The 288,358-nt window shown below is 37.7% G+C and overlaps 19 protein-coding genes and 1 long non-coding RNA gene across 29 annotated transcripts; 12 read left to right on the forward strand and 8 right to left on the reverse strand.

Moving 5' to 3' along the window:
* Nucleotides 1–7,493: 7,493 nt before the first annotated feature.
* LOC6650303 (dystrophin) lies at nt 7,494–149,193 on the forward strand. Of its 5 annotated transcripts, XM_023180896.1 has the most exons (35): nt 7,494–7,552; nt 7,619–7,773; nt 7,839–11,339; nt 11,413–11,727; nt 11,789–12,094; nt 12,155–12,657; nt 12,724–12,811; nt 13,746–14,804; nt 14,900–15,132; nt 15,195–15,356; nt 15,420–15,579; nt 18,734–18,829; nt 18,908–19,031; nt 24,838–25,001; nt 25,084–25,189; nt 37,386–37,454; nt 37,842–37,932; nt 38,029–38,149; nt 38,224–38,357; nt 39,951–40,044; nt 40,113–40,193; nt 103,558–103,730; nt 107,091–107,241; nt 109,042–109,165; nt 112,504–112,661; nt 144,166–144,425; nt 144,509–144,709; nt 144,789–144,922; nt 144,990–145,348; nt 145,417–145,800; nt 145,880–146,000; nt 146,053–146,498; nt 146,570–146,870; nt 147,786–148,088; nt 148,493–149,193. In XM_023180896.1, exons 1-35 carry the CDS (start codon nt 7,510–7,512, stop codon nt 148,702–148,704), a joined length of 10,932 nt encoding a protein of 3,643 aa, XP_023036664.1. In that variant the 5' UTR covers nt 7,494–7,509; the 3' UTR covers nt 148,705–149,193. The 5 variants fall into 5 exon arrangements, with proteins under 5 accessions (XP_023036664.1, XP_023036667.1, XP_002072837.2 ...); XM_023180899.1 differs by lacking the exons at nt 7,494–7,552; nt 7,619–7,773; nt 7,839–11,339; ... (12 more) ...; nt 37,386–37,454; nt 147,786–148,088 and adding exons at nt 35,678–37,250; nt 147,059–147,070 and having other exon boundaries at nt 148,496–149,193; XM_002072801.4 differs by lacking the exons at nt 7,494–7,552; nt 7,619–7,773; nt 7,839–11,339; ... (17 more) ...; nt 40,113–40,193; nt 147,786–148,088 and adding exons at nt 60,612–63,431; nt 147,059–147,070 and having other exon boundaries at nt 148,496–149,193.
* LOC6650264 lies at nt 20,266–21,717 on the reverse strand. Its single transcript, XM_002072800.3, has one exon. It carries the CDS (start codon nt 21,485–21,487, stop codon nt 20,441–20,443), a length of 1,047 nt encoding a protein of 348 aa, XP_002072836.1. The 5' UTR covers nt 21,488–21,717; the 3' UTR covers nt 20,266–20,440.
* Nucleotides 52,472–53,255, reverse strand: LOC124459926. Its single transcript, XR_006953878.1, has 2 exons — nt 53,161–53,255; nt 52,472–52,867 (listed from the first exon to the last, which is right to left on the reverse strand). It is a non-coding gene; the product is annotated as an uncharacterized LOC124459926 (long non-coding RNA).
* A 3,602-nt stretch (nt 149,194–152,795) lies between the features above and the next one.
* On the reverse strand, nt 152,796–153,869 carry LOC6650305 (cuticle protein 7). The gene is made up of 3 exons (XM_002072802.4): nt 153,768–153,869; nt 153,561–153,696; nt 152,796–153,496 (listed from the first exon to the last, which is right to left on the reverse strand). The coding sequence occupies exons 1-3, from the start codon at nt 153,774–153,776 to the stop codon at nt 152,934–152,936; spliced, it is 708 nt and encodes a 235-aa protein (XP_002072838.2). The 5' UTR covers nt 153,777–153,869; the 3' UTR covers nt 152,796–152,933.
* A 2,354-nt stretch (nt 153,870–156,223) lies between these two features.
* On the forward strand, nt 156,224–158,216 carry LOC6650306 (organic cation transporter protein). Its single transcript, XM_002072803.3, has 5 exons — nt 156,224–156,469; nt 156,543–156,988; nt 157,044–157,461; nt 157,517–158,023; nt 158,085–158,216. The coding sequence occupies exons 1-5, from the start codon at nt 156,327–156,329 to the stop codon at nt 158,182–158,184; spliced, it is 1,614 nt and encodes a 537-aa protein (XP_002072839.1). The 5' UTR covers nt 156,224–156,326; the 3' UTR covers nt 158,185–158,216.
* A 951-nt stretch (nt 158,217–159,167) lies between these two features.
* On the forward strand, nt 159,168–161,312 carry LOC6650307 (organic cation transporter-like protein). Its single transcript, XM_002072804.3, has 6 exons — nt 159,168–159,232; nt 159,339–159,510; nt 159,568–159,980; nt 160,040–160,445; nt 160,512–160,753; nt 160,813–161,312. Exons 2-6 carry the CDS (start codon nt 159,365–159,367, stop codon nt 161,226–161,228), a joined length of 1,623 nt encoding a protein of 540 aa, XP_002072840.1. The 5' UTR covers nt 159,168–159,232; nt 159,339–159,364; the 3' UTR covers nt 161,229–161,312.
* A 299-nt stretch (nt 161,313–161,611) lies between these two features.
* Nucleotides 161,612–163,630, forward strand: LOC6650308 (organic cation transporter protein). The gene is made up of 6 exons (XM_002072805.4): nt 161,612–161,810; nt 161,873–162,020; nt 162,081–162,339; nt 162,411–162,819; nt 162,878–163,384; nt 163,441–163,630. The coding sequence occupies exons 1-6, from the start codon at nt 161,668–161,670 to the stop codon at nt 163,565–163,567; spliced, it is 1,593 nt and encodes a 530-aa protein (XP_002072841.1). The 5' UTR covers nt 161,612–161,667; the 3' UTR covers nt 163,568–163,630.
* Nucleotides 163,631–164,885: 1,255 nt separating this feature from the next.
* LOC6650071 (organic cation transporter protein) lies at nt 164,886–167,041 on the forward strand. Its single transcript, XM_002072806.4, has 5 exons — nt 164,886–165,066; nt 165,139–165,584; nt 165,640–166,057; nt 166,118–166,624; nt 166,683–167,041. The coding sequence occupies exons 1-5, from the start codon at nt 164,924–164,926 to the stop codon at nt 166,807–166,809; spliced, it is 1,641 nt and encodes a 546-aa protein (XP_002072842.1). The 5' UTR covers nt 164,886–164,923; the 3' UTR covers nt 166,810–167,041.
* Nucleotides 167,042–167,097: 56 nt separating this feature from the next.
* On the reverse strand, nt 167,098–170,435 carry LOC6650072 (protein unc-45 homolog B). Its single transcript, XM_002072807.4, has 3 exons — nt 170,240–170,435; nt 168,882–170,186; nt 167,098–168,817 (listed from the first exon to the last, which is right to left on the reverse strand). The coding sequence occupies exons 2-3, from the start codon at nt 170,161–170,163 to the stop codon at nt 167,250–167,252; spliced, it is 2,850 nt and encodes a 949-aa protein (XP_002072843.1). The 5' UTR covers nt 170,164–170,186; nt 170,240–170,435; the 3' UTR covers nt 167,098–167,249.
* A 1,088-nt stretch (nt 170,436–171,523) lies between these two features.
* LOC6650073 (dnaJ homolog subfamily C member 30, mitochondrial) lies at nt 171,524–172,477 on the forward strand. The gene is made up of 2 exons (XM_002072808.4): nt 171,524–171,862; nt 171,925–172,477. Exons 1-2 carry the CDS (start codon nt 171,622–171,624, stop codon nt 172,362–172,364), a joined length of 681 nt encoding a protein of 226 aa, XP_002072844.1. The 5' UTR covers nt 171,524–171,621; the 3' UTR covers nt 172,365–172,477.
* LOC6650074 (probable 18S rRNA (guanine-N(7))-methyltransferase) lies at nt 172,394–173,677 on the reverse strand. Of its 2 annotated transcripts, none has more exons than XM_002072809.4 (4): nt 173,621–173,677; nt 173,400–173,477; nt 173,299–173,336; nt 172,394–173,231 (listed from the first exon to the last, which is right to left on the reverse strand). In XM_002072809.4, the coding sequence occupies exons 2-4, from the start codon at nt 173,436–173,438 to the stop codon at nt 172,478–172,480; spliced, it is 831 nt and encodes a 276-aa protein (XP_002072845.1). In that variant the 5' UTR covers nt 173,439–173,477; nt 173,621–173,677; the 3' UTR covers nt 172,394–172,477. The 2 variants fall into 2 exon arrangements, with proteins under 2 accessions (XP_002072845.1, XP_046865719.1); XM_047009763.1 differs by lacking the exon at nt 173,621–173,677 and adding an exon at nt 173,545–173,560.
* Nucleotides 173,678–173,714: 37 nt separating this feature from the next.
* On the forward strand, nt 173,715–175,695 carry LOC111519422. The gene is made up of 4 exons (XM_023180326.2): nt 173,715–173,834; nt 174,719–174,889; nt 174,952–175,047; nt 175,117–175,695. The coding sequence occupies exons 2-4, from the start codon at nt 174,770–174,772 to the stop codon at nt 175,666–175,668; spliced, it is 768 nt and encodes a 255-aa protein (XP_023036094.1). The 5' UTR covers nt 173,715–173,834; nt 174,719–174,769; the 3' UTR covers nt 175,669–175,695.
* Nucleotides 175,696–176,617: 922 nt separating this feature from the next.
* On the forward strand, nt 176,618–191,643 carry LOC6650076 (HEAT repeat-containing protein 5B). 5 transcript variants are annotated; one of them, XM_023180301.2, is made up of 8 exons: nt 176,618–176,724; nt 183,548–183,991; nt 184,055–185,704; nt 185,764–186,037; nt 186,170–186,202; nt 186,509–190,217; nt 190,794–190,814; nt 191,113–191,643. In XM_023180301.2, the coding sequence occupies exons 2-8, from the start codon at nt 183,654–183,656 to the stop codon at nt 191,439–191,441; spliced, it is 6,354 nt and encodes a 2,117-aa protein (XP_023036069.1). In that variant the 5' UTR covers nt 176,618–176,724; nt 183,548–183,653; the 3' UTR covers nt 191,442–191,643. The 5 variants fall into 5 exon arrangements, with proteins under 5 accessions (XP_023036069.1, XP_015032404.1, XP_002072847.1 ...); XM_015176918.3 differs by lacking the exon at nt 176,618–176,724 and adding an exon at nt 181,110–181,213; XM_002072811.4 differs by lacking the exons at nt 176,618–176,724; nt 190,794–190,814 and adding an exon at nt 181,110–181,213.
* Nucleotides 177,378–178,543, forward strand: LOC6650075. Its single transcript, XM_023180626.2, has one exon. It carries the CDS (start codon nt 177,514–177,516, stop codon nt 178,471–178,473), a length of 960 nt encoding a protein of 319 aa, XP_023036394.1. The 5' UTR covers nt 177,378–177,513; the 3' UTR covers nt 178,474–178,543.
* A 194-nt stretch (nt 191,644–191,837) lies between the features above and the next one.
* Nucleotides 191,838–194,598, reverse strand: LOC6650077 (snRNA-activating protein complex subunit 4). Its single transcript, XM_002072812.3, has 3 exons — nt 193,954–194,598; nt 193,300–193,888; nt 191,838–193,239 (listed from the first exon to the last, which is right to left on the reverse strand). The coding sequence occupies exons 1-3, from the start codon at nt 194,410–194,412 to the stop codon at nt 191,954–191,956; spliced, it is 2,334 nt and encodes a 777-aa protein (XP_002072848.1). The 5' UTR covers nt 194,413–194,598; the 3' UTR covers nt 191,838–191,953.
* Nucleotides 194,599–194,963: 365 nt separating this feature from the next.
* Nucleotides 194,964–200,216, forward strand: LOC6650079 (Bloom syndrome protein homolog). The gene is made up of 5 exons (XM_002072814.4): nt 194,964–195,092; nt 195,299–195,444; nt 195,501–197,719; nt 197,775–198,597; nt 198,662–200,216. The coding sequence occupies exons 1-5, from the start codon at nt 195,028–195,030 to the stop codon at nt 199,927–199,929; spliced, it is 4,521 nt and encodes a 1,506-aa protein (XP_002072850.3). The 5' UTR covers nt 194,964–195,027; the 3' UTR covers nt 199,930–200,216.
* A 48-nt stretch (nt 200,217–200,264) lies between these two features.
* On the forward strand, nt 200,265–201,622 carry LOC6650231 (nuclear receptor subfamily 2 group E member 1). The gene is made up of 2 exons (XM_002072815.3): nt 200,265–201,352; nt 201,411–201,622. Exons 1-2 carry the CDS (start codon nt 200,698–200,700, stop codon nt 201,620–201,622), a joined length of 867 nt encoding a protein of 288 aa, XP_002072851.2. The 5' UTR covers nt 200,265–200,697.
* Nucleotides 201,623–203,812: 2,190 nt separating this feature from the next.
* On the forward strand, nt 203,813–206,910 carry LOC6650232 (pre-mRNA 3'-end-processing factor FIP1). The gene is made up of 3 exons (XM_023179989.2): nt 203,813–205,465; nt 205,528–205,811; nt 205,871–206,910. The coding sequence occupies exons 1-3, from the start codon at nt 204,058–204,060 to the stop codon at nt 206,387–206,389; spliced, it is 2,211 nt and encodes a 736-aa protein (XP_023035757.1). The 5' UTR covers nt 203,813–204,057; the 3' UTR covers nt 206,390–206,910.
* A 1,289-nt stretch (nt 206,911–208,199) lies between these two features.
* LOC6650233 lies at nt 208,200–279,320 on the reverse strand. Its single transcript, XM_002072817.4, has 14 exons — nt 278,881–279,320; nt 255,224–256,224; nt 251,496–251,842; nt 233,700–233,799; nt 218,272–218,382; nt 217,402–218,200; nt 212,800–212,890; nt 211,696–212,741; nt 211,459–211,635; nt 211,203–211,395; nt 210,872–211,136; nt 210,640–210,817; nt 210,543–210,554; nt 208,200–210,482 (listed from the first exon to the last, which is right to left on the reverse strand). Exons 2-14 carry the CDS (start codon nt 255,903–255,905, stop codon nt 209,288–209,290), a joined length of 5,196 nt encoding a protein of 1,731 aa, XP_002072853.2. The 5' UTR covers nt 255,906–256,224; nt 278,881–279,320; the 3' UTR covers nt 208,200–209,287.
* LOC26529634 (golgin subfamily A member 6-like protein 22) lies at nt 221,162–222,885 on the reverse strand. The gene has a single exon (XM_015176986.3). The coding sequence runs from the start codon at nt 222,776–222,778 to the stop codon at nt 221,252–221,254; it is 1,527 nt and encodes a 508-aa protein (XP_015032472.1). The 5' UTR covers nt 222,779–222,885; the 3' UTR covers nt 221,162–221,251.
* Nucleotides 279,321–288,358: the final 9,038 nt, after the last annotated feature.

Raw genomic sequence — 288,358 nt, forward strand, 5'->3', positions numbered from 1 at the left:
TTAGAAATTTGTGAACTATTTTTTTTTAAAGAAAACATTATTTATATTGGTCACTCTCCATCTGCAAACACTTTCACATGAATTAAAATAATTTTCTAATTTTTTTACGATAAAAGTCAATATTTTTTATATGTAAATATATTTTAAAATATATATATTTTTTTTTTAATTATTTTAAAAATATCAATGAAATAGACAGCAAAAATATTGTTTAACAATTGAAATACATATTTTAGTTTTAATTGCTGAATTATATAAATAAATGTATACTGTAGTTAGTTTTATTTCTCCATTTCATCTTTCCCATCCCATCCCACTGACAATTGAATAAAACATTTCTCGACAACTCAATTGACTTGATAAATAAATAACAACAAAAACAATTGAAACTAAAAATAAAAAAAGCGAAGAAAAGAAAAATACAAATAAAATATGTACATACTTTCTGTTTGTTCTGTCCTGAACTAAAAATAAAACAATATTAACTGAAACTTGACAAAATGAGCCCAACAAAATACAGAGAAAAAACCTTTTTCGCACTCGAAATGCATGTCACATGCGATGAAATATCAGAAAAAGTCACGTACCAAAAAGCACTACAAAGTGCCGGATAATCGAACATCGAACCAACAATGTGTATCTGATAAAGAAAAACATTAATAAAAATAAGAAACATTTTGCTTGACAAACATTTTAATTTATATTTTTTTCGTTATGCTCTCTTGAAGCTTATGAATGAAATAAAATGTTGGTCACATAGCCGGCTAAATTTCCCACATGGCTTGTTAAAAAAAGAGAAGGCAAGAAAGATAAATAACAACAAAATAATAATAACCAAGAGTCAATCAACCATAAAGGGAGACATGGCATTTATTTATCTACTCTTCGGCAGCAATTAAAATTTTTGCATTTCAAATTTGTAATCAAATATTTCTACTTAACATAGTACTCATGAGATTTATGATCTCGTCTCTTTAACAGTTTATCTACTCCATTTTTGTTCTTCTCTATCAAGTTATTTAAGTTATGCAGAGTGAGCCACTGCATCCATATATAGTAATTCGATTATATGCAAAGTAAGAGGAATTTGATGATCCACGCTCGACAAAAACTTTTCAAAATTTCGCTCGTCTTTCAAATTCTTTTTAATAGTTCAAATATTATCTGAGTATGTCTAGTTTGCTCAATATCCGTCAAAAAGCTTCAAATGTGAACTAATGGCTAATCCAATCTAATCTGCTGGCTTATACTTATGACGTTCTTTAGATGCGCAAGTAAAACTTGTACACTATAGAGTTAAATATTTATAATCCTAACAGATGATGTCTGAAACTTTTTTCTATCTTATTACGCATCATCAATTTAAATCATCAAATTTTTCGTCTTAACTGTATTAGAAAAATACGATTCCTAATTAAAACAGATTATATTTACATTTTAATTAGCTCTTATAATATGATTGACTGATCTTAAGTCTATTTATAGATTGACTGATCTTAAGTCTATTTATAGACACTACAAAAGTGTACGGTTTTTGCTGTAGTTACCTCAATTATAATTAGTCAATCAATTTTATGAAGAACAATTGAGATAATTACTTTGTAGACTTTAGTTTCATTACCCTAATCATTAATAATCACTAATTCATTACCTGATCAATCTTCAATCCTTTCCATTATCTCCGATGGAACTTATTTTCAGTATTGCTTGATCGGGGGAAAGGCAAAATTTACTTTTGTTAGCTCTTATGAATATGTTTGTCTCAAAAACATTGACTAGGTCATCATCTGAAGCATTTGTCTGTTTTAATGGACGATTATATAAATAAGAAATTAGCTTAGTGTGGACTACAAAATGATCCAATTATCCATACGAACAGATTTTAAAGATACTAAGAAGATTCCGCCTATTAAATCAAATTAGTATTTCCAACTTTCTAACTTTCCTGCCTAATGTAATCATTTGAAAGGGTATAACAAATTCGGCCCTCTGAAATTAGACTGCAATAAATTATACAAGTTTATTGTTTTTCTTCGTTGTTAACTAAACAAAATTGTCGTGATACATTTCCCTCGTGTTTTATTTTAACAATTCTTTTAAAATCTTAATTTCATCTTTAATTAATTTGTGTTTAGCTTTTTATGGAAACTCATAGAAAGGGAAAACAAAGTTGACGTCAACGCCCCAAAAAAAAAAAAAAACAAAAAACATGAGTTGTTGTTTTTGTTTGAATCTGTATCTGTGTTTAGCCAAATGGAACCAAATGTAACCCGTGATGCGTGTCGTTTGGCTTCTATGTTTCTCCCCACTCATTAGAATCATATGCGAGCTGATAAGAGTCCGATTGAAACTATTTGAGACTTAAGTGCTTATCAATAAAGTTCCTTCACCTTTTTCCGATTCACTCACACACACACACACAAAACATATACAAAACGCATAAATATTTGCTTATTGGCGTTATTAGTTTGTCTGTTGACCCACAATAAATGAAGGAAAGAGATCAGGCAGAAGGCACAAGCCAAACGAGCTTCCAATAGCAAACAAACAGAGTGAGAGAAATGGAAAGGGGGAAGAGGACCGGAAGAAGAGTGTAACCAACATAGAAGCCTGTGGCAGTGGCGGATGGGGCTAACCACGCCCTCATTTTGGATTCACACTCATTTGTTTATTTATGCTCGATTTTATTTTTGCTTTTTGTTTCTGTCTTCGTCATATGGGGTAAAATGTTGTTGCCTCTTGTTGTTCAAGTTCTATGAATAAAATGAAAATAAATTGAATATTATCAGTTTAGGAAAATATGTATTTGGCCTTAATTTAACTAAAATTCTAATTTTAAATAATTAATTTTCACTAAGATAACTAACAAAAGACGGATACAGAAGCATTTGTAAGCCTTTTATCAACTGAATTTAAGCCTAATTAGAGAATAACTGTTGGAAATAATTTACGGTAGCTCAGACTTATATGTATATGTATTTATCCTTATAAATTTTCCAATATATGTATTTTGAAAGTAAGGAATAATTCTATTCTGTTCAATACTGATAATAAGAAATTTGCTGATTTAATTATCATAGGTAGGCGATATAACTTTGTTCTCAAAGCAAATTGTATGTATTATATAAGGGTTCAAAAATAAGTAAAAAATGTATTTTCTTCTGAGAAACTGGGACATTGACATATAACATTATATACCCTGGGTATTACATACCTGTTGTTCAAACTTATTACAACCGTCAAGTCAAGATCTACTTCAGTTTCAATGGACTACTTCCCTTTATTCCTGTAATCAATAACCATACCTTCACTTTTAAAAACATTTGTGTGTAATTTAATATAATAGAATTTTCTCAACAATCATCAAAACATCAACAAATGCCTAACGATATCTAATAACAGCCTTTCAACAAACTGTCAATAAGTCTACACTGCACAACAAAGAGCAATTGTAGATATATGTATGTACATACATATATACATATATATTGTTACTTGTAATCAATATTGAAGTTTGCAACAAGACAAAAAAAAACTCAAAACGTAAAGCTATTAAAAATAAATCCCACAAACAATTAAATTGCATATGTCATAAAACGGAGAAATGTCAGTCAATCAGTCAGTCGATCAATATCTTTTGCTTTTATGGCTTACAATGTGAAACCAAAGCTGCGAGAGTGAGTGAGAGGGGGAGACTCTCAGATTGAGGGGAAGGGAAACTGCGTGTAAGCCAGCAGTCGAGCGATAAAATATCAATTGATTGTTTTATAATTGAGAGCAATAAAAATTGTAAACTTTTTGTGGGTGGGTGTTGTTTGGGTGTGAATGGCACAGCGAATTGAAATACATAATCGAGAGAAAAGTATCTAACCGACTTCCCGCTCTCGAGCCTCTCTTTTGGATTGTAATGACATCAGTTTATCATTTTAGCTGGCCTGCGAATAGAACTGAACACAATTCTACTGAATTTAGCTTTTGTTGATTTTCAATTTGCAATAAATTTGTTTAACTACTTAGAAAATAAGAAGCATAAACAACAACAACCAAATCAAAAAATATGAATTGCAAATTTCACGCTATTCGTTTCGGTTATTGGCATTACGTATCTCAAGGCTCTTTCAGTTTTTGTGTGAACATAAATTTATTTGTTTGTTTTGAGTGTAGAAGAGAGGAAATTTACGCTTATTTTTTTAGTATTGAAATGACCTTGAAGAGGAGCTTGGATACTTGCAAAACAAACATAGATTGGAGGGAATATAGCTGTATGGAATTTAATATCAAAAGTTGTTAATACATTGTGGAATAACGCTGAAATAAAAAAGTGTACCCCAGAAATAATATAGACTTTTATAATAGGAAATAAGAACACGTTCAATTTGCTATAAATATGCTTTTAGCTAAAGGATGTTATTATTATAGATTTGTGTCATGATCCAAACTCTATCTGAATCTTAACCAAAGCAGTTTTTAGTCCATTGATAAGCCAATTTTAAATTAAAAATGCAATTTCAGGGCAAAGAGTTTCCTGCTGAACTTACATAAACCAAATTAAAATCAACTAAAAAACCTTTTAAATAACATCTAAATAACATTTCATCGTAATTGAAAAAAATTTATGTAAAATCACGTCTAAAATTTAAAGAAAAATAATTATTGCAACAAAAAGTACAGAATTCAATCACAAAAGACTAGGGCAATATTTAATTAAAGAAAAGTTCTGTGCTTAAAAGTTTACCAAGTTGACTTGAATCCATTTAAATATATTTTTCTTGAAGCAGGTTCTATTGAAATTAATTCAAGCTGAAAATTGTAGTAGTAAATCTGTCTCTTCTACTTGCTGCAACTTTCATTAAAAATTAAACTAAGATGGAAAGCCTTATGAAGGTCAACTGTTGTGGAAAATTCAATGTCAATGCAATGTTGTCAAATAGTAAAACATCAGCGTTATAAATAGACTTCAAAATGAACCTCAAGATGCACAGACACACACACACACACACACACACTGATACATGGCCACACAAAGGACATGCCATAGAATGTCAGTCATTCGGTTTCTCATTGAGTAAAGTTTAATTGCCATATAAATGAAGGTCTGACTACGACGACGACTAATTGCTGGGCAGGACCTGCCATGTATGGGCTATGCTGTTTATTAGAGCTCCCTACAACTATACACATTCTCAATATTGATTGACGTGGGACAAACTGTTGCATTTGACCCACAAATGAGGCGAACTGTGAAGCGAGAAGGAGAGAGAGACCTCAAAATACCCTTTGACGTTGCACGTACAAATGCCGTCAGTTAGTCATCCGTTAGTGTATTTTGGTCCAGTTGAGTTGCGGCTACAGACTAATTGAATGAAATTTCATTAATTAAGCTTTTGGAGTTTTTGCATTAATTAAGTCTGGGGGAGAAAGAGAGATGAAGTATGGATGGTAGAGGAGAACGAGCAGTTACAAACTGCCTATGAAGCAATTAAATAAAAATTTTCTTTATGCATACACTCACATACGTAACTGCAGCATCATCGACTGGTTGACTGGTTGACTAGTTGACTGGCTGACTAGTTGACTGACTGCATCATCATTTTCAGTGTCAATTACAGGCAATTTCTTGCCGCCCCCCGATTCGCCCTCGTATCTCTCGTTTAGCTTCTTGCAATTGCAACTTTTCGTATTACCCGGAAATATTTTTTGTTGCTTTGTGTGTGTGTGTGTTTGCTTTGTCTCAACTGCAAACAATCTTTAAGCCAATCTCTGCTATTAGGCAACTGCATCATCATCATCTTAGTTTTCTTTTTGATGATTTTGGTTTACCACTTTTCCCATTTTCCATTGCAAAGTTGTTTTGCAAATTGTTATTCGTGGAAAAACTTAATTTCCATGTTTAGTTTCATTTTAGAGTTGGCTACTGGCAATGTCGGCTCTTACATATTGTTGATGGTTGTTATTGTTTTGGTGTGGTTGTTTTTGCTGCTGCTCTTGGCCCCGTCAAGTTCAATTCAACTTAATTGAATGAATTTGTTATTGTTCCAATGGCTTTGCTTCAACCGTTCGTTGTAGGTGTGGAAAAAGTTTTCTGTTATTGTTTTTCCCACTTGACTTTTCTAAGCGAGTGTCGGGGTTAGAAAAACTTATGGCCAAGAAAAATATTTCATTATTTTAGTTTGCTTTTCCTGCTTAAGAAGTTGTTTTCCCATCGACTTGGAAAGTTTTTGGCGTCAATAGAATTGAGTTGTAATCGCAAAGAAATTGGCGAATTATGGGAATTTTAATATTACTATATGAATGTGAGTGTGAAAATCAAATAGGAGAAAGGAAAGAGGAAAGAGCCGTAATCCTCTTAGACAAATGCAGGAAGGAAGTAAAATGTAAAAGAAAAAGTCAACCAAAGTTATCTAAGTAGAAATTGCCATGTAGTCTATGACTTTAAAAGTCATTTAAGTTGTTCTATGGACCAAGACGGTCCTAAAATTAAAGTCTAACTTATGCCAGATTAGTTTAGAATTAACAAAATACGAAATGGCGGATAAACGAATCATGAATTTTGCCAGGAATTCGTGTTGTTATAGTTTTAACCTTCCCTAACTTATTGAAGATTACGTGGGAATTAAAAAATACGAAACTGGGTCCAAATAAAACATGAATGTTGCTTACTATTGCCTATTACAAATTTGATTGTGTGCCTATTACAAATTTGATTTAAGGGTTATTTAGATATTTTAACCTTCACTTGCTTTAATTTCAACACTAAAAGTATGACCTTTCATTTAAAAATGTTAATTTTAAAGTCAAATAGAATTCAAATAAGATGTCAGAACGATTTGCAGCAAATTACCTCTCAATCTCTCAACAGATTCCGCAATTTAAAAAGACAATTTAATTGTACTAAATTAGAGACGTCGAAATGTAACTCTCATTCCGTGAGTTTAAATGAAAAATCAATTAAAATTCAAAGTTTGATGTAATTACTTACCCACAAAAAAAGGAAAACCACAATTAAATCACAATTTATTTAGAAATACACACACACAGACACTTATTGGCATCGGCCACTCTATTTAATTGTTGGATATTTGGGTTCCAAAAGTTTTCGTTTGCCATCAATCAGAGCTGCTGCTGCTGTTGCTGCAACTAAAAAGTTTACAATTCAAAGTGAAGTAAAGTGCATCATGTAAATTGTTTTGTCGACCACAAGAGAGAGAGAGAGAGGGAGAGAGACTTTATATGTATATTGGAAGCTTCACACAAAACTGACAAATGACGCAGTCAAGAAGGTGTCTGAGAAAAAGCTCTTGGAGTTTTGGCCAAGTTTTCCTTTACCTTTTTTCTATTCGCTAATTGATTTTGAGCCATTTGGCACGTTCACGTTTTGATGTGGTTCATTAGCAGAGACAAGCTGGCAACTAGTTAGTTGGCTGGGCTGGGCTGGGCTTGGGCTCTAAGTCGGACAAGATACCTCTAGATGGACGTGATCAGACTCTTACCAAGTGTGGGGGTAGGGCTATGGCCTACAATATTCAACTAAAGTCTGCCGACTTGGCTAGAGGTTGTTACCAATATACCTTATTTTGGCAAATGATCTAACCATTTCTATTTTTCGGTATCGTTGCAGATGAACGACAGCTAATACAAAAGAAAACATTTACAAAATGGATCAATTCACATTTAATGAATACCCAGTGCACGCCAGTGAACGATTTGTTTTTAGATTTGCGAGATGGCCATCGTCTATTGGCCCTACTTAGTACTTTAACACAAACACAATTGGTAAGAAATCACTTTGGCTAACTCCAAGTCTATTGGTAACCCTTTTTTGTTTTTCACTCTTACAGAAACCCGAAAAGGGACGCATGCGAGTGCATCATATTAATAATTTGAATAAAGTGATTCAGGTGATTCAACAGCATGGTGTCAAGTTAGTCAATATATCCAGTGATGACATTGTTGGAGGCAATGCCAAGTTAACCCTCGGTCTAATATGGCTAATAGCCCTAGAATTCAATGGCCAGCATCTAGTCAAGAGTCATTCGAGCAATGGCGTTGAAAAATCACTGTTAGCATGGGCGAAACAGTTTACTGAGCCGCATGGTGTTGCCCTCAATGATTTCTCTAGTTCGTGGTCGGATGGCAGAGCTTTTCTTATCATTTTGAAAGCCCACATTGATGAAATGGATTTGATTGCAGCTTTGCAGCAGCATTCCCTCCAGCGGCTTCACTTGGCATTTGAACTGGCCTATAGGCATTTTAAAATTGAGAAGCTATTAGACCCGGAGGATGTGCACACACATAAACCGGATAATAAATCCATACAGATGTATGTAATGTGTCTCTATCATGCCATGGAATCAATGAGAGCACGCGAACAGGAGCAAGAACAGGAGCAAGAGCAGAATAGGAATAGAGCACCCTGCACAAGTATTACAGATCTAGATGAAGTTCCTTTGGACAGTAATGATGGTTCGAGCATAGTTGAACTGTACACGTCAGATAGTGCGGGTAGCATGGAACAACATACATCCTCACTGGAATTGAAATCATCGTTGCGTCCTTTGAGTACGGCCACCAACGCCAGTGTAGAGATTAGTGGCTATCAATCAGCTCTTGAGGCTGTCCTTACACTTCTTTTGGAAGACGAACAGTTGCTGTCGCAGGATCTTGCCGAACCGGCAGACTTTAAAAGTGCCAAATTGCAGTTCAATGAGAATGAGAGCTTCATGCTGAAATTAACCGAACACCAGGAATATGTGGGTGAAGCCCTCGAAGAGGGCAGCAATCTAATCAACGAATCACAAAAGGCGGCAGGTGCTGGTCTGGGTTCTGGTCTCAATCAAGAGGATCAGAACGAGGTAAGGCAACAAATGGTGCTCCTGAATGAACGCTGGGAGACTCTACGACTGAGGGCGTTGGATGTTCAGGCGAAGATCTTGATGCGTTTGGCTGAGTTTCAGAAGCAACAACTCGAGCAGCTGCGTCAGTTTCTAACCTCTGTGGAGGATCGTATCTCACACATGAGCGACATTGGCCCCACTCTAGCCGAAGCCGAACAGCAATTGGTGGAGGCGAGAAGACTTAAAACGGATCTAAGTGAACAACAGGAACTGGTAGATAGTCTCGGCAGCATGGTGGTTATTGTGAATGATACCTCGGGAAATTTCAATGACCTCGAAGATCGTTTAAGTGCTTTGGGTGAGCGCTGGTCGCATGTGGTCAAATGGAGTGATTTGCGAACAGAGAAACTTCAGCAATATAAATGCATATCCCGCTGGTTAGATGCTCGTGAGCAGGACCTCAAGCGCATGGAGAGCAGAGATGTTACCGATGTGGGTGGCATAACACAACGCATTAATGACTTGAACTATTGTGCCAAGGATTTACTTGAATTGCAGAGATATCTCATAGATTTACGACAAATGGTGGCTGCCACTCTGCAAGATGGAGACGACAAGGGTGAAAGGGTATTAATGCAGCTGGAAAGCTACGAAGATCGCCTAGATGCTCTTAAGCAAATTGTTGAGGTCCAAACACAGCGGATTGAAACCAAAGGTTTCAACTTTGGACGCGATCGTGCCAGTTATGATGATACCCGTGTCATACGTCCAGATGGCTGGGTAGACTATCAATTGATTATACGTTTTGGAGATGCCGAAGATCAGGATGACGAAGATGATGGTCCTAATGAGCAAGTCTCATCTAGCCATGATTTGGCAAGTAAAAAGCGAAAAATACGAAATGCTGATAATTTCAATGCACTGGAAACACAAATTATGGATCATTTCTCCTATCTGCATGATGTGGAACAGAAGTTACAACAATTGCAACGTCAAAGTTTACGTCAACAATGCGATATATTGAGAGAGCTGCAAACAGAAATCAGTGCAAAAAGTTCTACCATCTCAGAGTTAAAAAAACTATACGAAGTTTGCGAATTGGAGGATCCAACGAGAAATCTGCTACTCGAAGCCACCCATATCCGGCAAATCGAGCATAGATATACGACTTTAAGCCAACGTTTGGTCACCCAACAGAGCGAGAGTAGTGCTTTGTTGGATAAGGAACGGTATTACAATAGTTTAACCGGATTCAAATTGGTTCTTGCCGATTCAAGGGATTGGTATAAGCAACATGCTGGATCTGCCACTTCCCAAGAGCTGGAACAGCGTCTCAGTCATATGGAATCGCTTAGTTCTGAGATTTCTGAGGCTCGGCAAGCCACCGAAGAGTTGGATGATCAGCTCATAGAATGGAAACAAGATTTTGGTCTCTTCTATGACAGTTGGCATGACATGAAGCAGGCCCTACAGGCTCTCATCCAGCAACGAGGAGGTGAAAATCTATCAAAGCAAATACAGCAAGTGCAAAATTTTGTAGAGAAAGTGAGTAAGCAAAAGGTGCGTGTTTCAAGTTTGGCAACTATGCAACAACAACAGCAGCTACTCAATCAATTGGTCGATGAGCTGGAATCCCTGAGACCCACCTATGATCGTCTGCCCAGTAATATCTTGAGTGAAGAACTGCAAACTTCATGGCAACGTCTTCCCGAGCAATTAAGCGAAAGAGTTATCAAACAGACAACAGCTATTGAGAACCTAAATCACTTTATAGCCGAATACAATTCGATTATCTCCACCCTACGGACTGCAGCGGACTCTAAAGAGAGCTCTGGATCCTCTCAAGATCTGCGTAAATTAGAGATTGATGTGATCAGTGCACGTAATTTTAGTGAGATTTTGATTAAAGAGGCGGAACCTGCTCAAAAAGATAGCCTTCAGACTCAAATACGTTCACTTAATTCCCTGTACGAGCAGGTGGAGCGTAACCATCGTGATCAGAACCAACAGGAGGCAAAGCTGCAATCACAAATCGATGTCATACAGCAACGTCTGAAACAAACGGAGAATTGGCTTAACGATCTAGAGACAAACACTCCCAAATCGGGCATCAAACACATTGGCAACTCCAATGAACTTTTCCAGAGTAAGAGTAAATTCCAAACTCTAAAGGAAACCTGCGAGCGTGAGACTTCACAGTTCAGGGAACTCAATGAGCTTGGTGGTGAATTGCTGCTCCAGATGGATGAACTGCAGAATAAAGACAGCAAGAACTCTAAATATGGCTCTTTGGCCAAGCAGTTTACACGCATAAATGCCCGCTGGACGGAGGTTACCGAAAGAGTTTATGATAAAACTGCTTTGCTAGAACATATATCAACCCAGTTGGGAGAGTTTAAAAAGTTTATGGTCAGTGAGACAGGCTATTTGGATCGTTTGGAGAATAAAATACGAAACACACCCGAAAATGCAGCCGATGCAGAAGAAATTATGGAAGAGCTTGATGTGAGTGCATGAAATATTTAAGAATTTTATGATTTATAATTTGTTGAATCATTTATTGTTGTTTTTTATTCAGGACTTGGAAAATGTATTGCGTTCGCATTCAGAAGAGTGGCTTGATAAAATTCAAGAAATTGGCAATGAGCTAATTGATAATGAATTCATGGCCGAATCCATGCGCAAGGATATTGATGGCATTGTTCACCGCTGGACACAGCTGCAACAACAGGCCAAAAAGCGCACAGAACTTCTCGAACAGAAAGTCAGCGAAGCAGAGCAATCAGAAAAGTGCATAGTGCAATTCGAAGCATGGCTTACTCGTGTCGATGAGATACTCAGTGAGCACTTGGAAAATGATGTGACCATTGAGGATTTACCAGATGATTTTCAGGTTGAGACTCAAAGCCAATTTTATTTTCAATTTAAGTTTAATTTGTGTATTCTTATTTTAGCAATTGTCTCGTGAATTCGCTAGCAACGAGCTGAATTTCAAGGAAATCACCGAACTTATAGCCGAGCATACACATAATGGCAAATTGGGTGCTGCGAATCGTCTGCAGGAGCAACTCAATCTCATGGAATTGCGTTTCAAGGCTTGCCAGGCGAAACTTAATAAATGCACAGCTCCCCAGCCTGCATATGAATCGCGTTTGAATAGAGCCTACGGCGATTTGAGGAATGTGGAACGTTCAACCTTAGTGCTAGATGTGGCCTCGGCAGGACCCAGTTTAGTGCAAGCTCAATATCAAAAGTGTTTGGTAAGAGTACAACTATGAGTTCACGCGAAACCTTGACTAACTCATTTGTTTCTTGTGCAGCAAATCTATCGTACTTTGTCTGAAATCAAGGCTGAAATTGAGAGCACCATAAAAACAGGTCGTAAGGTGTGCGAGGACAAATATACCAAGTCACCTAAGCAGCTGAGTCAACGTATTGATGCTCTAAAGCATCTCTATAATGCCTTGGGTGAGAATGTTACCCAATCAAAGGCTTTCCTCGAGGGTCTTCTAACATTGGCAAGCAAATTGGAGGATTGCTTTGATACGGCTGATAAACTTATACGTCGTTTTGAGTCACCACAAGAAGTGCATGATAGAAATTCCATATTGCTTGAATTCGAAGATGTTCTCAGGCGTTGCGAAGAGCATTATATGGAATACAGTAAATCGTGTGATCAAAGCTCAATGTTGGAGACACGCCAACGTATTGATGGCCTTAAGGCCACCTATCATAAGTTGACCAGTGCGGATATAATTAAACGTCTAACCGAAATGAAGGCAACACTGCAAAATTTGGACAACATTTCGCTAGAGACATTAAAGTTAGTTTTGAGTGGGCATATAACTCTTGTGTCTCATTTGTAATTCATGTACATCTTTTTACACAGGGCCATGGAGCATGATTTGAAGGAGATTAATATGCCATCGAATCCGGAAATTGAGAAATTACAGCAACAAGTTATTGCAATAGTTGTGGTATGTATTTATCTTCCTATTGTGTTTAGTCATACTAAGTTGTTGAAGGTTTATTGGATTAACTATCTACATATACATATATATATATTTTCGTTGCCGTATGTCGTTTTGTCTGTCTGTCTTGTGGGTTTAACTTTTAACCCCCTTTCCTGTCATTTCTCATGTGGTCTCTTTCATTATCGTTTTTGCCTTTATTCCGCATATCTCACATTTCATTCGCTTTTTACATTCTGGCTTATATCATGTTAACACCTTTGGGCTCTTTCACATATGTGAGATGCAAATGGAATTGCATTTCCTTTTTTTCTTTACCTTCCCATTTCTTTTTCATATCTTTTCCATTTTCATTCACACTATTTGGTTGGCATTGATGAAACTTTTCTTTTGTGAAAGTTTTCAACTTAAATTTAAGCTTACCAAAAAAAACTGAATTCTTATTTAACCTTTTACTATTTGCTTCATACCTTTTACTGAATTTTGCATAAACCTCACACATTTTAATCTCTCTTTACCAAGCTAATACAGAACCAGATAGATATTTTATAAATATAATCATCAAATTTACCATCACCCAAATCAATCAACCACCACAACCACCAAATAAAAACCACAACCACAAATCACCGTATCACTAGAGTTCTACGGGGTCCTAATTTGGTGTCATTTTCACGCTTCAAATATTTTGTAGAAATATATTTTTTTATTTTTACTTCCTGTGACGTTCCATTTTGGTTGCGGCCGAGTCCAATAAAATGTCTCTTTTCCCTTTTCACCCGTTTCGATTTAAAGATTAAGATTGTACAGCATCAAAAACCGCTTAACTATATAACTCTTGGAGATTTGCTTCTTTTTTGCTCATTTTTGGCTATATAAGTGTGTAAATTCGATGAAAAGAGAGTTTTGATGATTAGTTTTCGTTGTAATCGTTGCTTAGGATCTATTGAAAACACGTTTCAATGAGGCTACAACCCTTGCTGCTGCCGATGAGGATATGGAAATTGTTGTGGTCAGCGATACAGTGCGTCAACGAAGAGCACGTACGCCCCAGCAAACGGGTGATTCCTCTTCCTCTTCGGAATCACCAAAAGTCGCCACCACTCCGGAGAGTAATGTGGCTGTTGTTGGAGCTGCAGTATTACCAGATGTTTTGCCACCACAAACATTCCGTTTGGCCGAATCGAGTAACCTGTTTTCTCAAATATCCCTTAACCCCGATAAAGTAATCTTGAATACTTCTCCAGCGCCTGCCAAACCTTTGAAAAATAAACGAAAAGCTCCTGCCTCACCAGCTCAAGTAGTTGAGATTAAGGTGAAGAATATACAAAACGATAAAATGTCTGTGCAAAATATTGATCTTGAAGCACATCAGGGAGAAATTGTCGATACTGTGAATATATTGGAGAGTGTGGAACCATTTGTGCCCGAGTATGTGGAAACAGTACAAATTGTAGATCTCTCTGAGGACTCGGATTCCTCATTGCGATTCGATGGTGAGGGTAGAGAAGTAAGACGTTCGAAGAGTAAGCACTCGCTGAACGAATCGCCATTGACCAAAGTCACTGACAGGAAGGCAGATGGACAGGAGGATGAGGAGGGGGTCGAGGAAGACCTACTGCGTCCAGGGGCAGGAAATACTAGCACACCATTTTTGCGCGTAGAGAAACAACGCATTTCCTTTGATGAGAAACGTAAGCGCATAGCCAATGAACGGGATATTCTACGTGACTCTGAAGAGGAAGGTTCCCCCCAGACACCGGACACAGCTCCGCAGCTATCTAAACCGAAACGTTGGCGACAATTGAAACCATCTTTAGATGCTGCGTCGACTACAATTGGAGCAGATATTGAACCCGAATCACCGGGTCGTGATAGTTTCTATAGTCCTGATAAAGAATCTGGTTACGATATAGAACCCTTGGTATTTTCCGATGATGAGGAAATACCAAGATTTTCACTGGAAATGACACCAACCATTGATTCCGATAGTGATACGGTAATTTGTTGATGGGTTGATCACACAGCAGATTTGCCATTTTCTGTACTTCAGATTTCTCTATGTTTATTTTCCTTTTATTCTCCTCTCTTCAGAGCCGCATTGAGACGCCTTCAGCTAAAAAACCGAATTCATTTTTAAGCAAAGTAATGAATTCGATGCCATCACCAGCAGATGATTCCAATGTCACTCTTAAAAGTCCATTAAGTGAAGCTGATCCTTTGAGTTTGGAACAACGTGTGGAATACTTTGATAAAAAGGCCAAGCAGATGATACATAAATTGGAATTGACCAAAATTAAAATCGAGCAATGCCATGAAAGTGAAGCGTAAGCTATAAGAAGAGATAATCATTAAGACAATTAATTGAATTTGATATCCTTTTTGTTAGAGAGGATCTACGTCTATTAATAGCTCCCGATGCGGCAACTTTGATATCACAGGGTGATTCTTTGGTCTTGGAAACTCATGGTAAACAGGGTAACTTTTCACGTCTCGTTATGCGAACACAAATCATATTGCGTGAAAAGTTTCACGAGGTCCAACAGGCCAAGTAAGCAGGAAAAACACTTTTCAATGTGTAAACATAATTATCAACTCATTCTATTATTCACAGATCATCAACTACCGGAACTGGTCAAGCGCGTCCTTCGTTGGATAGTGTAAATATTGAGGAACTTGTCACCAAAGGTCTACGTCGCATTAATGTGCTAATTGAGAAACCAGTGGATCTTAAATCTAGCGCCGAACTTGAAAGACGCATGGATGATATCAATGTAAGTGTGAGCGACCCCAAAACAGAATCATTATCCTACTGGCTCAAGTCCAAGAAACATTCATAACATCTGGCAAAGAAATGGACCCAGTCAAAATCATTTTCATTTAATCGTCCACATTATTCAATTATCTGAGGTTTGCATCTATTTTTTTGCGCCTCAGTTTAGACATTCATTGATGGGTATATATTTTTTGTATTGCGACAAGTTAATTGCCCTCTTGAGAATTCCTAACACTAAATGGGTCCATTTAAAGAAACCAAAAATAAATACTAAATAAAAACAAACTGACATACTTACAACACACAAAGGCCAATGCGTTGTCAAATAGCAAAGGCAACAACAACTAAGTCAGATGTTTGTGCATTGCAGTTTTCCGAGACATCAGCACGCAGGAGGCACGGAAAGGGGAAGAGGGCAGGAGCTGGCTGGCTGGCCAACATGTGTGTGTTTGATTTTTAGTGGGTCAAAAGAAAGAACAGCCATAGAACTTAAGAGATTTTTGCCGTTTAAGAGCTTGGCTCCCTCAAACCAATTGAAAATGACTTCTCATAATTTAGCATTTTTCTCACAATTTATCACAATATTCCTGACGTATTAGAAGTATTTATGTTTCTGAAAGACGTCTTTTCGAATTTTCGTCATCATAAAATGCATGAACCTAAAATCTATGTGACTAGACTACTATCAAAAATTTCCTTTCAAAGACCAAATGGAAGATGTGAAAAGGTCAAAACTGTAAAAAACAAAAGCAAATATTAACATGTTTTAGGATCAAAGATATTGAGCAAAATTCCAAATATGAAATATCACTTTGTTAATGTGTTATGAGTATGTAATATATAGGGTCTTGTATATTGAAATGCTGTATAGAATATAAAAATTGAATTTTATAAAGTGTATATAAATATGAGCATCTCAAGATAAAATCTGACGTACGATTTTCCATTGTAGTTTATACTAAGTATAATTATTGGTAAAACATTTTTAATAAGTAACTAAACAAAATTTACATGTAAATAATTGTTCGTAGAAAAAAAAACATATTGTATTGAATAAGTATTGATCAATTCATTGATAATTCTGTAGCATAAAAAACTATTGAAAACACATAAATGTACGAAATCACAAATCGATTTTCCTCTGCTTTTGAGCGAATCGGTCGATAACTTTTTCCACCGTGATATCAATATCTCTGTTAATAGTCATTAGAGCAAGTTGCAGTCGTGGGAGTCGTATATGCAGTGCCAGACGCCCTAGTCTCCAGTCATCGCAAGTCGCAAGTTGCTGTTCCAAGTTGCCAATTATAATTCTGTATCAATCAATATTCATAATTTCACTATATATTTTAATAAACAAGGTTCTATAACTTACATATATTTACTTTGCAACAGAGTACGACAGAGTTTCTGAGTTATAGGTTAGATTCTTCCCAAACTCACCCTATAATGACACCGATTTTTATATTCTTTATGGAAATCTACTTTCGAATTTCCCTTCCCAGTGGCGCCACATGTGCGTGCAGCAGAAGCAGAAACACATACATTCGCAATAATCACGTTTTGTGTGCTTCTATGTATTTTCTGATTTGTCGAAAACCGCGAACTTTCGAAATTTTGAATATCCCCAAAATCCCCCGTTACTACGCCACTGGAATCGACCTATTAATCCAATAACAAATAAATGTTATTTTGGTAACTGCAAAATTTTGACTTTGGTTTAAACTTTCTCGGATATGCCCAAATTCAAATTTCACTAATCCCCAACGAGTTTTTTAGAAAACAAGTTGCTACATTTTGTAAATGTCTTTCGCTGAAAGTTAACCAAATATACTTTGAGTTAAAAAAATCTAAGTTAAGTTCTTAATCCCACGTCTTTAAATTTTCAAGAAGTAAACTATAATGAAATAAGTATCGTGAACCAAAAAAAAAACTTGTCAATTTGGAATTATTATTCGGAGAATGTGCAGTTTGTTTACCTTTCATTCATCATTGAATAAATGTTGGCCAAATTTGTGGAAATTTGAAAAGTTTTCAAATTTTCATTGGATTTGCCATTGTACCCGAGAGATTGTCGTCCAAGCCCCACGACTAAAGAACCGAAACCATTAATCATTCGAATCATTTGTTGTTTATTTTTGTTTATATTTCTACATGGTTCTTCTTGGTCGTTTTTTTTTGGTTTGGTTTATGTTTTTATGGCCCCAGCAACGATGACAAAATTCAGAAAAAGAAAGAAGTGGGCAAATAAAAAAAATTCAAAAATAGAAAAACTAAAGAGAAGAAAAACAAGAAAATGCGTTTTTCATGAGAAAAATTCAATTTTCGAAGAGAAAAACGCAAAATATTCTCTTCCGCCGGCGGGGCGGTCCAATGTTTGTTTCTTTGTTTTTGGTTTCGCTGTTGATTTTATCTGTTTTGTTCTTTTTTTTTGAGTTTGGGTTTGGGTTGTTCCGTGTGTGTTCAGTAGTGCGGCATCTCATCAACGTAACGGTTGCAGGGCGTCGGTGTCGAAATTTTTCGTCATATTTTGTGCATCATCACGTTGATTGATTGTAGATTTGCGGAAAATTCACTTTGGCGCCAAAATAATAAATATTGAAAGAAAAAATAAAATATAAAAACAGAGAGTGAAAATCTTCTCAATGCAATTTTGTTGGTTGGCACAAGCTGTCGGTGTGAGTGGCTGCTGCAGTGACCCTGTGTCCATTGTGACCCTCATTCTTTTGCATTCACTCGCATCATCATCGTCGTCATCATCGTCATCATCAGCATCAGCGTAGTGCATATCGACACAGAAAACGTTTGGCTATCCTTTGGATAGGAGTCCTTGCATGGGAAAATTGTTGCTCGATTGCAGCTCAAATTGAATTCCATTCGCCCTGGGCTCCTGTCATCGCTGTTGCCGTTATCCCAGCGGTGGCCATTTCTGTACGAATTTCCGTAAGGGACACACACTGTTTGTGTGTGTGTGTGTGTGCATGTGTGTGTATGCGTCATGTCCTATGTAGTTTACGTTTCCGTTTTGTCATTCATTGTTCATGTTACTTTGCTTAAATGGCATTTCGTTCAATAATTCTTTTTTTTTTCTTTTGTGGCTATATTTTCAATTTGTTATTATTTTCGTTTTTTTTATTTTTTATTTATTTTTGCAGGAACGTCACGACGATTTACAGGTCATTGTCAGTGCCATTGGTAAAAACGCTCAAATGCCCAAGGTCACGCCCATCATGATGACGGAAATCGAAAAGGTTTTATCCTTCATTTTCTACTCTTTCGTTATCACATGCTTAACTACTTACAAACTCTGTTTGTTCTCCTTTTTACAGACGAAAAACAATTTGATTGCTCATGCGGATTCGATTGAACTATCGTTGACAGAACTGAAAAATGGCGCTAAAATTGCCAATGGATCGGGCGTCAATACTAACAGCATTATCCACAGTCGTTCGGGTAAGTGATTCATTCAATTGTTCTCGCCCTCTCTCTATCTTGTTACATTTAATCCCCAACCTATCCCAAAACTATGCTCAATATGTTGCCCATTTTGGACTAAATTCTGTGTAAGACTCATGCTCGAGTTCACTCGATTGGACCTTCTAGTTGGGCCTGTTGAATGAATTTACTACACACTTTGCATACAAATGCCATGTGGGGGTGTGAGAGTGGAGGGAGCCACCTCCACCACCAACTTTTAGGTCTTGCAAACTATTTAGATGGACATTCAATTAATTTGCAATTAGTTAAATCAATAGAGGAAAATGACTAAATAAATATTTTCCTCATTCTTTTGAAATGGTTTTATTTTAATTTTCTCTTGCCACTGATATTAAGCCAAATGAAATACAATGAACTGGCATAAATTACGCTTAAATATCAAACAAATATGGTAGCAACAAAAAAACAAACAAAAAAAACAACATATATTAAAATTTAAATGCTCTCAGCGAAAAACTCTTGAAAAAGCACGCGCGAATTTTCATTAAATGCTTTGTTGCATTTTATGCTATTTTTGTTTCTTGTTGATACTCTTTCAATACCCTGTAAACATAAAACTGAAAAGAGATGATGAAAGTAAATACGTAGAAATGATTGACTAACAGGTCAAGAAGAGGTTAACCCAGAGAATTGACTGACAATTTTAGATTCTAATCTACATACATAAAACAATTCCTTAGAGGGAATCTCAAATGTCTATATGCTGTACAACTTCTTGCAGACTAGTTTATTTTTATTTCAGTTTTCAATATTTATGCCATAGGCAGACGTTTTTGTTAGTTGTGTTTCTTTCTTTTTTTTATATCCTATAAGGGCCAGCAGCCAAATGTGCCATGTCAATGGCACTTTTGACATTTTATGTGAATGTATTTGGTGTTGGCTTACCAAAGGGATGCAACATTGCTGGCGTGTAACACATATGCCACCAGATGGTTGATAAATCATTCTGTTCTCCCCTTTCAAAACAATAAAATTAAAGCGGTTTATAGGCTAAAAATCATCTGTTAGATGAAGAGATTTGTTTGACCTACAACAAGTAATTAATTATATATTTTACAAATATTTCCGTAGTTATCGAATGAATTTGATCACTGAACGTTCAACTTAATGTGTTTTAGCCAATTTCTCGTCTCAGTTTCTTTTTTATACTGACTATAATTTCTATACGAGTTCATAAAAACACTCTTCATAAGCTTTACAAACGTCTGTATTATACATTGTACTACATTGTTTTTGTTGACTTGAAATTTAAGTCTACATATTAAATGTTATGGCCAAAATGATGTTGAAAATATAAGATCATTCCACCATTGGCGACAATGCAGTCAAGTCTAAAAATGATTTAATCATTGATTGCACTATCGCTAATGAGGCAATTTAATACGTGGACTTTTCAACGATACAATACTCCTCAGTGATGCCTGTGAGGAGCGGGAATAGTGGCTACTTCTGGCATAACCTCGATCGCTATAATGTGATAGTCGGGATTGCTGTCTCCATGTGGTTAACTGATCATTGCGAGTTTTCACGAAACCCTGTTTAATAATGAACTTTTCAATTTCCTCCTTGGCTCGGTTATCGCTAGCGAACCATGATTGTTTTTCCACAATCTGAGCGGTATTGGGTTGCACCGTCATGGACTCTCCTATTCGTTTACCCTTCTTGGCAATTGTGAATTCCGCCTCATAGAATTTACGACGACGTTCCTCAAAGTCTAGCTTGGTGAACGATGTCCTGCTACCGAACAAGCTACTAAATTGAGAAATCTGACAATCATCCTGAAAGTACTTTCCATCCGCACTGTCCAAGTCATCGATAGACTGATGATGTGGATTGATAAGGACACGTTTCTTACATCTCTTTAGTAGATTCGATCTAGCATTTAAAACTTGTTTGCTTCGCTTGGAGGGTCTTTTTGAATACCTCCTACCGAAGGTAGAATCTCTTTCGAGTGAACGTCTTCGGCTTGTTGATGTCGTTGAAAATTTGAGATGTTTTATCAACAGTTTGGGGTCAACTGCGTTACCCTTTTTCGGGTGAGGTGTTCCCATAAGTAGTTTTTCACGCTCCTCCTCTCTTTGCCTATCGACACCAGCAGGATCCAATTTTACCAAATGAATTTTCTCTATTATAACTTCCGATGCTAACGATTCATCGAGTCTACGACTACTGGCCTCGCTATGTCTCCGGTCTTTGAGGCGAGCCTTTAGCATGTCGGGGTCGACACCCTTCTCAACACGTGGATATGGTGTCTGCGATTTATTCGAGCTAATTTTCATCAATCCATAATCTCGTTCGGCCATTGGACCCTTTTCCGTTTCGCCGAATCGCAGAGGATATGACTTTCTATTCACAGAACCCAATATGGAAGCTGTGTGTTCCTTAGTCAGAGAATTTCTTGGAGTACCCATTATTTGCGCCTTCTCCCAAAAAAAAACCTCCAAAGCTGCTGATTAGTGTGTTAGTGGTTAGTGTGTAGTTTTCGATCAGGAGAAATCTGGCATTACCGTGTAAGGAAAATTATTATATAAACGACGGACGGAAACGAACACAAATTAACGCAAAAAAATTGAATATTTTGTATGTGTCAATTTGAGAAAATGTTGTTCTCTGTGTGAAGTATGTGTGGCTACTGAACAATTTGATCTACTTTCAAAAAAATAGGCACAAATTCAAGTATTTCTTTATATTATGAAAATTCTCCAATTAGATCCACTCTAATTGTGGGAAAAAGAAATAGCGAATAAAATAAATTGGGCTTAAAGAGCTTTTAGATTTTCTGGTTCCATGTACATAAGTGTTATCGCTATTTTAGACCTTAAAGCTCAGCTCTCGCACATTTTAAGCTTATGAGCTCTAAAGTTTTAGTCTGAAAACTTTGTTGTTATCCTTTTGCATTGCCATTTTTATGCACCAACTCATAAGCAAAGCTCTTTTGGCTGCTTTAAGTTTATTTTGTCGAAAGCTCTGCTATCCTTACCGCCTTGAACAGCTGTTGATGGACAAGTCCTAGCAACATTTGAAATCAAATCGTTCAGCGGTAAACAAGACAAAATTGATGAGTCTTCCAAAAACATAAAGATAAATATTGAATCGATTGAAACAAACAATAAATATTGCATACGTTCCCCAAGAAAGTGTAGTGAAATTGAATAAAAAGAGTCAAAACTTAATATGAGTGAATACAAAAGTAAATGCTCTTCAAAAAAGCGTTTTAATAAGTAAATATTTGTGAAAATATAAGAATATGAAAGCCTCAAGTGAATCTACGTAATATCAAATAAAAGAGTATAAAACACATAGGTTTGTTTTAACAAACACTCAAAGTTACTTTTTAAATTTTGTCTATATTAAAAAAAAATCCTTCTAGCCGCTGAAATTCATTAAAAAAGTTGCAAATTTTTGCAAGAACATCAAAGTAGATGACATTTTTAACATTTTAAGGTTTACAAAGTAGAAACACACACACACACACACACAAACTCACACTCTTACTTATAAATACCTACTCAAGGTCGCAACATCTATATGAAATTTGGTAAAGTGCTTTCCCCTTCCAGAATTAGTGAACATTTTGACGCCATTATGGACAATATCATCATGAAAATGATATAAAATCACTTTAAATGGAGTTACCACTTGAGAATACCTTAAAGTCCACAATGGTTTTGACCTGATGCTTCACCAGCATCTTAACCTGCCCAGAAACGTTGATGGGGTAGGCTGGTAGGCTCTCTAACGACAAAAAGGAAATTTCACGCTTTCTTTAGCTTTTAATGAATTATGACATTTTCCTTTGGGAGTCTGTGTTGACTGTAGTATATGTTGTGAAGAGGAAAGCGAGTGAGATTGGGTAGCAAACATGGGGAAGTGTTATCAGTGTGTGATTCACGTTTCGCTTTTCTTCGTTTTCTCCGCTTTTTTTTCATTTACCAGGTGCGGGAAGCTGTCGTTGTAAAAGCCATTCAAACAAACACCCACATGATGGCTGTTCAACCAAACAAAACACATTCATCAAAATGAGTGAAAAGGTGGGAAAAAAATTTTACACTTAACTTGTGTGTGTGTGTGTGTGTGTGTTTCTACTCCTTTTGCTACTTCAGTTTATTTTTTTTAAAGTCAGGGCTTGTTGTTATAAACCTTGATGAAATACATATAGGTACATATGCACATATATAACCATGATAAGTATGTGAGAGTTTTTTTTCTATATATTTGTCTAACAGCTTCTTGGGCGCGCTTGTAACTCTCCTTTATTCATTCGTTCACTCAGTCAGTCAGTCATTCATTCTAAATGCTTTCAGACGATGCCTCGACATCCGTTTGTAGACACGGCCAGGGGCTTGTGCAAAATTTGTTTTTCTTTTCTTCACGTAATTTTTTTCCGCTTTTCCTTCTTGGACATGGAATTTGTCGCCTAAATCCCTTGTCCTTGTCGGGCTAAAATGAGAGTCCTAATCCTTGTCCTGCTGAGGGAAGGAAAGAGGCAAAGTGGCCAACTGAAAAATACACACACACATACATACATATACAAATTTCCACATTGGGCATAGTTTTTGCCTTTGCCTTCAGTATTTGGTTTTGTTTTCACGGCTTAAATGCCCGTACTCAAACTTGAGAAACTTTCATAACTTTCAGTTTAGTTCAGTTCAGTTTGGTATGGTTTGGATTCTTTTCGTTTTCTGTCTCTTCGTTGTAACTTTCTTCAGCTTGTCTTTTAATTTTACATTTCTTTTGTAAAAGAATTTCAAGTGTTCTTTGTTTCTATTGCGTTGTGCGATTGCCTTTTCAGTTTCATTCTGTATGTTTTTCGTTTTTTTGTTTTTGGTTTTCAATTGGAAATAGTCTCTCAGCGTGGGCATGGTGAAAAAATATTATTATTACGTGCACACTGTCAAATGTCTGTCTAAGGGATACTTAGTGCTTCAAGTTTTTCTCGTTTTTTTCCATTTCTTTCAAGTTAATGGTCAACGCATGCACATTGGTTTCTAATCAATATATCCTTCCTGAATTATGCAAAGCTCTTAAAAGAGGATTCGATTAAGGACTACATATGGTTTTAATTCGATCTAAGGATTTATTTAAATGAAAGTTGACAGAAGTCAGTCATAAAGTTTGTTCAGTTGGTGGTCTTTTTTCAGGCACTGAATATAGACCATAATTATATCCATTACACATATTAAAAAAGTTCTTTTTCTTTTCTTAATTTTAAACCACTGTCCATCAGCCGACCATCCAGCCAACAATCCAACTGTCGAGTAACACAGTTTAAGCCTTCCAATGAAGCCACTTGAAACTTTTGCTTCATTGAAATAGTTTTTCATTTACTTGGAACATCCTCTCGTCTCTCATCGTTTTAGCTTTCTCTCTCATTATTGTATGCGTTTGATGTTGAAATGTGCAACAAATAGAAGACAGAAAAAAAGAAAACGCCTAGAACATATATAGAGCACGAATACAAATCTATGTCAAGTTACTTTGCCTCTCCCTAGTCCTGACCCCATAAAGTATGCAACAAATTTGTGGTCAAGAGTCGTAGGAAAGACAGAGAGAGGGTGAAAAAAACACAGACTCCACAGCCTACTCAGCAGCGATAATGAGGAACTCTTTGTCATAATATATCACAAGCGACAGTGAAACCGCTGCCCTTACCCCCACCCCCACCCTCACTCTTACTTTGACCACTTGCCATTTCATAAGACGAGGACATCTAATTAACTTGGTTTTCGTGTCATTCTCATTTCTTTCGTTTCGCACACAGAGTACAACAACGAGCCAAGCGGCAGTGGAGTATTGGCCGGCAGTTTTGATAAATCAGTGCTACAGATATCCGACTGGCTAACTTGGGAACAAAACATGATCAAGATACAGAGCGTTGTCGTTGACGATGTGGATGCAGTTCGTTTGGCCATTGAAAAGCAGGAGGTAAGCTAATGGGGATGCACTCTGCCTGATATGCCTATCTCTATTCACTTTCTGTGCGTGTGTTTTCTGTTTCGTTATGCAGAAAGTTTTGCGTGAACTGAAAATGAAAAAACCGCAACTGAATGAACTGGTCCACACAGCGGAAGTACTCAAAGGCGATATTAAACGTCAGCAGTTGCAAGAGAAAGGTAATTTAAAATGAAATGCCACAAAATTCACAATTTAAAGTTCTCCGAGAAGCTTTTCACATTTATCTAACAGTTAGTTAAAATGAAACAAATTGCCCAATTTGGCTTACAAATATGGAAATTTAATTAGAGCTCTCACAACCGGATGTCGTCTGTTCGAATTGAGCTCGTAAATGGGGTGGATAAAATGGTGGGTAGAAGGATTCATCACCTATGTGAATTCCTGCTTGGACATTTTTCCATTTCCTCGACTTGAAAATCACTTCAGTGCAAACAAATTTCCGCTAGACAAGACTCACACAGTAGTACAAACATGTAGAGACTGGCAAACAGACGGGCAAACAGACACATATGAATGAGTTTTTCCAGTAAACCAAAACGATGGCCACTTAAAATTGCTAACTTGGTCCAAAAGAATGGGAATGGTTAAGGGGGATAAGGGCAGAATTTGCATAACGGGGCCGTGAACCTCTATTTCCCTACTCAACTGTCTCTCTGTCTGTCTGGTTTAAAACAATGTCACACACACAATCACACTCACAGCTAGCCCAAAAAGTCAAAGACAATGGCCAAAGTTCAAACAAAACAAACACAAAGACAGAAAGAGAGACAGACAGAGAGAAAGAGTGTGGGAAAGAAAAGGGCCAAAAGAAAGAGATCAAGTGGCCAAGTGCAAATTGAATCAGCCTAAAGTGTGTTGCATACTTCTGAGTGGTGAATAATTTTCATATTTACAGTTTGAAAGTCACTTGTTAAAGAGCGCGGAAAGAGCGCGGAAAGAGCGCGCGATAAATGCGCATGCTCAGCATTTCAACTCTTTCTCTTACCGTGGAATTTTAATCTGACAGACTGAGGCAACATTTATGCCAGTTGACATTTAATTGACAAGCAGCGGGTAAGAGAGAGGCATGTCCCTTCTGTACGTGGCTGTGTGTGTGTCTGTGTGTATATGGGGGGATTGGCCTGCAGTTGCTTGCACTGCTTGTTACATATTATTATGATGTTTGGTTTGTCATAAACATTTGTAACTTGTCCACATCCTCACTGCCTGCATTTTTCTCTCCCTCTGTGTGTGTGTGTGAGTGTGCCTCTGGCTTTGTGTGGTACGTGAGTCCACAATCTAGCAAATGTTACGCTGGATTTCCCTTTAGGTTGTTCTTAAGGCTGCAAGGAACATGCCTTTTGTTACGGCTTCCCTACGACCAAGCATATTAAAAAAAATTCTATAGTTTTTTCTGCTTCTTTTTCTGTTTTTTTCCAAAGAAGCTTGCTAATTTTCCTGGGGGAATACGTTGTATTAAATGCAATTTTCCCTGAACTAAACTAAAGAAATGAAAAACTAAGAATTCCTGTTTAAACTTCTTTTTGTTTTCGTTAAACAAACGCTTTTATAAATAAACTTTATAATTATTTGAAACTAAAGCATAACTTAAGGGTTCCTTGACTGGCCTTTAGTTAAAAGTCATACTTATATTGGGCTAAGAGAGAGTAAAAAAGGAGACCTAATAAATGTTTCGTACCATGTTTATGGTGCTAGTGTGAGCTCCCTAAGGTATGCCATGAAACCTTGAAAACATGTTTGCCATGACTTAAAATTACGCCACAAATTCCCTGTCCCTTTTTGGCAAGTGGCCAAAAATATGTGACCATAAAATTCCACTTATTGTATTTCAATTTGCCAACATGAAATTGAATTCCGATTTGGCCCCCAGGCAAAGTGATGAAGCGCAAAGAAAGGAGTGGAAGCATTTTAGGAATGGGAAAAGGGTCACTTGACACCAGACAACGAACTAAACGAACCGTTTCGAAGACAAAACTGCAAGCAAAATCAATTAATTACGTGTTTTGTAAGCTGACGCTTAATTAAACCATTATTTATTATCTCATACGGCCCAATTGCGTGCCCATAAGGCACAAAAACTTTTACGAGAGCCTCCCAAAAAGCTAGGAACGAGGAGCTCTTATCATAAATAAAATGCCCGGCAAAATTTCGTGTGTGTGGGAGTTGGTGTGAGTTGTTGGTTGGTTGGTTTGCTGGAGCCTTCTCTCGTAAATCTGTCTTTGACATGCAATTTTAGTGCAGCGGCTGTTGCTGCCCATGCTGCTGCAATTCCTGCAATGTCCCTGCCTACCCAAACAACAACAATATCAAAGCACATTATCTGAAAGGACAACGCACTCGGTTTCGGCCAGTTTTCTCTTCACACACCCACACAACAGCCAAATTGCCTCTAATTGCAGTCTTTCTCTGCGACGCCTTCAACTTTCTGGACCCATCCCTGCTCCAAAAACCCACCCAGCCATTTAAACCCTCGGCAGGTCCCCCCGTTTTGGTCTGCCCTCCCACGGATTCTCAGTTATACGCCTGCCATTACACGCTTTAATAGGCCTCTCGCCCCCAACCCTCGGTGGCGGCAGGCTTCCTGGCTTGGCTTGTGTCTGCGCTTTCAAGAAGTTCTTTGATACCCTCTTCCCTAAGGGCTTAACCCGTTCTTAGGAATATCTTATGATTGTATTTAAAAATTCATGAATTTTCCTCATTTTGTATGGTCATTTAAAGCTTTAAGCGATTACAATTTTATTACCCATATGAACTGGATAAAAATATAAATCCTATTAAACCCTTTTTACGGATTACCTTCGATTACTGTCAATAATTGGCTTGAAAATGAATATTTAATGTTATACACAAAGTGAGGCCAAAGTAGAGCATAACCTGTGATTACTTCATTTAAAAGTTTAATTTACTCTTTTGTTTAGTCGAAAAACTATTAATGCGATTTAATTCGAATGGTTTTATTATTTGGCTTGTAAATTCTTTTCTTAACCAACCGATTTTGATGAATTTTGTTATTTAGCTTCTTAAGTTGCAATATGTTTATGGGTTATTTTATGTTGACTTGTTTATTAGCTCGGTTTGGAGCATATATTGTTTTACATTATAAGTGCATTTTAGTGCATTTTTAATAAATTTATTATAATTTAGGACTTATTTGTTTTTCTTTTATGTAGGGTACTGGGTACTGTCTGGTCGACCCTTTTCACATCAACACTTTAAAGAAACTTCTCCCCTCTCCATCAGTTTGCTGTGTTTTTTAATTACTTAAAAAGTGTAGTCAGTTTTCTCTATGGCTGCTTAACCTCAGACCTTCTGCTTAGCCCTATGGCAATTGAGGGATAAGGATGAGGAACAGAAAAAGGTCGCTTTGGCTTTATGAAACTTGAATGCCTCAGCAAGTCACCCTCTGCTCTACACTCTCCCCGTTCAGACTTCTTATTCTGTTCGCTGACATGAAATTAAATAATTGTCATGGCTGAATCTGTCGCTCAAATTTATGTCAGCGTTTCAAAGTTATTTGGCCAAAATAGTTTGTGCTCTAAGAAAGAAAGAAAATGAAAAACCAAAAATTTTGTGCAAAGCAGTGAAATATGTGAAAAATTTTGCAGGTTCAATACTGTCTGTGTGTGTGTGTGTGTGCCAGTCTGTCTGTGCGTGTGTTTGTGTGTTTACTGGTGTCACCAGCATGCCCTTGGGTGTCCTGTTATGTTGTCCTCGCCTGCAGTTTCATACAGCAAAAACTTTACCCACATGGAGGACAAGTGAAGTTCGCCTCCCGTTCTACGTTTTCTTTGCCAACTTTTTTTCTTCCTCTTTTTGCTTTGTATGCATTCAGCTGCGGCCTTTTTGTGTGACTCGTTTACTCGTTGCCCAGCAAACTGCTACGAGAAGCCAACACTCACTCATTACGCAAATTGTCTTGGGTTAGTTAGAGAGGTCCTGGTGCTATCCTGTTATCCTGTTTCTATCCTGATCTTTAGCCATCTCATATGGTCTAAAGCATAATGAATTTTAATTAAATTCATTAAAAAGATTGTCATAGACATGTCAGTGTGCTTTGAGAGTAAATTCTTTACAAGATTTTGTCTAGATTACATTTCACATGAAGTCAGTGTATAAAATTCAACCTTTATGATGTGTGTCAATGAATTATTTAAATTTGAAAGGCTTTAAAGCCAACCTGAATGACAACCTGAGGAGACAACAAGCCGCATACATCTTAGTTAATTGGAAATTCCAATCATTTGTTTAAAGCTCTTTAAATTTATATTAGAGATGTTAAGTTTTTTTTGCTATTTTTGAACCTGCAGGCTTCGTTAAATTCAAGTTTGAAAACTGCAATAATAAAGATAAAGATTAAGAAAGCTCTTTCCTTACATACAGCCATCAAAGTGGAAAAAGGTTTAAGCAAAAAAGGGGAATGTTTGCGAAAGAACGGCCTACAATCTTAACATAGGAAATAACGAAGATATTGATCAAAGTCACTGTTTTCCACCGATCGTTCCTATGGGAGCTATATGATATAGTTACCCGATCTCTATCAAATTCGGCACATTCACTAACAGATATATTAAATTAACAAATGTTTAATTTGAAAGCAGTCGCGTTAAAAGTAACAAAGTTATTGATCAAAGTCACTGTTTTCCACCGATCGATCCTATGGGAGCTATATGATATAGTCACCTGATCTGGATCAAATTAGTCACAGGCGTTTATATGTGTAATAAACTTACCCATATTAAATTTCACAACAATAGCTCGGAAAATAACGAAGTTATTGAGAAAAGTCACTGTTCGTGACTTTGCCATTTGTACGGGAGCTATGTGATATAGTGTTCCGATCCGGCTGAATCCGAGATATACAACCCCTGCAGTATATAGTTTGCGAGTTTGACGGACCGACGGACATGGCTATATGAACTCGTCTTGCTCGTCGTGCTGACCAAGAATATATATACTTTATATGGTCGGAAATGCTTCCTTCTATGGGTTGCACTCTTCTGACCAAAATTAATATACCCTTTTTGCAAGGGTATAACAATGCAAAATTGTCTATTCTGCTTCAAGAATATTCCTTCTATGGTTTTTATTAAATGTGACGGAACACATTTCTAAGAAATACGCATCAAACTTAAAGCTGACTAATGGATCAACTCAGGCCTTTCCAATTATAACTTTTCTTTTCTTCTGTAGATAAAAAGTTGGCTTCAATCAATTTTTCAATACCCTTTTTATTCATGCTTCATTATAATCTTTTTCCCAGAATTAAAACAATTCCACCTCCCTGTCCACAGCTCCATTGAGTTCTTATCGGTTGTCTGTTCTTACGCTCTGTTTATTGTTGCAGCAAGAAAATGAATCCTCTTTCAGCCATTAAGGCCAATGCACACGAAGCAATTTTCTATCCACAACATTTCCCTTCAAAAAGCGCGATGCGAGGGGTGAAAGGGGAGTGGAAAGCTTACAATAACATAAATATAAATTCCATCAATGGCACACATCTCCCTCTCTCTCCATCTCTCTTTCTCTTTTTACAACCCTCTGTGTGTGTGTGTGTGAAAGGCAGAAAAAAAATCCGGGAAAGAAAAATTCTTATCAGTTGTCAAGGTTTGTGGCAGGGACACACACAGACACCCGCAACAACATGTGGCAGGAAGGTTGAGAAGGACTCCCGGCTATAGAGCACATATATAGACATGCGCATGAGCCTGATATCTACCGGAATGCCGGCTATAATCTGTATAAAAAGAGAGAAACACAGAGAGAGATTCTCTTTCCAAAAAGTGACTCCAAAGAGTAAATTTGTCTTGTATGTGTGTTTTTTTGAGGGAGAACTGTAACGAACAAGCCTATTAAGTTGTAATTATATTGGGGTTGCTTTTTGGCTCCCCTTGCATCCACCCGCACACCCCAATCACCAGCACACCTTGCTATCGTGTTTTTTGTTTACCCCCATTTGGGGGTTGCTTTTCCATATTGCGGGAGAGAAGAGCGTGGCGAAAGCATAGTAAAAACGGTTCCGTGTTGAAATTTTTGCGCCGTGTGTACAGCTGGCTCTGGCTCCGGTTCTGGCTCCAGTTCTTTCAGACTCCTCGACTCTTTGTCAGTACTGTGTTCTCAGGCAGTCAGGACATTCGTCGGCTTTAACTGCGTACAAACGGTTGTGAATTTTCCATATCCTTCATTCTGCTGCATCACGCGACGAGTGAAATCCGTAAAGAATTAAACAAAAAAACAAAACCTCCTTAAATTAATGTGAAGAAAAAAAACAAAAAATATAAAGTGAAAAATAAATAATTTTTTTTTTGCAAATAAAAACAAAATATTTGATAAACGTGTGCCGCCTAAAGCCGTGCCCTGACTGTTCCCTCTTTTCCCTTTGCCACCTTTACTCTTTTGCTCTCTTTCTCTTGCTTTTTCTGTGGTTGTTGTTGTTTTTGTTGCCGCCTTTGTAAATCAATAAACGTCGAGGGGTGGCAACATAAAGGAAAAAAAAAACAAACAGAAAAATATACAATAAAAATGCCGCAAATGTTGTTGAACAAAATATAGCAAAAAACACAAAACGTAGAGATGATATAAATATCCCAGCACTATCAAACCCAAATGGAATTTTTATGTGTGTATGTGTTTATGTGGAAATGAATTATAAATGAGAAGTGCTTATGGCGGAATTTCCATTAATAAATACAACCAAATATGGAAAATATTTCCAAAACTCAACTATTATAATTACGAATCGTTTAAATTTAAATTCTCTGAAATATTTCAGAATATATTTTCCAAGCCATTTGTTTTTATTTGTTAGTTATTTACAACTCAAATTGTGTGCAATTAAAAGCTTTTTGGTGGATAAAATAATCTGATTTCAATAACAATAAGAATATTTCTTATTCAGTGTATGATTGAAAGTTGTTTGTCCTTTTCTTGATTGGATTTGCTTGTAGACCGTTTTATGAGTTGGAAGAACTACTGGCTAAGTTTGAGTTAGAAGAATTCTGGGTTATATGTCTGATCTAATTGCCGACTACATAAATAACGTATGTATGTATGATAAATTATTAAGACTTGGTTTTATGTTAAGGTAAAATGGACAACATTAAGCTGCAGCTATCATTATGGCTTAGGCATAGCAAAGCCATTTAATATGCAAATAATTCCAAGCCAAATATTTAAGTACCAGAAATATGTCAAACCCTCTTTGGAAGGATTTTGATATTATACCAATAATATTTAAAACCTAAAGAACTCATTGCGGCTGCTTAGTTGTTCTCATTTTCTTTTTATTTATTATGTCTTCTTATTTAATCTGCAAATCTTACATATTGAGTAACAAATCAGTATAGTTACTTAATTTGTAGAACATCTAATGAGTTTGTAGCATTTATTCTTATTGTAATGGAAAACTTATCTTCTATCAATTCTTATTTCCCTTGTATCAATTATTTGGTTCTTTCTCTTTGCAATATTTTTTATTGTACAATTTTCAATTAAAATATCCCATTTGATTTTCTATTAGTAAATTAAAATAAAAATTGTGCATATAAATATTTTAAATGTGGAAAAAAGGATAATTTAATTTCGTTTCGTTTCGTTAATTAATCAAAACCACATAAAATGCTTATGCTTATTTCGTTTACACAATTTACATATAAATATTCAATAAACCGTAACGAAGAGGCAAATAAAAGCGATGGGCGTGTTGTTTGCGGCTGTTGTTCTTGTTGTTGTTGCTGCTGCTGCTGTTCACATCATAGCGAAATGAATGTGTTTCAATAAATTACATGGAACGAGCACTCGCTTTACTGCTGAATGGAGTGCGGGTGGAACCGTTAGGGAGCGGCAGAAGTAGAAAATAAAAATGCCATGGCATAACTTAAGGGGGGTATGAAAAAGAACGGATAGAATAGGGAGCATGGCTCAGTGTGTCTGGCAAATACATTGGAGTCCACTCCAGCCAAGCACAAAAACAGCAAACGTTGGCGAAAAAAGAAACAACAACAAAAACCGAAAGAATTAACATGGAAAACTTTGAGCTCACTCAAATGGCAACAAGAATAACAATGGCAACAACAACAACAGCAACAATCACTTGAACAAGACGACGCGACGCGGCGTTGAAACACACACTCAAGTTATTTGACTTGATTGCATACTTTTAGGCGGAAAACAACATTTCATTTACTTGCCACAGAGAGAGCGCACCCGAACACAAAGCGAAAACGTGTTGTGTATGAAAATAGTTTTCAACTTGATGATTTTCCCACGCGAAGCCATTGCCAACGCCTCAATGGAGCACACAAAATGAACTTTTTGATAAAACTAAGTGGCATGCTTTTGGCCAATTCCTGTAGATAATATTTTTCCCCGAAATGTTCATTCATCTACTTATTCGATAATTTCCATTCGCTTCTATTCGTTTTCTTGTCAATTAATCTTCGACATATTTATGAGACTCAAGCTTAAGCCAAAATAAATGATTAATGTTAGTCGAAGGAACAAACAATTGTAGTGTCAATTGAGTGTCATAGAAAAATTACCCACATTATTTAGGCCATTATTGGTTCGTTTTCGAGCTACATTTGTAGATTATTGAGCGTTTATGTGCGGACATTTTTGAAACATATGTGTTTAGTCTAAAGGTAAATAACCATATCATGGAGTCTTTTGTTTTGGATATCTTATAAAGGGCTAGGACGAAACATTGAGACGCTTAGAGTCAAAGGAAACTTTAATCATAAAAGCTTTGCTGAAAATATTGAGAAAGTCTTCTTTTAAGCTTATATAAGGACACTGATTTATTAGCCTTGTAGCTCGATGATTTTCTTTTTCCTATCATCATAAATGACTTGATTTATTCCATTAAAATACTGGAAAAGAATTTGGGTCTTGCACTAACAATAAGTCAAAATTAATCAAAAAGCAGTCCAAGATTCCGTTTTTGATACATAAAAAGAAATGTTTCTTCCTAATATTTTTCACTACCTGTCTTAATAATTATTTATATCTAGCTGCATTTTATAATATATTCTTGTGCTAATGAGAGTAACATTTTGACTTACAATTTGTTTGCCAACCAAATTGTTCCATTGCTTTTGCCAGATTGTCCACAATTTAACCTAGACGAGAATGAACAACTTTTTCACAGTGTTTTCTGGCCAATAATAAAGTTAAAACAAGTAAAGTAGATTCAACTTTTGTCATAAATTAAGTTGATGCTGAATAATTAACCAAAAGTGTCAGAAACCCATACAAATCCAAAAACAGGTAACGCAACAAACAAAAACAAAAAAAAGCTATTAAATAAAAGTCGAGCAGAAAGCAGACAACAATTCAGGTATGAGAACAATCCCTGGCAACGATGGCTGAGTATATGCAACACAGGAGGAGAACAATAAAAAAGGAAAGAAATAATGTGCAGCAGTAAGCAAAATGGCCAGCAACATGCCCATCATCTCGACATTGTTTGTCTGCAGTCAAAAGGAGTGTGTGTGTGTGTGTGGGGGGTAGAAGTTAAATGCACCTGCCAACGGCAATTCCTTACGCCTTACGGTTCGGGGTTCAAGTTGAAATTGGTAGCAGGTTTAATGGCATAGCGTGAACGTGGACAGGATCAGTGGCAGCAACATGTCCTCCTTTTAAATGTCTCCTCATCGCATTCACTTGTCGTTTATTGCAGGTGTGGCTGTGTGTGCTATGAAAAGAGTATAAAAGGCAAACTTTTTGGCTATGAAAAGATTGCATTGCATTCCATTGGATGGATGATGCAGCAAATGGTATGCACAGTGCGTCTGCAAGTTAAACAAAAGAATTCTTAGAGTGGAATTGGCAATTAAATAATAGGATTATACAAACAAATTTATTCAACTTTTTTTAGACTACCCAAAAAAGTTAAAAAATTTAATTCACATGAAGTTTCGCAACGCTTCCAAACGAAAAAATAACGATTATTTGATCAAATTGAGAGAAAGAAAGTCAAAATAGTTAAAAATCTGATTATTACTAGATCAATTATGTTATCTATTGATTTTTTGTTTGTTTCCTGATAAAATATCTTATCGAATATTCACTGTATAACGAATGAGACTATAAAGCAAACAGCGCCAAAAAGTATGCAGTGATAATAATTGCCGCCTGTGCATTAGTAGTCAGCCGGCGCAGACTAGTGTACAAAGTGTGGTAGAAAAATGCCAGAGAGTCAACAGGAGAGAGCGAACTCCCCTTGAGAGAGATGGAGACATAGGAAGAGTGAGAAAGTAAAGAGAAGGAGAGAAGAGAGAACTTTCTCTTAAAGTTGTTCTCTTGTGTATATATTTGTTTGTGGGCCCCTCATTCAATGTTGAGCTCCCGGCACGTTTTATAAACAAACCCAGACCACAGCCATGGGGGAACAGAATTCACCCCTGCTCGGTTTCAGCCAATGTGTTTACTATTAATATTTACCATTTAACCGTGTCAACAGTTGCGGCAAAAGTGTTTTTAATTGACCAAGACCCAAAACGAACCCCTAAAATAAAAATCATGTGATAATGCCAATCAATGCAAATGCTAAGTGAAACCCATACAAAGTGATCTCCTTTTAGCAAAAAACCAAACCAAATAATAAAATATCAACGCACAATTCCTCGCACAAAACCCAAAGAGAGTTTTGAGGCTTAATCACAATGACTGCCAAACCGCCGCCGCCTTTGCCACCCACAATACCAGATGGAGACCAGCAACACGCACCTAAACTGGCGCCAGAAATACCACGCATCAACTCCGAACTGGCTGCCCAGGCTGCTCTAAGGGCCCAGCAATTGTTACGCAAGCAATCCATAGAGCAACCAACAAGCAATAATCATGCGCCAGGAGCCTCTTCCACACTGCCAGCACATCGAGCAGCAGCTCCGCCGCCATTGCCACCGCAACAATCACGTCCAGTTCCGGCCATACCAGCCAGAGGAGCTAGCGATAGAGCCGCACCACCAGAAATACCACCCAAGCGTCATAGTCTTAAGAGTATACCCGATGGCCATGCCATGGCGGTGCCTGGTCTACCGCCACCAATGCGTCAGCCGCCACCATTGCCCCGGAAACCAGGAGCTTCGGCATCGGCTCAGGCCTCCGCACAAAACAGTGCACAAAATTCCCCTTTGGCTGGTATGAAATTCAAGGATAAACCTCCGCCACCGCCTGAGAAGCATTCTACACTCTCAGCCGAGGGCATGGCTGCCAGACGTTGTTCCAATCCCTTTGAGATGCCACCACCGCCCCCGCCTCTGGTGCTGCAATCGGCTGTGGCTGCCCTCAGTGAGCAGAGCTCAAAGAATCAATCACTCAATTTGAATCCTGTGCCCTCGCCAGCACCCACACGAGCCAGTGAGGCAAAGAAACTGAATCAACGACCAGCGGCAGCAGCATCTGCAGCTGCAGCCACCTCACCCACTGATGAATTCGGCTCCGAAGATGCACTACGCGGCATCGAGAGTGGTCTAAGGAATATGGAGCGAGCTATGCAGGAGCAAATGAATCTAAGAAATATGGAAATGCAAAACAATTTCGATTTGAGTTTCAAAGCAAGTCTGGCAGCCGGAGCACGGCATATGGGCGGCGGCAGTGTCAATTTGAGAACGGCAAACTATGAAAGAAATCTCTCGCTGGACGAAACTCGTGCGGGAGATTCTCGACAATCTTTGGAGGAACTAAAACAATTGCGTGCTCAGGCCCAGCAGCAACAGCAACAAATGCAGCACAATTCCTCATCATCGTCAGTGTCATCCAATTCACATGTCGAGCAATCGATGCGCTCCACCATTGAGCATCATATGCGTTCACTTGATCGCAATTTACCACTGGAATTGCAATATAGTCGTCATCGTTTTCAAAATAACCTGGCAGCCGCCGCGCAGCAGCAGCAGTCGCAGCAGTCGTCGCAACAGACGCAACAGCAGCCGGCTGCCATGCCATTGACCAGTGAATTTCGGGAGCAGATTCGACAACAACTCTTGGGCAATATACCGCCGCAGGTTGTACATAATATGGGACAGTCACCGGGATCGGCGGCAGCTGCCGCCTTGCTCCAACATCAGGCACAATCGCGGGCTGCTGCTGCCGCTGCCGCCGCTGCTGCAGCTGCTGCTGCCGGCGGCATAACGCGGGAGGAGATGCGTATGCGACGTCGTTCATCACACGATGAAACACAAATGACCCAAACAACAGTGGGAGGCGGTGGTATGCAGGGTAAGGCCTAGGGCGGGAACTCTGACTGCAATAGGATAGGAAATATATAAGTTAATTTCAAATTGAATGCAAATTGTTGTTCTTTATTTTATCAACCAATTTAATTTTTATTGTTTCTTTTTCAAAATTTCATAGAATTGAAACAATTCTCGCTAGCACCGCATTGTTCGGCTGATTTAGATTATATGCGTTGCTGTTTGAAAGGTAACAAACACTATCCGAAACACAAATTTTGAGTTTGTCGTTGTCGATTTGTAACTTAACCCACTTGGATTGAAGGCTAACCAACAAAAAAACGCCCGCCACAACCCTTAAAAAAAGTAGCCTCAAGCCTAAAACCTAAATAACCATAGCCAACAACAATTTACAATAAATAAAAAAAGCACAAAACAAACAAGCAAATCAAAGTCAGACAAAACGTTAAGCTAACGGTTTACTTACTTGCATGATCGTCGGGGTCACCAATCCAAAAAAAAAAAATACATAAACATATTTCCCCAAACCTAATCAGTGTTTATTTTTGTTCAAAATTAACTTAAACCCTCAAATTGAAAACGAAATTGATTGCATTATCTATTGTCTTCTTCATAGTTACACGTCTCCGGGAGCATTGGGATGAGACCTCACAGTGTGTACTCCAAAGAGCTGCCCAACTGAAGAACATGCTAAGTGATTCCCAACGGTAAGCACCAAACCAATCAACTTGAGTTAACTTCCTTTGTATGTGACTAATTAATGCTGAATCAATCTTCCTTGTTTCTCTTTGTCTTGGTGGCAGCTTTGAGGCCAAGCGTTTGGAATTGGAAAAGTGGCTGGGACGTATGGAGCAGCGGGCTGAACGCATGGGTTCAATTGCCACCACAGCTGACATTCTGGAAGCCCAACAGAAGGAGCAAAAGGTGTGTGTGTGTGTGATTTACTTTAAACTTATTTGGGCAATTAATTTTGATTTCAACTCCATTAATTATTACAGTCCTTCCATGCGGAATTGCATCAGAATAAACAGCACTTTGAGCTCTTCAACGACTTGACACAGAAACTAATCGCTGTCTATCCCAATGATGATACAACTAGGATTAAGAAGCTAACTGAAGTCGTTAATCAACGGTGAGTGGCTAAATGCCAGACATCTGAAAGAGTTGCAAATGTCTACCTCTTAATGACATGCAAGAAATGGAAAATCTAATTGTATATCTTTATACTAAAGAGCTTGAAGCAGAAAGTCAAGAGATAAACTAGAAATGAAAATGAAGAAATTTATTTTGTCAATTTTATGTCGCTTATATGTATTTAATTGTCTCCAATCAAAACAGTTTAAATTTGGTTGCTAAGTAGTTTAATTTGTTTGCAAGATTAGATTTAGAGTGAATAAGTAATGTATAGTTATTTATGCTTATTTGAAGCATGTTTTAATTGATTTTATCAACTACTTTTTTTTTTGATAAACTTAAGCTCTAATTGAGCTTGAAGTTTCATTAAAGCTTTAGTGTTTCGTATACCTTTTTCTAAAAGGGTATTTTCTAGAGATTAGAACTTAACCACGTTTTGGGAAACTTGAAAAGTTTAACAAGAAAAATTCCAGCACTTTCAATAAAAATTCAAGATAATCCTCAATTTTAGCAAAGTTATCATGAAGATAATAATTCGATTTCATTATACCCTTGCAAAAAGGGTATATTAATTTTGGTCAAAAGTGTGCAACGCTTAGAAGGAAGCATCTCCGACCATATAAAGTATATATATTCTTGATCAGCACGACGAGACGAGTTCAAATAGCCATGTCCGTCCGTCCGTCCGTCAGTCCGTCCGTCTGTCCGTCCGTCTATCCGTCCGTCTGGATCAACGCAAACTCCTCCTAGACCGAAAGAGCTACAGAGCTGAAAGCATGTAGGCTTGTATATACTGCAGGCGTTGTATATCTCAGATTCAGCCGGATCGGACCACTATATCATTTAGCTCCCATACAAACTGCAAAGTCACGAACAGTGACTTTTCTCAATAACTTCATTATTTTCTGAGCTATTGTCGTGAAATTTAATATTAGTGAGTTAATTACACATTGTAACTACTATGCCAAATTTGATAAAGATCGGGTGACTATATCATATAGCTCCCATAGGTCCGATCGGTGGAAAACAGTTATTTTGATCAATATCTTGGCCGTTCTTTCGGACACATTAGCCTTTTTAGTTTAAACGTTTTTCCACTTTGATGGCTATAGGTAAGGAAAGAGTTACCAAAAAAGTTGCAAGGGTATACAAACTTTGACGCGGTCGAAGTTAGTCCCGGCCCTCTGGTTTATTTATTCACTAAGTTTTTATATGTTTCACATATTTATATATTTAATTTGTTAGATTAAGAATTCACCTTTGTGGCATTTTCTACTCCACATCTAATAAATTATTGTATATTTATGTGGCATTTTGTACTTAAATATACAATAATTTAGATTTTGGTGCTTAACGAAATATAACAGATTTTAGATATTAATTGTCTATAGATGGAACTTCTTGAAGAGGTTTTATTTATATACTGCTAAAACTAAAGTTTTTATCAGAGATTTATTTAGTTTTACTTTTTTTTCCTATATCATTTGGCTGAATATTGTTTAATTCTTAAGACTTTAGTAAATTACCTGCTCAGTTTTAGATAGCATTTTAGCTTGCCCTTTTGATCTTAACTCTGTCTGTATCTCTACAGTTACGCCAATCTGAATAATGGTGTCGTCAATCGTGGAAAACAGCTTCATGCCGCCGTTCATAGCCTTCAATCATTTGATCGTGCCATGGACCAAGTAAGTGTCTATAATACAAATGTCCTAAATTAACTTTACTAATTAATTTTGTTAATTTCCTTTTGCAGTTTCTTGCCTTTCTATCGGAAACGGAGACGTTATGCGAAAATGCTGAATCGGATATTGAACGAAATCCATTAATGTTCAAGGTAAGTAGGAATGAACTTCATTTTACTCTTTTGCCAATTTTGATCACAACCAGCTGACATAAAGAAACGTTTTTGTATATTTGTTCTGAATTCAATTGATAGATTTATATACTGTAAAATGGAATTATTAACGTAAGAAGAAGTTCATTGACCATTGGGCATTTATAAACGATGACCATGGCATTTAAAAAATGAAAATTTATTTTCCCTTTTCTTTTTTTTGGGGAAAAATTGTTTAATTAATTATAAGATTACATGAAAGAGTTTTTTTTTGTCCTAATTGCCACCCTCATATGGCATTGTCTTTTTCTTTTACTTTATGGTATCATCATTAAGATTTTTTCTTTCTAGCGAGGCCAATTTTGTTTATCAGATCAAGGGCTTCTTAAGTATTATTCGAGTTCATCTAGTCGAAAGATACATTTTCAGAGTTCATTTCTAGATGCAAACGTAACAAAGTTATTTCTCTTACATGCACTTAATGTCTCAATTGCATTTGCAACCCAGAATGGCCATGCATATATCCATTGTGGCCAGGCAGTCAAATGAGTTTTACCCACTTAACAATGACACCCAGGGTGGTGTTCCCCTTCTTCCCATACACACTCATTTTTTCCTTCTCTGACTTTGTCTGTTCCACCCACACAAACAAGATACTCAAGAGTGCAACGCGGCGTGCGTTATTCAAGTGCCGTCGTGGCGTCTCTCTGTTTGTTTCTTTGTTTGTTTTCTGTTTGTTTGTTTGGTTGGGGGGCTGTCCGCCAGATCATTGTCATCATCATTATCATCATCATCATAGTCATTATTATCATTTGAATCAGCCTTCGCTTATCCTGTAAATAGACTTTTGCCTATTTAAGATAATTATTGTAAATGCTTTTCCTTTTGACTTAATTTCTTACTTATTTGATTTTCTTACGTTTTGAAGCACTTTCTGAGCTGTTTTCTTTAGTTACCTGCTTTCAGATATTTTCTTACCATTAAATTTTAAACTTTAGCGCCATTTTCTATTCCGAGCTTTGGGTTCTACTAGAGGCTAATCCTTTTTTTCCCACTTGAGTGCAAAAGTTACTTAGCAAAAGCTTAACCTCCAAAAGAAAAGCTTGCTTACAATTGTAAGCTGGCAATGCTCTCACCTGTAGATAGAAGCTTTAAGCAAAAGTCTCCACTTATTTGACTGTCTTTTGGCGGGCTTGCAATAAGTTTGCCATAAAATTTATGCTTAGAAGAAATCTCTCTTAAACAGAAAATCCTACGAAATAAAAAAGTATAAAATGAATGACCAAATTAGTTTTGGTCAATTTTTGAAATTTTTAATAAATAATATAAATAAGTGAATAATTGAATGAATTTTAGACAATTGTATGGTTTTCGTTAACAATTGAATAATTTTAGAGTTTATTAGGGTATCAACCAAGTCGTTGCAGTCTTAACTTGAAATGTGTTTATTTTTGTTATTTTGCCGGCTCAGGCAAGTCATTTTACCGGCTAAATTTTCCGCTCTCTCGCGCTCTATCTCTCTTGTTCTGGTTTTTCCACTCCCTCTCTCACTGTAGAAGTGGAAAATGAGAGGAAAAACTCTCCACTTCTTTGCCGTTCGCTGGCATTCTGTTCTCTGTTTTTGTTATCTCGGCCACTTTTGCCGACTGCCCCCGACTGAAGCTATTTTGGATAACTTTACCAGCTGCTGATGCTGCTGCCACTGTCGCTGCCGCTGCCGCAGTTGCTGCCTCTGCTGGATGCTGCGTTGTCGTCTGGCCAACATTGATTCGTCTCTCAGTTCGTGTTTTGTGATGCGCCCGGACGCGTGTGGTTTACGGACGTGCAACTTGTACGGCGATTTTCGTTGACCGGTTGCCCGGTTAATGGTCAAGCATTAACAATTCATACGAATGTTGCATAAAGTAAACAACAAAAATTTATGACAAATTCAAATGAAAATCCATATTAACGATCAAAGTTTTCAACATACTCACATATGACATGAATCCATATCCTTGTCATGCTAAATTAATTTCGCCATGCAACAATTAAACACAAATCTCAGCTCAAAGCAAATGGCGGAAAAGCAAGCGTCGCCATTTTGCCTATGCTAGTGTGTGCGTGTTAGTGTGTGTGTGAATGTGCGTGTGTGTGCATTTTAAAGTGAAATGTGCATTAATTATGCACACATATTGCTCTCTCCCTCACTGCATATCGTCTCCCTCCCTGTCTATCTTTAGACCAAACGAAATTGAGATTAAAAAAAAGTAAAAATTATTTTGCAAAGTGAATTTGTGATAAAATGTGAAATGAAAGAGTTGAAACCTAACTTTAACTTAATTTTGTGCGTATAAAGTGCATAAACAAAATGTTTTCGCAATAATACTCTAATTAAGTTCAAAAATGTTGATTGCTTTTAAAAGGAAATTCTTGTTTGTCGTAAAATGAAATAGGAAATGCAAAATATGAACTTAGATTGAAAGATGTAAAGGAAAGCAATTTAATCACAATAATAAAAATAAACGAAAAGTCAACTGTTTTAATGTTTATCCATGTGTCTAAAAAAAATTTTGCATTTGTATAAAAAATGAAATTTTTAAAAAGTTTATACCAATTTGAAAGGTTTTTTTCATTGGTAATCTAGGATTCTATTTTAAAACATAAATCTTGTAGTATTAATAAACTTTACCTTTGGCCAAGTTTTAGCAATTTTTTTTAGGAATTCAGCATATATCTAGATTATTGAATAGTTCCCTCCAATTCTTAAAAAACTAACGAAAACAACTTGAATTGTGTCGAAATCAGTTTTCAAAATCTTTTCACATACCTGCAAAAGATTTCCTGGGATTCAAAAACAAAATTTATCTAACACACAGCATTAGTTTCCAAGAATCACATTTTTTAACATTTGATAAGTAATCGGACCAACTAAATAAGAGCGAACATAAATCATGTCAAGTGAGTTCAACCTTCTACTTCTACTTTAGCCAAGTTTTTCTACAACTCTTGATAAACGGTAGCCGTTCAAGCACTTGAAACCAAAACTTTCAACTCAGTGAAGATAGATGCGTTACAGACCCCATGCTAGACCATGACGACCCATTCGATTCAGAAAAACAGTCTCGAAACGTGTTAAAATGATTAAACATGCAAGCATTCAAAAGCCGATTATCTATCAAATGACAACAGACAATCGTCGTCTGTCTCTCTCTCTCTCTCTCTCGTTTTTCTCTGTTAGTGGAAATATGTTCATTCATAAAGAGATTTCCGCACTTTCCCAAGATTCTTCATAAATATGCAAACCCTACAACAAAAACAACAACAATTTGATGGGTGTGGGAGCAACTTTGGTCAACATGGAAAACAAATGTCAACCTAGCTAAAGTCTTTGGCATCTCGAGGGAGTGTGTCAAGTGTGGGGCAAGCTTTATGTTTACCTGTTGACGCTGCGGCGGACAGAAACACAAAAACCAAAACGAAAAATAAGTAGATATATATATAAAAAAAAGTCAGCAACAAGTCAACGAAAATGAGTCTGAACAAAACAACACCAAAACCAAAAAAAAAGAAGTAACAACCAAAAATTATGCGTAGGCTTTTTCGTTGTTGTTTAGAAGCACTTGAAATTGTCTGCCCTGTTGTCCAGTTTGTTAGCATTTGCGTGGGTTCTTCTCGAAACACACCAACGAAAAAGACAACAAAGAAAAAATGTAAGACAAGTTGTTTGATTAGAGCCTAAGTTGGTCTTTACCTCAGCAGTCGGCAGCCATCTAAGCCAGCGCCACTTCAGTATTAATTGTCTGTTAGCTCAAAAATTATAATACTTGAGTTGAGATTTTTTATCTCTTTTTTTTAACCCAAAATGCTGGAACCACTTTGAAATGCAACAATGTTTCATATATAAGTATCATAAATATATATGGTCAAACTATACCGGAAGACAGTAGTCGCATGCCGAATTTTAAATGCTCTTGCGACTCCGGAAGTCCCCCAAAAATGAATTATTTCTTTGCTAATAATAAATCGTCTTCTATATAAACAGAACGATAGACATTGCGGTTTGATTTAAATGTGGTAAAAGAAAGAATAAACAGATTCAGAACCGATAATTTATTATACATTGAATTTAAAGATATTGTATTTTAACTATATAAAGCGCGAAGGAATAATATAATCAGATCCATCTGATATTTACATAAGCATTATTGCAAGTAGTTTTGATGAACTGTTTTTACTTAAGTTAAGTGTACATGATCGATTTTCTATTTTATGATTTAAAAATTATTAAATTTTTAACGTTAAGTTTTCTACAATTGTTTTTCCTTAATTAAATTTAGCAATCATTTTCATTTCGAAAAATGTCAAAAAGTCAACCACAATAACCACAAATTTTCAAATCATCATTTGCCATGCAGGCGGTGGTGGTGCCCAAAAATTTAATAATTGTAACAACAGCAGCAACATCAAGAGTAACAACAACAAGATCAGCCATAATACCAAAAACTATAAAGGAGAAAGGGGAGAGTATAAAAAAAAAACACATGCAACCCGCAGCCGAAACTCAAGTGCACTTTGTTAGACCAATTAATTTACATTTCCGCGCAAAGTGTAGTCCAAAAAACAAAAACTGAAACGAGAACGGCAAAAAAAATAGAAAGAAAGCATGGAATAGTAACAGACAGAGACAGGGAGGAGGAAATAGTAAGAGGAAGTTGCGGAGTGAACAGAATGAGCACTTGACAGGATGGGAATGGCTCTTGACTTGGACGTTGAGCGTTGACGATTGGGCACAAAGTCCACTGTGTGACCAGCGAGTGTGTGTGTCGGTTGTTTTTATCGGTGTGTTGGTTAGTTTGATGACCAATGCCAACGTTGAACCTACAGTAACTCGTTTCGAGTACCTCTTGTCCATTCAGTTAGACCAGTCAGTCACGGGAACCAGGACCAAAACCAGGCGCAAAAAAACACAGAATCTGCATGCTTTTTGCAGTAACAGCGGACTCTAGCAGCATGGCAATGTCCTAGAGAAAAAAAAGAAGTCGAAATAAAATACTTAAGGGTTTTTTTTTTAGCTGATTAATTTATAGAAAAGAAACACTTATTGCCGCACCGACAATTCCTATTATCATAATGTACAAAAAACATTTGCCTACAAAAATTGCCACTTTCCTAATTTTCCGGCGATTTGGACTTTCTGTTTCCATACGTCGTGGCAAATAAGCGCCCAGATTTCCTGTAGTACGTCTGTCCATGAAAGTGACTCGTCTTCTCCCACTAGTTGTAGTTTCCGCATTGTTGTTTTGATTTCGTGGTGGTGCTCTCTCCACGTTCATACTGCATTCTGTTGGAACTGTGACCACAACTGATTTTTGACAGTTTAAACGCATTGCGCTTGTATACCCTATAGATTATTTAACAAACAATTTAATTGTTAGGTAAAAGAGCGTTTAAAATGGCGGAGAAGAGGCGTAGATATCAGCATTTTCTTTTTTTGTTAAAAAATTTTGACAAATACATCAAAGGAATTGTGATTAAGAAAAGAGTCAGAATCCACCCAATACTATTTGGAAACTTTTTTAATAAAAAACATTTTGATAAGTGTATGTGGAACCCTCTGTGATTATTTTCATACCTGATTAAAAGAGGATACGAAAATGACTCTTCCATACGCTCAAATTTTTATAAAGTCCAACAACAAAATTGAAGTCTATCGTCGTTATATATGAAGAGTCGATCGTGCTCGTCAAGGCAAGTCGTGATCCCGGTTGCATTTTCTCCCAACTAAGGGGTCATTTATGATCAGAAAATTAGCGTTAATGATATATTTTAATCACAAAGATGATTCGAAAAAGATTCATCTATTATCAGAGTCTTTATATTGTATAGGGATATAGGCAAAGATAGAGGCGGGCTTTAGATTAAACGGGTTTCGCCACTATAAAGTTGACTAAGTTTAAAGGTTTCTACAGCCCTTTCTAGCAGCCATGTTTTAACATATTTTCAAACTGAGTTTATCATTTCGAAATCTCAAAAGATGTTGCGTATGTACCTATAATCTGGTTTGCATTAAGCAATTTTTCCATCTACACACTGGTTTTTATGCTCATCTTTGTGTCTGTCTGCCTCTCATTCATAATATATCACACATAAAGATATTTGTCATTGCCATCTACATGAAACCCGCACTAAAGATTACATCTTCACTTTGACTATAATTGCTTAAACGTGGCGGTGTTCTGCTGCACTCAGCTCAACAGACACAAATGGAGGGCATGATAAAGGGAGCGAGCCATTGAGAGTCAAAGAGAACCAGAACCGAACAGGACCAAGACCAAGACCAGGACCAGGACCCGGACTCAGACCCAGGACATTTGCCATGCAGTCCAGGAGCATTTCCGCTGCGTCAAGTTCAGACTCCTTTCCTTTCCTACCTCCTTCTTTTCCTCCATTTTTTCCCTTTTTTTTGTTTTTCTCTGTTCTCATGTTATTGCATTTAATTTGTGCCAGTGTGTTGGAAGCGCCTGTGTTTCCTGTAAAAAGGAAAAAAACGCATTGTAGAGGTTTTAGGCAAGCGACCGAGAGAGAAAGAGAATTGCAGACATTGCACAGACACATTGCTGAATGTTTACAACATGAGTTTCTGTGTGTGTGTGTTAGTGTTTGTGTGCTTCACAAATGATAACTCGCGGCCAAACATGCGATAAAAACAACAAGAAGAACAATACACCATCGCGAGAGATATTTGTGAAAAACGAGGCAAGATAGAAAAAACCAACCGAGAGAAAAAAGTAGAAGCAAAGCAAAAGAAAGAAAGATAGAAACGAATGCAACAAAATTAAATGCGAACTTTATGCAGCTGGAAATGCAGAAACCCCACACAAATACAAATACACAGACACAAAGATGTTTCTTTTCACCCCCTCACAGATACACACACAAACCAAGAGACGCTGAGTTTGGCATTGTCTATGCTAGCTGCATTTATTGCTGCATACTTTTCAGCGTATCTAGTCTTGTGTGTTTCAATTGCAACTTCCACTTCATTCGTTACTATTTTGCAATGTTAACTACAATTTTGCATGTTTTTTTTATATATATATTTGTATATATATATATATACATATTTTATTTTCTATATGCTGTCGCCTCTTTTCTTCTCTCACTTTTTATACCATACACCCATAGGGTGAAATGGTATATTAAAGTCGCCAAAAAGGTATGTAACAGGCAGAAGGAAGCATCTCCGACCCCACAAAGTATATATATTCTTGATCAGGATCAACAACCGAGTCGATCTAGCCATGTCCGTCTGTCCGTCCGTCTGTCCGTCCGTCTGTCCGTCCGTCCGTCTGTCCGTATGAACACCTAGATCTCGGAGACTATAAGAGCTAGAGCCACCAATTTTTTTATGTAGACTCGTGTAGTATGTAGAGTGATCAAGTTTATTTCAAATTTTTGCCACGCCCCTTTCCGCCCCCGCAATTTAAAAAAAGCGTTTATCTCAAAAACTATTCTAGCTAGAGACACTATATTTGGTATGTATATTCGATTAGTAAATGCACACATTTTGTATGTATAAAAATTTTGCCACGCCCTTTTCCGCCGCCGTAATTTGAAAAACTTGATTATCTCCCGTATTTTTTTAGCTCATGCAATCAAATTTGGCACTTAAATTTAATACTAATATCTAGCAAAATACCAAATTTGATCAAAATCGGATAAAAAACAGTCGAGTTATGCATATAAATGTTTTTCCATAAGGCCGGAGTTGGCCGTTGGCTGGTGGGGGCGCTAGGGTGCTCGTATGATTAAGTGAGATAAGATAAGATACTAAGATATGCTTGTAAGAAGCATGTGAAAATGCTTGAAATATTTGCTTTACTGGTGTATGGTATACCAAAGTCGGCGAGACGACTTACTTACTTCATTCTTTTTGTTTTTTAATCGTTTTCCGTGTCGTTTTTCTTGCTTTTGCGCTTTCTTTTAGTCAAAATAGAATGGAATTATGTGCATATTAAAAGTGCATTAACATTTCCTTAAGTACACACAGTTTTGAAGGACAGCCGGAGGCGCTCTAAGTGTTGTTTTGCCAACTTTTAGTGTGTTTTTCATATTTTAAGCATGTTATTTGGTATGCAAAATTTAATTGAAGTATGCGGTTTAAAGAGATCTTTGCCAAATGTGCATCAGAAACGAAGTAATTGAAAACTATAATAGCTAAAAGCTTTCAGTACTTAAAACCCACATACCGCTTGCAGTTAATATTCTGCCTATACAATTTTTATTTTATATCTAAATAACTTTGTGTCCGTAAGCAATATTCAATAAATAGTTAATTCTTTTCATCCCCTTTTCCGGTATTATACTTTGGTGAATAATTAAGCCAAGTTAAGCAGAGAATTATTTAGAGCAATGTTTTGGCCGCAATTCGATTGCTGGCTTAGTTATGCTTTAAATGTTTGTTGTACCATATAAATGATTTATTTCTTTAATCCGCCAATGTTCTAAAAACTTTTGTCCGAATCATTGAATTGTTTTATGCCACCTGATGCAGTTTTCTATCATAAAACTATAAATATTTTCCCAAATCAAATCCTATATTTTTTTTCTCAAAAACTCATGGCATAGTTTTGGTCCGTATTTGTTTATGTCATTTCTTCAATCACAGCAGTATTTTGTATTTTTCGTCAATAAGAAGAAAATTTCATCCCCAATAAATCAACACAAGTTCCGACAGTTGCATTCACATTCAAAACAGAAAAACGCAAAAAAAAAAATTACTACAAAAAAAGAGGGAAAAATCACAAACATTTCCACTAGCCATACCAGAAGCAGCAGCTGTGAAAAAAGATAGAAAGAAAATGGCAAAAATAACAAATACAATTATGTGCAATGTCGAGGCTGGACAAGCAAATATTTTTGCCCAAAACGACAAGCAAGACTGTCAATCACAAAGAAAAACATAAACAAAAAAACGCTGGGCAAAATAAAGACCAAAACATAGATAATAAATCTGGATACTAAGAAAAAATTCAATGTCAACCTGAGGCTGTAAACAAATCTTGAAATAGACGACAATTTCCTGCAGTAATTCACAAATTAGCTAAACGTACCTCAATGACAATAACAAACAAGTTGAGATTGTCAAAAGAACCAAATACCTTGTAGATATTAATTGTCTTTATACATATTGATTGCATTAAATCAATATAATTCTTTATTATTGTAAAATGTCTGGCAATTCTTTAAACTCGTTTAAAGTTTGATATTAGCAACGATAAGAGTTACGTCTTGAATTAGTGAATTGTCAGTCACTGGCTTCTCACAACTCAATACTCTGAAAACTGGGTTGTTCTTGGGATATGTTGAATATTATTCGATTTTTTAAGAATGCTCCCTTGGAAATTTGTTTAATTTACAGATTTCGAAAGTGTGCTAGATTTTAAAAAGAAAGAAAGAAAACAGATTATAAGACGTTTTTATGTAAAAAGTAACAGATAAGAACGCCAACTAAGGTTGACTAGAGTACAATTAGTTGTGATTCGATGCGGTCGTAGAGTCATTTAGATGTTTGACCTATTTTAGAAATTAATAACAAATGTCACGTATAATCCAAGTATATCCTAGGATTGCAGTGCTAATTCTTTAAGATTCGAAGGGTATACAGTGAAACCTCGATATAACGAACTTCGTTATAACGAAAAACCCAATATAACGAATTTTTTGTTAAGTCCCTTGAAAGGACTAAGGTTTTACATTTCAGTACCTATAGCGAATCAATAGATATAACGAATAATTTTGCGATCCCCCTCAGATTCGTTATATCGAGGTTTCACTGTATAAGAAATTTGAAAGCAAATTATGAGTGACGTATTCGTCTGTGTGTGTTTGTGTGTGTGTGTGTGTTTGGCTATATGCTGGCACGAAAACCACAAAATTGTAGTTGGCACAGGGCTCATTCTGCTTTTTCCATTCAATGTACATTGTACATATGTTGCCCTTGTTGTTGCGATAAAGTTCACAACTATTTGAAAATGCCAACAGCAGCAACAGCAAGAAAACCCAAAACCATAGAATACACATGTCAGATAAAGCTTATCAAGCTCTAGCCAGTTGGGGCGCACAGCTTAAAGATAATAAAAGTTAAATAAGATAAAACGAACAGAAAAATATATAAATATAATTTCAATTTCAAAAGCAGGACAGAGAATAGACAAAGAGAAAGAGAATGAAAACTTTTTCCTCAAAAGTTTTGTAACAGTTTTCATTTGGTTGTATGTATTTATTTATTTTTCTTTCTGTATTTTTAACCCAATTTTGTTTTCACTTTTCTTTTCTTTCTGGCCACTTTTTTGCGGTTAATTAAATATTCAGTTAGATAAAATGAGCTTAACAAGTAGAAGGTAAAGGGAAAGGTGCTTAAATTAGTAGGCAAAACCCAAGGCATTCACCAGAAAGGGTAAATAAGCTCATAAAAAATATGCTAGCGGCGCCAAGGAATTACTTATATTTGCCTTTACCTTAACGACAACAACAACTCAGATGGGAAGCTGGAAATGGGTAGCAACACGGCGGGGGAGGCCAGAGCCAACAGCGGCAGCAAAAGGCAATTTAAATTCTAATGATAATGCCGCAAAAGTCTCTGGAGGTGCTCGCTCACTCAGTGTGTTTTAAGGGAGTGGTGTGTGTGTGTATGTGTGTAAGCGAGCTTAGCAAATTAGCGAGCCTGGCAACCAACCTGGGCTGTAAAATATCCTTTGGGGTTTTTTATAAGCTCTCTCTTTCTTCCCCTTTCCCTCTCTGTGTCTCCATAAATCGTTTGTTCTATGAAAATTTGTACTTCATTTCCACCTTTTTTGCATAATTTTCAACGCCTACTTCATTTCATTTGCTCCTTTTTAGTCTCCATATTCTTTTTCTCATCCTTTGTTAATTATTCTTTGTTTATGCATCTGCTGCTCACTTTCTAGAGATTTGTTTTTTCTTACATTTTCCTTTTTGGATTTTAGTATAAAGCTAAGTCTAAGAAAAGGCGACATTTAAATAAACTCTTATACTAGCAACTCTCAATTCTATCCATTTTTCTGAAAATGTTTTCAATTTTAAATTGAGCTTTAGCTTTAAAGAAGTGTTGCGATAGTTTTTCTGGTGAAAATTCGTTCAGTATCATTAAAAGATGCATTTTCCAATGCTCATTTTCAATTTGTTTACCATGACAAATTTCTAATGTTCTACATTCACCAAATTATTTTCATCATGCCTTTCAATAAATTCAATCTGAAAATCATTTAAACTGCCATTTAAACTAATCATTGACCAATTGAAATTCATTACAAAGTCGAAATGCCAGCAACTCACTCCACTTGCTGCTTCAGCACTTCGTTTTCGTTTCCCTCTAACAATTAAGCAAGCAATTCAAGGGCCACCCTTAAGCTAAGCAACCGAAAAATAAATCATCATTAGAAGACCTAACCTTAACTAGGGAGGGAAGGCAGTGGGGCAGGGGGAATGGAGTAAGAGGAAAAGCAGTCAAGTAGTTGAAATTTCCATTCAAGCAATTTAGCAAATTGAACGGAACGAAACGGAACGTCAAAAGCTTTCCACAAAATCAAATGCCAAAAGAGCGGCTAACACGATAATAATCCTATCAAATCGTTCAGCAACAAGGATACGATTGAACGACCGCCGGACCAAGTCATTGATCCTTTTTTCCAAAGTTGTTGTTGTTGGTAGACAAGAGTCAATTTTTTAATACTTTGTTTAAGCTGAAAACCAAACTTAAATACTTCTGTTGGGCCTTTTTTCGGCTCCTTCCCTCTTTGTCTTCCTCTCTCTCTCTCTTTCTCTTTTCCTCTTTATCCCTCTCTCTCGCTCTTTGAGTGTGTTTTTGCAACGTGTGGCAACAATTATTGCGTCATTAATCAGGCGGCATTTGCAAAAATATCCTGACATTCAATATATATCTATAGACGGAGGGAATAAAAAAAAGAGAGAAACCAGAGAACGGACCTTACGGCTGGTGGCAGCTGGCCTGACTTTTTGCAACTTGAATTTTATTGATTGTTGAAAAGGCCCAGAACGAAGGGAGGCAAAGGGTAGCCGGATCGGAAAGGGACTGATGTCGCTCCTACGAAATCCCATTCAAAGAAGATGAATGAATAAGCCTGACGCCTGAAATGAGCAAAAACCATGCAAAGGCATTAAATTACATCACAAGTGATGAATGTTAGATACCCTCCCCCGAGTAAAGTTCATAAAGGTCAAATATAATTTTCATAAAAGCAAATATATATATGTATATCTGTATATATGTATTTTTATTTTTTGGAAAAAAGCAAAATGCCCGAACAAGTGTGAAAATTGCCAAGGAACAAAAACTGTAGACCCATGTGAAACTCAAAGGGATTTCCATGTGACTTGTTTGCCATCTTGTTCTTGCTGATCCTGCTGCTACATACATGCTCATATATCCTTTTGGTGTGCTCCTGGCAAAACGCATTAAAAGCCTCGCCAACAACATACAACAATCCCATTTTGACCAAACCAACCAACAACACGGGCCGCATTCGCCCAACGGCGGCAGCACTCACACTTTTACTCAGACTGCCGTATCAATAAAATATCCATACATGCATGCTAAGTAAGTGTCCCTCTCCATGTCTTACCCAAGGGTGTTGCTGCTGCTGTGATTCCTGCACCCAAAAAAAAGAAAAAACGAATTGGGATTTAAGTGTTGTACAAGACATTGTTGTATGGCTTGCGATATAAAAATAAAGTGTGCTCTCCTCCCACCTCTGTCTCTTGCTCGAAACGTGCCTGAGGATATGGAAAAACGGACAAAAGTAAAAGAAAAGCAACGAAAAGGAAAGAAAAAAGCAACTTGTAACTTGTCGTATGCTTATTTGGTATTGGTTTTGATGATATTGCGTATACGCCACATTGAACTTTAGTTTACTTTAACCCCCCCCCCAAAAAAAAAACTTACTACGTATTTTGCATGCCAAATGAAAACTTGAAGAGAAAGCTGGGGAAAAAATGTTGTAACTAAACTGTAAAACAATTGTCATTGAACGGGTCAAAGTTGTTGGCAAACTAACTAACTAACTGAGGAATAAATTTCATGATTCTACCTGACAGATTCGTAGCTTAATTGTTTGCCACAGTTCTGTTGTTGGTCTTCTACTTCATGCTCTTGTTGTTGCAGTTGTCAATTTTGCATAACAAATTCATTAATTTTAAGGCAAGAACAACAACAACAAGGAACAAGTTTCTGCTGCTAAGCCATCAACAGCAGTAGCCAACAAAAGAGAATAGAGAAATGCCATTGCCACTGCCATTTTGTGTGTGTGTGTGTGTGTGATTAAATCTCAGGGACCAGCAAAGTTTTTACGTCAATTGTTTGCTTGTTTTTATTGTGCAAATTATTATTGTTAGCGAATTGAATTAATTTCGCAGCGAAATGCCCCATCCTTATGCTGCCAACTGTTTAACGATTTGTTGAAATTCAATTACCTTATTGTAATTTCGTTTGTAATACGGAAAAACGAAAAAGTTTTCGAGCGTGAAAATTGCATGGCCGACAGAAAAAGGGAAGTAAAGTTTTCCCTGCCTGCCTCAATTAGGTGTTGCTTCGAGTTGAAACTGAAGTTCAGTTCAGTTCTTATAAATAGTTAAAGTTCAATAATGCGGAGTTTATGTTTATATGAAAAATAAAAAGAAAAACTTTTTCCTTTCGACTTTAAGTTGATTTGCCCACCATTTGCTTTCCTGGCACGTTTGCCCTCTGAACTTTTATGAGAGAAATAATCGAGTTTTAATGTCCACAGTCCTTGAAAAAACGAGGCGAAGGCACTTTACAAAAGGTTCATAAATAAATTACATGAATAAAAAAGTAAAAAGAAAAAAGGGTTTCATTGGGCATAAAAAAAATGTTCTAAGGTTTTCCCATAACTAGAAATGATTACGATTATTAAATATTGTTATTGCTATTTCTTAAAGTAATCATTCAAAAATTATATAACTTTTGAATAATGGGGAGAGGTTTTTTCTTAGTCTATCTTGTTTTTAATAGTGCCTTGAGGGCAAATTCCCATAATTTACTGGCAAAAGATATACGAGTATTTTTTGTTGCGTTCTGCTACTCTAATTGCCTTTTAGCAAAATTAAAGAGAAAATCTTTCAACGGATAGCCACAAAAATTTAAGTAGGCAATTTGCTGGCACCATTCTTAACGGTCGTTTCATTTTATATTTATAACCCGCACACCTCTTCATTTTCACACCTTCATCTAATGTTCAGACTCTGTCTCTAGCTCTGTCTGTGTTTCTGGGTAACATGTCATAAAACAAAGCTTTAGAAATGAGATTTGGAATGAGTGAACAAAAAGCATATCAATGACATGTCAAGGGATTAAATGCCATCTTCAAAATTGCTTTTAGCCGGATTAGAAACTTTAAGTTAAAGTCGTCTTTAGCCATATTGTTTATGTTCGGTTTTCGTTTAGTTGTTTCCATCACACTCCTTCTCGCCCAATTACTTTGTTGGCAATGAAATTGTCTCACAAACTGGTATAGGGCGTAAATCTTATTTCGCATTCATTCCGTCCAGATGCTAGGCCAAAGACTCTAGCAGCAGTCTTTTCGTTCTTTTTTTCTCATCCTCTTTTGCTTAGATTCACTTCTAATTGGCTAACTTAAGTACCGTTACGTTTCAGTTTTACTTTGGGGTTATTTTTTCCCATCACAGACGCTTGTCTCCAGTTAGGTCCTCCCTTATGTCCCTCTCTTTTAGTTTGGTAAAGTTTTTTTCGGGTCGCTTACATTTCCCTAGCCATTAATTCTACCTTGCTTTTCAATTAGTGTTTGGTGTCTATCTATCTATCTATCTATGTGTGTGTGTTTGTGAGCTCGGTGTTCGTGATGGCTCACAAAGGGGCTAGGAGTAGGACTCCTTTTTCTCTTCTGGTTTGGTTTTCCATCTCTCTGGCTAGTTTGTCTTTTATCTCTGCTTCTTTACATTCTTTTTTTTTTTTGTATTTCTTCTATTTTTCCACCTTAACCTCCACCCAACCAACTGATTTATGCTGTCGTCCCACACACACAGACACCACATGGCCATTCCTGGCGAAGGGATATTCCTGGGCTAAGAGAGATGTACTAGGGAATGTAAGGGAACAGCAAATTCCTACCTTAACTAACTCGTCTTCATTTCTCACTTGGCTGCGTATTTGCCTTTTGCGCGCATTGGCCATGTTGGTCATGTCTATTGGCCAGACAGGAGTCTCGGCAAAGAGTGGTGGTGTGGTGGGTGGCTAGAAGTCCTTTCTCGTAGGTGCCATGTTGATGTATAGCAAAGTAATAGGGTTGTCAGGTGATTGCAAATTAGCAGTTAAACTGATAGACGACTAATTACTTGCTTGTGGGTGCTGAAAACGCAATCAGAGAATAGAGGATGCGCTTCAGCTTGATTTTTAAAAACCTCCTGAAACATAAACTGTGTTTTCAAAGCATTTTAGGTAAAGTATCCTATCTATTAGGATCCTGAGATCTTGAGTCAACTGGCTTTACCTGAGATTGACAACCCTAAGAAAGCTCACTTTACATTTTCAAAGAAAGAGATAGAGAGAAGAAGAGGTGGAAATGTGACTGAAGGACCTATGCAAATTGCAAATCGCTCGCATTTCAAACGCGCCAACACCTGCTGAAACTCTTAAACAAACATCCCATCTCTCCTTGCCCTTTCTTATACTCTCTCATTGCGTTATCCTACCTTCTTGTGCTCAACATTTCTGCTTTCTATCAGTGTCGTTTTGTTATTTATCCTGCGTGTGCGCCTCTTGACGCCTTTGGGGTATGCCACTTAACACACATCGACCGTTGCCGTCGTTGCCACGCCTACTTTTGCCGTCACTGTGTAATCTTTTCTCTCTTTCCCTCTGTCTGTCTTTCTTCTGGTTCGCGTTATTTGCTTTTCATTCTTTTTGCTTTTTTAATTTATCATGTCTATTTGTTTAGTGTTGCTACTTGTAAAACATGACACGATAAAGGGGCACAAGGATATGCGGTGGGGCCTAGGGGTAAGGAGATTCTTCATTTGTTATACTTGTTTGCTGTTTCTTGCTCTCTTTTTATCCTTTTTTCCAAGTCGATAGAGTCGAAAGAGAATGAAAAACTAGCATTGAGCTTTGGGGATTTGCTTTCGTTTTCATTTTTTTGTTTCTCCTCTCATTTTCTTGTGGTCAGGTTGATATCGTTGTTCGTATCCTTGTTGGTCCTTAGTTCATATTGTAGTTCTTGTTGTAATGGCTGCTGATTGGGTTTTAACATTAATTGAAAATCATTGAATGAGGTTGTGTGCCCGTGTGTGTGTTTATGTGAGTGTGAGTTTGCGCGTGTTTGTTGTGTGTGTGTGTATGTAATTTGTTGTCTTTTAATTAATTTATGGTGTATTTTATTAGCGCAAGATGTGGTTACACAATGTTGAGATTGAATTTTAAATTCCATTGCATATTTAAGTTCAACTGCAACTAACAATGAGACGAGAATCGATTATTTATTTAAGTAGTTGGAAAGAACACGCTTTTAAAGTTTTTGTTAAATAGTTTGCAGAACTAATTTAAATTTAAAAAATATCAACTATTTTTTTTTTATTTAGAATTTCATATACTTAGTGCCTAATAAATGAAAGATATTCCGCTGATCACTATTCTCTACAGGCTACATCTTAAATTGAATTTTTCCTTCTGTATACCATTTCCACTTTTCCTTACAAGTTATTATTTAGAATACGCTTAAGTAAAGCCTTGCTTAAGAGAAGCCATGACTGATTGTCTTCTACACTCTCAGTTTCTGCAAAACGAAATCAAATTTCTAGCCAGTTAGTGAGAGAAAGAGAGAAATTCCTAGAATCATCAAGCACAAACACACCCAAAATGCGACAGGGAGTTGAGCCCCATGACAATGACAGGATATCTTATTTAATTTTCAAACTGGATCTAGAATTCTGGAAATAACATTAATTTTTGTTAATCTATTTTAAAGTTGAGTGGTCAACAGATGCTTTTCTTTCTATTCCTCTTTTGGTTTCCTCTCTCTCGATAGCTATGTTTTGGTCTATATACATATATTTGTGAGTGTGCAGAGAAGAAGTCTCAGCTGCAACCACAAGTAAATATGCTGTCATTAATTTTCAACTTAAACAAAACAAAATCCGTAAAGTTCTGTTTCTCGCTCTCTATCTCTCTTGCTCGCTCTGCCAGTTGTTGGCTGAGTTTTCGCTCTGAGTTATGTTCATTAGGAAAATTCAAAAGCTTTTGCAAATCTTAGCTGGAATTTCTAATGAGTAGAAAGCGAGTGCGAGTGCGAGACGAGAGAAGTATAAAGAGGATGGCTGGGTGCTTGTTGGGTAGACAGAAAAACTGTGAGAAGAAGAATCTAACCTAAATATGCCAAGACATAAGATGGCAAATTTTCGTTGCCTGCTTTTAAGGGGCAATGCTCTGAGGGTCAGCAGGTATAACCAGGTACATAAAGTGGGACTCTTAAGTTCACCCACTCTCATTCTCTCTCTTTTTGCATGTGCTAAAGTGTTGATACAAGTTACTTTTGCCCATCTCCCCACATTCTTCTTCACCCCAAAACACAAACACACAGACACACATATGGACCTCGCCTCATGGCACAGTGACACACTCATCATCATCATCAGAGTCAGCATCTCTCTCCCTCTTACTCTGTTTGAGATGAGTTCCCTAGTCATAAACCACAACAGACAGAGATAGAGCTGGAGACGAAGTCAGTGGCATAGCTAGACAGCTGGGCACGTAGCAGACAGCTGAGCATGACGAGTTGACAAAGTGCACCCAGGCAATGGTCCTTTGCTCCTTTCGGGCTGCATCTCATGTGTACACAGACCAAAATGCTTCTCCATGTTTGCCTTATTCTAAACTATTATGCATAAATTAAGCAAATAAATTCTCATATAACGAATTCCACAAAGACAAATTCCAATTAAGTTGATCAGTGATGATAAGAAATGTTAAATAATTTTCACATCAAATTTACACAAGTATTAAAACTTCTACACATTTGTGCTAAAGCAAAGTAAATATATTAGTTCAAAAATCATTTCAGCAAATTTTACTTTTGCCATGAGTTTAAGCATGATGATATAAGAGAATATTGAAAAAGTCAATGGCAAACCAAAATCGAACTAAGATTAATAATGTTTGATGAAATGAACGAACCAGATCTAGGTTTACGAATCAAAGGAAGGTTAGATTTACACATGGTCTGATCCATGTTTATAATCCAAATCGGTACTTAAATTAAAAAGAAATAAAAATATGTATTCAAGTTTTCGAGAAACAAAGTAAGTTATTACAAACGTTAAACATGTGTAATGATGGAAATACTTATCGGACTTATGCCTGCAAATATATAAATCACTAACCCATCATGGATCAAGTTATTCAGAGTTGAAGGGCCTAACAATGATAACTCTTAAGATATGAACTTTCTAATTCGAAAAGAAATTCAGAAGCCTTTTCTTTAACTAAGTACTTTTACTGTTACTGTTAAATGAAATGAAAATCTTAAAATTGAAAACCCGTTAAAGAAATTTAAAAAGTTGTCGTTTAGAATGAAAAGAACATTTTTTCAGACCAAGGAAGAATACTTAGCGGGTTAATTGTAATAAATTGATTTTGAAATCGATGCACTTTAAATTTTGTTGAGTGTAAAATGCTCTGGGCTCATATCTCATCACAGTCGCCATGTAAATTAATCTGCTCACTCGGCACATGTCGTTCTTTCTCTCTCACTCTCTCTCTCTCTGACTCTGAGTTTCTGTTCACTCTTTATTCCCTTGCCCTCTGCCTAGGTTACTTGATGTCTTTTGCAAGTATTTGTTACATGTTCGCGCGTATTTCCCTCATGGCACATGTAACACACAGATACCCACAAATACAGATACACACACACAGACACTTTCAACTCTTATCCCTCATATCTTATTTCGTGTTTCCCCCATCACCCCCCACTCACTGTCTCTCTCTTTCTCTCTAGCTGCAACATTCATTTGTTTATTTTCATATTTCTCTCCAACTCTGAATTCGTATATTTTATAATTTATGCGCATTTTTTATTAAATATTTATGTTTATACTGGGAGTTGGTGTTGTTGCCGTTTGTTAAGCTAAATCAACCAACCGCAGTGCCTGGAGCCTTGTGCGTGCATGTTACATTGTCCCTTTTAGTTACTTTGGATCGCTCATTTGCCTTTATGGGCAGGAAAATGCCTTGCTTAGATTGCTGTTGTTGTTGTTTCTTTTGTTTTGTTTTCGTTAACACATTCAGTGGAAAACTAACAAACACACACACATACATAGACACACACCCACATCTATTGTAGAGTTTGTCAGAAATAGTTTTGTCAAAGCAAACCATAAACCACGAACAAACTCAAATTAGGGCTTTAACATTTTCTTGACAGAAACTCTCCCTGTCTCTTCCTCGTCTCAAGTCTTGCCCTGGTTTCTGGTTTCCGCTTAAAGGATATATTTTAAGCATTATTCAGGTGATTATTTGTACTCGCTCTCACGTCTCACATCTCACGTTCTTCTTCGAATGGCAATTTGCATTTCTGCATTTGAAGTTGGCAATGAATTGGTCGGGTCACTTTAGATTTTCATCTTCTTGTACAAATTGCTCCGTTATTATTCTCAATGTAAAATATATATGTATATACAAGTATTAGCAAATAAATTCATGTTATGTCTGGATAGAATCTTTGATTCGCTTCTTGCCTTCTACACAAGTTGCTATTAGCATACGAAAATGCAGTATAGGGATACGAATGCGAAGCGAGATGCGAATTTGAAGTGAGCACATGGCGCAATAGATAATGTTTATTTGCTAACGATGGTGATTTGGGCTATAATATAAATTGTCTTTCCAAGAATATTTGAATTTATAAATACTTCGAGAGAAAGAATAGATACAAAGAAATCGGAAATATCAATTTTGGTTAAGATGACGATTTAGAAAAACAGATTAAATAAAATTATTCAACATTTTTGCTAATCGAGATATCCCACTGGATTAGTTCAATGATTTCGATATTCCCAAGAGATATCTTTTTAAACATTTCAATGAACTCAACTTTTGTATAAAGATAGATAAAACCGATTAACCCAATTCGATTAAATCGATAGCTTCAATTTCTTTAAAAGCACTCAACATTTTTTTATAAGTATTTGGTTTTCTTAAATATATCTTCAAAAAAATTGTTTTAAATATTTGACTAATTGCACAAATTGTTGCAATAGAAACAAATAAAAGTAAAACTAAAGAAAAAGTGAATGATAAATTGAGAGAGTGATTGATTGATTAAAAGAGCGAAAGAATTTATTGGTAACCAAAATAAAGAAGCACACGCCATGACCACGACAATAACGGCAAAGAGTGCACAACAACAACAACAAGAACGACAACAACGACAGCAGCAACAACACCAACAATATCAGCAACATCAGATTCAGCCTCATCAACAACCGTTGGCCAGCATGAATGGTTTTCGAATTACCGGTTATCCAGCAGCTGCCACTCCCCCAACACGCACAAACACCATTTACGCTAAGCCGAATGCCAATGAATTGGATCTGCACATTAGCGAATCATTGTTGTATCCAGGCAGTACACAGCACCACCAACAGCAACAGCAACAGCAGTCGCTACAATCCTCACCTGGACCACCGCCGCAGCTGACCAGCATGTTGCCGAGTACTGGAATACCAGGAGCAGCTACACCCATTGCCCTGAAGGGTAACAATCCGTTTCTCAACAGCCCCTCGCCCACAGAAGCAACACCAGTAGCAACGTCAACAGCCTCTGCTGCAACATCAGCAACAATATCTGGCAACTATGAAATGCCCGAATATGCGGAACCCTCACGTTTGCGTGGACTCAAACAGCGACCCCATAGCATAGCTGTGGCCAGCTCTAATCCCTCCTCCACCTTCTCACCAACCAGTGGTATGCGTTCCAGTTTTGTGGACTACAATGCCCAGCAGCAACAGCGTTTATTGCAGTTGTCACGTCAGCAGCAACAACTACGCAATGCCGTCTCGGCAGCAACAGCAACAGCAGCAGCAGCAGGCTCATCGTCCACAGATAAAGAATCAATATATGCGGCATTATTTCAACAATATAGGCAAAGCCCAACCAATGGTCAACCAGCACCACCTATTCCCATGCATCGCAAGCCTTCAGCAGCAACATCAACATCACCAGCGACTGTAGCTCCTCTAGTTCCTCGAAGATCGCAGAGTACACCGAGACCAACACTCCAGCAACAGCAGCAGCAGCAACAACTGCAACAGCAGCAACAGCAATCCCATATAAATGGTCAACTGAATGGCAACGGAGCACCAAGACCACGCAGTTTGGATCGATTTCACAATGGTTCCGAGGCTCCTCCCATACCACTGAGACGTTTTCCAAATGGCAATAACAATGGCAACGGCACATTGAGCCGCCAAAAGAGTCCAAAGAAGAGCAATAGTGCGGATAACATTATATCAGCAGCACCTTCAACTGCAGCAACTACAACAACAGCAACAGGAAATCCCATACAAAACCTAAGACATTCGATTAGTTATCATGGAGCAAGCCAAGGAGACATAATCGATGCGAATGGCAAACTTAACGATCAAGTTAGACCCTTGAGTTATGCAGCTCCTCCTGGTCCCGATCAGGCGTATTTGGAGCATCAATTGCGAGCGTATTCCGAACAACTGAGAACTATAACCGAAAGTGTGAGAAAATATTCCGAACAGGCGAAATTGCTATCAGAATTGAAACGCCAGCAACAACTGGCCAAGCAAAGTCAAACGAATCTAAATTTACTTACACCAACAACAGCTGCCAACATATCTTCTTCGAATAATAATAATAATAATAATAATAATAATAATAATAGTTTCCAGCCCAACATGATATCGCCGGAAATAGTAAGTAAGTCTCTGGCATCACTCTCAACAACTCAGGCGACCGAGGCTCAAACTCCTTCGAATCAATTGCGCTTATTTCTCGACAATATTCGCAGTAGCATGAGGCAGGAATATCAGCAACATATGCCCGATGATGTGATAGTCAAACCATCAACAGCAACTCTTAAACGAAACAGCAATCAAACGGTAGCGGCAGCAGTAGAAAAGCCAACTGTAGAGGAAAGAGCTGAGACGCAAACACCTTCAGATCAATTGAGACAATTTCTAGATGCAATACGATCGAATAAGATCCCTGAAAACGAAACCAAACCAAAGATGACCAATTCCCAGACGCTAGATTCATTTATATCGAAGCCTTTGCAAATGCCAGATGTCACTTCGGGTACACCAGGTGGTGGTGGTAGTGGTGGCGCAGGAGCGAATGGTGGTGCCAGTGGTGCAGGGGTACCTGGTGGTGGTTCGACAAATAATGCTTTACCCACACGAAGAAGACCCAAAAGTAGTGTCCTGCCGCAGGGTACGGCCGGTAAATTAGAGCAACATGAACACTCACTGGTCACCTCAGAAAGTTTTCATCAAATTTCCGATAATTTACGTCTAATGAGTGAAGACCTGCAGGCTCTCAGTCCTAGCAAAGTGACCAGTTCAGCCAGTTCGGGTAGCTTGAAGACTCTGGCAGCCGGTGGGGGAATAAACGGTTCCCTAACAACCGAGCTAAGGGTCATCACAAGTTCTCCGTACAATGGTGGCTCATCACCCAAACTATTGCAACAGCATGGCCAAATGGTAATGAGTAAATCAAATAGTTCCCTCGGTTCGGTGACGACACCTTCGAGTGCCACAACAACACCATCGACTGCCCCGCTGCTGACCGATTTCAATGAGATATTGGATAGTTTTCAAGCCATGGCCGATAAGTACAAATCAAAAGGTTCCTATGATTATTTGCGTAAGTGTTCAGAGGCATTGCGTCAACATTCCTTGCAATTGAAATTGCAACAGCATCAACAGCAGCAACAGCAACAACACCAACAGCAATACCAACAACAACAGCATCACCAGCAATCCTTTCAACAGCAACAAAACGGTTTCAATAGCGACGACAGTAGCTCCTGTAGCACCACTCCAGGAAGCATACGAGAAGCTGTGCAGAATCTATTGCTACAACCTCGAAACGGTTTTCAAATCTTGGACGATCGCATGCGTTTGTTTATCGATATCATTGATAGTCAGGATCGCTTAAGTCAGGTAATTAATTTACCGCTTTAGCTTAAGTCAGATGGTGTGATCAAAAAGAATTATTTACTTTCCCTCCTTATATATAAACTCGTGGTTTTAATACGTATTTCTTTTTATTTTCAATTTCTTTTACAGGTATGTTTCAGAAAATTCTCAACCCAATACTCTCTTTCTATAACCAAAAGTAAGTTTTCTCTTTCTTGAACTACAATGGCAATTTATCTTTAACCACACACACTCCCCCACTATTATACCACACACATATATAGATACATTTAAAGATACAGACACACATCCCAAAGGAACAGATTTCATTAGCCTCACACACTGATTTTGCCAACAAGCACGTTCACACTCCACACAAAGCCAACCCACCAGCCAGCTAAATAGACAGACAGATAGACATAAAGACAAAGGGGCACAAAATTTTAATTATGCCACAGTCATAAAATGAACTGATAAGCCAAAAAGGGAAAGACACATCCCAAACCCCATTCGCAATTCCAATCCTTGGCTTGGGCCAGGCTAACCACAATTAGAATTTGCTCGCTATCGTCATTAACAATATTGTTTTATGCCCAGCTTGACTATGTGCCAGGAGTAAATGGTATATATCCAAGCGAGGTGTGGCCAAAGAGTTGGCCAAGTAGAGAAAATTTTTGATAATGTCGAAAAATCTTTTAATTAGGAATTTAATCTTTTAATGTTATACCTTTGAAGAGAATAATATTTTGTATGTATATTTTTCATGACTCTATTAATTCTCCATAGGCGCTTCATTTCCTATTGAATCGATTTCTGAATTTTGACGAATATGTTTTCTGCACTTTAAGGCCATTATTAGGAGGAATTTTGATTTCGACGTTTATTGGAATGTACTTAAAAACATAATTTTTCCAGCTTGAAGAGTGTTCTGTGGACAATTTTTAAAGAAAGTAAGGATGGGCGTTATTAGTATCATATTTAAATCCTAACAATTCCTAAATATACATACGTCGTTTTTCGAATCTTTCCCTTTTGTTTCAAACTTTATTGTTATGCAAAGGCATTGCCAGGCACGAGCAGAAAAGGGCAGCTGATTTATGTAGGGGCAACAGAAATATACACGCATAATCTTGGAATAAGTACCAAAGGATTTTATCGCTGACGTCTATATTTAATTCTGTTAACAAAACAAAAGAGTTGACCAGCTTCAGAACAGGCTTCCTTAGCTAACTAATAAGTTTTCAAACACCCCTCGTGTATGCATAGCATATATATTATAGTCGTATGTGGTAAAAGGGTTATTACCATGACATGACATTTCCTTTCAGGCTCATAGGCTAGATTGTACAAAATTACCTTTACTGATTTAAATTGCAAGTGAGCAACAATAGAGAAGTAAGAGGAGTAGAAGGAGGAAAGGGACATTGCTAAAATTTCATATGTCAGACAAGTGACAGAAGGAGAACAGTTCGCCAGTTCACCAGTTTTCTCTCTATCTCTGTCTCTCTGGGTTGTCATGATATGCTCACTGATTAGCTACTTTTGGGAATTTTCGTGACTTGCCGCTTGATTGCATCGTCTCTGGCTTCAGTTGTGGCTTGTGTCAAGTTTTATGGCCTTTACACCGCCCAGATTACAGTTCATCCTTAATGTTATCATCATCATCCACTAGGGAAGAAGGCGTGTCATAGTGTGTGTGTGTGTGCGAAATTTGATTAAAATTTCAATTTTTGATCTTATCTGAGAGTGAGTTTAGTTGAGTTGACGTTGTAAAACCACAAAATGAAAATTAATTGCCAATGCTTTTGCCTGGTCCTGCTAATTTTAAGAAAATTGATAGGTTCCCATGTCTTCTGGGTCATTAACTGACTTGATAGCTTTTCAACTAAATTTTCCTCAAAGCTTTCTGAGCCAACATAGATAAGTAAGAAAAATTGTTGACGACCGATGGATGGCCGCTGGATATTGCCTGTGTCCAGTGTCATTTCAGCTCAGTTCATTGATGACTAATGTTGGTCAATAAAATGTGTACCAGAAAATTAATATTTTGCCAAAATTTGATCGTTAGCTAAATTAATTTACACTTTTTATAAAATACCCCCCTAGGGTGAAATGGTATATTAAAGTCGCTAAAATGTATGTAACAGGCAGAAAGAAGCTTTTCCGACCCCAAACAGTATATATATTCTTGATCAGTATCGACAGCCAAGTCGATCTAGCCATGTCCGTCTGTCCATCCGTATGAACGCCTAGATCTCGGAGACTATAAGAGATAGAGCCCCTAAACTCGGTATGTAGGCTCGTGTAGTTTGTAAAGTGATCGAGTTTATTTCAAATTTCTGCCACGCCCTTTTCCGCCCCCGCAATTTAAAATGAAGTAAGTAAGTCGTCTCGCCGACTTGGGTATACCATACACAAGGTGAAACAAATATTTAGAATTTCGAACACCAAATGTATGTCTATTAAATTGTTTTAACATGCCTCATACCATATGCTATCTTTTACTCTACAAACACACGAGCACTCTAGCGCCGCCATTAGCCAACGGCCAATTCTGCCCTTATGGATCGCGTAGCAAAATACGTTCTTACGTATATTTTGCATGTTTCTAGTCCGATTTTAATCAAATTTGGTAGTAGTTTGATATAAATAGATAAGATTAATTAGTCTGCCAAATTTGATCGCGATGGTCAAAAAATTGCAAGAGACAGTCGGTTTTTGCTAAATTATGGAGGCGGAAGTGGGCGTGGCAACATATTAAAATATATGTATTCTGCGCGCATACTAAGCCAATATACATACTAAATTTGGTGACTTTAGCTTTGTTAGTTTTCGAGAAAATCAGTTTTGTTTCATTTGCGGGGGCGGAAATGGGCGTGGCAACATTTTTAAATAGTCAATATCTGCGCATCTATTAGGCTAGCTTACATACCAAATTTTATGTCGGTAGCTTTCATAGTTTTAAAGTAAAAAATCTGTTTTATGTAAATTCCCTGGGCGGAAGGGGGCGTGGCCAAAAGTTGGAACAATTATTTTCTGCGCGCTAACTAAACGAGTATATAAACCAAATTTGATGTCTCTATCTGTTATACTTTTTAAGAAAAACAGTTTTATGTAAATTCTGGTGGCAAAAGGGGGCGTGGCAAAAATTTTAAACAAACTCGATAACTGTACATACTACACGAGACTGCATAATAGCATCTAGCTCTTATAGTCTCCGAGATCTAGGTGTTCATACGGACGGACGGACGGACATGGCTAGATCGACTCGGTTGTTGATCCTGGTCAAGAATATATATACTTTGTGGGGTCGGAGATGCTTCCTTCTGCCTGTTACATATGTTTTGGCGACTTTAATATACCATTTCACCCTATGGGTGTATAGTATAAAAAGCGTACCATATTTGGTATGTATATTTGCTACGTAAATGCGCACACTTTGTATGTGTAAAGATTTTGACACTTGATATAAATATCCAGCTGAATACCAAATTTGATCAAAATCAGACTAAAAATAGGGAAGTTATGCATATAAACGTTTTTCCATACGACCGGAGTTAGCCGTTGGATAGTGGCGGCGCGAGTATGCTTGTGTGAGCGATATTCTGAGATATGCTTGTAAAAAGCATGTGAACAGAATTTTTTAAAAATACGTAAATGCATTTGTTATTATAAATTTTAAATAGTTGTTTTACTGGCGTATGGTATAGCTAAGTCGGAGAGACGACTTACTTACTTCATTTTTATTGCCGACTCGGGTTCACTGACTTAAAAAACATAGTTTTATCCCTTTTCTAGGTTTTTTCAAAATCCTCGATCTCCGTTTTGATATCAATCAAAAAAGTTGCCAAAAGTAATCAAATAATTGGGTTATGCAATTAAAATAAATCTTTAGATTGCATTTGTTTGTTAAGTTTGTTTACGATTTTGATTTTAAAATAAAATTTATTTATGATTAAATGGTGGCTGTTTATGGATATTGCATATATTTAGTTAACAGTCGAATTCTGTTTTATTTGGCTGCTCCCTGAAGTATGCTTCTCATAATGCAATTGTCAACAATTACGCATTGAAATGAGAGGCAGCTAGGCATGTGCAAAGTAAATGCATTTTCGGGGCTGGGCAAACGGAAACGCAGCATTCGCATTACAAAGTAATTATGTAAACAACAGCAACGGCAACTACAACAATGCTGACAAGCTACACCACCCGCCCATAAAAGTAGGCAACAGCAATTCCCTTGTCTCGTCCTGTGGGCAGCAAATGAACTGTAAAATGACCATGGACCCCCAGACCAGAGTCAAACCTATTTGACATTTTGCAGGCCGATGACCATTGACAGCTATTGTCAGATGCCATTTATTTTAATTAGCTCAGGGCCAATAACAAGCAACAAAACTAACACACTATAGCTATGATTATGGGTATGAATATGAGTGTATTCACTTTCCTTGGTGGCAATTCAAATTAATAAATGCAATTTTGTGGTCGTCAGTGTTGTAGGCGTGTGTGTGTGTGTGTGGTTGTATTTATATATGTGTGTGTATATATCAGGTGTAGAGGCGTGAAAACCGAAAAGTAACATTTTAATGACTCGGTTGGACACTGCGGTTAATTACACTAGGCAACAAAATTTCCATCTACCCAAGCATTATTCCTTTAAGATAGTTGTCCGCTACAACCTTAACTTGATTCGTTATTCTGCACAAGAATATCTAGTAAAATATTTCATTTCAGCTTCAATTTCAGGACAATCTGAGTTACACTATTAGAAGAAAGTATTCTAAAACCTTAAAATAGCTCGAAAATGAAACCTCTGTCTGTAACTGCTTATTTGGTATCATATTTTCGCTATCGAAACATTTCTAATCCCATTTTCGTTTCACGATCTCATGATTCGTTTTTCAGAAGTTTCACTTAATAGCACTGTTGATTTCTTATATCCATATTTCCTGTAGTCTAGTGTAAACAGTGTTTGCTGCTTTTGATTAAAAGCCAAAAAAAACAACCAACAAAGTGCGTGCTTAAAATAATTGCAATTTCCCGGCTATTTTAATTTGTGAACAAGGAAAACATTCACATACAAAAGGGAGAATAGTACGAGAGAAAGAGAGAGATAGAAGGACTGAAAGCGAGATAAAAGTGGTGGAAAGAGTGTAAGAGAGACAAGAGATTGTCAACAGATTTCAATTGAAGCTCAACGCTAGCCGTGTCGCTTATTAATTGCATGTCATAAATCATGATTATGCCACTTGCTGACCAACCACTGGGCTAGTCGCAGTTATTATTATTAATCTTTGTCGCCCGCACGCACAGGGCACAGGAACGAGCCATGCAAACGAGAGCAAATGAAGCTGACCAGGTGGAACGAGAAGCCATATGTTTGGTTCATGTAAATTGCCTTGTCCTTCCGTTTTCCATCTGTCTACCCTCTCATTCTCCTCTCTGTGGCACGCTTTGCTCTTTTGCTATCTTGATTAATTGCAAAAGTTTACCAGGGACACGAAGGCTTTTCGACCAGGACTTTTGACCCCATGGAAATGTGTCAGCTGCTGTTGCCGCCTGTCTGTTTGGCTTGCTCTTTTTTTTTGCCTCTGCCAACAGCCACCAATTGTGCCAGAACAATATGAGTGTGGTAACAAGCTTCATAACACGCGTATGTTGTCGCGTAAATTGGTTTTAATATTTTAAGCACTTCATTACTCACAAAAAAAAAAGAAGGAAAAACCCAACGAAACCAACTTTATCCATACGAGAAGCCAACGACAGCATCCGGTATTAAGCCTGGAAAATGAAGCCTGCTGCTTGTGGCATGGTTAATCAATCCACCAGTGCATGTCAAACTATAAGCCCTTTATCAAGAGAAATTCAATTATCTTGTGAAATTCAATTACAGTCCAATCTATGTATGTAGGTATATATTTTTTCTCTCGCCAGTTATCTATTTCTATTCAGTTTGCTATTGTTCTATTTGCTTGGAAAAATCCATTTTGAAATTCCCATCTAAGAAAATACACATTCAACTCACCTTTTGCCAAAGTAAGAGATTCTCACTCCTGTTGCTGTGTGTATCTCTTCTCTGCACATTCTAGCCGAAAAAAAAGAAAATGCATCTGAAGAAAAGAACTTTACGTTAGAGCAAACAATTTCCATTTTTCGCATAAAATGAAAACGAAAATCTGAGCCGACAGGAGGCGAAAAAAAAGAAAGCACACACACACACACTTACATAAAATCGTAACGAAACGAAACTGTTTGCTTACTTTCAGGCGTACTTCAACATCTGACAAGGCGTCAGCAGCAATACAAACTACAATACAAAAGCAAAGTGCATAAGGGCGAGAGTGTGCGTGAGTGTGTGTTTGAGTAGGTGTGCCTGCATGTGTATGTGTGTGTGTGTGTAGATGGGTAAAACCCGTTTTGCATGCTGCAGGCAATCGAACAGAGATTCTGTTAGTTTTTTTCCCCCATCCTCTTTCGTTTGCTGATTTTTGACATATTTTCTGGAGCATGCGGCAAACAGATCGAACAACTTTTTAGGGCGTTTTTTCAGGTGCAACTAGGTTAGCATAAGAAAGCATACTTTTAAAGAAGTGGAGTATGCTATGCAAATGAAGAACTCAACTTACTAAAGGCAATTTGGATAAAACATTTCTGATCCGGTAACTGCATGTCGAAGCAACAGTTCAATTCACTGCCCATTTGAATGACAGGTTCATTAATCAGTCAGTCAGTCAGTGAGACTGTCTGTAACTTTTTTTTACAATGATTTACAATCAAACATTTCATTTTTTTCTTTTTGCTATGAAAGATATTCATATATGTACATTTGTACCTACAAAAATATATATATCAACATATAGTATGGCAGACATGAAATCAAATTGCACGCAATTACTTTAATGTCTTTGCCATCCAGTTAACCAGACAGCCTCCTTTCGAGGCTGCCATTGAAAAATGCAAAAGACCGCAACTCGTTTGCGGTTTACTTGCAAATTTGTGGCAACATTAAGAGTTCGATTGCATTCAATAATAAAAAAAAAAATATACATACATACATACACATGCATATATGACCAAAAAAAAAAAAAACGTTACACATAAATGCATATGGCAAAATTGATCACACATCAATTATGGTTGTCTGATTTCTGTTTCATTGATTGCATGTACTTTCCACCGCAACTCTCTCAAAAGAAAAAGAAGTTTTAATCAGTCTTAATTCGTTTCAAATGTTTTCACAAAAAAAAAGTTTGTTATTATAACTACATTTGTCATAGATTATGTTAATTTATTAGCTTTTAATGCAATCAACTAATTAAACCATATTTTAGCGATTTAAAAACAACGAATGGCTAATGTGATAGCTAATGCTGTCTGAAAGATTGTGGTTAATTATTTGTTATTATTTTAAAATAAATTTGAACATTTTAATATGTTTTTTCTGTTTGACTATAGTTAAAAAATATCTATTTCTATTATAATCAAACTTTGATGACTTTAACATCTTGAATAATTATTATAATTAGATATCAGCCAAATTGTTCAGACCCTATTGATCATTTCCATGTCATTTGGGAGTATGGTTTTGAGGATTGTCGATAACAAAGCATATGAAATTGCTGTATTCCAAATAGTATTTGGCAAATACTAATTGTTAATTAACTTGTTTTGGAAACCTATCACTGACCGCCTTAGCTGCATTTGCTCTAATATTTTTCTATAGAACCAAATAAAATGAACTTTGGATAATCTAGTTATTAGAGAAGGTCACACTTTACCTTATTGCTAGACATAAAGTCATTATATGAAACTTTATTAAAGCTGTCAACCATATAAATAACAAGATTATGTACAGGCATCATGGTTAAAAGCTCAGACTGCATTTTGCTTTCGTATCCCACAACCACAAAACCAACTCAACTAACTTTAAATGCGATTCGCCCCATGTGCATGTACTTAGAGCAGTTTCAATTCTGTTTTTTTCCTTCCTTCCACTCACACATACACAACACTAAACGATGTGGCTATAAACTGTAGCATTGTATGTATTTAGGTGCCACGCCCACACACACACTTAGATCCACTCACACCGACAAAGTCGTACCTATGTTGAACATTGGAAAGACAACTAACAATTTTATATTTTTCCTTTTTTCTATCTATCTCTTTGCCTTCTTTCGTTGCACATCTTAGCATCGATTACATTTTGCCAAATTGAATTGTGCAACGAAAAGCACAAAAAATAAGGAGAAAAAAATGGAATATCATGGCATGTGTGAGCTGTGTATCTGTGTGTGTCTATGGAAGCATCCATGATGACAGGAGGCAATTCGATTGTGAAAACAGAATAGAAAATTTGCATCCTTATGCAATTAGGGCCTAAAAATGTCAATTTCACTTAAAGGCAGAAAACAAACTGTTTGTCTACTTAGTTTAGTTTTGAGTTTTTCAAGCGCCCTGAGGCATGTTGACACTTTAAGTATTATTAGTGAACTTCTCGAGAGGGCGGGTAGAAAAAAGCAAAGCTTGACATTTCTCAAGTGCACTATATCAAAGTCAAAAGCCGGTCGAGTGTGTTTATTTAAAGAAGACCAAACTAAAAAAAAAAAAAACAGACGTTAAAAGAGTGCAAAAGCTGGCTGAAAAGTTGTTTAAGAGCTTCAACTTATTTCTGGAATGCAGTTCAATCTCTCTGTCATATTTCTATTGCCTACTTTCAAGCGCCAGGATATCATTTCGCTAATGTGTTGCCTTTATTTCTTGTTTGCCTGTTTGTTTATTTGCTCTTTCCTCATTTCCTTTTTCTTTTGTTTTTGCTCATCCTCTTTGTCAATTGTTGACATTAGTATTTTAGCCAGACGCTTCGAGTTGTTTATAGGTCTGTCCGTCGTCCGTTTGTCATTCGGTTGCTTTTCTTTGACTTTGTTTTTGGCTTTCGGATTTATTGTGTTTAATGTGTTGAAAAGTCGTCTTATTTATGGCAACTGGATTTGTGTCTTCCCTTTCCATTCCCGTTCTCCCCTCAGGACCCTTTTCTATTTTTTTTTATTTAGAGTGTGAGCCAACTGTGAACTAGTTGGCACATAGTTTCCATGTGTTGTCATTGTGTCTTGTGCTCGATTGTGCGGAAAATTGGAAAAAAAAAATGCGAAACGCTTCGTTTTTTTTCCGTTTTTCTGAAGTGCGTTTGCTGGCTCTCAACGCTGGGACAAAGCTTGTTGTTTTGTCCAGAGAATTGTGTGATTAGAATTGATTTGGGCACGTTGCGAGCTTTAAGGGGCGAAAAACTGCACAGAATCAAATTGAATTGTCACAGGGATATTAAAGGTAAACATTAATGAAAACAGCAGACAAAAAACTAGAAGTGATGCAACTAGGTGGGTAAACTTTAATCAAGAAAAAAGTTTATGTATCAGATGTTTGTTACGCTGAGAAGAAGACTATGTATATATAATCTTGATCAGCGTGAGATGCCAAATGGATTTAGTCCTGTCCGTTTGTGCATATTATTTGCATGCCCTCATTTAATTAGATATTGAAATCAAACTTGGTATGTAAGCTTTTTAATCCGTTATTAAGATGAAGTTTGACAATACATCGGATCGACCCAATATACATACATACGTATAACCGCCATTTGCTTATGCTTGCTTAGATACATGTATGTCTTTTTAAAGTGAAAATTTCTTCCATGAAAAATTTTATAAATATATAATTATAAAAGATTAGGAAACGAAAGTTATTAAACGAAATTTGTCGAAGGAAAGTATCATATTAACGGTTGGGAAAGTGCAAAAAGTATTTGAGTCTCAATTCATAAATTTTTGGAGCATTCGTCTCTAAATAGTTTTAATAGTTTGTATAATTAAATAAACTTTTTGATTATCAATTCGTTTTAATAATTTTTCCCTACGCAGAAGGCTTATAGGCTGCCTATAATTAATAGATAATTAGTTGAATAAGACAGAAGTGTAGCAAAGTATTTTTTCCCTACGATTTGATTTGTTTAAGTTAAATCTTTGCCTTTGTAATATGTATTTGATTATATTTTTCCAACAATGGCAATAGTCTTTTGGGCTGTAGTTATTAAGTTACGAAATACACACAGCTTCATTTCAATTCATTTTTCAACTATCATACAAGAGATCAATCAAACTATTTGCTATGCTTTTATGCATATATCAGAAATCTGTGAAAAAATGTATCATTTATCCATCAAACATCCCATCAAGCAGTCATTTTTAAATATTACTTTTTTTTTGCAGCTCTTTCTCTTGGTTTTTTTTTTGCATTTTGATGGGAAAAAGAAATACTTTGCTCAGCTTCGAAAAAAAAAATGTATAAACATTTTTTATTTGTTGTTGCTGTAGACTGATACCGCAGCTGCAACAAGAGCAAGAGCAAAGGCAACAGCAACAACAACAAGCATAATAAAGTTTTATGACACGAAAAATGTTGCAACTAATATTTCAGTCAGGATACGGTTTTTTTCTCGTTTATTTTTTGTAAATTCCTTTTTTTCGTTTTTTGCCGTTCGTTCGTTCTGTTTTGTTCTGTGAGTTGTTCGTGCTTGCCAACAGAAAGCTAATAGTGTTTGACCATTTTTCAAAATGGCTGTCGTTGGGTAGGATGGGAAACCAGGAAAGTGATGACTTTGGTAAAGACGGGTGGGGGCGGGGAATCTGATGAAGTTTGAGAGTCGAGAGCTCGTTAGATCCCCCTTCCCTTAACCCCCACAAATATACCCCCAGCTGAGTTGTCGTTAACTCAAAGTTTGTTAAAAATTTTTATCAGCATGCCGAGGCAATGACATGACCACATCACACGAACGTGGACAGGAGAACAAGGACAAGAATGCGCGCAGCACACACAGCGTAGCATGGCATGGTATCACACTGAAGAGGGACCACATAGTAGAGGAGTAGCCACAACATGGCACAATGTCGACATCAACACCAACACCAACGCTCTGACATGTGACTGTACATACTAATAAACCGTTAGTTGCCATTTCCCATTCTTCCTCTATCACCATTCAGACAGTCTCCACTCCCACTCTCAGTTGCTCTCTAACTTTCGTTATCTAACATGAGCAAAATATATATCTAATACATAAGCCGAAGACAGATTTCCCTTTAACATTTATCATTGATCAGAGAAAGAGAGCATGTGGATTCCATGTCGTCCTCCTCCAGTATTAGATCATTATAGTTCGTTTACTTTGCCCCTCCTTCCTCACTAGAGATTGCCCTTCTGGTCATGCGGGCTTTGGGGTTTTATTTTACTTCCCTACGTTTTTCATGGGTTGCCATTTTCCCTTTTTTCTTGGTTGTATTTACGCTTGAATTACGTTGCAGACTTTTAGTGCCCACTATGCTAGGGAGCAAGCTCAGTCGTTCACTCAGTCAGTCGAGCAACCGTTTTTATATGGAGTTCATTACTTTTATGTGATTATGTGTCATACGATGAGAGCCTGAATGAGGGTTTTAGCTCTGTTTGGGAAACATGTCACTGTGTCATTGGCAGACCAGGAAAAAGCATCACCTTTAAGTTGTTTTTTTCTCGTGCTTTCCAGAAAATTGCTCTCATTACCGAAATAAACACGAAAAGAAAATATTACACATACGCCGTGAAGTACGACCAACAAAAATTGAAAAACGTATGGTTACGGAAATAAAACTTAAAGTAAAATCAAAGCTTGTGTTTTGTGTCGATAAACGAGACAAGAATGTTGCCAACAACATGTAACATGGGAAATCTCTATACAATTTACCCAAAATACACATTTGTCCAACTATTGGACTGTCTCTCAGTTCGTCAGTCCGTCAGTCAGTCAATCTAACTAACTAACTGTCTACATGCCAGTCTGTGGGTATTTCTCTGTCTGCTTGTGGTTGCCTGCTAGCAAGGCTTGCTTGCTTGCTGCATCAGCCATATGAGTTCCTGCGCGTATGAGTTTTGTTATTTTGCAAAACGAGTTAAAATTAGCATAGTTATGGCAGAAAAAAAAACTGTTGCCAGTTTTCCCCCCACAAGGCAGAACCAAGCACCCGCTCAATCAGTTTGCCATAGCCCTTTTTACTTCTTCCTTTCGTTTTTCCATGCTTGCTACGTTTTTTCCACTACTTTTGCTGACTTGTTAATGATGTGAAAATATATAATGAACTGCTTGCTCTGGTTACGGGTATACCCATCGAATTTCCTCCCAGACATGCATTTTCATTCCGTAATTCTAAAGACTATAAATATTAAAAGCTTTAACATTTATTTAGGTCAGTTTCGTCATGTTTGGCGACAAAAAGAGACGAAGCAAAAAGAAGTACAAGTTTTCGAGTAAATACAATCTTTAGTTTAAAGAACTGAAATCCAAAAGGCCGTGGCTAACTTCAACGGCGCTGATCTTTGTATACCCTTGCAAGTTTTTTTTGACACTCTTCCCTTACCTATAGTCGTCACAGTGAATAAATGTTTTATCTGAAAAGTCTCATGTTTGCGAAAGAACGACCTACAACCTTAGGCTCGAGCAATGCGGCGCATGAAGCATCCATTTCATCATAAGTTTTTATGATATAGTTATCCGCTTTTGATCAAATTGGCAGTCATATTAAACTGACAAATATTAATTTTAACAACAATTACTTACACAACAATTGATTATTTGAGAAGAGTCACTGTTCGTGACTTTTCCGTTTGATTGGGAGCTATATGATATACTGGTCCGATCCTTAGTTCGAGATATACAACAAGTGCAGTACATTTCAGCTCTGTAGCTCTTACGGTCCAGAAGTTTACGTCGATTCAAACCGACAGACAGACAGACGGACATGGCTATATAAACTCGACTCATCGTGCTGATCGAGAATGTATATACTTTATATGGTCGGATAGGCTTTCTTCTATGCGTTGCACATATCTGTTCAATTAACATACCTACTCTTTTGGCAAGTGTATAAAAAGGCTTTATAGATTTTTCATTTCATATTTTGTTACAATATTTTTCAAGTATATTACGAATAACTAATCAAATGAAAAGCTTTGCCTTACAAAATATATTTCTAAAAAACTAAATTCCCATTTCCTGTGAGGTTTTCTATTCACAAGATTGTTTGTCGTTATTGCAAATTAGTTACTTTGAGCTGAGGCTTAAGGAAAACCTATTTTAGTTAATCGATTTACTGTGGATTGTACAAATGAGGCTATTTATAGTATGTAGAATAGAAAAGCTGTAATGATATTATTTTGAGAAATCTTTAAATTCACGTGGCACATTTGGAGTTTTTCCTCTCCTCGTAAAATACTCTTAGGCAAAAACAATTTCATTCACTTGCACAAAATGTTTACCCCCATTGCACTTGATATTATGTGGCCCCAAAATCATTAGTAAACCCCATTTGCCAGGCAGTTTCAGCCACTCTTGGAGCCTCGAAACCAAAATTCAGGTCAGCTGCGTAATGTGGCGCATAAGTGCCTATAAGTATGCAATGCACTTTCACTCAGGTAACCACACACACATACACGAATCCACTCTGTCCACCTACGCAGGAGAAAATCTGGTCTCCATTAAAGCGATACGCACAAGGCAGGGGCCAGGCCATGGACCGCCCGCGGGTAACCAACACAAAAGTGTGGTGTCAGGGGCTTGTCCGTCCTCCCCACCAAGACCCTCGCTCCCACCACCCTGTCATCCCATACATATATTTCCTGTAGCCGTGTGCTTGCGGTATTTATTTAGCCTATAAAGCGGCAGTTGGTTTGCCAGGGAAGCTCGCCACGGCATCAAAGCGTTCAGCCATGGCGAAGGCAAAACAAAACAAGCACAAACAGCAAAAAAAAAAAAAAAGCGTAAAAATGAGCGGAAAGTAAAAACTCGGGCAGAAAGTGACATATAAAAAGAGGTGGCAAGGGGAGAGTGATAGGAGGATGAAGCACTGTGACTCCCAGAAGTGGTGGTTCATATGGTGGACTTTGTTGACCTAAAAATCTCATTTGCTGCATGCTCATTTTTACCATCACTTTTTCTCCGTTTCCTTCTGTTGCTTTCCACTCCATGTTACGCTTCCCATCCGTGCAGAGGTCTTTGTTTATTCTCTCTCTAACGCCTCAAGCTAGGCAACAGAATTCTTTGATATAAAAATATTTCCAACAGCCGCAACATTTTAAAACGACAGCGAAAGAGAGAGACGGAGAGATAGAGAGAATGGAGACAAGAAAAGCCCAAAGGAAGCGTGAGGAAATGAAATCGACCTGACCTACAAGGAATCAAGCAACATATGTCCATATGTCATTCCTAGTTAATTTCCTGCCCATGACGAGAGACTTATCTTTTGCTGACTGGCAGACTCTTCTCTCGCTCTCTCTCTCTCTCTCTCTCTCTCTCTCTCTCTCTCTCTATCTGTACTTGCCGCAGGTCATGATTATGCGGGAACATTGAAAATCAAGATTTCAGAACAATTTTCAAATAAAAACCCGGCGAAACAATAGGCCGCTGACCTTCCAACGAGGTTTTTCCTTTTTTTTTGTTTTGGTTCGCTTTTTATTTTGACCGCAGAGTGTTGATTAATATTTGATGACTCATATATTTGATTTTCCCTTTCCAAATTTTTGTGGATATTCTTGTTTTTGTTCTTTGCTGAGAGTTTATGGTTAAATATTAACGTTATTTTCTTTATGTCTTTCTCTTTGCAGGTGAGTCATTTGAAATGTGATAAAGATGATAAAAATGTTGTAAAAAAGTTACTTTACTTTTTGGATAAGGTAAGATTAAAGTATGCAGAAGAACTTCAGCCAAGATTGTCATCTCAAAATTATACTAAATTTCATGGCAATCACATTTAAACTGTTTCAGATTCATAGTAATTCCTTCAAAAAACAATGAACTTGGAACTTGTATTCAAAAAGAGATAAGTTCTAAATTTATAACGGTCGTATTTTTCTGAAACTTATGTTAAGTTAATCGATGCGGTTTATTGATCACAGACTTTTTATTTACCAAACAAAATTTGAATCATCATATTCATATATCCGTCCATATTATGTAGTTCCTAACTTTTTAACCTACTCAAGGCTTTGTAAATTAAAAAAGGAAACTTTTATTTTTAAGAGGTTAAACTTTCATTTACGAATCAACTTTTTCTGTACTCTCCTTTCGGAATTTATAATTGATTAGAAAGCTTCAATCTAGGAGCTCTCTAATTGAATTTAAATCGGATTTAATGTGATTTCTTACACACACATACACACAGAGACACAAGAAAAGTGGCCAGCTTTTTTAGATTGCTTGCTGTGAATGTCAATCCATAAGAAAAGTGCAAGTAAAACCAAAAACTCAAAATACATTTTCTTGCTGTCACTTAATAATTCAATGACTGAAAAGTAGGCAACATTTTTCATGTACATTTTTTTTTTTTTGGCAAAAAAATTCAAATATAAGCCAAAGAAAAATGGACGAAAATTGTGTTAAGGGAGCTGACAAAATGATAGATGGGCGGAGAGAAAGAGACAGAGAAAAAGACGAGCAAAGGGAAGGAATGTGAAAGGAATTAGCAAAATAGCATAAAAAAAGAAAAAAACAAAAAAAAGACGGAAAGAGAATACAGAATAAAAAGCTTCAAAAGCAATCAAAATGACAACTTAAGTAGGCAAAAGAATCAACCAAAAAAAAGGAAGGCGAAATTTATATATGAAAATCAAATAAGCAAGTGAAAGATAAGAGTATTTCCTTCGTTCTCCCTCTTCCGTATGTGGGGTGTGAAGCGTGAAAGCTTGCTAAGGAAGAAAAAAGGGATCTTGAAAAATGTGGGCTCAATTAGGAGTTTAATTGTTTATTTTTCAACTAACTTGGCCCAAAGTCTCGGCTAATTGAAGCATCAAAAGTTTTCGAAAATAAAAGATGAAAATTAAATTTCACTTTTTATTTGCAGTAAATGAAAATTGATGTGGCCAAAAAGTCCGTCTGTGGAAAAACAATTATGAAAATGTCCTTTCTCTTGTCACGGCACTTGACTTCAGTCCATATCCTTGCCCTTCAGCCCCTCCCCTTGTTTCGCCCACCCCATTCCTAACTAAATCTTGTGCTCTTCTCTTGTGCCTCCCTTTTTGTGTACGCTTTTTCTCCCAAATCGTGCGTAAAATTGTTAAAATTTATAGCCCACACAAAAGAAAAAGTATCTTTTCTTTCTCAGATTTGTGTGAGCGTATAGCGATAGAGGGGTGGTGGTAGGAGACTGATGTCGGAGACACAGCCAAATGTGTACTTAAGTTTCAAGCCGCTGCCGCAGGACCCCAAATGCGCATTTAACTTAATCAAGATTTTAATATTTAAAGAATTTTCAAATTTGTTCAGACCTCCAATAATCCCCCCATACCCCGTATCTCTATCACTTTTCTTTTATATGTATGTATGTGTGTAGACCTTATCTTACTTTCTTTTGATAACCCCCCCTACACTCCTCTCTGTCTTATGTGTGAATGTCTTGTCCTTTGTCTGCCTCGAGGCTACAAAAAAGGGTTTCTTCTTTTTGGTTAAAACTATTCAGCCAAGGACAAACAACATTATCTCTCTAACACTTCAATTGCTTGTAAAAGCCACACAATACATACTCGAACTTTCCTCTTTTGCCACCCTATCCCACACAAACTCTCACTCTCTTCTCCCGCTCTCTCTCTCTCTCTCTCTCTCTGTATGTGTGTGGGTTAAAAAGTTTTCTTGTACTTTTTGAGGTTGTTTGTTGCCCTGTCAACTTGGGTTTTTAGTTTTATGTTGCACTTTTATTCATTTCGACATTTATGCCTTGGCAGAATATACAATATTTTATATACATATAAATACATATTTTTGTGTGCGAAAATCAATAGCAAAGACAACATGGACAACAACTATAAGAAGCAGAAAATTTGTTAAGCTTGTCAAAAATGAGAGAGCATCGAATAAATCCCCTAAAAGGTTTTGTGCAACAACAAAATACAAACAAACTAAGAAAGAGGCAAGCGAATCAATAATGAAATGAGAATCTTTTTGCTAAATATTTAAAAAGGTCTTGGGAATTTTTGCTTAGTCTCAAAAGCAGCAGCAGCAAATCAACTTGTGGTTTTCTTTTCACATTACTTTTAGCCAGTTCAACCATTCCCTTAAGGTTAGAGATTAACGACCATATTATATGGTTGTAGTCTGGCTAATAAACTGATTTATTCAATATGAAAGAGATACATTTTTAACAAAAGCAGTAACTTTAAAATTCTTTTTGAGTCGAACGTTTGTTTCCAAATTTCAAATGTTGGCTAAATGGGCATACAAGTTCGGAACCAGTTTTTCAGTTTTTAAAAAATGTGCTCTTAACTAATGTATAAGAAATTTTTAAACTATTCTTTAATTGTTTGTAAGACTATGAAGTTACCAAAGAAAGGTAAATTGTCTTTAAGATTTTGTTAGCAAGTCCTTGGCGTTAACTATATGTAAATAGGCGTTATCCAAGTGCTCAGATACTTGCCAAGTGGCTTTTCATATAAATAATGCTTCTAGCAATGAGATCTTAATATGATTAATAAGGCTTTATCTATGCATATTGAGTTTGTATAAAACACTTTTAAGTTTTAGTTTCATTCGGCTTGAACTGAAGTTTACTTTATTATTCATATAGCTAGAGATTTCTTGAAGTTGTCTAGTAGTAGGTAATAATTCATATACAAAAATGTACACTTGAATCACATAAGAAACAGATTAAATAGAGCACATCGTATAGAACGAGAGACATAAATTATGAAGGCCGAGTAGGGAAACGCGACAAGGATGAATGAGGATGAGAACTAGAAGTGTCTGTGTGCGTGTCTTAGAAGTGGGCGTTAAAGGAAATCTGACAGCTCATAGAACAACCAACCAGACAATTGAGCTAATATACTCTTACCTACATTCCCCTGTCTTCTCGGCCCAATGCCAACACAATGACAAATTATGTGTAGCCCGAAAAGTATCTCGCAGCATACAACATGTTAACAGCGACAATAACAAAACTTATGAGAGAACCAAACAGACACAACAGACAATAAAATGCAAAGGGGAAAGCAGCAAAAACTATTGTGTAAATAATGAAGAGACCGAAACGTGGCATAAGAAGACACAAGTGTTGGTTGCGTGAGGAGGAGTCACGGGGGGCGGGGCACATAGGCACGGGAAGTAAAACTTATAAGCATAATTCTCTCCAAACAAACGAACACATGTTGGCATGTTGATTGTCATTGCTGTTGCTGTTTTTCGTTTTTTTTTTGTCCCAGCTTATCCCCCGGCTCCTCGTACACACATATACGAGTTTCACACAGTGAGAGCTAAAAGTATTTGCCAACTAGATTTTTGACTTAGCATTTACGACACATAGCAGGCAAGTGTTTGGCGCTTCATCGCCCACACGCCATTCCATACCTTTTAGGCATGCTTCCATTTATCCTCGCCACAAAGTCCTTTGACTTGTAAAAAAAAAAAAAGTTTTACTTCTTTTAGTGTGAACCAGAAACACATATACACACACACATGCACGCACCGAGCACATTAAGCGGCAAAAGTCTTTTGAGTTCATGTGCTAGGGCTTAACTTTGATTTTCAGTGTATGTAACTTTCTCACTTAAATAAGCGTTAGACATGCACAAAGACACAAAAAAAAAGCACAGACAAGGGCAAAAAAGAGCGAAGGATAAGTTGAGACACTTCAGACCAGAAAAGAACGAGCATTAGACGTACTTGCTTCAGGTGTAGGCAAAAGTCTTTAATATGAAAAACAGCTTCTGATCTTGGTTTTAACTGGTCATGAAAGTGCTTGAAATATTTCTTCTCAAATGCCGAAATCTCAAAAGCCAAAAGTTTTTTGTTAAGCATTGAGTTATTGAATATTTAAGATTGAATAATGTTTTTAATGTTTTAACAACATACTTTAAGGCGCAAAATACAGTCTACGTCCCAAAAAAAGCTTTTGCTGCATTCTAAACCAAATCCAAAGTTTTTGTTCAATGTTTACTTATTTCATTCATTATTTCATTCTTAGCAACAAAGTGTCAGGACATCTCTTTGATTTAAATGCTTCTTGTATCCTTCAGTTTATTACGTTTTAAGTTTATATTTTTACATTTAAAGTTCGTTTGCCAATTCATTTTATTATTTGGTTTTGACGTATCAAAAACAAAATGATTGCTTATGACAATAAGTTTTTTCCTACCTGGGGAACAAACTTTGATATCACAACCAATTTTAGGATATTAATAAAAAAAATTGCACAAAAAGAACAAACAATAAACAACCGCCATAAGAACAGGAGAAACAACAAAAAGAAATATGGTTCTCTTACCACAGACAGTCCATAAAAAAGAAAGCAAATGGCACAGAGGGTGAGGCGAGGACCAAAGAAAAGTTAAAACCAGACATTAATAAAGTTGGTAACTTGCAGTTAACTTTACCCGTGAGTGTGCTTAAACATTATAAACAAGTGAAAACAACAACAAAAACAACTGAGGGAACAGCAACAAATGGGCAAACAAACGACTAAATAACATTTCCGACAGGCGCCAAAAAGTATGCAACCACGCACCAAGGCAATAAACAATATTAAAACCACAGCCACAGCGAGAACCAAGCGATGAGTGTGGGCACAGAGGGGAGGGAAAAAGTTCATCCAGCAAATTGCAAACTGATTTAAAATTAAGCAAAATTATTTTACCTACAACAAACAACAAACTCAAACACACGTAACACACAAATGAGCCTCATCAATCACTGGCAACGAACAGAGAGGGGATCGAAGTGAAAAAGAGGCAAACAAACAGGGACAGAAAGACAGGGTGAGAAAAGGAAAAAGAGCCGGAAGAGGAAAAGGAAGTGAACCAGACCAGAGTAAAGGATAAAGAGCTAACTTAGTTCTGCGGTTTGCTCTTGACTCTAGCTTACAGTCAACTTTCTTAATCAGATTTTTGGCTCTCTCTCTCTCTCTTTCTCTCCGTCTCTGTCAGGCAATCAATTATGTTAATAAAAACAGCAACAACAACAAAAAAGGAGAGAAAAACAATAAATAAATAGCATTTGCTGGGTTTCTCCTATTTTAGCTCAGTTTGTCTTTGATTTAATGTTGGCCTATTTTGTGAATTTGTTGTGCACCAACTTTTAAATTTTCTTCTCTAAACGATAAAGTTGTCAACTTTACTGTGGTTCTAAGAGACTGAAAAACAGTGGTTGCTCGTATTTCAAGGAGGAGGATAAATTTAAAACTTTTCTTCTGGCACTTTGTCAACTGCTTCACTAAAAAAAACAATACTGCTATTTGCCTCAAGTAGCCTGTTTATATGGCAATTGCCTGCCAACTTCGGTTTCTCCATCTCTATCTTATTCACATTCACATTCTGTTTATCCTGTCTCTCTCACCCTCTCTTCTCCTACTCTAATATGTTCTCTGGTTCTCAATTGATGCTAATAAGTGTTGTTGCCTGTCTGTCTATCTGTTGGTTTGTCAGTTTCAGTTGAAGCTTTACTTTATTTCTAAGTGAACATTTGCCGCGGAACCCCAGGTATTTGAAATCCTGTCATTTGGTTTCTTCGACCAATAAAATAATTGACAGCAAAAAATATGGATTGTCTCTTCCCCTTTTTTGAAGGAATTTAATAATAATATATAATAATAATAATATTCTAATGTCCATAAAGGTTTTTTGACTTAAAAATTCAAAATTCAAATGAATTATCGATAGCTATAATTGTTTTTGTGAAATGGCATAAAATACGTAATTCAGTTAACTAAAAGGCAATGAATTGAGTGCGAAAGCTTTAAAGACACTCGAATCAATTCTGATAATTCAAACTGTCTCATTTGATTTGGAACATTTTGTAACAAACAATCAAGTAATTTGATCAATACTCTATGGAAAAATAATTGACAAGGATATTACGTGCTGGAAAAATTTAAATATTCAATACACCAAAAGTTCATATGAAAGAAATTTAATTCGCCATAAGAATTGCCTAATTGCCAAAAACTCAGAAATCATTCATAAAACTAATGATATAAAACTCATAAATACAAAAAATTATTATTCGTTGATTCACCACTATATTCCAAATGGAACTCTCTTTCAGAATTGTTTCACCAGTTAGAGAAATAGAGTTTGATTAGGGATCCACCGCCCCACAACAAAAATCAGAATTGGAATTCGAATGCATTTGTCTTACCTTAAAACTCATTCAATTTGTCATTGTTACGATTGAATGTTGTGCCATTAAGTCGAGAAGTCAAATGACAAAATCATTTACTTTGTTTTGAGCATTGTTAACTCAAATTCACTTTTTCTGTTGTTCATGCATTCATTTTGAACTCGATAGATAAATCGTTAAGAATAATAAGTATTGCAAAAGATAATGCAGGTGAATTATATATTTAATCGGATTAAGATTTATGCAAATATACAATATATAACACTTTCCATATGCCTGATCTATTCACACTGAGTGCAAAGTCTTTTTATATCGTACTTTTCATACTTTTTGCATTTTACAACCATTTCCACATGAATAATTAATTTTATTAAACACAATTACCCAATCAAATCACGTATTTTATTTCGCAAATATTCACCTTGAACGCCATTTATTTGCCCACACTTCATTCACTCACTTAACCAGCTGGCCAACGACCTCAACTGACCCAAAATACATAACGAAAAGCGTTGGAAAAATAAAAAAAAAACCCAACTTTTTAACAAATTATCAACGCACAGCAAATGAAACTTTGTTGGAGCACAAAAAATAATACATACGGGGCAAAAACACAGGAAAAACTTTATGCCAGCTCAACTTTTTTAACTCTCGCACACACACACGCACACCCGCGTATAGAAAGAGAGAGGTATATGTAAGTGCAATTATGTAATACAAATAGGTAATGGAAGTTTTGCACAAAAAACGAATAACCTTACCTCACAGGTGGTCAAAAGGTCGGTTTGGGATCAAAAACACACAAAAAAGGCTTGCGGGGCAGTTAGCACACAATTAAAAAGACAAATAACCAATGAGGAGGAATTGAAAGAGAAACGGAGAGAGAAACAGAGACAGAGAGAGGGCAAAGAGCAATGAAAAGTGTTAGAGGAAAAATGAAATGAAGTAACAAACTTAAATGCCCATTTGGGTAATTAAATTTATTGAAATAAATTGTCGATTTGTGGCCAAGGAGGAACAGCCCAACTTAACTTTAATGAGAATATAAATTAAAGTTGAAATGAAAGCAAGTAAAAAAAATATATATATAAAGTTGGGGAGAAACGAAAACCACGCCGCAAACTTTGAGAATTTAAATGCATTATAAATGGCTGGCAAACAATTATAATATACGAGGGATACTCAATCAGTAATAAAAACACTAATAATAAAAACGCACCCGTCAGTGGATTTCTCCTAAACAATTAAGGAAAATATGGTCCTCGATTGAAAAAATTCTGCCGATCTTTAAGTGCGAAAGAAAGTATAGAAATTTGTCTATACACGTTCATGAGTCCTAAGTCTAACCATTCTATTAAGAGCAATTAAAGTATGAATTTAAATGTCTCTCCGTTCTTACCAAGTGACCCTCGAGTGCCAGCATACATATATATGGGTTTTTCTTACATTTTTCCTGCTTTCCGCTCGGTTTTTTCCTCAGTTTCTTAGTTTGTTTAATGGCGTTCAAGTAGAAAAAAAAAGTCGAAAAGAAAAAATATGCGGAAAAATGTGCTTCAACCTTGCGAGTTGGCACTTTAGAAGAAAAATATTATTGCGACGCGAATTTTGTTTGAAGAGTTGGAAGCTGTTGAAAGTGTTGGAAAAGTGTGAGTACAGCACGGCCAAAGGCCTGAAAATATACTTACATTTATATTTGGATTTTCCGTTTTTTCTATTGTAAAAGTTTTAAAGTATTTTATAATGTAAATACAAGAAAAATTGTTTAAATTAACTTTCTATGTCATTTGGATCTCTGTTATGGGTAATTAGTTTCACTTAATATTTGTTCCGCTTTTTATACGCTAAAACTTTGATAGTTGAGCTTCTGTCACTTACCTGTGCTCTACTCTTTATCTAGTTTCGTTTCTTTTTTATTCTTTTGCCAGTTGGCCTCTTAAAATTAAGCTTCTAGCATGATAATAATGCTAACCTATATAGTTAACCGACAGCTGTAGCTTCTAATTAATGTCAGCCAGTCAACCAGTCAGCTCTTTATATACAACCACACCCCCAATTCGGGTTGGCTTTAGGGCTAACGCCTTTTCCGTGTCATAATAATTTCTGTTTTTCATGCTTCTCGTGTCCACATTTTCCTGATGGTGCTGCTGCTGCAGTTCTTCCTCCTGGCTGCTCATACACAAAGCTGAAAAATGGCGCATGAAAAGCGCCCAGCAAAACTTTAATTAGTTATGCAAAGCGAATGCAGCTGCGGCAAAACGAAAATGAAGATGGGCAAAACTTAAATAGAGCGGTCATTTCGTTCATCTTAGCATAAATTGAAATTGAAAAATTTCAAATATTAAAATTACACACACACACACAACAAAAAACCCTCCCAATCCACTTTTAGCATAAATGTTACCTAACCAACTCTACAAAAAAGCGACAAAAAAACGAGAGAATTTATTCAAATTAATTGTGCGCAAAATACCACAGACCAAAACAGAAAAAACTCACTAAATGAATGAATGAATGAATAGCATGTAATTTCATGCGGGTAATTAATAAATTATATCGGCGTATGCAAATTTATATAACAAAACGAGGAAAATAAAAACAAATTAACGTGAATTTAATTTGAAATGTTTTTCCATATTTTTGTTTCTCCCTGACTGCGACGCTGAAAAATATGCTATGAAAATATTATTATGACTCTTAATTGACATTACACAAAAATGGAAATGGAAATAAATATGAAATGAGGTTCAGACTAAATCCGTTTACTACGACTTTTTTATACTCTTAATACTAGTTAAACATTTAATAAACTAGGTCTAATCTTTTCTCTCAAAACTCGAATCTGTTATTTGTATCCACAATGGTGGTAAAATGAGAAAACCCGAAAAGTCAAACATTTATTCAATTCTGAGCACTCTTCTTCAGGGTATTTACTAAAAATTCGAATTAAATGCGAGCTTCTGCTAATTTTCATGTATCTTTGATTGAACTAAATAAATTTTTCGCTTCGCAATTAAAATTATTTTCAGTTTCTGTAAACAATTCATTATGCATTCCAATCACATTTTGTTTACAAACATAGCATCTATTTACTTTCTGGCTTTTCTTTTCCTTTTAATCGGTATGCCTCTTGTTGTTTTCTTTATTTCATTACATGATTTTCATTTAGTCAATTTGCTACTACCACTGGTCAAGAAATTGAAATTTTATTGGCTATTTTGTTTGTTCGTTTTACTTTGCTTTTGCTCAGATGTTGTTGTTGTTTTTTTTTTTTTTTGGCGAGCTGCCCAGAGACCAGTTGCATTTTGGTCTCTGGGGTAAGCTGTCCTGTGAATGTGATTCCTCTTCTACAGTCTGCTGTCGGCTGTAGTTGTCCTTTGTGTCTCTCTTTTCATTCAATATAGCCATTGTCCTTTTGCCTTTGACTGGCTTCTGAACTACTCCGAATGCTGCTGCTGTTTGCATGCTACTTAATGTTGCAGTTGTTGTTGCCACTGCTACTGCCACTACGTGACTTTGAGTTTTGCCATCATCATCATGATGGCCCCTGAAGTGCTTTTCCAACTAGCTAAATTGTGGCCATGACTTCTTCTCTCGTCGCTTTCGTATTCACATTCTGTTGTATTCTTTATTGGGCTGTTTTCCCCTTTTTAAGCTAGCTTCTTGTTTGCACTCATCTTTATACTGAAAGTTAACATGATTAGTTAGTTAATTAAAACATTTTCAATGAAAATTTCATTTAGAAAAATATTTACTTATTGGTGTTTCCTAGACTGCATCAAGATATACATTAACATATATATTATCCCTTTGATTGCTAATTTGTTTACTTAAAAGTTTGTCACATGCAGAAACTTTACTTGCTTCACTCGAGCGCAAATGCAGTTTTCCACACCAAAGACGAGAATTTTTCCCCCAAAGTCATATGATATGTAGAATGCTTAATTATTTATTACGACTAATTTAAAAAGTCACTGGATACAGCAAAACTTGCTGGGTTGCCACAAACACACACATACAGAAGGAGAAAAAGACATATAAAATGTTGCTGTTTATGAGAGTCAAAACAAACTATTTAAATGCTGTACAGATTCTCGGCCAGACAGACACAGACTCAGAGCTCAGACACAGACCTCAATTCCCTCGGTAGACATCATCACATATGAGTTTCGTTTTTACATAGGTCACTGAGAAACAGAGCGCCAGAGAGAGGGAGAGAGATAATGAGGGGAGAGGAACAAGGACAACGACAAGCAGCAGCAAAGTTTAAGTAGTTTAAAAAGTGTCCTCGCCGTCGTCGCTGTCGTCCTGGTGATGATGAGCGGCAACTAACTAAATGAAAGACTCAACAGACACACACACAGACAGAAAGACACAGAGACAGGATAACTCCCTTTTGGCCCAGTGAGCGTAGAAAACTCGTTTAAGTTTAATAAACAAATTAAACTTGCTGCTTGCTGCCTGTGCAAATTTATAATGCTCCGTTTCATGTGAGCGCAGACAGCATAAAACTGTAAAGAGAAAACGAAAAATGGCTTGTGGGTTACACTTTATCCTCTTAATTTGAAGTTAAAGTTGCCACATTCTTCAACTTGATGAAATGGAAACTCTACAACTGTTGCCAGCATTATGTTGCCTCTACTCTAGGCAAGAGTTCTTTGCTCCAAAGGAAGCAAATATAGCAATCTATTTATATAACTGAGCAGATATAAAAAATTTGATTTAATAAACAACTAAAATATCAGAAATAAACTTGTGGATAGATAAAAGTCTAAGAACGGCTTAACAAATTGTTTGCATTAGTTTTGCAATCAATTATTTTTTTACTATTTTTATTTATGGCCGGTTGTTTTATAAAAGTTGTTTCATATAACGCAATTTTCCCAGTTGATTTTAATTAATCGACCGTTTAGTTTTTTTCAATTAGATGTTCCTTTCTGTTAAAATAAATAATTTCCAACTGTGGCTTAAATGCAAATCTCAGCCGAAAAAAACATTCAATTAATTGCTAATTTGCCAGGGATTACCAACTAATTCTTGTCTACACACATGGGGTTTTTTATACCCTTGCAAAAAGGGTATATTAATTTTGGTCAGAAGTGTGCAACGCATAGAAGGAAGCATCTCCGACCATATAAAGTATATATATTCTTGATCAGCACGACGAGACGAGTTCGAATAGCCATGTCCGTCCGTCCGTCCGTCCGTCCGTCCGTCTGGATCAACGCAAACTCCTCCTAGACCGTAAGAGCTACAGAATTGAAATTTTGCATGTAGGCTTGTATATACTGCAGGCGTTGTATATCTCGGATTCAGCCGGATCGGATCACTATATCACATAGCTCCCATACAAATGCCAAAGTCACGAACAGTGACTTTTCTTAATAACTTCGTTATTTTCTGAGCTATTGTCATGAAATTTAATATTGGTGAGTAAATTACACATATAAACGACTATGCCAAATTTGATCAAAATCGGGTGACTATATCATATAGCTCCCATAGGAACGATCTTTCAAAAACAGTGACTTTTGTCAATAACTTCGTTACTTTTGAGGCGATTGCTTTCAAATTAAACATTTGTTGGTTTAATATATCTATTAATGACCTTGCCGAATTTGATAAATATCGGGTGACTATATCATATAGCTCCCATAGGAACGATCAGTAGAAAACAGTGACTTTGATCAATATCTTCGTTATTTCCTATGCTAAGTTTGTAGGCCGTTCTTTCGGACACATTAGCCCTTTCAGCTTAAACATTTTTGGCTATAGGTAAGGAAAAAGTTACCAAAAAAGTTGCAAGGGTATACAAACTTTGACGCGGTCGAAGTTAGCCCCGGCCCTCTGGTTTTTTTTTATTTGTTACCCCATAGACACAAACAAACAGAGGCAAAATAAATTTGCACAAAACAAATTTTTGGCCCAACGCCCACACCAAACATTTATCAATTACTTACATTTCCGTTTATTTTGTTTCTCTCATCCTTGCTCTCTCTATGTATGTGTGTGTGTTGTTTTTTTGTGCCAAGTCATTTCTTTGCTTCGGAATTTTTTATATCCCGGCAAGGATGCGCAATTATAACGCCACAGAGCACAACCACCAGACTCGCAGAACCCAACTCAAAGACCTCGCATAGCACATTTTATTTACGAATATTTTGTATTTCAATTTATTTTCAAGACAAAGTCGCTAAAAAAAAACAACACATGAAACGAAAGGACAATTTCTTTCTTTTTTGGTTTTTTTGAATTTTAATGAGCGCCCTTTTTGCCTCGTTTGCTATGCAAAAGATAAATATATATATACATACATAGAATATATGTATATATATAAATGTTTTTGCAACTGAAACGTTGCACACAAATCTTCAATGCAAATGTCAGCTGACTTGCTTTGCTTCGTACTTCTCCTTTTTGGCATATTTTTCGTCGGTCTCTTTTTGCCGCAGATGGGAAACCTTCTCCATATGCAGTTATTCGTTTGTTTTCCGTTTGCCAACTTGGCCAATGTGGTGCCAAACGGGGTTGGCTTTGTGTTTGCCTTGCTAAATATTCGTTAACGTGGCGCACAATTTCGTTGGCACACATTTTTTGGCGAGATCTAGCGGCTATGAAGTTAGCACACAAGTGCAGAGAGAGAGTGAGAGAGAGAAAGAAAGAGAGTCGAAATAAACTCTTTAGAAATTCAAAATTTAGTTACATATTTGCCCAACTAAACCGGGTTAAATCTGCATTATTTGCTCTGGCTTAAAGCGTACACAAAGAAAGGGATAGGTAACTTGATGAAACATGAAAACAATCTTAGACCTTGACTCAGTTTCCCTTTTTTAGTAAAGAACTTTCTCGAAAATCTATTCTAGCCGCAAGACCTTAACCCATTTTCTATACCCTTCTTGGGCTGAAATATATTGCATATATATATGTATAAAACCTAATCTTCATTCTGTTAACAATCCCATAAGCGGCTTTCATCTTGCACCCTCGACGCAACGTTTTATATTCTATTTTTCTTGACCCAACTGAAAGAAAATTGCTCCCCCAGGGCGCTCAACTACGAAAAAGCCTTCAAGTGAATTTAGGTAAAGACTATACGTTACCCTATAGGTTAAATTTGCTTATTAGACGTACTTCAATTTATAAGTCTTGCTTTTGTAATCGACTTCGTCAAGTCGGTAATCAAGAGCTTGCACTGAGTTTAAGTGAGAAATCCAAAAGAGGTAATTTTCCACTTACCTGATGCGTAGAGAGTATTTAACTGGTATTCTTTTTTTCTTTCTCTTGCGTCTTTAATTAAAAACTACATGAATTATATTTTGTTGCATACTTTTATGCAGTTGAATTTAATAATGAATTTTCTGCAAATTTTCGTATTCATTAAATAAGAACGCATAAATTGCGGAAGACGACATGGAAACCAAAAATAAACTACTTTAAATTAATTAATTTGAGTGAAAAATATTTTCATATTCGTATGCGCCAGTATTGGCAGAGCCAATTGAAATGCGAAGCGGCTAACAGGGCGTATGATTAATATGCATTTTGTAAAAAATATTTATACATGTAGAATATTTTGCGTTTCAGTTGGTGTTCTTCTCTGTTGTGTATTTCTTTTTTATTTATGGCCCTGTGAACGTTGAACTTTCCGCTAAAAGTCAGTCAGCTGGGTGATGGGTGGGTGACCAGGCAGGCAGTCGGGCTCGTAGGCAGAAATACATTGAAAAACATGGTGGCAACAGCAGCAGCTCAACTGCCACTCGGGGGATTTGGGTTAATAGCCAGGACAACATAAAACATCAGAACAATGGGCAAGCAAGCCCTGTAAAGGGAAGGTAGGTACGTGTGCAAGGCTCTCACGAAACGAAATAATGGCAACGTTTGTTTGTTTTTTACGCCTAGAAGGCGGTACCATGTTAAGTTTACTCAAAGGCAAATACACAGGTAACAATATGGAGATCGGATGGATGGTAAGAGGATAAAAGTGTAAGAAAGAGAAAAAGAGAGAAGCCTGGCCAGGCCAGGAGCAGGGCAATTGTTATAGCAGCTTAACAGTCTGACACACTGAGACGACGACGAAGACGAGGACGACACTGACGATGAAACTGAAGAAACCAACTCCCTGAGATGGAGAAAGATGCTGAGAAAACTCAGGAGGAGCTCAGATGCAGTAGACAATAAAAAACAATGACAAAGGATTGTTGTATATATTTTATTTGTGTCTCTGTGTGTGTGTATGTAAGCGAGTATGTGTCTGAAGAAGAGTGATGCAAAAATGGGTAAGGGCAGCAGCTGGTCATAAGCTTAGTTTGCCCCGACAGATGGGAAAATTTCTTTTGAGGATTACCAAGATACTTTTGACAGCAGAATTGAGGAAATGGAATTGAAGGTAACGGGTAGTTTATTACATAAAATTACTTGAAACAATTGTAAAAAACTATTCAAAAAGAAAACACAAAAGATATTAAAATGAATAAGTGATCTATTATTCCATACCTTCGATTATGAATTTGATGCTTAGGGTTTAAACATTTTCACAACTTGTTCTTTGTGTTAGAAGGTCTTTTGAATATTTGCTAGGTATAGAGATAGATAGGTATTGTATTTGGAGATGTTTCTTAATAAGTTGGAAGAGTGTTGAATAATGTTATTTTTCATGGATTTTAATAATGTTCTTTACATAATTTATGAGGAACTACTTCATTTTACTGCAGTTTTCCAATTCGCTCGATATTAAGAGGTTATAATTATTAAAGCTGTCTAAGAAGGGAAATTTATCTAAACACTTCATTATTTTTTGATTAACCACAAAAGTTCTTGAGATATAGAACGAGCAACTTAGAATCAACATTAAATCCAAAACATATTGTATATGCTTATGAACTAAAATTTGGATGTTTGTCTAGATATTCCGACACTCCATGACAATAAAAGGTGACACGAGGACATCCCCAAGCACATAACGAGCTGAAAATGATGCTTTGAATGCCAAAAGGACCAACCATAAAACGAAAGAAAAAAAAAACAAAAGCTACCATATAAAGGGAGAGAAAAAAAAACAATGAACAGGCAGCACACAGGTTAAGAAGAGCAAAAAGAAAGAAGAAGAAAAGGCAAAAATATAATGCTGACTGGGAACAAAACCTGCCCCAAACCCAAAAGTCGTAAACTTGAGCCGCCTGCAGAAATAGAGAAAGGATTATGAACGAAAGGTAGAGACAAAAAGAAAGTTCAGCCCACATGACCAAAAACTATGATATTTCTGTTTCTCCGTCTCCCTCTGCGGTGTGTGTATGTGCAGTTTTTGGGAAGTGTTTCTGTCCAAAAAGTAAATTAAAGCTAGCTAGAAGGCGCAAAGCAGGCAACAGAAGTGAAGGGAGAGGGCACCTAATAATATGGCCAAAAGCAACCACCGAGTTTGGTCAGAGTCGGCACAGTAGACAGGACTATTCTACGACTAAACCATGAACATTTAACTCAACTGACTTCACTTGGGTTGGGGTTTTAGGGTTTCTGGGACTTGAATCTGGACTTGGTTTAGGATTTTACTCCCTTCCGGATACACATTCACATGCAGCCAGCTGTCAGCAACTGCTTCTGCTGTTGCACCACATCGATTTGGCTTTGGACTTGGAATTCAGCCGTTTGCTTTTTACCTAGCAAACCATTTGCTTAACGTTTCAGCTGATTATATGTACATGTGAGAATGCGTGTGTGTGTCTATTTGCTCAGTGCAGCGTAAACTTCTCAGATAAGTCAAAGCCAAGTGCAGCCAAGTTAATATTGCAAACGGATAAGTTGCAGCTCATATTTTTACCCATATACATACCCATATATGTATATGTAAATATATCTACCTGCATTTTGTTTGTCTTTCTCTTTTGGCTTATGGTTTTTAGCTTTTTTGATGTCTATTTGATGTCAAAAAAGGAATGATCAAATATTTAAAATGAACTTAACTCAACTTAAAAGAGAGACTGAGAGCTTTTAAGGATACGCAAAACTTACGCTCAAAGGAATACGTAGAGAATGAAATAAACGGTAGAAATAAACTAACGCTTTCTCTATATTTTTAGGAAAAATATTTGAAAAAGGTTTACATAAAGAATTGATATTTTATATATATTTGCTTGAATAACTCAAATCAAGTGTCTTTAAATTCCTCCTAATTATAAAGAGGAAAAATTGGTTAAGACTCTGTTGTTTCCCCATTAAATCAACTATCTATGTATGTTCTTGTTTTAAGCATTTTATGCATTCTGCTTCCCTTCGGTCTAGTTAACATTTCTATGGCTTAAGCTGACACTTATCGATTGAATATTCCTTTTGCACAACCCTTTCAATGTTCCCATTTTCATTTCTAAGGAAATAAACATAATCAAATAAACCTGACAACGTGCGAATAAACAAACTTGAACTTTACACACTCGCTCACAGGGAAAGGGATCGAAACACACATTGTGTCGTTACGTGGAAATCAAATTTCAGTTTGTTTTTCCCTTTACGTTTATACCCTCTTACCCTTACCCTCATCCTCACCCTTACTCTCTTTGCTGTTACATCAGCCACCCGCTCACCGAAAATTTCATGTCATCAGTTTGAAGCGAAGTGTGGAGAATTTTTGGTCATAAAGGATTTACACGCATGTTAACAGGAGGCTTACTAAAATATGTAAAATGCTACAATCTACATAAGGAGAAGATTCCGCCCCAAACCTGGGCACCCCTGGACAGAATGAGGCCTCTTTAAATTTGCTGTCGTTTGTTGTTGTGTTTTTGGTTCTTTTTTTATTCTGTATTGTTTTGTTTTTAGTCATCGACTCGGAGTCGGAGAGGTTATGCCTGTCAGTTATGCTTGAACGCCCCTGGTGAGGCCCACTTGACAGCTCTACAACTGGATTGGGGGTCCGGGGATATAAGGTTAGCCAGGGCCAACATTCGTCAACATTCGTCTCCCAAGTCGACATCACTTGGTGATGTGTTTATTATGTGCCTCTAATATATTTATGAGGCGCGTTATAAACGCATTTTCATTTTATTTATATTGCCTGCTGCCGGTTTCCTTTTCCCATCTCTTTTCCTTTTGGAGTTTTCTCTCTTTATGACATATCCGTACATATGTATATGTATAAATGTGTCCAAGTATCTGTGCGTATGCCTGGGTGCGTGTGTGTCAGTGTATGTGTGTGCTATTATTTATGATAAAGAACAAATGCCCAAAGGTATTTCTCTTCTTTTCGGCTGGTTTTGCTCCGGCCGCATTCAAAAGTTTGATTTCAAATTCATGCTGACATCTTGAATATAAGAATTTCCTGTTTTTTTTCCTCTGTCCTGTCAGGTCTGATTTAAAAGGGAGTATAGACTTTGTGTGCGTGTGTCTGTGTGTGATGATGCGCATAATTTGAGGCGGTTTTTCTTATGAATTTATGTAGGAAATGATCTAAGGAAGTGTCTCGAGTGGCTTAATAAGATGAATGATTAAGGTTGGAAATGTGAGTGTTAAGGTTCAAGCCACAACCTGCCTTTAAATTATGGCACTTTCCATTCAGACACTCGAACAATCCCCGCCCCAAAAAAAAAAAAATTCAGTTGGAGCCGTTTTGCATTTTTTTTTTTCATATATGTATCTATCTAGGTTAGGTCATTTACTTAATTGGCGCTTAAAACAGCAAAATTTACACACAGACATACACCCGTAAAAACGGGTACATGTCATAACGCCCAGTGTCATAAGGCCCATGGGCTTTATGTCGCAAAAATGTGTGTCTTAGCGCCCATGGGCGCTAAGACACTTTTAAATGTGAACTAGCGCCCACTCCAAAAACGAAATAGCGCCCGAGGGCGCTACGACACAATTGAAGAATATTCAATAAAATATTTAAAAAATGTAATTGTTTGCCCTTTAATCGTGTCATAACGCCCATAAAAAAGTGAAATAAAGTCCGGCGTGCTTTATGTCACATTTAAAAGTGTCATTGCGCCCGTGGGCTTTATGTCGCAAAATGTGTGTCATAAGGCCCAAGGGCCTTATGACACTGGGCGTTATGACATGTACCCGTAAAAACTCATACATACATTAATGGACCTTTGTTCTGCACACTAAGCTTTTTTATGTTGTGGCATAAAGTCGGCAAGGACAAGCAGCTGCAATGGAAATGCTAAAAAAATATCAAAGAAGCGAACTTCGGCTATGCCGAAGTTTATATACCCTTGCAGTCCTTGGCAATAATATTCTTACAAGTTCAAAATTCTTTTCCTGCAACTCAATTCATCAATTCACAAACACAACCTTCAAATGATTACTCTTTTTACTAAAAATTTTTCTTCTTCTTCCCTCATTGCCTAAGCAAACCACTGCACGCATACACATAGAGTTTACGTCTGTGCGTGTACGTGTGTGTGTGTGTGTGTGGTGTGCTGCTTTGCTCATTTCGACCAATGACGTAGTAGGCAGCAAGCAGCCGATTTATAATGACTGTAACTTGTCTTCTATTTACCCGATCAAATTAAAATTTTGGGATCTGATGTTTTATATCCAATACTATCACATTAGTGAATTTCATAGCTATAATGCAACTGCTTCACCTATTTTTTGTATACAACTATATGATATAATGGTCCAATCCTAAAGATTTTCATACTAGATAGGCCCCAGATAAAAACAGGCACAGATATGCAGCTCTTAAGATGGCTGAGTAAAACAGACGGACAGAAGGAAATACGGACATGCGGATCAACAATAGGTATATGTATATACTTTATGGGTTCGGAAACGTCTCCTTCTGTGGAGACCAATCTGACCAATTTTATAACTGGGCAACAAAGCAAAAGCAGTAGCGGCAGGACTGCAACAAACACACTCCTATATAAAATTTGCCCATGTATGCCGAGATATGTCTGTATGTACATATGGATATAGTGGTTTAGAGGTGGCGGACGTATATAACTAAGAGCAGCTTGTTCCCGCATTTGTTATTACCGCAAAGGCAAAAGCCTCTTGGTATGCCTCATGGCTAATGATAGATGAGTTGAACGCGTATTTTACTGTGATTTTTAAATGCGAAATACAAGATAGACTAATTGATACTCACGAATAATTTTGCTCTGTTGAACCAAAATTGTCATCATACTCAATTGCCAGTAAAAATCTATTTCTATTTGAAATTCATAACACATATATTAAGAACATTATAGCAGTAAACATAACAAACCTTACCAAAAAACCAAAGGGGTCACGTATTTTTAAACAATTTTGTAAAGATTTCCCGAGATATCTTAAAATTTGATCAATTCTACTTACTGATTAGATTCTCAACAAAAACAAAACACGCGTTTGTATCAAATTGTAATATTTTTTTAAAATACAAAGGCATGGCCAACATATAATCGCCAGTCGGAAAGGGAAGTCTTAAAAGTTCTGGTCTAATATAAAAGCCTTCCATTATTGCCGGTCCCTTTGAAATGATAATATTTAAAATAGATATGCACACATATCAAAATTAAAAGTGCTCACAATATAAGGGTATATGTGATTGAAATCTGTAAGTTCCAAAAACAAATTTGCAATTAATATTGACAGTGGATCACATCCTTTTTTTAGCAAACGACACACATCAACATTAGACTTTAAAATCCAAGGTTTTACCGATTTGCCTTTTTGTAGAACCGTAAATCGACTGATATAACATTGGCAGGATATCGGAAAGTTTCATTGAAATATGGAGCAATTATCTCTCGTCCTATGACCTATAGTCGGCAATTGTGTATCTTAAACCAGGATTCATTGTAGCTCTCGCAGACATAATTTGTTAGTTTAAACATCCTGAATACGCAGAAAAATTGTTATAAAACAGTACTTGCATGCAGAAAATAGTACTAAAATACCGAAAATGAATATTTGTTTCATATTCGTTTCAAAACCGCTTTACTTTGATTGTAGAGAAATACTAATGCATCGCTTGAACTCATTTCATAATTTAAAACGGAAGGCTGATTGTTCCATGGATATTATTTTAATGGTCAGTGGTTTTAGTTTCGCTTCAATAGATGATCAAATTTCTTAATTTCAATTTTTGTATACTGAACCTATATAAAAACTCTATTATCTTAATTAAAACTATGTTATTTTTATAATAGCTCGGGTTATCGATGGAATTCGGGAATAAAGTGTTCCTGTGCTATGCAGGTTTAAAAACTCAAAAGCACATACTTATGGATGTTAGTTCTGCCCACAAAGGTCAAGCATGTTAACTTGGGCAAGAGTAAGCAGCTGCGATTGAAAGTAGCATCATGAGAAAGGCAACTAGCACACTTCCGAATATAGTTTACTGCATTTGTTGTCACCGCAAAGGCAAAAGCCTCTTGGTAACCCTACAGGCTAATTTTTAAATGCCAAATGAATAAACTTTTTGGTATCTTTGAAACTCGTGGGTACTGTAAACTTCTGGCGGCATTTTATAAGTTTATGTGAAAAAGCATTCTTTTCATTTCAACGACTTGCTTACTTCATGATTTTTTACACTAATTACAAATGGGGGGACCCTCTATTGCATTCTTAGAAGCACCCTTCACCCTTTAAAGGCAGTAAAAATATGTTTCTATATGAAATTCATGGAAACACATATATTCTAGACATTATAAACGTTAACATTATAAATATCTGAATTTGATCGATTCCACTTACTGATCGATGAGATTCTCAGCAAAAGCGAAACTAACGTTTGTATCAAATTGTAATTTTTTATCAAAATTCCAGCCATGGCCAACATGTAATCACCAGTCGGAAAGGTGTGTGGTAATATTTCTGGTCTCAGATAAAAGCCATCCACAATTGCCGGTCCCTTTAAAAAAAATAATATTGAGAATTCAAATGTTATTTAAATTAATAAGATGCTCACAATATATGGACATGTGTGATTGAAATTTGTGAATTCCAAAAACAAATTTGCAATTATTATTGAAAGTGGATCGTAAGGTTTCTTCAGAAAGCGACAGACATCTATTTTAGACTTTACAATCCAGGGTTTGTACCCATTGGCCCTTTTGTAGACATCAAGCTTGACTGATATAACATTGGCAGGATATAGAAAAGTTGCATTGAAATATGCAGCAATTTTTCCGCGTCCCATGACCTTTAGTCGGCAATTGTGAATCATAAACACGGAGTCATTGTAGCTCTGACAGACCAAATTTGTTAGTTTAAAGACGACGGCATCCTGAATACGCAGAAAAATTGTTATAAAACAGTACTTTGTTCGAAAATAAGTATGACTTACATTATATGCCAAAAATAGTACTAAAATACCGAAAATAAGTATTTGTTTCATATCCGTTTCAAAACCAATAATTTTGAATTTGGCGAAAAGCTAACCCCCCGCTTGAACTCGTTGAATAATTGAGACTGAAAGTATGATTGTTACATGGATGTTATTTTTACAGCCAGTGGCTTTAGTTTCGCTTCAATAGATGATAAAATTGCTTAATTGCAATTTTGTTATACTTAATGTACATAGACACTCGGAAGTAATCATGTGGATATATATATATTAAAATTATATAATTATTGTCTTAATTAAAATTATGTTATTTTTCTAATAGCTTGGGTTATCGATGGAATTCGGAAATGACGTGTTCCTGTTCTTATGGATGTTAGTTCTGCCCACAAAGGTCAAGCATGTTAACTTGGGCAAGAGTAAGCAGCTGCGATTGAAAGCAGCATCGTGAGAAAGGCAACTAGCAAACTTACGAATATAGTTTGCTGCATTTGTTGTCACCGCAAAGGCAAAAGCCTCTTGGTAACCCTAGGGGCTAATTTTGAAATGCCAAATGAATAAACTTTTTGGTACCGGCACTTCTGACGGCATTTTATAAGTTTGGGTGAAAAAGCATTCTTTATCTTAGAAATTACTATTTACCAAGCTTCATAGCCTGTAAAAATATGTTTCTATAGGAAATTCATGAACACACATATATTCTAAACATTATAAACGGTAACATTATAAACCTTACAAAACAGATATTTTTTCTTCATTCGATTATTTATTTTTGTGTTTTAGGTTTTTCCTAGACATTCGAAATTTTGGACTGGTAATTTGATCAATTCTACTTACTGATCGATTAGATTCTCAACAAAAACGAAACTCGCGTTTGTATCAAATTGTAATTTTTTATCAAAATACCAAGCCAAGGCCTACATATAATCGCCAGTCGGAAAGGGAAGTGTTAATAATTCTGGTCTTAGATAAAAGCCATCCATAATTCCACCTAGACCGTAAGAGCTACAGAGTTGAAATTTTGCATGTAGGCTTGTATATACTGCAGGCGTTGTATATCTCGGATTCAGCCGGATCGGATCACTATATCATATAGCTCCCATACAAATGGCAAAGTCACGAACAGTGACTTTTCTTAATAACTTCGTTATTTTCTGAGCTATTGTCATGAAATTTAATATTGGTGAGTGAATTATACTTATAAACGACTGTGCCAAATTTGATCAAGATCGGGTGACTATATCATATAGCTCCCATAGGAACGATCTTTCGAAAACAGTGACTTTTGTCAATAACTTCGTTACTTTTGACGCGATTGCTTTCAAACTAAACATTTGTTAGTTTAATATATCTGTTAATGACTGTGCTGAATTTGATAAAGATCGGGTAGCTATATCATATAGCTCCTATAGGAACGATCGGTGGAAAACAGTGACTTTGATCAATATCTTCGTTATTTCCTATGCTAAGATTGTAGGCCGTTCTTTCGGACACATTAGCCCTTTTAGCTTAAACGTTTTTCCACTTTGATGGCTATAAAGGTAAGGAAAGAGTTACCAAAAAAATTGCAAGGGTATACAAACTTTGACGCGGTCGAAGTTAGCCCCGGCCCTCTGGTTTTTTTAATAGCTCTGGTTTTCGATGGAAATAGGAAATAACGAGCTCGTATTATATCGAATATATGCACTTACATTGAAAGGTAAGCTGCGAATCTTTTATAAAGCAAATAGTTTTTAACACTTCGAGTGATTTGCCATATAGAGAGATTGTGAACTCTATCTTCGCCCCTCTCTCTCTCTGTACTTTTGCTCTCTTTTTGAGACACAGGCATATATGCCACGGCAGGGAATTGTGGTCTTTCGTAGCACAAATTAGCAGCATTAAATCAAGGTATATGGGTGGGTGGGGGCGTGTCTCAAAGCCATAATGACCAGAGGATGCAGCGCTATATTTAGGATGGGGCACAGGCGCTACAAACTGCCGTTTATTATGCGATTCGGAGCCGTTTTCAACGCAGTTGCCGTTGGCATTTTCTCATTTTAATTGATTTAATCGGCTTTTGCACATGTCGCAGTACCTCCTACCCTCTCTGCGCAGCTCCCGCCGTTCCTCCATATGGGACTGCTCATTAAAAATGCTTTGCTTTTGTTTTGTTTGCTTTTGGGATTCTCTTCATCGGTGATGATGACGATGCCGCTGCTCCTGGGGCTCGATCACCTACCTCGTCCCCTTTTGCTTTCTTCTTTTCTTGTTTTGTTTCGCTCCATTGACGTATAAACAATTTTTGCGCATTAATTGAATTGCCATGTTTATGTGTATGTGAGTGGGTGTGCGTGTGTGTGTGTGTGTTTGTGGCATGCATAAGCCAAATTAATTGGAGCTTCATTTTCAACGCACACGCATGGCACATCGTAGAATTTTACGCCCTTTCGCTAGCTGAGATTTTACTCTCCATCAAGGGTGGGACACACTGGCGTTCTAATGAAGGTTTAATTAGCAAAAACAAAAAAAAAAAAAGGAAGAAGAGAAAAGAAAATACCCAGACACCTAATAGAATGAGATGAGATTTTGGGGATGTGGAACCAAACTAATTCCACTTTTAATGAGTACATTTTGGTTTATTTTATACATATGTAATTGATTGATCGATTTAATTGCATTAACTTGGATTAGAGAAATAAGAGTTTGGAAACGTATTAAACTTTGTATAACAGTAAATTACAAAACTTGAAGTTGTAACCAAGATTATAAGCTGGACACTGTGATGGCCTAAAGCCACATCAAAGTTAAAACCTTTTGAAATCCCCGCATAAAATCTCTACCTTTAAAATGCACAGGCAAACAAAACCCCAAAAAACCAACCAACCGTATAAACACTTATATATATACATATGTAGATATAAAAAGTGGAAGAGCGAGGCAAACAAGAAGCAGGAGTGTATTTTAGGCCAGGACTTAACCAACAAAACCGCAGCAAATAACTGAGACAAACACACAAAACAACTAAACCAAAAAAGGAGAAAACATTTTTAAGCCTTCTTCGGTTTTTTCCTTTTTTCTGATGACAAATAAAACACCTGACCCAGGACAAAACCCAAACCGTAGCGAAATGTACACAGTGCCGAATAAACCAGGCCCGACAGGACAGTAGAGGTCCGTCCCTAACTGGAAGCTGCCTCAGAATATGTCAAATACGGGGACGACATGGAAACACATGCGGTTAATAATTGGTTAGAGGCCACAGTGGAGCTTATAAACTTGTCACTCATAAACGCAGGATGCCGGCACATCCTGTGCATTCGGTAGAATTTCAAAATTTTCACGGCTTTAGTCTCTCTCTTTCTCTCAATGTATTTGTGTGCATGTGCTTTATTGTTTCTAAATGGCAAACGTTTAATCCGCAAGCCGAAAGACCCCGAATGCATTCACCTGGCAGACTCTGTGAAATATGTTTGCCTACTTTTAGGCTGTCGGCAACAGGACAAGTTATTTGCCTGTTTTAGATTTGCATTTCGTTGTTTTAAATTCAATTTCCTGACACCTGCCGCCACACTTATGAATATCAGCTGTGTGGGCACACAAACACAAACACCCACACACACACGCAGATGAAAAACTAATTTATAAGCATTTCCCTGTTTTCTTTTTGTGCCTATTCATTCACTTAACTTGGTTTCTGTGTGTTTGTTTTTTTTTCTTTCCAGGACCTCCAATCGGAAATTGAAACCCATCGCGTGGTTTACGATCGTCTCGATGGTACCGGCCGCAAACTTTTGGGTTCGCTCACCTCACAAGAGGATGCGGTTATGCTGCAGCGTCGCCTGGATGAGATGAATCAACGTTGGAATAATTTAAAATCGAAAAGTATTGCAATCAGGTAAGTGCTTTTCAGACCGAGTTCTTGTTACTTCCCTTTTTCGTCTCTCTCTCTCTCTCTCTTGTTCTCTTTGGTATGTGTACGTTTTATTTTTTTCGTTTTTGCTGTTAGGTTTTTTTTGAATTGTTGTGGACTAAAAGCATATGAAAAAAGAACATTTCAAATAGACTTTAAATAGCTCGTGTTTTTTGAGAGTTTTGCGCTTTCATGTTCAAATGGGCGCATCCAGTTGAAGAGGCTTGGAATTAGTTTAAAGAGGCCACTGATGTGTAAGAGCGAAAATTATGAATAAAATTGGGTTACTAAATAATACGGAAAAGTTTAAAAAAAAAACATAAAAATTTTGAACAAGAGTTTTTGAAATTAAACTCTTTTAAAAGGCTTTTTAAGGTACAAACGAAAAACGCTTTTTGATTAAATTTACTTCAGTTATTGAGTAGAGAGAGCCACGCTTCGTCCATTTTGATGCGAAACTTCTCGCCCTAGAATCCGAAGCTTATCCCATTACTAAGTGTATAATTTATGCTGTTAAGAAAACTATAACCCCATTATAAAGAGGGTATACACTAACTAAAAAGCCACTTGCCTTGCCTTCCAGTTTTAAGTTAATTCATTTGAGACTGCCAAAGCCTTGTGGTTAATTTTTCAGTTTTAAAGAGTTTGCTTTTGTGTTAAAATTGGCCTCCAACTGATGCGTTAATTAAACCAAATTAAACTCAAGCAGTTTTCATTACACAAAGATGAAAAAGAGGGTGGCTCATGGGATGGGAGATTTTTCTTGATGCTGTGGTTTACGGCTTGTAGGTTAAGAGACATTGTGTTGATGAAAATGCGAAAATAACAGTACAAATAAGCGTTGAACCGAACTGGACCACAACAACAGTTTACGCCTGGCCGGTCAGCGTCAGTGGGCAGGCAGGGAAGCGGGAAGCCGCCAAACGGCTTTGGGATCCATGAATGAAAATCAATAAAAACGAAACGCGTGAAAAATGTCGGAAAATGGGGCCAAAAGTGTGGAAAGAACGGACACAGTGTGTCACTGTGTGATGAAATCGCCATGTTCAAACATGGCCAGACCAAACTCCAACCAGAATTCTGACCAATGTTGGCCAATGCTGTAGTTGTAATTTCCACATTTCATAAATAAAACCAGAAAAAGAGAGGAGGAGAGTGAGCAGAGAATAAACCCGGAGAGTATACAAATATTGTTCGCTTGTTGATATTGATGCGCTGCTGTCTCGTCCGATGATGAAAGTCAGACGCCATGTTTACATTGTCCCCCAAAAAGAGAGTGATGCGAGCCCAAGCCCAAGCCAATGCATTGGCGTGTGGTTGGTGTGCTGTAGTGTAAAATGAATAATGATGATGACATGCAAAAATGCTGGCTGGCGAAAACAAGGCTGGCTGCTCTCGGTTTTCCATAATGAATATAAATGGCAATTATCCATAAAAATGTTGTATACCCAGGCGTATACGCGATATCATGAGACGAAGCTCAAAAATGTAGGCAATCATTTTTTTGGTTTTCACTTTCATAGTCTCGAGCGTTTTTCAATTAGCGTAAGCACAAGACAGTTGACGAATGACACCTTAAGTGCCCACTGTCCCAGCTTGACTTCCCTCCCCCCGCCTTCCTCGGATTGCCCCTCTCCATGAAGTCATTTCTATTGTTCGTGGTTTTCCGTTGACCAAACTTGCCTCGAGTTGACTTATTTGTTTGTTTGTTCGTCTTTTGCTCGTTCGTTCGTTTTGACTGCCAAGATTTGTTAGCTTATAAATTCCTAAGAAATATTTTCGACAGCAGTTGAAAAGTTTTCCCAGTTTGCTCTCACCCTCTCCCCTTTTCTCTCTCTTCCATGCTCATGCCCTTGGATTTGCTCTTTCTTTGTTCGCTGTTCGTTTGTATTAGCCGCAGCACTTTTGGCTTTAGCTTTGGGGTCATTTATGTAGAAAGTTCTGTTGGCTTTGAACTTTCTCCTTTCGTTGCTGTTTTTTTTATATTGTTGTTTTCTGGGCAAAAAAATAAAACTCTAACTGAAGCTGGCAATCTCTACAGGTGTTCCGGTCTCAGATTGCCAGTTATATTGTTGTGCTGTGCTGGGTGAGATGCCTCAGAAGATTGATGAATCTGTAGCATGGTTGAAAATTTTTCTTTGGAATTACAATCGGGTGGTCGTGGTCGAGAGAGAGAGAGAGAGAGAAAAAAAAGTGGGAAAATGATGAGGTTCATTTTGTGAGTAAAATGATGGATAGGTGAGTGTTGACCCAGCTCAATCAAGGTAGCAATAAAGAGAGAGGGAGAGAAAAAAAGCAGCAAACCAGGGGACGAAATATGACTAGAAATATCTAAGATAAGCAGAATCACTTGAGCGAATTAGAAATGGTTGGGTGAGAGGAATGTGTTTCGATTCCAGAAATCAATTTTCCACTTCCTAACTAATTGCACTTAAACTTATTTTCCGCCTATACAATTACCTATAGCCCGAGCTTTTGGGCTCTAACAAAAGCATTTCATTTCTTTTTCTAACACAATCTACCCATATCAATTTGTCTGCCAAAGTCAGTCAGCAAAAGAATCCGACAAGCTGATAGCTCTATACGTAGATATATGTATATGTATGTATTTGAATACAACTTATTTTTGTTGGCATATTTTCGACCCTGTAGATATTTCCCTTATTATTTCGCTTGAGAGAGAAAAATGAAAGAGGAAGTGGAGGTGGTTGAGTAACCCAAGCATAGGTCTGGCCGTTTCCGCTTCTTTTTTTTTCTTGCCTTAATTATAAGAAAAAATAATAAAGAAAACGAGAAAAGCGAAAGAAATTCGCCAAAAGATAAACAGACAAAGACAGACAGAAAAAAAAAGAACAACGACAACTACAGATGAAAATGAGATGACTATGAGATGAAGCCGCCTCTCTGTGGCTATTGTTATTATGGCCAGGCAGACGGAGATTTTTCAGATTTTTCTTCTCCCTCAGTAAACATAATGGACAGAAATATGCCAACGACAAGTGGCCCGCAGGAGGAAAAGAAAAAAAAGGCAAAAAATAAAATGAGGAATAAAATGTCAGGACATTTCACAATTACAGCGCGACAGCTGAAATTCAAGCGTAGACGACGAAGTTTAATAAAGCCCAAACCACTCCAAAGTGAGAGTGAGAGAGAGAGTGAAATTATGAGAAGTGCGAGATCGCGGGAGGAGATGAAAGCTAGCCAAAAAAAAAATAGACAAATTATCGCTGACATTTTGTGGCTCCTTGCGCCATTCTCCATTTTGTTGGCTAAAGTGCAAATTAAATTTTCATATTATTAGCACAATCATTTGTATACATCTTTTTTCTTGTCTTCTTCTTACAGAAATCGTTTGGAATCAAATTCAGAACATTGGAATGCTTTGCTTTTATCCTTACGCGAGCTAACCGAATGGGTTATACGCAAGGAAACGGAACTGAGCACCTTGGGATTGGGACCTGTGCGCGGTGATGCGGCCAGTTTGCAAAAGCAGTTGGTAAGTTGGTTGTTTCTTTTTTTATTTGATAAACTAGGTTAGACAGACATTTCTGTGGTGCTTCATACCCTGTAAGAAGGAAAATAAAATGTAAAATGTAGCTAACACAACTGGCAAATTCTATAAACTTTGTCTTCACACAAAGTCCACAGTAAACTTTCGCTTAAATCTAAAAAGAAATTTAGAAATATAGCCTGCCTTTTTTGTTCTACCACAAAGCTAAATAGTATATTGATTAGAAACTTTTGAAGTAGGGTATGCGCAAGTCGTAGTCTTAACAAATCAAAGTAACCCTTTTGCCACTTGTTTTCTTTGCTTCATTTTCTGTGTTATGTCAACGACCCAGTTTTAACCTTTCTCAAAAGCTCCGACTGCACCTCAATTTGTTGTTGCCTTTAGCCCCAACTAATTGTCTGGAAGGCAGTTGGGTCCTATATCTCACCCTCCGACTCTCACTATGTCTCTGTCTCTCGCTTATTTCTTTTTGGGGTTGTGGCCTAATTTTTGTTTCAATTTCACCCTCTGCGTTCTCATTTGTTAATTTAATGGTGCATAGACAAGCGCATGTTTGTTGAATATTTGAAACAGAAAAACACTTTTTGTTTTTTTGTTGTCATCGTTGTTGTGTAAATATTTATGAAATTTTATATTTTAGTTTTAATTAAATCAGTTATCTGGCAGAATTTTGGGCTCGCTTTTTGGCAATCACATTAATTGCTCGGCAAATACAATTAGAAACTAGTTGAAATAATTGCAATAATTTTGTTGATTTTTGGCCAGAGTGGCAAGAAGTGGGCATAAATTCCATTTCATTAGTGGAAAATGCAAACACAAAACACAGTCGAATAAGAAAATCTACACAAATTGAAGGAATACCCAGATCAATGTATTTAATAGCCTCTCTCTATATATGTTGCTGGTTTAAGTGAAGATTTCCAATTCTGAACTACTACTAAGTGGCCATAAGTCTTCGTTTTTAGCACTCACCCAATAGTAGGAAAGAATAAGGCGACGAATATATTTCCCTGGAATTCTTAAATAATTGTTAAATGATGCTTGTTATGTCAAAAACATGCTTATACGCACACCTACACACTCAAGCACACGCACACTCACACACACACATCCTACACATATCACTTAAGGCCTTGGGTCAAGGAGTGGGGTAAGACGAAGCTTAAGAAGAAGCGAAAAAAAATGGAAAGCGAAACCCAAACGAGCCAGTTTGAAAATAGGGGGAAAGAAAAACACTGTCTAACACAGCATGAGCCACTTGGAAATTCACTTAACCCGCCTAGCCCCACTCCACATACTCCCCGAGAAATAAAGTAGAAGGCGGGGAAAAAAATGAGCGAACTTTCACCCCATTCGAAAGGCAGCAGCAAAGTAGCAGAAGGAAACAGCAGCGGCCATGGAACCATGGAGGCATCCTGTAAATCTATTGCCTGCCACTAAGTTACGGTCTGCCGGACATTTACATTTCGGCTTGTATTTTTTCCCCCTTTCTCTTTCTGCCTCCCTTCCCCTAGTTTCCATTGCTATTTTTATATATTCTCGTATTGTTGCATTTTTATTTCCACAACTAAATGCATTAAACACGAGAATTTATTGTGTATTGTAGGGGAGCGAAGTTTTTGCCATTCTTTGATAGTTTATGGGCCTTGACCACTGGAAATTCTGTAGTTATTTCTTTATACTTGCTTGTAGAGTATTTTTTTTCTCATAGCATTTCTTATTCATGAAAGTAAATCTTTCCTTTTTTAACGTATTTTCGTTTCTTTTTCTTCTTTTCTTTTAAAGGACGATCATAAAGCCTTTCGTCGTCAATTGGAGGATAAACGGCCAATTGTGGAGAGCAATTTAACGAGCGGTCGTCAGTATATTGCCAACGAAGCAGCCGTCTCAGATACTAGCGATACGGAGGGTAAGTTTTATATTCCCATTATCTACTTTTACTACTAAAAAGGTCTTGCTACTAAATGTTTAAGCTTACCCCCAACCCTACTTCAAAAAACTTCACTAAAGTGAAGGAAAAGTCGATAATGTTCTTTGGGCCATAACAAGTATTTAAAATATTAAAGTTAAAATTGCGAAAATATCTATAAAAATTTCGAGTCATAAGTTTATGACCAGATTGGAATGATGTGTCCTTTTCAAAGAGTTAACATGCCATTTATGCTGACCATGTCTTTCTAAGCCATATTTGTTACAAGTAGCCCTATGTGACATAGTGTTTTGTTGAACTAGGACTAAACATCGGTTTTCGAACTTTCGAATTTCGAATAGCCTAGTTAAGCATACAAACATTTACATATTAAGCACCCATATAGTGAAATGGTATATTAAAGTCCCCAAAATGTATGTAACAGGCAAAAGGAAGTAAATACATATAAGTATTCTTGATCAGCAACAGCCCAGTCGATTTAGCCATCGATTTAGCCATCGATTTAGTCCGTCCGTCCGTCTGTATTACCAGCCAGATTTTGGAGCAAACATGCCATTTAGATCCTTGTATTATGGGAATAGAATTTATTTAAAATTTTTGCCACTCAACCGCAACTTAAACAAAACTGATTTTCTTTAAAGCTATAGAAATAAGAACAAATCTATTTAAATTTTAGATTGGGATATTAAGGAAAAGTGCCCTAACAGAGCGATGTCTGGATGATCCATTTTTTTTATCGATCCTTTGTGTTCAGGGTATAGAAAGTACATATTATATATCAAAACCAACAAAGCTTTTTTTGAAAATTATGACTGAAGATAACCTCAAAAATTGATTTTTTGTTGCAAGTGTTTCAAACGTTTTTTTAAACAAAAATATAGTTTCCATGAAAAGTGAATAGAATGTTGATTCAAAAAAAAAGTTTTCCTTGAAATTTCAACAATTTGCACTTACTCAAACCTAACATGGAAGTAACTAAAATCAACATGCACAATTGTTGCTTTAACTACTCTCCAACTGCTTGGCAAGCTGTAAAAACCGCAAACTCACACACACGCACCCCACACACATACTAAACAAGAGAGAGAGTCACACAGAGGACTTTCGAACGTGAGCGCCTAAAAGTAGACAACTGTTGTTGCGGCCAGACTGCAGAATTGCCAATTGATTTTCACTTCTTTTAGCCCAACGAGCAAAGTTCAACTAAGCTTCCACAGCACCCTCTCTTTTTTGTTTAAACTCTAGTTAACAATTTAACAAATGGCTGTGTGAGTGTGTGTGTGTGTGTGTGTGTGTATGGGTGGGAATTGAGGATTTTGTTTTGGGGTTTTAACGTTTTTTTTACCCACATTGAGCGGGCGTCAACGATAATTGCGACCAGAGCAATTAGTGCGATTAGTACGCTATTAGAGCAAGAGAGCGAACCCACTGAACTTTGAGCTGTCTCCGGTTTAGCAGTTGGTTTCTATTTTATATGCCATTTGATTTTAGCCATTTTGATGTTTATTTTGTGGTATACCAGTTTACCTCTTCTTTCTGTCTTCTCTTCTCTGTCTCTCTCTCTCACTCTGTCTCTGTTTTGTGTGCTTAAAAGATAAACAGAATTGTATTCATTCAAATGATTACTGAAATCGAATAGTTAATAGTTTTTTGGTTCAAAAAAGGCCAAATTAAATTTTCAAAAATTTTTTTGTTTCGTGTTTATCTGTTATCTGTTTCTTTCATTTCAATTCAAATCCCAGAGAAGTTTTCGTTTTAAACAAGAGAATTTTATTCAAGCACCATGAAAATTGAAATTGAAGGCAATGGCAAGAAAGTTTTTCCTTTTAGCAGCTGTCCATCAGAGAGTTTTCCGACTTGAATGTGACAGTACGCGACAGAGAGAAAGAGATAGAGAGAGAGAGAGAGAGAGATAGAGAGAGAAAGAGAGAGCGAGAGAGAAAGAGAGAGCAGAACACATTCAACACGATAAAACTCAATCTTTAAATTGAATTTGAATATTACAACAACAACAATAACAACAAGAAGAACAGCGGCACGGAAGGAAGGAAGTTTCAACTCAACTCTCGATATTTGCTTAGCATCATATTACCAACAACTGGTTGGTTTCTGCTTGGGCCTGGCCTGCTTGGCTTGGCCATAAAACTTGTACGCCATCTCCTCATCTCTTGGCAGTTCCTCCATCTGTGTCTCCGTCCGTGCATTAAATTAAATTCGGATTTAGACCAAGTTTTCATCGATGGCTCTGTCGCTGTTGTCGTCTTTGTACGTACGTTTCGCACACTGTGTCACTGTGTCTGCGTTTCCATGGCTTTTCCAGCTGCCACTTGTCAGTCTCGCTATGCTGCCCTCTCCCTCCACATTTTCTCTATTGCATTTTAAGCCCGTTTTTTTTTCCGCCCCATCTTTTTCTGCCACATTTCATGTCATCTTGTCTTTCAAATTTCATGACACTCTTTCCCAATGTGGAAAATTAGAAATGTCTTAAGTGGTTTTCGATTATTTTAATCGCATCGAATCGATAAGTTTTCCACCACGAATAACTTATAAATAGATGTTGATTATTCACTTTACAATGTGAACTTTAACTTGTCTTAAATACTGTTGCAAAGTTAAGCTTACTCTGTTTGGCAAAGTAATCAAATTTCTATGGGAAAGTTGCACCTTTGATTCATTGATTTTGATTATCATTCAACATCAATTGCAAGTCAAATTTGTTGTAATTGGATTTTAGTCTTTGCCTGTCCCTCTTCTACTGTGCCTCTCCCTTTTTGTTTCCCAATTGGATTTCTAATTCCCTAAAAGATATTTCACTTAACTTTTACCTGACCATTTCACTGTCTGTCTGTCTGTTTGTCTCTCTGTCTATCCGTGTGCGCGCCAATTTAACGTTTTCTACCCAAAGGGCACCACTCCTCCACTGGCACGCCTCATACCTTTACCTCCAAACAATTTCCACCTTGATTTTGATTCAAACATTTGCTTGAGGTACTTGAATGTAAGATTATTTTATTGCAAATTTAATCACCAAGCACCATCAGCATAATCAAAGTTTCACTTGCTGCTGCTGCTCCTCCTTCTCTGTCTCTCTCTGTCTCTTCATCTCTCCCTTTCTATCTCAGCATTATAATCATCGACATTGGCAGGCATTAAGAGTCATAACATCATCTCTAATTCATAAACTCCTCTCTGTACGTGCCAAAGATTTCTTGTGCTCCTTTTTGCCTTTTGAATTTCCACCATAATTTGACTTTCTCTGTGGCACTTATATCATTTTGTTCATGTTTTTTCCACTTATATTCTTTTGCTGATTGCAGCCGCCCATGATTCGGATTCGCGTTACATGTCCGCCGAGGAGCAAAGCCGTGAGCTGACACGCAGCATACGCCGTGAAGTTGGCAAACTTTCTGAGCAATGGAACAATCTAATCGATAAATCTGACAATTGGAAGCATCGCCTAGATGAATATATGACGGTAAGTTACATAAAAAAACCAAAATCATACGAAAATTTCTTAATTTACTTAAATCTGTTTGGATTTCTTTATTTTGTCTTTTTTTTTATTAATATCTTTGTCTAAATTTGTTTGTCTGGTTTTGTGTTTGTGTGGAAAAATGTGGATAAAATTTTATTCAATTGCTACTATAAAAACCACATGTATAGCCAAAAAACAACAAATGGCTAATAAATGCAAGTGTGTTTTTTATGACATTTCATATTTTTGGCCACAAATGTCTGATGGTTGATGTCGGTCGGTTGGTTGGTTGCTGAAACTGTTGATGTTTCTGTTGTTGTCGTTACTCATACGCACCGTAAATTTTTCGTTGCAACAAAGTTCTGGCTTGGCAAGGCATAAAAATGTCACATTACACGCAGTATACACACATGTGTATGTCTTTCAATGTGTGTGTGTTCAAACAATGGACATATGTGTTTGTGTGTAACTCGTTGAATGTATAAAATATCAAAGCGCATAAAATGCACATATTTTGTATGCGATATGTGTAGCAGACGCATACTTTTAGCAGTAACAAAAATCAATATACAACATGGTCATAAAATGGAGGTAAAAGGGGCAAAGGATGAGGAATATTTGCCATAAAGTGAGAATAAATATATATACATACATATATCCGAGAGAAAACAAAAGTTAAGGACTATGAATCCAACTTCTCCATACATTCCATTCATTCACTTTTTGTTTCTATTTAGGCATTTACCCGAGTTGCTTATCTTTTAGTCGATATGTATTATGTAGGTTGCTCTACTTTTGATTTATATGACATTGGGGACAAACCTTTGACAATTTCCAATATTTATTGGCACACATTTTTTATGGTATGCAGATTAACTCTGTTCTTTGCCATATTAAAGCATTTTTTTAAAAATGTTAGCTAAGCTTTTTATTCCGGAAATTCCCATAAAATAGTTAGTTAGTGAAAGAGAGAACTTTCTCGGCCTCGGTTACATAGTTAATTGACCACAAAACCAAAACTAAAAAGAGCAAGCAGTAGGAGCAAGAAATTTTTATTAATTGTAGAAAAGTTATAAACTAAAAAAAGCGAAAAATTTGTGCAAAAAAAACTTTTGTGCAATTTCAGTTCAAAAACCAACCTGAGAAACTTTTTAGCTCCTTTCCTCTTCGTCTTTTTTTTTTTGAATAGTTGGCAAACTGTTTGCATTGCCTGACATAATGTTAATGAAATTAAAGTGCACTCTTGCATACATATAACCGAAAAAGAGAAGAAGCAAACAGAAAAAGAGTTGACCGACCACGACAAATGTCGTGGGCAGATTCTAAATGGCGGAAAATTCTATAAACGGAAACTGTATTCAAATTCTAAACTTTAATTTATCTACTGCAATGGAATTCCATCTTCAATTAGTCCAAATTCAGCTTAACCGAAGCGTTCATTCCATCATTACTGTCAAGACGAAATGCCATCGACTCTCTTCTCATCTTAGCCTACATACTCAGACAGAATGAATCCACAAAATGCATTCACAGTGAACACATGAAAAGGGTTCACTGGCAATTACCGGGAAGGCATGCATGCATGCAGGCAGGCAGGCAAACTAGACACTCTATGATGGACATGCCAATAATGGTAGAATGTTGGACTGAAGCTCACATGTGTCCAACGGCCAAAGCCACAAAACTACTTCTGCCTCATTTAGCAAATAATGCAGACAGGCGAAGAGAGTCGACGGAGAACACTGAATTTTATGGACTTGACTCGACAACAGATCGAAAAATGGGATAGCTGGGAAGAGGGGGGAGAAATGTTCATTCAATTGCCCAAAGCAGAAACCATTCAATTGGTTTTGCTTGCACAAATCAGCAGTTGTGGCAACATAAGCATGAAGGGGCAGCAGCCGCAGAGAATGGCCGCTAAAAAGCAATTGCTTAACGCTTTGAAATATGTTTCATTGATTTCCTGTAAAACTGTTGGAAAAATAGCAAAATAAATGTAGGAAAATAACAAAAAACAACCTCAACAAGAAAAGGGAAAGAAAACAAGCACATGAATGGCCGGAAAAGTCCTTGCAGTGACCATAATTTAACCGCACATGTGGTCGATATTGACGCACACACCACACACTAGACACACACACACACACGCTGACACACACTCATTTAGCCCCTTATGACCAACGATTGGACACAGCTGGTTGGTGTCGTTCTGTTGGCTGCAGGAACTCCTGCTTAAGTTCTTCTTTGGTCTTTGGCCATTTAAGCCAATATGTGTGAAAAATGTGTGTGTGAACAGCTTTATATGTAGGTATATGTGGGTGTGTGTGTAAAGAGTTTTCGTTGCATTTTTAGCTTGGTTTATTATTATGCAGTCCAGCTTCGACACAAAGAAATCAATTTTAGTTTTTTTTTCAAGAGAGACATAGAGAGAGAGAGCGAGAAACACACATAAATCACTCATACGCAGTGGGTGGCCGATCGAAAAAACACGGCTAAACTTGTGATTTATGGCTGACTCTTTATGATGCTGGTCGCCAAACACAAAATGTCCCATGAAAAATAATAACATCAACAAAACTGAAAATACTCACAACTGTGTGACATAAGTAAGGAAAAAGTAGACAAAAATTCCTAACAACCCTAAAAGTAGGCAACACATTAAGCCAGTATTTGGTTAGTAAAGACACGAACCAAATCACATCTAATGTAAATTATAAAATCGATTAATTAAGATTTTCAATAGGAGTAAAAAAAAATTTCAAAACTCTAAGGATTACCTACAATGATTTATTCAGTGCAAAAAATGTTGTAAATAATATTTGTTTACTTTTTTTGTATAGACCCCAACGACAAAAAGGTGATTTATATTCTCATTTTGTAACGACAATTTGTCTTGTTGCGGCCCATTAAATGTTTAAAGATTGATTAAAAAACCCGAAAAACCCTTTGCCACAAAAAAAGGCAGACGAAAATATACAAGAAGATATATATACATATATACATCATCTGTCGTTTTGGCACGCTGGGGAAATCAATTGATTGTCACGCTAAAATGGTTTGGCTTTGGCTTTGCTTTTGATGGTTTCACTTCAATCTTTACCTCTCTCCCTTTGTATCAGTGTGATTACTTTGTCTATCAAGAAAGCACCTACCGACCACCTACCAACCTACCTACATATATATAAAGGGATATACATCCTTACCAGCCTTACCATCTATTGGGCGACGCCCCACAATCAATTTTATGTGATACCGCAATATGGCGGTGGCTCTCGTTTGTTTTTTCTCTGTTTGAGGTCCTTTTATTTGCACAAAAACTGCACAAATATGCCACGAAATGTAACCAATGTATAATTGTCAAACGTGTTGGTGTGGCGCACACACACACACACACAAACACAGAGAGAGTTACCTATAGAACATATAGAAATTGCCGTTGTTGCCCCAGCCATGTGGCCAATTCATTTGCACTGTCAGTTTTTTCCTCGAATGGTTTTTGTTAGTTTCCCTTCTATGTATTGCTGGCAGCGCCATTTTGTGTGCGTTTTGCCAATTTCACCCACTTTGGAGTTGAGTGGCTTGTATTTGATGATGCGGGAATCGGCGGGTGGTTGGGAGTGTCAAGGGTTTCATTTCATAAATATTTTTGTTTGCTCTTTTCCGTTGTATATATATGTTATTGAAGCAAAAATATATTTTGGCCTGAGGATCCAATGAAATGAAATTTGCTAACATGAAATAGTTCTTTAATTGGCATTGGCTTTTTTCGAATGTAATTGAATGGAAAACTAAATAAATATTCTCTTTCTTTTCTCAAATATATTTTATGATAACCAATGGCAAAAGTTTAACATTGAAATTCCAACTATACCGGAAATCTATTCGAAACCCAAGCCTAACTGTAAAGACCAAGATTTAGTTTTTTTTGTCTTTTGGTTTTGTTTCCTTCATTTTTCTTGGGACGACAAATCGCCTCTGCGAAGAGATAAATATGCATATGAAGTGAGACGAGGAGTAAAAAAAATTGCTTGCCCCCGCCACAGCTGCCCCAAAAGGTGGCAGAGTGAAAAATTATGCGCTTAAAAATAGATTTTTCCGGCGACACTCCAAAAAAGAAAAAAACAAAACCGAAAACAAACCAAAAAGTGGCGACAAAAAGGAAAACCAACTATGTCTGGAGTTTGTCTCTGTCTGCAGTTCATAAATTTTATTTGCTCGAGGCAAGTGTAGGCTTCACACCAAAAAAAAAAAAAGGAAAAACAATAAAGAAAATCCACAAGGAAAATTAAAAGAAAAATCTCCTCGCTTATGATAAACTCGTTCGAAATATTTTTCACACTTTGTCAGTCGGGCAGACATGGCAAGGCAAAGGCCTCATGATTGTGGCTGAGCCTCAATGAAGTTATTAAACATTCAGACCAGGATGAATGAGAGGAGAGATTAGGTAGCGAGGCAAGGACAGGACTACTGATATCACTGACGTAGTTTAACAAGGGGCAACAACATCTTTTGTAATCAATTACACACCTAATTAAAAAGTAGTTTGCTTTAGTGTTTCTTCAGTTACAATTAACTTAATACTAAATTTAGATTTCTTTTATATTTATATTTTTGGTTCCAGTCAAGTTTTAATGATTTTACCATCTTGATTTACACTATACTATTGTTTAGTTAAGCAGTTTGGTTTACGTGCAAAAAGGATAAAAACTCCAGTCTCTATTTTTTCTTGTTTTGTTTAAACTCATTCTCAAGTTTAAGGTTTAACTAATTTCACTTAATCTAAATCTTAAATCTTACACTTCGAATGTCTTTAAAAGAAAGTATATCTAGCATATTATCGTTTCGACTGCGTCTGATGAGGAATTGAAAACAATTCCTCAATTTATATAATTAAAGTAATTGTCAATGTAAAATCAGTTTAGACACAGACATGCAAATGTATAGTCAAACTCATCAGTTTAGTTAATTATAGGTAATTGCTAGAGTAAGTCAAAAGAGAAGCTACTTAAGTGCCAAACTAAATGGAAATTAACTTCGGTTTAAGCATGTATTAAGTAATTCAAGTTTGCTGATATACTAAAGACTTTAATAAGATTATTTGAGATATAATAAACCGGAGTACTTTGTGGTTTGTATCGTACAACCCCCTTTGCACACACACCCCTGTCCTGTATGTCTGTAGTTAGCTGTTAATAATGTTTTCTGTTTATTAGTTTTTGCAAAAAGTTGAAGTAAGGAGTAAGGAAAAGTAAAGGCAACATATTTTGTAATTGTTCAATACTTTGGCCTTTGCTGTCGGACTCTTTTTTTTTACCAAAATGACTCATATGTCAGATTTTAACTCATTCAAAACGCTTTAGCCTCAAGAAAAGGAATACAAAGGGTTGATAAACATTTGTAAATTGTCATAAAATAGACATGAACATCATCCGAAAACAAAAATGCGGGAGTAATAAAGTCAAATGGCAAATGGTTTTAAATTATATAGCAAAAGAGCGGAGGGAAATGTGAGAGAGACAAAGCGGCAACTAACAGATTGAAAAATTATAACAACACTCAAAAGTGGCACTCAAAACCACTCAAAAGTGACAACCACTTAATGAGCCACTAGCCACAGATAAAGACAGAAAGAGAGAGAGAGAGAGACAAAGCGGCAAACAAAGAATCAGTGGGAGAGTGGTAGATATTTCATAGAGTATCAACAACATGTGTAAACAAATCTCAAAAAATGCGAGCAACAAGTGAGAAGAGAGATAGCGAGAGAGAACTAAGTGTGAGAGAGCTAGCGAGAGGAGAACAACAAGTTTCGTTACGTACTGCCAAGTTGAGTGCAAAGTGGTGGCCCCACAGTGGTGCAGTGCCGCAACCGCTCAGCACTCAACACTTAACGCACTGGAGACGACTGCCACCGACTGCTTTGTTGTTGCGTCCAGTTCAGTTCAGTTTAGTTAACGAAACGTTGGCGCGTAAGTTGGTCGCATGTGGTCGAAGTCGTCGCCAAAGAAAAAACACAAGCCGGTAAACTCAAAGATTGAGGTACATTCTATAAAGTTCGCAAACATTTGCCAGGATCGACGCTTTAGAAAATGTCAACCCAAAAGTGATTTGTGCCTTTATGTGTGTGTGTGTGCGATGGAAAAGCAAATCTTTTCTCATTAATCTTCAGTTTCAGAAGACGTGTAAAACAAAAAAAAAATAAATAAATAAATAAAAATAAAAGCAAATCTCTTTGCGACCCAAAACAAACGAAAGTAACAAGAGTAATAAGGTCGAAATTTATAATCATAATTTTATGTCAACGTCAACGAAGTGAGAAATGAAATTGAAATGAAATGAAATTCTTTGTAACAGTCACGTTTAAAATTGTGCTCCCTTTTTTTTGCCGCGAATCGTGTTCAATATAACATTGTTATTTTGTCTACAGCCATCCCAAAAAATAATCAGACAACAAAAAACGAAAAAAAAAAAACTTAAAATAAGTTGTTGGTTGTTCTTTTTTTTTTGTGAAAATATGACGATGGCGTTAAGCAAATTTTTGCTAAATAAGCTACTCAAATTAAGCTGAAATTAAGTTTATCATAAGCAAGTGGGATGGGGGAGGTGGGAAACGCTTCTTAAACTAAAAAGAATTTTAGATTTTCACGTGTCTTGAATTGAAAATGTGGTAAAAATTCAAACTGATAATAACTTAATTGAATATTATTTTAGCAGTTTTCAAAATCTATATAAATTCATTTGTGTTTGAAACTAGTTGACTGTTTTCAGTACCCTTTTTTTTTTTGTCTTTTACAAAGTTTAAACTTTTACAATTGGACTCTTTCAAAATTATTTAAAAGTTCAGTTTTTAAAATGCAATAACAGTTCTAAAGATATTTTGCAAGATCTAATCTAAACTAAACACTAAGTTTTGCTAATGTGCAATTGAAAGTCATCTTAGACATATTGAAAGTGTTAAGTTTAGTTAAATATTTTTAAAGAATTTGTTGCGGTTCTAGTTGGGGTTTTAGAATCATTTGCTTGAAATTATAGTCCATTGGTTAGTTCAACAGCTAATTAGTTTTCTGATTCGATTCCTTTATAAAACAAAGACCACTGCTAATGTTTTCGATTTTCTACTAGTTCTTAGAGCCAAAAGTAGCTCTTGCATAATTTACAAGATTTCTTTTTTATATCACTAAGTAATCATTTGCATTCTTTGTCATAAATGCAAAACATTTTCTCAGAAATCTTGTCTATATACATTAACTCTGAAAGCATTTGCTATCTAAGCATACTGATCATTTACGTTTCTTTTTTTTGTCTTCATGTACAAATGACTTATCATTTAATTGCATGCAAAAGATGCTTTAATTCTCGGCCATATCTTTAATAGATAAACTCTTGCACTTTATAAGTTAACAACAAATAAATCTCAATTTCCAACTAGATCTCCATCCCATGGCCAAGTCAATCACCAACCTCACCAACTTCATCTTCAACCCACCACAATTTTTAATATCCCACGCTAAACTTGTCAAATTTTGCTGTTTGGGAGCCTCCGGCAGATAAAGGTCGTTTTGCATTTTATTGAAATTCCTTCCTTTAGCTCCTGCCTGTTGATGATGATGCTGAATCTCTTTCTCTCTCTCTCTTGGATGTTCATTTTATGTGTTAAAGTTGTCGCTTTATTTGCCCGCTGCCACCGCCTTGCCAGAGGGGAGAAGCTCTTCGGCTCTTTTTTGGAGCCCCAGCTAGCAGCAACTTGCTTCCCCACTTTATCTTTGTCATCAGTTTGAGTGTATGTGTTTGTGTCTGTAACTGCAACGCCTCACATTTCCACATGTAAAGTATATATGTATATACATACATACATATACATATTAAACATTATGTATCTCAACTGGATTTTTGTATATTTCACATTTGTGTTCATTGTTGTTCATTCTTTACTCTTTATCTTGTCTGGATGCGAGGCCTTTGACGCTGTCAGTTGAGGTTAATTAGGATAAATATGACTCAAAACAATTTAATGATTATTTCTGTCTCACTGGCGCCATCTGGCGTGTGTATGTATATTTCAAGGTTATAATGAACATGTTAGTATTTGAGGTGAAAGAAAGTTGTATGTTATAAATTCCATCATCGTCTTCTTTCTTTCATCTTTTCGATCATTAGCTTTTGCCTGCTGTGCCCCAATTCACGACTGTTATTCACATTTAATTCCTGTGAAACGAATCAAAGATACTGAAACTCCGAGGTTGACGATCACGAATTCGTTCGTTCGATGATGTCACTCATTGATTTATCTTTCATTGAACTCTTATTGGGGAAGTTGCACAAACAGAAACGAAGTGAGAAGCAATTCTGTCATTTATTCATTTAAAGGCAGCAGATGTTTTTTGGTATTTGAAATTCAAACATGGAAATTTCTGTACTTAAAAACAATTGCAACGCTAAAAATTAAAAATCTTTAATTATTAACAAAAAGCTGCATTCTAAAATATTAAAAACAAAAAAAAAAAATTAAAAAAAAAAAACTATGTTTTAGTCTGAGCGCATGGGAAATTTCACAAATTAAAATTCTGCAAATCTGTATAAAAAGAAGGAATCTTCCAGAAGAATTCCTATACATTGAGTTACAAAACAGAAATAAGAACTCATGGTTTTCCATAGCTCTATAAAGTGAAAAATATTTATTTTTATTTTAATCAGCTTAAACAAGATTTCCTTTTAATTTTGAATAAAACTTTAATAAATAATGAATATTTTAAGCCCAGCAATTTATAAGAGCAACATTCTCCATACTTTATTTCTAATTGTAAGACAAAACTCATTTAGAAAATCCAATTTATTTATAAAATTGCAAAGTCTTAAAGAAAACAGTTAACACCAAAAACTTGTTAAACAATTTTCTCATGTTTTCCGTTGTTGTTTTTTCATACATTTTCTTTTAGTTTATTTTTTTTTTGTATAATTTTGTAATTTATTGCTGACTTGATTTTTTCTTTTCTTCTCTTTGTCTTTTTTCATTTTTTGGACAATTCTCTTTTGCAGACAAAATCAGATTCAGTTGTATCTGATATTCTGAAAACCAACACTCTCAAAGTAAATATGTTTTACAATTTTTGTACATTTTTTATTTCTTGTTTATTTGTCGGTTATTAACATAAAAACTCAGAACCAAATGATATTGGTGGGGCGGGTGCAAGTCATAAAACTCATTTTGTTGTTGTTATTGATGTTCTTGTTAACAAATGACACATTTATCTAACATTCAGATAACATTCGATATATAGAAGTATGTATGTGCATATGTACATATGTCCCTTGATCATCTCAAACTGATGGCAAAAACATATAATTAATGCCCCAATGAAACGAAATGTTGGCTTTTTTATTGTCTCACATTTGAACACACACACACACATGTTGGTTATGGATTGTTGGGGGAAGTGAAATTTATGAATTGCTTTCGGGATTGCTTTAACCCCTTCAGACACTTTGACCCAATTCAAATGGGTGGCTGCCGAGATAAGAGTCATTGAATGAGCAATTGACAAAGATGACGATGAAGATGATGAATTCAAAAGCATATGAACTACAATTCAATTGAAGAATCGTTCAGAACTCACATTTTGATTTAAATATTGCTGAATTTCACTGCTTATTTTTGTTTCTTAATATTTTAAATTGTAAGCCATTGTTAAGTAAACTTAAAAAATTATTCAGCTGTCAGCTGCGTTGTCCTCAATCAATCAACTCTCTGTCATATGCATGCATACAATGTGCCTAGTTAGCCCTCATTAACGAAATTGATATTCCTAACCTTCACTTAACATATATGGATGTGTGTACATAAATATAATGTTACATAAGTGATAAGAAACTATATTATATATTAAATATATAAAATATATATTTTTTCCATTCCATTTCCCACACAAAGCCTTGCCTTTCATTAATATTTTCATATGAAAAACATTGCCCATTTTGATTGCTGACTGTTGAAATTTTTGTGTCTTACACTTACTTATTAAAAGTCTCCACGTTCTGGTCAAGCATTTACAAAACAAAAACTGTTTACAAATTATATTTATATATATATATATTTCAACTGCATGATAAAAAAATGTAATGCTTTTATTTAAAAAGTCTTATGGTGTAATGCAGACTATACTAGAACTAACTAATGATCAGTTTGGAATCTAACCTTCTTCATACCTTTAATATGAATTGACTTTAAATTAATATAAGTTCAAACCAAATATATATTTAAATCAAAATCAGAAAGGGTCTTTGCAAGGGCGTATAAAAAAACGAAACAGGTCGTCCCCTCTGTTTTTTATGATGGTTTTCTCATGCGCGTTGCTATCTCTTTTTACATTACATACATACAAAAAGAGAAAAAATGGGAAAAAATGTGCGAAATTAAATTTCTTTTAATATTTATTTATTTACGTATTTACCTTATTTACTTACCTCACAGTCTGCAATTGCGATTCCATGTGCTTATTTACCTCACATTTCATACGTTACACGTTCATACTAAACGGTATTTAAATACCATAAATACTTGTACTACATACAGAAAGTGAGAGAGAAAGAGAGAGATGGACGTAACTTCCCTTATTGTGGGCACTGTACAAAATGTACAAATAAAACCAAAATGGATGTAAGCAAACACCGCTCATGTGCGATGTATGTATGGTGGCTATGGATGGATCCTACTCCCAAAAGATTTCGTCTTCCTCCCTTGTGCCTGCTCGCTGTCTCTTTTGTGGAATTTACCCTTCATTTGAGTAAACTCAATATGTGTAGTCTGTTTGCATTTCGGTTTTCTTGAAGAGCTACTTATGATTATGGAAAGTTCTTAAAAGAAACTGTTTTGTCACATGAAACTGTCTGCAGCTGTGGCATAAAATCATCAATTGCCTTTGAGTTTAGGTTAAAGGGGAGGAAAATTCATGTTAAAAACTTAAACCTAATTGAAAAAAGCCTTTATGGTAAAAACTTTAGTAACTTTTGTCATAAACCGTTTTCAGTGCGAAGTGCGAAGCTTTAGTTTATGATACTTCGAAAGTTTAGTCGTAAAACAATTGCAGTTGGCATAGAGAAATTAACATTTTTTGATAACAAAAACAATTTTTTAATTATAAACAATTTAAGTTGAAAATTAACAGAATTGCTTTGTTACAGTATACCGTTAAAGAAAGTCATTTTCTTTAAGATGCCATGTTTATAAGAAAAAGTTAAGGGACCAACAAAAGTAATGTTCTGTAAATTTCACATCTAGGTGCGAAATAGATATAGGATTTCACTTTATTGCCCCCATCATGTTTAGAAAATCTTAGAAATTGTTCTTTTATAATGTTGATTTTCTGAACGTGTTCCTTTAGAAGCATAGAGCTTACTTAATGAACATGGTTTATAGAGGAATATGTATTTGGTGTTACATAAACACTTCGATCCTTATTCACCAAATCATGCCAAATTTGGGATTGTCTATGCGTTGGTGTTTATGAGCCGCAGCCGAAAATAAGTTGGCTTAGCCATATATGCAAAGATGTCTAGTGGCCACACATCTATGCAGCATTTGTGCAGCATTATTCCTGCCATGTGACTTTGTGAGATAGGTAAAAGGAGAAGGAAAAGGATAAGGCGGAGGTTCTCTATGGAGCATGTGTTCGACATCCAACCCATCCCCCCTCTCAACAAGCACTTCCTACTACGACTACTACTACAACGACTAGATACAGCCACATGTTTCCCCTGCAGCTGGAAATTTCTGCATTTGGAGGAGGCCCCTGCGAAATGTTCCTCAAACTTGATTACAGCTACATACGATGCATGCCGCACAGTTAAAAGCTGAAAATTGTTTATGCTAATTGCATTTAATTTATGCATGCGTAGAGTTTGTTGATGCATGCAAGTATGTATGTGTGTGTGTGTGTGTATTTGTGTATCTGTGTGTACTTAAATGTATCTACAAGTTGTAAGAACAGTAAAAAGAAATGCACAGAAATGAAAGAAAACACACACGCACACAAACAAACTGAGTCAAGACAACATGTTGCCATTGCCCGTCGGCTGACGGTTGTTTCTGTTGGTATTTAATGATATTTATTAGTACGCAAAAAATTTTAAAAGGCCACGCCCCCCTTTAGACAACACGAAATGCGAGAAATGTCAACGCCGTAAAAAATGTCGTGCTTCTAATCCTGCCAGCCTACCTACCTATCTTTGGTGAGGTTTCTATTTCTGGCCAATTAATATGCAGTTAATGGTGTTAACTATTTGACACGCTTATTTATAGACCCGCAGATGCTACAGCCAAATGCAACTGCAATTGCAACTCTATTGCCACAAAAGAAATACATATATCTATATAAATGGCAGACAGTCAAGTTAAGACTGAGTTTGAGTTAGGCATCAGGCAGACAGGCGCCATACACACAACATTTTGCATGTCAAGTGACAGCAGTGAAAAAGTATCTCATGGATTGCATAAGGAAAGCAAAATAATGAAGGCACAATACAAAGCTTCTTGCACTTTCAGGGTGTGTGAACACTACGTGAATTCAACTTATATGCCAAATGATATAAAATCAATAGAAAGTATTTTCGTTTGGATTATTTCTTTCGTTAAATAAATAGAAGATTTATCCTAAGAATTTTTGTTTGACTTCAACTTAAGAGTTATTATTGTGATCGATTATAAGAGAAAAAGCCTTCGAAAAGCGAGTTTAATTAATTGTTATTAACGGCAAATAATTGTGTTTTAGAAAAGTTATTTCTGTTGTCTTCATCATAAGGCATACCAAGTAAAGCTCAGGCAACATAAACTGCATAAAAAGACCTCTAAAACTTGAACATAACAGTAGATTGAGATACTTTATTAAGTGACAAATTGGACTTATTAGCTTAGACAAAATTTCACCAATTTGTCAAACGGGAAAAGCAAATCTACTATAAATTTATACAAATTGAAATTGGAGAGGAGCAGCAGCCCTTATAACAATTGGTGACTTTCAGATAAATGTGTGCAGAGAAAACTGCATATGACAGTTGAATAATAAATACATACATTTTATCTTTTGCCAGACTATCAATGACAAAATTTAAAAAAGAAATAAAATAATGTGTATGTCAGATCTCTTTGTTTATTTTTGCCATTGTGTGTGTGTGTGTACGGGGATATTTGAGGTTTTTGTGCTACGAAGGCTAAGACACTTGCAATGAATTGCATGCAGAAATTGCAGAATGAACACGTAGCCCAAAGGCCTGATTATCAGAAAAAAGAAAGAATGAAATAGTGGATAAGTAGCTACTCTTTCTCTTGATAGTTTTCTTTTTTTGTCATGCACGCACGTTTGATTGGTAGGTGGGTGGTTGGGTGGTATGGGGAGGCGTAGTAATTGTTGTTGTTATTGATGTTTCAATCAATTAAAAAATTGCTGCACTAATTGTGGAAGGTTTATCTCCTGCTGGTGGCATCTGTTCTTGTTGTTACAGTTACAGATACCAGCCATGGACACAGTCATTTCAATTGAACAATTATGCTGTTGATTATTTTTAACAGTTGCACTCAATTAAATTTACGCCAAAGGGCAGCCAGACAACATGTTCCCATTTGCCAGCGCAGAAGGATGAGTGGATGGTTGGATGATTGACTGAATAATGGTAACACGAATTATCGCTTCATTGAACTGTTAAGCGGAAAATCAAGACAAACATTTGTATAGATAAATAAAATTTAGGCCCTTTAGGCAAATCACTTCAGAATTTCGTTAGATTTGATTAATTCAATCAGCTTTGAATGTTGTTTTTTCTTGTTTTTGACTGAAAAATGTTGACAATCTAATTGAGTAGAACAAAAGTCAAATATTTCCAAAAATTCAGGTTTACATTTATCAATGTCAGTTTTAGTCTTTTTGCCCTAGACAATAAAGTTTGAAGAAAAAGGTGAAATTTAAAAATCCATTTCTCTAACTCTCTCACTCTCTAACATATGCCTCTATCCCACTCTCGGTCTAATGCAAGTTTAATGAGTGTTTGCCCAGCTGCATGTATTTAGTTTTTGAAAGTATGGCAAATTGTTAAGAGTTTAAGCTGATTTTAATAAGCCTCAACCTCAACTGCTAATGAAATATATTTTGTTGGTCTAATTTAGCCAAGCCAAAGGCATTCTCCTAGTCAGGTATTGCAGCATTCACACACACACACACTCACTAGTTTTCAGTGGCATTTAGCTTACCTTTTTTTTTCATATGTATTTCTCATTCTTTTTGTGTATTTTAATTAAATAGAAGCAATTTCATCGGCTTAATCTTTTGTTGTTGCTTCAATTTTCATTTTCATTTATTCAATCAATAAATATTTTTTAACTTAAGTTTTAAGGTGCTTCTAAAGACCAGTTTAGCTAACAAAAGTTCTTTTGTAAATATTTTAAGCAAATATTCCTAATTGGCAACGAAATAAAAGATTCTTATTTTGACTTATAAAGTTACTTGAAATTTTTGCATATTTGTGGCTTTTTTTCTTTCCTTTGCTAAAGGATTTATGAAATCTTAGCAATAAAAGAAAAGACTCTAAAATTGTAAGGAAAATTTGCATACATTTTATTCATACAACCAATCATTTTATTTGCTTATATTTAATGGTGGAGTTTTCTTCAAATATTTATGTTTTTCCTTTATCAAAATAAATATCTGCGTAGGCATAGGCTAAGCCAAACTTGTTTCTCTAAAAAGTAATATGTTTCCTTCTTATAAACAATTAGCCATTAGAGTTTGAACCATTTCCTATATTTTTCAATGAGTTTCCATCAGCTATGCTCACATTTTCCCACCGTTTTCGTTTAATGATTGACCATCTAATATTTAATAGCTTGTATAATGAAAATTTCACAAAATTCATTGAGCAACATCTGCAAACCATTTTGCCAGTGATTCAGTATTTTTTTTGCATTTTATGTTAGAAAAACAAAACATTTAGATAAATACGTTGTCCATCGAAATTTGTGTTCATTTCGGTGTTTACATTTTTCACTTTTTTGCAATGTTGTTTATTTAAAATGAATTTTCTTCGATGGTTTTTTTTTCTTCTGTTTGATTTTGTTTACCTGTTAATTTTGAAATTGCTTTCAACTTGAACCATGCACTTTAGAGGTAATTAGCCAGAATTGTTTGACCCTGAATGATTTTGGTAGAGATCTACTCGTAGGTAGAGATTATTTGGTGGTTACCCGCAAAGTAAATTGATAAACAAAATCAATAATCATTTAAAATTCAAATGCCGCAACGCATGAACCGGAAAATGGCTAAAGAAAACAGAAAACAGAGACATACACAGAGCGAGAGTAAGTGAGAAAGAAAGGGAGAGAGGGGAGGATATATACACACAGAAAAACAGAACAGAAACCGGCAAATGCAAATTGGAAAAACAGATAATGAAAAAGCCAGAGAGTGCCAGTGAGTGAGAAAAGCCATAGGGATGGGAGAATGGGGGAGGGTAGCTGGGGTCGAGCCAGTGCCCTCAATGCTAATGAAATTAAAAATTGATGCTTTGGGGCCAGAAACACAAAATCTAGGCAAAAATATGCTAAACAAATCTCATTTAATAAATTGAAAAAAGTGGGTAAAGTGAGTATAGTGGGTGGCTAACAAAAAAAAGGCGTGGTTCCAGCAAAAATGGCGTTTTCCTTTTTTTTTTGTCGGTTCTCAGTTTTCATTTTCTCATAGCTGATTGATTTTGCGGCGTTGGCGTAATAAGATATACAGAGACCCAACTCTTAGGCAAACAACCACAAGAAAGATAAATGCCGCTCTGCCAACTTTTGACGCTTCATTTGATGAAGTTGCCAAAGACCCAACTTTTGACTCGGGGTTTTTGTGGTCTCTTGCTCAATCTTCCTGGTCTGCTGTTGCAGCAGTTGCAGCGGCAGCAGCAATACGAAAGCCAAAGCCGTTGACATCAATTAACTGCCTGGAACCGAAACGAAAAGAGCCAAGGCCACAATCAGCCACTATTGATTAACTAGAAAATTATTGCATACAGGAAGAAACTTCTTCTCAATCGGGTTGTGGGCGTTAACGGCGCCGTCTCTATAGCCATCACCATCACCATCGCCTTCTTTCAGTTCCATTTCAAGTATCTCTCTCTCCCTCTCTTTCTATTCTATCTATCTTGGGATACGCTCTATTTGCCACTCTGCATCGCAGTCTCTTCATTAGCCCGCTCAATTTATTTCTCCTTTACACGCCAATTAATCAGATTATGTCAAAATGTGTCACTGGGTTAATGCAAATATATTACGCCTGGCGGGTAGCAAAATCTCCACCACCCCTCGAACTCCTCCACCAACATGAAGTGAAGTGTGGCATCTACTTCTGGTATATAGTTAGTTGCAGTTCTAGCCATTGGTTTAAAGCTTTGCATTCGGTTTGGTTTGGTTTTGTTTTGAAAAGTGCTTAGAGCCACTTAATTAGTCAACTGCAAACAGTTTTTAAATCTTTTTTAAGCCGCTTTAAAGCTCAATCAAAGAAAATTACAAAAATACATTTTCCTTCATTTCTTAATTCCAATAGAAATGGTATAAATTTAAATGCAAATAAACTATAACTTGCAATTAACAGATGAAAGATTTAGTCCTATGAAAAATTATGTTGGCTTGGCTTTATATTTTAGTAGAATGTTTAATAGAATTCTTTATGGTTGAGAATGGACTAAATTTTACAGGATATAGTGGCGGATCTTGAAGAAAGTTAAAGATTAAATAGGATCTTTAAACTTTTATAAGTTCTAACCACTTAGTCGTTCTCCTTCCTAGTTCCGCCACTGAAAATTTATCTAGAGTTTGACTGAATTTTAATGCTAAATTTCATTTTTTTTTTTTTTTTTTGATAAATTAAATTATTAATTTTGAAACTTTTTTAAGCGCAACAACCTTGCCCCACCCTTAACAATAGTTTGTTTGTTTGTCGGGGATCAGACACCATGTAAATAATATCGCAACTTCATCGGCAATTGATTGGTTCCCCGGCCGCCTGAATGTGCCATTATCTGTGATCGTTTTTATTGCCATTCAACAGCAACAACAGAACAAAAAAAGCCATTAAATGACACACCCGACAACAAACCCCCCGTTCCTTCCCGCCAGCATAGATTTTCAGCATATTTATCATTTTTCACAAAACTCACACAAAAAAAGTCGAAAAAAGCGTCAGTCAGTCAGAGTCATGTAAACCTGGGCTTGGTGCAAATAACAGAGAGAGAGAGAGAGAGACAGGGACCCCTTCTACACCAAATGCTTAATCACGCATAGCCAACCAACCAGATCCACAGCCACCTTCAGATACAATTCCATACCCAAACCAGACCTGCTTTAACACATTTTGGTAGCATTTTTGTTGTTGTGTTTGTTTGTTTGCCGCCTCATTGAAGATAAAAAAAAAACTCTGAAATGTGCGGAAGTTGGTGGCACAAAACGGAAATTGAGCCATCATCCATACACAGAAAAACACACACACACACATATATGTTAATCAACATTGACTAAGAAGGGGGGGAAAGTTAGGTGGGTGAAAAAGGAAATGCAACTTTCAAATTCAGAGACTTTTCTTTGGCTTCACTTATGCCAAACTTAATGTTTTCTTCTCTTTTTTATAACTCATCAAAATTATTATTATTATTATTATTATTGTTGAGGACGAGGAGCAGTTGGTGGAAAAACAGATTGGGGGGGTTGGGTGATAAAACTCAACTGAACTTTGTGTGGGTGTGAAGCCCTCAAAGGTTATGCTTCTGCCTTTGAGCAATTTCTTCTTTAAGTTTTTAATAAAACATAAATTTGTGTGGTAAGAAAATTTACCCAGAAAATTTTGCTCATCCTTTTTAGCTTATTAAACCGTGCTAGAGATACGGGAGTACTGTACGGGGGAACAAGGGCAAAGGTTACGCAGAGTTTTCGCCAAAAGTTTTGCCTAAAGGTTTCACTTTTGAGTGGGTGTAAATGGATATACAAAAATGTTTAACATTAAGTGGTTGGTTAGCATTTAATTCAATTTATCCCAACAGGTTCCAAAAAAAAAAGAGAAAGAATCTCGTAAGACAAATTGTAGTTGGAAGGCAAATTCATTTTTTCTCTACCAAAACCTAAAAGCCCAAGCTATTGAAATGCACTTTATTAATGGCACTTTCATTGAAAGTGGAGACGATAACTTTATCTCCTGTGTCCTCTATGCTCATGTCTCCTGCAGTTCACTTAATTTTATCTATTATCCTTTATTTTCGTCATTGTCTAAAGAGAAATGAAGATTCAATGCCATAATCTAGAGCGTGTGTGTGTGTGAGAGAGAGAGAGTGTGTGCCATCAATATGGTAAAGGCAAAAGTTGGCTCCATTGTTGTGTCCTCCAATATTCCCCTCGCCCAAATATCCTTGTGGCCTTCTCTCTTTCTCTTCGCTTCTCTTTCGTCTCGGCAGCAGGTGTGCCATTTTCAAACTTTTTGCTGTTGGCAGTTTGAGTTTGAAAATGTGATAAAATGATTATAAAATAAATTTTCACAACAACAACAATGGCAGTATAAACTACAACAAAACAAAGACCGACAAGAATTATCTCATATATGTATGAGAGAAAAATACTGGGCGGATAAGAGAGGTGTAGAGAAAAAGTTCCCACACGTAAATCTTCTTTGATACGTGCATCCATTTTTTTTACTCTTTCCTCTGACCAAACTTCTTCGTTTCCTAGACAAGGAGCTTGGTCTTGGTCGTTTGGTAGTTTTATAATTAAATGGATTAGATGTTGGTCATAGCAGTTTGAAGATAAAATTTTCAGGCATCAAAAATGTAGAAAATGCTACCTAACATATATTTATTATTCAAGCAAATGTAAAGTCATAAAAACGATTGTGCGAATTAGTCGAAATTCTTGGGTTTAGATTGCAGCAATTATGTGAGGCCATAAAAATAGCTTCGAATTGCCAAGTCTAAAGACATTTAATCAAAATACTAATAAAAATATAATGTCAAATAAGAGAGACTTCCCACAGAGGAAGAAAATGTTTTTATCTTTCAATTTGATTTGATGTCTTACCCAACTATTATTTAGTTGATTGAAACACAAATTTATATAAAGAAAAATTATGGCAGAAAGTTATCTAAACGATTGCAGACTGATATATTTGCTTCTAACTTATGCCAGTGCTTATATTGGCCATTTACTTCATGAGGAAACAAGAGTTATTTATGCAGTTACAGCAGTTAAAATATGCAATTCGATTCGCTCCACGACTTAGATATAATTACAGTAGAATCCGGCTATAACGACGCACAAGGGACCGACAATTTTCGTCGTTATATCCGGAAGACCTACTAACCGAAGGCCCTTTCGTATAAGTTTGTATTGGGACCAACCAATCACTCATCGAACTTTAGTCGCTATAACCGGACAGACGTTATAAGCGGAGTCTTATTAACCGGAATCTACTGTATATCATTTTCATATTCGAGTTACACATTACATAAATATGTAAAGGTTTATCATTACTTCTTGATGCATTGGAATTTAATTCAACTGCATTCAAATGTCAATCCAAACAGAAATAATTACAGCTCGAAAAGGGATTGAAGAGACCCCACAGAGTTGCGTGGAGTCCAGACTGAAGGGCCAAGCAGCTGCTCCACCCACTTGAAGACAGAGTAACATTTAAATCTCGGACTACAACTTAAAATAACATGAACACATGACCACCAGCTTCCGACTCTTCTAGACACTCCCCAAGCTATACAATAAACATGTCTTTAAGAAGGGGAAGGGAGAGCGAAACCAACTTGAACCAGTTTGTTTTTTTTTGTTTGGTGTAGACCCTCACAGACCGAGACCTTCAATTTGTAGAAAATGCGTAGCGACTCCAGCAAATTTCAACTTCAATGCTGAAGTAGGAGGTAGAGGGCTAACACTCGTAGTTAGAGAGATGCAGCATACATTTGCAACTTTATTTATCGCCAACGAAAACATCTTGTACTCTTTTGTGCCTCAAGCCCCACAGCCAGATCAGTTCAGTTTAGTGAGCAAAATTCAACAATTGAAAGCATTTTCCAGCATTTCCACCCACAAAAAATTTATATGTAGAGAAAAAAGTCGGCAATGAAAAGAAATTGATATGAAAATTCGTTTAAGCTAAGAAACCACGCCCCAGCTTGAGGCTGCCTTCTTCTATTTGAGCTTTAGCCACCACATCCTTTTCTTTAGCTGTTGTTTTGATCATTTGCTTGTGATAAATTGTGGCATGTCGCTTGCCACTCTTGACTTTTATTGCTGGCCATGGGCAAGTCCATAGTCTGGCCATCAAAAAGTCTTTGGCCGCCTTTTCTATTTTTTTTATTCTGCTATTTTGTTTCTGCATTTCAGAGAAACTGGGTAACTCTTGGCCCAAATGCAATGACTGCGATGCCGTCGAGTTTTCGTTCTCGTTCTCTATTTCAGACAGTTTATTTGCGCGCGACAAGTTTTTTAGCCAAATACAAATTTGATATCATTTTTCAACGCCATTTTGTGGACAAGACAAGAGGTGGGGGTTGGGAGTAGAAGAACCTGGGTAGTCATTCGTCTGGGGAGGCCTTCTATGCTTTTTTCTCTTCTTTTTCTATCTCTATAGAAAAGAAAAATTTCGCATATGTTTGAATGCAATTCTTGTTGTCTCCACACACACACATACTGGTGGGGGTGGTGGTGGTTGAAGTATGGGCGTGGCAAAATGACTTTTGTGGTTTCAATTTTGCCGCATGACGCATGAATTTGTGCCTCGTTTCTCCCACTCTTCCCGCAAAAAGTTGTGAGTTATGCTTGGAGAAAAATGCAACCAAAAAATTGATTTGATATTGCTTAGTGAGTGAGTTAAGCACAATTTTGCAATAAAATGCAAGAGAATTTGACATTTTTTTCGTTCAGTGATTTATTGAGCCAGTGGAAGCGGCAACGTTTTTGAGAATTTCGGTATGTTTTTATTCTTTGACTTCAATGGAATACATCCAAATTGGAGATAAAGAAAGCCAATCGATTTGATTAAAAGTTTCCATACAGACAATATATATAGTGGTATTCAATCTGTGAAGCAAGTTCTTTATCAGACACTAGTCTAAGGTCTTTTATACTAATAAATTGCTATTGTTGTTTACATTTATCCATCGAATCAATGTTGTGTATGTAAATTCTTTGTTTGGGCATTATCTCGTCTCACGCATTCTCTACAAAATCAAAGTTCATTAAATAACGCATATTATCATTTAGTCGATCTTTGTTTTACACAAAATCTGAGCCAATACCATTAAAACAATAAACAAAATACTATCTAACTTGTTACGCCCACATTTGACAATAGAGAGAGATGAAAAAGTAGTAGAAAGAGGTGGAGGAAGAGGAGGAGGTTGCAGCTCTGGCTAGAAATTTATTCATGGTCGAGCAGCTAGAGACCTTTTGGACAAAAGGGCAAAAGCAAACAGAGCGCAACACAAGAACAGACACAAAACAAACGAGAGTCAAACAAAAAGCAGGCCACATTATGCACTTTTATTTTAAATTCCATGGAAATACTGTTGAAATTTCAGTTTCCAACTGTTTCCGGCGTAATCCGCAACAAGACAACATTCTGCATGATTCTTATTATTCTCATTGTGTGTCATTTTTTTTTTAGTTTTTTTTTTTACTTTCCTGAATTAATTTTCGAGTTGAATGCCCCACAACGGGGCGGCGCTCATACTCAACATATAACTTTACAAATTTTGTCAGAAATACGAAAAAAAAAAAAAAAAAGAAAATGAAATGAAACGAATTATCAAAAATAATTTAATTTAATTTCTGCATGCAGAACGCATAAAATTTTTGTTATTTTTAAACGTTGATTGAGTCGTTTCATTACACACACACACACACACACTTCTCTCCATTAAGAATTAAGTCAACTTGACTTGACTTGGATTGAGTTGCAATTATCTAAAGGCACGTGCCTCTGGGCCAGGCCTAAAGTGTAAGCCAAAAGAAGCCTTATCTCTGGCAAGTAAAGGGGTGGGGGAATTACAGTAAACCCCTCGAAATGCAGCTGCAGAAAGTGTTTTTACTATGATCTCTTTTTCTCTTCGTCTCTCTTTTTATCTCTCTTTGCTCTACGAAAATAAGAAAGAAAAGTTCGATGTGTCACTTTGATTTATGTTACAATTTCATTGCGGTCCATGAATCAGCATTTACTACCAATTACTCGTATTCTTGTCACGCTTCTCGATCTGTCTCCCCATTCCCCTCTCTATCTCTCTCTCTCTTCTTCGCTCCATCTCTTTCTCTCGAAAACCAAACCATTTCAATTCATTTCTTTACAACTTTCAAGAGTATTACTGCTGCCCTTTTATCTGTGAAGATCACCAGATCACCAGAGACGAGTCAAAGACTCGAATTATGAACTGGGTAACCGCAAGCTTTCTATTCTCAGCTTAATTAGTTTTCATTTTTTTTTTCTTTTGGGTAGAAAAAAATTTAATATCGGCAGGTAAACGGATTTAATTTTTTGGGTTTTTTACTCCTAGGCTTTTGCATTTGTTGTTATTTTTTGTTGTGTTTAGTTGACTGCCTGTGGTTTCCCATAAATAAGCACATTAAGACGATTTATTTTTTTGCGCTCTTTTATTTTACTTCCATTGATTGTGTGTGAGGCATTTCGAATTAGTTTTCGAATTGAAAGTGAAAATGTTGTTAAAGCATAAAAATTGCCAAAAAAAAAAAAACATAAAGATTATAGATAACATGTAGTCGGATGTGATGGGAATTATAAAGCAATTCACAGTTTAAGCCAGTAAACGAGAGTCTATCAATAAGTTGCAACAAGTTACAACTTTTGTACAATTATTTTTCATTCATTATATTTCAAGAGGTCTTATCGCAATCACGTGTAGATTTAGTTGACATACTACCTCTTTATTAAACAATAACCATAAAGATATATCAAGTTCTATTTCTGATATTTTGGTTTAAGCAGGAGTTTATGCCCAAAAAATCGATGAAAACTCAATTGGTTAGCAATCTCTGTAGCCTTTTCTCACTATCTCTCTCTATCTCTCTGTGTCTGACAAAACTTTCTACCCACTGTAAATCAACGCATATGGCCCTATCAAATCACTTTTAAATCATATAAATACTACTGTCAGCTTTTGCATTTCAATTACCTAACCACAATATGCTAGATCGGAAAATCATCCTCCTCTTGGCCAATGCCCATGAATTTGGTTTTCATATTCGCCTCTTTTACTTTTTTTGCTGCATAAATATTTGCATTTCAAAAGAAATAACAACAAATATGTACATATAAGAAACAACAACAACAGTAAATGCATAACCATCAATCCATCATTGTATCAATCTCTGATATATATATTCATATATATATATATAGCGATTTTCGTATGCCAGTCAACTTTTTTCACTGTCTCTTCCCCGATATGGAGAATGAATTTATAGAAGACAACAAAACAAACAGCAACAACAAAGACAGAGATAAAAGCGAGATGATATTGAATGGAAAGAAGAGAGGGACTATATTCATTCGTGGGTTAGGGAGGGGGAAGTGGAAAAAAAAGTGAAAATTATAATGAAATTCATTGGAGATTTCCCTCACGTACTAACAAAGTACATCAATCAAATTGAAATGCGTTTTTGTCCCATTCTCTATCACCTCTCTCTCTCTCTATCTCTCTCTCTGTTGTTTTTCAATATATTCCGCCAAAAAATCTCCTCACCTGGTCTTAAGAGAAAATTTATATTTTGTAATGCAAAATAACAGAATTAAATTTGGAGAATAATATTAAAAAAAATCGTGACATCATCATATGCAGTTAGAAGAAAAAGAGTGGAATAGTGAAAGAGTTAGGAAATGTTGACTCAACTAATTAGACACTTGTCAGTTCGTTGTAATGTTGTAATAAATACCGTTACAATGTCATTACCACCGGCATTAGTTGACGGTATTTGTTTCTTTTCTACCTGTGTTTCTCCCTCTTTTGCATCTCTTTTATTCTGTCTGTCAATGGCTTGTTAGTTTTCGTGTCTCCTCCGCGCCTTACCCCGTCATCATCTTGTCCGCCCCCCTCTTGACTTTATTTAAAACTTTGTTTTGCTTTACGGCTTAGAATTTTAATGAGCTTTCGTCTTGTGTCTCTACCTTAGTCATTTTTTCTTGTTTCACCTCAATGTAGTTTCGTTTTCGCTTACTTCTTACTGAAATGTCATCTTTTTTCCGTCCCTTCCCTTTATCGTTTGTTTCTTTAGAGTACTTAGAGTCGGTACCTAACTACAGTGGTTTTTTTCCGGTTATTCTTTTTTTTTCTTTTTTTTTTGCTGCGGGGTCATTGCTGCCTAGTTATATGCCTTTGAGACTTTTTTGGTTTTGACATATTTCTTGTGTGTGTTTTTTGTTTTTAGCTTATTTTAAAGATAAAGTAAAATTTTGTTTTTTAGGTGTTTCTTTTAAGAAGGGAATGCGAAAATTTATTGGAAATTCAAAGGGGAATGATTTATCGTTGTCAAAAGTTACAAATTAAAATAAAATCTATCTAAAACTCTTTATTTTTATTTGGTGACCCCGTCATTTCATGTGAAATTTGTTATTCAACCAAGGAAAACGCAGAATAACTAAAATTTTTGACGTCGTATTGTAAAATATTCTGAAATAAAGTTCAGAAACTTTTGCAACTCTTTAAATATTTTGTTTCAAGGTCTTTTTCCAAGTGGTTTCCTTTATCTGCATTAATGACTTTATCTGCTCTTCTCGCATTAAACACTTATCAGCGTTCCACTAACCTATCCCACCTTTTTGTTGGCTTTTCCCAACACCCAAAGACAATCCCATGCCTTTTCCTTCCTTTTTGATATCTTTAAACAATGTCATGGCTCATGTAGCAAGTACAAGAACTAAATAAAATGTCTTAAGCGAAGTGACTTTATCTATAAGTCAATATTGCCCAACATAATTCACACACACACACACACAGACAGCGTCGCATAATAGCAACAACAATTGAGCAAACAGAATGCAGTCAACCTTTTACTTGGCAAACAATACAAAATGTCTGGGATAATTAACGCTAGGCGAAATATTTACTTATGGATTGAAGTAATGGAGTGGGATAGAGTGGAGCATAGCGAGTCGGGAAAATTTCGGCGTAATTGAGTGGCTTATTTGCTTAAGTGAAATATTTGTTTAGTTTGCCTAATGCCATCACCTATTTGAGTAAATGTATGTACATACATATGTACATATATATTCTTAAATTATAATCGTTTTTTCATTCACATTATGTTCGGGAATATAGAAATACATAGTTTAAGAATCGATCAGTGAGCTTCAGTAAGAATCCTGTTGAACCGGTTTCTAAAAATAGATAAATAAGCAACCTTCCATTACGCAAGAATGTGCCCTAAAACGATGTTGAATAGTGCTTGAACACTAACAACAACAACAACAACAACAACAACAACAACCGAACTAAACGAACAACCGAACAAATATACAACAACAACGAAACCTGAAATCTGCATAAAGAAAGATTAATTAACTAACTGCACGGCGCAAAGAGAACCAACCCACAGTCAGAGATGCGTCTCTTCTCTAGTGGGGCTGGTAGCCAGCATTTGGCCAGCAACAACAATCATCACCATCATCATCACAGTTCCAGTGATGAGGCTGGTGAGATTATAGAGAATTCTCCCAGTCGTGGGGCCATCATCTATGGCAAGAGCAATGGCAAACAGAATCCGGCCAAGTCAAGGTCGTTGGAACGTTACAACGGAGCGCCGGCCATCCAACAGCTGGAACAATTGCCTCCCTATGCCACGCCCACCAGTGCAACACGACGCCGCTTTCTCTCGCCCTTTCGTTCACTATCAAAGCGTCGCAGTCGCAGCAGCAGCAGCAGCGGCGATTCACAGAATTATAATAATCTAAATCTAGTTGTTGTCAATGTAGCAGCAGCTACCAATGGAACAGCAGGAGTAAGAGTCGGAGTTGGAGCTAAGACTAAGGCCAGCTCACAGAGTGGTGATAGTGGCACTGGCGGCACTGAGCTAGAACACGATCGCGATGATGAGGATGAGGATGGAGATGAGGATGCTGATGAGGAAGAGGAACACGACGAGAGTAGCCAATTGAGTTTAAGTTACTCTCAGTTGAGTAGCAGTGGCTGCGATGAAGCCGACGCAGATGCAGAGGATGAGCAGCCACAAACGAATAAACAACATGTGCCGGTTATTAATGTTGCACATGTAGATGTTGCAAATGATACTGATCAACATGTTGCCAATGAAAGGCGTCGCAACTTGTTGTCCTTGTATTCATCATCATCCGATGAGCAATTGCATTATCGTATCGGCGACATCACTCTAGTGGATGACAACTATTCCAACTATGATCCACAAAACGATGCCGAACGCATGTTTCTACAAATTGTCGGCAAATTGCGTGATGAAAATGAGGTTTGTGTCACAAAAGACTAACAACATCAAAATATTATTCTTTTAGCAAATTGTTTATTGTGTATTGTTTGTTGTCTTGAGGCAAGTCTAAATGAAATGAATTTGGTTTACTTTGATTCTATAAGGCAGCAACTTTTTATAGTCTCCTTCTTGCTTTAAGTTATTTAAATTGTATCTGAAGTAATATAATCAAGTAAAACCGAAATGAAATATCCATTCAAATTTCATACTCAAACAAAATATATTTTTAATTTAATGAAATTTTACTATCAATCTCTGTTAGTCTCCGATTTACCTCTGTTTCTGTTTCTGTATCTCTCTCTCACTCTCTCTCTCTCTCTGTCTGTCTGCTTTTCTCTTTGACGTTGAGAAAATCTTGATTAATGCTGGCTCACAGTCATAAAGGATTTCTCATTTGTGTTGTTGCCTGTGATTTATACATATATTTAATTGAAACATGTCCCACCCAATGCATTTTTTTTTCTTGTTGATGAAACAGTTTCAATTTCATTTAATTGATGCTGGCAAAGATTCCAGGATTTTCACGGTGCAGTAAACCTCCCAGAGAGAGAGAGAGAGAGAAAGAGAGAGGCGGTTGGTGTAGGGGTAGGGGATTGAATTTTAATGCAAATGGAAACTGCATTTAATCTGCAAACAGAAAAAAACACAAAAAAACAAATTAAGTGTGACCAGAATTCACTAGAATGCCAAGAACAGCTATAGTCACACATTAAGAAAGTGCTCTAATTTATTGCATCCTTTATGTTGGCCGGAACTGATTTAATCAGCCAACCACAATGGCCGATAGTTTCTTTTATCCGTATGTATGTCAGCCAGAAGGACTTCTGGCAAGTGAGTGCAGGTGAAACCAGTGAGTGTCATAAAATGCCAACGCCAGTAGCACTTGGCCATCATTGCCAGAGCAAATAAAGACATTTTTAATAAGCTCGAAGGAAGCTCGACAGGAGCAGTTGCAACCGGAAGTGGAGCAAGAGCAGCCATAGAAAATATAACGACAGCTGGGCTTATTTATTTTTACCCAACAACTCCCCACCGCCTACACAAAGAGATGGCGGAGCAGAGAAATTGTAGTCAAGGTATTAAGTTGCACAGTGTTGCAGTTTTTTAAGCAGAGAGACGCCACGGACAAACGGCCCACAAGAAAACTGTTGCATTCAGCCATATTGACTTTACAAGGATTCATACTGATGGAAAGCAGTCGTTTTTGTTCTCCTGTAAAAGTTGATTAAAACTGCCGTAGAACAAGCAATTGAAGCAGCTTTAAAAGTGCATCGCCCCCTTATCAGAAAGCCCTTGATGTTGTCCCCAGAGACAGTGACAAGCTGCCTTCCCTTCAACTTCTTCTTATCTTCTGCTCCATCGATGCCACCTTCATTCTCGTTGTTTGTTGGCTTATTGCTGCCACTAATTAATGAAGGTGCCAGCTACAAAGGAGTTGCAATTGCAGCCCGCCGTAGTGTGGGTAACTTGAAGGCATATTTATTGTAAACATCAAATTATTGATGGAAAGCCTACCTACCTAGCTATCCATATCACGACCTCAGCTACCTGCCGTTCCACTAATTAAAAACGAATACAAAAAAAAAAACACAAACACAAAGCTCTTTGTTGTTTGCTCTTGTCGAGCAAATTGAAACTGAAAATTATTTTGTACGCTTAATTAGCCAGGCTTTGAGCAGGAAAAACTTTGTGCCAACCACCACAAAGAATGTTGTAAAGTCAAATGCGAGTCGCGGTGAAACGGGATGAAAATTACCCAACACTGACTGTGAAGGCAAAGCGCAGTGTTTTTATGAGCTCTCCATGGGGTTCGGTTCTGACAAGACCAAAGCAAATACAAATTGAAATCATTGAAATTTATTAATAATGTATATTTAAAAAGAACTTTCCCAGAACTCTTTGAAAAAGCGACTCGAAATATTTGAATTTAGACACAAATGACAAAGAAATTATATAATTTTCGTCATTGAAGTAAAAACTTTAATAACTAGGCTATACTTATCAATTTACCTTAATTATAAATAAATGACAAAACAAAAAAAAAAACAAATATTCATTTAAAATTCAGCTTAATCTGGTTACGAAACGTTTGCTGAAAGTTTCATCTCATTGCATAACTAATTAGTTTTCAGGAAAATTTGTTGTTATATGTGAAAGATTTTCTATGAGCGCTTCATAAATATTTATAAATATGCCAACTTTCTAAATGGCCTTAACAAGTTTGCAAGCAATGTAGAGAATCCTAGTTACGAAAAGGATTCGAAAAGACTGGCCAAAGCAAAAACACAAAAAAAACACGAACAACAAATGCAACATTTACCATGATTGCTTGTTCCTGTGGTCGTTCGCACACACACACACACACATATCGCTTATATATATATATATGTATGGATGTACAGCCACTAGTGTAGTAAACTTGTCCTCTATGCCTGCATTATGAAGCATAAACTTGCTCTAGGGACTCAAAATGGCTGGAAAAGCTGCAAAAAGTTTCAAATCAAAAACACAAACTCGAAGAAAACTAAATTAAAAAACTACACAGAAGCCAAACGAGCAACAACAAAAGCAAAGCAAAGCAGAGAGAAATGAAGAAAAGAAGGGAGGGAGTAAAAAATAACAAGGCGTGGAGTGGTATGAAGTAGTGGGCGGGGAGAAAACTATAACTACACAAATGAAATAATAAAGTAAACGAGGAGCCAGTCAGCAGGCAAGGGGCAGAACCTTCATCTTCTAGCTAGATGACATGGAGGGAGGGAGGTGAAGGGAGGTTTTGAAAGTTTTGCTTGCAGGTAAATGCATTTTGCTTGTTGCATGCAAAACGCGCAAAGCGAATGAAAGTCTTTTTGGAGTAAATGGGGTGCCAAGAGGTAAAAATTGAAAAGCGAAAATTTTTTAGCTCCTTTGGAAAATGGGCTAAATGAAACGTGAGCAGATGCTGCTGATGCTGATGCAGCTTCTGTTGCTTCTGCTGCCAGTTGCCAGTTTAGAGTTACAAAGCGCCAAATTGGCACAGCGGAAAAGCACGAAACAACAACAACAAGAACAAAAAGAACAGAGAAGGAGATCAAAGAGGTGACCGGGTTTTACGCGAGGGGAACAGCATCCTGGTAGCATCTGATGTCCTGTGTATGGCATGCATGCAAAGCAGCATTAAAGTTAAAAGTCTCTCTTAACTGCTTTTTCTTCTTTCCTCTCTCTTTCTCTCTATCGTCCCCTTTTTCTCTATCGCTTTTGTATCCCTTTTCTGACTGCTAATGAAGTGCCTGACAGAATGCAGAACCTTTTTTCGTACCTTTGATTTATTTCAAATTATTTAATTAATCCAAATGAACCACAACAAGAAAAACTAAGACTAAAGAAGAAATGCTCTCGTCGGGGCAACTCTGTTGCAAGTGCCACAGCCCATAAGTATGCTACACACAATAGTGTGTAGGAAACCTGCACACAAAGCAAGGACCTGCATTTTCCTACAGACAGGAAAATTAAATGCATTTTCCTTTCGAGCAAATTAAGTTTTATGCTTATAAAACAGAAGCGCCAACAAAATGTTAACCAAGAAATAAAACAATGAAAAACCCAGCAAAACAGAAGCATGGCGCTTCAGGCAATGAGCAAGTAGTGGCAAGAACTAATTGTAATAGATGTACTTAGATAAAGCTAATAAGCTTAGTTATGCCACTGGTACAACATGCTTACGATATTAATTTTTAGTCATTCATATTCCCTCAACTCTATTTAGTTAGCGCTCTGAACCAGCCGCAAATTTATGTGGAACATTCTCTTTAGTCTTTAAACTAAAAGATTAGAATTGGAAAACTATTGGAAACATTTATATATTGGGTAGAATTTTATAGTTTTAACAACAATATTTAGTTTTCCATTTAGGTTAAAAGTAATGTATTGGTTAGTATTGGTAAACCAAAATGGTTATCCAAATTTTCTAGGTTGTGATCAACATTTTATAGATTCAGAACTCAATTTAGCTTTAATAGCGTTTATATTTCGGAGTCTTTCGCGGATATAAACAACCAATTTTTTATTCAAAACATCTAAATATTCAGAGGGGGTAAGGTATTTTAAAATACTTTTCCCTCTCACCTTTGACTAATTCCCAACAATCTATTGTCATCTCTAGCACTATCATTTTTATTTGTTTATCATTTTTATACCCTTGCAGAGGGTATTATAAAATTGGTCAGATGTTTGTAACGCACAGAAGGAGACGTTTCCGACCCCATAAAGTATATATATTCTTGATCAGCATGAGAAGCTAAGTCGATATAGCCATGTCCGTCTGTCCGTCTGACCGTCTGTCCGTCTGTCCGTCGGTGCGTACGCGTTTTACTCAGCCATCTTAAAAGCTATCGGGATGAAATTTTTTTTGGGAGCTTTTTTTTACCCGGGTGAGATAAAGTATGAAAATCTTTGGGATGGACCACTATATCATATAGCTCTAGAAGAAACATTTTTGCAAAAATTGGAGTATCCCCATGAAATTTACCAATATGATAGTAATAGATATAAAATCTCAGATCCCAAAATTTGAATCTGATCCGATAAATAGAACACAAGTTACAGTCAATATAAATCGGTTCAAACGCTGCCGGCAGCGCTGCTTGCTGCCTACTACTGCCATCATCAAATCAACAGAGCACACGCATACACACACAGACGCAACGCTACATGAACTGTATGTGAAAATGATGGAAGAAGAAAAACTTGTGGTAAAAAGAGAAATAATATTTTGTTTGTGTATTGATGAATTGAGTTGCAGGGAAAGAAATTTCAAAAAGGAAAAATATTATTGCCAAGTATACTGCAAGGGTATATAAACTTCGGCATAGCCGAAGTTAGCTTCTTTGATATTTCTTTTTAATAAATGTTTTTAATCATACAGTCAAACAAATAAGAAAGAAGAAACCATTTTGAAGTCATCCATATCTTTATTAATAAATAATTGGTATTTCTTCATTTTTTTTACAGAAAATGCGTCAATTCCAAAAGATACTCGAAGATCTAAGCTCACGTGTGGCATTGGCCGAGCAAACACAGAATTCCTGGGTCACTCCCTCATCAACTGGCGAGGCCAATGATCAAATGCAACAATTGCAACGATTGCGTGATAAAATGACAACGGCCAGTGCCCTTTTGGATGATTGCAATGAACAGCAATCCTTCTTTACCGCCAATCAGGTGTTGGTGCCAACACCTTGTCTATCCAAACTGGAGGATTTGAATACGCGGTAAGTGGATTGGCAGCTTTCGGTTGTAACAATTTTGATGCTAATCTTCTTTGCTTTGCGGTCTCTCTCCCTCTCTTACTTAGTATGAAACTCCTGCAAATTGCCATGGATGAACGACAAAAGATTCTATGCCAGGCGGGGGCCCAGCACACACATGAGAATGGCGATGATGGACGTAATACATCGAACAGCGGCACAATCGGGCCATTACCCAATTTGGGACAGAGCGTTAAGCCGCCCTGGGAAAGAGCTACAACAGCATCCAATGTGCCTTATTATATTGAGTATGTTTCATTCATTTACCATAGCATACTTATTTGGGCGAGGTAACTTGAATTTAATTTTCCAATTGTTCAATTGCAGTCATGAACGCGAAACCACACATTGGGATCATCCGGAAATGATTGAGCTAATGAAGGGATTGGCTGATCTAAATGAGATCCGTTTCTCGGCTTATCGCACGGCCATGAAATTGCGTTCCGTTCAAAAGCGTTTGGGTAAGGTTAACTTAAATAACTTTACCCATTTCTCTCTCTCATTTACTTTTTTATTTTTGCAATTTAGCTCTTGATAGGATTTCCATGGCCACTGCCTGCGAGTCCTTTGATCGTCATGGTCTGCGTGCTCAGAATGATAAGCTCATCGATATACCCGATATGACTACGGTTTTGCATTCGCTCTATGTGACAATCGATAAAATTGATTTGACGCTTATGCTGGACCTGGCCATCAATTGGATACTAAATGTCTATGACTCACAACGTACTGGACAAATACGAGTCCTGAGCTTTAAAGTGGGCCTTGTTCTGCTATGTCGCGGTCATTTGGAGGAAAAGTATCGATATCTATTCCGTTTGGTTGCCGACACCGAGAGACGAGCAGATCAACGTCGTTTGGGTTTACTTTTACACGATTGCATACAGGTGAGAGATGCAACTTTTTTTTACATAATAGCAAAGCTTATCCTTGTTTGCTTTGTTTACTGGCTTAGGTACCTCGACAATTGGGCGAAGTCGCTGCCTTTGGTGGTTCGAATATTGAACCCTCTGTACGCTCTTGCCTGGAACAGGCTGGCATTTCGCAAGAGGCCATCGATGGCAATCAGGATATATCCATAGAGTTGCAGCATTTCCTAGGCTGGCTGCAGCACGAACCACAAAGTTTGGTCTGGCTGCCGGTTCTACATCGTTTGGCTGCCGCCGAAGCGGCTAAGCATCAGGCCAAATGCAACATTTGCAAAGAGTATCCCATTGTGGGCTTCCGTTATCGTTGCCTCAAGTGCTTCAATTTTGATATGTGCCAAAAGTGTTTCTTCTTTGGACGAAACGCCAAGAATCATAAACTTACCCATCCCATGCATGAATATTGTACAACGGTAAGATTAATGAAGATTTATTTTAAACTCAAGTCAAGGCTAATTTCTTTAACCCACACCCACACACACACACACACAGACCACATCCACCGAGGACGTGCGCGATTTTACGCGTGCTCTTAAAAATAAATTCAAGAGTCGCAAATACTTTAAGAAGCATCCACGTGTTGGCTATCTGCCCGTTCAAAGTGTCCTAGAGGGTAAGTTTCTCTTTTTCACAGTCATTTTTAATACAATTTTCATTAATTCTAGGTGATGCCTTGGAAAGTCCTGCGCCTAGTCCACAGCATACAACGCATCAATTGCAAAATGACATGCACTCACGCCTTGAAATGTATGCTTCACGATTGGCTCAAGTTGAGTACGGTGGCACTGGTTCGAATTCGACCCCAGACAGCGATGATGAGCATCAGTTGATAGCCCAATATTGCCAGGCTTTGCCCGCTAACGGTGCAACCAATGGAGCCAGTGCACCCAAATCCCCCGTTCAGGTAATGGCTGCCATGGACGCCGAACAGCGAGAAGAACTGGAAGCCATTATACGTGATCTGGAAGAGGAGAATGCCAATTTGCAGGCCGAATATCAGCAATTGTGTAGCAAACAGCAGAGTGGCACACCCGATGATTCCAGCGGTGGCATGCAACACTCTGGTTCCAGCAGCATGACCGGCCTGTCCAACCAAGGTGAACATGGACAGGTAAGTCCATAAATAATAATAGGTTGTCGATCAATTTCGTCTTACCTAAATCCTGTCTCTCTATTTAATAGGACATGATGGCTGAAGCGAAACTCTTGCGACAGCACAAGGGTCGTCTGGAGGCGCGTATGCAGATACTCGAGGATCACAATAGACAATTGGAAGCTCAATTGCAGCGACTACGTCAGCTATTGGATGAACCAAATGGTGGTGGTAGCAGTGCCACAAGCAGTGGACTGCCAAGTGCTCCTGGTTCCGCATTAAACTCAAAGCCAAATACATTGCAAACACGTTCGGTGACTGCCTCCCAACTAAATACAGACTCTCCAGCCAAAATGAATCAACAGAATGGCCACTACGACCACAATTCAAGTGAGTAACAATTTCAAAATTTCCCTCTAAATCAGGTGAATTGTGTGGGTTTGTGATTGACTAACTAATCATTGATTTATTATCGGAATTTATACAACATATAAAGGGTATATAGTCTATCAATGAGTGTTCGCAAGTCTCTAACATTAGACAGTAAAGATCTTTGCAGGTAATATGCAAATTATGAGAAAAAACTAGCAGTCAAAGGCCCTCTACGAATATGAATTAAACACTTAAAAGTAATTAAATATGAAATTATTTAAAAATGGTAGCTCAGTTCGAAATAAATAAACTTAATTGTCAGCCAAGAAATATATTATAAATTTAAAGGATTCCTAGATCTGGCTTTTCCATTTCAGTAAAACAGAAGCCAACTTTACCTGTGTCGTATTCAGATAGAAAAAGGGATACATGACGTGTTCTTCCTCTTACTTGCATTGACTGAAGAAAGCTTAAATACAACGTTTTATTGAAATAGCCTAGAAATGAAAAGATAATTGTGCATAAAAAGGGACTGATAGATACGCAAGGATTATTAGACTCATTGCTTTTTTTTTATGAATAAGAAGAACATTAATTTGATGATCTTGTTTTTTGTGAATTATATTTTAGGAGCTAATTCAACAGGAATTCGTAAAATAATTTCTATAAATATTTAGTATCATAAAAAACATATACATAGAAGAATCTTTAGTGAGTATAGCAACGTTTGTAGATTTCTCATAGAGATTTCAAAGTTTATAAATTCTTGCAACTAACCATTAAATTGATAAATTGAGTAATTATTTTGCCACAGACAATTAACCCATTAACCCCTTAACGTGCCATCTCTGTTCTATCTGCCACTGCTCCTCCTCACTCTCTCTCTCTCTATAAAAACATATGCTTTTGCCTTCAATATTGAAACAAAATCAGAGGGCATAATGTTGCCTGGTCTAAACAATGAATTGCAACAGCAACAGCATGCCCAGTTAGCTAGCCTGGCGGCCAAACATCATCAGCATCAGTTAAGTGGAGCCTTGAATGCTCTCCATCAGCAGCAGCAACAACAACAACAGCAGCAGCAGCAACAACAACAACAACACCGAGGAGGCATTCTAACTGGAAATGGAGCCATTGGGAGCGACATGTCCGGCAGCTTTTTGGGTGATGACGGACGTCCGCCGCCGCCACCACATTCGAGTCTCTTGCTACAGCAACAGCAGCAACATTTGAATGGTGCGGAAATTGTTTTGAGAGTAGTGAATGTAGAATTATGAAAATGCCATTTTGTTTTCAAACGATTTTTCTTATTATATTCCTTATTTGGGCTATGCTTCTTTTGCTGTTGTTTTTTTCTGTTGTTGTTGTGTTTGAATGTAGACAAAAATTTGAAATTTAAACTAATACGAAAATTTCTCTTCTCCCTGTTCATGCGGCTACCAAAACAAAAATAAAAATCACAGATCATGCCTAGAATGATTTTGGATAATACTAGATACTAAATCGGTAAAGCGAAACAATTATATTTTATAGATGTGTGTGATTTTATTTCCTTTTTTCTTTTGAAATGTTTGAAATAGATTTAACTTTAAAGATGTTTACTAACGTTTTATTTTTGTGTCTTGTTTCTTAATTGGCAGAAGCTTTGGTGACTGTCATAACCGAACAGGAAATTGAGCCGATTAATGTTAAACGTAATGGTAATGATAATGACAATGATGATGATGAGGATGATGATGATCTGGAAGATGCAACATCGAGTAGCAGCACCAATACGAACACAAATACAACAACGACGACTACGACAACAGCAACAACAACAGACAAGACCTGTGTCGAGCTAAACAAATGAGTTTGAGTTTGATGTGAAGAGGAAATTCTAAACAGTATAGACATAGATATGCATATACTTATATACCTATACATATATACATATAAATATACACACATATAAATATACATACATATATCTATATAAATATCGGGACATAAAGCTGAGCGTAACATTTTTAGTAGTTATATTGTATATCAATCAAGTATAAGTAAAGTGAAACATATTGAAAGCTGGAAATAATGCAGAAAAAATGTTAGTTAAGATAAAATTACATATAAACCTATATACTATTACCTACCAACTGCACACACACACACATCTAAAACATATATATCATACAAAAAAGATTAATGCATAATCATTGTTATTATATCAAGCACCCAAGCAAACCCTCCTTCTATCCCTCAAATCGAAAACCCAAACCATATCATTTCTGTTTCCAAAATGCCTATTTGATAGGCGACAAACAAACAAAACGAAACAACAAAAAATAACGAAAACGTAAACGTTTCGATTTTTTTCTTTTTTAATTGTAAATTTAAAAAAAAAATTTTAATCTTAATTTATTATTGCGCCTACACTTAAATTTCGTTTGAGTTCTTGTGTATTATGTACCTATATAATAATTGATATTTGTGCTAACTGAAAGTGTGCTCTAAGATTTTAAAAATATAAAAAAACAAACTTTTATTCATAAAATTCTATAGTTTGTCTTATTTTTTCATAATTTTTCTTCTTTATTTATTCTTTCACATCTCTCTCCTCTTTTTTATGTGTTTCCTTTTGATAGTGTAGATAATAAACTGGACTTACTGGAAATTTAATCATATGCTGACGAACACGATCACTAAATGGACCACCTTTTTCTAAATAACTTAACCTACTCTCAAGAATCTGAATCATCCAATATATTAATTGCTTAGCATTACAATGATCCAACCAAAAATTAAATGAACAACAAAATAACTAGTCAAATTACAGTCGATTAAACTCTATGAAAGAAAAAAAACAAAAACAAACAAAAATCAATTTAAATGTATACCAAAATTCCATTTACATAATCAAACAATTTTAGATGTCTATAAATTGTATAACCGAAATAAGAGCATAAGCTACCTAAAGTTTTTTAAATCCATAATCAAACTAACATGCATAATACAAGTACATTCACATATACATATATCAAAATGATATCAAATGGACTTAAAATAATTGTATAAAACAGGAATTATGAATTATCACCCAAACCTCGTTGAATTACAAGATTTTCATTTTTAAATTTTGAACCGTTTCAGTAGAGTTGTTTGTTTAAATAAGGATAAAACAGTTTTTCTTACGGTTTCACTACGATTATATATGTAGTAACAGTAAAATATCAAAAAACTTAAACTATCTTCATATAATTTGACAATTTATTTTAATTAAACAAACAAAATTAAGTACGAAAATATGGACAATATAGGATATATGTATCTTTAATGAGTTTTGAAATGTAAAAGTTAAGTTCATTAATTATCAGAACGATAAACAGAACACAAACATTATTTCAAGCACAAAAAAAAAGCTAAAAAAAAATATAAAAGCACAAAACAAAAAAGATATACTGACTATAAACATATATAGAGAAAAATATATATAGACAAATACATATACATATTTAGCTATAGCTATCATCTGAATGCAGTTAGCTAAAATTTTTCATAGTAAATTTATGATTCTCACCTAAAGAAAAAAACAAAAACCGTGAATATTTTTCTAAACAATTCAACAATGAAAACAAGTCCTACCACCTATCAGCATGAATAATCGAATAAATTATGAATAATAAACATAAAAGTAATGAAGAATCAGTTTAAAACCCTCCGTTTCAAGTTATAAACAAATGAACCAAAAAATAAAAATCTGAAATCTGAAATCATGGCTACATACCTACATACTATACATATATAGTATATACATACATACATATAACCATATTTATAATGTTTAGTAAACATATCCCAAACATACATACATATATAAATCATCAATTTTTAGCCTACATGTAGGTACTACGAATTTAATGTCTTTAAAGTGCAGTGAGAAAAGAATTCCAATTTAGTTGAGCCTAGCCAATAAATATTAAGTCAAAAGCTGCCATTTAATTTCGATTAACTTTTTTAACTAACGAACAACAACAACAACTAAATCAAGCAAAACAGCAAAAGCAATTCAAGCATATCCCAAAATAGTCTACAAAAAACAAAATGAAAAGTGAGAGAGAGTAAATAACAACTGGTTGTTCGAGAAAACAGAAGAAGCCAAAACAACAATCAACGAATCTAAATCTAATACATTTATGAGCTATATTAGCCTCATATAACTAATAAATTGCATTCTCTAAGATCCTAACTATATGTATAATTAGTTGAATTGTGTCCATTTATTTATAATACATATAAGCGCTTGTTTCCCTGCGCGCCCCGCCCCCGCAATTCTCTCGTACCACATCCTAGACCACGGCCACCCAGCCCTTAGTTAAATATGCATATGAAGAGATTGAGAGAAATACATATAGAGCTTGTTCTGTTTATTCAAGTAGAGTGCTTCATATATATATATATATATATATATATATATATAAACATATACTTAATTTAGTGGTAGCAGACAAAAAAAAAACAACTCAATTGTACCTATCTTTTGATACCGTTTATTACAAAACTAAAGACTATAAAAAAATGCATTACAAAAAAAAAAAAAAATTTATATACATACCACTTAAATACCACTAATACAAACAACCATACATACATACACACAAGTAAATATATTAAATTCTGTTTATGCAGCAAGACCAAAAATTGCATAAACATTTTATGTAAAATCCATTAAATGCATACATACATATATCAAACCATTTAAATCTGTTCTACAATCGGTAGATAATACAATTTCCAATATATGCAAAGTATAAAATGATAAGCAACTAAATCCAAGAAAAACGCAAATTATTAACACCACATACATACTCGAACGTTTATATATGTATAAATACACATACATACATACATACAACACGGACACGCAATATCATTTATATATAATGGGAATAATTATACATATATGGATATATACAAACATACGAGTACTATATCATTACAAGTTGATACAAATAAATACAAACCATAAAACTAAAAAAAAATGTTAAATTTCGTTTTAAATGTCAAAAATCAGGGCAATATTAAAGGGAACGGATTTTCAAACCTCGGGCCCCTAAAGCCACCAAACAGTAGAGTAAAAGAGCTTGTGCAAGGGAGTGTTCTTCAAATCGTAAAAGTCCTGACTCCTTAAAATTTTGATAATATTCTACTTTCCTGTGAAGGAATCAAACAAGACCAGAGAACCGGGCTAACTCCGGCCTTGCTGAAGTTTGTTTACCCTCGCAAAATTTTCTGGCACTCCTGCCTTTCCTAAACTAACAAAATATGTTTAGACTTATGCTGAAGCAATGTGGCGAATATTTGTCGATTAGCGCCCCCTTTTCATTTTTAATTGTTGGTGATTTATACTTTTGAAATAGTATTCCGATCGCGCGTAGTCATTAATAGATCTTAAATATTAAAGTTTTAAACTTAAACTCTTAAATATAAAAGCTTTGACAATATCGAAGTTATTGACTTTGCCGTTTTTATTGGTTCAATCCGGGAGAGATCCCTGCAGCCACTGAATAGAAACCCAACCTAAGAGGTGTTGGCGTTGATCCTTGATGAACTCGTCTCGTCGTATTGATCAAGAATATATATAATCTTTATATGATCAAATATATTTCCCTCTATGCGTTGCAAACGTCTAGCCAAAAATAAAATACCCCTATTACAGAATAAGGGATAAATTTCCCTAATTTAAGTTGGAAAGTTTAGTTAAAGCTTAGAAAAGTTTATGTCCTTATATCATATTGTAAGGAATTTTAAAATAAACGATTGTCTTCCTTTATACAGTTTTTATTTCTCTAGATTTTGTGTGTAAGCTTTTAACTTAGTAGACAACAACTCAAACATACTTATATGAAACGTACATAAGGTTAAATCTTACAATTAGCAAGAAGAATATATATATAAATACATATGTCCATCTATCTAACATCCAATGATGAAAACAACAATGGAGATTGAAATGCAAATGTGAGAGAAGAACTCGAGACAAGAAGGGAAACAGATCACGTAGTTGAGAATATAGCAGAAAATCGCCGGAAAGGGGAAGTTCACTCAGTGATGATAGTAGGCATGGGGATCAACGGGAAGGGGAGCTGGAGCTGGGGCAGGAGCCGGACCTGGATACTGGGCAAATGGACTGTGGGCAAGAGCAGGATAAGCCGCATGGAAATGAGCAGTGGGCAGGTGATGAGGAGCTGCGGGCGCGGTTACTGGAGCCACAGGCACAGGTATCGGGGCCGGGGCCGGGGCTGGAGCAGCACGATGTAGAGCAGTCAATGCCAATGGATAGGAGAGTAAAGGAGCTTTGGGTACAGCTGGTAGAGGTGGGGCTGGTGCCGGTCCTGGCAAATGGAGATGCGCCGGAGCCGGGGCTGGCTTATAAGCCAATGGTTCCTTCCTTACCACAGCATTAAAACCATGATGCGGATCGGCTGTATAGTCCACTGTGCGCTTAGTGCCATCCGGATCCACCACTGAGTAACTGCCTTTAACCACATCACCATGACGCGTCTCATGTTGACTCTTTAAATCACCTGTATACCCATCCTGTATGTCATAGCCAAAGGAATACTTTGGATCAGGATCGTAGGGTTCGGGTGCTGGTGCCTTTGGTGCTATTAAGTCACAGGAATATTACATAAATTTCTGTGCAAGTCGAAGAGCTTTATTGTTGCTTACCGGGTGCCACATAGGCTGGCAGTGGTCCTGGATGCGGTGCATAGCCCGCATAGCCATGCAAAGCTGGTCCATAATATGGCCCAGGACCAATTACGCCCGCATAGGCAATGCCAAGCACAGTGCTTAGCAGAAAAATCTAAAGGTGAGTAAGAAAAAGCAAGCAGATGAAGAACCAGAAAATTCAAGGGCACACACACTGAGTCAGACCTTTAGCATAACGTTATCCTTGCTCCCACACACACACACTGTCCAATTATATCCAATTTTGGCCACCTTCTTCTTCTAATGGCAAATCGAAATCCAAACGCTTTCAAGAAGAAACTAAAACTGCAAAAGTTGCATTGAAATTCTGCCAATTTATACGAAAAACTGGCGGCAAATGTCGCCCGCTTCACATGGCATAGGCAAACCAACCAGCCAACCAACCAAGCAGCCTAACACCAACAAATAAACTAATTTAAGATCAAAAGTGAGTGAGCGAGTGAGTGAGAAAGAAAGACAGAGTCACCGATCATGCACATGGCATCCGACTCAGGTAACAAACTTGACTGGGCAACCACCAGGTGGTTGGTGCTGCTTGTCGGTGGATCGTGGGCCATGGAGCATCGTGTCGACTTAGAAAGGTTATTCTTCCGCTAAACCATTTAAAGGGACCTCTGCTCTGCTAAGATCAGACCCGGCCAGACCAGACCCGTTTGCCCTTTCACTTTTGTTTTCTGTTTCTGTTTTATTTTGCATTGGCAATTATGTGAAAATTTATTTCGCTCCAGACAATTGAAATGTTAAATTATTATCGGCTGGGGTAGGATTTTATATGTTTCGTAGATGTAATTAGTGCCCAACTGCAGCAAAAGAACAAACTTCATATGAAATGGCAGTGGCTTTGCCTTACAGCCTCTTAAAGGTCAGACAATCGACAATTGAATTAAAGCCACAACATTACATACAGCGCCTGGAAAGACCAAAGCGACCCAGCGAAGCAAATTGCTGCCACAACAGCCACCTAATAAACCGAAAGGTCAACGCGCTGATGTTGCCACATTAGACCTGGCCAAGACGACAAAAGCTTTAGATGAAAAAATCCATGAGTAAATAATGTCATTAACTATAAGCTAAACGAAATAATTAACGTAAGCAAACAACAACCATAAGCCTTTCCATCTAGCAGTAGCAGCTCAAGTTAAAGGTCTATAATATTTAATAACTAATATTTTTCAAGTTAAAATCTTCGATTGACTTGTTAAAGATTGAATATTACACCTTTAATGGGCAACCGAAATGCAATATACATATATCATAAGATCTTGTTAGGATCATTTTTCACTTTAACGTTAGAGTTAAGATTAACTTTAAGGAACAGAAGAACTTTCCTTTTCCCATTCAAATCACTAAAAATCTATCAAAACAACCATGATTGACCAAGTTAAAGCCATGGGAATATGAGCTAATCATTGAAGTATTACTCTAAGCCTGCTCGTGCAAAATTTACATATATGGTAAAAAAAATGCAGCTTATTAAATTCGAGTTTCCGTTATAATCCATTCACTTGAGACAGTTCTGATTCTTGCCTTTAATTTATGACCAATTTGTATCTTTGGCCAAAGATCAGCAAACAAGCATTGACAACATGCGAGGGCATTGTTTCCTATTGTGACAACGAAAATCGTTGGTAAGAATGCGACAAAAGAGAATTAAAGTCGTGCCATTACTTTTGGCTAGACATCGTTTGTTATTTACACGATTTTGGAGTAGATTGTCAGATGCAGCAGACAAGAACAATATCAAAAATTCTATTATGATGCATATTTACCACAATTTCGAGTAAGAATAATGCACTTATAACAAAAATATAATCAATATACACATGCATAATAAAAAGGGCAATTAAAGCCATTAGAAAAACTTGTGTTCCTATGTACATATACATATGTATATGCCCTTTAGCCGTTCTTTCTCTATTCGAAACTTGTCTCAGAGTAAGTGACTTTGTAGCTTTTATTTACTGGGCTCGTTACGCCACAAAGGCGGTTCTAATCATTATTAGCAAATTGGCAGTTAGATGAACTTAAATGCTTATAATTTTGATACCCTGTAAAGTATTCGATTCGGATAAGTCACTCATATATAAAAAGAATTGAGTGATGATTGGTTTATGACCAAGGAAATCAAATAAATAGACTATATCCTTATAGCTGCTAGTATCCAAAATTTTTAATAGATTTCATAGCACAAGGATTATAAAAAATCTTGTTACAATTCCTTTTTAGCTTGATTTTGTTATGATTCTGAACTTGTTTTAGCAAAGTCTTCTAATAACACAATTTCCTAGTTCTAAAAATAGTTTTACAGACAACTTGCTGTTGAACTAGAGAACATTTCTGAAGTGATATAAAAGTGACTGAAGGAGTATCTCAAAGTCGTCGACGAAACGTAAACAACTGCGGAATATATTTAGTTTTGAAGACAAGAAAAATTGTTCATAAGGAACTAACTAACCGGAGAATGAACACCTATATTTGAATGTCAGTTGACTTAGAAATTTAGGCAAATTGAATTATTATCGCCCAATGTTTTTTTATTTCTAATCGCGGTGTCAGTCTGTGTTTTACGGTTAAAGTGTTTTGTCCCAGCTGTTTTTTGTATTAGTTTTTCTTGATTGAGTTTCCTTCGTGGCTGTGAAAATCCAACAATTCGACAGTTGGCGATTTCATCCACTTGCAAGCGGCCGTTTCTTTGCTGCTAGTCACATTCAATTATACGAGAATATGGACTTTGATCGCACCCTGGATAAGTGCGGACAGTTTGGGCGATTTCAAATTGTGATACTTTTACTCTATGGTTATACAAATATACTTGGGTCTTTGCATTATTTCTCTCAGACACTTATTACGTTCACCCCAGAGCATTGGTTAGTACTTTAAATGGAAAAAAAACAAACAGAAATTAAAAGTAGGTATTATAAATGTATTCCACTTACATAGGTGCGCACACGATGATCTGAAAGATCTGACGATGGATGAGTTACGCCTAGTATACTTTAATATATCGGCTTCGTCGTGCACCATTTTGGATAGGGTGGTCAATGGAACTGGAATAGCAGCCAAAGATGCCAAATGCACTGATTGGATATTCGATTATGAAAGTGACTACAAAAGCATCACAACTGAATTGAAATGGGTGTGCGATCAAGCTCATTTGCCAGCTGTGGGTCAGTCGTTCTTCTTCATGGGCTCTGTGGTAGGGACGATAGTATTTGGTTTCCTCTCGGATCACATTGGACGTTTGCCCGCTCTTCTGATGTCAACCATGTCAGGAGCTCTGGGAGATTTCATCACGTCTTTTGTCCAAACATTACCCTGGTTTGCCGTTTCTAGGTTTATCTCAGGACTCTCCACAGATACCATGTACTATTTGATGTATATTTTGGGTAAGTGACTAAAAGAGTCCGTAGAATCTTATCCAATCATTGAAAATCCCTACAGTGTTCGAGTACCTTAGTCCCAAGCGCCGCACCTTTGGTCTTAACATCATACTTGCTGTCTTCTATTGCTTTGGTCTAATGACTTCACCATGGGCTGCCATTTGGATTGGCAATTGGCGTCAGTATCTATGGTTAGCTTCTCTGCCAGCTCTTGGTGTCCTAGCGTATCCTTTGTTAATCTGTGAAAGTGCCCAATGGCTGTTGACCAAGAAGAAATACGATCGGGCCGTAGACTGCCTCAAGAAGGTCGCCAAGTTCAATGGTCGCAAAGTGGAAGATTCGGTTTTCGATGAGTTCGTTAAACATTATCGCGACAAGATGAACGAGGAGGAGAAGATAACCAAGCAAGTGGACACATTCATGGGCATGTTCCGGACACCACGTTTACGTCGCTTCACACTGACTTTGCTGTTAAAATCGTGAGTGAGGTTGAGACAGGAAATTCAATATTCAATATCCATTTTTGTTTCACAGAGTAATCATTACACTCTCCTGTGATGTGATCAATAGGAATATGGAGGGTCTGGGTACTTCTCCCTTTAAACTCTTCTCTTTCACCTCAATTGTTTATTTGCCAGCTGGAATGACTATTCTCCTGCTTCAAAATCACATTGGACGAAAGGGAATGGCTTGTGGGGCACTCTTTGTGGGTGCCATTATAACCACAGTCACTGGCTTTCTAATAGCCTTATTCGATCCTAAGGATAATGCTGTACTACTGGCCATAATGGTGGGACTGGGTCGCTTTGCCACCACTGTTTCCTTTGATGCTGAGATTCAATATGCAGCCGAGATTATTCCAACTAGTGTGCGAGGGAGAGCTGTCTCCAATGTCCATGTGATTGGTTTGGCTTCCAGCGCATTCTCTTTTTATGTGATCTATTTGGCCCAATTCTATAAGCCATTGCCATCTATATTTATAGGAACTTTAATGTTCTTAGGAGCCTTGCTATGTCTTACTTTGCCCGAGACTTTGGATAAGTGAGTCAAGTCATTGATATAAGATTGAAAGTGAATGCTAATAAGTTATTTTCGTTCTTAGAAAACTTCCGGAAAATTTGGCTGAAGGTGAAAATTTTGCTCTGAATGAGGGCTGCCTCTACTTTCCCTGTTTAAATCGAAAACAAGTAACTTCAGATTGATTTTAATTTTTGTGAATAAATGACAAATTTATTGAAAATATGTATCAATCCGATCTATCAAACAAAACAAATTGGTTGTGCAATTTTGATTATTATTATCATCGTCAGACTTTTAGATCTATTCGGCTCATGTCAACATGTCACCTAAAATACTTATAATCACACACATTGCATGCAAGCAAGCTGAACGATCTTGCCATCTATATATTTATATATCTCCCAACCCCAACCTTCCTCGCTTGACACACTCTCTCTCTCTCTTTCATCGCACTGTCTCTATTGGGGCTTCAAAATTTCGTTTTACTGCAAATTATTTTTGACTTTCATACAGATCGGTTGACACTTTGCTTGAGTTGAGTTTACACTCTAAGGAAATCTCTTTGTTATCGTTAAAATTCGTCGCTGTTTTCTGAGAGGTTTTTGAGTACAAAGATTTGAGTTGATTTGCCATCGGATTCACTTGTTTTCGCCCAGTCAACAATTGCAATTCATGTGCGTGAGTTCTGTGCAATGAATGGATCTACATAAAATCAGGAGAGTCTTTTAAAATGTTTGTTTTCATGACAATCATGAAAGGTTAACAGGAGGCAATGCCCTAGCAGCAAGACAAATAAACTTAAAATATAATTAAATCGCTGCATTAAAAGGTGAGTAAACAAAATGAATGATGAAGCTAATTCCCTAAACGGGCAATTCAATTTGTAGTAAAAAATGATCGAGTCTTTAAGTTTTGGAATCAAATTCGAACCTGGCACTACAAATCGAATGTTTGAAGTTGTTGAGATTCATACACTAACTTAAATTTAATATTCTGTTACTTAAACTTTTTCCGCCCACATTTCAATTTGCACAAGTCCAGGTGTAAAAAAATAAACTTATTTACTGACTAAAATTCGCTTAATTTGCAATAATATTGTCAAAAAATAAAAATTTCAACGACCTACGTTAAGCAAATTGTTTTTGCTCTATCCATTTAGTCTACACGCCAACTTGTAGGAGGCTGTCTAAAGTCATATAGAGAAACTGAAATCTTGCAGTTGCGTTTTAAGTAAGTGAAATTAAATTTTCAGCAAGACAAAAGCAATTAAAAGAAATTTATGTGAGCGAGGGACTCTGTGCCCTGAGTTGTCGTAAGATTTCCCATTTCTTCTCAGACTCTTGCTGAACGACACACACAACAATGCTGGAGGTGGATAAAATCCTAGAAAAATGCGGCGATTTTCATCGAATGCAATGGATAATGCTGTTGCTATTTTGTCTGATCAATTTGTTATCGGCAATGCATTATTATTCACAGACCATTATTAGTTTTGTGCCCACATACTGGTGAGTAATTCGAAGGCCAGAAAGTAAAATCTTAATCAATTCCTATGACTTGTCTAGGTGTGCGGATGGTTTGGCTGCAGATGAAAGTAGGAGAGTAGCACCTGCTAAATCCAGTTGCCTGCCCTTGAATTACAATCGGAATAGTTCGACAGATACGTGTGAGATCTATAACTATGACTTATACATGGGCTATGAGAGTTATACGAGCGATATGAGTTGGATATGTGATCAAGCATGGAAATTAACTCTGGGACAATCAATGTTCTTTGTGGGCTCTGTGATCGGTACCCTCTCATTGGGTTATCTGGCCGATATAGTGGGCAGATTACCCATCTTGGTAGTAGCCAATGTTATAGCAATGTTGGGAAATCTACTAACCATTTGGGGTACAAATTTAATACTGTTCTGTACATTCCGGCTGATCTCGGGCTTTGCCACGGACAGCAATTTCGTCATGATGTATATATTGGGTAAGTGAGTGTAGAAATATGTAATTTCCATGAATTTGCCTAATACTTTCGCCTTTTAGTTATGGAATACCTGCGTCCTTCATTGCGTACCATAGGTCTGAGTCTTTGCATTGGCCTCTTCTATTGCCTGGGCTCAATGCTTGCTCCATGGTTAGCCATTTTGGTGCAAAGTTGGCGTGGCTTCTTACTATGCACCTCATTGCCGCTTCTTCTGGTGCCTCTCTTCTATTTCATAGTACCCGAAAGTGTGCAATGGTTAATCTCTAAGCAGAAATACGATCAAGCCGTGGCCTGCCTTAAACGTGTGGCCCAAATCAATGGCCGACAGGTGATCGAATCTCATTTTGAAGAGTTCATTGAAGAGTGCAAATTCAGTCAACAGCATACAAAGTGCACACCAAATCTGTTGGATCTCTTCAAGACATCAAGATTGCGTCGTCATACATTGATATTATTTTTTAAATCGTGAGACCCACCCAAAAAAAAAAGAGAAACAATTTAATGTATATATATATTCTGTTGGTTTTTTAGCATGGTCATCACCCTCTGCTATGATGCCGTTTCCCGCAATGTTCAGGGTCTTGGCATTTCGCCATTTGTGATGTTCTCGCTGAGTGCCACCACGATATTACCAGCGTGTCTGCTGCTGATTGCTCTGCAAGATCGCATTGGTAGGAAGGCAATGGCATCCATTTCATTACTATTGAGTGGCCTTTTCATATCGGTAACGGGCTGCATACTCTTCACCGCGACCACCAAAACCAGCGAGAAAAGTAAGAAAGTCTATTATCAATTAATTTCATATTTTCTCATTTCCTTGTTCCTGTTTCAGCCACCATCCTGCTGGTTTCTCTCTCTGTTATTGGGCGATTTGGTGTGACAGTGGCCTACAATTCTGGAGCTCAATATGCCACTGAACTGATACCGACTTGTGTGCGAGGACAGGGCGTGGCAGCTGTACACGTAGCTGGCTATGCTTTTACCTTCTTCAGCGCCTTTATCCTTTACACTCGCAGCATATTTCCGCCATTGCCAGAGGTGATCTTGGGAGTGATCTCTTTTCTGGGAGCTGGCCTGTGTCTGCTGCTCCCCGAGACATTGAATCGCACATTGCCCACATCGTTGGAGGATGGTGAGAACTTTGGCAAAAATGATCGTTGGTTCACGTTTAGTTTTATTGAGCGACGTTCCCAATCGGCAACGACATTGCAATCCAATTCTGGAATGGAATCAACTCTACACTTTTAATTAGTTAGTTAGTTAGTAAAGTCAAGTGAAAGTTTGTGATAATCAAGTCATGTGTGTGATCAAATATAATAAAGTTTATACGCACTAATGCCTGACGTTAGCCCTAGCTACAGCCCACCCCATAATATAAAATCATAGACCTCAGGCCTTTATCTATATGCCCGTAACAAATATAATAAACGTGGAATCTAAGCCCATTTATGTAAATTTTAGAACCTAGGTAGCAGACGCCTGATAATGGAAGTGCAAACATCATCCCGTTGCCCATATGTGTTTTTATTCGACGTTCGCTTAGAGATACATATATCCAAGATATTGCGGCGTCTATTATAGATCTATATAGATCGCGGTACATATAGCTTTTTTCTGGCATCTCGTTAAGCAGTTACTGGCCAACAAGCAATGAGAAAGGTGGACACTGGTGGCATTGCATAGCAAAATGGATTTCGAACGGGTGTTGGATAAATGTGGAAGCTTTGGACGCTATCAGTTAATATTGCTGATACTCTATGGCTACACAAACATCTTATCATCGATGCACTATTTCTCACAAACCATCATTAGTTTTACACCAGCACACAGGTGAGTGAAAAAACTGAAAGGTGATTAGAAAGTAGTAAGAAATGTGGCTCCGATTCTTGCAGTTGTGTTCCTCCCCAGGACCTTTATCCTTCTGGGTCAAATGTATCTATACAAAGTTGCAGTTTCATAGATTTACGCGATCAAAATGAGTATCTATGCAATCAATGGGATTACGAACTGGAAAGTGGCTATACAAGCATCACAACAGAAGTAAGCCTAAAAGTAGACCATGGAAAATATTGAAATTAACCCTTGGAAATATTCCTTCAGATGAACTGGATCTGCGAGGATGGCTATAAGTTGGCTGTGGGTCAATCATTTTTCTTTGTGGGCTCCGTTTTAGGCACCATATTCTTTGGCTATCTGGCCGATCGTATTGGCCGTTTGCCAGCTTGCATCTTAACCACACTAACTGGAGCTTTGGGCGACTTTCTTACATCATTTGTCAGTTCATTACCTTGGTTTTCCATAACACGCTTTATATCGGGCCTATCCACAGATACTCAGTATATGTTGATGTATATTTTGGGTGAGTTAGTCCTAAATAATTTCATAATCTTCCTTTTATTCATCTCTCATATCTCTGTTATATTCGTTTAGTCTTCGAGTACCTGAGTCCCAAACGACGCACATTTGGTCTTAATATTGTGCTGGCTTGTTTCTATAGTGTCGGTCTGATGATTTCTCCGTGGATAGCCATTTGGGTGGGCACCTGGCGCAGGTATCTCTGGGCTGCCTCATTGCCAGCTTTGGGTGTTCTACTCTATCCCTGTCTGCTCTTCGAGAGTGCCGAATGGCTGCTGACCAAAGGTAAATTCGAAAAGGCTACACAAACATTGAAACGCATAGCCAAAATCAATGGTCGCCAAGTGGACGAATCGGTATTTGATGAATTCATCAAGCATTATCGTGAGAAAATGAATAGTCAACAGGAGTCCTCTGATACATTTATGGGAATGCTAAGGACACCGCGATTGAGAAAGTTTACCATCATTCTATTCCTCAAGTCGTAAGTTTTCTTCAAAATTATAATCTACCAGTTTATTGAATTTCGTTTAAATTTTCAGAGCGATTATCACAGTGGCCTTTGATATAATTAGTCGTAATATGGAAGGAGTGGGCACTTCACCCTTCAAACTCTTCTCCTACACTGGCGTAGTGTACTTGCCCGCCGGTTTTACCATTATCTTATTCCAAAATATCATAGGACGCAAGGGTATGGCTTGTGCCACACTGCTAGGAGGAGCAATCACTACAGCTGTCACTGGCTACATGGTGGCCACATTGGATCCAGCTAATCATGCTCTGGTCTTGGCTCTAATGGTCGGTCTTGGACGTTATGGTGTCGTCTTGGCCTATGATGCTGAAGCCCAATATGCGGCTGAGATTATACCGACCAGTGTTCGAGGACGAGGACTCTCGAATATTCATGTAGTTGGTTATGCCTGTGGTTTCTGTAGTTCGTATATTATTTTCTTGGGAACCATTTTCAAGCCTTTACCCTCAATATTTATAAGCATATTGCTGTTCATCGGAGCTGCCCTGTGTCTCACATTACCAGAGACTTTAAGAAAGTGAGTTTTGCCAATACGAGAGAATGAGACAGATTATTTAAATGTTTTTTTTTTAGGAAACTTCCACAAACTCTGGCCGATGGTGAGGTGTTTGGTGTTGGTGAAAAATGGTATTTCTTTCCCTGTTTCCATCGAAAGACTGAGGCCCCCGTAGAGGAGGCCATAGAGCCGAAAAAGTACTAATATAAAACCTAACAAATTATGTGATTAAATAATAAATAATAAAGCCTTTTTTTTATATACATACATACATCATACCTACTTATTTGCATAAGTAATTGTTTAAACGCAAATAAGTAGTTTTATTTGCACAGAGATTAGGAGTATAAAACAAAGAGATGCCTTCTAAAGAATTGAATGAACAGGCAATAACTTTTCAATTATATCCGCTAGATATATAAAACTAAGACCATGTTAGACCCCACTGCAAATAAGTTAAGCCCATTGTTGGAAACAAAGTATACTTTATCATTATTTTGTTGTATACATTTGCCCAGTGGCGGATTTACAGTGATGGGCACCTTGAACATTAAAAGTCCCTTTTTTGCGTCTTACGAAAAGGAAAGAAAACTCCTTTCTTTTGGTGTAATCTATTGAATAAAAATTTGTTGTCTTACACAACTTTTTTGAATTTTTCTCACTTGCTTAATATAATGCCCCTAGATCTATCTACCCCGTTGCCTTAGGCTAGATCCGCCACTGTGTTTACCTAAATTATTTGCGGCTTTATTCCTGATTTATGTGATTACGAGTTTTTGGTATATTGTTACGAGTTTCCATTTCACAATTGATACAATTAGACCGTAAGGCGATTCTCTCAAAAGATTGCGGTCTGGGCAATTTCACAATGCGTCTTTATTGTACAATCTATATCTATACTAGATACTATAAACATGTCTGGACAGAGGTAATCCTGACTTTTTACAGGCGTGACTTACAGAGTACTCAAAACATTTTTAGGCATATAAATCTAAGACACGTTAAGTAAACTAAATCCAAACGTTCTACGAATGTATAAACATCAACATCAAGTCGGTCGCATTTTGACCAAGTTAAATGCCTGATAAGCATTACCAAAAACATACGCAAATTGCAGCCACTAAGCCGATCCCTACTTTACCCACTTTCCTCATATTTTGATTGTAAAATGATTAACTAAAAATTTATACGACCGGCGCCATTGAAAAATATGATCCTCTGTTTGATCCAATAACTTACAAATCTGAGTAATTCCAAGTTACGGCATCCGAATTCAAGGTGTTATGTACGCGCTTCGAATCAGAGTGTTTGCCAGCGGATCAACACATTATTATCTTAGCATCACGCCCCAAAAAAAAAACCCAAAATAAAAAAGATACACAATTCTTTTGTTACTAATCACACATTCTAATCAGAGAACGGATATCTCTATAAAAGACAGCTACTGTACGAATCGTGCGTCAAAATCAGAAACGGCTTGGCAGAATGTAGTTGATTTCATCCCAAAAAAAGAAAATATTTTGTTTATCAACTACAAGGAATTATAGAAAATTTATAAGAATGGATTTCGATAGGGTTTTGGACAAGTGTGGGAGTTTTGGGCGTTTTCAATTTGTTATATTGATTCTATACGGTTATACAAATGTTTTGAGCTCTTTGCACTACTTTTCCCAAACGCTCGTGACTTTTACCCCAGAACATTGGTAAGAATCCATGGAAAGCCATAATGAAGAAGTTTGCCGAAATCCATTTGCCAATTCCCCTCTCTACCTTAGGTGTTCACATGATGACTTACGGGAATTGAGTGTAGCAGAAGTTCGTTCTATTTATGCAAACATAACCCATTCTTCTTGCACGGTTCTGAGCGAAGTCGTAAATGGTTCTGGCATTGCAGCCGACGAAGGAATCTGCAGTGATTGGATATTTGACTATGAAAGTGACTACAAAAGCATCACAACTGAATTGAAATGGGTGTGCGATCAAGCTCATTTGCCAGCTGTGGGTCAGTCGTTCTTCTTCATGGGTTGTGTGGTGGGTACGATATCATTTGGTTTCCTCTCGGATCACATTGGACGATTGCCCACCCTTCTGATGTCAACATTGTCCGGAGCTCTGGGAGATTTCCTGACATCGTTTGTGAATTCGTTGCCTGGATTTGCGGCATGCAGATTTGTCTCAGGTCTTTCAACAGATACCATGTACTATTTGATGTATATTTTGGGTAAGTCACTATAATAACGCTTAGAATCTCATCTGATCCTCAAATATCCTTTCAGTCTTCGAGTACCTTAGTCCCAAGCGCCGCACCTTTGGTCTTAACATCATACTTGCTGTCTTCTATTGCTTTGGTCTAATGACTTCACCATGGGCTGCCATTTGGATTGGCAATTGGCGTCAGTATCTATGGTTAGCTTCTCTGCCAGCACTTGGTGTCCTAGCGTATCCTTTGTTGATCTGTGAAAGTGCCCAGTGGCTGTTGACCAAGAAGAAATACGATCGGGCCGTAGACTGCCTCAAGAAGGTCGCCAAGTTCAATGGTCGCAAAGTGGAAGATTCGGTTTTCGATGAGTTCGTTAAACATTATCGCGAGAAGATGAACGAGGAGGAGAAGATAACCAAGCAAGTGGACACATTCATGGGCATGTTCCGGACACCACGTTTACGTCGCTTCACACTGACTTTGCTGTTAAAATCGTGAGTGATATGATCAAGAAGCAAAAGCAAAGCAGAACTCACTTTATATATTTCTTTTAGGGTGATAATTACTCTATCCTACGATGTGATCAATAGGAATATGGAGGGTCTGGGTACATCACCATTCAAACTCTTCTCTTTCACCTCGTGTGTATATTTGCCCGCCGGATTCATAATTCTCCTTCTCCAGAATCGCATTGGACGCAAGGGAATGGCTTGTGGGGCACTCTTTGTGGGTGCCATTATAACCACAGTCACTGGCTTCCTAATTGCCTTCCTAAATCCAAATGAGAATGCTCTGCTACTGGCCATAATGGTGGGATTGGGTCGTTTTGGCACCACTGTTTCCTATGATGCGGAGATACAATATGCCGCCGAAATTATACCAACCAGTGTTCGAGGGAGAGCCGTGTCCAATATCCATGTGGTGGGATTGGCCTCCAGTTCGTTGTCATTCTATGTGATCTATATGGCCCAGTTCTATAAGCCCTTGCCTTCGATCTTCATCAGTTGCCTGATGTTCTTTGGTTCCGGTTTGTGTCTGACATTGCCGGAAACCCTACATAAGTAAGTCGAAAGATAGGAGATACTGATTGTTTCTAAACTTTTGTGATTTTCATTTTAGAAAATTACCTGAAAATTTAGCCGATGGTGAACGGTTCGCAATGAATGAAAGTTGCTTCTATTTCCCATGCTTTCACAAGCGTCGCGAGAGCTTGACCCAAACGGCGGATTATAAGTCTGAATTTTAACTGAGCAACCGAAAAACTGATTACCCTTTGGAATACTTTCACAACCTGAAGATGAGCTTAACTTGAAGTTGGTTCTATCTGCAACTAAATGGTCTGATACGCGTTACTAATGTAAAGAATACATAGTAATTATCCACGTAACCGTTATAACACTCTTTTATATACTACTATTATAATATATGTATACATATATATTTAAACAGAACTGGTAATAATGTAAACTAAAAAGGTATAAATAAATAAACATATTTTTCCAAATTAAATCAATTCGAACACGATTGATCGATATTCAGTTTGAAAAACAAAACACTTTTTAATGGAATTTAATAAATAAATTCGTACAATTAAATTAGAGAAGACATTTTTAAGTACACTTTGAAAAGTAATTAGATGGCAGATGAAGGCAATATTATAAAAATGATTTAAAACGATGTTAAAAATTAATCTTCTTCTGTGATTTCGGTGATTTTGGCACTCTCTTTAAAGACATCGGGAATCTCGGCCTCATCAGATCTCTCGATGATGCGATATTTCTCTGCAGCGGCCAGGCACTGAATAGCCACCTCTCGGGCCTTGGAGCGCGTCTCGTCTGGCAGCTGGCCAAGACCACTGAGTAGTTCCATGATGTCTGTGTCGAAGAGTTTCTTTGCAAACTCTTCGCCGGCATTAATAATGTTGAGAATTACCACAATGCCACGATGTTGAACTGCTGGACTTGGATTGGCAATTAGAGTGTGCAAAACATCCAGCCAACTGGCAATGGCCAATATCTTTTTGCAACACTTGGCCGAAACCGAGGTGAGTATGGCCAAGGCACCGGCACACGCCATGGCCGTCTCTTCGTCCTCATCCTCGCAAAGAAGAGCCAAAAATTTCACACGATCATTTTCGCCTTCGAACATAGTGACCACATCTTCGGACATAACCAGGTTGCATAGACATTGTGCTGCCGCCCTTGTGAGATATAGATGATCCTCCATGAGATAGAACTCAATTTTCGATAATCCCTGCTCCTTAATGATGCGTTGTCGCACACTCTCATTCATGCTGGCCAAATTGGTAAGACCCATGAGCGATTCAAAGTTCTCCAGGGCCGTGCAGTCTTGGTGCAAAAGGTTCAGCAGCGGACGTATAACATCCAATGAACGTTGTCCACTGAATGCCACCTCTGGGTTAATGGTAATGCCAATTCTGGCCAGAGCCTGGCAAGCGTGACGTTTACCCTTGTCGGTGCCCTCCAAGGCAAGGCGCAACAATGTCTTGACGCCACCATCCTGGACCACTTTTCCCCTCAGTTCGCGCAGGCCGCAAACGGCATTCAGCACTCTGGCTATCAATTCCTGGGAATTGTGACTTTCGGTCTTGGCCAGAGAGCACAGGGCCGTGGTAATGCCCTCGTTGGCCAGAACTGTTATACGTTTGTTTATGAAATCCACATCGTCCAGTTCATGTTCTTCGGGTATATGATGCTTGGCAAATTTGGCAAGTTCCACCATCTCGGGCAGCAATTCCTGCTTCTCGTAAGCATTGCAAAGATTCACATAGGTGGTAACCACACCATACAAGCATGACTGATCCCCGGCACGAGCCAAATCCATGAGGGCATGTATTGATTCCTTGTCCTCGATCAGTTTCTCCTTGCACTCGGCATCCAAAGTAAGATAGGCAAGGCCATCGGCAGCCCAACGACGAATGTCCTTGTCTTTGCCAGGCTTGATAAGGAATCTGCGACACGCTTCGGCCAGCTTTAGGGCTGCACCATCGCCAAAGGGTCTTATGGCAGCATCCTGACCTCCATAGCTGCCCAATTTACACAGACCGACCAAAGCTCGCACACGAATTGCGTCATTTTTTGAGTGATATAGTCTCTTTAATATATCCACTCCCTGTTCACACAAGGCTTTGGCTTTGTCCTTCTTTGAGGACGCCGCGATGAGGCACTCGCAGGCCACACGCTGCTGCAACATGTCATCCGTGGTGGCCATAGCCAGGATCATTTGAAGAATTCCTGCAAGAATAAAAAGAACATAGGTGAGGCATCTATTGGTAGTCAGTTATATTTGTTTGCTTACCATCTCTGGCAATAATTTGATTGCCCACATCTAGGGGACCACTCAGGAGTGAGGTAATGGCTACCGTGACACGCACCTTGGACTCCATATCAGGTGACAATAGCTTATCTTTGATAAACTCATCGATTTGGTCTGTGAAGCGTTGCTTGGCCTCATCGTAGTACATATTCTCATAGATTCTGGCCAGACATACTGAAGCAATTGTCGGCGTGGACGATGTAATTTCCATGGCACTTTCATACTTGTAGTCGTCCAATTCTGAGCAAACCTCAAGTAAACGGCACAGACCCCTAATCTCCACTAGGCGTTCGGCCCACTCCAAAGCCGAGTAGTGGACATTTCTAGTGATAAGTTCAATTATTGCATCTCGAGCGGGTCCCGATATAGTGCGATCCGTAATGCTATAGACCATACAGGTGAGCAGAGTATCGATCTCTCGATTGTTTTTCGAGCACAGCTCTTTGTTCGGTTTGGAATCGGGTTTATTCTTCAATCCAGACAATGCATTGATGATCGTCTGCAGGCAATATTGGGCAGTGGCCACACAATCCTCGTGTTTCTGGTCAAGAACACGCATGAACCATGGAATGCCCAGCTCCTGGAGCACTGCCTTAGTGCGTTCCACATTCTGATCACAGAGAGCGGCCACCACTCGTACCATGTTCACATAGATATCTGCATCTTTTTCCAATTTAGCCAATGTGGCCACTTTCGCGACACACTGCTCCTTGAAGAGAAGTTCTGCTCCAGTTGATTCCTTGGCTAGAACCACCAAGTTATTGGCAGCCGAGCGACGCTTCTCAATGGGGGCGCCAAAGTCAAATGTCAGCTCCATCATCTGCTTCACCTTGGTCGATGTTTTGGCATTACGAGCCCCGCGTTCCTCCACTACCAAATGTAGTCTGTGGAGTATTGGCTGCACAATTTTATTGCCTGGGTCAGATTTGAATATATTGGTGGCATCTTTGTAGGCCTCTTCGACTTTATCCAACGCCTCATATGCCGTTGCGCGGCGGTAGAGTGCTTTTGGGTCATTTGGGGACATACGCAACGACTCTGTACAGTCGTCCGCAGCTTTGTCGTACTGCTCCAGTTTCAAATAGGCCGCTGCACGATTTTTATAGAAAACAGGCAACTCTTTGTGTTGCTGCTGTGCTCCCAATTTGATTGCCAGACCATATTGCAGCACTGCATCCTCCCATTTGCCTGCCTTGAATGCCTCGTTGCCTTTGTCCTTAAAACCAGTGGCTGAGGATTCCTCACTGCTGATTGTATTTGTCATAATTAAAGTTGCAACCTTAGTGTCTGTTGAGTAAACTATTTATTTCCATTTTTGATATTTTCCTAAAATGACTCACCTCACGTTTTGTCCTAAATTCTGCTTGCCAGAACACAGAAACTTCTCGATCTTGTTAGCTCACAACACACACACACGGTAGAAAATGGTCAGTCGGAAAAGCAAGCACGCTGTGTGGGCAATTTTCACTCAACTAAAAGCAGATGTTCTATATATAAACATCTAAATTCAAAAAGAAAAACCAAAATACTTGCAACTGTTTGACATCAGCTGTGAAATCAAATACAATTCGAGTGCGGTGCTGCCTACTTGGTAGGGGAGAGGGCCCAGTTGTGACTCAGGCCCAGTTGTGACATTCTCAAATATTTTTGAAATGCGGTATTGAATGACAGTTTGAGCCCTGTAAATCATGTTTGTTAGACGTTCTGCAGTTTTTGGACAGACCCCAACGTTAATAATCGTATTGTATATACGCGTACCAAACATCGTTTTGAAAATCGTGCGAAAAAGTTTTTTTCCATTTTTTTCAAAGTACCAAAATTTTGTGAAATCAACAGTGAAAAGGTGAGTGCAATGCATCAAAGTATTGTATTTGCCGTATATTTTGTGATTCTATAAAAATTTATGTGATTATGTAGTGTATATAAAAAATATAGATATAAACTTTAAACTATAAAAAGGCCCGGTTATGACTCAGCTGGGGTGCCCAGTTATGTCCCATTTTTTTTTTGCACTCGGATTATGTAAAATTATCAAATTCCAACATTTTTGATGTTGTTTAACAACAAGGAAAGGAAATTTACATATTGAGACCAGTTTGTCCAAGAATATTCTGGAAGATCTCGATCGGGAATGTTCATTCGAAGTGCGCTAATATGCAAGCAAGTTATTTCGCTTGCAAAAACTGCGAAAGTGACATGGACGACGAGGGCTTAAAATCGTTCTCATTTATGGCCATTTTCTTTTGGGTTTTTCATTGTTTTTGGCTTTGAAGCCCTTCAAAATAAGTAAACCATTAAATCACAACAATTCGTGTGACATTCCTTTCATATTTTCTTATTTTCAGTGAATTTCTTAAGTTGAGTCATAACTGGGCCACTTTTTTTTAAAGTTAAAAAAAGTTATCCAAATTAAATCTGTTTCAAAATTTTTTGAGTAACTCAAATAAACATACATTCTTTGGAAAAAAGTTGCGTTTGGTTAATATTTAAATGTTAAACTTCTTAATTTTTCATTTTCCCGAACTGAAGAAAAAATTTCGAGGTTTTTCAAAACCCGGGTCATTACTGGGCCCTCTCCCCTACTTGTTGACATTTCATCAAGTTGGCAGTTCTATTTCAAAATTTAGCTCCCAAATATCAGCTGGTCGTTTGTTTTGATTTTCGCGTGATATAACTTTTGTTTGTAAAAAAATAAATAAGTACAAAAAACAAGACAAGGGTGATGTTGAAGCATGGTCAGCTCATGTGGCGATATCTAGTGCCCCGCCATTTGCATACGAGCTGTCCGCTTGGGCAGCAAATCAACTACTACGATGCCTTGGGAATAGCAAAGAGATCCACACAAAATGAAATCAAAGCTGCGTATTATAAATTGTCCATGGTTTATCATCCGGACAGGAATCAGGGAAGTGAGAGCGCCGCCAAGAAATTTCGGGAGATTAATCAGGCGTATGAAGTTTTGGGTAACTATCTGGCATATCATTTCTAACAAAATATCATTAGGACTTGTGTACTTTTTAATAAGGTAACTATCGACTAAGGCGGCTCTATGACAAGGGAATTGTCCATACTGCAGGCTCTCAATATGCTCAGGATATACACGACCAGGCGGCAGAGGCGGTGGAGGATGATCCAGAGACCAAGTTCTACAAGTCACGTTTCAAGAAGTCCAAAGTGGCCGATACTGAGGGTCGAACTCCTATCTACGATTTCGATGAATGGTCGCGTGCGCACTATGGCAAAAATTTTGAACGTCGCCAGACGGCCCAGGCCAAATACGAAAGGATTCGAGTGCAAAAGGAGCAGAATAGCATATCCAAGCAGACGGATACTGTGATGATTGCCTTCATTTTTGCCGCCGTGGCCGTTTATTTGATGTTCATGGCTGAGAGTTCCTACGACACGCCCCAACAGCGGGCGGATAGCAAGCAGCGAAGCGAAAAGGGAGGTGCGGGCACTACCTAGTTGTCGTAGAATCAACTTCTCTAGTCCAATTCTTTTAGTTGCTTAAGCGTAAAAATTGTTTTAATTACGATATTAACAAGGATGTGAATATACAGTAGATCAATCGATTTAAATCAAAACCGTCCACTCCGCTTGCGTGCGGTATATTTGGTATCCGGTCGTGTCTCCAGTCCCTGGCGACGTCTGCGCTCCTTTTTGGCCAGGATCCAGTCACGAGATTTCTTTGGGGCTTTGCCACGAGCATCACGGCAAGCGTCGCGCTTCTTGATATAATTAACGCGTCGCTCGTCCTCAGCAGAGCCTAAGGCTTTGGGTAACTCGGCTGCTCCTCCAGTCATTAGGACCAAATAATATTTCTTGGCCCTAGCCGAATTCGGATAATCCACAACCAAGCCGCCATAGAAACCGGCCTTCATTGCCTGTGATGTCACCATATCAACTTGATCCGAGTTTTCGGGATAGAACTGGAACACTGCACGAGCTGTACGTGTCAGGCAGGAGTAGAGCGTAGTGAAGAATTTTAGCAGACGCTTGTGAGGATTGTGATAGGACTTGTCGGCGTTGCATAGCCATTGAAGGGCAGATATCGAAATGGCACCATCGAATGTGCCCGGCCTAAAGGGCATGCCCTCGCCCATGTCGCCTAGAACAACATCTCCGCCCACCTCACGCTCCTGGGCGATGTCCAGCATGGCTTTGGCTATGTCAATGCCAATCCACATGTGATCGCTGTCCTCCAAGACACTGCCAGAAAGTCCAGAGCCGCATCCAATGTCCAGAATCAAACGGGTCTCATCATCATCAGGCAGAGCTAACAGTTCTAGGGCACGTTCTGCCATCTCCACTTGGATTTCAATTATGCGGGAGCTGTACGTAAAAAGGTAATCCAAAATGAGATTTATGTGTATACATATGTACATAGCTTCGGGCTTACTTTGTGGAATATTTCTTGGCCTCATCGTCATTGTAGAACTAAAATTATTAAAACATTCACAATTATGTTGTCATCATCAAGAGACTTGTCTGCTTTCTTACTATTTCCGGCGGTGCCGAGTGCTCTGGTCGTCTGGCCATTTTGTTTATCCTGTGTTAACTTGCTCCGTTTCTTTCGGGCTATAATGGAAACAGATTCAAATATGTCATCTGATTACCGTTTTCATGCAATTTTTATAATACAAACTATATTATTTATTTTAATGCAATTTCATGCAATTTTTTATATTTTTTATTTTAATCCAAATAAAAATAAAACGCACGTGGCGAAAAACGTAAACACAACGTAAGCACGTGGCGAATTCAGCTACGAACTCCGCTGCAAACTTTATATGAATTTGTTGCTTTTCCAGAATACGGCGAATTCAGCCTAAACACCCCCGAACAACGGTTTGCAACGAACCATGGAACCAAATCGAACTCGTAGCGAAAACACAAGGCCGACTAACTTATACTCTTCACATACTTTTTGTTCAGGTATTGATGCAAAATTGGCAATGGTGAAGTTTAGACCGTGAGTGAGTGAGGCGCCAACGCAACATCCTTGAGGGATTTATAATATGGATAAGTATCCAGGATTGCGATTGCCAGTCTTGATTCTGTGAAATGGTTGGAAATAAGAGAAATATTAGAAATTATTTACATTTTTATAATGGAATTCATTCCATTCTTACCTGGAATGGACCAATAGAGGATCCTTTTTGTAGAGCCTCAATTCGCCATGCATATGGGAATTAGATTAATACAAATCCTCAATATGATTGTAAGTTGCTTCGGTGACGTTCAGATACTCGTCCAAATTGACTGGCACCACGGGCACACTAGGTAACAACGAGAGAACGTAGGCCATAGCCGAATTATCTTGATTGGAGCTCAAATAGACTTCACCAAACAAAGGCACACATCTCGAGACACCACGGTGCACCGTTAAGAAGGCATCACAGAATTGATATTGTTGTTCAGACAAATTCCTTGGACGCCAACATAACTGCCCTCAACTAGATCCCAAGCGCACGTATAGCTCTTGATCTTGAGCCAAGTTGTGGGCGCACTCGTTAGATTACTCTTCCAAACAAATAGTTGGAATCCTTTGTTACGACATTGGGAGTAGCAACAAGTTCCTTGAAAGTTCCTGTAGAAAACAGAAAACTTGTCATTTGGACCCTTGCCACTACAGCTCGTCGGCTCCATCGTTTAGTGCCACATTCTTCCTCTACTGCATTATATCGACAACATCAACCAATTGCTACCAATTGCTTACGTCATTGATATTACGCTTATATGATAATGTGACTTTGATTCTTGGGCTGCTGATAAAAAGATAAATGAAAACTTTAATATTTATCATTTGTGCTTTCCAGATCGGATATATATCAAGCAACTTGTAAATACGTACCTTGGGGACTCGATTCATGAGAAACGGGGTATTCCTCAACACCCTTATTTTGGCGAAGCCCCTTCTGAAGGAGGACGCCGTTTATTGCATCAACATGGACGAATTCTGGCATCATAGCGTGCCCTATGTTCACAAAGTAAATACATATCTGCATAGACAGGGGCTATATCATACAAACATATACATATATCTTTACAGATTTTCGTCATGTACTTGACCAACTTGATCACTGGAAGTCAAGCATTGATATACGCGAAAAGCGCTTGTCCTAAAAGCGATACTTCCACCGAGTTTGTAAGTACCTACATACATATATACATATTTTGCATTTCAAGATTATATATCCATTATGTTTCATTGCAGCTGACCAATTCTGATGAACTTGCTGACATCATTCTGGAGATCTTAATGCAAGTGCCCATACCCTTGAGGCGAAACATAGTGGCCATAGTGTCTGACAGGTTCCGGATGAACATTCGTGCCCTGACTATATTGGAGGACATATGTCCTTACGTGCCACCTCCACACGTATTCGATGTGACACATTTGTTAAATTACTTCATAAAGGAATCCGATATCTCCTGTGAAAACAATGTTCTTTTGCTGGTGGACACGGTATTCAAAAGACAGGAATACCGAAATCAGCTTAACGAAATACAGCAAAGATGCAAATCCATTAATTACGACACGCTGGCTCTCTTCTGGGCCTTCATAAGCAGTATTAAGGAGACTCTAAAGAACATTTTCCAAGTCATTGATAAGGATGAGTTCGTTTTGACAAAACTTAACAGCGACCGGATGGAGCAAAAGGGGAAGTCGTTTGTGAGACATATGCCGGTCATGCCCCTAAAGATGTGTGCCGAGGGTGGTGGATTGCTGAGTTTTATGGTTTATGACGCAGCAAGTGATCTTTAAATAAAATTAAAAATTATGTACCCATGATGCAATTCTGTTTTAACTTAAGAGGGTGGGTTTTTGTCCATTTCATCCAGATTGGGATCCCCTATTGATTTGGATTTAAAAGTTAGCGGGATTTATAGCCTGAAAGTAGCTATTTCCGGGCAAAGTGTGGCCGAATATGGCATTGCCAGATGCAAATTGCAAACAAAGAATTGTGGCGGGAAATCGGGATATGTATAATTGCAAATGAGGTAATTTTAAATAATTGCAACGCATTTTCTGGGAAATCCTCACGTGATGGGTGATGTGCAATATATTTGTGTAAGCAGGAAGATGAATATTTTTGATAATAATTAGGCATCTTAAAGATTTTCGGATTCTGCCATATTTTATGACATCTTGGAATCTCTCATAAACATTTTGTAAATATAGAATGAATTGAAAGTATTTAAAGTTGTTTTTTAATTGTAATGTATTTAATTGTTGAATTGCACCACAAAAAGTGAATACCCTACGAATACCCTTACCGAACCACACCGAACCGAACCGAGCGAAAAAAAGCATCGAACTTCGAACCGATGAGCCGAACCGCAACAGATGAGGCGAACCGCAACAGATGAGCCCAACTCCAACCGATGAGCCCAACCGATGAGGCGAACTGCAACCGATGAGCCGAACTGCAACCGATGAGCCCAACCGATGAGCCGAACTCCAACATTACTCACGAACTCGAACATTTACTCACGAACTCGAACATGTTCGCGCGTTTTACTCACATGTTCGAGCGGTTTACTCACGCGTTTTTAAACCGCTAGCGTTTTACTCACGCGATTGCCAGATTGGCGTTTTCCACGCGTCTGGCAGCGCTGTATTATGGCGCCATCTATTTTATTTTTTCCACATTTGCCATCACTGATTCAGTCTAGTGTTGCCTAATGCGCTGAAAAGTTTTATTAAAAATAAAAATTTTTTGCAACTGTTGAAATTTATGTAAAAAAGTAGTTAAAGCAAGCAATAAATATGTGAAAGTGCAGTTTAAAGTGAACGAAAACAAGGGCATTCAGTGAAAATGTAAGTTTTGTCAGTAAAATGCGCCAATATTATGAAAATTACAACATTTGTGTGTGGAAGAGTGTGTGTGCGTAGATGTTGTCAATTAGGTGGGGGAAGGGCGACGCATTTGAGACAATGTACATAATTACTATAATAATGACGCGTACGCAAATAAACAATAATCATATTGTTGTGTAAGTAGGAAAAATGTGGAAGATGCGGAGAACTATCAAAGGGGTCCGATAGATTGACCCATTTACCTGGTGGCCTAAAAGAAAACACCGAAAGACGAATAAGTCAAAAAGCGAGAATAAAATAACAGTAACAATAATAACAACAAAAACAACGTATGACGTACAACAGGTATCAATTTTGGTCTTCATATGTCTCTCTCTCTTTCAACCTCTTTCTCTGAATAAATGACTCTCAAACTGCTGCAGTGCATCTTAGACTATGTCATGCATTTCCTTTTCCCCTTTTTTTTTGGGTAAATCGTTTTGTTTGTTTTTGTGGTTTTTATTTGATGTAAGTTCTCTGGAATATTATAACAAAGAATTCAGGTTTATATCTTGCATATTTATGAGTTTTTTGTTTTTGCTTTAAAACTGGTTTTTTGGCAAGGGAAGGTCTTTCCTTTCCTTTCTTTTCTCGGTCGCTGGCCTCTTCGGCTGCTGCTGCTTCTGCTGGGCCTTAACAAGTTTGCCAAAAACGTTAACCAGAACGCTCAGATACCAAATGAATCCCATTTAGTTGCGCGTCTTAAGCTCTAAGAACCAAAACGTTTCACGGGAAAAAGTACCGAGTAAAATGCTGGTTAAATTAAAACCTTGGGTGACATTTCTACTCTTGCTCCATACAGTGGAATCAGCAAATCTATTGACAAGTTATTTACCCGCCGCCATGCAGGCATTGGCCTACTATATAGATCTTTTGCAATATGAACCATTGGCCACCACGACTGTAGAGCCACCGTTTAGTGTGTCGACAACCACAGCACTTGACAAGAGGGAAGAGTCAGAAAGCACTACATCGAGACCTACTCAGGCAACGACAACACGTCGACCAACTGGTTCTGGTTGGTGGCAGCCTCCCAGCTGGTGGGAGACACCGCAACGCACATCGACTACAACGGCGCGACCTACATCGGCTCCCACGCCTCCGCATAGACCGGCCTTGTTTGCCCCACCCGCCGGTCAGCTGTCGTCGTCGTCGCCAATTCTCGAGGGTCATGCCCTTTTCAATGAAATCGGAGATGATGATTCGGACATTGATAGGTTACCACTCTCACTCATACGTGACATTCAATCGGAGGCCCTGCACGATGATTTTACCAACGATGTTGAGTCGTTGGACAATTTCCTACGTCTCTATGATGATAATTATGGTCGTGCAGCATTTGATTTTGATTTGGCCATGGATCGTTTGAGTAGTGATTCAACAGCGGGTAAAAAACGTGTTCCGCCCACCAAGCCTTATGTCGATTTCCTACTCGTCTACGATTTACTCAAACGCGATGCCAAGGCCGCCAATTTAAGTAAATATGAAGGTTATTCGGAGGATCTATTACAGCAGCTATACGAGATCTCGAATAGCTCATCATCGGCTCGCCAATTGCATACGATATTTCAACGGATGTTGGATCGCGGTGATGTCCAGCGAAGCGATGTGGTAGCCAGGATTCAGGGCATAGTCAAAGATCTGGGCAATCCAAATAGTCCCACATCCAAGGCATTGGCCTATATACCCACCATGCAGTTTTTGCCTTAATATAAGTATTTAATTAAGATTAATCAAAAGAACTTCCAATAAATTAACTAATCCTTGCAAATATCCTTTAACTGCTGTGCTACTTCTTTGTAGGCCACAATAGATTTACGTTTCGCTTGTGATAATTTAGTTTGTCCAGTCGCCTTTTGACACATTGACACAGTTTCGACAGGTTGTCCATCACACCCCCGCAACTGCCATGCCTTCCCAACACCCTCCCCCTCGCTGTGTGAAATGAAATTTATCGATAAAGCCGGCTTTAATCGGTTTTGCCAAACAAAGTTCTCTGAGGCCAAACCATCTCTCATTGGGTGACTCTCCAGAGCGCTCTCTCTCTCATGAGCGTAGCCAGGATTATAACTTGGGGGGTAGCAACCAATTTTTTCTCGTTTTAAAGTGTTAAATGACTTTTTGATCGTTTTGAAATCTAAGAAAAAATCAATCGGCTACAGATTTTCCACTCAAATTGAGATGAACACATCTAAAAAATAATAATCTTCAATTATTCAATTTATTATATATTTTTGTCGGAATACGGTTCTCAATTCTGTAAACTGTCTTAATTTTTCGCGGTTTTGGGAGTCTGCAAGGCAAGGCTTCTTTTCTTGATTGATAAGATGACCGTCTTGGAGGTCCAATTCAGAGAAGTCCTTGATCACGGATATGACAATTTGTTTGAGCTTTAGTTAGATGGTGCAACAAACAGGTTAACCAAACGGCATTTCCATTCGCAATACGTAACAGACTTATCTTCTTCTATATATACATATATAAAATTGTAAGCCGTTTTTTTGTAATTTAATAAGTCATTCAGGAATCAACCAATTTTGCCCATTTTTTTTTTGTAAATGTTCGTTGTGGCCCAAAGAAGGGGTTTTTTTCCAAAAGAAAGTTAATTTTCAGTTTAACCAATTAACTAAAGGAGTTTTAAAATGAATGAATAAAATGAATTCAAATAAGGAACAAGTGTTGTACAACGTATACCTCATATAGCTTTAATATACCAGTAGTGCTGCCATACATTTAATGACTGATGTATTGTTTATATGGCATTCGTTGCCAGATCAGTGCATTCGTGACTGTTATATGTGAATTTTTTGCGTTCAATAAGAAAAGTGAGGTTAGAATTTAAAAAATTAAGTGAATTGTATATAAACCACATTCAAAATGCCACTTCCAAGACGTTCAAATACTGGTAGACGAACACGAAACGCCACAGTTGTTAGAGAATTTCGTAGACGTAATGCGAACACGGTTGACAACAACATGGAATTGGCGGCTCATAATTATGATAGCACAATTGATTATAGCATATATTCCATTGGATGGGGGCCGAACTGCACTTTCCGCTTTAAAATTGCCTTTAAACATGCTAACAGTTGAGACTCCAACGTGTAATATTTCAAGAAATTCAGGAATGGCAAAAGTCTTGCAACAAGCAGCAATTATTTTATGGGATGAATGTCTGATGGCCCATAAACATAGTTCAAAACTATACAAATCAGGATTGGCTGAGGGAACGCGCAATTTTAGCACCGACGAACTCAAATGTGAATGAATTAAATGATCAAATTCAACAGGTGACATAATATCATACAAGTCAATCGATACTGCTACAACAGAAGAAGACGCAGTAAATTATCCTGTGGAATTTCTAAATTCTTTGGAGCTACCCGGTATGCCACCACATATTTTAAAATTGAAAGTGGGTTCCTCAATCATACTATTAAGAAATATCAATGCACCAAAACTTTGCAATGGAACAAGACTTTGTATAAAAAAATTAATGCCTAATTTAATCGGAGCAACAATTCTAACTAAGAAAGAGGAGAAGTTGTATTAATACCAAGGATTCCATTGATATCAACTGCCATTCGAATTGCAACGTCTTCAATTCCCAGTGCGTTTATCATTTGCAATGACGATAAATAAAGCGCAAGGACAAACCCTTCAAGTGTGTGGGGTAAATTTAAAAGAGCCGTGCTTTTCTCACGGACAATTATACGTGGCATGTTCCAGGGTGGGAGCACCAAATAATTTGTTTATTTATGCACCTGGAAACAAAACAAAAAATATTTTATACTCAATAATATTAAACTAAGTTAAGTGCGTAGCAAAAAATTTTAAAATTGCCACGTCGAACATTTAATGGACGAACAAAACATTTAATTCGCCAGCAAGTAAAAAAGGGGGCAGAGCAACGCTTGCCGGGCCAGCTAGTCCTCATATAAATCAAGTAAAAACCGAGAAATAATAATAAGTCAAAACGTCATGACCATATGTTTGATATATGGTCCCCCTCTTCGCTACGCCCATGGCGTCTCTGTTGGTTGGTTGACTCTCACAGTGTTTCTCTTCGCTCAGTTGCTGTTTGTATTTGCTAAGCGAAGCAAGTGGAAAACTTGACGCGGATGTGCCGCATTATTTGTTCGTTCGTTTTCCTCCGCCGCCTTTGAAATAAAATTTCATCTTCATTGTCGGGGGGAAAAAAAAAAATAGAGTTTTTCGTACAACTTATAAACATTTAATTATTAGATAGAAAGAAAGATAAATCATAAATATATATTTTTGCCAATACACACACAATGGAAACGATTTGTGTGGAAAGTTTGTGAAAAAGAAAGTTTTTAAATCAAAGTTTTGTGTTTTGTGTGGTGGCATCAGCGAATTGAACAATGGAAAACTTAAATTTTGCACGCACACCGCAATTCCTGCGCAAAGTTATCTATGAGGCGAGAAGGTAAATATCAGTTGAAGTCGGTTGAGGTTCAACCAACCACCCGCCCAACACCACCACCAACATTAATACCACAAGAAAGAAGAAACCGAATAAGGGAATATCGCAAGCAAAGCACCCTGTATATACAGCTAGACATCAATGGTCGTGGATGGGTTTTGTTGGTGGTAATCTTGTAGCACCTTACAGGTTTTACTTGCCACGGCTTTCCATCCCCGCCGTCCTACTCTCCCCGCTCTTCTCTCCTTGTGTCGAGTTGCAGCCTGCCTGGAGGAGGGTTGGAGTAGTCAGGGCATGCAGCAGCCCAAGCACAACTTTCTGTGCCCAATGCCGTCTCTATTTGCCTCTACTATATATGTCTTATGTAACTTTAGCCTGCAGACGTCAATTGCTCTGGTCTGGTGTGGTTCTTCCTTCTAGATGAAATTTCACTTTGCAACACACACGCGCCACTTGAGGCAACCGCAAAGACATGACAAAGAATATGTATCCTTAAAACGTTGCAACTGAATTTCCATATATTCTACACGTTCTCTAAAGGTTTGCTAAATATTTTAGTGACAACTGCTAATTATCTTTCTTTTGGAGAATGAGAAGGGAAGGAGAAGGAAAGTGAAAGAAACATAAGGAAAAGTTAAAGTACAAAATTCTGAGTAGTTTTGAAATGAAACGTAATATAATTTATAACATACATACATTTAAGAGAAATTTCTTACATGTCAGGATAAACCTATAAAATGGCTTATAGAAAGAGGAAATCGGACTATTATTAAGGCACAAATAATGCATTATACCTATTGGTATGTGCGATTGAGATCACAAAGAAAGGGTTCCACTTTGAACAAAATGAAGAGAAATTCGATAGAATCGTTAAGAAAGTTCTCGGCCAAATTAGGACCTTGCTTTGCAAAATCTTTTTTTGTTAAGTGAACCAATTATACCCTGTTTTCTTGATAGAGTACAAGTGTAGCTCGGTCTCACACTCATTGCATGCAGTCATGCTATGTGTACATACATGTATCCCCACATCCCACCATTGTTACGTCCTCCACATATATCGTTCCATTGTATTTTCTTTTCTTTACCCCATTACCCATAACCGGCGGACATAATTTCATGCCGAAATGAGACAAGAGTATGGGGTTTGCTTCTCACCACTCTCTGTTTGATTTTTCTTTGTTTTGGGTTTTTCAAACGGGGTAGTGAATGGGTGGTGGGAGGTGTGAGGTAGTGGGGTTCGGGCATTAATAATTTGGCTCCTCTTGACTTTGTCGCCATGTATGTCAACGAGTGAGCCCTTTCTTTTGTTTTTGTTCCCCTCTATTTCTTTTTATCGAGCCCAAGGCGACAGCTTGGCACTTATCATATATGCATACATATAATGAATTTGGATCATTTTGGGTTGGAGGCGTGGGGGCACTCTGCATTCAGTTTTGTTGCACCAGCTTCCGTTTTAGTTCCAATAAGTCCATCGATATGCCACATCGCATGCGTGTGTCTAAATGTGTATATATTTAAATAAATTGTTATGATAGAACCTCGTCATCGTCATCATCCCCATCATCATCATATTTATATAGAACGAGTGATGCATACGGTTTCTCTCAATTGGGGCAGCTTTTACGATGACCTTAGAATATGTGAATATGCCACATGAAAGACGTAAAATGTTTGCCTCAGATACTCTTTTAACAGGAGCCACTTGACTCTCTTTGTTGAATGACTTGTGTTTTGACTTAAAGATAGGTTCCAAAGAAGACTCATAATCATTATTTTACCTAAATATTTGATGATTAACAAATTCAGATTATTCATTTGTTTATTTTTATTATAAAACAAACCTTTTGATATTAATAGAAGTGTAAGTCTAATGAACTGAATACACAATATTTAGTTGTTAGACTGTTCAGATATCCGATTACATATCCGAACTCATTTCAATTTAAAATATTATTTATTTTGTATATAGGTATATGTATATACATATTTTAAACATTTATTAAGGCTCATTTATTTAATATATTTTTGAACTCAAAATCTTTTAAAAACCTAATTGATATAGATAATTAAATAAAGCATATAGGGCAGATTCGTGGGGAATTCAGAAATTATTAATCAATGAAATACTTAGCCCTGATATAAATACACAATACAAGATTCAGAGGGAGTGGCTATAGCAAAGAGCAACAGATGTTCATCATCTAATCCCACGCCATGCCATTCGGCGCTCGACAAATGTTTAATTTTAATTAATAAAACACAACACATAGAAAACATTCCATTTGCTTATATTATACATCTCTCACACATTCACACTCTTGTTTCCATAATGGGCAGATCATTTATACACAGTGACGAGACAGTTGCTGGTGGGACTGGAGCCAAAGGGAGAGGTCAAAACAGGGAACAGGAAGAAGAGGGAATATCACCGTACAGCAACGAAATGGATGCGGCTCACACCTTGACCCTCAACGAGGAGGCATGGAAGCAGCTGCCGGAACACAAACGACCCGTTTTTGAATTGGAATGGTTGCGTTACTTGGAGAAATCGTTGCCCCACATAGCCAAACATGAGATTAAGACGGCGCAAAAGAAACTGGTGCAACAATTGTCCGAACGCATACAGGGTGCTCCAGGGCCGCCTATGCGTAAATTGATTGCCAGTGCATTGGCCACCTTGTTTTCGGTGGGGGATACATTCATGCTCTTCGATACGGTAAACGCTTGCAATGATATACTGAAGAACAAGGACGATTCACCCAGCTATTTGCCCACCAAATTGTGAGTAGGGGGAGCATAACGATTCCTGGAACATTAATGACTTCCCCGTTTTTTTTCTTGCAGGGCTGCAATTTGTGTTTTGGGTTCAATGTATGAGAAACTGGGCAGAATGATGGGACGCACCTATGAGGACACAGTTCAGATACTCATAAGAACTCTTCGAAATGCGGAATCGCAGGCTCGCATTGAGATCATGCATACCCTGGAGAAGGTAAATGCGGGAATGGGAACAGCCATTGCCAATGTCCATAAGGATATCTATAAGGCGGCAAAGCATTGTCTATTGGATCGTGTCATGGCTGTGCGAGTAGCTGCTGCTCGTTGCATTCTAAAGATGATATATTCGGCCCCATTTCTGTATCAAACTGAGCTGGAAAGCCTTGGCACGCTGTGTTTCCGTGCCTTCGATGGTAGTAATTACGAAGTGCGTTGTGCAGTTGCTCAGCTATTGGGCACTTTGCTAGCCTATACCCAACAGCTGGCGGAGATGGCCAGCAATAAGAAGATGGCAAATCAAGCGGCTGCTATGCAGGCAGCAGCAGCTGCCAAGGGAGGAACTCTTCGCTTGGTATCCCTAGATGAGGCTTTGGGCATACTGATGTCTGGTTTTCTACGCGGAGGAGCTTCATTTTTGAAGGGCACCGGCGAGATAATCAAAGGCAGTTCGGGTGTAAATCGTGAAGTCCGTGTCGGGGTTACCCATGCTTATGTGGTCTTTGTTCAGTTTATGGGCAGTGTGTGGTTGGAACGGCAGCTGAGTACTTTCCTGTCGCATGTCTTGGACTTGGTCGCCAATCCGAAAGCCGCCTGTTCCCATGTGGATGCTGTTTACTCGCGTAAATGTATTAATTTCATTTTACGCTCAACCATTGGCAAAATGCTGGGGGAGAAGGCTCAGAGTGCCGCCTGCAAAGAGCTAATCCACTTGGTGGCCAAACAAATGAATTCCATTGACTTCAATCCGGAGAACGCAAAAGATTCCAATCAAGAGACACTGTTTAGTCAGCATTTACTGGTCTGCGCGTTGCAAGAGTTAAGTTCTCTGTTAATTGGCTTAGGAACAACTGCTCAGAATTTGCTGGGCGATCAATCCCTCCAAGCCATAGACGCCACTTGTGCGGTTCTTGTGCATCCATGTGCTGCAGCTCGTTTGGCCGCAGCTTGGTGCCTGAGATGCTGTTGCATTGCCGTCCCCAGTCAAATTACCACGCTAATTGATCGCTTCATCGAAGCCATCGAACAGATGAGATCCTCGCCAGAGGCTATTGCCGGCTATAGCTGCGCTCTAGCGGCCATTTTGGGTAGCGTACGCTACTCCCCGTTGGGCATTCCACACACCAAGGGCAAGGTAGTCTTTAATTGTGCCGAGGAATTGCTGCGTTCTGCTTCCCAGAATAGCCGCATGTCGCTGCATCGCACCCAGGCGGGTTGGCTGTTGATTGGATCCATCATGACTCTGGGTTCGCCGGTGGTGAAGGGCCTGTTGCCTCGCATGTTGCTGCTGTGGCGCAATTCGTTTCCACGCTCGAACAAGGAACTCGAATCGGAGAAGGCTCGCGGTGATGCCTTCACATGGCAGGTTACCTTGGAGGGACGAGCAGGAGCGTTGTCTGTGATGCATAGTTTTCTGCTCAATTGTCCCGAACTAGTCAGCGAGGACATAACCAGGCGTCTGCTTACACCCATTGAGAGCGCTCTGGCAATGTTGGTCAAGTGAGTCGGAATTCTACACAATTTTGTTTCAAGTTATTGAACGTTTTGTATTCCATTAGCTTGGCCACTGTCCTTAAAAGTTATGGCACACAGCTGAAAGCTCCAGCGGCCATGGTGCGTTTACGGCTCTTTGAGACTCTAACTCTGTTGCCGGCTAATGCTCTGGAGGCATCCTACACGCATCTTTTACGTATGCTCGTCTCAGAGTTTACCTTATCGGATAATGCCGCAAATACTACCAACTCTTTGCTGAGGACACTTTGTCATGGAGATGATTCGATTATATTGGGCACCTGGCTACAGGAAACCAATCATCGCACCATTGAGGATCAGGTGAGAGCAATAATTTCTTTAAAGGCTTTAAAAAGGGTTAAGATTGTGTCCTCTTTAACAACTCCAACAACCAAATCTCTTTATCTCTCTCTTTCCTATCTTAAATTTTCCCTTTTATCTATGTCTCTAAAGATGGAACCCAATCGTAAAGTCGATGGCGAGCATGTAAGTGTGTGGTCCGACATGCCTTTAAAATTTGCTTATCGCTTTCTAAATTTATTTTGCATGATTTTCGATTTTTAACAGTTATTGAAATCCATTTCTTTATTTTTATTCGAATTTATAAAATTATTTAACTATTGTTCGATTCATAAAAGTCGAATGATTCAATTCAACTCGACTCATTGTATTCTTTGGTTTATTTGTTACGCTAGAAGATTTCGGTCTTATCTTTTCGACTCGTTATATCATTTAATAACCCAATGTTTATTCAAACAGTTTACAATATTATTGTTTTCATTCTCTTTTCAGCTTCAGCCGAATAGTGCTGCTGGATCAGGAGCTTTGGAACACGATCCATGTTGCTTATACCGTCCCAATTGGTTGTCAAGTGTCTCGAGCAGCAATCAAGCCAACAATTCCAGCAACATACAGCTGATCAATAAGGCAGCCCAACAATGTCCTGGACCACTGCCTCTGGGTGTGGCTGTTATTGATATGTCGGTTACACTTTATGGCACCATATTCCCAAAAGTGGCCAATAAGCATCGTCTGCAGATGTTGGAACACTTTGCCGAATGCATCAAACAGGCAAAGAGTAGCCGCCAGGAAGCGGTTCAGATGAACATCTTTACGGCTCTTCTGTGTGCTCTGAAACATCTCACAGACAGCAAGACAAGCCTGGGACAAGAGGATGTGAGAAAAAGTGCCACCAATTTGATAGTTTCATCGCTGACCAGCACCAATTCCACAATCAGATGTGCTGCTGGTGAAGCTTTGGGCCGTCTGGCTCAGGTGGTCGGGGATTCGCATTTCACAGCCGAATTGGCTCAAAATAGTTTCGACAAATTGAAATCCGCACGAGATGTTGTTACCCGGACGGGGCACTCCCATGCATTGGGTTGTTTGCATCGATATGTCGGTGGCATGGGGTCTTCGCAACATCTAAACACAAGTGTCTCGATACTGCTAGCGTTGGCCCAGGACAGCGCTTCGCCGGTGGTTCAGGTGTGGTCGCTGTATGCCCTAGCACAGATTGCCGACTCTGGAGGACCAATGTTTCGTGGTTATGTGGAGCCTACATTGACATTGTCTCTGAAACTTTTACTCACCGTACCCCATGCTCATGTGGATGTTCATCAGTGTGTGGGTCGTGTGGTGAATGCATTGATCACCACTGTCGGTCCGGAATTGCAAGGCGGAGGGTCTGCTGTGGCTGCAATGCGCAGTTCATTCCTCTGCTCAGCTGCCTTGCTGCAATCTCATGCCGATCCGCTTGTCCAGGCCGAAGCCATTGGTTGTCTGCAGCAGTTGCATTTGTTTGCCTGCAAATCTTTGCAGTTGGATACTCTGGTGCCTACTCTAGTCAAGATGCTGGCCAGCAATTATTTTATACTCCGCAAGGCGGCTGTCTCCTGTCTGCGCCAGTTGGCCCATCGTGAGGCGCGGGAGGTGTGCGAACTGGCATTGACTATACAGCAGGAGCAATGTCCGGATCTGGTGATTACAGAATTTGGTCTGCCCGGGGTGCTCTTTTCCATGTTGGACACGGAAACCGATCCGGAAATGCTGAAGAATCTTCACGATACTCTAACTTCCATGCTGCAGATGCTGGCGGCTGATAATCTCAGTTCCTGGCTAAGTCTCTGCAAGAAAGTTCTCACGGTGGCCGTGGAAGGTAGCCTCCAGACAGAGGAGACAATTGCGGCTGATGCCAAAGATGCTGCGGGTCAAGGTGGTGCCGGCGATGACGATGACGATGAGGAGGAGGAATATGCCGATGATGTCACCGAATATAGAGCCGAGGAGAATACCTCCACACATCCGGCTGTCCAGCCACGTTGGCCCACTCGTGTGTTCGCCTCTCAGTGTGTGAGACGCATTATTTCCAGTTGCGAGTCCTCCAGTCCCACGCATTTTGATCTCGTACAGGCCAAAGAGCAGCAAATGGTCAAGTCAAGGGGTGATTATCTTATACTCCATTTATCCGAACTTATTCGGATGTCATTTATGGCCGCCACATCGGATTCGGATCAACTGCGTCTGGAAGGATTGCGTACCTTGCAGGAGATCATAGATCGCTTTGCCAATGTACCGGAACCAGAGTTTCCTGGACATTTGTTGCTTGAACAGTTTCAGGCCCAAGTGGGGGCTGCACTCCGCCCAGCCTTTGCGCCGGATACTCCATCTCATGTGACGGCGGCTGCTTGTGAGGTCTGCTCTGCCTGGATAGGATCAGGAGTGGCCAGGGATATTAGTGATTTGCGAAGAGTCCATCAATTGCTAGTTAGCTCACTGAACAAATTGTATACCAAAACGAATAGCACACAGTTGTATAATGAATCCATGGCCACTTTGGAGAAGTTAAGCATACTCAAGGCGTGGGCAGAGGTGTATATTGTGGCTATGCTGGGCAATGGCAAAGCCCCCGCCTCCTTGCTGACCCTGCAATCGGTCCAGCAGCAATCGATACCAGCGTTGACTGTTCTCGATGCGGACACACTGGATGCGCCCGAAAATCGAGGTGAAAGCCTGTTGGGTTTGGTCAAGCCGGAACTGCATAACCTCTCCTCTCACTGGCTAAACGCCATGAAGGATCATGCCCTGCTCCTACTGCCTGCTGAATTCCAGTCGCAGTTGCCTCACGATGGCGGCGCTTTCTACACCACGGATACAATCAATTCGTCGAAACCACATTATATGACCAGTTGGCCACCCATTCTTTATGCTTCCGCCCTGTGGCTACGCGACGAGGGTTTCGCCAAGGACCAAGAGTCCTCGGCCAGCTCTGCCTCTGAATCGAATAATAATCAAATAACGCATGGATCCCTCGCCGCCGATCGTTTCCACATGATCTTTGGCATCTGCATGGAAGCCCTGTGCTCCATTCGCAGTTCGGACAAACCCAAGAATATTGTCAGTTGTTTGCGTTCGTTGCATTCCATTTTCGACTCGAAGTGGGCTCGGCAACAATTGATCAAGGATAAAGCACTAACCATTGAGTTGTGTCACGTGTTGCATCGACAAATCCTCACCAGAGATGAGTTACTTGTCCAACTTTTGTGCGTTGAGATACTAAAGCAAACGATTCAAGCTGCTCGGGAGGATTTACAACGGCGACGCGACGATAACGCCAATGAGGAGAATGCCTTGGACTTGGGCGAGGATAACACAATGCAGCCGGGCAGTTCGCATGTCTATGCAGTGCTTGAGGTCTGTCTGTGCTTGTTTGTCCGGCAAATACCAAGCATGAATCCCACCAAGCAGACGACTGGACAATTGGACTATGCCTATGCCAAAATCAGCTCGCAAAATTCATTCTTTTCAGTTCTGAATGATGACAACGGTCTGCTCGTCGCTAATGGATTGCAGTGTGTTGAACAATTGCTCGATTTGTGCAATTCCCGTGGAGCTGTGACCATTCTACCAACTATCTTGTATATGACCACAAGCATTATCAAAGAGATAGCCAACAAGTCATCGATAGACAGCAGCATTCTGGCCAACACAAGTCCCGTTCAGGCCGCACTTCAATGTCTTCGATCGGTTTGTCAACATCGTTGGTCCCGCCAGAGCGACACTTCTGACGATTGGCAACAATTGCTCCAGAGTGCTTTGGCCACCATTATTGACCTTACCAAAACCGCTGGTGACAATGAAACGGAACGTAAAGCCGATGAGATAACCATGCTGCTGGCCATTTCCGTTTTTATACTGCACACACCCGCCTCGGTGGTGGCCACACCATCTTTGCAATATCCGTGCATCAATCATTTTCGTCAATGTTTGCAATCGGAGCATTTGCCGGTGAAATTGAAATGCATTGAAACGACACGGGACATATTTATCCAGGCGGAACTGAAGACAGCCACGCCCTATATCCATGCTTTGGCCCCACGCATCATTGAATCTCTGTACGCAGAATGCAGCAAGATGCCCACCAGCGAACTGGAATTGCAGGTGACTCTGGAGAGCATAGTGACCGTGGAGCAGCTCATTGAGCTGGCCGAGCCACAGCATCGTAAGTTGATAAATTCATAAATTAGTTTCACATAAAGAAGGAACAATAGAAAGATGCAGGGAAAGATTAGCATAGAGTCTGAGATGAGAAGATCTGTTTTATTGTTTGTGTTAGGTTCAAAATACTTATTTTAATTATGTCTTTAAATATTAACTGTAAATAGATTCGAATTCGATTTTATTTATGACTCTATTTAGTTCTTTGAATTTATGCAGATCTTTAAATTGAACTTTATATAAGTATTTCGTCAGACTAACAAGTGAAATTTATAAACATGTAAATCTTTAGTAGGTACAAATAATCTCTAGTCAGTCTCTAAGCCCAAATTATTCTTAAAATACATACTTAATATAGTCTAACCAAACATTTTTCCCCTCATTACAATCTCAAAACATTTTGCATTTGAGCTGACAACTTGGTTTCCATTATGGGTGCTGATCTCGTCCTTCAAAATAGTGTCGTGTCTTTTTTAAAAAACAAACATCTCTTTTTCTCTCTCTTTCGTCCTCTCTCTCGTCACCAAAATCATTCCAAATCACACACATTAAATTGAACTAAAAATAAAATAATCGTTAGGAAACTTGAACTTGCTACAAGGTAAATAGATGAAGCTCAAATTCCACATTAATCCATGACAAAATGATGATAACGATGTTTGCACCAACTCAATGTTTATATAATAATGCACACAAATTAGCTTTAGAAGATCACTGGAAACACAACAAAAAAACACACACACACACCTACACAGAACACACACGCTTTAAATGTTGCATGATAATTGTTGGCCAGTGTGGCCTTAGTCGTATTGAAAGCTGTTCAGTGTTTACCCACTCGTTATAGAGATCGACCCAATAGAATTACTAAGCCAAATTTTCATTTGACAATTCCACAGACATCCAGATGTTGACGTTGCTAGTGCCCGTTCTGATTGGCTTTCTGGCCGATCCAACCAAATGGCGTACTCTACCTAAATACCAACGACAATTGCATGAACAATCCTTGCAATGGCTGCTCAAAATTGGACCTAAATATCCCAAAGAATTCAAGGCTTTGATGGGCCAGACTCCGGAATTGCGTTTAAAGCTGGAGACGGCCATAAGGAATCAACAGCAGTCAATTAGCATTGCTCAGAAGGCAACGGAGGCACAGAGAACTGGTATATTGGCCAAGCCACAGAAACCAACGATAAAACTGAAGACCGATTTTAGTAACTTCCAATAATCTGATCTAATATACATGCATATATTGATTAATGCAATGCTTGAAACTATTTGAAGCTTGCTAAATAGATTAAGACGAGAATACGCTTTGCAAATGTGAATTGTTAATATGTGTACACCATTAAGGGTATTCCATTCCGTTTTAATTGATGCCCAAAGGCTTGTGCAATAAATATCGAACAGAATTTTATTTTTTCCATTAATTTTCATGATTTGTGGCATTTCAATTGATTACTGGCAATACCCTTAGTATATTTGCATTTCTTATTTTCAAAAAAAAAAAAAAAACAAGAAAGAAAGTACCTACAAATTTATAAATTATACATAAACATATACAGATATTTGTTAGTTATTAATAATCCCCCCAATACGGATATCAAAATAAACTTATAAGGAATGCGTATTGTCAAAAAAAAGTATCTTTATGTCACGAATCGAGATAAACCAGGACAAAGTTATAAATTTCCTTTGTTTATTTATTAAATGCAATGTTTACGATGTAAATGGAAAGTTTTATGTAATCTCTGCTTCTCCATCATCTTCGGACAGAAATTCTTGCTTTAAACTAATTTCGTCTTCACTCATGGGTTCCGTTTTGCATTTCTTTTGCTTCTCTATCAAGCGCTCAATTTGTTTCATTTGATTGCTAGCCCGCTTCTTTACATCATCTTGGGATAAAATCTTCCTGGCATTTGGACGTTCCTGTTGTTTTTGTTGTGTCTTTTTCTCCTTGGGTAACTCTTCAATCACCGGCGATACAGTGTTTACTGGCGGACGTGGACTGGCTACCAATGCTCCTGGTAGATCCTTAAATATTTCCACCTCCAGGCGGCTGAGCAAGGTTGTTCGATAAAACAAGGACCGCAAACGTTGCCGAAATAGTTGAACTGCTGGCGAGGATTCGTCATACACGAATGTAGAGGTGTCAACCGACGACTGGCTACGACAATGGCCCGATAAAATGCACATGGCACGAAAACCCATCATTGTGGACCAGCTAGGAGGCAATAACAATGATGACTCGGATGGAGAGGCTTCATTGTGGTTTGTATCTAATTTAAAGAACATTGTGTTATAACACTGACTCAAGCTTTTGGGCAATGTCGGCGATTGTATTGGCTTAAATAGATTCGCTGCAGGTTGTTTATAGGCCAAAGATTTAACCACTCTCTCGAGATTCGTTGCATCTCTTGGCAGAGATATAGGCCTATTTGGTTCGTTCAATTTCAAATTGTAGCTATATTTAAAATAATTATAAATCTGTAAATCCATTCCCTTTAGTGATCTCATATAGCTATTATTAATAGGATCATCCACTTTAGGCTTCTTTCGTCTGGTTCTCTTGGGCTTTGGTGGTTTGGTTTCGGCGGCTGCCAGGGAATCAGGATTATCATGCCATTCTTGCAAACGTTGAGCCCAATTCTCAGAAGTAACCTGACTGTTTTTAGTTTTCTTGCGCCTTGGAAAATCCTGCACTGTTGCTGAAGGATTCCTCTCTAGAAAGCGCTTAATCACCAAATAGCGAGTACGACAACTAGTTCTGGTGTGGTTACCCAGAAACGCGGCACAATTCACCCACTGCGTGGCGCCGTGCTCTGTAACAAACTGCATTAACTTAGTATCATCTAATTCGGACCAGGCGTCGGTTTTGTCACGTTGAGCCAAAACATTGTGATAACGTGTCCGTAATTGGGCCAAAGACCGATTCGGGAATAGGGATCGGGGAAAGCAATGGAATTTACCGCCGTACTCCTCGACGGCAGCAAATAACATCATGTCTTCTCTGGAGCTGAAGGGGTCTAACAAAGCAAATAGTATATAAAAAACTTTTGGATAGAATAACTTTTGCAAGATCTTACCATGGCTTATGCTCGGATGGAGAACATAGGTATATCTTCCGATGATTGTCGACTTGGATTTACCAGGAAAATGTTCTACCACCCGTTGCCAATTAACCTGACCATTCATAGTATTCTTCTCCACCATACTTATTAGTTTCTCATTTTCCTCTTCGGACCATTTTACGCCGCCACTCGACAAGTTGGGCGACGATGATGATGACGATGCAGCAATCACAGAGCTTCGCAAAGTGGTCTGGACACGTACAAAACATTGATAATCTGAACGGCCATCTAGAGATGAGGCGATGGCTTGCCAATTCTGCATTTGATACGATTTAGCTGCTTCTGCCAGGGCTTCGTCTTCCTCTTCTGTCCAATCATCGCGGCGAATTTTAGGATCCAAATAGACCTGCCACATAGCCTCGCAGCTGTAGGATGAATGGCGATATGCCACATCTATGGTGCTGATTTGATTCCAATCAATACTAAAGTTCCCATCCACAGCAGCCATCAGGCTGACCAGCGATTTTGTGTGTTGATCCACTGCTTTGCGCTTTAAAACATTCTGTATCTTTAACTGATTCTTATATATAGTATAATCCAACAACTGCAGGCATAAGAATAAAAATATAAGATAAAGATGCTACTACTGTGGGTGATGTCCTCTTTTACCTGCTGCTTGACCCCCATTACCACATTCTTCTTGTCCAAGATAGTCCACACATGCTTGGAACGCATGTCGAAGTCGGTGGGAAACATTTCGTCGGCACAGCGACGTTCGTAATCCTCATTGTTGGGACAACTGCGTCCATCGACATCGCGGAAATAGAGGTTTCCTTTAAAGCGAAAGGTTCCGCCTCGCAGTATAGCTCCAGATTGGCAGATAGCTTCATCCTGTCTGGAGCGTGGCTTAAGACGTCGCACCAGAATCTCCTCATTACGGGCATATCGTGCTCTCACCGACTTCAGAAGGATGTGAATCTTGGCCTTCACCTGCTCCAGGCGACGTTGCATCTCTTGGTTCAACACGAGGGCATTGGCATCGCTGGGTTGGGATGTGGTCTGTAACAGGGAAGTGATTTCTAGCAGCAACTGGTTCTGATTCCATTTCAGAGCATCCACATTGCACATTGTAAACAAAAATATGCGAAGAAAAATAATAAACAATAGACCGCCAGTGTTGAAAATTTCCGATAACTGAATTACAATGTTGTCATCAGTTTCTCAGTTTCGCGGTCTTTTTGTCTTTATTATTTCTAAATTCTTATAGCAACATTAACAGCTTAATTGTACTTAAATTCGATCTGGAATCGTATTCTAGTCCTCATAGAGGCTCTCCAGCAAATATAAATATTGCTTCTGTGACAGAATGTGTTTCTGCGGCTTAATCAGAGCGCTGTGAATACGTTCTGCCAGAATATGTTCGCACGTATAGGAAACTAGATTTCGTCCAAGTGGTGCGAATGTCTGACTTGATGTGAATGGAATAGCTTCTTGTGAATCCTTCGATTCATCCATCTGAAGAACCCGGCTTTGGAAAAACTGGCATTTGCAGTAGTTTGTTCCGGGCACAATTCGGTAAGTAGTGGCCAAATTATTATTCTTGCTTGACCACTCGGCAACATAGCACCCCCGAATTCTGTATCTGGTGCAATAGTAAACGATGTTCCATTTGTCAAGGAGTTCGAGAGCTCTTGTGATCAATTCGTCACTCAACACACAATTAAGTTTCTTAATGAGATTTAAATGCTTTTCAGGGTTGTCGCCTTTGGTTTCCTCACACTGCTTGAATATTTGGTCCAAAACCTGAGGTAAGACGTAAGCAACGTTCTTTTTTATTTCAAGTTCCAAGATTTCCGTATCCGCCTCCATTGTCTAGTACTCCAGTGCAGCCGACCTGCCAGCACTGATCAACACTGCACAAATGTTATCGTTCCTGGCGGCAGAGAAGAAGACTACTCGCCTAGCCCGCGTTTTTGCAAACAATTTTTAATATTTTTCTAAATCATAATGCTAGGTATATCTTAAAAGGAGTTACGGAAGCTGGAGCAGTTGCCACCATGTCTAGAAGGATAAGTGCGCCAAGAAAACAGCTCACCATGTCCAGCTTTCTGGGCATTGGTCAGAGTCTGGGCCAAAGTAGTCAATCAACAACTTCTAATGGTAAGTGAAGTGCCACAATGGTTAAAATTTGTCTAATTTTATCATGTTCATTTAAGCGAAAGCGCTGCCAAGAAGGGTCAACAATCCCATATTCTTGGATTCCTCATCCTCGGAAGACGAAGCAAAACCAAGCACATCGTCGACGAAAAAAAAGAAGTCTAGTCCAGACGAAAACAAAGACACTAATCTGATAAAGAAATATGAATTCGAAAGCGTCACTCAATCACCACTTGCTCCTGCTGCCCCCCTTCAGCATAGTTTTGATAACCTAGATGAAATACTCAAACGGGATACCAGCTATCAGGCCTCGTTGTCCAAGCTGAACGACAACATGAAGAAGCTAACCCAGGTGTCCGCCACTCCTAAAGAAACATCATCAGTTAGTCAGCCATCAACTACTGCACCAAGCTTCAGCACCAGTAACAGCTCCTTGGATGACAGTTTTGATGCCATGGTCAAAGGATCTCAGATGCAGTCATTGACGAGCTCTAAACTAAGCCAAGGCAAGAATCGGAGAATAACGCAGGACAACTCTTCTATACCCTTCGATAATAGCTTTGATGCTACAATTAAAATAACTCAGAGTCCGCCAAAGACAAGCTCCAAACTAATCCAAGACAAGAATCGGAAAATAACTATCGACAGTACTACTCCTTCTTTGAATAATAGCTTTGATGCTATGATTAAAATAACTCAGAGTCCGCCAAAGGCAAGTTCCAAACTAATCCAAGACAAGAATCGGAAAATAACTATCGACAGTCTATCTCCGCCCTTGGGTGAAGAACGCACTTTTTATCAAGTATCAAATAAAATCCCATCCAAGCCTAAAGAACGCATTGCGTTGATGGCAGGAGTAGTCTCTGATGCGGTTGAAACTAAGCAATCATTAGTCGAGAATGAAAACACAATCCCAGCCAAGTCATCAATGTCCAAGGCGTCTCCTGTCCCAGTGAAACCCCGTTTAAGTGTGGCCTTTGACATGTCCCTGGGCGACTATCTGCGGAATCTTGCTCAAAATGATACCTTTAAAGTAGACGTGAATCAACAAAATACTGCCACCCTGAAGTCCACTCTGAACTTCTTCGAGTCCACCTACATGGAATTGATGGAAAAGTATTGTTGCCTGATTGATCAAATACCAGCGCTCCATTTCAGTGATATCGATGGATTTGAGACCAACACATTTCTCAAGCTAAAAGTAATGCGACAAAAGTTTAGAGCGCGTACCCAATTGATACAGAAGAAACTGGAGAAGCAGGAACGGGAACAGGCAGCTGAACAGGAGATGCTGGAGCTGGAGGAACGCCAAATGCTGGAGGAACAAGAACAAGTGGCCAGAGAGAGGAAAGAGGAAATGATGGAACAAGTTAATGTGAAACCGAATAAACCTTTGCCATCACCACATCCTCACACAGTGACCAAGAATGTTTTAGATGAGCAAAGAGAGTTGCGTCTGCGTGAGGAACTTGTTCATGATCTCTGCGAGGAGCCTGATGATGAAGATGAGGCAAATTATTTGGCTCAGACTATGCTATGTGATGGAGATCTTGATGGTCAGGAGTTGTTCAGTTCCACTCAGCCAGTTAAGGGAAAGAAGGAAGCCATTATGTATGATGGGAATGACGATGATGATCTGGAAGGCTTGCTGGCTGAAATTGAAGAGGAGCATCAATCAATGCAAGGACGCTCATCGGACTATAATAACTTTGCCTATAGAGATTTCGAAGAAAAGGCCAAGCAAATTGAAAAAAAATCCAAACCTGCCCAAGCGAACATTACTCTGGATGATGATGGCTTTCCTGAATACGATGAGAGTCTCTTCGAGCAAATGCATTCGCAGGCTGCAGCGGCTTCCAGTGTGTCCACCTCCAAGCCGCCAGTAACAACTCCTAGGACTTTGGATCTAACAGGCGGACCCAGCACTAGCAAGTCAATTGTGTCAAAGAACCCAAGCCAAGAGTCGTCCGGGAACTTTCATTCGAATGTTCAGAATGATGGCATCACCGGCGAATTCGATGGCCTCAAGTTCGATCACTCCAGTCGGATGACTCAGGCTCTAAGCTATAGTTTTGGTCTGAAGTCATTTCGGCCCAATCAGTTGCAGGTGATCAATGCGGCTCTCTTGGGCAACGATTGTTTCGTACTTATGCCCACGGGAGGAGGCAAATCCCTGTGCTATCAGCTACCCGCCATTCTCACCGAAGGGGTGACCATAGTCATCAGTCCATTGAAATCATTGATTTTCGATCAAGTCAACAAGTTGGCTAGTTTGGATGTAAGTATCGAGAGTCCAGTAAATATTTCCATTTAAGTAATTCTTCTTCTCTTAGATCTGTGCGAAGAGCATGTCGGGTGAGCAGTCAATGAGCGATGCAATGACCATCTACAGAGATTTGGAGTCGCATCCCCCTTTGGTAAAGCTGCTATACGTCACGCCCGAAAAGATATCCAGTTCGGCTCGCTTCCAGGACACATTGGACACCCTGAATTCAAACAATTATATAAGTCGGTTTGTTATCGATGAAGCTCACTGCGTCTCCCAATGGGGCCATGACTTTCGACCCGATTACAAAAAGTTGGGCATCCTGCGCAAACGTTTTCCCAATGTCCCAACAATGGCATTGACTGCCACTGCCACGCCACGTGTACGCTTGGATATACTCTCCCAGCTCAATCTCACGCAATGCAAGTGGTTCCTCTCCAGCTTCAATCGTAGCAATTTGCGCTATAAAGTACTGCCCAAGAAGGGAGCCTCCACATTGGAAGACATCAGTGCATTCATTAAGTCACGACCCGCCAATTCAAGTGGAATCATCTATTGTCTGTCTCGGAAGGAGTGCGATGATGTGTCCCAGAAGATGTGCAAAGCGGGCATAAGATCGGTGGCCTATCATGCCGGGCTCAGTGATACGGAACGAGAATCACGTCAAAAAGATTGGATCCTTTCGAAGGTCAGGGTGATTTGTGCCACAATAGCTTTTGGCATGGGCATAGATAAACCAGATGTTCGATTTGTTCTCCACTATTCGTTGCCCAAATCAATTGAGGGTTACTATCAGGAGGCTGGGCGAGCTGGACGTGATGGAGACATAGCTGAGTGTATTCTCTATTACAATTATTCGGATATGCTGCGGCTAAAGAAGATGTTGGATGGTAATCTAAACGAGCACACAACTTTGTTCCTATTCCTTGAAAATGTTCTCCTCTCTTCTTTAAGGTGATCGCGCATTGAATTATAATGTAAAAAAGATGCATATTGATAATCTCTATCGCATTGTTGGATATTGCGAGAATATTACGGATTGCCGACGTGCCCAGCAATTGGATTACTTTGGCGAACATTTTACCAGTGAACAGTGTCTTGAAAATCGAAAAACTGCCTGCGATAATTGTTTGAAGAAACAAGAGTATCAGCTAACTGATGTCTTGGAACAGGCTCGCAAGGCGGCCCGTGCTGTCAAGGATTTGTGCAGTGGCAAATCTCGATTTACTCTGCTGCATATAGCCGATGTTCTCAAGGGTTCCCTGATTAAGAAAATTGTTGAGTTTGGCCATAACAAGACCCCACATCATAGTGGTCTGAAAGAATGGGACAAAGGCGATATTCAGAGGCTGCTACGTAAAATGGTAATCGATGGTTACTTGCGGGAGGATTTGATATTCACCAAAGACATACCGCAGGCCTATATCTACCTGGGCCCAGTCATTAGTAAGCTTATGGAGGGAACTCCTAAATATCAATTTGCACTAATGAAGAAGCAGAGCGGTCCAAAGGCTCTGGCCACCGTTTCGGATGGCGCCGTATCTGGCAAGAATGATGGCAAATCGCAGTTGAGTGAAGTCCATGAGCGCTGTTACACAGATCTTCTGGATCTTTGCCGTACCATTGCTGCCCAACGAAACGTCACCATGGCCAGTATCATGAATATGCAGGCTCTCAAGGCCATGTCCGAGCAATTGCCCCTCACCGAGCAGGACATGTGCTCCATTCCGCACGTGACCAAGGCGAACTTCGACAAGTATGGCGCAAAACTATTGGAAATCACATGTAATTATGCTTCGGAAAAGCTTCTGATGCAATCAATGATGGACGAAGAAGAGGAACAAAGGCAACAGGCTCCGAAAGTTACTGCCAGCTCCAGTGGACAAGCTTCGTGGGGTACCAGCAATGGTCATGGTGATGATAATGTGGATTGGGGTAGTGCAGCGGCGTCCCAAGGCAGCACTCCTGGTGGCAGTTCTCGCGGTGGAAAACGCAAACGAACCTATCGAGCACGCGGTTCATTTGGGGGAGCAAAAAGGCATAAAGCATCCAGCGGAACACCAAGAAAGGCAGCAGCATCGAGATCAAGTCGCGGTGGAGCCACTGCAGCTAGACGGGGTGGATCTAGTGCAGCGGCAGGATCAAGTGGTTCTGGTTGGATAACTAAAAAAACAGGCACCTCGGCAAGCTTCAAATTAATGCCTCTACCAGGATCCAAGTGATCTAAAAAATATCCCCACTGAATCTATAGGGATTTAGGATATACAATTGGCACAGCAATTGCTATTTATTTATCTAGTATAATCCACACGATTTAAAATGAATGTCAATAGTCGAGCGCCAAGTAGTTTATTTTGTTGTGTAATTTGAAAGTTTTCTAACTAACTACATATATAAGCAAATCTTTAGTTTGATACTTTTCACCTTGTTCTTGTTTTAGTTTAAGTGCGTTTGTATTTAATTTCATTGTTTACCATAATATTCGCAATCAAATCTCTTCAAAATTTAAGGATTCTTGGCATTTTCTCTTGATTTAGTATTCAATAGAAATAAGTTCTTATCAGAGAACAAGTTTGTCGCCTTCTTTACCTCCCCCCTTGAGCCGAAAAAAAGAACCATCGTTTATTATTTACACAAAATGTCAGAACAAAAAGAGACACTTGAAGTGGCCAGCTAGAGCGGCGGACAACCACCACATCTGCCACCACCATCTAAGGACCGGCCGTGGCGATTTACCAATCATAGAGCAAAACAATAATTGTTTACAAATTGTTAACACGCTTCGCAATGATTGTCACAACTTTTGACATGCCACGCCCCGGCACTAGTCACCACGCCTCTTGAAGCTACCACAAATCATGTTTATTTTTTGAGTTTGATTTGCATATCATTTGGTTAAAAAAAAATCCTGGCATATCCCTGAAGCTCCTTGGTAGCAAGTATAAAACTGCGAATACTTGAACGAAGGTGAATCAGTTGAATTCCCATCGATGACCATGTCGGTGGTCTATCACCAGAGTCCGCCCCAATCGCAATTGCAGTGCCAGTGTCAAGTGTGCGGAGATCAGAGTTCGGGCAAACATTACGGAGTCTATTGCTGCGATGGTTGCTCATGTTTCTTCAAGAGAAGTGTGCGTAAGGGCAATCATTATGTCTGCATTGCCATCAAGGGTAATTGCATTGTGGACAAGGCTCGTAGAAATTGGTGCCCATTTTGTCGCTTCCAGCGTTGTCTGGCTGTGGGCATGAATATATCGGCTGTGCAAGAGGAACGTGGTCCAAGATCGACAAGTCAACAAGGTGTTGAGGTCTCAAAGATGATGCCACGCCCCTTATCTGCAGCATCGCCAGCGGGCCAGGCTGTGCACTTCCAGATTTTGGCTCAAATTCTGGTCACTTGCCTGCGTCAGGCCAAGCAGAATGAACAGTTCCGTTTGCTGGAATCATCCCAGCAGGATGCCATCCTTCAGGTAGTGTGGAGCGAGTGTTTCATTCTGAGAGCATCGCATTGGTCATTGGATATTAGTGGCATGATCGATTCCTGTGGCGATAATCAACTGAAAAGACTTATTTTCGATGCTAAGCAGTTGCGGGCAGACATTTTGGAGCTGAATTTTCTGGAGACCTTGATCCTCTGTCGCAAGGGTGAGTTATATAATCCTCCACAGAAATATCGTTTTGTCTTGACTTTGTCATTTCACAGAGCTCGCCTTGACTCCTGAATATGGTATTCTCCTGGAAGCAAACACGAATGCTGCGCTGGTGTCGTTGGCCCGATATACGTTACATCAATCCAATTGCTTGCGTTTTGGCCAACTCATTCTGGGCCTAAGGCAACTCTGTTTGCGGCGATTTGATTGTGCTTTATCTTATATGTTTCGTTCTGTGGTTAGGGATATATTAAAGACACTGTGAAAATAATAAATAATAAAAATAAGAATTTGTTGAGAAAAAAACAAAACAACAAACTAAAAACCCTCAGACGATAGATGCACATTCTATAATTCAGTTCATTTATTGGTTCATTGGTGGCCACTGAAATAACATCCCATGCTGAGAAAGATAGGAAATTTACAACAAAATTACTAGTTACAGTTATAATTAAATTTACCTCTCACATTGTTGTTGTATTACATTGTTGTTGTATTATAATTAAATATACCTCTCATCTTCATAATAGGAACCCTAAGAACCACCCTTCTTAAGGCCCTGGAAATGCTGCTTCTAATCAATCCACCAGACATCCAGGCCAAACTTATGGTGAGCAAGACAGCACAGCGTCGAGTGTAGACACAGATCATATATTGGAACAAAGTAGACACGATAACGACATATGTAGCAGTTTATCTGGGTCACTATAATTGGGAGACGGGTAAAAAAACCCACAATGCTGTCAAAATGTACACAGACGAATCAAAAATGAAGGCAGAAGTGAGGACAGCGGTGTTCTGCCCAGTCCCACCCATTCAACTCTCAAACAAGCTACCTGTATACTACAGTATATTCCAAGCGTAGGTCTTCGTTTTAGAAAAAGGAGCACAGGTGGCGATGTCGCATTTAAACACCTCCATGGTATGTCCAGGCTTGGAAGCGATGAGTCATAGGTACCTGGCAGCCCATCTAATGAGAATGAGGCCAAACGAGGAAATATTAACCATGTGGGACTCTGACTGGATGTCCACCGGCTGCACCTAACCTAACCTACTTCAACTTCTTCATGTATATTTCTTAAATAACTAATTGATATAGTGGCCCGATCAGGATGATTTTCATACTTTATCTTACCCGGGTCATAAACAGCTTAAATACCAAGTTTCATTCCAGTAGCTCTCCAATTGGAAGGGTAAAGTTGATTGGCGGACGGACGAACATGGCTATATCGACTCTAATTTCCATGCTAATATATATATACTTTATGGGGTCGCAAACGTCTCCTTCTCTGCGTTAGAAACATCTGACCAATTTTGCTGGCCACAAATTTATTTATTTATTATTTATTTATCTATTTTCGGACTTTAGTGCTGATCCCAATTAACTCAATGAAGAAATTTTCGAATAATTTGTTGGTTACTGTATTCAGAATACATCTCAGCTTTTGGCAGCTGTGTTTTCTACAGGAGGATTTGACTTTTCCGCTGGCCAAAAATTTATGACTTTTTTTGTAAAATCTTTAATATTACAGATACAGGTATTAACTCTTTGACGAAGTTGTGGGTATAGCAGAACAAAAACGTGTTGCGTTTTTAACTTGTAGCCAAATTGTATTAGTTTTGGCGCCAATTGAAATTCTGATTCTTGTATGTTTCTTTTGGGGTTTTTGGCCGAAACCGTTTTACGGCAATAATTTATACCAAAGTACTTTATTTCTTAAACAAGAAAGGAAAATGAATTAAATATCCTATCAGATGATATATTTTTTCAGGAAAATCTAATTAAAATTTGAAAAGTTTTAACTAATTAATTAATTTCAAAGTAAACTAATTAATTGCATAATTACATTCAAATGGGAAGTTCGGTTGTAGGGTAACCATTTTACCCATTTAAACGTATTCATAGAACGAAGTAATTAATGATAATTATTATAAAAATTAATATCTTGTACATAATTATTTAGTTTACTTCGAAAACAAATCCGAAGTCCTTAGCACTCTTTTTAATGCTAGAATTACTTAAAGTGAGAAATTGAATTAAGATGTTATATTTTCGTTTATCAATAAATTAAGCTCTATTGTAACGGTATTGTATTTTGAATAATTTGTATGGACCTTTATGATTCCTTGATTCTAATCGGACCCCATATTTATATTCGGATATTTTTTGTTGTTATTCATATAAGTATCTTGGCTTGGAGCCTCTGACGTTTATTCATTGCGTAAAATGTACCCTTTTATATATTTAAAACACATATTCTGCAAAGGTATAATCATTAATTATTATTAACAATAATATATGTATATGTATAATAAATGCTGATATGCTTTAAAACAAAAAAAAAAAAATAGTGGATTATACTCGGAGCCCGACTCCCCCTATTTTATATACTGGGAGAGGGCCACTGTTTGTAGCCGGTAATCAAATCCAGAATGTTTGCTGGGTATCTTTCAGTAACTCTAAATGTTCGCTGGGTTGCAAGGAAAATAAATAAATTGCAAAATATTGCATTTTCGCGGTTTTTGTTTGCTATTAATTAATTATTAATATATAATAATATTAAAAACATATTAATTATTGTCAAGCGCGTGTGCAGAATGTGTTAAAGAGAAACATTGGCGAAAAATCAGCGCGCCAATTTGTGTTTGTACCGAATTTTGTTGCTCATGAAATTGTGAAGGAAAAACGTGGTAAATATCATGGCCGACGACACAAATGAGGATAGCTGGCTATATGGCACCTCAAATCCGGATTCCACTACCAATGAGACGGACGGCGTAACCATAGGTAGTAAAGACCAATTCCTAGATAATGCCGGGGAAAAAGCGGACTCGGCGTCAGCTGGCGCCGGTTCGGGAAGCGCCGACACGGACACGGTCAGCGAGTGTGTGCCCAAAGAAGAAGAGCCAGAGTATACGGAATTCGATGATCCGGCACAGGAAATGGAAGAAGATGAGGAGGCTTTGCCGGACACCACAGAGACCGGGGGCGGCAAAGCCAGAAGACGAAGCCGGAGCAATGAGCTGAGTACGCCGCCTTTGCAAGATCAAGATGTGGAAATGACGGATGGTCCAAGCGGTGGCATGATTCAGGGCTCCGACGACGACGATGACGATGATTCGGATGATGACATCAATGTGGTCATAGGCGATATTAAAGCAGCCCCGAGTACGTACAATATTAAGCAGCGGCCGAATCTATTGGCCGGAGCCAGTGCTACCGACAAGGCCAAACCATCGGCCCAGGGTGGTAAGTTCAGTATTGAGGACTTCGAGGGAGCTGGCACCATCAATGGCGTTGCTGTCCATGAATTCAGCATCGATTCGCTAGAAGAGAAGCCTTGGCGAAAGCCGGGTGCAGATATTACGGATTATTTCAACTACGGATTCAACGAGGAGACGTGGCGAGCCTACTGTGAGCGGCAGAAGCGATTCCGTGTGGCAGAGAGTGGCGTGGGTCTGGCCAGTCTCACGCAGAATGTCAATCAGAATGCTCCAATTGGCAGTTTAGGTGATCCCAATATGGGGATGGCGCCGCCTGGAATGCAGCCCGGCATGATGGGCGGTATGGTTGAGGGCATGCCCATGCCGCCTCCTGGAATGGCACCGCCTGGCATGGCGCCGCCTGGTATGATGCAGCCACAGCAACAACAGCCGCCGCCGCGTCCCGGCATGGGTATGGGTATGGGAATGATGCAAAGGCCACCGCGTCCCATTTCAACCACAGGTAGCGGAATCGGTGGCCCACCCGGCATGGGAGGTGCGAAAGAGAATGCCATTCAAGTAATGACCGCCGAGTGTCGTGAATATTCCCGAGGAGGTCTTGGTCCCATGCCGCCTAATTTCCCCCCGCCTGGTGCAGCAGAAGAGCCATTCTTCCATGAGCCCGAACCCTTTGATTATGGCTATGAGCCCACTCAGGAATCACAATGGGGCAATGATAATGCCCCCGGTTGGGTGCCTACAGGCATAAAGGAGTTGACTCCAGGACATGCTCCACATATGCAACATCCACCGCCCCAAATGAATGTGCCGCCTCCGCAAATGGGCGGGCCACCGCCCAGAGGTCCCATGATGCCGCCCAACATGCGAATGCCGCCTAATATGCGTAAGTAGAAGTACTAAAACCATAAAGATCACCCACTAATCCTTTTATTTGCTCGCTGCTAGCAATGGGACCTCCACCTCCGGGTATGATGATGGGAGGAAATGGACCCCCACCACAAATGAGAATGAACATGCCACCGCCTCAGAGAATGTCACCAATGGTAGGTAACAATAATAATAGCAATCTGCCTCCATCATCGCCATCGTCGGCATCATCCAGCGGAGGCGGCGGTGGTGGTGGTGTCGCCTCTTCATCCTCCTCCTCATCAAACAACGCAGATCGTGGATATGATGATGAGAGAGAACGACGACGTCGGGACAAGGACAAACAACTCAAAAAGGAACAGGTAAGCCATTGAATACTCCCACACATTCTACTCGATCTTTCATGCTTGATTTACTCCAGCTGCGAAAAGATTTCATGGATATGCTGCGCGAACGCCACGAAATTGAAAGGCATACCCGATGGTATGATATTAAAAAGAAATTCGAGTCCGATTCGCGTTACCGTGCCTTAGATTCCTCCTATCGTGAGGAATACTTCGAGGATTACCTGCACGTACTCAAGGAAGAGAAGCGGAAAGAGCGTGATCAAAAGGAACGAAGCGAACGCCATCGTGACAAGGATCGCTCCAACCGCGACAAGGACAGAGAAAAGGACAACAAAGACAAGGATAAGGACAAAGACAAAGAGAAGGAATCGTCATCGGCCTCATCCTCGCGACGTGATGGTCGTTCGAGGTCGCGCGAAAAATCCAGTCGTCGCAAATCGGCGTCACGAGAAAAGGATCGAAGCGAACGAAGCAGTAAAACGGTAAGCGGCAGTTCAACATCCGGCTCTACATCGGCGTCCACAACTTCTAGCTCCTCGAGTCGCAGTGACAAGAAGAAATCCCATCGCAAGGATAAAGAAGAAGACGAATAGCATTTACTTAGATACTATATGGAAAAGAACGACGAGAAAGGTGAAGAAGTCGAAGAAGGCTGTAAATAAACTTCCAGTCTAAAACAAATTGAAAAACAAACAAAAAATCAAGTTAAGCAATGACAAATGTGAAAAAAGTTAATGGAACTCTTGGACATAATCAGTCAGTTCCTTTTTGATATGTTTTAAAGATTATCCCGAAACAAGTTTAAATAAGTCAAACACGAATAGCAATAAGTTATTATTCAGAATTATGTGAAGCAAAAAGTTCATTAAGAAACAAATAATTATCTACTTTTAAATTCCGAATTGTACGAAACCAAGTTAGTTTCTATGACTTATCGAACAATAAAACTAAGTTAAGATAAGTAGTCCTTTCAAGGAAGAGTTTCTATGGGTACATATTTTTGTATTTTTAATTTAATTTTCTTTAATTTTAAATACATTATGGTAACTAAAATTGGCTTTATTGTTCGAAAAATAATCATTGCTTTCATTAAAAACAAAAACGAAAAAACAAATTCCATTTCATATGCATTAAATATGACATTTTCACCTCTTTCGAAAATAATTATAATTTTCCATATTTTATAATTGTGATTACTATTTTATTTCTGAGTTCAAGATTTTAATCAAATGCTATCCGAAAGTTCTTTAATCTGTACCACGATTTGTGGGGGCCGACGTAATAAAACCATTTTATAAAAAATGCACTACATAATGGTAAAGTTGTATATATTAAATATGAAATTCTTGTAAAAGTATGAATCTGTGGAATATTTTTGCCATATAATTTAGTGCGAATTAGTCTGATACCCTGTATACATCTGTCTGAAGTTCGTTTTGTCTTACTGGGATGGAACACTGCGAACCCAATATGTGGCGGCAAATCAAATGAGACAAAAATTTGGCCAAGACGACCACATTTTGGATTGCTGGGCCTGTTTGATGTGAGTAGATTTCTAACCTCCGATAACTTATCGGATAAGTTTGAAAATATATTTAATCTTTAACTTAATTTTTGCAAATTTACTATTCATTGACTACGGATCCTTTTTTCACTCTTCAATCTTATTGATTATTATTCGACTTTGCAGTTTATGACAAGGAGATAAAATAAAACAACTCAATTTTACATTAAGTTTATGCATTTATTTACTTCAATTTATTTAAAATAATGTGAATACAGAGAAGAACGAATAATATTGAAATGAATTTTAAACTAAAACTCAATGACAGTGAACAAATAAATAGTTTGTGTTAAAGTTTTGATGGTTTAAATGAACAACTGATTTTGGTTGGCTCTTGATATATAATTGACATTGACATTGAGTATAACATAAAAACAATTCAATGAGCTTTATAAATTATATCTTAAAGCTAGGCTTAGATAAGTTATAAAAGTGTTTGTTTTCCATTTTTTTGTTGTTTAGTTTTTTGTCCATTTCGAAAAACTAGTCTATATATAGGAGTATATTAGAACTGATATATTTGGATATAGTGTTTTTTAATTTTTATATTTTTTTTAATATCATTACTTGACACATAGGGCGAATAGAGCTTACTATCAAAGTGTAGTTAATATATGTATATATTTCTCTTTCATCTTTGAGTTCAGTTTCTCGCCTTTTTTCTTTTAGTTTTTATTAAAAAGTAACAACGATTGTCTTTAGAAAACTAAATTCACGTTATGGTAAATACTTATAGGTATGTTAAATATGTAAATTTTTCTTCTGCTTTGTTCTTTTTTTACCAGATTCTATTTTTTTTTTTTGATTTTTTTTTGATTTTATTTGGTTTTTTGAGAGGAACATCAAGTACACATAATATGTTGTATATACTTATTATTTTTATAGCACAAAATCCCATTGAAATGGGAACAAAGAAACAGCCCAAGTTTTTTTTTTTAATATTTTAGAGATTAGGATATATGTTTATAGCCTCTGTCTATACTTTAAAGTGATTGAGGTTGAAGTTTTAAAGGATGATGAAAGAATTTGATATCCTTTCCAAAGTTAAACAAAATGGATTTAGTTGATGATTTGGAGCTAAGGGTAGAGGGGGCAGTAAATGCATCCCAGTGCACTACAATCTATTTGGCTTGGGACCTTCGGAAGATAAATATATGTATGTATATAAAGTGCTCAGCAGCTTAGTTAGTTGGAAGATCAATTGCAATGCTGGCAAATCGAACTAATTTCATATGGCAAGATAACCTAAGGTTATTGCCATTTATCATTGGTTATATACTAGGATTGTTCAATATGTTGCTAGTCCTTAACCTGTTTAAAATCCAGATTAAGATAGTAACTAAAAATTTCGTTACCTGAAATAAGTAAGTAGAAAAATTCAGAAAAGTAAACAACGTTTATTCTCTAGTTCCATTGGCTAAAGAGAAATAAAAAGTGTATTGAAAAACTTGATTCAATCAACAACATACATATACGAAATCCGATTTCAAAGCTTTAAAGTTTTAACCTCTTTTGCAACCTTGAGAGATTACAATTTGAAACCTCTTGTTGAAGAGAAATGTGGGTTGAAATAAATTTCACTTATTGACTCTTAATTGTTTGCATTAATGTATTGAACAATCCTATATATATAGAGAGATTCACACATATATATTTTCTAACTTTGCATATCATTTGATTCTATCGAACAATGGACTTTTGGTTTTTTCTTTGAACTAATCTTGAAAACTAAATTGTACTTTCATTTTGCTGCTGGAACCAAGTTTGCCTTGCATATCGAGGTACTATATTCATTTCCGTATCATTAACATTAACATCCGATGACGACCATCACAATAATAATCAAAAATCATTCACGTTGCATTCAAACCTAAAGCTTTCTTAGTTTCGGCAAGACCCATCCTTTCGATGGGTCTTAAATTGTGCCCTATCTACTCAAGAGCTGTTCCACATTGAGAGTAAGCTCGGGAGCAGGATTTGGGCTGGTATTGCCGTTGGCATTGGCGTTGGCATGGTGTGAGACATGGGTATGGGCATTTATGCCATTAAGTGTGCGCGAAGGAGCCGGTGAGGTGGGGGCCGACAGCAGTGGAGGACTCAATTGAGTGTTACCGTGGGACTGCGGCAATGGTGGCGATTGAGCCTCCAATGTCGACGGTGGACTACGATTTAGATTACTATCCAGACTGCTGTGATGCTGCGACGAGGCGGGCGATAGTGGGATTTCCTCAATCTTCTCCAGATCCTGGGTAATTGAAGTGGAATTCTGTTTGTGGGCTCGAGTCAATGTACCCTTGGGACTGCGTGAGTTGGTATCATGGAGCAGGGGTATGTCCAATATTTGATTCTTGCTGGCATGCACCAGAGCAGCATAGTTGGTGACCTGCAGCGAATGCTGTTGATGCTGGTGCTCTGCCTTCGATTGCTGGTCATCACGATCCAGACTGAATTGACGTCGCAGTAGACGACTTGAGCCAGGTTTGCCATCGAATTTGCACAGATTGCCGCCACTGCCCGGCCCAGTGGCCCCACCAACCATATGGGATGCTCCAATGCCAGCAGCTGCACCACCACAGACACCGCCACCACCACCACCACAAGGCATTCCTCCACCTGGTCCTCCCCCAGCATTTCCGTAAAGATATTTCCCATCATAGAACTGGGTCAAATTACTCTCACTGGGACTGAGGCATTTGTAGTGATTATATGGAGAGCTGAGATCCATCATTTCCTCGATCTTCTTGTACAGTCGCGAACTGGATCCACCCGTGGAGTTGGGCAAACGATTAAAGCTATTAGGATTGAGTAGATTATCGGGTGTTAGCTCGGACAGTTTACGAGACTGTGGACTCGTGCTGCTCGGAGTTTTTGTGGGAAACTCAGGACACAATGTGGTGTTCGGGCTTATGGTAGTTGTCGAATTGGAGTCCAGAGAATATGAGTTGGGCAATTGGCTGGATCCCACCTCGGTCATGTTGCTGGGTGGTGTTATCTCCACTTTAACTTCCACAGATTCACCGGCCAATGAAGAGCTCTGCGATGATGAAGGATTCGTGCTGGTTCGCGATTTATTGGCCTGAGCTTTCAGCGTAATTGAGTTACGTATGAGGGATTCATCAAGACTGTTCAAAAGAAAAAGGGTTTAGTATCGAAACTGTGGACTTTCCAAAAAGGTTACCTACCCGTGAGACTCTCTAGCATAAGGTAAAGAGAAAATTTTCATGGACAGTTAAGAAAACTAGTAATAGACTCATTAATCAAATGAAAAACTAATCTTACCCAATGGGTGGAGGCACGGGTAAAGGTTTATCAAAACCCTTTTTGCCCAACAGCCAGAATGTGTTCATCATGCCCTTTCCCTTGATATCAATTAAACCACGTGGCTCTATGGCATAGCCGCCCTGGGCTTCCAGTCGGTCCCTCGTCTCCTGGGACATGTGAATACGCCATGAAGAGCCTAAGGTAGAGTAGCGAAATGAGTGCCCTCCCTAGGGAAATGTTTCTTCCTTACCTGTGGACTCCATTCTCGAAGCTGTATTGACTGTGTCTCCGAATAGACAGTATCTCGGCATGGTCAGACCAACCACGCCAGCACAACATGGACCCGTGTGCAGGCCAATGCGCAGCTGGAGCGGCACACCCGGCAAATGCTTGACATTAAATCGACCACTCTGATGTAGAAGATCCAAAGCCATGGTGGCTATTTGCTCAGCATGATCGGGTATTTTCACCGGTAATCCACTAACTACCATATAGGCATCTCCAATTGTCTCCACCTGAAGAAAAAATCATTTTTGATAAGTCGTATGGTTTTTTTATGGTTTTCCCCTCTAGCCCCTCACCTTGTACACATTGTAGGCATTAATGGTGGCATCGAAAATCGTATAGAGATCATTGAGTAGATCCACAACCTGAACGGGACTACAATGGGCAGCGATTGTTGTAAAACCAACAATATCGCTAAAATAGATGGTCACATCAGAGAACTCCTCGGGATCTACACCTAAGCCCATTTTCAGTTTTTCAGCCACAGAACTACAAACAGAATAAAAGTCTTAATAAGCTAGTTGTATGGATAGATAATCCTATCCTAATTACCTTGGCAACATGCGATTCAAGAGCTGTTCAGTCTTCTTTCTTTCAATATCCAATTGTTCAGTGCGCTCACGTATTAGTTCTTCCAAATTGTTGGAATATTTCTCCAGCATTTGGAACATGGTGTCCACAAAATTCACTTTGCGGCCATGATTCAACATTTTGAAGCGCTCATAAACCCTGAAAAAGTAGAAGAGTATGAGATAAATACGAGTAGATGGATGGTAGGAATTCACTTACGAATTAAAGTCCGGCCTCATGTCGGGCTGTTCCGCCCAACATTGACGCATTATGTTGATGGCCTCTGGCGGAGCTGCACCCTTCGAAACCGAAGGCCGTATTAGAGGTGGTGGCTTCTTTATTTTGGCTATGATATCCTCCGGAGCCAAGGAGAGCATGCAATATGGTTCACCCCGGACCACAACTTCCTGCATAATGATGCCAAAGGAGTAAACATCGCCAAGTTGGGTGCCCAACTGAATGCGTCCATGTTGATGATGATGTGTGTGCTGATGCTGATGTGTCTTCATGGTGCGCAAGAGTTCGGGCGCTGTCCACAACAGTTCCTTGGCACTCCTCGGCATGGGTGGTAGACCTTGCGACTCGTAGAACGAGTTTAGGCCATAGTCGGTGATCTTGAGCACCCAACGCGCATCGACCACGCAATTCCGTGAGGTCAGAGCCCCGTGAACGCGCAGCGGTGAGGCATGCAGATAACGCATACCTCTCACTAGATCTGTCAGCAAGCTGAGACGGAATGACCAATCCAGCTTGATCTCATCCATAATTAAGACATCTTGCAGAGAACCACGCGAACAGTAATCAAAGACCATGGCTGTGCGATTGGGATCTGAGAGCCAGCCAATTAAGGGGTTAATATTCTCATGACGCAGTCCATGGGCCATCACCAGCAGGTCCATCGCCTTGGTTCGCAATTCAGTGGACCCATTCATATGCACCTCCTTCAGCTGAACCAAGTCGCCATTATAACGCGCTCGCATATCCAAATGAGCGGGATTATGTCGTGCCAGACTGCCAGTGGCAGAGGAGCCACTCTTACCATTGGCTGTTGTTGTGGCAGCAGTCGCAGGAGCACCACCTGCCACGGCAACTGCAGCTGCTCCACTATTATTTCCCGGTGCTGCTGCTCCTGGTATCACAAAGCCTAGATTTTTAAGTGAACCTATTGAGCCTTTGAGAAGATCAGGCTTATCCACCTCGGGACCCCCGAATTCTTGCAGCTGTTGAAGCCAACAGCAGAGCATGGCTTCGATGCCTTCATCCACCTGGAATACACAATACTATTAAGAGAAATCCAGACGTAGACACATTAACAAGACTCACCCGTCGTGAGTCCACGGGGAAAACAAAATCACTGGGTGATAGGACTATTTTGTTAGGCCCTTTAGATAGACGTTTGCGTAGGAAATAGTTTCTGAAATATTAATTGAGAATTATAGGAAAATGGCAATTGGCATATATATTTTTATCAGGACTTTAATTAAATGAGGTGGGTAAGTCAATTTCAGTCTTCAAAATCTACTCAAACGAATTTTTAGGCGAATAATTAACAATCAGTTGGCTTGTTCACAAGAAGTTCCCTGAAGTGTGTTGAGGATTTCATTATAAAGTCGAACTTAATTTTAATTTCCAATTCACGTCTTATTGATTTTTTGTTTTCTTTATTGTGTGTGTGTTTTTTTTTTTGGATTTCTAGTTATTTATTTGCAAAGATGAAAATGTTTTGTGGCGTAATTAAGATTTTCGTTTCGGTTCTTTCACGAGCCCTTCATTTCGCCCAGTTTTCCCCATTCCCTTTTTGCTATTCTGTAAATAATCAATTAGCACGCCCTTTTTCGAATACGGGGAAGGGTGGGGAGGGGGGTCGAACCCTGTTTCATCTTTTGCAAATCTTTTCGCTCACGCAATCCAACAGCTCCAACAAAATTCAAACCAATTCACTACGTTCCACCCAACGGCCTCCCACTCGCTTCCATTTCTAGACACCCTTTTCCATCCAGTTGTCCTGTGACCAGTGAATGCGGCATGAAATATATTTTGCGCGTGGCAATTTTAATTTTAATTTTCGACTGAACACGCTTTTTTCCTCCACCTTCTTTGTTTTGTTCCTGCTGCTGCTGGTTTGGATTGCTAATTGCTTAACATTGATGTTTTAGTTTTTGCTTTTGATTAAAATTGTAATTAAGTGTTGCCTTTTAACTATATTAAAACAGATTGAACAAGTGGTTAAAGAGTTTTGGTTTAAATATTAAAGCTTGCAAATGGCAAATACAAACGTCGATTGAGAAGCGTAAAAAACTAAAATTAAATATTCGAAAAATACTCAGAATCCACTGAAATCTGGGGCATAAACTGTGTGTATTTTGATTTGCGCACTATGTTAATTACAAATGTAAAGTCAAATTTTGATAGTTTATCAAGAAGAGGTAAATTACACAAGCTCACAAGAGTAAGTGTCATTGAGTGAACCTTCGAGTTGAAGATGTGTCGAATGTAACCTAAAGTCGAGGATCTTGATAGTGAAATTTTTCTTAAGCCCCTAGTTTTTAGGCACATTATTCAAATATTCCTTCATACAGTGGCGGCTAAAATTTTAAGACATAAATTTTATTCGATTTTTATACAATGCTAGTATTGTGTTTTAATGAGTTAATTTTTAGCTTTGAGTTGATCACTGTATTGAGATGATGCACCGAAAAATGTGTGGGCATAGCTTTAACGGGATTTTTTAACTAAGAAAACAGAGAGCTTTTTAAATTTAATAAGTTATAGGTCTAGTAAAACAAAGATAAATTGTATACTACAATTTTTAAATTTAGCTCCAGCATCCAATTTAGGGTACATGATGACACAGTTGGATTAACATGAGTAAAATGACACACTTTGGTAACTTTCGGACTCTGGCTTTACCATAAATAATATTGTATTTGTAATACCTTTCGATTCATATGACTTATATGTGGTTGGACAATGTGGTTCCCGATATACATATATGTATGTTAAATCATGTGAAGAAGAAATTAGCTTTCCACGAATATCTCTTCAATTCGGAGGCTCATTTTGGGTAAAAACATTTCCCCATTCCCTAACACTTATTGAATGGGACTTTAGTTTTTTTGTGATAATTTTTTCAATCTTTGTATTGTATTAAAACATTAAAAAAATGTTAAAACAAACTTCCAGTAACGATAAAATAATTCATAAAATGTATTAAAAATTCAACAGATTAGGTTAAAAGATTATCTGCTCAATTCGCCAGATTAGATCGCTGATAACTGATATATTGTGCAAATGAATTGCAATTCAACTTTGGGTATTTTGTGTCTACATATATGGCACATTTCAATGTGATTAACTTTAACCTTAAAGCATTCATTATTTTATACAAATAAGAAAAATCAATATAAAACCACAAGCCTATTCACCCATTCTCTCACACACACAAATACACATTTTGGTTGGTCATTTAAAAAAGAAGTATTTAATTAATTACATTCATCAAAGCGTAGCATAAGTTACGGGCCCAACATTTGGCCAGTTGGCATTCATTCAGATTGCATGTATTTGTATCTGTCTGCGTGTGTGTGTGTCATATGCGGTTAAACAAATCATTTACTGTTTGACAGCAGCTTTCCCCCACCACTTCCGTTTAACAAAAGTGACCTGAGCTCATTAATTGTAACACTAAAGCCGTTGCAGTTGACAATGGGCCCAAACTTTAAACCGCAACAATCAAAGACTATTTTTTGTTGTTTGCCCCATTTCTGGCCGTAAGCTAAAATTGCAACTCATGAAGTTTTAATTAGCCTTAAAAAAATAAGAGAAAAAAATAACAAAGCCGGACACGTAGCTGGTTGAACAGCAGCAGTAACAAAACAGAAGCAGGAAGAGTAACAGGACGGAAAATGTTGGCCATTCATTGGCAGTGGAACAGGGCTTAAACACGCTTGGGATGGCAAATGTTGAACAGCGTGAATTCATAAATATAAAACAAGAATTTTAACACTTTAATTATAAGTCAACACATAGAAAAAGCAACATAAATTTAGTTTTGATTCATTTGGATCCATTTACTTAAGACCAAAAATAATAATATTATTAATAATTTATTAATAATAACTATTTTAAAATAATAAAACCATTTAAGCTAAACAAAACATTAATTGCCAGGCCCAAAAATTAAATTTTGTTTCCAATATTATTATTAATGAGAAGTGAACTATCAGACCTGTTTTTATATCCGGTTCCGAATGAGTCATTCGGATTCCGATTCCAAGCAAAATTTTTCAGCCTTTGAGTTGGTGGAATCAAAAGTAAATTTAAATTATCTTGTAAATTCATGAAAATAGTGACTTTAAAATATTTTTCTATTAAACTGTAACTTGTTGAGAACAATTCTAAGTATTGATAGACAATTTCGTTCCAACCATTAATTTACAAGAATTATCCTTAGCAGTCAACCAAAATATTGAATGTTGAAAAGTTAGGACAGCAGTCGAAACGGAATTGAATGTTTCGGTTTTCAAACATTTTCAAACAATATGTTTTGCCAATTTTTATGGTTTTAAAAACGATTCTCAAATAAAATCGTCAGAATTTGCAGAATTAAATAATTTGAAAGCGAGGCAACCCTGAAAGCTGAAGAAATAGACGAATTAAAAGTCTTTCGAACTTAACTTCGCAAAAGAATATATTAGTTTGTTTGCCATAATTTCTCTTAGTGTGTACAACTTTTACAATTCGAAGAGTGCTTAATGCTTGTGTTCTAGTTACTTGCTTGACTTAAATCCAGTAGAAAAGTTCACCAACTATGATTAAAGACTATTTAACATACCGCACACGTGTCCGCCCTCTTTGAAAGAATTTCACCTGGACCAAGTCCTGCAGGTTTGCTGCAGCCATAGCCCATTAATGCCTACATAATACACTTAACCCCAACTTGACTTGGCCACGTGGCAAAACTTCTGGGCACAACAATTGTTGCATGAATTTGCGGTTTTTACTTAGGCCAAGTGGCCTGCTCCTCCACCAAGTAGCCTTGTGGAATCCTTCACCACTATTACATAGTTGTGTAAGCAACTACCATATACCTATACAAAAGGGTAGCTCAGTTACCACAGGTAGAAGATGTAGGTGGTAGCTTGTAGTAGTAGTAAAAAAAAGTTTTTATAGCCCCAACCGCAACCGGCCGGAGGAGTTTATTGGATGCAGATTGCAAGAATCAAATGGGACGATGGTGGGGTGGGGTGGGAGACGTCGAGTCGCCTGATTTGATGCCACAGTTAATTGAGCTTAATGCAGAACAGTTGTAAAGCTTTTGTTTATATTGGCAGAACAGTTTAAGCGTCTCTAAGTGCGGTTAAGTACTAACTTCAGCTGCCAAAGTTGTTCGCTGGGTAAACTGAGCAAAACCTAAAACTTTATCCAACTTGCCACAACAAGCAAAAACAAGAGAGTTGTATAAATAGCTTAGTATTTTCAATACATGTTGAAGCTTGAACTTTTTAAATTTATGGATTTTAAGATATCGAAATCGATGAAATAATAACTATCAAATCTCATTAATTGAATCAAATTTTTGCAATAGACAGTTATTCATTTGTATTTCAAAAGACTTCTCGCCTTTAATTGAATACATCTTTAATGGAGTTTGTTTTATTAAGTAAAAGTATTTTCAGATAATAACTAAAGCTTTTGGTCGTGCATTTCTACATTATCATTAGTTTTGTATTAGTTTCGCAATTTTAAATTCAAATATTCAGCTCGTATATTTGGGCTTTCAATTTTCCTGTAAATGTATGGGTTGAAACTCTTTCTTAACGTATTTCATAAGAGCCCATGCTCCACCACACCATTGCATTCAGTAAATTTTAATGCCATTAAGAAAACCTACAAATATATAAATGTTGTTGTGTTTTCGCTTACCTCATGGCAATCGCTGATGCCACAGTGGCCGCCACAATGATCAGCAACATTCCCACACAAATTGCCACAATTGTCCAGCAGATGGCGCCGCAGTGCCACAATTTGATGCTGCTATGCAGTAGCCATTCATCGTAGCCCGGCTGAATGGAATGTGTAATATAACTCTCCCCTTTGTTCCCCCACTCATCATACTCCAACAGGAGCAGAGGGCGCCATTTATAGATGGTGGGAATTGTGTTGAGGATATTGCTGCTGCTGCTGTTGTTGTAATTTGTTCTCACAATATCGAGCACTATGAAATCATATTTGGGAATTGCTTCCCTTTGACTTGCATTCATTGTGATGTGTGAGACAATCATATCATAGAGTGAGAAAAGATTCATAAAGGGTGACAATCTTTGGGTACTATTCCCATTTCCATAGCTCTGAATGGTTGAGTTCCTTCGAAAATGTTGCATAGTGGCTTGCATTTCGCCTGAAGCATTCAAATAGTATCGATGCCTATCGCTTAGCAGAGTGAGAACCAACAGATTGCTAGTGACCAGGCCTGAACTGAGATTGCCCATGACTGCTGCAGCTGCTGGTTGCAAGTGTCCTGCATTTCGAATGCTGGATAAATATTTGTAAAAACGATGTTCGACATTCAGTGAGCTGGCCACCATATCGATGAGCAATATTTTGGGACGTTGGGGGGGTGAATTTGATTTCGTTTTCGTATTCGCATTTTGCGAGTTCTGCTTTTGACTGGCAAGCAGACGTAAGGTGCTTTCATCGTTCAGAGGCGCTGTGATAATAATTGCTAAAAGGGAAGGAGTAAAGAAATTGTAGTGACAAATGTATTCAGTAAACAGTAAATGTAAGTACACGTACCTTTGCCCGGCTTATCCTCTTCATCCAGGTCACGTATGGTGCCGCCAATTTCAATGCGATACGGTATATGCAAGTTGGCCGCAATGGCCAGTCCCAAGCCCCAATTGTCATCTGTAACACACAGAAACACAGACACACACACACAGAGAGAAAACGAGAGACATGAAGAAGGCAGAGAAAGACAGTGAGTGAGAGATGAAACAAAATTAAATTGCGTTTTTGTGGCCTGTCTCTGTCGTCCTTTACCACGATTTTGGGCCTCATTGAGCGCTGTTTTCTGTCTGCCACATGCGTTCATAATGAATGGGCCGACATGGATCACTTATTGTTGTTGCTGTGGCATTTGTTGCATTTGCCATTGTTCATTATTCGATTTTAGCATTGCGTTTAGTGGTATTTAAGAGGGAAGTTTTTAATACTTTAAGTGTACATATATTTATGCATGCAATAAAATCTAACAAAATCGTTTTATTTCGGCACATAACTCTCTCTTTGTATTATGTCTATCAATTTGTATACCCTTGCAAAAAGGGTATATTAATTTTGGTCAGAAGAGTGCAAAGCATAGAATGAAGCATTTCGGACCTTATAAAGTATATATATTCTTGATCAGCATGACGTAACGAGTTAATTTAGCCATGTCCGTCCGTTCGTTAGTTCGTCCGTCCGTCTGTCCGTCCGTCTGGATCAACGCAAACTCCTCCTAGACCGTTAGAGCTACCGAGTTGTAATTTTGCATGTAGGCTTGTGTATACTGCAGGTGTTGTATATCTCGGATTCAGCCGGATCGGACGGGTATATCATATAGCTCCCATACAAACGCGAAAGTCACGAACAGTGACTTTTCTTGATAACGTTATTTTCTGAGCTATTGTAGTTAAATTTATTATGGGTGGGTTTATTACACATATAAACGACTATGCAAAATTTGATCAAGATCGGGTGAGTATATCATATAGCTCCCATAGGAACGATCGGTGGAAAACAGTGACTTTGATCAATATCTCAGTTATTACCTATGCTAAGATTGTAGGCCGTTCTTTCGCAAACATTAGCTTTTTTGGATAAACCGTTTTTCCACTTTGATCGCTATGGGTAAGGAAAGTTTTAACAAAACAGTTGCAAGGGTATACAAACTTTGAGGTTATCCCCGGCCCTCTGGTTATATAGATTGATTGGTAAGAATTAGACAGCTGCATGACTTCATTCACTTAATAAGTAAAATAGAGTATGCTCGGATAAAATTGAATAGAGTGAGTGACAGACGCACAATGAGTGAGTGTGTATGAGTATTAGTATATTTTGGTACTCATACAAAGCAAATTGAATGACACTGAGTACTGACTGAGTACTCAGTAAAACGGAGTGACAAATTTGACACATCTAAAAACATTCGAGTTATTCAAGTATCAGGGTACATGTTTTGTGTATTTATTTTCTTTGCATCGTTGAAACTAGAGAGCTGCATGAATGATAGAAAAATCAATTCGAGTTAACAACATTCAAAACCAAATAAATGAATTGAATGATTTTGATAATCGACTTCAACTAAATGAGTGTGCGACGTAAAAATCAGTCGCACAACATTCAAACGAAACAAAACGAATTGAATGAGTGAGAAAGTGAGTCAATGAGTTGCTATGATTCGAATGCATTCGAATTCAAATTCTGATTTTAGTATTTAGTATTTATTTGTATTGTATATTTTTAAACTACATATATGTGATTACTAGATATGTGATTACTAGATGTGATTACTAGATGTATATTTTTAAACTATATGTGAACTAGAGTGGTTAATGGCTCAGTGGGGACCTACTGAGCCGATACTGTTGTTATCGGGTTCAAACCCCCTACAGAGATAGAGAAGAATTTTTTTTCCAAATAGTGAAGTATATTAAAAAGTAGATTCATTGTGTATATGATGGATTAAAGAATATGATTTTTTTTTATAATACATTCGATAGCCTTATTTATGTTTTCACGGTTCGTGGCAACTAGGAATCTAATTTAGAAAAAATAGATTTTACAAAATTTACCAAATTGTCAAATCCAAAACTGTGTCCTTAAGTTTTTGGTGTATAGCATATTTTAATTTTAATAGCCCCCATTTCGCCATTATTTTCCATACATTTTTGATAAAATAATTAGTTTTTGTTGCTTTTAAACATCCCAATTAAAATGAGTCAATTCGAATAATTCTAATGATTCGAGTGCCTTAGTACAATTCGATGTTTTGACACTCAATTCATTGCCTTTCATTAAACAGAGTTACGTATTTTTAGAGATATGACAAGTACAAACTCACACTCATTCATTTCATTGTGTAGTTGTCACTCATTTATTTGAATTCAATTCGAATGGATTCATTTGACTTTGACTTTTCTCCCATTCATGCAGCTCTCTAGTTGAAACACAGCAGTCGCAAAAATGGAAGGAGGAAAAACTATCCAAAGTGAGAAAGTATGTAATTTAAAGCGTATTTTATTGTTTTTGTTTTCGTTTTTGTTTTCGTTTTTGTTTTCGTTTTTGTTTTCGTTTTTGTTATTGCTGTAGTTAAATATTGCATATAATGCTGTGTCGGCACCTGTCATTCGGATACATTCGAAACATAATCACTTATACTCACTTATACTCTCTGTTTTAACATTGTGCGGCCGAGTATAAAGCAAGCCTATCCACTCACTCATACTTATTCCGTTTCGCACTCATACTTACTCAACTCAATGTCATTTTTTTGACATTCATGCAGATAGTTACAATTTTTAACAGATTTTAACTATTTTGCAGCACTAATTCAAGCATTGGATAGATTGATTTGAAAATATGGAATGAGTACCACTTTTAAAATATTCGATTTCGGTCAGAAACATAAACTAATAGAAAAGTGTTCATGGTCGAAATCAATTTATTCAAGGCAAAACAGAATTAATTAAAGTAGCTATAAGGTCTCTCCCAACAAGATCTTAAATTTGTGTCATCAATACATTTTACAATTACAGCTCTTGAATACATTTGTCTGATTCTTTTGTGGTGGCCTCTCCGGTGGGATATCTCCTATTTGACATTTGCGTTCGTGGGCTCCAGCACCTTCTGTCTTGACGGGATCATTCTCCATGGAAGATGGCTTGAGCACATGTTTATTGGTCGAGCAAGCATAGATCTTCCAATTGGGATGAGGCTTCAAGTAGTCAGTGCCATTGATCATAAATTCTGTGGCAAGTTGTTGGCACATCATTGGATCATCGAGGGCTTTTAGTAGTCTATCGTTGTATCGTTTTGTCTCCTCTTCTTGAACTCGTTTCATTTCAATTATTTGGGCATCAAGATCAGCACGATTCTTTCTCCTTTGATCAAGGATCTTTTCCCGTGATACTGGCAGATGAACGAAACGATTCTCGGGCATTTTATTCTCCCTTACTTCGGCTTCAAGGCGAAGGCGACGTTCTGCCTCCTCGCAGATTTGTTGCCTCAGAAAGTCATGACAGCGAGAAGCCTCCTCCCGCTTGAGGCGAGTCATTTCGGCTATGTTGCTCTTGGTGCAAATGTCCACGTGATACAAGTCTGCAGTGCGATCGTCCATCATCTTCTCAATGCCAAGCTCAAGCCGACGCATACGTTGCACATAGCTAAGATACTCATGGGTGGCACGATTCAAATCCTTCTTGGACTGGGCAATGCGACTGCGTGCCTCCTCTTCGAGTCGCTGGGTCTCTCGGCAGAAGGCAATATGCTCGTTCTTTTCGGCTTCCAGTTCAGCCAACTTGGCGCATTGCTTCCGTTTAATCTCCTTGAGCAGTTCCTCACGATATTGCGATTTATCTTGATTTTTAGCTGAATTCTCTTGGACGAATTTCTCTTGCCGTATCTCTTCCAAAATCTTATCCAATTTCTCGGCCTCCCGCCGTTTCTCTTGGCGCTCTTCCTCGCGTTTTGTCTCCAGCTCCCCAACTTGAACGTCTAGGACTTGCGTCAACTGTTCCTTCATTTGGTCACGTCTCCCCTTCTCGTACTCCTCCTCACACTCGAACTGGGCCCAGCGTCTGCGATCCAATTCGAGCCAAAAGTGCTCCACCTGGCATTCACGATACTTCTTCCGCCGATTCTCCTCGATTTGCTCTGCCTGACAGATTTTCGTCTCCTTCAAATTCTTCATTCTCTGCGCCTCTCTAATCTCATAGCAATTCAGCATTACTTGCTGAATGCGTTTCTCTTCCAGTATTTTCTTTTTGATGATATCATCTTGTTCCCTAATTGCATGCAACTGCTGTTTACGCTCATTGATATCCTCGTCGATGCGGGTCTTGACCTTGTGCGCGAATTCCTTTTCAAAGCTCTTGTCCTCGGACTCGAGAAGATTCTTCAGACGAATACTCCGTTCGCTTAGCTCCTGAGCAGCCACATCTTGGGCCTTCTTGACAAGTAATCCAATTTGGGTATGCAAACTCTTGCGATCTGTTTGCTGAATGAAGCGAAAGTGTTCGTCCCCCCGACCGGAATTCTGCATTGTATTTTAGAATATGTAGTGGAAATTTTAATACTGAAAAAGCATGTATTGATCTTCTCTCTTAATGTGTTTTCTAAGTTCAATTTTGTTTTAAAACTAACAATAAGTAAACGTCAGAGACATTCACCACTTCAAAATTGAAATATAATTGAAAAGAGAATCGGAGCACAGTTTCTTCATTTCTAATGGGGAAATCTCCTGTTGAGTTGGTTTGATGAGCTAATCAACTTAGCTTCTAATTGCTTAATTCGCAAAATTAATTATTCGTGCCGATATCTCTCTTGCTTTCAGTTTTATAGTTCCCAATAAAATATAATGAAACCATTAAGTAAAATATGAAAACCATTTCCGGTCAAGTTCATTGGACTTGAAAACTTTTCTGAGGCCTGACTATAAAGTTTATATTACGATGATATGAACTACTTGTCATGTGTTTAAACAAAATTAAGCTCTTAACACCTTTATGCAAATATTACCCAATAGTGTCATAAAACTTCATATCCAGAGGTCATAAAATCCAAATGCAAAAACCATAAACTACAATAGCCTCACACACACATACAAACACGCACTCAAGCGCACGCACACACTCAATTGTACACATGGATTTTGCTGCATTGTCATGCTCAATGTGCAGATTATTCGAAAATGGGCAACAACCCAGAGAGCTCTTTCCATAATTTATGAACACCGCCAAAAAGAATGGAGACCTCCATATAGTGGGATTTGGAGGGACTGGGGACTGTGGCCTCTGCCACACCCAGTGCCCTCATCTGCCGCGTTCCCACACCTCCTGTCCGCACATGTCAGAGCTCATTGAGGCATTTTATGAGCGTAATTTAATTGGCCAATGAGAAAGCAAAAATGTGAAAGCTAATGAGATATTACACATACGCCGCATTGTCAAAGGCGTTTAATGCAATTGTCGGCATCGTTTAGCATCACAGTCTCAGATAGAATGTATCTTTGTGCATGAGTTTGGGTGTGTGTGTGTGTGGGTGAGTTTTGTGAAAGAGAAAATTTAATTATTCCAAGTCAAAGCAAATATTAAATGTGCACACAAAAAAGGCGTAATATGTTTGTTTTTAAAAAGTTTCCAACTCTGAGCAAAATGAGTTTCCCTTCTCGATCCCCCCACCTCCTTAAGCAAGATGAATGCATATATTAATTGAGAGCTGAAAGTCTTTCCTCTTTCAATTAGTGTTATGATTATCTAAGTCAGCATAATATTAGATCTGGCTGTTGAAATTGAAAGAGTGATGAAAATTTAAAGAAATTACAAAAATATGTCTATAGTGAATAATAATGAGAGATGATGACGTATAAGCTTAAAATTTTAAAATGTAATGTACTAATATTATAAGTATAAAAAAAGAGACAAAGGTTCAATCCCTGTTTATAATTGTCTCATTCTCCTTAATATATCTTACAAATTTTCAAGTTCTATTTCTGGGCATATTGTTTGGCTTTTCGAACAGTAGAATTTGTATGTTTTAAAATATTCTGTATTTTGACTTGACTATATTTGAATAAAAATGAGTTAGTTAGTTACTGCTTGGGACTCACCTTTATTTTTTATGGTCTATGTGAAGCTTCGAAAAATCTTAATTTGAGACGATAGGTCTAATTAATAATATTATACAATATCAAAATAATATTATACAAGTTCAAAAGTAAGTATTATTTATTTGCAACTAGTGCAAAATATTCGCATATTATTGAAATTCTTAGAATTTTATAAATTACAGCAACCAACATAGAAGAGAAAAATGACCTTCAAAACTATTTTGATTTTGATATTTGATAGGTCCAAACTAAAATAGGTAAGTTTTTTTGATCACAGATTTGAATTCCTTATATGAATATTAGGAATTGAAGTCGCGTTTAACTTTTAGGTTTTAAAATTTTTCAGCCCTATCCAAAATGGGATAATAATATAATAGAAAGGACACTTTTATAAAAACCAGAGGGCCGGGGCTAACTTCGACCGCGTCAAAGTTTGTATTCCCTTGCAACTTTTATGGTAACTCTTTCCTTACCTATAGCCATCAAAGTGAAAAAACGTTTAAGCTAAAACGGCTAATGTGTCCGAAAGAACGGCCTACAATCTTAGCATAGGAAAAAACTAAGATATTGATCAAAGTCACTGTTTTCCACCGATCGTTTCTATGGGAGCTATATGATATAGTTACCCGATCCTTATCAAATTTGGCACAGTCATTAACAGATATATTAAACTAACAAATGTTTAATTTAAAAGCAATCGCGTCAAAAGTAACGAAGTTATTGACCAAAGTCACTGTTTATGAAAGATCGTTCCTATGGGAGCTATATGATATAGTCACCCGATCTTGATCAAATTTGGCACAATCGTTTATATGTGTAATTCATATACCAATATTGAATTTCATGACAATAGGTCAGAAAATAACGAAGTTATTAAGAAAAGTCACTGTTCGTGACTTTGCCATTTGTATGGGAGCTATATGATATAGTGATCCGATCCGGCTGAATCCGAGATATACAACGCCTGCAGTATATACAAGCCTACATGCAAAATTTCAGCTCTGTAGCTCCAACGGTCTAGGAGGAGTTTGCGTTGATCCAGACGGACGGACAGACGGACGGACGGACATGGCTACTTGAACTCGTCTCGTCGTGCTGATCAATAATATATATACTTTATATGGTCGGAAATGCTTCCTTCTATGCGTTGCACACTTCTGACCAAAATTAATATACCCTTTTTGCAAGGGTATAAAAATGTACGTTATCACTACAAAAAGGCTATGAATAATATTCGAAACACGAAATGCCTCTTACTTGGGTGTGATCTCTGTTCGCTACGCTAGCATGTTGATTTTAAGGTTCAAACTAAAATTTTACATGATTTAAGTGTTTTATATGCCTAAAATAAATTGTCAAGTTAACCATCGTTCGCATCACATTTCATAATTTTTCAATTACCAACCAAACTCAGCCTGAAAGTATGTTCTATTTTGGGCTATCTCTAGAGGATATCATAAATTTCATTTAACACTCAATGTTTTCCATCAAATTCCTGTTTGTCTGATGTGATGCGAGTTGTATTCACTTTCTAGGAAAACTCAATTAGCAATGCAGCTGACAACACGCTAATTAACTCAGAGCGAGGGAGACAGAGACAACTAGGACACAAGGACAGATGGAGAGATAGTTAGTAAAACGAAAGAAAGAGAGAAGAAGAAATATATATAGTGAGGCGAAATGAAAAGTTGCCAGCAACTGTTGTGGGCGTGTTATGTAGTTCGTTGGATGTTGCCGGGCAACTTGCAGCCGGCACTTGCCTAACCAGGTGCCCATCTCCATCTCCATCACCGTTTGCAGGGTGCTTCCAGTCAGTAAGTGTTGCCTACGTAGCCTCCTGCTCTTCGGTATCCTTTTACTCCCCAAGCTCGAAATTCATATATTGGCAAGCTCATGTTTGCTCAAGTGCAAAATTGTGCAATTACGCAGCAGCAGCAGCATCTACGAGGACAGGGCACATCCTGTTACTGCGTTTGCTGTTGCGCAGAGATTTTCAGTTCCTTTTGGTCTAAATTTTTTTGTTAAGGCAAAAGTTTTTGGTTACGTTTTGAGGCAATTTCCATAGTTTTAGCAACTGCACAATCCCGAGAAACAAAAACAAAAGCAAGAACAACAACAAGCGGTTGCAAGCCAAGATGGAGAAAATTCGACAAGACATAAAAAGCAAGAGAAGAAAAAAAATCCATTTCATGTGTGGATAAAGCCCAAAAAGCTGTTAAACTCAAAGCAAAGAAAAAAAATGGAAATTCGTTTTTGGCCAAAGTCTGGTTACAGTTCGTTAGAAATGCTCTAGTATTTTTGTAACAACAAATTCATTCCAAAGAAATTGAAATAAGAGCAGATTGAAAGGGTAACAAAGGGTGTCTTAACCAACAACCAGAAATGTTATAAAAAGTTAAAATTTCTGGCTTTGTAGTGACCAGAATGGGTTTTGGTTTTTAATTCTCGCTTCTTTCTCCCCTTTTCACACTCGCTATCATTAATAAGTTTAATGCGCGTTATGCAAACTAAACTAACTACTAAAAATTAAAGGTGATGTTACTATTATTACTTTTGCTAAGATGACAATTCACCACAACCTAAAGAGAGAAGACAAACATGAATCTAAATAAAGAATGTGAGAGAACTTAGAGAACTTCTTTACCCACCCGACCATGACAACTGTTCTAATTCAAAGGTTGTCCCAAAACAATGTAGTTTTATTTCTTTTATGACATCTTATGACAGTTCAGCAAGGATACTTAACAGACCATATTAAAGTAACTCAAATCATTATTTCGGTTTCAAACATAATTTTGGATTTCTTTAATTATTTCCTAACAAGCTTGGCAAAATTTCAAAAAAGTGACTTAAAGTACTAATATCTTAAATATAAAAGAAGCAAACGGTTGTGTTATGGTAAACCGTATAGGGATATTTTATATATTTATATATATGGTTTTTTTTATATAACTATTTTTGTTAAAGGATTAACTCATTACTCAAGACCTTGGTAAACTTCACAGTTTTTCGTTGTAATCGTTGGGCTCAAGATGACGTTGAATTTGCTGTGGTGTGATTTTTAAAGAAGCTTTAGATTAATCATATAAATGACAATGAAATATACTCCATGGGTTACCTTACGCATATCGCTCCATTAGAACAAACAATTCTTAACTAGAGATTACTTAAACACTATAAAAAGGTTTAAAAGCTCATAATGAGAGAAAATGAATTAAATTTATGTAGTCCTCTACAGGTCCGTTGCTTAAAGAACGGTGGGTAATGATTGATTCCAATCAAATGACAAATGTGCAAATTTTATAGATTTAAAGAAAGGCTGACTCAGCTCCGCCTGGGACTGTGAAAACAAAGTTTTAGTTTACAGGGTCTGAGAATTAAAACTTCACTCAAATATGTAATATCATCTTCAAACTCTCGCTTTGAATTGACGAACTTAAAGGCTGTAGTGGACACTGTACCACTATTTCTAGAACTTTCACAAGTATTGGCTAGATAACCTGGTAACGATTTTATTTTGAAACACGTGGTATTTGATTTGAAATTTCTTAACAAGAACAATATATATTGTGTATCTTATCGATTCGGCAGACCAGAATAGAATGAAATCGAAACTTAAACACCCGTCTTAGGCAAAGGAATTCGCAAACAGAGCTTTCTAACGGGTCTTTTCCCAAATGTTGCGACGTGGCGTCTTTTCATTGGACCATGCAAATGCATCAGTTAACTGTACTTGAAGCTGAAACTCGACCCTGCCATTAAGTTGACCATGATCTTATCAGAGTGACCGTTCTCTGATTTTATCTTTATATAAGCGCGGGTGATTTAAAAAAAATAACTCTTCGTTTGAAAGTTAAATATTTTAGAGGAAAAATCCGGTCACTACAGCTTTTAATAATAATTTTATTTTTATTAAAATAACGAATCTTTCTTTAATAGCTGCTTAGAATAATAATTATAATTATATTCTATTTCGTAAAATACCTTATGAACTTTAAATTTTCTATCTCATTACATAATATCATAAATTTTGTCTAATGCTTTCGTGCATGTTGTTGGTTAATTCTTTATTCAATGCATTTTTGTTGCTTCTTTGTGTTCTTCTTATTTACTTATCCGTATGCCAAGGCCGTCTGCCAAGGCCTCTTGATACAAGCTAGAAGAAAAAAAGACGCATACTTAACGCCAACTGTCTGCACTTAGCATATGCTTACACACACACACACACACACACACACGCATGCAAATGAGTGCTCTTTTACCCTCTTCTTCTCTCCATCTCTACTCATATTTGCATTTGTGCTTTTTCATTTCATGCATTTAAATATTCATATGGTCCAGAACTAAAAATTGAAATTTTTTCCTACCAAAAACAAACACAAATAAAACAGATTTCGGTCAGCCTTTGCTCTGTTATTTACTAGCAAACAGACTAAGAGATAAAAAAAACTTGCATAAAAAATAATAGAAAGTATGCATTGAATAGTTCTTATTTTGTTGCGGTTCTTTTTTTTTACGGGGTTTCGTTTCCATCAAATTCAAGCGTAAACGAAATAAATGTTACGTGCTGCGCTTTTAGTTTTTAGGTATTAGGGTTAGTTGGAAAAACGCAAACACAAATTCTGATAGTTTTCTCGTTTTTGCCATCCCCTTTTTTTTGGTAGGGAAAATATACAGAGGCAAAAATATAAATGGTCAGGTAGGTAAATAAATTGGCCAGACCACCAAGAATGCAGAGACCATAGCAGAACAGGTGCCAAGGCAGGTATCGGGCTGGGTGAGGAAGGAAATTGTGCAGCAGATTGCGTTGAGCGTTGAAGAGTTTTCTATTCCGTACCGCCCACCACGCCCATCACGCCCATCACGCCCATTTGTTAAAGCTATACTCCATAAAGTCTCTTCGTGTCTCTGTCGTTTTCACTCTTTCTCTCTCACTCTCTGACTGCTTTGCATGGTGAAATGCAATCAACACATGTCACACGTGGCGTATGCGTTAGATTATTTGCATAGTAAGGCCGTAGTGCCACGTTTTGCCAGTGTATGTTTGTGTATCTTTATGTGTGTGCGTGTGTGGGTGTAAGTGGGCACAACGCTTTCAAAGCTTTAAGACAATTTAACCGAGTTTATACTAGTAACTGATTTTTAAGGCTGAGTAGTAAGAAATTTGATTTAATTTTTTTCTCAAAATAATTCTTAGAATTTTGTCACATTTGAAAATATTTTAAATGTCAATATTATGAAATTAAATTGATTTAAGGCCTAAAAACGGATGAATTAGAGCAAAAATTTTTCTAAATTTTTTAACTTTTGAAGCTTAACTTATAAAACAATGATTAATTTATTGCTATATCCTTGATCTAAAACTGAATTTTAATACCATTAATGAACAAAAAAACTAAATCCGGATTTTAGAAACATTTTCCAAGTCTTGTATATCAGTTGACCACATTGGCAATTAAATGTTCATCAAAAAACTTTGCCCCTTCTTGGTGAACCCCTCTAATAAAGAACATGTTAAGTTCTTTTCTCTCTCTAGCTGCTACATACGTGCACAGTGACACGCACTCATTAAACACACATCAAACTTGACGTTAAGGGAATTAAAAAAATATATAAATTTTAAACATTTACACAGTCCTAAGTCTCGAGCATAGTTAAGGAGGGAGTCAACATGAGGACAATAACAATTAAGTCTGTACTGAAAAAGATATGCTGGTGTAGGTAATTTTATATATAGGTATGCAAGCCTTATCACTGATGAGACAGACGGTCTATAAAAACTTGAACATAATTAACTCAATTGTGGTTGTCTGGTGTGTGTGGGTTGTAGAAGTCGAACTTGTGGCATACTTTACTATGGCCAATACTGTTGCCTGTTCGCTGCTAGCTAGAGAGCAAAAGTTTTGCCTTTTCTTCTCGATTTTCCATTGAAATGCAATTAAAGTTGTAAATTGGTTTATGTAAAATAAGTGAGTGTATATAATCTTTTAGCGAGAAACTTTTCCACTTTTCCGTATCGGTCGATTGATTTGATTGGAGTTGATTGAATAGCTTGGGGTAGCCTTTGAGTTTGGCCTTTTAAGATTCTATGTTCTTTTTACACTTTAATAAGGTTGTGTCTTAGGCACAGCTGAATATGATAATGATAATGATGGTGATAACGCTAGTCCAGTGACATAATGTTAATTGTTAAACACTTGAGATTTATGTTTGCTATGGGTTTGCTTCCATGTTGTCCACTCTACGCCCTGTTTATGGGCTATTTATAGACAAAGATGCTGAGGCCATTATTCATAAAAAACCCAAATGCGAGTCGAGTGCCGCATGGGGAGAGAAGAAGAAGATTCACTGTGCGTGTGTATGTGTGTGAGCATAAATCAAAGGAAATGCGTGTGGCCTCCTGTTTGCCCAACTAAGCGGCCATCAGGGATGGGCTCTAGAAAGAAAGGAGCTGGGGGCACGAGTCCTACTTCCTGTGTTTCGTCTCTTGGACCCTTAACTGCACAGCTGTGCGTGCTTTGTATGAATCTGACTGGATCACGTAGATGGCCAGTACATATATATATATGTATTTGTATCTAAATATACATGTACATATATGTATGGATGTATGTATGTGTCTCCTGAGTTCCTTTGGGTAGCTTAAGAACTTTAAGTTACAATTCAATTGCAAACCAAATATTGATGGCTTAATTAAAAAAATACACATGTATGAGATGTTTTTGTTTCTATTCTGGATGAAGTGAAAAGCATGTTCTCATCTTTCTAAGGTTTTATTTACTCTAATGTAATAAGTTATTAATTTACTGGAAAAAGAAGTAACCCATCAAAAACTAATTCTAAATGCATACTTCTTTGATCAAGCACAACTTTGTTTTGTTATTATCAAGTTTATCTCTATTTTGCTTTTGCAAATATCATGAAGAAAGAAAAATTTCAAAAGCTCCGACAATTTTTAAGAAATTTTGTGTAAACTTTTTACCATCATTATTATAAGCAACATTTATCTCAATTTCAATCTCTGGGAACCATCTTAAATCTCTTTGCAAAACTTCAATTAACTTGGTAGTTTGTTTTGCCATTATAATATATTTTAGAGAACATTAGAAACTCTCCTCTTCTCGGTTCATTCTTGAAATTTATGGACCATTCCTCTTGCTGGTTCTCATACTTTCACACATACATACATAGAGACATATACCCCTCTACATCTGAAGTTTTATTTCACTTTCACATCTTTGTTACATTTTCTTTTTTGTTGTTGTCGTATCTTGGTGTATTCTTTCTCTCTCTCCCTCTCTGTCTGTCTGTGTGTCTGTCTCTGTCTGTTGCTGCCTTTGTGACTGGTTTTTGGCAACATTTCATGGAACTTTAACTGCTGTCTGACTGATTTTATTAGCTGGCATCTCAATTTGCGTTTTTGATTCAACAAAAAGCGCGTCCTGTACTGTCCTGTGTTGTCCTGTCCCCACACATTTACATATTTTTCGTTGTTGTTTTTCCCCCATTTCTTTTTCAGTTTCTCATTTTTTTTTTATATTTTTGTATTTTAACAACTTTGTTTTTATATGCCAATTGCCATGGCTTCTGCTTCTCCTATTCTAATATCTTCTCTGACTGCTCGTATTCTCAGCTGCCACATAATTTGCACTTTTTGTTTGTTTCATTCTCTCCGTTTTTCTTTTTGTGTGTTTTTCGTTTTGTTTCCCTTGCATACTTTTAGAACGGGTCAACAAACTATTAGAAGAAGAAGAAGTAAGAGAAGAGGTTTTGATGACAGCTTAAGCAGCTAGTTTACAGCTAATAGACAAGAGCAACAACAAATTCGTTGACTTTTCGGCTAAGAGAATTACATTTTTGTTTTATTACAGACACTAAGCCTAATTGGTGGTGTCTGCTTTTCGGCGTTGTGGTATTTTAATTGATTGCCAAAGGCTCCGTTTTTCAATAACCATTAAAAATAATTATTTCAAGCGACTTCTCTCGTGATTAGAGAGATTGGAAATGGATTGGCCAATTTATCAGGCAGTAGGACTGGACATTTTTCATTTTCGGTTAGTTATGGTTATGGCTGTGCTGCAAGACTAATATTAATCAAGTGTTGGCTGGATCTCGAGAATCGACTAACACAATGACTAACATATTTACTTGATTAGCTCACAATCAGCTACCTGGCACCCAATTAAATTTAATTTGAAATTTCAAATGCACACAATTTAATGGTCTATCTCTTTCTCTCTCTCTCTCCATTTACGCTCTGTTGGGTTGTCTATTTTAACAGACTCAGCAAACACACACGCAGACTAACTTGCTGACACACACACACACATTGAACACAGCGTTAATCATAATAATGTCACCACTAATTGCATTGCGTATACGCACACGTGTACTTAGACTAGACTCAACCTCATAATTTGGAATTACCCATGCCAAGTTAGAATAAGCCACGCCCCAGGTTAGCAGTTAGCTCCGGTTCCAAAGACTTAGCCAAATGTGTTTATTTAACATTTGTGCAAGCAGCTTTGCCTGCTTCTGGCCATAACATGGTTAGTTCCTTGGTTTGGGGTCATGGAAAATGAGTTAAGTTGTTGCCTTGTCTGACATTTATGTGCATACACACTCATGAGTACACACACACACACACACATACACTAAGATGGGGGTGCCAAAACTGTGTATACCACTTTCGATATATGATGATTTACATACATAGATATACGTAAGTCTGGCATGGATAAGTGGACGGGGGCTAATGGCCAGTATAGGAATATGTGTTTACTTTTATATTTAACCATATTTGTGTGTGGTCTTTGTCTTTTCGGTCAATTTGCTAAAGTAAATTTACAACATTATTCATCCGTTAAGTTGGTTTTGTCATAAAGAATACGACCATTCGAGTTTGCGATGAATAATTAGCCCTAACATACGTAAATTTTAGCAGAAATAACTTCAATCTAAAATACCCTAGCAAATATCCTTTAAGAAGAACGCTCCATGTTCCGTTGGGAATTTAACTTTCTATTTGAAAATACATTAAATTTAACAGTTTTTCTTTCCATTTTCATTGATTACGTTTTCCAATCAAATGTAAAATTATTGACTCATGATATTATCGTATTTTGTTTTTATTTTGTTTCATTTTATTTATTAGGTGATTTTAGTTCATGAACCAATTTGGCAATTTCACATTTTCGTTAAGGGTTTTTCGCATAAAAGCCTGAAAATTTTAATGCAAATGAAATGCAAACAAGAGACAGACTGCACAAAAATTATCGCGCTATTAAATCGAGATAGAAAAACGAACAACGACAGACCACGCCAGCAAAGAGAAATGATAATAGGAAAAACTTACCACCAACATAGATGTCAACCTGAGTCCAATTCAACTTGCTGGCAATACTCTGGATGGCCAATGAAATCGCCTCAAATGATGGCAGAAAATTGCTGGAGATCTGCAAGAGTAAGATAAGAGCGGGAATCGTTACATTCACAGTGGGAAGGAAAGAGAGAGAAAAAAGAATGAAAGAAAAAGAAAGCAACTTAAATGAGACCCAGACCTCATACCATAGAAAACCATAGAAAACCCCAGACCCAAGCCCATAACTCACTTTGTTCGTTCCTCGTTGTTATTGTGCCATTTCATGGTATTTATTTTGTTGTTTCTATTTTACCTTTTGCCTCGACTGGCAAATGAAAATCTAAACAGGACTCAGTCTAGAGTTAGTTGCCTTCTTGTTTGTTAAAGTGAAACAAATTAAATGCTTAAGCATTGTGTACAATGTGCAATTAAAGAAGGCTTAAAGGGGCTGGGGAGGGATACTAAGAGGCAAGCAGCGACTGTGTCGGGAGAAGCTTGCCGGGGAGAAACAAAAGACCTGGGTAAACAATGAGCAAAGCTTTAAAGAGAGCAAAAAATGGTCTGAAATAAATCTGGCCATAGGCAACAACACTCAAGAGAATAAACATTTCTTAAAATTGCATGCATTAAGTCATAGAGCCAACTTTGAAATACTCTGTTGTCATAGCAAAAAAAAAAAGTAAAAAAAAATAAAATTTAAATTCTTTTCTTCAAATATTTACATTTACATTTCTTAAAGTAATGACTTGCCAAGGATCCAATAGAGTTTGGACAATACAGATTTTGATAGAATTTACATTCAAACCACTTGTCTTTGCCTTGTTATACGCCAATAACATATTTTTGTTCCTTCTCCTCTTGAGTGTCGTTTTTTACTTTCAATTGACTTAAAAGAGACTAGTGCAGATACTAGTAAGCACTTTTAAGCTATTTTTCTTTCATTTTCACAATCAAAAATCTCATTCATTCACTTCTATATACAATAATCTTCATAATTAAAAAATTTTAAATCGCTCCATTTGAAGTGACTAAAGTGAAATTGTGTAGAAATTGAAGTAACTTTGATTTGGCCTAAGCTTTTATATTGAGAAGTTCTAATTGCTGTACAGAGATGACAGCTTGGACGTTTTACTTCATTGACATGTCATGTTGTCCCCTAGAATTATAAGCACATGTTTGACTCGAAATCGTTTTGGGCTGAGTTTATTTACGAGCCTCGTCAGACTGATAAATCAGCAGAAGGCACATTGCCATAGACAATTCAATCATGTTTAATCAAAGCATTACACTCCCCCGTACCCTTAGTCTCTCCTCCCCTTGGCTTTTACTGTGTGTATGTTTGTTTCCCCAACAAACTTCAATCAATAATCGAGCCGCCTGCTCATGCCCCCTTTGCATCATCATCATCATTGAGCTTGGAGCGTGAAAAAAATTCGATTTTCTATTGGCATTGATGTGGGCCAGTAGGGAAGCGGGTCGGGTCGGGATGGCCGGTGGACAGACAGACGTAGATGTTGCACGTAGCTTAAATGGTTGCTTTAAGTCTTCTTTTCCATTTTTGTTGTACCTTTCTGACCTTTTTTTTTTTGGTTTTGTTTTTTTGAGAGGTTTTTGTTGTGCTTTGAGTTTGCGCCTTGTGAGAACCGAAATCCTGGACCTGGGACAGTCAAGATTTTGTATTTTTTTGTCCGGGCTTCATTATTTTGCCAGACGAAATAAATTGAAAAATGTTACAAAATGAATACGTGTAGGCAGGTTCGGACACACACACACACACACTAACACCAACCCACATCCATACACACTCCTAAAATTTTCTACAAAATTGAATTTCCAACGACAGAGAAAGCAATCAGCTGGCCGGCTGGCATGAAAGTGAATTGAAATGGGAACATGGTGATGTGATTAGGCAATGATTTGCCATTTTTTGTATTGTTTTTCTTTTGCATTATGAGAAATAAATATAACCCATAATGGCCATTAGTTTTTCGTATTTTTCGGACTCCTTTTTCTGGCCTTTGCACGGAAATCAGAAAGGCTAGCATATTTTCCAAATGACGATGAATAATGGTCAGAAGAAAGCTGATATGCCTGGTAACAGGTTGGATTTCATTACATATAAAATTTCATGTAATATGTCGTATAGATAAATCGACTAGGACAATGCGCAGAAAATTATTATAATAAAGTTTTATATCACTTTTCAACATTTCTGAATTCAGAATTCAGCACGATGAGACGAGCTCATAGAGCAGTGTCTGTCCGTCTGGATCAACTCCTCCTAGACCGTAAGAGCTACAGAGTTGAAATTTTGCATGTAGGCTTGTACATACCGCACAGGCTGTATATCTCGGATTCACCCCGATCCAACCACTATCTATTGTCGTGAAATTTAATATTGGTAAGTTTATTACACCTATGACTCTGCGCCGACTGTGCCAAATTTCATTAAGATCGGTTAATTATATCATATAGCACCCATACGATCGATTAAAAACAGTGACTTTTCTGAATATTTTTGTTACTTTTGGCGCGATTGCTTAAAAAATAAGCATTTGTCAGTTTTATATACATATCTATTTAGGAACGACTTCTTAGATAAAACGTTTTTTCACTTTGACAACTATAGGTAAGCAAAGAGTAACAAAAAACTCGCAAGGGTATACAAGCCTTGACGCGGGCTAAATTAACCGGCCCTCTGGTTTTATTATGTAATTTATTTGTAGTTTAAACTTAATCTTATTTTTCTTAAATTTAAATGCCAGCCCTTAAATTAATCTAATTGTCAGTTTATTTAGTATAACAACTTTACTGCTCATTAATGTCATAAATTCAATTTATAATAAATTTATTTACAGTCTATTTAATTTGACAATTATTAAAACAAACTTGATCAATTATTATAAATTGTTCAGTTTGACTATGAGTTCATTATATTTAATCGTGTTTAATTGTTTTGTTCATTTCAATTAAAAGGGGAAAAAAGTGACAAAATGAAACCTAAAAATAAACCAAAATTTAACTCTTGTCTGAATGTTAAGATAAGTGCAACAAATTCGCATCAAAGTGCATTTCTGATGTCTATTGACACTACGTGACCAGCCAATATGGTAGCAGCATTTACCAGTATTCGTCTTTCCCCCCGTTTGCCGATTGTCTGGCGGCTAAGTGCACTTGAGCCTCGATTGGGGAATACGGAGAGCGGATGCCTTTTAGTTTTTCCTGCTGCTTTAGCGTTTTTATACCATACACCCATAGGGTGAAATGGTATATTAAAGTCGCCAAAATGTATGTAACAGGCAGAAGGAAGCATCTCCGACCCCACAAAGTATATATATTCTTGATCAAGATCAACAACCGAGTCGATCTAGCCATGTCCGTCTGTCCGTCCGTCCGTCTGTCCGTATGAACACCTAGATCTCGGAGACTAAAAGAGCTAGAGCCACCAAATTTGGTATGGAGACTCGTGTAGTATGTAGAGTGATCAAGTTTATTTCAAATTTTTGCCACGCCCCTTTCCGCCCCCGCAATTCAAAAAAAGCCTTTATCTCAAAAACTATTCCAGCTAGAGACACCATATTTGGTATGTATATTTGTTTAGTAAACACGTATGTACATTTTGTATGTGTAAACATTTTGCCACGCCCTTTTCCGCCCCCGTTATTTGAAAAACTTGATTATCTCCCGTATTTTTTTACCTTATGCAATCAAATTTGGCACACTTAAATTTAATAGTAATATCTAGCAAAATACCAAATTTGAAATTTCAAAATCGGACAAAAAACATTCGAGTAATGCATATAAACGTTTTTTCATAAGGCCGGAATTGGCCGTTGGCTGGTGGGGGCGCTAGGGTGCTCGTATGATTGAGTGAGCGAAATAAGTACTAAGATATGCTTGGAAGAAGCATGTGAAAATGCATTTGTTTAATAAAGTTGAAATATTTGCTTTACTGGTGTATGGTATACCTAAGTCGGCGAGACGACTTACTTTCTTCATTTTTTCCTGCTTTTTGTTTTCTTCATTTTGTTTTTCTTTTTTGGTATAAAGCAGAGGACAAATTGTTTAACGTTCAATCAATTTAATTAATTGCTTAAGGGAAAATACAATTTTCCAGGCAGCCAGAACACAACAGGGAGAAACAGAAAGCAAGAAAGAAATCAAATTTCCGTTTTCTTTTCTTCAATCTCAGCGACTTATTCACAGGTGAATTTGCCTGCCTAAATCGAGGACAGAGTCAACATTAATCACAGCTCGACAAATATTTGACATTTGAAGAGAAATAAGAATGAGAACAGAATGCACGGAAGGGAGAGGTCACAAGTAAGACGGAAAGGAATCAGAAGATTATCCGCCTTTTGTTGTTACATTTGCTCTTTTCACAAAGCAGATGAAAATGAATCTGAGTACAAGCAACAATTCAAATTTATTCACATGTCAATAATTTAGTGAACTTAAATACGAAGGTTATGTTTTGTCCCAAAGACCTTATTTATTTAAGTTTTGTTTGTTTATTTGGCCTCCAAACAGCTGTCGTTCTCAGATAAAAATTAATGGGAATGTTCACATTTTTTATATGCCATCATTATTATCAATATACATACAACAATAAAGAGAAGACGAATGAGGCAAAAGTTTCATTTCTCTGTTATTTTTTTTTTCTTTTCGGCTTTGATGGCCACTTAATTTACTGTCATTTAACTGAAAATAAATGACCAAGACATGCGGCTGCATCGGAAGATATAGAACAAAATAAAACTTGTCGACCTCAATATACCCGTTAGTCAATACTTTATTCATGACCGGCATTCAAATTAGTTTGGGGTAATAAATTATATCGCAAATGCCGCAATCAATGTCTTCTCGTAATTGGTTTTGTTTTTAAGTTTTGAATTGAATAAAATGACACTATATAAAATTAATAATTAATTGATGGTGTCAAACCTAAATGCCAGAATCCATTTTGTTATATTATAGATTTCTTTGTAGCTTAAGGTTTTTTCATTTTAACTTGTTAGAATTGTATATAGATTGGTAATTGCTAAATTGTCTAGGATTTATGGACAGCTATTACATGCATTTTAATGAACTGAGAATACCCAAATAGCTTTAGGCAATGGGTATAAATATACATTAAGTGGCCACAAAGAACCAGAAGCAAAAGTTTTTTCCTCTTTTATTTTTTTTCGTTATTTGGCCTTTCTCTAGCCTACAGTTGTCGAACGGCTTCTTTTCAATTTGTGAGAGCAAATGGCAGAGATGGGATATAATAGGAAGTAACCCATTTTTATTGTGTGCCAAAATGCCAACAAACATTGAGGTGCTATAAAGTTACAAGCCGAAATATATAGAGAGAGAAAGTAACAAAAGAGAGAGGACAGGCAAGTTAGAGCCACAGCTGACTGACTTTTCCAAATGGCTGTCACTCACACATACACGAAGAAAAAAACACACACACACAGAGATATACATACATAAAAATACATACACCACCTTTGGAGGAGTTGTGTGTTGTGAAGGAAATGCAAATCAGAAAATGCGCACGTGCTGCTATTCTCAAATTGTTTTCACTTTTCCTCAAGCACATGCCAAAAAATGTTTCTCGAACTGAAATTTTCTTTTTTTTTTCTCTTATTCTTTTGCCAGTTTTCGCCAGTATTCAATTGTGTTTCATTCATTTGGGAAGGTTTTTTTTCCCTCTGCCTTTGGAAATGTAATGAAATTCGTTTGTTTCGATGTGTCTTCTGCTCTTGGCAAATTGCTTTTTAATGCCAGCCAACTAGTTAGTTTGCTTCTGCTCCGACTTGGCTCTTATTTTTTGATGTTGATGTATTTTGTCAGTTAAATTTTATGCAATTTTGTTTATTGCTAACGTTTATTTGATTCCCTTTGGTCATCACTCAGGAGTGATCGGAACTTAAGTAAATTACACAATAAATTTATATAATTTCTTTGCACTTTATTTCATTAAACTGTCACAAATTGAATTAAAGTCATAAGCCAGAGAAATATTCATATGATATTTTATTAGGTTGTGAAATTTTATTGGCCCATCAATGACTCATGCAAAACGTCAAATTCTACAGAACAACAAAAGGAAAAATTGTGTTTTGTGTATAAATTTTAAAACGACATCGAAATTCGATGTCAGCTTGAAAAATAAACACAGTGATTCCCCAGCTTCATCTGAGCTCAGGTTAAGCAATGCCTTTGACTTTAATCCTTCACGTTATCTGCAGATCCTTAGATTATTTTCTTTTTAGGACTAGTCATCAACTTCAAATTCTTTTCACTTTAAAACGTGACAATTTTGTTTCACGAAATTCTAGACGCTTTTGCAAGTGAAACCTTTTACTGCTTTCAAGGACTTTTCGCTTTGCTTGGGTTAACCGTTTCATTTTTAATGCCGAGCAGGATAAAAAAAGGAAAACACTCCCTGACCAATTACTTGCTTGGGTTCACCATCTACTCACATGGTGCTCGTTTTACTTTTTTTGCCACTGACTTTTTGGGTTCTCTTTTATGAATAATTGAAGGAACGGCACCTAAGTGGCAAGCACTTTGCACGAGTCCTGGCCAAATAAGGATCATTGAATTTATTATGATTTTTATGCAAATTGTTGCATAACACACACCGAGAATACCGTTACACCCCACCAACCAAGGGGCTTATGATGAATGCAATTAATGGTGGCCTCAAGAAAGCGAACACTTTGTTTCACTTTTATGACAAGCAAGCCACTTAGGCCAGTAAAAAGATTTCAAGCAGAGAATTATGCTGTATATATGTATATATATATGTATTAGGGAGAAGGACGATGACATTATTTTCCCTCCAGTTAATTACCCTTTAAGACAGTTTGACATTTGCGCCAAGCTAAAGCCAAGACAACCCACAAGACAATTGCCAAGTGAAAGATGAGCATAGACTTGGGCGGAAAATTCGTGTCTTTGGATTTCACAAATGTCCTGGAAAAGATAAAGCGAAATTAAATGAAATGCCACGTGAGGTCTTTCGCAATGTGAGTAGATTTTCATATAATTGATTCCTTTGAAGCTCCTTCAAGCCAGCTTAAGAACTAAAGGCAAACGTAAACGTATTTTCACTGAAATTCATGAGCTGCACGTGTAGAGGACACGGATATCCTTTAAAAACACACACAAAACGTGCATGGGCAAACAATAGTTTATTTTGATAGAATTCAATTTCAATTGATTTGCCTCAATGAGTTGGTTTGCTTGTTTGTTTGATTTGGCTTTGGTTTCGGTATAAAGGTATTCCGTATATCGGTTTTGCTGTCGTTTCATTTTGGCTTTCCCAACCTCTTACCTCTTTCCCCTCTTCCCCTACCGCCAAAAAAAAAAAATCAAATATGCCACGCACATGACTCGAGAATGCAATGAAAATGAAATTGTTCTTAATTTGCGTGATATGAATCAAAAAACCATTCAACACCGCAAATCAAAAACCAATACACATGCAGACGCAAAGCCACATACGCATATATGTATATGTGTAAGTGTGTTTGTGTGTGTAGGGATGAAGAATAGCCATCCCTACCTGTAGGTTGGCTTAGAGGTTGCATTTGTAATCATGTGGCATGCATATTTAATACATATATATGCCACTAGCAGAAGTCAACTGGAATGAAAAGAGCGACAACAACAACCATTATATATCATACACGTTTAGATGCTAAAGTTCAAACTTATACCATTACGCGTGTGTATGACGGCACTTCCGTTGAGTTTGATTGAAGATTGAAATTGAACATTGATTAGATGATTGCATGTACAAGTGCGAAATGGTAGGAGAACCTTTTAACAAGAGTCCAGGATATAATTTTATATAAACCTTTCCCATAAGTCCCTAAAATGTATTTTTATACCCTTGCAGAGGGTATTATGAAATTGGTCAGATGTTTGTAACGCACAGAAGGAGACGTTTCCGACCCCATAAAGTTTATTTATTCTTGATCAGCATGAGAAGCTGAGTCGATATAGCCATATCCGTTTGTCCGTCCGTCCGTCTGTGCAAATCAACTTCACGCCGCTATCTTAAGAGCTATCGGGATGAAACTTGATATTTGAGCTACTTATAGCCTGGAGCAGATAAAGTATATAAATTGTCAGGATCGCATCACTATATCATATAGCTCTAAAAGAAACATTTTCATAAAAATTGGAGTACCCCCATGAAATTTACTAATATGATAGTTTTTGATATAAAACATCAGATCCCGAAATTTTAATCAGATCGAATAAGTATAAAACAAGTTACAATCAATATATATCGGCTCTACTACGTCATTGCTTGAAACCCACAGAGCAGCTAAGCACACACATACACATACAGACGCAACGCTACGTAAACTGTATGTGTATGCTTGCCAATCGCGGCATACAGCATGGGGAAGAAGAAGAAAATAAAATGCAAATGATATTTGGAAGGTTTTGTTTGTGCATTGATAAATTGATGATACAGAAAAAGAGTTTGGAACATGTAAAAATATTATGGCCAAGGACTGCAAGGGTATATAAACTTAGTTAGCTTCTTTGATATTCTTTTGTAAAGTGAGTACTAGGTTATTGCGTCAAGTATAGATGAGACTATAGATAATTTTTTTTTAGTAAATCTCTTCGAAAATCGGCGTATCTCCTTTGAACTTATCATATCGTTAACATATGGGCATTTCCGGAAAAAGGTCAACCACAGAGCCTAAACATAAAGTACCAAAGATCTGGGTATTTTTCATTAAATATTATTAAGAAATGTTCCAATTTTATATTTTTGGATAGAAATAGTGAAAAACAGTTCATTTGGGGTTCTCTTACTATAAAGCTTCTGTTCTTAAATTAAACTTAGATAAGTGAACTAACCGTAAAAACTAGAGGGCCGGGGCTCTCTAACTCTTTCCTTACCTATAGCCATCAAAGTGGAAAAACGTTTAAGCTAAGAAGTCTAATGTTTGCGAAAGAACGGCTTAAAATCTTAGCATAGTAAATAACGAAGTTATTGATCAAAGTCACTGTTTATCACCGATTGTTCCTATATAGATATATAAAACTGACAAATGCTTATTTTTCAAGCAATCTCGCCAAAAGTAACAAAAATATTCAGAAAAGTCACTGTTTTTGATCGATCGTATGGGTGCTATATGATATAGTTAACCGATCTTAATGAAATTTGGCACAGTCGGCGCAGAGTCATAGGTGTAATAAACTTACCAATATTAAATTTCACGACAATAGATCAATAAATAACGAAGTTATTTAGAAGAGTCACTGTTCGTGACTTTGCCGTTGGCAGCTATGTGATATAGTGGTTGGATCGGGATGAATCCGAGATATACAACCTGTGGCGTATGTACAAGCCTACATGCAAAATTTCAACTCTGTAGCTCTTACCGACTAGGAGCAGTTGATCCAGACGGACAGACACGGCTCTATGAGCTCTCGTGCTGATCAATAATATATATACTTTATATGATCGGAGATGCTCCTTCTATGCGTTGCACACTTCTGACCAAAATTAATATACCCTTTTTGCAAGAGTAGAAATATAAGGAGAGCCATAAGATTACGAATTTACCGTAATTTTGCTTTTCTGTTAAATAATTTTTTTGTCGTATGAGTGACCGAAAAACAGTAAAATTTGTCTTAACGTGTACATTTTTTGAAAATTTATTTACGTTAAATTGGATGAATAATCATAAAAATAAAATTTATTATATAGTATTTTTTCAAATACTTTTTTTCTTATTAGTTACGAGTTAGTTATTAGTTTGTCGTGTGAGTGACCATAAGTGCAAACCCTTATACTTATAAATTTAAGTTTGCATAGTTATTATTAACGCTTTTTAATTAATATTTAGATGGAGCAACGAAATATAAATTTAAAAAAATTGAAAATGAAAAGCTATACCGCCGAAGAAAATATAAAATGAACAACAAAAATAGTCGTATTACAAAGCAGGCGGCAGTTGGTTAACCTGTGTTTTTCTTAATCAGACGACGAAAACATCAACAAAAATGAACCCAAAATGGGAAGTAGCCAAGAATATTGTTGGCATCAAGAGAAGTCATTTCACTTCGTAGAACACAGAGAAGAAAATAAAAGTAGCGCGAACCATCTACTAAGTAGTACTTTAAGAAATTATAAGTAATGAATTGCAAATAATTTGATTTTCTTTGATTTATTTCACATATAAAATTTCTGCTTCCGAATGTCGTAAGAGTAATTTCGGAATTGCCTATATAGTTGTAACTGTGACAATTGATATAACATGAAAATTCAATTGACGATTGAATACTTTTTCATTGAAATTGTGCAAATTTTAAGTATTCAACAAAAAATCTTTATCTTCTTGTGTAGCTCAGACAATTTTTATTTGAAATTTAAAAAAAAACCTCTTTAGACATTAAAAGAAGTAATTTATTATTTAATTCATTTGAAAAAGGTCGCAATAATGATTTAGTGTCGTAAAATGGGATCAGAGGCGAAAAAATTTAACCAAAAATTTAAAACTCGAAGCTGTTTTAGTTGAAGCTTCAGGCTGCTGCTTTTGGGACAGTGAAAAAAACGATACTTCCTCTATCAACCTAAAAAAGTGATAAAAATTTACATTTTGTTCTTAACTTCACCATATTTTCAAAATCCCATAGGTTTACGACCGAAACGTAACCATTTTGGTTAAAATACAAGTTTGGTTGATAAATGAGTTGGACAATGCGCAGAATTTCTGATCTTTTTGGAATTTAAAGTAATCAAAGCGTTGATTGCATAGAAAATGTTTCTCACCATTAATTGTTGAATAACTTTCTTTCACTCATTTATTTCTAAAGGTGCTAAAATGTCAGAGAAAGTTCGTCGAACTAAGAAAAACAAACTGATATCACAAAATTTATTTGCATTGTTGAAAAACAAATACTATGTACCACACACACATAAGTAGGTACATACATACATACATATGTGATGGTTTCTTGGGGCGTGGTAACTGCAGGCGGTGCATTGACCCATGACGCATCGGCAGCAGCAGCAGCGCAATAATAAACAAACCAATTTCAGCATTGAAGCTGATGCAGCTGATTTTGCTTTCACTTCGTTGTGGTTTTTATCTTTTCTATTTTGCAGCTCTTTATCTTCTTCTTCTTCTTGTTTGACAAACAAAGCTCCATTTGGTTAGCCATTTACTGCAAAATATAACGTACACGTAATGTGGACTCTGACTGAGCTGCATTGAAACGACGAATGGGGATAGGGGAAACCCGTAAAGGGAAAAGGAGAATATAGCATGATAGCCAACCGCTTGCGCTCTGTGACATTCTGACAGCTGTGCGGTAACTTTCATTATTAGCCTGGCTAAAAGAGCGAAGAAGTGGAGCCAGAAGAGACCAAACATGGAGTGCACTTAATTGTGTTTTGTGGGTCTGAGTCTGTGATCTGATGATGACTCCACTATAAAAGTGAAAGCAAAAGCAAAGAGTTTAAACTTGATATTAAATTTTCGACAAATTCGAAGCAGACTTAGCAAGTTGAAATAAATTGCATTCTAAGCTGTAGATACAAGCGAATGCCTTAATTGGATTACCGTGAAAAAAAAAAAAAAAAAAAAACTCGAATGCCGAACGCGACTCAAGTGTCAAATTCAATTTTAGCAACCGATGGGCGTGGTCGGGCGCGTAAACAGCAATCAATCAGGGAGGCAGACAGAAAGAGAGAGAGAGAGAGAGACAGAGAGGGTAAATCAATGACCAGCAGGACATCAGCAAAACATTTCTGCTGTCAGTCAACGGAAATGAAAATATCTATAGCTAAAATAACTACAAAGGAAATGCCATTGAAACATTCTCCATTAGGTTTATGATGCGCTCTATGGTAAACTCAACACTGAAATACATTGCGGACAGTAAAGCATTTAAAGGATAGACTTAATAATAGTTGGTTAAGACCGAACCAGTTACCGAACTAACCCAGTTTGTGTTTTAAGTTTGCGGCGCCTTGATGGTTGTTGTGCTACATATATAACAGAACACTTTACATAACAAAGGTGAGTGTGGATGCCATGGAAAGTATAAACTGATGTAAGAACAGAAAATCATGCATAACCCATCGCGTGCATATAAAGTATACTTGTATACTTTTTCTGAAAGGTATCTTTCATTGTCATTTGGTTAAGTAACTCTGAGAAATGACTATATACTGCCTGGATGTTTGTGTGTGTGTGTATGGCTGGCTATAGACGAACTTATCCGGGCTGTCGGAACGGATGTCATCGTTATCATTCATCGTTGCAGTTCTCAACTAGCATTCTGATTGTCAATTGTCAAACATGATTGAGTGAAAGGCAAATGCTGAGTTTTGTATTCACACTCGCAGTGAACTGTTTTTCGCCTTGGAAAACTGATTGACTGACTCTGTAACTGACGGACTGACTCACTGTCGGAGCGACTGACTGAGTGGGTGTTTGAGTGCATGAATCAACGAACGAGAGCTGTCCCTTTTAAGAGTATCTCCCATGTGACTTGGCAGCATTTGCCTGCAAATTGTTCAATGAATGGCAAAGTCGATTGAGATTGGCAATGCATTTGAGTGAATTTACTTGTCGCCTGCGGGATTTGTTTCTCAGTTTTGCTTAGCCACATTAATCTTCATTAAATTGTTTTGCATCAGCAGAGTAAACCCATAGGATTAGTTGCGTTCCAAATGCATAAATATGTGACAATGGAGAGACAATTGCCATCGTTTGCAATAAAAATAATAATAAAAATTGAAATAAACAACATGAATGCGTCGCAATGCAGCTACAGCTTCAGCTCTAGTTAACAAATGTTGGGACCCAAGAAATGAAAAAGATTTTCAAGAGAGAAAACTTTTGTTGGTTTAGCCTGGTTTTTTGCTCGTTTTTTCTCTCCCTCTCTCTCTCACTCTCTTTTCTCTTCAATTTGAATGGCCATTATGGAAAACTAAGCCCGAAATGTGTTTGATACGGGTTTTTACTCAAACTCTTCGTTTCTCTCTCTCTCTGTCTACTCTTACCGCTGTGCATTTGTGTGTGAATTGCTGTGGTATTCATTCTGTTTGCTTTGATACACAGAGCGGTTTCTAGGGACTTAAGGACAAAAAAAAGCACACAATGGCATCGAAAGTGGTTTGAAGAGAAGCCAGAGAAAGGGCAGAAGCAAATACAACTAAATTAAATCAGAGATGAAAATGTAGATATGTTTAGCAGATTTAAAATGATTGTTTCTTAACTCTGAACAATGGATTGGGATAAGAATGTTTTTATACCCTTGCAAAGTGAAATATACATACACTTACATATTAAGCAAACATACGTTGTACCCTACTTTGTTTTTTCATGGTGAATTAAGTTTTCAATGTAAACTTTTCAATATACCACTTTTTTATACCCTTGCAGGGTATATTAATTTTGGTCAGAAGTGAACTGTTTTTCGATTAAGTTAAGCAACGCATAGAAGGAAGCATCTCTGACCATATAAAGTATATATATTCTTGATCACGACGAGACGAGTTCAAATAGCCATGTCCGTCCGCCTGTTCGTCCGTCCGTCTGGATCAGCTCAAACTCCTTCTAGACCGTAAGAGCTACAGAGCTGAAATTTTGCATATAGGCTTGTATATACTGCACGAACTGTGACTTCTATCAATAACTTCGTTATTTTCTGAGCTATTGTAGTTAAATTTAATATTGGTGTGTTTATTACACCTATACCTAAACGACTCTGCCAAATTTGATTTAGATCGGGTCACTATACCATATAGCTCCCGTAGGAACGATCGGTCGAAAACAATGACTTTTCCTAATAACTTCTTTACTTTTAACACGATGGCTTTCAAATTAAATCTTTGTCGGTTTAATATATTTGTTAGTGAATGTGCTGAATTTGATAAAGAGCGAGTAACTATATCATATAGCTCCCATAGGAACGATAGCTGGGAAACAGTGACTTTGATCAATATCTTCGTTATTTCCTATGCTAAGATTGTAGACCGTTCTTTCGCAAACATTGGCCCTTTTAGATAAAACGTTTTGCCACTTTGATGGCTATAGGTAAGGAAAGAGTTACCAAAAAAGTTGCAAGGGTAAGTTGCCCGGACCTCTGGTTATAAAATAGTATGGGTGCTTAAAAGAAAACCCCTGCTTCTTATACCACATTTTAATTTGTAATGTTAGCTGATATTTTCCTAAACCAGCTTTTATAGGTTTATATACACTTACGACTTCATTCGATTAAGTTAACTTTTAAAGGCCAGAACTATATGGGACAAAGTTTATCGCTGGGCGAAATAAAACCACCAAAGAAAATCAGAAGACTAAAACCTAAACTATATAGAAACTGTGGTCCATTGGTCTGTGATTGTGGCAATGTGTACAACTGCATCTTAGGATTCCAAGGTGTAATATCAAGCTATTCACTTTCACCTAAGTGAACAACTTAAACTCTCGATGGCTTTGACTATGTCCAATGCCTTGTAAATATTGCTTAAAATAGTTCAAAAATTTGTAGACTAAAAGTTGTGGAGTAATTTAATGAATTGTGTAAGCAATTTATGTTATGTATTTAGATTTTACTGGCAATCAATTTTCATATGCCAGAAATAAAACATATTCGACATTTGTGATTTTGCAATTTTGGCAGTAGCACGAGGAATAAATAATGAAAATGGGAAACTTGCAAATTGGATTGCACAACTTAGTTAAGCTTCAGTTAGTGTGTATGTATGTGTGTGTGCGTGTGTGTGTGAGTGAGTTCCAGTCTGCCTGTGTCCGTGTTTAGGCATTTGGGTCTTATGGGCCAAGTGGCGTATGCGCAATGTTCAACACTGACAAGGCTTTAAGCTGTCGCTTTCGTTTCTCGCTGTCGCTGGCATTGTCGCCATTGTTGTCGTTGCTTTAAAAGGCAGTTGACTGCACAGTTTGGCTCTTTTGGCACTCTCTTTCTCTCTTAGCTGTGACATTCCCAAGGCGGTGACAGTTTGCAAATTTCCAACTCTCCCATGGGTTAGCTCAGAATGCTGGGTAGTGGGTAACATGCCGACAAACGCATCAATTGCAACTTTTGTGTGCCTCTGATTAAGGAATGGGATTTGCAGCTGTTACTCATTGTGGTGGGTAGGCAATACCATTTTCGCCAGGACATAAATACTGCACGAGAGCATAAAAATCACACTTAATTGCACTTTTTGTTACATTGTTGTCGCGCTGACGCTGCCCGTTCTCTAGTCGCATCATTGTCCACTACTGCTCGTCCCGTTTACCGTCTTTTTATGATTCTATTCCTTAGTCATTTTGGCTAGCGTTCCTTTTTTTTACGATTCCCAAAGAAATGCTTAAGGTATTACTCACAATGTAAATGGGAAAAATGATAAAGTGACTACAACTTGAAATGCTTTTCTGTCCTGTCAACCGAATCATTTGACCAGCTTAACCATGTCTTTGCACATTTTTGAAATAAAATGTATATTTTCTCTTAGATTTAATCTAATCTGACAATTCTTCTTCACTGAACCTATGACTAAATCGCAGTTGGACAAAGTATTTATTATGATACAGCAAAAATGATTGTTTTTGAGCTTGGAAAGATAGTTTTTAAAAGATGTGCTAATTGTTGCTATGGCATCATTTCATATAAAAATGCCAACTATAGATGTGAAACGTGACTGAATTAACCTTCTTTAAGTGATATGAAGCCAAACTTTAATAAATTCTTAGCCAGTTGGCATTATTTAAGTACTTCTTACGTTTATATTCTGGCATTTGTTGAGCTAAACTACTTCAGATAACTGATTTTTCATGCAGAAAAGCTATACATATCCGATTTGGCTAACATGGCATGTTTTTCTCTCACTGTTTGTGTTCTTGTGCAAAAAGATTCTATTTTTTATCGGTTGAAATGTCAGTGAATTGAACTTTGTTCAATTATGAAATATGTAAATAAATAAATAAATGCAATTATATCTCGTTTTTGCTGGATATTGCCTTTATTATTGTCAATTAGTGGTACTTAATTGAAATCTATATGTAAAGATTTACATACATATATAGAGAAGAAGAAAACTCAATTAATCTTGTTGGAAATTGTGGCCTAATTTAATTTGCATATCGTAAACCACAGCAGTAATTTAATTTTTTATACGAATTTTTAAATTTTTTTTCTTATTTTCGCTGTTGTTGCGAAAACAAGAAATAAAAATAAAAAGCGAGAAATAGAGAAAAATAATAGCATACTTAGGAGAGCATAGAACGGAAATGGAAAAGAAGAGGCAGCGGAAAGTGTGGTCATTAGAAAGACTTAGCCGCGGGGACAAAGTTTTTGCTAAGCATGCACTTTGCTGTTTTTTTCTCTATTTCCCGCTCCTGTAGGGCTTAAATTTATCTTTCCTCTTCTTCTCACATTGGTAGACAGTTTTCTTATGGCTTTTTATGCGAAACTTTATCGATGCATTTTTCTTTTCTTCTCCTGCCTTACTCTCTTCTAGGGGTTTTCGCTTTTTGTATATTATGTATGTATGTCCGGCAGTTCATCTCAAGTGGCTGCTGATGCTTCTGCTGCATTTGATGTGCATTTCCATATTGTTAATAACTTTCCCTGCTCATACTCAAACTGCCATAAAGCTCTTGCCCAGATGCCCATGACTAAGCAACATTTTTGTTTATGATTGTGCAGCACATTTTGCTTTTATGTTTATTTTGCCAGGCTGGATGGAGCAACAGAATGGGGGGCAAATGGGTTTTGCTGTTCTTGTTTTGAGTGATTTAAATGTCTGCCTGTTGGCAACGTCCTCGAGGCTATCAGCATGCATAAAAATGCAGAATTTATGATCATATTTCTTGCATTTGCCTCGTTCTATGGTCGTTTGTGAAGAATGTCTCCCCAGTCATCCCAGTCCAACGTATTAAAATTGTCAATCAATTTAGTATTAAACTTTTTTCATTAATAATAATAAGTTGTCTTCGAATGACTTGTTCGTTTTTAACGAGTTTTCCCAATCAATCAAATGTCAACCGAGTTAAGGCAAACATTCGAAATTCATCACTTTTGCTTTGTGACAAGTGCCGGAGGAAGCGTATAGTGTGGCAAGTGGCTGAAAATGTGAAATTTTTATAACAAATTTGCTATATGCTTCTGCAACACTTGCCGCAAAAAAGTTGAATTTTCTTAGCTTATTTTTTTATAGGGGCTAAGCCTTTGCATTTGCCGTCCCGCTTCGCTCATCGCCCATTGACCATTTTCTGTTTTCCAGCTGGGAAGTAACCTTCAAAAAGCCTTTCAACTTGGCTTGATGAAGTTTTGTGGCTTGGCTCGGCTCAGCTCTTTTAAACCTAAGGCAATATTTTAAACAAAAATTTCACATTTTACTGCCATAAAATGCTTTGGGGCCATTGTGGATTTAATTCTAGTTATTTTTATGTTCATTTTTCTTTACACCACTTCTTCTCGAGCCCTATGCTTGGCATTCTCATAGTTACATAGTTTAAGATGGTTTCAAGTGTCGCTTTATTAAGCCAACTATGCTTAGGTCATGATTTTGTAAATGTAACTAAATTAAGCTTGAGCTAACAACAATTTAAAAAATTTCATCTTTTTTCAGCTGAGGCTAAGAGAAAATGTAATCACTCCACAAATAATATGATAATAATGATGAATAATTGGTAAATACATCTTGTCTAGCAATTGACTAATTAATTTGGTTAAAATTTAAATTTCTTTAAATTGAGGTCTATCTTTATTCATTTGTATACCTTGTTCAGACATACTCACTTTCATTCGCGGACACGGCCATAAGACGATGCTCTTATTATAATCGTGAGCCAGTTGCTCGGCCAACTGATGACAGTGACCCAAACTGCGGGCATCATTCCAGTGTGTTTCCTTCACAAGTTGTTGCTGTTGCTGTTGCTCTTGCTCATTTGCTGCTGCTGATAAAGCGTCTGCTGACAACTGCTGTTGGTGCTGGTGTTGCTGACGTGGCTGCTTGACTGCTGGGTCAATGTCCACTTTGGCCACGTCCACATCGAGATTGGTGTCTACATTAATGCCCGCATTTAAAGTCTTTACAACGCTCGTGTATTTCGGTAGCTCGAGTAATTTAATGAAGCCACTTAAATCTGTGCGTTGGCAACATTATTATCATCATCATCAGCAGCAGCAGCAGTAGAAGGAACAGCCAATGGAGTGGCAGCAAAAGGAGAAACGAAGAAATAAAAGGATACATTTTATATAGCATATAAAAGAAAAAATACATTGCATATATTTAAGCTCAGTCTGTTTCAGTATGTGTGTGTTGGGTGTGTGTGTTGGCGTTGAAGAGGTGCAGTAACCGTTACTGCTGATGAAGGCAACTTGTAAAGGCAACTCTCTGTCTGCAACAGCAAACAGTTACCTCTCCGCCCGATTACTCCCCCTTTCCACACTTGATAAAGTGGCCCTTTTCGAGGTTCTCCTGTACTCATTGCCTGCTAACAACCTGCCATTCGCCATAGGGAGGGTGAAGTAAAGTGGTAAAAGTGTTGAGGAGTTATGAATGTGCACAGTGAATGTGATTCACGTAAACTGCATGCTAAGTTGTTGATGAGGAAACTGCCCCCTTTTCACACCAATACATAGATCGGTTATATGGTAGTTAACTTAGTGTAGTTAAGATGAAGGAAAACACTTGGCAAGAAGTGCCAACTGCCAAAATGTTCTTGATGGTCAAAAAGTTCTTTTTTGTCCCTGTTTTTGTGCTATCCAAAAGGCAAAGTTTTGACCACAAGTTAAACTTTTGCCGTTTGGTTTGCTCAAATATATATTTTAATTACGAAAATGGTTTGAACGTTTTAAACCACTCTAGATTATACTTGAATTCTTATATTAAATTCAAGTTCTTTATCCATTTTTTTAGGTTTTTTAAATTCTAAATCAAGTTTGATATGACGTAACATAGATTTATAGATTTACCCAAATAAACTTTTTTAAAGGTTCATTCAGAAAGTTTTCCTAAACAGCTTGTTTGATTTTAGCTCTTCTACTTTTTGAACCGATTGATAACGATTTCGGCTAAAGTTTATTTAACCAAAGTTGTTTAATTCTTTTAAACATTTAAAATGGCAAACTTTTAATGAGAATTGCGCTTGCTGAAAGTTAAATTTATATATGTATGTGTATATGGATATTTTGTTTGCCATAATGATATTTTTTCCTGCAATGATTTTACCTCTCAGATCGTGATAAGCGCTAACTTTTAGCTATTAGACTTAAGACTTCAATTGTGAATTTGCTTTGCATACCAAAAAATAAAAGTTAGCGACTGTCAAAGTAAACTTATTTTTTTTTTGTTGGTCGTTTTGTGTTCTTTTTCTAGTCACTTTAAACGCCTGACCATTTATTTTTTTGTTTCAATCTTAGTTCCCTCAGTTAGTTTTCTAAGTAAACACGGGTGTCGACATTTGCCAACTTTTAGTTTTTTTCTCTTTGGGACCTAACTTTGGCAAGTTACTCACTTATTTGGCGCCCGAAGTTTTACCAATTGTAACAACTGGGCTATTTCAACAACGGTAAAAAAAGTGGCAAAATAAATAAAGTTTGAATTTGATACGTTTAATTTAAGGCGGGTCGTAAATTAAAGTAAAAAGTTTCTGTCACATTGTTTCACCTGAAATTGATTTAAGTGTTCCCACAAGAAATTCAATTTTCTTACCAGAACTAAAACCCATAGCTTCGGTATATACATATATGTATATACATATCTTCTCTGCCAAGTTTGCTCATTCACCCTTTTCTGCCATATATGGAAAATAAATTCTATTTGCTGTTGCTCACATGTTTTTATGTTGCAGAATATTGAAATTGATTTTGGTTGCATATGCTGCAGTAACCAACCATCTCCCTGTGCTCTTCTCTCTCCGGTGGTCTTTTTCTGTGACAATTTATGGCTAGGAAAATTCAAAGCCCACGCGACTTGGTCAGTTCATTTCCTAGGCAACAACATTTTTATGCTCTACACATATGCACACACAGACAAAAACACAAGAGGGCTAGAGGGGAGAGATTTGTATGTGTGACTTGGCAACCTTTTTGCAAACAAATTAAAATGAAGGAAAAAAATAAGAAAATAGGCAACTGGGAAATACTTGGATAATATTTTATGTATATATTCACAAATAAAAAAGAAGTCAATCGATAAAAGAAATATTTTTCAATTATTCAATTTTATATCTTATTTACTTTCGTACTTGCTTCGTTAGTTGGGCCCCTCACAGAAAGTCTACTCGAGCAATCAATGGAACTTCAATTCTTCCTGGTTCTTCTATGCAAGCAAAAGTTGGGCTTTAATAAAAACTAAGTAAAGTCAAGAGTTGAAGTTCGTAGAGCGGAAATTATAAGTTGTCACTTGCCGGCCCAAAAAGAAATATTTATGATGGCAAATAGACGTTGGCCGGAGGACCATATCCAGCAAGAGGCGGAAAAGTAAAAAGTTTCCTGCTCTGCTCACTCCCTCTTTCTCTACTAATTGAAGGCAATGTAATTAAAGTTGTAAGCTAGCCAGGGAAAACACGAAAAGTAAAATGCAGGACGAAGAAGTCTCAACCAAGTCCAAGACGTGTCCACTAGAAAGTCGCGCTAATTAGTTTCAATTGCAATGAAAACAAAAAAAAAACCAAGAAGAAAAATCGTACAAAAAAGCATACAAGAAATAGAAGTAGGGAAAAAGCCTGTGCATAATACATGCAAATTGTGTTTGCAGAATAAATGATAAATTTCTGCGCAATAGAGACAAAGACCTAAAGGGACAATACGAAAAGGAGAGGAGAGAACTGTGTGTGTGTGTGGTAGGATTCAAGACTCACATAGAGTGAAGTCAAAACTATATAACTCAGGTCGAAAATGTTAAAGTGGTTTGACCCAAATGGAAAAAAATATCAGGACAACTAGGGAAATAAATAACCGGAAAGCGATTATGAGAAATTAAAATTTGATTTCATTAATGTGTTCTCGTTAATTTTCTAACTCCTCTTTTATTCTTTTTGGTACCTCGGAAAGACTGAATTAATTTAATCACTTGATTAGTAAGTGGTGGAAATCTAATCATTATTTCCTACTACAGAACTTTTTACAATCATCTTTCATTTGACAACAAAGTATCCTATAAAACCAATTGCTACACTTAAATATAAATATTTTGTTGCAATTTATTTATACCCCCTATAATTGGGTAAATTTTCGATTTCTGTCAGTTTGTTTTTTGGATAATTATTTTCTGGTGTAATTAGGTAACCTTGTGATATGAAAACTTTTCCCTTTTGCTCAGTTGCTGGTTTTGGCCAAACGTTTACCCAAAGTTATTAAGCTGTCAATTCATCTTCATAACCCTCAAGGGAGATGTGGAGAATAGGAGAATGGGAGTTGTTAGTTAACTAGTAAACGAGATGGGCAATATAAAAATATTGATGTATGTGTTGCTAGACAAGGATTAGTTTGGTTTTCCCGCTTTGGGTTGTTACACTCACCAACATCGGGGAGAAATTCAACATTGGCATTAGACAAATGCAGTTGAAAGAAGTCCAAAAAATGATGGAAACCCTGTTGCACATGCATCATATCAATGTGTAATGAAGGAGGTATTAAAACGCCCACCCTTTGAGCAGCTGCATCCAATTGTTGCTTTTGCTTCTGTCGCCGTTGCCGTTGGTTTTGTTGTTGCTGCCGTTGGGGTTCTTCTTGGCGTTGATGTTGTTGTTGTTGTCTTCTTGTGGGCTCTTGCTTTTGACGTTTCTGACGTTCAGCTTCATGGGCATTACGTGGCTTTGGTGTTATTCTTGATGTTGTTGCCGTTGTACTCAAAATTGAATTGCTGGCAAGTGTTGGTCTTGTTGCTGCTGTCGTCAGAGCGGAAGTCCACGTAGTCTCAGCTGTTGCTGTCGGTGATGTCGTTGCAGCAACATCAGTTGCTGTCTTTGTCACAACAAGGACACCCAAAGAACTTGCCGTGGGAAATAGATTGTGAGTAGAGAAGAAAGAGGCGGAGGAGTTGCTGCTGCTGGTGGCGATGGTGGTGACTTTGTTGTTGTTGTTGGTATTGGTAGAGGGATAGGAGCTAAAGGCAAAAGAGGCAACGTTGTGGGAATTGAGAAAGAAGAAGGCTGTCAACAGCAGAAATAATTTAGCAATTTGACAGATTGTTAACTTCATTTATGTTGCGTATATTTGTTTGTTGTTGTGGTTGCTTTCTACTTTTCTTGCAACTTTTTTCTGCTGCTATTGTTGCTGTTGGGATGTTGTTGCTGTTGTTGTTGTTGTTGCTCTTCTTGTGGCTGTTGCATCACTACAAAAAAAGCTGAGCGAACTTTGTCGGCTACGATTGTCTCGCTTAACAGTTTACATTTTCCTGCCGTTGTTCCAGTTGTTGCCACTTTTGCTGCTGCTGCTGCGGTCCCTTCTAACGAACTTTGACGAGTCTTTGTTCGAATTTGCCATAATTGCATTTCTATTGCCGGCAAATTGCAGCTGCCTGCAAAAGAGATGTCGAATTGAGAATGGGAAAAATGTTTGTAAGTTTTCATTAAAAGTTTTCAACTTGTTTTCTATGTGTGAGGTTTGTGTTGGATATTGATTTTTGAAATTGAGTTTACAAAATTGCCAAAGTCGAACGGTTCGTACAAGTATTTTCATTTATTTTTAAATACAACGATTTTGTGGGAACTACTTAAGAATGTCGATGACATTTTCCCAATAAATTTACGTCATAGAAGTCTTAAAATATATATAGCCATGTTGCACTCGTTTTAATGAGATAATTATAATGTTAGTTATTATATGTTATTTCAGCAATCTTTCCGCGGGTCTCAATAATTCGATGAGCAAAAAAGGATATGTATCAAATTACTTTTGATTTTAGTATTTTGGAACTTTTTTTCAGTTTATACATGAAAAAAGGAAAACCAGTTGCCCGCCCTCTTTACCCTTATGCAATTGTTGGTTATTGAATTGTAATGTTAAATCGCTTTTTATATAATTTTTGGCAATAAACTTGTGAGTGTATGATGTCCTTTGATTAATTTTGTGCTTCCTGGAAGCTGCTGTATCCGGCATTTACAATTTCCACGCACACACACAAGCACACTAACACACATAAAGAGATACAAACACACACACACACACACACACAGAACAGAACGCGCCGGAGCCGAAACGACTCATACTGTCAGACATTTTTATTAAAAAATGTGCACACAAATTAATTAAATTAAAATTTCAAATTAGTTTAAAAGTTCAGCTAGCACCCACACACAGTTTAAGTGAGATAGACACATACATACACTATTGTACATATACACACACACACTTACCGTCTGTCACGCACGCGCTTCCGTTGCTTGAGTTTGTTTCTCTTTATCGTTTATTCTGTTGTTGGCTGACATCGTTTTCATGCACGTTTAAGTCCTCCCACACACAGGCACCAAAACAGACCAATATAAACAAACACACACACACACATACATGTTTAGAATCACTTGTGGCAGGATAAACGGTAAAGGGGAAAGGAAAATGCCAAGCTCTGCATAATTTAGGGCGCAAAATTTTTCAGCATCGCCTGCTTTTTGTCGCTATAAAAACCGAATTGCCATAAAATTGATTATACCCACAAAAACACATACAAACATCCCATCCACGTTGCTCCCCGCTTACACATATGTACATACCTATGTATATCCAGTGTACCTATACAAACACACACTCGTTTGAACGGTATATACATATGCATATTTATATGTTTATGTGTATGTAAATATCCATCGTTTTTCTTGCTTCCGCCTACATTCAACTCTTTGGGTCTTTGTTTCTTTTGATTAACCAATTCCAAAAAGCGCCCACCCATTCGGTTTAAAGCGCAAAGTTCAATTCAGGTCGTCCTTTTTGTCTATTGCCTATTTCTGGCTTGGCCCTGGCTCTGGCCTTTCTATTGGCCTCCGGCTTTATGGTTGATTACCTGCGTAAAGCAGTCGTGCGGCAATATTTCCATTCATCAACATGACAATCTAAACTTTCATTTAGATATTAAAAAAAAGCTGAGAAAAAAAGTGGATTCACCTTGTGTTACGAATCATCGGCAACGTCGACGGCATCTTCCATTGTCATCCGATTGCCCGGAAATGATTGATCGTTGTTTATGTGTCTCTGTGTGTGTGTGTCGCCTTGTATTATTGAATGGGCCTAAAAATAAATAATCCATTCTCTTGCTTCCCCGTTCATCATCCTGGTCTTTCTTTGCCAAATCGTTGACAACTGTTTTTCGGAGTGAGAATCGGATGATTGGGATACACGCAAATTGCCTTTGCCTTTGCTTTTTGCCGGAGGCCAATTGTCAAAATTATGAAGGTTAAACGAGGGCATACACACACACATACCCACGCACACAATCACACACATATGTTGCCTAATTTATATTGCTTACTAAGCAAAGACTCGTACACATATTGTCAATGTCTCTCTTGATGGATTATGTTTGCAATCCGATTGAAATTAGTTAATGAGAGACAAAAAATTTTAGGGCTAAATAGGAAAAAAGCGCTTGGCCCACTATAAGCACTTGGAATTTAAGAGAATATTCCTATCAACTCGAAAATTATCTAACTGATAAAATGGTGTATTAAAGTCACTTTTCCTACCCCACAAAGTATATAAATTCTTGATCAGCATCAATAGTCAAGTCGATCTAGCTATGATCGTCTGTCTATCCGTCCGTATAAACAACTACCTGTAGATATCTGAGGCTTTGAGCGGTAGAGCCACCATGTTGTGGCACCATGTTTAACAATCTTGTCAGCCCACGCAATGTGGACCACGCAATCATAGACTATCATCGACTTTGGAATCAAATTTGGTAAATTTATTAAACAAATTTAAACATTTATAAATTTTCCCATCCATTTTTAGGAAAAATTAAACATCTTTCGACTTGACTTGGCAGTATGGAAAAGGTACTTTTTCTATATATATTTAAAGATTTAAGTCCAATAACTGAAACCATTTTCTTGAAAATGTAGTTTTCAATGTAGCAAGAAAGCCCTTGAACTGAAGTCCTTTAAGATCCTCTAATCTCATACCAAGTGCAGCATATTTCAACATATTTAATCAAAAAATGGGTCGCCAGTGTTTTGGCCGCATTTTACGACTCATTTGGCATAAATGCGGCAACCTTTTGACCTCTTTAAAATTGCATTTTGATAACTGTAAATACAGTGGTTCAGCAGAGTAACAAGAATATCAGCAGTAACAGTAGCAACTACAACAATGAATCCTTTTGCCTTTTGTTAAAGTTAGTGCTAAAGCATTTCCAAACGACAAAATTGCTTTTAATTTTATGAGATTTTATGAGCAGCGTAATAAAGTTGACAGAGAGGGCGAGAGCGAAATAGGGAGATGGCCAAAGTAAGAGCGAAACAAAGAGAGAGAGAGCGGGGGATATATATATATATATATATATATACAATATAGAGTGGACAAGCAGCAACAATATTGACGTTGGCAACGTGGCTCGATGTTTATATAAATAAACATATTAAAAACTTTCAAGGATGCGAGTCATAAAACCAACAAAGAGTGAGAGGGAAAGGTGGTGTAGGGGAAGGTGGGTAAGGAATGGCGGCCTTTAAAGCTTTTTTTGTATTGTAGTTAATAGATCTTAACTTCTGTTGCTTTTCCATTTACTCATATACGCCCCATCAGTCCTTTTTGGTCATGTTTACGTGTATTCCATTTGTTTTTGTTGTCGTTCTTGTTGTTGTCTTTTGTTTTGTTATTGAGTCTTGGGCTCTCGCGTCCTTTCTTGAGGGCATTATTATTAGGACACACAGATACAAACATACACACATACACACTCAAACCCACTGGCGGACGCCTCCGCCAACAGGGCAAGCGCCAGAACAGCAGGCTGCCTTAAGTCTCGTGGCTCAAAATGTGGCGCTGTCGGTGGCGACTGGTCAAGACGCGACCCCGAAGCGAACTAGAGACTCCCCAACGCATAGTCCTAACAGCGGCGGTAACGTACCCCCAAAAAAAACGAAGGTACAGCCAAAGGTCAAGGCACTGGACGAAATGAGTATCCTCCTGGACTCAATTGCTGTCCACTACTCCAAGGAGAAAGATGCTAGCGGCAAAATAAACCGCAGCATCACAAACACTTTTAGGGAAAAGGTCGCCAGACTGCAAGAACTAGTCGTGGTTGTCAGTGCGATGTTCCACGGTCGAGAACTCCCTGCCACAACAGAGCCGAGGTGCGTATCCTGTAGTAGACCGCCTCCCAAGCGCGTGAGTCGCTACCAGCAAACGGAAGAGGCAGTCCCTCCACTTAAACAGGACAAGCCGACGCAAGTGTCACCCAGAGTAAGGGTCATCAAAGATGCAAAAAAGAAGTCTGCACAGCAGCCTGCTGATAAGCGAGAGGAGCAACCCCACGACCCTGCCCAGAAGGACACCAGTACGTGGCAGCGGGTCGGTGCGTCATCGCGGGCGTCCCGTCACAAATCTGGGGTACCTCGCAGAGTCAAGCCGGAGGCTCTCTTGGTCCAGCCAGCATCGGGCCGCAGCTACAGCGAGGTCTTGGCCATGGTAACGAGGCGCAGTGATGATAAGCTCAAACGCGTATGTGAGCAAGTCGTCAAGGTTCGACGCACCGTCAAAGACGGGTTGTTACTCGAGCTAAAGGGGGCCCCTGAGGACAAGCAGTTCCTGAAGGACGAGCTGAAGCACGTCCTAGGGGATTCAGCCGGACTACGTGTCCTTGCTCCAACCAAACACGCAATTATTCGCGAACTAGATGAATTGACTGAGCCTCGCGACCTTATTGTCGCACTGGCAAATCAAGCAAGTGTCGACGAGGACTGCTGTACTGTCAGGAGTCTACGCCGCGGGCTCTCCGGGTCCAAAGTCGCAGTCATAAGTGCAGCTGAGACGGTGATGAAGAAGATACTGGCATTAGGCAAAGTCCGTGTTGGATGGTCCTGTTGCCGTATAAAGGAGCTGGACGAGCTGCCTAAGCGTTGCTACCGCTGTCTCAGGGCTGGCCATATATCGGCGAAGTGCCCCAGCCAAGTGGATAGGTCCAACTGCTGCCTGAGGTGTGGAGCGGAAGGACACAAAGCCGCGAGCTGTGGATTAAAAGACCCCACCTGCTTCCTGTGCCAAGAGAAGGGCCTTCAGCCTACGAACCACTTTGCGGGCAGTCATCGGTGCCCCCTTAATGGAACAAAGAGGCAACCACGGGCCCATCAATGATGCGCCTAAAATTCATCCAAGTGAACCTTAATCACTGTGCCGTCGCGCAGGATCTCCTCCATCAGACGGTTCGGGAAGGCGGCTACGACTTGGCCCTAGTCAGTGAGCCGTATAGAACGGAGAGGAACGCCGACTGGGTATCCGACATCAACGGAAAGGCTGCTATTTGGTCCTGCGGGACTATCAGGCTCCCAATTGAGGAAGTCGCCCAGATGGAGGGCTTCGTCCGGGCAAAAATTGGAGGGTACTGGGTCTATAGCTGCTACCTGCCTCCCAGCTACACCCTAGAGAGGTTTGGATGTACCATCGACGCCATTTCTGTCGACGCCAGGGGCCGCCAAGGTGTCATCATTGGCGGTGACTTTAATGCTTGGGCAACTGAATGGGGTAGTATTCGCTCCGACGCACGGGGCCGCCTTTTGCTCGAGTGTTTCTGCAATCTCAGTGTCTCGCTGCTCAATTCCGGCTCAAGATTCACTTTCAGTAGAGCCGGTGCAGGATCCATTGTCGACCTTACGTTCGCCAGTGACTCCATAGCTTCACAGTCGAATTGGGAAGTTGGGCGTCACTACACCGGTAGCGACCACGAGGCCATTGTCTTCACCGTTGGGACAACCATGCCACGAGCTGAGCGAACGCCTCCCACCGGGAAAAGCTACAAGTTTGAGTCCTTAAACTTGTACACGTTTAGCAGAGTGTTGGAGAGTTTACGTGATGCACGCCTAGGAGATGCAGACACGGCAGCGAACTCTTTCATATCGACACTGGAGAGGGCCTGTGATGAGAGTATGTCCCAGCGCAAGGCATACAGAAGGCACCACAAACCAGTCTGTTGGTGGAATGACAGTATCGCCGACGTTCGCCGCAGATGCTTCCGCGCGAGGCGCATGTACCAGCGTGCTAGAGGGACGCTAGCCTTCCCAGACCTATATCTGGAATACAAGCAGTGCTGCAAGGCTCTCAAAAAGGCGATCAAAGACAGCAAACGCGAGTGCTTCCTGGCCCTATGCGACTCCGCAGAGCAGGACCCATGGGGTAAGGCATACCAGACTGTCGTGAAGCGCTTGCATATAGACAAGACTCCGGCACCAAAGGACGCCCCGACTGTAAGGGGCATAGTAGACACCCTCTTCCCTCAAATCGTGGACGAATTGCCTGTCCTGCATCCCCCGCTTCACCCACAAATAGAAGAATGCACAGTGGACGAGGTACTCAACATAGTCCGGAATCTTAAACCTGCGAAGGCTCCGGGCCCCGACGGAATCACTAACCAAATACTAAAGATCGCGGTGTCGTTACAGGCTGAGTCCTTTGTGGACTTGTACAACAAGTGCATGAGGGAAGGCGCGTTCCCATCCAGATGGAAAAAGCAGAACCTAATCTTGCTTACGAAACCAGGGAAAACTTCTCTCGATGCGTCTTCATTCAGGCCGATCTGCCTCCTGGACTCGGCAGGTAAAGTTCTAGAGTCTCTAATTTGCGCAAGGCTTAGCTCAGCCATCCAAGCCAACGGAGGACTTGCGGAGCAGCAGTTCGGTTTCCGGAAGGCTAGGTCCACAACTGATGCCATTGCACGCGTGGTTAATATTGCGGCGGACGCGATCGCCGGTGCTAGATGGAAAGGGGGGTCGAAAGAGTACTGTCTGGTAACCACCCTAGACATAAAAAACGCCTTCAACTCGGCCAGATGGAGCCGTATCCTAGTCGCATTAGCCGATTTTGGAGTCCCACACTACCTCCTCAGTTGTGTGCGACAATATTTCCAAGGAAGGACCATCTGCTACACCACAAATGATGGCCCAGTAGTGCGGACAGTGTCTGGAGGAGTGCCCCAAGGCTCGGTGCTGGGACCTTTACTCTGGAATACAATGTACGACGGAGTCTTACGCCTGCAGTTTCCGCCTGGCACCCACATCACAGGGTTCGCGGACGACATAGTCCTTGCCGTGGTCGCTAAGACCGTCAAGGAAGTTGAGGAACGCTCGAATGCCGCCATTAGAAGCGTCGAGCAGTGGCTCCAGGCCGCCGGCCTCCAGTTGGCAGCTCACAAGACGGAGGCAGTGCTTATCAGCAGCAGAAAGACTGTGGAATCCGCAAAAGTACGGGTGGGCAGCGCTGTGATTGAATCCAAGAGGGCTATCAAATATCTCGGCGTTCTACTGGACACAAGGCTCAGTTTTAGGGAGCATCTGCAACATGCTGGAGAAAAAGCAGCCAAATCCGCACACGCTTTATCGCGCATCCTCTTAAACACGCGCGGCCCGAGGCAGGGACGACGGCTACTGCTCTCGAGCGTCACCACATCGACGGCGCTTTACGCAGTACCAGCGTGGATCGACGGCATGAGAGTGAAAAGCTACCGACGAGGACTCGAAGCAACCCACCGGCTAAGCGCGATAAGAGTCTGCAGTGCATTCCGCACGATCTCGGATGACGCGGCGCTCGTTATCGCAGGAATGATGCCGATCGAAGATCAGGCAGCGATCATCGAAGCAGTCGCTAAGGCCAGACGAGGTAGCTCAGTAGGACCGGGAGAAACACGCAGTCTAGCGCGGCAACATAGTATACGGAGGTGGCAAGAGCGCTGGGACACCTCGACCAAGGGAAGGTGGACGCACACGCTCATCCCTGACATTAGCGCGTGGGTCCTGCGCAAACACGGCGAGGTAAACTATTACCTGACTCAACTGCTGAGTGGTCACGGCTGCTTCAGGACGTATCTGAAGAGATTCGGCCACGAAACTTCGGACGAATGCACCTGGTGCGGCAGCGGAATACCCGAAGACGCCGAGCATGTTTTGCTGCATTGTCCCAGATTTGAAGCGGCGAGAATCTCCATGGAGTGCGCAATGGGGCATCGCGCAACACTGGAAAATTTGACCAGGCTGATGGTCGCTAATCCCCGAGCCTGGGAGGCCGTCAGTACTTTCGCGTCGGTGGTGATGAAGGAGCTCAGGAGGCTCGAGCGTCAGAGGCACGAGGAATGATCGCCCAGGGCCCTGCGAAGCAGTACCCAAAAGTAGTCCCGTTTGACCCTGTATTCGTATCCACCTCCCCCCCTCTAACTTCACGAGTGTACTGTATTGTTCTCTCCTTGATTTGTGATGCTTAAAATTTATTGTTTATTATATTCTTTTTTATATATGTTACGTTAATAAGTTGTTATGTACGAGTAATAAATGGAATTAAAAAAAAAAAAAAAAAAAAAAAAACCCACTGGCTTACATCTATGTGGCGTATGTCTTTACTTTTTGGTTGACAGCTTTTGGCCTCCATAACATCATCAGAAGGAGCAGACGACGCATCCTTGTAAATTTATAACCACTTGTTTTGTTGCTTATTTACATACATATTGACACAAAGCAAACGACAGTTAGTGGTGTGTGTGTGTGTGTGTGTACCATATACATACATATGCATTGGGGCATGACGAGCTTGAGGTCTGAAGAGTTCAACAACAGCCTCAGACTCAGCCTCAGCCACAGCCTCTGCTACGGCATCTTCACAAAACTAACAATGTGCCGCCAGTGTGGATGAGTAAAGAGAAACGACTCTGTGCCGAAGAGTGAGTGGGAGGCGAGAATAGAGAAAAGAGTGACACTTAGGCAACAAATACCATACAAACCCATTTCAAGGGCCTGTTAGAGGTGTCTGCGTTTTATCATATCATATGTTTGCAATGAATGTTCTCATGGAGCCCGAAACCGCGTACACTGCGCACTGTAACCTACTTAAAGCCAGAGCCACAAACGATACGCATCCATTTTAGTTAAATTTTGCCATTAATTTGACTTTGCCACATTTTTTTACGCCACTTTAAATTCAGAGGAATTCCATAGGGATAACTTGAGCTTATCTCACAGTTAACAGCTAAAAACTGTTGTCTTGGCTTTTTGCTCTCCACACTTGTCATTAATATCCACTTTGTGCCTGTTTTCCTTCTGCTCATGGAAATTGCGACCCGATATGCCCCATGTATCCATAAATTGTCACATAACGTACATTCACCCAGACAGGCACACCAACACACACACACACACACACACACACTCACGGTGTGTGCCCTAGGGTCTGCTTGTTCTTTTTTTTCTCTCGCTCTCTCTCTCTCTCTCTCTCTGTTTTCATTGTTGTCAGTGAGTGTAATAACTCAATTATGCGGTTGCTCTGGTTACATTGACAAATGTTTCTATTTCTTCTACTATTTTTCTTGAAAGTGTCTCATTTTCCCTGCGGGCCTAACCACGGGTCTGGTCATCAGCTAAACGAGCTCCGTGGAGCTTAAATAGCACATGTGCAAAAACTTTTGTCTATGCCAAGGATCGTTTCAGAGGTCCTAACTTGACTTAAGTTATGGAAGCAGTTCATATTGTTCAGGACCTATCTAATTAATTTAATTTCAATTTGTGCAGGAATATGCTTAACAATCACCTTGGCAATCTATTTTTATTCTCTTCTACCCTTTACCATTCCTATTCGTATATGGCATCGCATTTCATTGAGGGCTTAACTTCTGTCTCAGGCCTTTTGCTCTGATGCTCTAATTTCACTTTTATTTAAAATTTTTAAATTGCAAAATCATCATTACAAATTTGTCGTGTTAAATGCGGTGAACCCAACTGTCGCTGGCGGCATTTTGGGGTCGTTGATTGCGGTAAAGGTTTTTGGGTTTCCAGGATTTTGACTTGCCGAAAGATAAATAAGAAATGGAACGAGAAGGTGTAGAGAATGGAAAGGCTGCCCTGAAAGTGTGAAATTGAGTTCAGTATATGGCTTTGCTTTATTTGATATTTCTTGAATTAGTTCATTTGGTAAATTGTTTCTGACTCTGGGGAATTTAATTCAAATTAATTAAACCAACATAAATTATGTAAATTTCAAATAATGTGTTCAGAGATTTCAGTTTGTAGAACTCACTGTTAGGTATTTCTCCTGATTTTCATATAAGCTTTGTAAACACATACATACTATCCGGAATAAAAGCCACAAACACACGTTGATTACACGTTTATTTCCCTTTTTTGGGTTATTTTTTGCTATGTTAGCAGTTATCCATACAAATCTCTCTTTTACTGGGTGTAAGTGTGAGTGTTTGTGTTTATGTGACACATGTAACTGTAACGCTTGCAGCAGCAGCAGCAGAACGAATCGTATAAAAATGGGGCAAAAGAAGAGAAATGTTCAACATTCGCGCGCTTTGCCTTTATCTTTAGACTTGTTTTTATTTTTTGTTGCCTACATTTTGGCGACAAAAATCTCTTGCGCAACACGAGAATGGCGACAAACGCTACAGCTGTAAGAGAGAAAGGGAGAGCGATAGAACAAGTTTTCTTGTTGTTTATTACCGTTACAGCTGTTAGCCATGTGTGTGTGTGTGTGTGTGAGTGTGCGTGGGCGGGTTGTTTTTCTTTCTTTTAGCACAATTTTTGTTTGTGCAAAAATTAGACAGGAGAAAAAAAAATGAGATAAATAATATGAACTTGAAAATGTCTGCTCCACATTTTTTGTACTATAACTTTTTCTCATTGATGTTGCTTTTGTTTGCTGATTTCCTTTTGAGCAAAAAGCTTTTCTGTCTTATATGTTGTTATTATTGTTGTTGTTGTGTAAATGCCAATTGACATTAATGAGTTTTGTTTGGCCGCCTCGGCCCCTCAAGTCCCTTTCTCATATGTTTCTTGATTTTTTTTGGATAACCTTGGCTTAAATCACAAATATTTCGAAAGTTTTCCATCTTAGATTTTGAGGCTCATTAGACCATTTCAAAAAAAAAAAAAACAAATGTCTGGGTCTGCTCTTTTTGTTGTTGGTTGCATAACTTTTACTTTTCATTTCATAATGTTACACGTTTTATTTTTCTGCCGTTTTTCCTAGAACTCTACTCTCTGCGTTCTCTGTTCACTAACTTGATTGCCCAAGGGAAAATTTAATTTCCCTTGCTCTGCATTATTATTATTATTTTGCACGAATTTATGGAAATTTGTTCGTTCGTTTTTAGCGTCCCACACACACACACACACACACACAGACAGAATTTGTCCTGCCTCTTTTCATTCATCATTAAAATTCGGACCGAACAAAAAAAAAACACATAAACACAGGAAATATAAATTACACCAAAAATCTGCGCATAATGTCATAATTTTAACAACAACTCGGCTTATGCATATATATCCATATATATATATTCCATTTGTGTGTTGTTAAAGTAAAAAAAAATCCATTGAAAAGAAGAAAAGCTGCTGCTGCTGCCTGCTTTGAATGCTGATGTTGCTGATGGTAATGTCTTTTGGCTATAGTTTTTATATACAATATGATATATTCATGTAACGTACATACATACATGTATATAGAAACACACATACTGCCGGTGGATAAACACATTTCCTTGAATCTGAAGCTGGCTGGAGGGACTTTGGTTTATACTTTTGGCGATGTTAAAAGCAATTTACATATACCGCCGCTACTTAGCATTTTCGTTTTCATTCGCATTTCATTTGGTTTTGCGTTTAGTTTCTGAAGGGAAAATCTTTTGGTATTTATATTTTTTTTGTTGTTCATCTCAAGTTGGTGACGGCACTTAAATTGGGTAAAGGTAATAAAGAGCGAGAAAGAAAAATGATACGGCAAAGGCAAACACGGAAAGCCAACTCAAAGACAACCAATTTGTTATGCGAGAGTGTCACAGTAGGTCGATATATGTATGCATATATATATGAGGATATATGTATGTATAGACACATGTACCTACATTGGTTTGATAATAAATGATTTACGACTATTTGCTAAGCCATGAGACCATGTAAGCCAATTAAATTAATTGCATCAAGCCGCCCTGATATATAAAAATATAGCAAAAGCAATTTAAGGCATCGACTTTATGATACCCTGCAGCTATTAATAATTATAATCTGTTTATAATTAAGATGGAATGACAGATTTTTATATTTAAATCGATGTAGACAAAAAAATAAACTCTCTTGTTCCACAAGGAATGTGAATCTATTATGTGGTCGAAAACGCTTTTTCCTGCTCTAATACCTGATGGAAATCCAGTCATATTTGCTAAATTTGTATATAAGTATTTATGATGTAAATGTTTACTTTGCACAGCTAAAACATGAAGTGTTTATTTAGACAAAATAAGTTTTGTCAAACTGTCAATTTTATTCACATTTCAAAATATATAAAATATAACATCTGAAACAAAGTTATTTTGTATTCTTAAGCGGTTAACTATTTGTTTCATAGAGTTATCAGTAGCTTAACACTCGAATAAAGACAAGGAACTCCATCTTAAATCCTATGGCTTGGTACTTATTTTATTATTTCAACTTTTTACACTTGTGAATCCAATTTAAAATTCCATTTGCAGATCAGTTAGGATTTCCCTTTTGCAGTAGATAAACTTTTGAATAAAAACTTTATTTCTTTCCTAGTTTTATATTTTTATGGAATTACCTTCTCGTTAGTAAATTGTAGCTGGATAGCCATTTCTTGACAACTTAACCGACACGCTAACAAGCCACATATAACCACCAGTTACTGCATGACACACAAACGCACACACTCGAGCGTGTAAAAGCTGGCTCATTAGTTGGCCAAAAACTACAGGCCATAAGTGGTCGAGAGTCTGCAAAATTTATGCAACCAAATTTGGGCATATAAATTTGAGCAGCTGAGCCTATTAGTCCTTGGTCTGTGGAAATCTTTTTGGTTATTTTTTTCTTGTTGTTGGCCAACCATAAACATTTTCAATTTCATTTCAGTTGCCATTTGCGCTTCCCTCTCATTCTTTCTGGTTGTTTCTTACTCTTATACCACAGGAAAAAAATTTAATTATGCGCACACAGCAAATTTCTCTTTTTTTTTTTTTTTTGGTTTTGTTGTATTCACCAAGTTATGTGTTTCATTTCTTTTTGCTGGATGATTTTTATTGCATTTTTTGTGTGTTTTCTTTTTAGCTTTGCCTTAATGACTTTCTATGGCAAAAGGAAAGTCAACCCTTTCGCTTATACACCCTAACTAAGTCCTTTTTAATGCGCTTTGACCTTCAGTTTGGGGGGCTTTATTTTATGATATTGCATTGCCTCTCATTTTTTTTTTCTAGAGTTGAGGGTGGTGAAACTTCTTTCGAGTGGTAGGTGACATACAATTGGGTTAATTGAATTTCCAGTTGAGCTTCATAGAGCTTGGAGTCGACTTCTTGGCTTCTTGGCATAAGGCGGAGGGGAAGCAGTTAGCCGGCATCTCTTCAGGAAGTAAGCTCTGAGATACGACAATCTTGCTGTCAACTAATTTCATTTTCAGCGACTCTGACTTGGCGAGAAAGAGAGAGAGAGAGAGATCGAGAATGTGTGGCATATGCTTGACTTTTGGCATTCTTAAAAGAGGATTATGTGATGTATATACATACATATAAGGAAGGCGGTGGGAGAAAAGCTCAAAATTATATCCTCGGATTCATAAATGTCAGTTATATTTTAAATTAAAGTCTTGTTGTTGAACTGCTGATGCACAATTTGTGTTAACAAAAATTTCATAAATATAAGAATCTTGTTTTATTTTGAAATATGTATAAGCCAAAAATAATTCGTTTTAATTCAAGAATGCTAAAATTTGAATTTGCCAGTTATGTAATTACGGATAAGAAACGGAATCGGAATTGGTAATAGTTTCAAAAAATTGTGACAATGTGTTATAAATTAATTAATTTTGTTTTTTTTTATATATTAATTTTTATTTTATTTTAATGAGAAATTGAAACGCAATCGATACGAAAGTTATTTCAAAGTCTACGTTAATTTTTATTGGATAAACAAAGCATTAAGTTGAAATTTTTTAGGAATTTGTGTTTGGAATCCATGTAATTTTTCTTCTTTCCATTTATTCAAAAAGTTGGGTTACAAATGTTTTTCAACACAAAATGAGAAAATTTTGGTTCAGCCCATAAATGTGACATTTTTCTCACTTTGTGTAAAACTCGAGGAGGACCTCTTTGAGGAATTTGTTTTCCTGTGGCAGCTGTCAAATTTTCGTTTTCATTCTAATTGAAATACAGCCAAACTATGCATGAAACTTGCTGAGTAAAGTTTTGCTGTGGCAAGTGGCAAGTGGCAGTGGCAAATGTAATTCGAAACTGCTGGCCAAATGTGCCTATGTGTGGATGGAAAATGTATGCCAGGTTGTGTGTGGACGTGTGTGTTTTGTAATTGTTTTTGGCACTTGTAAGCGCATTAGACAGAGACAGACACACTGAATGTGTGCGGAATGTGTGTAAATTAAGAGTAATGGAAAACTTTGACTGCAAGTCGGTCTCTGTCGGTCCTTGTTGACTCATTTACATGCGAAAAATGAAACGCGCAAGAGTTTTTAATGAAAGTCGGCAGCAGCAGAAGCAGCAGATAAATTTGCCGGCTTTGTTGGCTGTTAGTTGGCTTAATGTGTAAACCATAATGCCAGTGAATGAGTTTTAATGAATTAATTTGACTGCGACACTGACAAATTGCAGAGCGATAAGATATACAATATATATAAAACATGTGCATATCCTGGCACAGTCGGCAGTGGCAGCAGATTGCGGCCAGGCCCAAACCCACAATCTCACCAGTGTTTTCTCTGGCTGCCTTAATGAATTTCGTTCTCTTTGCTATTTGGCTTTCTCCTGGTTTGCCTTTTAGTGTTTTTTTTCTACCATTTTTGGGGCAAATCTGCACGCAATCCTGATGGCAGGCAGCCAAGTGGAAGATGGCAGTGGCATGAAGTCCAAAGAAGATGATGATGAAGATATGATGAAGAGATGACGGTTACACACGAACTACAGCAAGAGTAATAGGAAGAAACCAACCGCATTTTAAGATTACAAAGTGTGTGACAAGTTTATGACTTTTTGGCGGCACTTTGGCTTAGCTTAGCGCCGTCTACCAGGCCCGAAAGAACTGTCGCCTCATTAATATTTTCCTCTCTATGCGTCTGTCTTTCTCTATGCCTTTACTCCACTATTTTTCCTACGTTTTTGATGGTTCTTAGAGAGTTCACTGAACTCGTTTGCATGACTTTTAATAATTACATTAAAACAAACGGCCTGGAAAACCCACAAGAATTCGATAGACAAATTGTCAAGACGCCTCTTCAATTGGTTTCATTGCTACCTAACCTAGGCATTTAAGATTCTTAAAGTAAATTTCAATTGGAATCTCAAAGATATTTTTTAACTTATGCTACGAATCGGAATGCCTTGTCTAAATTCCAAGAAAAAACTTTTGTATCTTATCCCAATGCAATTTGCCTTTAACGAAATTAACTTTGAAAGAAAGTTTTCAAAAACTTTTTGGCAGTGGGGTAAGCAGAGAGACAGGCAGAGAGTGCTAAGAGGGTTAATGGAAGTTGCCTAATGACAATTGGTTTTCAATTTCAAAAGCCAATAAATAACTTAATTTCAATGCCACAAAGAATTGCTAAGTAGATTTCATCACAAGCAGCAATAATTTAATGAGCAATGATTATGATAATGGCCACAAATTGGCCAGGAGATCTCAGAATGTAGGACAGAGATGGGCAAGCAAAGGCAATGGCAATTACCAAGCATTTAGCAAAATTGGCAAGGAGGCCGATGGTCCATGTAGCAAATTAATGGACTCGAATCTGTGATTTATGCAGTCAACGCAGGTGGCCAAGAAGGCACACAGACTAATTGCATGCCAGAGAAGAGATGGAGGGGAAGGTGCTGCAAAAAGACGGCAAGGTCGAACAGCAACTAGATAGGTAGCTTATTTGGTGGTGGTCAGCAATTTGGCCAGGTCTTAATGAAAAGTGGACGAAGGCACCAGACATTAGGCAGCATTAAATGAAGGCTAATTAGCGCGTAAACGAAAAGGGATTTAACGCAAATTAACATGGGCAAATAAATGCTTTTAATTAAAAACTTTTTAACAAATCAAAAATTTGCAATGCTTAGCATTTAGTCAACAACAACACCAACAACAAAGGGCAAACAATATAATTTCCCAAAAGTCAAAGTCAGATCCAAAGTCATAGGCAAAATCAAGAAAGTCAGATGAAAATGCCATTTTCCAACAATTACGCCATAAACAAACAGCCTGGGACTAGGATGAAAAGGACTAAACAACAAAAAACTCTGAACCTAAAATAAAGAGAAAAGAGACGGGGAGGAAAAATAGAGAAGACCAGGGGCAAAAACGCAAATGAAGGAAATTGGGAAAAGTCTTTAAAAGAATAACCTTACAAAAGTCAGTTCTGTTGATGCCTGCCGCCTTCTTATGCTTTTTCCTTTTTGCTTTTCATTTGCTTTTGGAGATTTGTGTGTGTGTGTGTGTGTGTGTGCGCGTTGAGAAGGATGACAGGGAAAAGCCCAAAAGAAAACGAACCCCGAAAGGGTTAAATGTGTGATATTTGGCCTAGGCGCACACACGCATACACACAGGAGTCAAAATGGAATTCGTTAGTTGAATTGGGTTATGTAAACCATAAAAAGCGGCAAACTTGCCCCAAATATTAAAGTAGCCTCTTGAAGCTGTTAATGGAAAGAAATTTACACAAAAGCACACAAGAAAGGAAAATCCAAAGAGCAATTAATTAATTTAATATATTTAAATCTCATTTATGTAAGAATATTAAAGATTTGTTCAACATAATATACACATTTTTCCGGAATGGGACGCATCATTTAAATTCATTACTGCATAAATAATTCCGAGTAAAAAAACAACATCGTAACACTCCCTTTCTCTCTCTTCTCAATATTTCTACTTCCCTTTTACCACCAATTCTATCGAAAAACGGGGACAATTTCGCAGCTCTACCTCTCTCAGCCACATCACCACTAAGCTATGGAGAAAGATAGATTACACTCAATTGTCAGTAAAAACGCGATCCTTGAACGTTAAAGGTGTTTGGCGAGAGACCGATTATCTTACTCTTAGCTGTCGCTGGGCATACTAAAGGAACAGCAGATGAGATATCGGCAACGTCTTGACCTACTGTGGCCTTCTATCAATTGCTCTTGTTGGGGTAAATGGGTAAGTATTTACTTACTTTATTCTTCTTATTTAAAAAGTTTATGGTTTATAATATTGACATTATTATTGTACTTTTAATTTTTTGTAATTTATCGTCCCCAATTTTATTGGCTCTCTTTTTTCTTTCCAGATTTTATTTGCTGGAGTAGGTGGATATTTTGGGTAACATACTCATCTTAAAATTTGTAGTATTTTAAATTTTTGTGAGAACTGCAAGTGAACAAAGGGGACCTCAATTATGGTAACATCCAAAAGAGCTCATCAATTAAATAAACTTAATGCCTTCATGACAAGAGTATCATTTTAATTATGCAGAGATTTAATGGGAAATCCATTTAACTTATCACTTAATGCTTTTTCAATGCAGAACCAATAATCCAAAAGCCACACATTTTGTGCAATTGTTCTGCACATTACGTATACGCCACCGGCATTTCAGCATAATTACAGCCCTTACGACCGCAGGCGTAATACACACTCAAATGGAGGTGTGCGTTGTTGTTTGTGTGTGTGTATGTCCACTTTCCAATTTGATCACAAATTAAGGGCATTTACATATGTATGCCAAATATTAAATCATATTTTGGGTCAATTCAAACTTTGGTTTATGCACTAAATTTGTCTCTGCTTCGAATTTAATTTGCGTAAAGGGAAAATTTATGCATTTGCTGGGCACTCTGCAAATAAATATAAATGGCATAATTTATCACAAATTTACAATAAATTGCAGCACAAATTGTCTATATGATGATAATCATAGTTGATGTTGTGTTTTTGCAATTGCATTTGCTTTGTTATTGTAATAAGTTGAATTTAAATCACAAAAACACAAAAAAAAAAACAAGATAAATAAGCCAAGCTGTTTTGTGGGCAAAGCAAGAGAACGAAATGAACATGGAGTCGAATGCGTGGGAAAGGACGGGAATCGAAATAAATTTAAGTTTTCTTGGGTTTTGTTTTGTTCATTTCTTGCGGCTAGCCTCGGCTTGTTTTTTCAGTTCTCTTTTATTTGTTTTTTGCCTGTCTGTTATGGTTAATGATTCTTTTTCTAGCTGCAAAAGTTAAAATATTTGAAGCAGATTTTTGCCAGTAGAAATAGAATAGAGAAAGTCATGCTTAAGTTATCTCAGCTGTCTGCATAAAGCAAACAAACATTTGCCCTATGATCTGGATTTTTGGCTATCAGATGATTCCCTTGTTAAAATAGTTATGTGCCATAATGTAGAAATAGTCATATAATATCTGTTTAAGTGTTTTAAGCTATTAAATTGAACGTTATATCTTAGAAAGGTTTTGCATAGCTTAGCTTCAAAAAATTTTAACCAAAATCTGATAAGGCAAAGAGCATTTTTAAGTGTATGGATACTTGCAATGTAGATAAAGCTAACCTCAAGTTGCCAGTTTTTTTGTTTTGCTCTTCTTTGCTGTTTACAGCGACATTTTATTTTGCGAAAATTTTGCTTTGCTTCCTTCCGTTCCACTTTTCGCCGTCTGCTCTATCATCTGCTCCGACTGCCGCCACATTTCGTTGCAGTTGCAGTAGCGTCTGTTGACTGTTTACGCATTCACCACCCACCCAACCCGCTAACATCATACACAGTCGATCCCCTTTGTGCCCTCAATCACCCTGCTCAACTATTCATGTGTATGCGTTTTCTTTGCCCCCGTTTTGTTGTTGTTCTTATTCAATTCCATTCAGTTTTCCTTAATATGGCTTTAACGTAGATTGCAATTGATGTGTGTGTGTATGGTGTGATAATGTGTGTGTATGTGTGTCTGAAGTAAACAAAGTGCAAGGCATTCAATTAGATGCAGTTGACTGTCGAATATGAATTGGATATATAGGTCAACAAAAAAAAAGAAGAACAAAAATGGATAAAAACAATTTTTGCTTTTTACTTGCAAAAATATATTTTCTTTTTTTTTCACACTGCACTTTAATTCCCATATTTTTTATGCAACATTTTAGGGACCACAAGCAAAAAGTAGACCAGATCATGGAATCAAGGATTCGGAGCTCACATCTCTTGTTATGATTATTAGGCAGACATTGTGATATCAAAGATGCTGAGAGACTGAAAATCGCCAGCATGGCCTATAAGTTTTTGCAAATTGGTTTATTTTTAAGAGTGACATTGGATCAACGAAAGTTAGCATATTATATAACACTTAAAATTTTACTCTGCCCAAGTGCTTCACATTTTTTTTAAATGTATTTCTCTATTTTAATGCTCAATGACCACAAATTGCTATTCGTTGTGAATGTCTCTTCATGTATTTAATATCTCTTGTGTTATTTTTTATTGTTTATCATTTGATAAATTATTCCCGATTCGTTAGTTTTAAGTATTACATTTAAGTGCTTTAAGTGCATTTAGTTACACACACACACACACTTAAAATAAACAAGAAAAAATTTTAGGATTATCTCTATGAATATAAAATAAAAATCTATATTTAAAAAATTTAATCCCACCATTTACATATATTTGGTTTTTTCCTTTTTGACCATAAATAAACTGTCAAATAAACATTGAATATTATGATGTTTTACGTCTCCCCCTCCCCTCTTTCTGATATACTCACGGAGCATGGAAAATACCGCATGCCCCATTTATACACAGATAAATATTTAAGCAACACACAAAACGAAGGCATACAAAATTAAAAACAATTTTAACAAAAACCTCACGCATATTGCAAGCTTTTGGTTTCATTTTGTTTTTGTTCATTTTATTTTAAAAGGTTTGGGTTAAAAGTCCCAAAGAAATAATTAAGAAAATTCTTGCCAAAGGAGAGCAGAAAATATTGTGGCTGAAAAAAAGGAAAATAAGCATCATAAATTAACATAATTTTTGTGCGGAAATCTGCTTAGGTCAAATGAAAAGCAAGTCAAGCTGAATAAGAATAAAAAGAAAAGAAACTAAAAGAGAGGTGCCACGCCCACCATTTCATATCATTAGCATTCCAAGGGTTTTTGATTTGAGCAACGAGTTTTTTTTCAGATTGCCAAAGGATGGGATTCATTTTTGGGATTTGGGTTTAACAATTTGAAAAAAGAGCTCTGAAGGTTTTTAGAGTTAGATTCAACGAAGTTATAATGCTTTATTTTGTGTCCATTTTGATAAACTAACCCGTTATACTAATTGAGACTTCTTTATTCTTTATCAATGGAATTATTGAATGCATCTGCCCCAAGTGAACAGAACACGCTCATTTGTATATAATAATAGTTTTTATATCCTAGAAAGTCATTTATCATTTAGAATTTGTATCCCCTTTCATTTCAATCTATTGAAGTGTTATCTCAGTCAATTTCACAATGATACTTGTACTTGTGTAGCATACTTTTTAGGGCGAATTCCTTTAAAGAGTATTTTAATTCTCGTCTTATGGTTGTGGTACAATTGATTACTATTTTTATACCATTGCAACAAGGGTATATTAATGGTCAGAAGTGTGCAACGCGTAAAAGGAAGCATCTCCGACCATATAAAGAATATATATCTTGATCAGCACGACGAGACGAGTTCATATAGCCATGTTTGTCCGTCCTTCCGTATGTCCACATGCAACAAACAACAAACTGCTCCTACACCATAAGAGCTACAGAGTTAAATTGCATGTAGGCTTATGTATACTGCACATTTTGTATATCTCGGATTCAGCCGGATCGGATCACTATATCATATACCTCCCATACAAACGGCAAAGTCACAAAAACTTTTCTCAATAGCTTCGTTATTTTCTGAGCTATTGACTATATCATATAGCTCCCATCGAAAACAGTGACTTTTCTTAATAATCTTATTACTTTTAACGAGAATGTCATAAAAACATAGCTATTAATGACTGTGCTAAATTTAATCAAGATCGGGTGACTATACCATATAGCTCCCATAGATACGATCGACGGTGGAAAACAGTGACTTTTGTCACTTTCTTCGTTATTTCCTATGCTAAGATTGTAAGCCGTTCTTTCGTAAACATTGGACTTATTAGGTAAAACGGTTTCCAGTTTAAGGCCATATGTACGGAAAGAGTAACAAAAAACTTGCAAGGGTATACAAACTTTGACGCGGTCTAAGTTAGTCCCGGCCCTCTGGTTTATTATTTGGTTGAGTTTTAAAAGCACTTTACCTTTTTTTTCATCCTTATTTTTTCCTGTTAGGTGGATGCTATTTTGAAAAAGGGGTCATCAGAACTGTACCCAAAACATTTATGCGATGCTGTGAGAATTGAGATATTCCTTAATTGGGGTAACCCCTCTTGAATGCTTTGAATGAGCATAATAGACTGACATAAATTTACTTAACACTCGCAAACAATGCACCCATCCACATATACCGACACGTTTGTATATACATATATGTATATGTATATGTATATGTATATGTATATTGGCAGATGGTCCATTGTTTTGCATGTATCCCATGACACATTTGATTAACATTTTCTGTGAAAAGCCTTGGAAATACATTCAGATATACAGAGTAAGAACAAAAGCTGAATTGTAAAAGAAAGTAAACAATGAGGCATTGATTGTTTGCTCATTTTGTGTCTAATGACATGAGAAAGTCTGCCATTTCTCATATGTTCGGTATAATGGAAACCACGTCAAGCATATGTCCTTTAACATGAAACACAAGTAAAACTCTCTGTGCGGAAGTTGTAAGAGGTCGTAGAAAATAACAAAATGTTTTACTTGACTTTTTGACAGGTTCCTCTAAAGGAATTTGCCTTCGAAAGTGGCAAAAAACGAGAGGAGAAAACAAAAAGAAACCCCGAAAATGGTTTAGCCACCCAAAAAACTTTGTCGCTGTTGCATGTTGATAGGCTCTCTTGCTCTTTCGTTTTAACTCTGCTGCTGCGTGCGAATGTCTGTGCGCTTGTAGATTTATGCCTTGTATGTGACAAACTGCAAAGTTTGGAATAGATACGACAAACAGCCAAAAAGTTTAGTTGTGCGCATTCGCCTTGTGCCCGTAGAGGATTTCGACTAGAGAATTAAATAGTTTAAGTTTTTGGGTTTGACAGTTTCGTTAGCTTTAAGAGTTCGTAGCTAGAAATGAATTGAAATGGCTTAAGTTTCGCTCGAAAATCGAGTATTTATGGTAATTTAGCTATTGGCTTCTACAAGTATACTTACTAAACTAAACTTGTATGTGACAAACTAAAGTCATTGCTGTCATTCGACATTGAAACTTAGTAGAGTTTGTCAGACCATTTGAAGGCTAGTTATTTTCTTTCAATCACTTGTCCACTGAGTCTCACTATTAGAGTCCTTTTCTCATTCATTATTAACTGCCAAGTGGCATGCAAATTGTTTGTCTGTCATATACAAACACATTCACACAGCCACAGATTGAGTACGGAGAGTGAAACGAGAAAGGAGAAGACAGTAAAAAGTATTCTATTAACCTTTCCACTTAGTTTGTCACATTTTTCACACAATGCTCTTGTATACGTTTTGCCTGCTTGTTGTTGCCACACTCAGCTTTTAGCTGAGCTTCTCATGGGGTTGTCACATTTGTTGTTTGTTAAAAAATTTGTCTCTGTACGACTTTTGTGTGACTTTGTCGCTTCATTTGGCGCATGTCTCCCTTTTTCTGTTGGTGTTTTTATTCTTTATTCTTTCCTTTCATTTTATTTCAATATCAATTTGTTCGCCTTATCAGTTGATGAGGGAGTTTATTTGGATAAAAAGTAAGTGATTTACGTCACCAAATCTTCAATATGTTGCAAAAATTGTCAGTTTAAAAAGGCAATGTGAGAGACACAGAGAGAGAAATCGCTTTGGACAACAGGGCGTATGAGTAACACATGTTGTGTATAAATTCGTATAGCCTACTTACCGGGGCACTGCTTGATGTTGCCATCAGGCCAGACACGCACATACAGACAAATGCCAATGGGACGCACGGAGAGTGAGAAAACCGCCTGTCTAATGCTGCTGCTGTGTGGCCAGTAAGCCGATTTGACGTCTGTCGATTTGTCTGGCCTCTAAGATTGAGCCTACTTGAGGTCCTTTGGTCTGTCTGCAACACGCGCACACTTTACGTTACGTCCACACGCACATACATAGGACAGAGATAAAGTAAGAGTGAGGGGAGTGACAGACGACTCACAACACACTCTTCGGCAGCAGGAAATCCTTTCGGCCTAAGGCAATTAAATCGCTTCGACCATTTGACTTTGACTTGTATTTAGGCTTTGGTAACTGTAGAAACAAGCAAGGAGCCCCTACCGAGTTCTCCTTCTCATCATCACGATCATCATCATGAAATTATCTTAAATTTCATGCCTGCACGTAAACGAGAAAAATGAAAAATCGACCCACACGAAACATTTTTAAAAGCTCACAAATATTCGGCAATTAAGCTGAGCCCAAGTGTGAGGCCTAAGCCCTGAGGGCTGGGTCAGGCCCCCAAAGGCTGAAGTTGTCGATGTGATGTTGATGTGGCTGCTTGTTGGCGGTAATTTGGTATGCTTTACGCGTAATGTAAGCAGGCGTCAGTTGGCTGACTTGTGTCTTCTTTTAATGGCGGCCATGGCGACGCTTGTTGCGGTCGACATGTGGTTGTTGTTTATATAGAAGTAAGCAATACTTTTATCCTAGGTGCGGGAGGTAGGTGCTCAAATTGATCTGCCCACAATGACAGTATGTGTGCGTGTGAAGCTCCTGAAAACTTGAATACTTTTGTGTTTTTCTCTTTTAAAACTGTTTTTTTTTTTACTAAATTTATCTTCTATTTTAAAAAGTGATAGCTTTTACAGGAAAAATCAATTGAATTAATTTTATAATGTTTAGGAATTTAAACAAAATCTTTTGAAACGAGTTTAAATTTGGGAATTTCAAATTGAATTAAAGAAAAGTTCTGTTTATTTAAACTATTTTTTTGTTTGTTTTTTCGTAAAGAAATTAAATTGTAACTGATGAACATATATTAAACAACCAAAACTATTATTGCTCTATAAACCTAGGCAATTATCAGTGTTTGTATTTTTATCTTCTGATGGGAGACAGTTTTAAATCAACTTGAAGAGCTTAAATTCAGTAAATGTTTCACATATATTTCTCAGCGCTAATCAGTTCGTTTTTACTCAATGGCAAACAAAATAAGTATGTATGTGTGTTTTTACTTATGTAGGCAGGCTCATTAACACAGAAACGAAGCGAAAGTGAATGGTAATGGGGAAATTCTATTGATATGCATGGCACGCCTGGCCTTCTTTAGACCACACAATCCAAATTCGTATCCCCAGCCACAGCCACATTCACATCCATATCGACAGCGACATCACACCAAAAAAAACCCGCTGCCGACGCTGCTTGAGTTCATTCATAAAAATCTTACGCTTGCACGCACGCCAAGTCTGCAAAATGTTAAAGCCTTAAACACACTAGGAACGGCACATACACTTACACACACCCACACGAATAAGCCGACGGTATTAAATACTTGGTCCACTCTTGCACAATTCGGCTAGGCATTAACTAGATAGCAGAAATCGAATTCGAAAGCGCGCACGATTTTTTGGAGACCAATATTTGTTGGATGAGCAGTTGTTGTAGGGACATCATCTACCATCTGGGAGAAAACAAGCAACCTAACGCTTCGGTATTTGCACGGAAACTGAAAATGAAATTGAAACGAACTTGACTTGAGTCGCAGCAGCCGTTACCGCTACCATTGTCGTTGCCGTTCTGTTATCCTTCGCTTTCGCCTTTGTCGGCAACGAAAGTGAAATGTAACGCATACGCAGCGTTGACCCGCTTCAAAGCGAGCTTTCCGAGAGAGTCAAAGAGAGTGTGTTTTACAAACGGCGAGCAAGAGAGAGATGGCCAAAAATGAGCTCGTTGAACAGCTGATTTTTGTTATTGCTCCATTTCACCAATTTTGCCGGGCGGCTTTTACTCTTCCTCTCCTTGTCTCCTAGCCCTTGTAGTAGTTGTTTATGCAAAGTTTTGACATAGCGGATTATTAAGTAATTGATTGCTTTACAACTAAGTTAACAGAGCCGCCGATTATTTTTTTCACGGTCATGCTTAGACATACCAAATGAATTGCCATTTTGCAAGGTAACATCTAAAATAAATAAAAATCTCAACTTTTGAACCTAAACTAAACCTCGGATTTTCTATTTACTCTCCATAGAGTTCGGCACTGCATAGGCTGTGTTGAAAGCTTTCAAGTCCACACGTGCATAGAGTTCTTCCACCGCAAATCAATTTATGAATGAATTCTTTCCTACCGTTCTGTGTTTCCGTTTTCCCCTGCGGTTCTGTGCCTTGTAGCTACCATTATGTTTATAATTTGATTGCCATTGTCATCAAGAGTTTGCTTGAATTTTTTCTTTTCACATTTCATTGGCCTGCCGTGCCATTATAAAAGGACTCCCATTATGCGGCTTCCCTCGTGCAGTTAATAGGAATTTAATTATGAAAAGTTCACAGGGTTTCCTTCAATCTATTGAACAAAGGTATAGACAGTATTTACTTTTACATGACTGGCAAATTAACAAGACAACACCGAAAAACAGTTAACGTGCTGTGGGCCATCGAGTCATTAATAATTACTTGGGAATTCCAAAAAAAAAGACAAAACATCGTTGGAATAAGCCGATAGCAAAAGCATAACATTTCTTATATTTCTAGTTTTCTTTGTGGCTTAAGTTGACCTTCTTATGGCCTTGTTACTGTTCAATAAATTATTTGCATAATAATTTTTGATTATTGTGTAGCTTAAGCTTTTTATGGTTAATTTGAATATGCTTAACTTTGTGCGAGACTTTTAAAAGTTACTAGGCCAGTTACAATCCAAATCGAACTTTATTGAGCTTTTCTACAATTTGAGCTTTCTGGGTGTTTTATCCGAGTAAGTTCATTTAGGGTTCAACTATGACAAAAAAGCACGAAAATAACAGGAATTTATTTATGCATGTTCCATAGACAGGGAACAATCTAAATAAAAAAAAAAAGTACTGGCCACAGTTCACGAAGGTTAAATCCATTTTACTATTCGCGCAATCAAAATATTACTTCAACTTATCTTTCTAATAGCCTAATTTAAAACTTAGTTCAATTAAACTTTATTCCATCCCTACCTCAACTTAATATCTTTGTTACCTCTTGCTACCTCAACCTGAAGTTAGTTTTAAGCCAACCTTTGTCCAGGCATACCACAATTTTTGTTTCAGTCTCAAGCTTGTGGCATATAAAAAATTTGAAAACCTCACTTTCATTTATCCATACTTAAACTCCTGATCCTTGACATATTCCTTTTTATGCCTTTTAATTTGCTTTCCTCTTCTATTTTCCGGCAAATATTTTATTGCTTAACTTTTTTTTTTACCACGAATCCTTTGAAAAGCCAACTGACCCTTTGGCTGGACCTCAGCTATGCCCAAAAAGTTTACACAGGTCAAAGAAAATATTTTTTGTTAGCTAAAACCCCAGTGCCTGACAAACAACAATGTGACAACTTCTTGTGGATGCGTGTGTTTTGTGTGTGTTTTTGTATGATGTGGAGTGTGGGGCGTGGTTAATGCCGCCCACATTTTGTGTTTGTCAAAGCAGTGAAAGTGAAGAAATTTAATTTCTGTATGAGGGCAAAAGCAATGAGGAAAGCCCATTAAAAGCCGCAAGCCGCACGCCGCAAACTTTTCAGCTCATTCGACAAAAGGTAAGAAAAATTGTATGAAAATCGCTTTAATTTTGCAGCTGCGGCTAACCAAAAGTGCTTAACCAAAACGCCTGAAACAAAGCAACCAGAAAAAACCAGGGCAAAAAAGGGAAAAGAGCCAACGAGGAAAAGACAAAGTCGTCGAAGTTGAAAAGGAAAGAAAATAAAGCAAATGGCAACCATCTGCTTGATTACATTTCATTCCAATTTTCTCAATGACTTCAATCAGGTTCGGGGCACTGAAAATGTGTTCTTTTTTCAGTCTTTTCAGGTGTTTTCTAACACAATTCGCTTAAATAAATTGAAATCTGTTTACGGCGGATTGTTTGTATGTTTGTGGCAACAACACGAAAAGGCGGCGAACTAATTAAATTGGCAAGCCATTTGCCTGCCGCAGAGCACAAAAAAAAAACAGAATAAAACTTGGCCAGCAACTTGCTTTCAGTTCAGTTTTGTTTCAACACCTGTCCACATGCTTACACTTCCTGGCTAACAAAAGATACAGGCACACACACACCCACACCCACAGGATACCAACAAAAGTTCCACCTCTTATCCTCCAGCCAAAACTTTTTCTCACCTCCATCCCATCTCTTCTTACTCGTTTGCATGCCAGGCACATAACTCATTTCGAGTTTCCTTTAAAAACTTAACATGTCAGAGAGCTTTGATAGTGGCCAAATCAGATATTGGATATAAAAATATAATAACGTTTCCCTTCAGCTTTAATGTGCAGAAGGAAAAAAATACAAAATTACATTTATTTCACCTTGACCAGTTTATTTACCCGTCTCGGACTTTATTATTGGCAAACTTTTATTCTTTTTTAAATGACTTTCACATTGCCCACAATAAATTTATGAATATTTTGAGAGTTTATCCCAACAGAATGAAGGTGATGATGATGATGAATATTCCAATTGTAATGGCCAAAGTTTGAGGTTTTCAATTAACGCTACCATTTTAAGTTAATAAATTCAAACAAAATTAATCTCTTTGCCTAATACTTTCAACAAAAAAGGGTATGCTGATTATAGAGAAACTTGAATTAAATAAACAAAAGAAAATAATAATTTAGCTTGATTAAGCAGGTAATTTTATATTAACTTCCTTTGTTATGCTTGAACGTTTTAAAAACTTCACATCTTGGATTTTCGATTAAAGTATTCGATTTAAACATAAGATTGATTAAAACTATTAAGAAAACGATTAACAGCCTACAAACCGATCAAGACAACGACAAAGTTGTTATTTTAATGGTTGTCTAATTAATTTTTTCAAACAAAGTCTAAAATAATCCTAGAGTAACATTGTTTCGATGCTGTTTGCACCTATAAATAAAATGAACTCTTACATTGGAATATAAAGTGTGACATGTTGGTGGACATCATCAACTCGTTGCTTTTTTATGGCCACCATTAAAGCTATATTAAAATCAGCATTGTGGAATTTTTACGACCACTTTTTCCCTACCGCTAAACCCAGTCCACTTACCTCACTTTACTATTTGTCCGTCTCTTGCTTGGTCATTCATTATTAGGCTTAATAATAATTGTTTGGTCCAATGGCATTGTTGACATTTAATTTGCACTCACTCGACTAGACGGTGGTCAGCAGCAGCATTTAATGTTTGTGTGGATGTGTTTTTGTGTGTCGGGAGTGCTGTAATAGAGTGTCGGCCTATGTCCTTATGCGTAATTGCGTATACGCCATGTCGTGCAAGGCGATAAAAAGGGGTGAACGTGAACAAATTTTCCTTTGTTCATACTCGCTATTTGCTCATTTTTTCCATGTTGTCAAATTTGTGCACGTCCCACACGCCTCAATAATTTACTACCTCCAACAGCTGCAACTGTACAAGACATAAAAGTAAAAGCCAACAAAGTGAAGAGCACGCTTAGAGAGAAGGCAAGGAATTTCTTTTATTTTCTATTTGTGTTTAAAACTGTCTTTAAGAAAAGCTAATATATGCTGACGAGTTGTGTAAATACTTTTCTTTCGTTCACGTTCAGTTTTGTTGATGTTTGGCGATTGTTAAGAAAAATAAAACAAAAAATTGAGTAAAATATTTTTCTTAAAGTCAAACAACAACTTGTTGCCACCTACTAAAAGTATCTACTTTGATTTATGATGGAAATGGTAATTTTCACATAAAGTTTGACATAGGCCGCCGAATTACAAGTTTGAAATGTTTCATTCATAAATAACATAATTCAAAGCCATATGCAAAAAATATCCCTATATTCTAATACTTAAGAGAGAGTGCTAGTTAAGAGACAGTTGAAACTTAAGAGAACAAGCTTGTTCAACCAAGTTGACTGAAAGTCTACTTATTTTAGCCTTATAAACTAACTTCAAACCAGTAGTTGTAGTTGTTATTGTTTTGGATTCCTAGACAAGTAGAAAGGAAATTTAGTTCAGAAATTAACACAATAAAACCATTTAACTCCTCATCACAATAGCAACAGCAATTGACATCCAATTAGCCGCATCATCATCAGCATTTTCGTCTTCATAAACATTCAACATGGAATATTATTATGGATATATATGTAGCACTGTGATAGGAAATTGTGTTCTTCTAATAACAATAAATACAATTTATATATACCTACATATATTCGCATGCTGTCTGCAAGTTAATGTAATTTTATCTATGGGGTCAATCAAGTTGGGCGATTCCTACGAAGCAAAATAAAAAAAAAACAAATTCAATTGATATGCTTGTCAAATTGGCAGACTGTTATAATTTGCCATGTGAACTGTGCTGGAAGAAGAGACAGAGCCTCAACTTTTGTATCGTTTGCAGTTTCTCTCTTTATGATAAGACCAATGGTGACTATGATGACTATGATGAGGCCCCTTTATCATAAATAGCTGGTGAAAACAGTTCACGACAAGTGCAAATGGCTTCTATTGGAGGTCAGACTGTTGAAGACAGCATAGACAAGCAAAAATCGAATATATAATTGCTTCCGTTTTCTGTTTGCCAGGTTTATCAAAGTCAAAAGCTACATACAAAACCAAAAAAAAAAAAAAACCTTGCCAAGATAGAACTTTGCATTTAAATAGATTGCAAACGGGTATGACAACATTATCATCGAGATTGTTTCTTGCTTCTAGTAAAAATAGGTCGTGGGGAAGATGAAAGTAAAGAGCTATATTAAATTTTTTAAGCAATTTCTTTAATTGTTATGACTATTAGGAAAGTGTAAGATTTTTCCCCGTTTTAATATTATATTTAAAAGAGTATACAAATATTTCAATTTAACTATTTGTTTCTATCGAACCTTTTTACATGTTTTTTCATACTTCCGTTACCCATAAAAGAAGAGAAAAAAATCCAAAAAGTGAGCAACAATTTTCATGGTAAATTTTTCCAATTTTCCATCGACTTTATGTGCATATTTCAGTTTTGCTATTGAACTGATAGCCAACGAAGCGTTTGGCAATTGCCTGTTAGGACTTCAAATAGTCGATTGTCCTTCCTTTATCCTCCGCAGCCCGCCTCCTCTTTACAAAACTCCTCTTTTTACTGGCTCCTCATTTAGCCATAAACTTTCCGCTGTCACTTGGCTGATTGCATTTATAACAATTTTTTGCTATTAAAATTCTTGTTGGCTTATTTCCAATTGCTGCAACCAGACTCTTTCATTATGCCTCAGGTTCCAAGGACAACAAGAAAGGAGAAAATAGCAAGAAGCAAAGGAAAAGTTGTCGTCAGTTTTTGTTCAGAAGTTTATATTTTTCCGTTGGCATATAGCAAAAGTTTTTTTGTCTGCTCTTTCGTGTTTTGCTAATTTTTCAAGGGATTTTCGTTGCTTTTAGCCGAATTGAATTGGGGATCAGCATCAGCAGCACATTGAGGTGATGTGTCTATGACAGAAACCTTATACACGTTTCCAATCTCAGTCTCAATCTTTCAATCACAAACAAAAACACAAAAAGGTCAACGGAATTAATCATGATGGGCCATTGACCGACCAGTGATGATAAATATAAATGATTTGCATTCAATTGCTAGCTAAGGCTTCAAGGCTCTCATTAATTTGTCAGCAATAGGAATACCATTAGGTGAACGTGGCACGTGCCACATTTCAGCCAGGGTTCTTTGGCCATATAATTGTTTGCATAATTAATTACATTCATTCGTAATATCTGATTTATATAGGCCTCTTCCTCCTTCGGGCGTTAAATCATTAATATTCATTCATATTTGTTCAGCGTTTCGCTTGTAGAACAAGTTTTTCTTTCATTTATCGTTGCCTCACGGCGTATGTGTAACATTTAATTAAATTTTCTTCATTGATATTTTGCAGGCAAATGCCTTGCTTCCCAATCCCTTCCTCTACTGGCCGTCCCCAATGCTGCTTACTTTGTCAACTTTTAATTGAATTATGCAATTTTTTGCAGCAGGCAGCATAACATTGCATAAAAACTGTTGCATACGCATCGGGGCCACTAAATGGAAATTCATAGGAAATAAAATACCAAGAAAGAGTTCCTTTGATATGTTAAGCAAATTAAAAAATAGTTTTCTCTTCTTTCCTTTTTCTAGTCTGAATAAATGAATTGACAAAGTTCAAAAAGGAAAAATCAGCAAAACAGCAAACGATTGCTGACTTTAATTTAAGAAGATGAAGTTTTCCATCACCCAAGCAATGACTTTAAGCCTATGCCTAGATTTAATCAATTTACATGTCAGCTCTAGTACTAGACGGGGTCAGAGTTAGCTAGTTAAGTGTGCGTTATATTCAATATTTGTGTATCAAGTGGCTCTCTCTTTCTGCTTATCGGCATCAGGTGGCCGCAATAAACAAAACACAAATGCCCAAACAAATGCAGAGGCGTAACAAAACTATTTTCTTATGGATTGATCTTGGATGGAAAAACCCCTCGAAATCTCAGCAAATATTATGAATATTCCTTTCAGAAACCTGGCACTCAAGTTGTGTTTGCTTATGAGGTACTAGCCCCCTCTTGATTACGCTCCTGGTCTTAACCAAATGTGCGGCCAGGTGTTAGTTTACCATGGCAGCTGTCAATGATTAAGTTGATTAAGTCCAATGGCCAACTTGAGTGTTATTTATGGCGTCAGCAAAGCACCACTTAAAACCCCAGCTAGGCTAGGGCCTACTTACCACGCTTCCATATACAGATAAATACACACACACGCACACTTATGCATATATACAACTATATATGAAATGCAAACTAATCGTAGCAAAATGTAGTATGTATATTTCTCATATCAATTGACAGCTAACTTAATTGGCTTGTATTTATAAAGATTTTCATTCTGTTTAGAGGGGGTAACGAGACAGAGTGAAGGCAAGAAGAAGGGCGGCTAGAGATGATTGCGTGTTAATTAAGCGTTTGCATGCTCAGTTGCCCAGAGAAACAAAGAGAATGAGTGAGAGGAGTGGGTGAAGCGAAAGGATGAGCAGAGAGGAAGCAAGTGTGGACCATAAATTTAGCCACTTTCCTAGGTGCAGATTTATGGGACAGCAGCTGCCACAAGTGTTGGTCCTGGACCCCGCATTTTGCACCTTCGAAAAACCATCCCGAAAAAAATGAAAAACAGACGGTTCCAGCCATATGTAGAACGAATATATAAATGTATGAGTGGGTGGCTGCACTGCCATAT

Source organism: Drosophila willistoni, chromosome 3R (assembly GCF_018902025.1).
Source record: "Drosophila willistoni isolate 14030-0811.24 chromosome 3R, UCI_dwil_1.1, whole genome shotgun sequence".
Classification (NCBI taxonomy): domain Eukaryota; kingdom Metazoa; phylum Arthropoda; class Insecta; order Diptera; family Drosophilidae; genus Drosophila; species Drosophila willistoni.

Bases quoted from the DNA above. Each gene is read 5' to 3' on its own strand.
- LOC6650075 (XM_023180626.2), top strand. From the start codon at position 177,514: ATGCTGGTTAAATTAAAACCTTGGGTGACATTTCTACTCTTGCTCCAT.
- LOC6650305 (XM_002072802.4), bottom strand. The intron at 153,497-153,560 runs GTAAGCAACAAT...GTGACTTAATAG, and splicing joins GCCAGCCTATGTGGCACCCG to CACCAAAGGCACCAGCACCC.
- LOC6650232 (XM_023179989.2), top strand. From the start codon at position 204,058: ATGGCCGACGACACAAATGAGGATAGCTGGCTATATGGCACCTCAAAT. The intron at 205,466-205,527 runs GTAAGTAGAAGT...GCTCGCTGCTAG, and splicing joins GCGAATGCCGCCTAATATGC to CAATGGGACCTCCACCTCCG. The intron at 205,812-205,870 runs GTAAGCCATTGA...GATTTACTCCAG, and splicing joins AACAACTCAAAAAGGAACAG to CTGCGAAAAGATTTCATGGA.
- LOC6650074 (XM_002072809.4), bottom strand. From the start codon at position 173,438: ATGGCCAGACGACCAGAGCACTCGGCACCGCCGGAAATA. The intron at 173,337-173,399 runs GTAAGAAAGCAG...TAATAATTTTAG, and splicing joins ACTCGGCACCGCCGGAAATA to TTCTACAATGACGATGAGGC. The intron at 173,232-173,298 runs GTAAGCCCGAAG...TTTTACGTACAG, and splicing joins GCCAAGAAATATTCCACAAA to CTCCCGCATAATTGAAATCC.
- LOC26529634 (XM_015176986.3), bottom strand. From the start codon at position 222,778: ATGCAGAATTCCGGTCGGGGGGACGAACACTTTCGCTTCATTCAGCAA.
- LOC6650072 (XM_002072807.4), bottom strand. From the start codon at position 170,163: ATGACAAATACAATCAGCAGTGAGGAATCCTCAGCCACTGGTTTTAAG. The intron at 168,818-168,881 runs GTAAGCAAACAA...TTATTCTTGCAG, and splicing joins TCAAATTATTGCCAGAGATG to GAATTCTTCAAATGATCCTG.
- LOC6650303 (XM_023180896.1), top strand. From the start codon at position 7,510: ATGGCCTACAATATTCAACTAAAGTCTGCCGACTTGGCTAGAG. The intron at 11,340-11,412 runs GTGAGTGCATGA...TTTTTTATTCAG, and splicing joins AAATTATGGAAGAGCTTGAT to GACTTGGAAAATGTATTGCG. The intron at 25,190-37,385 runs GTAATTTAAAAT...AAAATTTCATAG, and splicing joins TCAGCAGTTGCAAGAGAAAG to AATTGAAACAATTCTCGCTA.
- LOC6650306 (XM_002072803.3), top strand. From the start codon at position 156,327: ATGGACTTTGATCGCACCCTGGATAAGTGCGGACAGTTTGGGCGATTT. The intron at 156,470-156,542 runs GTTAGTACTTTA...CCACTTACATAG, and splicing joins ACGTTCACCCCAGAGCATTG to GTGCGCACACGATGATCTGA. The intron at 158,024-158,084 runs GTGAGTCAAGTC...TTTCGTTCTTAG, and splicing joins TTGCCCGAGACTTTGGATAA to AAAACTTCCGGAAAATTTGG.
- LOC6650308 (XM_002072805.4), top strand. From the start codon at position 161,668: ATGGATTTCGAACGGGTGTTGGATAAATGTGGAAGCTTTGGACGCTAT. The intron at 161,811-161,872 runs GTGAGTGAAAAA...CGATTCTTGCAG, and splicing joins AGTTTTACACCAGCACACAG to TTGTGTTCCTCCCCAGGACC. The intron at 162,021-162,080 runs GTAAGCCTAAAA...ATATTCCTTCAG, and splicing joins ATACAAGCATCACAACAGAA to ATGAACTGGATCTGCGAGGA.
- LOC6650079 (XM_002072814.4), top strand. From the start codon at position 195,028: ATGCTTTTCAGGGTTGTCGCCTTTGGTTTCCTCACACTGCTTGAATAT. The intron at 195,445-195,500 runs GTAAGTGAAGTG...TGTTCATTTAAG, and splicing joins TCAATCAACAACTTCTAATG to CGAAAGCGCTGCCAAGAAGG. The intron at 198,598-198,661 runs GTAATCTAAACG...CTCTTCTTTAAG, and splicing joins GCTAAAGAAGATGTTGGATG to GTGATCGCGCATTGAATTAT.
- LOC6650076 (XM_015176918.3), top strand. From the start codon at position 181,149: ATGGAAAACTTAAATTTTGCACGCACACCGCAATTCCTGCGCAAAGTT. The intron at 185,705-185,763 runs GTGAGTCGGAAT...GTATTCCATTAG, and splicing joins GCTCTGGCAATGTTGGTCAA to CTTGGCCACTGTCCTTAAAA. The intron at 190,218-190,793 runs GTAAGTTGATAA...AATAATCGTTAG, and splicing joins GCTGGCCGAGCCACAGCATC to GAAACTTGAACTTGCTACAA.
- LOC6650231 (XM_002072815.3), top strand. From the start codon at position 200,698: ATGACCATGTCGGTGGTCTATCACCAGAGTCCGCCCCAATCGCAATTG. The intron at 201,353-201,410 runs GTGAGTTATATA...GTCATTTCACAG, and splicing joins CTTGATCCTCTGTCGCAAGG to AGCTCGCCTTGACTCCTGAA.
- LOC6650307 (XM_002072804.3), top strand. From the start codon at position 159,365: ATGCTGGAGGTGGATAAAATCCTAGAAAAATGCGGCGATTTTCATCGA. The intron at 160,446-160,511 runs GTGAGACCCACC...TTGGTTTTTTAG, and splicing joins TTGATATTATTTTTTAAATC to CATGGTCATCACCCTCTGCT. The intron at 160,754-160,812 runs GTAAGAAAGTCT...TTCCTGTTTCAG, and splicing joins CACCAAAACCAGCGAGAAAA to CCACCATCCTGCTGGTTTCT.
- LOC6650264 (XM_002072800.3), bottom strand. From the start codon at position 21,487: ATGGGTACTCCAAGAAATTCTCTGACTAAGGAACACACAGCTTCCATA.
- LOC111519422 (XM_023180326.2), top strand. From the start codon at position 174,770: ATGAGAAACGGGGTATTCCTCAACACCCTTATTTTGGCGAAGCCCCTT. The intron at 174,890-174,951 runs GTAAATACATAT...ATATCTTTACAG, and splicing joins GCGTGCCCTATGTTCACAAA to ATTTTCGTCATGTACTTGAC. The intron at 175,048-175,116 runs GTAAGTACCTAC...GTTTCATTGCAG, and splicing joins GCGATACTTCCACCGAGTTT to CTGACCAATTCTGATGAACT.
- LOC6650073 (XM_002072808.4), top strand. From the start codon at position 171,622: ATGTTGAAGCATGGTCAGCTCATGTGGCGATATCTAGTGCCCCGCCAT. The intron at 171,863-171,924 runs GTAACTATCTGG...CTTTTTAATAAG, and splicing joins TCAGGCGTATGAAGTTTTGG to GTAACTATCGACTAAGGCGG.
- LOC6650071 (XM_002072806.4), top strand. From the start codon at position 164,924: ATGGATTTCGATAGGGTTTTGGACAAGTGTGGGAGTTTTGGGCGTTTT. The intron at 165,585-165,639 runs GTAAGTCACTAT...ATATCCTTTCAG, and splicing joins CTATTTGATGTATATTTTGG to TCTTCGAGTACCTTAGTCCC. The intron at 166,058-166,117 runs GTGAGTGATATG...TATTTCTTTTAG, and splicing joins CTGACTTTGCTGTTAAAATC to GGTGATAATTACTCTATCCT.
- LOC6650233 (XM_002072817.4), bottom strand. From the start codon at position 255,905: ATGAAGTTAACAATCTGTCAAATTGCTAAATTATTTCTGCTGTTGACA. The intron at 212,891-217,401 runs GTAAGCGAAAAC...TTAATATTTCAG, and splicing joins GCATCAGCGATTGCCATGAG to AAACTATTTCCTACGCAAAC. The intron at 211,636-211,695 runs GTAAGTGAATTC...CTACTTTTTCAG, and splicing joins ATGAGGCCGGACTTTAATTC to GGTTTATGAGCGCTTCAAAA.
- LOC6650077 (XM_002072812.3), bottom strand. From the start codon at position 194,412: ATGTGCAATGTGGATGCTCTGAAATGGAATCAGAACCAGTTGCTGCTA. The intron at 193,889-193,953 runs GTAAAAGAGGAC...TTATGCCTGCAG, and splicing joins TAATGGGGGTCAAGCAGCAG to TTGTTGGATTATACTATATA. The intron at 193,240-193,299 runs GTAAGATCTTGC...TTGCTTTGTTAG, and splicing joins CCATCCGAGCATAAGCCATG to ACCCCTTCAGCTCCAGAGAA.